The following is a 288,358-nucleotide window of genomic DNA, read 5'->3' as shown; positions in this document are numbered from 1 at the left end:
GTTGACTTAACCATATGTCCAGAAGGATGAATTTTGATTCTGTAGTCTTGGTATCAGCTGCTACCTCACAGAAGATGAGTGTGATGGTGATGTTTCCAGGCTACTGATTACTTGCTATCCCTGACCTGAAAAATGACAAGATTCCTGATTTTGTGTTTCCAGCCTCACTACAGAATACTGAAGAGAGAATTATAAGAGATGGTGAGACTGCTTTAATTACATCTTTACATCTGATCAAGACACAGATTTCCTAGGCCAAGATGTTATTTCATGGTGTGGGTTCATTCAAGTAATATCTGGGATGAGGTTAAGTCAACACCATGTAGTACATATCACATCAAAATCCCTGCACAAGCTGGCAGACCCCCTGTGGCCAGCAGGACCTGCACAGGCACCAGATCTTCTGAGCCTCAGTGCTTAACATATGTGTCCCTGTTATGTGGGCAAAATACAAAATGTGATTTGCTTGATGATTTTGGAGTGCAGACAACTAATTTTTAAAACCTTGTCAGCCCCTCTGTGGTTTGTGCCCTCCCTGGAAGAGCACTGCATGCCTGCTCACACCAGACAAATCCTCCAGGGTGCTCCCAGACCACCCCCAGCAGCTGGTGGATGGACCTTTTGCACAGGCAAGCAGCTGGCCTGCCACCTCCTGCCTCGTCCCCTTCCCCACAGCAGCACAGAGCAGCTGTAGGGGGCTGCTGCTGCTGCACCATCGACCGGACAGAAGCTTCCCTTTGAACACTGCCCAAGTGGCTGGGATTTAGCGTCTGGTACAGACTCATTGAAAACCAACTTGATACAAATGAGTTGGAATAATCTCCAAATGAATGATTTCTTGTGTTTTGTTAATGTTTTTAAATAAATCCAACACCACATTTCTAGAGGACGTTTGCACTTTCTCACCGTACAAAGGGTTTAACTCCACTGATATCTGTGTCTGCAGGAGAGTGGAAAGAACTTGGCCACAAAGCAGTGTCCATGGACATGTAATTTCCAGCATGACATTTGTGCCCTAACCATATTGTGTTTGCAGACATTCATTTGTAAAGGTTTTCTTTTCTCTTCCTGAAAAAAATTGCATTTTTATGGGTAAATCAATCAGTGAAGGTGGCCACGGTGCCAATATTCCCGTTAAATTATCAAAAATAAAAAATAAGCTGAAATAATAGAAAGGACAGCTCATTTCTGGTTGCTATCTATTATTCATATGCATTGTCAATAGTTCATTAGTTCTGGTCTGTTTTCCCATGTCAAAAGTCTTGTTTTTCATGCCTATAGTCGTGCAGTAGAGAAAATAGTGTGATCAATGACCTCAATACAATGAAAATAACCCGTTTTAAATGATCTGTTTTCATACAGTCTAGAAGCTAAAAACTTCACATCCAATTTCTGAAAAAAAAACCAAACCAAACAATGTTTCATGGAAACGAAATTTATTTTCAAATAGAAATTAATTCTTGCTGTTTTGAGTGAGGTATTCGAACGAATTCTTGCAAATAACCCTGGTAGAAACTGGGATGAGTTTTTAAACAACCTGCAAAAAAGGAAAATTGCACTTTTCTGATAACATATCCCTCTTCATAAAAATTGCAGCTAGTCCTACTTAACCAGGAGCTGTTTGTGAAATGTGAGCTGAAATGTGAGCATTTCTCAAAGTGATGAATGGTGTCTCAGCATTTCCTTTTCTCTTTCTGATGATCTGTTATAATGACAGCAGCTTTTATCATACCTCTATTTGTGAGGGCCCCTCGCTTTCTTCCTTCTTTTACTACAAAAGCTCTCAAAGGAAGCTTTTGTGTGTCAGGAGAAGCCAAATTAACATAATATGCAGCATCTATTAATAGTTACTTCAAATTAGGCTTCTACAAAACCTTGAAGCAATATTTCTTCTTTTTTTTTCCTACCGCTGGTAAAAGATACAATCTCATATCACATTTTTTCCTTTATAAAACATTAATGTTGTTCTTCTGATTTTGTATATTTTTCAATGCTTTGATCCAGCAGCAGGTAAAAGATGGCCAGTTCATTGGTCCTGTATTTTGAATTTGTGCAAAAAAGATTTTGTTAGAAATATGGCACGTGGTAATGGCAAATTAACAAGAACAATGCCAAATTGTCTGTCCTAAAGACAGATACTGGAAAACATGGATTTTTCATAAGCTCTGCTTCTAATTTTTTTCAAACCTTTGAGAATTGCTTCCAAATGTAAAAAAATTGGAAAGAACTCATAAACTGAGAAGGATTAAGACAAGGCTAATTAAATGTCTGGTATGAGGATCATGAGAAAAATGTTAGCCACCATTTGTCCATCATAATGATCAAGTAGTGAAATTATCAGATATCCTATGCAAATGAAATAAGAGAATGATTTCCTTTTTTTTTTCACATAATTCCCAACCAAATGGAGATATTCAATTCCATGTAACGAGGAAGCTCAAGAGGAATTTAGACAAATTCTTGGAAGAAAAAAACCTTAGTTTTTTTTTTAACAAGATAGTCCAGAGATAACCAGTGACTTGGAGATTTCACAGAGCTGAGGGTTTACACTAACGGAAAGCTTACTGTTTGCATCCTTCTCCTTTTGTTTTTCCCTGTCACACATGGCTGCAGAGAGGCACTGAGGCTGCCCTAACACACACAGTGGTTGTTATGACCTTAAATGTCTCAGGGGTTGCCCAGGCTGCGCTCTGGAGGCAGAGACCTGGTGCCACCTGGTATGGGAGGTGTGCCCTGGAGCTCCTTCCCCGCATCCCTCCCCTCCCTTCAGGACAGTCTGGCACTGAGTCCCAGAGCGTGAGCAGGGCTGTGAGATCTGCAGAAAGCCACTGATATTGAGGCTGACTGAGGGTCACTGCTATTGAGTTGTTAGCGCTGTGAATGTCAGTGACTGCCAGGAAGGAGGCAGCAGATCCAGCTGTGCCAGACGGGAGCAATCTGGCCCGTGTGCCGCTCGCCGTCTGCTGCGCTGGGATGGAGGAGGCTCCAACAGAGGCTGGAGCTCTTCTGCCTCATCGTTAATTGTTTGGGACTTTCTTCTAAGGACCAAGAGGTGGAAAATGGTTTTAAAAAATTTTCCTGTGAACTATACAGTCTCTGCTCCACATTACTTGCTTACTAATGGCTGATATCAAACACAGCTTTAAAAAGCCTGCATAGGAACTCACCAGTTCTTCCAAAAGACTTTTTTGATTTTTCCTTTTTGGTTTCTTTAGCACTGAGGAGCTTTCTTTCTACTTTTTTCTCCTCAGCAATTTTAAGGACTAATAATTTAGTTTTTAAAGGAAAATCTTGTCTTTTCAGAATCTCATGACTCCAGTGACTAAGCAGTGAGGGAAACACTAAATGACACAAGATGCCTAATTAAACCACAGGTATATTTCTGTTTTTGAGATTTTGTCCTAAGAATATTCTCCCGATCTTCAAAGTGGCTAACATTTTAATCCTGGCCAGGGAAAGGCAACCACCCCTAATCTAATAATCTAATCTAATCTAATCTAATGTAGGGTTGACAATGAAGATAACTCATTAACAGTTTTTAATTCCATGGTAGTATAATACACTGCTATATCCTTGATTAAATTACTTATCCCAAGTCATGTATATATATACAAAAATTATTTACATAAAGCTAGGCTACAGTATGAAACAGCTACTCAAAGAATGTCTGTTTGGTTCAAATTAAGAATAACCAGTGCATTGAGGAAATCCTATAGAGAGCATTACTTCAAACTAACAGGACTCCTCAGTAAATATCTTTTGAGAAAAGGAAATAGCTGAATAATCACAAAACAAGCTCTTTGTGTAGCCAAACTCACTATGCTTCTGAGGCAGTACCACCTACATTAACTACTACTTTCGCTTCCCCATAAAAGTCACTTCTTCAGGAGGAATTTACAAAAATAAAATAGCTTTTTATTGAATAGCCGGATGTTTTGCACGATGGAAATTCTTTTAACATTTCAACTTCTGCAATTCAACACAATGACTTAAAAGCAACAGAAAAAAAAGTCTTAAAACATTCACAGGAGATGTTTAGGAGCAGACTTATTGCTCTATTTTAATTTGACTGTAATTTTCCAGGAAATGCAGTGTGAGTCTTATTTTTTTTTTTTTTTACTGATTAAAAGCTTTTTTATTCCAGGAAATGCAGTGTGAGTCTTATTTTTTTTTTTTTTTAACAGATTAAAAGCTTTTTTGAAACTCTTGCCAGCCCTTTCTTTTTTTAAGGAGTTTAGCTCCTCTTTGTTCACTAAGAGCTGCACTGTCGCCCAGGAAGGCCTCCTGCATGGGTGGGCTGTGTCTGTATTCACCATGTTTTGAGGCTCTCAGGGTTTTTTGAGCCCAGGCCCATTTACCTGGCACATTTATGGCTCAGTACATTAAATTATGTGGCAGCTCCTTTTCTTGAGGAAGCATGCTCAACCTGACAGAGTATGAGTTGTAGAGACATGTAGGCGTGCCACTGAGGGTCATGGTTCAGGGATGGACTTGGCAGTGCTGGGTTAAGAGTTGGACTCTATGATCTTTGAGGTCTTCCAGCTTAAATGACTCTATGGTTCACAAACTTGAACCTAGACCTCTGTTAATTATTGTTTTTCTCATGAATGGAAATAAAAAATCAACCCAGTATTCTTTTAAAGTCTCACAAATTTGAGAAGAAAAGATGTTTGATAGTTGAATTCCCAAAGCAAGTGCATGCTTTGTGACTTTCTCAATATGAACAGTGTGAACCAAAACCCTGGTAGTGCTCTGCATACCAGTGCCATCCAGTCTGGGTACCAGAGCTCTTCAGATGATGAACGAGTTATTTTGGTGGGTGCAGGATTTCTCTGCATAGTTCCTACCAACTACTTCTGCTCTCCGGGGAATTTAACAGCAAAACCACCTTTGGCAAGTGGCAAGTGCTTGAAAAATTCCACCTCCTATAAGGTGAGTGTGGCAGACATCTTCTACATGAAAAGGATAAAGGCTAATTTTGGCTCTAAATTCAGGAGAAATTGAAGTAGACAGTGAATATAGCAGTGTGTCCATGGATAGGATAACTCATGTCAATAAGGTCATGAGAACATCACAGAATCACTAGGTTGGAAGAGACCTTCAAGATCTATGTGTGCCCTAACACCTGAACAACCTGAACTAAACCATGGCTCCGAGTGCCACATCCACATTTTTTAAACACTTCCAGAGATGATAACTCCACCATCTCCAGGCAGGCCATTCCAGCACTTGATCACTCTTTCTGTAAAAATCTTTTTCCTAATATCCAACCTATATTTTCCTTGGCACATCTTAAGACTGTGCCCTCTCATTCTGCCAGTTGCTGCCTGGAGAAACAGAGCAACTCCCACCTGATTACAACCACCTTTCAGGAAGTCAGTTGCATTGGAACAGGCACTATACCAAGTCTCTAAATTATTTTTCCCACATAATTAAACATGCAAATGTAATTAAACCCTATATCTGTCAAGCTTAGTCCATGTCAAAATGTGGCTTGATTCAGCTTTGTATCTCTAGTAGAAGTTGTGTCCCAGGCTTTTTAAGTAATACTCATTTAAAAGGTTGCCGTTACCTCATAAAATTATATGTCTGAATACATGAAAAAAACCCAGTGTTTTCAGATGAGGACAGGAATGCTTTTAATTCCCCTAAATATTTCTCAAGAGAAGATGGCTTTACCTCACCTGTAGCTGAAACAGTGTCTCTGGGTTTTTTTACACACATGATAATAAATATCAGCTTAAATATGTTCACTTTTGGATGAGATAAATTTCTCTCCAGCAGTGAGTATTTTTCATTTAAGTATAAATGGAACCAAAGTGAATGGTTCAGATGTAGATGTATATATTTCATATGACTGTATATGAAACCCAGCCATGATGTGCCATCTGTGTCCTATAAAAATAAACTTTTGTGTCTTTGTTTTTTAAAGATCTTTTACATAAATAGATCTAATGAGGTTGATACTTTCAATGAAAAATGTATCATTTCAATTTCCTTTTAAAACCAGAAGCTCGTACAGGTTTTGTATCTATAAGTGGCAAAAACAGCTTGTTTATACATAATTTATTCATTTTGCATCCTGTCTAGATAAACACAGTATCTATAGACTATTTAAAAACAAATTGTGAATGGCAAGGTAAGTTTGTATTTCATAACTTACTTAATTTCCTAAAAATGTTCTCTTTACTGAAATAAAAGTAACTTCCTACAGACTCAGGTATCTAACTTAAATTTCCAAATTTTATACTATTTTACAGTTTTGATTACAGAATACATCAGTACAGTCAAAGGTCAAAGGGGAAGCTCTGTCACTTTTTCTGTTATGCTACCTGAATACAGGAGTACACATGCTATAGTCTACAGAAAATAATGCCTGTTTGCTATAACTAGGAAAAAGACTCAGGAGAGATATGATGTTCATGAGCCCACCGCAGAGCTCCTTCAGTGCTTCTTCACCCAGACCCTGGGGAAAACACAGCTCCCTTCCCTGCTGTCCCCTCCATCAGCTGCTGCAGTTTGTGGTTAGGATACTGCTTTGTGTGGAAAATGAGTGTGCAGCTCAAAGCAATGCCACTCATGCCACATGCAGCTTAGGACCCCAGGCAATCTGCACCTGTACATGGGTTCCTACTGGAATTCTACCAGTGCTACTCTCCCTGCTCTGCTCACATCTCCCTGGCCCACACCTCTTTTCCTAGTTTCCTACAGAACACCTGGGAGCACCTTCTCATCATGCATTGGAAGTGCACTCTCGTAGTAATCTGGTTTTGCTTTTGTTTAGCCTGAAATATTTTTGTGTTTGTTAAAAATGGCCTGTACTCTGTTTATAAGTCTAGATAAAATACATGCTCAATAAATGTAAAAGTCAGTAAATGGTAGAACAGTATTTATAACTGGGCCAGCAGTTAAAGACCAAACATTGAGTTATAGTGCTGTGTTGCAGCTTTATGAATTATATGGTGTCTGAACAGAGAAATCAATATGTCACAATTTTGAATTACTTGGCACCTTTTAATTTTCAGAGATCATCTTGCTTCAGATCTTGACATGCATCACTGGGACAGACAGGAAATGGGCCCCATGACTGGTTCCTGTCTTACAGGGCTCAGTAGGCTACATGCAAATATCCTGTGCAGCAGATCTTTCAGATACCTGCCAGTACACATCATCCTCAGCTAGATGCTAACGTGCCTCAGAAATGCGAACATGTCAGGGCTGAAAATCTGGTTCACTGTGGTTAAGAAAGGGAGCTAGTTCCAACTCCTCCAATGTGGACTGAATTCGTGGTCTCAATCTCATTCCTGGTGAAAAGATAGTTGGTTTTTGGGGTTTTTTTCCCAAAAAAGAGAAATTATTCCACCATACACATTACTGACGACTGAGTCACACAAGATAGAAAAAGGTGGTGTAAAGGCTGAAGCACTGTCTCTCCTTGAAGAAGATCCAGGAAATGTGGTTTGGAGCAGTTCAGGGAAGTGCTGCAGCATCTGCTTGTTGCTCTCTCTGGTACTCTCTGGTCAGCTGTCAGCAGGGGGCTCATTCAGTTTTTCATGACCATACCCAACAGTTATCAAAAACATTTCACATATTGCTTACTTGTTAAATCCTCAGTTTGCTCTTAAGGACAGCCAAGCTGAGCCTGAGTGCATCTGGGGAGCCTGAATAAATTTTCTCCAGCTGCAGGTTCCAAGTGATGATTCCTTGCTTTAGAATTGACTTTTACACACACTCAGCTATTCGGTCAAATGCATACTCATGCAATATGCAAACACAACATTAAAGTCGAAGGATTTTAAATGCTGGTATTTAAAATGCACATCTCCCCAGCACATGATAATGGTACTTTAAGCATCAGCATTCCTTTCAGCTGAAAACGCCTTCATCCTCCCTCCCCTCTGCCCTTAGTGCTCAGGCTCCACACATTTCACTCGATATCCTGTCCCCCACACCGAGCCCCTAAACTCCCCATGCACCTCTTCCCTGTCCTGGAGCCTCCATCCTCCTCTCCTTGCACCTGTTCTCCATTTTGGGTCCTCTTCCCAAACACTGATACATTTTTAGATCTCCTGAAATCTACTGGTGATGCTCTTCAATATAGAAGACTCAGAAATGGTGCATGAAAACCATATATTTATCAACTTAGTCTATTTAGATGGACTTGTTAACTGTAGGGGATGTCCAAATAAGTGGTATGGTGTTAAAGGTCTCAAGGTTAAAAATGAGGTTGGTCAATCTGTAAGAAGAAAATGACAATGTGCTACAGAAAGTCTCACCTGGGAGCTAGGTACTAAATGCCTGTTCTGAAAATAATGCTAAACATAAGAGTTGTTATTGATCTCTTCTGTTCAGATGACACTCATTCTTCTGAAGCTACATTTGGTTTTCCCCTCTGCTAGACCTTAATTCTTTTCTGCCAGGCCATCAAAGGCACTGGATATAATAAACTAAAATGTGCTCTCTCTGGAAGTACAGTAATTGAGAGGGAGACAAATAGATAAGTGACTATCTGAGAACCATAGGAGAGATTCTGGCTTACCCAGCACACAGATTTTGCAGGAATGGCAGTATATTTGCAAAGCCTAATGAAAGTGATTGCAATACAATCAGTAAGGCCTGTCACTGAGGTAAGGGATATCAGCATATTTACTGAAGTCCCATACCTAGCACTACATGTTTAGAGAAGAGAGAGAGAGAGGGACAGAGCTGAGCCCAATTGATGACGATTTGCCGTGAGAAGGAAAATGTCCTAATGCTCTCCCTTGGCCTCTGCCTGCCACCTTCCATGCCTCTGGCCATGGCACAGCCAAGGTTTCTCACTTTCTCTCTATGCCAGAGAGGGGCTGTGCTGCTGGACAGCACCAATCCAGCTACCCCACTGCCAGTCCTCTCCCCAGCAGGACAGCAATGGCCATGCACTGGCTGAGATGGCTCTCTCATATGTTGGCACGAATCCCCTCATGTTTTGGCCCATTTTGGACTCTAGTCTACAACCAGCATCATTTAGACAGAGAATTACTTCAGGATGGGGAAAAAGACATCTGAGACAACTCAGGTTTGCAGCACACATTCCCAAAAGTCTGTATATCTTGCTAGCTCTTAAAGTAACCTGGATTTATTTCTGTTTGGAGGTAAAGGCTTTCAGTTCCAGTTTATAAATGGCTCAAGATGTTACTAAGCAAACAAAAATAAAGAATTGTGTAGAGTTTTTTCCCCCTTGATTTCACAGATGATTCTGAAACAGAAAGCCACCCTAATGCTAAGAGTGTATGGCTTATTTTCCTATGCTATTTCTCTCCCAAGATGCGCTGAAGGTTCAGTGACTGTCTTGCTTTTCCTCATCACTGCATGGATATGCCCCCTGCCCTGTGTAAACACTGATGTTTCACTTCAGAGACGCACTGAGCTTTCAGAGGACTCTGGCAGGTGCCTCACCAGAAGCTCAAGTCTGGCCCCAGACTAACATCTGCTTAAAGCTCCATCTGAGCTAAGGGACCTTGTCAAACCCTGACTCTCAAGCACCCTCACAATTAATTTCTACACAGCTCCATGATTTATGGTTTGTCCTGCAAGTGTTCTCCTTTTCACAGCAAGGCATCCCAGTCGCAAGCCCTGTCTGGCTGATCCCTCTGTGAACACCCACATCCCTCACCTGCACCCCTTTGGCACCCCCCCTTGTATCACAGGCTTATCAGCATTAACTTCACCACTGCAAATAGCCTGAGAAGTACCTGATGATAGAAGAAGGAAAATCTAGGATTTGCAGCTGCTATGTTTCTATGGAGCATTCAACAATTTTTTACTGCAGAAGAGACTGTGAAAATAACTATTATGTAAAAATATGTTTAGGCTACAATCTGGACAGTTATATTTTTAACTCTATTTTATGAGGTTAATGGCTTTTTCCCAGTTTAAAGACAGAGGTCCTGTCTTTCTTCCTCCAAACCCCTCAAATCCAGGAGTTCATAGTGCTGTGTACCACTTCTGTGGTGTTCTTCCATAGCAATGAAGAAGTCAATCCCCACACTTTGGCACAGGATTTTTCCTTATTTTTCTATTTATTGTACTCCATGAATTTCAACAAAGGAAATATAGGAATGCCAAAGAAAAACAAAAAAAAAAAGAGAGAGAGAAAAAGGGCTCTAGCTTTTTTAGTACACTGTGATCCCAAAAAGTCATTTGGAGCTGATCAGTCAGGCCACTGTCCTGGATGAAACTCAGTACATAATCTTCCCATCCCAAGATTAGCCCTTCATATATCTTGCCCCTTTCTTTTCTTCTTCCAAGTGTTCCCTGCTATTTGCTCATATCATGCTTTTATTTCCCTGAATTGTTGCTCTGATTTTCCATAAACATAAATTATGCTGACTGACCCTGACACTCCGTCACTTGTATCATAAATGATGATTCTGGACTCTACTATGGCCTCTCATTTCAATCATTGTGTATTTTATATGCACACTTCAACAAACACATGATCCCAAATAGGATTTTTCTACAGATGGGCAGCTGGACACACTGTGTTACAATCAGTGATGGAAAGAAATGTTTAGTTTGACTTAATTACCTCAACCATTGACCACAGTGCCCAGTGAGAACCCTTCCATTATGTGACATCCCTGGGGGCATATTCCCCCTTCAGCCTTGTAGGCATTTCAAAAGCCTCTGGGAGCTGTACAGTCACCCTGCATGCTGATCTATTACAAGTAAATGTTGCTCCAACAGTTTTTGTCAGTGCTAATTTACTTGCTTTGTTTGTTTGCTTGGGGTTTTAATAATCGTATTAGAAGTCTTTGCTCCTGATGTATTTGACATTGTGCCATTGGTCCATTAGGATTTGGTTGAGTGTTGTGCATTATTTTTAATTTGCATTCACAGTATGCTCTGTAATAACTCCCACTGAATTCTAGCAATGAATGCTGTGAATTTGTATTAACAGCAGCGCTGTTTTGTGCAACTGTAGTAAAATTCTTTGCAAAAGAATACTTAGCATATAATCTCCTTCAGCAAAGGAGATCAGAGTTCCAAATAACAACAGAGACTTGCAAATTGTTCCTGGGCTAATTGTAATGGAAGGATTCATCTTGGATGGAAATCATTGGCACAAGATAGTGTTGATGCCAGAAGTTTACATGGCTTCAAAAAGCAATTAGACATAATTATGGAAGAAAAATCCATGAAAGACAACTAAACACACAGCTAACTCTAGTTCAGAAATTCCCTGAGCCATTGATTGCTGGAAGATGAGAAAAGGTCCTAGGGATGGATCACTGCACAGTTCTTCCCTGGGATTGTGCTGCTGGGCACAGCCTGAAGAACACGCTGTTCTAGTCTGACCCAGTATGGCTTTCACATAGTGTCATGTTGAGATGTCGTGCAGAGAGCTTTTAGGAAGAAAAGAGAATGGGAAAAAAAAAATCATCTTCCTTCAGGTTAACAGCTTGCAAGTTTTAAGGTTTCTGAATTAAAATCCTCCTGCATATTTCAGATCCTCTTGGCCCATCAGCTTCCTTTGGAAAAGCAAACACACCGGACTGAACCACTGCCATGGGCACATGCCTGCGGTGCCCTTAACTGGATGAAGGCTCACACAGAGGCTGGCAGTGGAGCACTCATTTTCAGTAGTTACTGGCCTGAAGTTTGCTTATGCTACAAGATGCATTTTTGGCAATGAGTATTTATCTGCCATTGGGCTGGATCATCATTGCTAAAGAGGAGAAGCTGCTTTCTCAGTTAAACTACATAAAGGAATCTGGTAAAGTGTACACAATATCTTACTCTGATGGCTATAAAAACATAGCTTACAACAGTGAAAAATCATTAATTTTGTGCAGAAGAAGCAAGTCCTGCTGTCGGTTAGAAGAGGGAACTAATAACACCAGGGTCATGGGCTCAATCCCCATACAGGTCATTCATTTAAGAGCTGGACTCGATGATCCTTGTGTGTCCTTCCAACTCAGAATATTCTGTGATACTCTAAGTACAACATCTTATGAGACACTCAGAATCCTGAAGACTTCTCCATGTGCCCTGATTTTTTTTCACCTTGACCTTCTCCAAAGAGTGAATGGTGCTTGACTGGATGAGTCATCACTGGCACATTTGATGAACATCTCAAAGTGATGGTACATGTAACTGCTTTTAAACACCTAATAATTTAGCTAGGTTTAGCTTGATCCCAACAGATTGTTTGCTGGCTGAATTTAGTTATTAAATTATTATTTTAATAAAGCCTAATTTTTAAGTTATGGGACACAAAATTCTGTCCTGAAAAAAACAGAGAGAAAAAACATTAAGGCAAGATAAAAAGCATAGCAGCAACAGCCACACAAGATGATTATTTAGTCTGGACCTCATTTTTATTTTAAGGGGGTACAAGAATGCATTACTTTTTGTGATTTTCCTTTAGTGGAATGATTGGGGCCATTTGATGTCCTGGAGTCTGGCAGACGGTACCTTAGTTCTTGCAGTTTATCATTATGTAAAACCATGTTGCCCAAAACCATGGGTGGAAATAAATGAAGTTGTGAAATGCAATGACTTTTTCCCAGTTTGAAACACATATGTCTGTTTTGTGAATTTGCTGGAAATTTCTTTTTGCTAAAAGCACATTGTGAGTACACTAAAAACACTAAAATGGTTGTCTCACTCCAACACCTCACACTGGGGCCTCTCATACTTCCCCAGAACGTGGGACTCCAGTTTCACTGAACATCTTTAGTACCTTTCTCTTCCTGTTAATTGTAACAGTAATTTCTCCTCCTATTTGCAATAACTAATATCCCTGTGACAGCCATTGCTTAGATGAGAAGGCAGCACTAGGAAAGCATTTAATGAACATTAATTGCTTCTTAATATGATTTAGCTGCTGGAAATAAGAAGGCTAAGCTGGCTCCATGTGACCAGTAGCCCTACAGGCACCTCCACCAGACTCCTTTCGAGATGCAATCCTGCTGACCTGGGGGACAGCAGCCTTTCATGGATGATAACCAAAGCTGCATTTTGCTTTTCCAAATTAGCAGCTAAGTAGGGCTGTAGGAGCTCAGTAACAAAGTCATGATGATACCACCTGGCTGATTAGTGATCTCTTCCTTCTGTGCAAGCCAGCAATTATCAATTCCTGCTGACTTCAGAAGCTAATGGGAATCAGAGGATGGGGGATGCTGCCAAAATGCAGCAGCTTCCAGCTGTGAGGAGGATGACGAGATGGGACACAGACCTTATGTACACTGTTAAGTCTCTGTCTTTTCCTGTGTGGCATCTTTGGCACCTGTACCTTTATCATTTTGACCCTCTGATTACATTACCTGACACCATCACTTCTGATACAGCAACACCATGCAAGAGAAACTTGGTCTTTTGAATCCAACATTCCTAAATTTGAATTCTGATTCTCCATTGATTCTTATCTCACTCTTTAGTAGGATCACTTAACCTTTCTACTAAGCTGCTGTGCCAGAAAATTAAGGCTGATAACATTTAAAGATACTGTGACAATCAATCAATACCTGTTTGTAAACTTGTTAGTAAACAACAAGCACCAAGTGTCCAGTCTAATCTAAACACATTCAGTTTATAATCTTCTGATTTTCTTTGCAAGAACTTTAATATGACACACAGATTAACCTTCTGATCTCGGGGAAAAAAATCTTTACCGGTACTATAGACTAGCATTGGCGTTTCCTTCTGATCTTGGAAAAAAATCTTTACTGGTACTATAGACCTCTAACTTGAAATATTATGTCCTCACTGGTATCACTAAATTTCCCATAGATTAGCTGACAGTGATACCTCAGGACTCACAGGAAAACTGTATTGCAGAGGGAAATAACAGTGAGGGCAAAAGCCAAATCTTTTTCTGGACTGTAATTCTTAGTCTTCTTGGATTCAGAGCTGGAATTGAAAAATCACTAGGCTTTTAAGATGAAAGACTTATTGTTTTACATAGGGTATATTTAATAGGTATTACAAAATAGCTGATGATATCCACTAACATAAGCAGGAGCCTTCATGTTTTACAGAAGTGATGGGGGATTGATATTTCTAATATCCACTGATCAATATACACATACCTTGAAAAGATTGACAGTTTCCCCTCTTCTTATTTGTACACAGTGTTTTATAGGATGGGCCCAAAGCAAACTTTTGGGAAATGGTGATGTTTCCTTCATGTTCCAGACATTTATATTCAATCACAACAATTCAGAAGTTTGCTGGTTTGAGATTCACAACAATCTCAAACCAGCAAACTTTTTCAGGACTTCAGAAGTCTTCACACAGGCTTTGTTTTGCTATTACAATTAAGTACCTCAAAGCCAAGAAGACAACTGAGCTGGGATCCCACGGGACTGTGCAATGAGCCAGTCAGATACCTGCAACCCCTTGGGACAACAGCCAGCTGCTTCTAGCTCCCTCCCACCAGAACCCTCACCAGCAAGCAAACAAATGCCCCAAAAATCATTAGATGTTTCCCTACATACCCCGTCACAATCACAGACAGTGCTGTTCTGTTCTTCTGGTGCACTTCTTAGAGGCTGGCTGCTTCTTATTGTCATATCTAACCACTCACAATATCAAGTCTGTGTTACTTAATTAATATAGTTGCAGCAGAGCTCTTACATTTCTAGCCATTTTTTGATGAGCAGCAGCTCCAAGGTTTAAGGAAATGCTCACAGATACAGAAAACATGAAGGATAGGGAAGAATCTGCAAAAACAAGGTGTCAGCTCACAACTGAAAGGCTGCTGTAAGTCATAGCATCTCTTCTACCCACTTTTAATAAAGGGGAGATAGTTATTGGCACCTTGTCACTTTACTAGGATTCTCATACCAATGGCTGGCTTGTGAAAGCAACACTGAATGCACCATCAGGTAGAAAGATACAAGCTTGCTACAGAAGCATTTCTTTACCAAAATCACTCCAAGTTATAGACTCATAGAATGTTTTGGGTTGAAAGTGACCTTATAGATCATCTAATTCCAAACACCCCTTGCCATAAGCAACCACAATTTCCACTAGGTCAGGCTGATCCAAGTTGGCCTTGAACACTTCCAGGGATGGGGCATCCACGGTTTCTCTGCGCAATCGGTTTCAGTGCCTCACCATGCTCACAGTAAAGAATATCTTCCTAATATTCCATCGAAACCTGTCTTTTTTCAGTTTAAAGCCATGCTGCTTGTCCTATCACTACATGCCCTTGTTAAAAAGTCCCTCTCCAGTTTTCTTGTGCATTTCCTTCAGACACCAGAAGGCTGTAATGAGGTGTCCCCAGTGCCTTCTCCAGGCTGAAGCACCCCAGCCCTCTCAGTCTGTCTCCACAGCAGAGGTGCTCCATCCCTCGGGTCAGCTTCATGGCCCTGCTTTGAACAGGTTTACAGCCTTCTTATGTTGGGGGTCCCAGAGCTGCACAAACACAGTGTTCCACGTGGGGTCATTTTTATCTATAATATGCATACTTCTATAACACACCTTTTATAAGACAACACGCAGGACACATTGACTGTTATTTTTTAATTCAGAGAAAGAGCTATTGAAGTAGCAGCGGCTTCACTACACCAGCCACGGGGCAGGGCTGCCTGCCCTGGCCGGGCAAGCCCCGCACCCTGCTCCCGCCGCCGTCCCGCACGGCGCCCCTCTCCCCCATTAAAGTTTGGGCAGTTTCGACTCCCTCGCTCCGCCGCCCTTCGCACAGGGAAGCGCTCCGGGAAGCGCCCCGAGCGGCCGCCGGCACAGGCCGCTGGCACAGGCCGCCCGGGTGCCGCCCTCACGCCGGCCGAGCCCGGCCGCCCCCCGCCANCCAGCGGGCCGGGCCCGCGCGGCGGCCGCGGCAGGAGGGGGGGCGGATGGCGGCGGCGCAGGGCTGCGGGCGAGGGGCGGAGCGCAGAGACCCTGTGGCTGCCATGGCCGCCTCCCCCTCCCCGCAGCCTCCCTTAAATACTATGGGGCCGTAGCTGCGACGGGCGCCGCTGCCGAGCGCACCATGCGGGCTGTCATCGCCTTGGCCGCGGCGCTGGGCAGCCTGCTGCTGGGAGGCTGCCTCCTGCGCCTGGGCGGCCAGCAGCCCCTCCGCGCCAGGTAGGGCGGCCGGGCGGCCTCGCCCGCGGTCCGGAGCCGGCTGGGGAGGGCGGGAGGAGCGGGGCGAGCCCCGCGGGGCGCGGCGGAGCCTGGCGCGGTGCCCCCGGCGCGGTGCCCCCGGCTCGGTCTGGGCTCGGCTCGGGTCGTGGGCAGGAGAGCGGCGCCGCTCGCGCCGGGTGATGTTCAGTCACTGGTCCTGACAACTTTGTTTTCCCGTCTCGCTTGCCAGGGGCTGGGAGGAGGACGCAGGAACAGCGGCTGTCACGCCGAAAGTGGTGCGAGCCCTCAGGTCACCCCTGACGCCCCCTCCTCAGACCGAGAACAGGTACGGGCTGGACGCCCGCAGGTGGGTCCTGGAGGTCGGGTCTACAAAAGCAGAAATTCACCTTCGCTCCGGTTCATTCTTGCTTTTGTTTCGGTAGCTTGGTCAGAGAGAGCGTTGGAGATTATTAGGGCAAATGACCCTAGAATGAATTATTTGCTCATGGGCCCTCTTATTGACGGCTGTCACTCTGCCGTTGGTTTTGAGCCCAGTAAAATATTGCGTAGAGCAATTTTGTTAGCGTACGATGCAAAAAGTGCCTGCTGAATGACACATTCCAGGTATCTTTTTATTCTTCTTTCCTAGAAGGTGGAGCTGGGTAATGCTGTCACTGTTTTTGTAATCCGTATTTAGTTAAAAATATAGATGTATTATTTACAATCCATAGGATGAAGGCAAGACATATGAAGCCTGTTTCGTTTTGGGTTGGCATTATACTTTCTGGGAGCCCATTCATTTGATCCTCTGTCTTGACCTCCTAGATCCGTGTAGATTTTTGCTTTACAGCCTGTTATTTTATACTGTGAAGTTTAATATGAAGATACTTTGTAAAATCAGCTGCGAAGCGTTGTGTCTTACATGCAGACTTCAATACTAATGACTATTGTTTTCATGCTCTTGAGTCCCCACATACTGTAGGAGAACTAAGAGAGCAGAAGATGGTGGTGTAATCCACACATGAGATCAATACTCTGTAAGAAGTAGTTTTGAAATATTTTTGCTTTCTTCTTTTACTTTTTATGGCATTATTACCTTTACAGTTAGCATAACTATTATATGTTAATATACATCATAGTCAAAAATGCGTTATAAAAATTAGAAAGAACTTAAGAATTGTGTCTTTCACAGAAACTGTGATGTTCTGGTTGTCTTGAAGACAGTGGTGACAGTGCTGTTAACCTTACTGAGGCCACCATCTCACTCAATCTAGCTGAATTTGACAGTCTATGCTTTCCCTAAGTGAATGCAAGTGATGTTGGTTGCAGTAATGATTGCAGTGTACCCTAACAGTGCATTTCTTACGTGTTTCTGATGAGATATGCTTGTGCTCTCTCCCTTGATATTTAAAACTTTCACAAGCTGTAAGTTTATAGCATCTTTCAAAGTTAGAGTGAAAGGAAAGGAACAAAATTCTGCAAATGTTTGTACCTGGCATTATGAGCTTCTAGCCTGCTTCTCTTTCCTGTTCTTATTTTATCCCTTTCTGCTTTTTTCCCTTCTTTCCCCCTCTTGATGTTGGATTTTGCAGTATGTGCTGTTCTGCTTTGCTTTTGTGTAGCCATTACTCTGTTCTCTCCAATCTGTTTTGGGCTGTTTGTGGTTTCCCCCTGGCCTGTCTCCTCATGCTCTTCCCTGCTAGTTTCTGAGCTGCATCTATGTTATACCATGGACTTGAATTTACTAGAAATGCTGGCAGAGAGCACTTCAGAGAACAGTCTAACTATTTCCCATCTGCTGTTAGTACACTCACAACTGGAGCAATGAAAGTAGAAATAACACATACCAAAGAGGTCTGAAAATCCATGTCATTTTTTAAATCTTTGTAATAGGGCAAGTGAGATTGTGATTTTAAATATATATTTTTCCTTATTTTACTTGGAGGATTTTGGCACCAATTTGAAGCTAGTTTTTGTCAGCCTGAAATTGTATTTCTTCATGACTGAGTGACTGCGAAAGTGTGTCAAGTAAATAATTCATCAAAGAAAGTTTCAATATACTCAAGCTCCTGTAACCATAGTGTCTTTGGAGACACGTCGTGCCAGCTGAATCCAAGAGTGGATGTGCTTTCTCACCTGAGTGACTATGCTCAGTAAGCTGGCCTGACAGGAGTTTGTGGTGCATGTGTGGCTAATGGGAAAGGAGAGAGAGCTGCTGGACTGGGCTGACCAGGAGCTGTTACTTCATCCAGAGAGCAGCAGGACTGGGCAGGGAGCCATGCTGGAAGGGTTTGATCCAGGCAGCAGCTGGACTGGGCCTGGCTAAGGGCCACGCTGGAGATGTTTGATCCAGAGAGCATCTGGACTCATTCAAGAGGTTCAGACCAATCCCTCAGTGATGGAGATGGATGGTCTGGTCACTAGGAATTAGATTCCACTGTGCTGTGGGAAAGTGTGGTTCTCCTAAACAGCCCTGATCATTTGAATGGCATTGCTGGGTTATTGGCAGCAGCGTCCTTTCCTGCATAAGAGTACGAGGATGTGCGTGGATGTTTCCAGGAAAGGAAAAAGAAAAAAAACCTAGGCACTATCCTTGACCTCTAAGTAAAAGTAATCTAGACAATCTTCACAGTCACAAGCTAATCTTTTTTGTTATCATTATTTCCTTTGCTGTTGGAGGCATATTTGTAACCAGACATCTCCCAAAGAATCTCTAAGGTCTTATTATTCTGTTGCCTTGCAGTATTGAAAGCTAATCTGTTCTTTTACTTTGAGTAATTCTTTTAAAAGGATGAAACTGAAGGATGAAAAGCAGGGAATTGGATCAGACTCTCTTAGATATTTAGGCAGCTATTATGTGCAGCAATGTTTAAATACATGGTGACCAGGCACCTAAAGTTCTCTTTCTGTGTCTCGGTAAATAACCTTGATGATATGGTTTGTCTCTTAGAGGATGTTGCTTACCCCTTTTTCTTGTTAAGCCTTAGCTAATTGGAGCAATGTGACTGCCTCTACAGTGTAACTTGCACATCTAGTCTTGGGCTTATTTCACTGCCTACTGTGACTCTTAATAGGGTTTTTTACTGAAAAGAAAGGCTGCTGTGTTAGTAAGATATGTCTAGTAGTCCCCAGATTTGTTCATGGAACCAGTATCACTATACTGCAATAGTATGTTCTCTGGCAAATTCTCCTATATATGTTTCATACTGTCCTCTCAAATTTTAAGCTCTAACTGCGAATACAATATATATTATCTTAAGTACAACCTTCTTATATTTTCAACAGTACAACCAAAAAAAGAAGTCTTGCATTTTTCCCACCTTTAGACCCTTGGTCTTCCCTCTCTTCTTTCCTCTCTCCCCAGCTGTGTTTGTGCAGGCGTATTTGTTTGTTTAGTGGTTACATTAATAGTAGAACAGAAGACTCAGAACTTCTAGTGCTTATCAGGGGAAAATGAAAATAGTAAGAGAAGCTAGGTAGTATTTTCTTTGTTATGAGGCCCAGGGTGTGCTAGGTTAAATTTAGGTAGAAATTCTATCTCCTGTTATAGTACCCAGGAATACGTACCAGGTAAATAATGCCAGGACCTGCAAGGGAAGTCAAAATAGCACTATTTATGTATAGTTTATATAAAAGTAACAAGGCAACAGTACCCTAAAGAACTGACCACCATTACTCTGTTAGTCTGTGTTGCCAGTTTTAAGGCATTCACTTACTATTTCCCCAGCTTGCTTTCTGTCTTTCCAGGTCCACGGCAAGCACAGTGTAAAGACCACTGAGGTAATTGAACAGTGGGAGGAAGGGATTGAGAAGCAATGGGTAAACAAGTTAGTGTTAATACAGTGTTCCATAGTGTTGATTTCTCCAATTCCTCTCTCAGCAGCAGATTTGTGTGCAGGCCTTGGAAACAAACCGCTATACTTAATTAACAATGCTATAGAGACCTGTACATTCTGTCTCCTGACAAAATATTGCATTCAGGCAGTCAGAAGGGGAAGAAGAGACAGGGTAATACCGCAATCATGGAGTAGCCTAGTATATTGCACAAATAATTTGCTATGGTTTAGATTAGTCAGCAGTGGGGGTCCACTTCACTAATTTTACTGCTCTCTTAATATTTTGCCCCTTCATTCCCAAGTGATGCATGCAGACATATTTTAGGAGTTTATTTTGAACCCATGCCTCATGTATTACTTCTGTCTAAATGAATAGGTGTTCAGTTGAAAGCTGCTGCCAGGACACATTTGTGTTCTGACAGTGGTGAAAGGTTTCTGTTTACTTGGTCCAAGTGAAACTGCTCTGTCATTCTATTGTGTGCCCTTTTAACATGATTTTTATTCTTTTCACCTATCATGAATGTTGCTTGTCATGTTACCTGTCATGCAGTTTATAGATTTTACAAATAAAAAGTATCTGACATTATACATAACCCTGAATGCATTGGATAGCCTTTCACATAATTTAAAGATGGAGTTTATGTTAAAGACCAGATTTAACATTCCTTAGATAAGCAATACCTCTATGGGAACTTGAACAATGGCAGCGGGATCAGTCCCTTTAACAGTTGCTGTGATTAATGTTTCAAGACAAATTCTTACTCCTGTGGTTTGATGAAGCAATTTTTTTTAGTCCATTTCACCAAGAATTTAAATAAAGTGTATTGCCTTATTAATCAAGGTGTTGTGAACTTTAAAAACATCACTGTATTCTTATCATCTGATTAATTTGACATATATCAAAGACAGCACTAAAGAGCACCCTTCCTGTGGAAGTATGGATTGTGGGTTTTTTAATAGTATTCAACTAACAGATGATGATCTTCAAATATAAATTAGTCCCTTCAAGGGAGAGATTAAGGCAGAAGATATTCACAATCTGGATAATGCTATTCAGTGCCATTTTGGTAGAATGATAAAAATGTGCAATTTTGCATGCAGAAGTTATCCATTTTAGCTGGAGATGCTCAGCTGGAACATGTTTAGAGCTCTTGTGCTTCTTCACACAGACAAGAGCAAGCAGCTATAGAAAAGAGCAACAACTGGTTCTGCTGGGTGTGGAGCGAATAGCCAACAAGTGGGATTTTTCCCTTGCTCTCAGTGTGGACTTACTAGGGAGGTGAAATTTTTGTTGCTTTCACTACTGCCAGACAGTTCAGTTCTGAGAAATTTTGAATATCTCATCCCACATTTTTTTATACCTGATTTCGAGGGATATCTAGAGGAGTGACCTTTTAATCTTCATGTTACAGTATAACTCACAGCACCAGTTTTTCCATCTGCCTTTTTTCTTTTCTTCCCTATCATTACTCCATCTTATGCCCATCTAGCACCAGTTTTTCCATCTGCCTTTTTTTTTTTTCTTCCCTATAATTATTCCACCTTATGCCCATCTCGTTTTCCTACTCTGATAACTGGATTGAGTTTTGTTTTGTTTTTAAAGAGTGTGCCTTTGCTTTTCCTGCCTGTACCTCGTACCTTTCTGCTTCCCCAGAATGCTGTCTTACTTGACATACCCCTCTGTCTGGTGATTCCCTGCACTAAGGTTCCCTGTTGTCTCAGGACTGAATGCTGCAGGAGCAGAAAAAGGACTTCACTTATAGTTTCTGTCTAAAGATTCAGTCCTTGTCTTAAGCAATTTTACAGTTTGAGGATCTGCTGTCTTCCTGAGAGCAAGATATAGAATAAAAACATGCTGATAGATAGGCCTTAACACATGGTCTTAATCTACTGTGGATTTATTAAAGTACAGATGGTGCACTTCCTGAGTTTCTAGAATTACCATAGGAAGTATGTGGTCCTCAAGCTGTTTGTATATGATTAGAAAAAAACCCTGTTTTTCAGATTTGGTCCAATGAGATTGGCTTTGAGAACATCTAAGCCCCTGGGGAAAAACAGCTGAAATTTCCCTGTATCATCAGTTTTATGAGTTCAAGCCAACAGAATGTTTCTACTTCAAGTTCTCATTTAGCTTAATAGTTCACTAAATTAGTAGAATGTAGCCTGATATCTGCGTTGTTAGGCACGTTATTGATTTCATTGCAGAAGTTGTAGTGCTGCTCTAAGTAGTGAACAAAGACTGTCATCCACTAGGTCAGGTAAATTCATTTAGTGGTAAATGTTGCCTTGCACAATTGTCTGAAATGAGCAGAAACTTAATCTGAGTCTGATGCCTGCACAACTTTGCCATGAATAATGCAGTAGAAGTCTGGACTGCCTCTTGCACACCCATCTTTATCTAAATGCAAAAAGATTTCACTCATGTAAAGCAGAGGCCACTCTGACAGTAAAACAGAAATCCAGAAATTTAGCTTTTAATGGAATGAGTAATTGTTTTACATCTCTTGCAAATAAATTGTTTTAATTTTGTACCTTTTGCACCACATAAAGAGGGTTAAGTAAATTTTATGTATAAAAAGCCACAGAAGAAGCATTTTGGTGATCTGTCATGTGGCTGTAAAAGTGATTGTGAGGGGAAACAGAAATGGGGGATTTTCTTTGTTCTTTTTTGTCTGACTTCCTCTTTTTTGAATTTTTCAGGTCTTGAAAATGATTGCATAAAAACAATTGCGTATTAAAAAATGAGGCACCTTGTTTTCATTGATCTTATGAATTTTTAAAAGGACTAAAAGTCTGTGGAGTAAGGCTTGTATTTGAGAGAATATTTATTCATTGCCCCACAGATCTCAAGATATAAGTTAATAGGAAGATGTAAGGACTCGTAATGGTTGTCTGCACAGAGTTGTGCAAGAATGTTGGTGCTCTGCCACTCTTCTAACACCCCTCACAGGGAGCTGGTCAAACCTAAGTGCCTCTCTGATTTAGTCATCCACTTGGCTGTCTTCACAGGTTAGACAGGGTCTCTTCTGGCCAGCTGTGGCTCAGAAGGGCTGGGGCCACTTCTCAAATCATCATCCAGCATCTTAGGTTTTAGTTACAATGAAAGGCTTATTTGCAGCACTAACATGCACTTGGCTTTTTTTTTTTTTTTCCCCCTTTCTATTTCTTTAAGATGCTGTTTAGGCAGCTAAACTTTTGCCTGTAGCCATTTCTCTTATTTTAAGCTGCAGCTGGAGAATAATCATTTGATGTTACTAAGTTAAAGAAGCAAGAGAGAGGAAGCATGATGTAGTGCTAACAAAATTTGTTTGAGAACTGGAAAGAGCCTACCTGGTTGTTCTGCATAGACAGAACTGTTCAGACCAAGCTGCAATAAACGTGTGTACATAAATTTTGTTGGCAGAATATTTTCTAGCACTTGCTATGTGAGATCTGCAGAGTTTTTAGCTCTGAACTGTGTGCTCTGAGAGCCTTCTGCTATTTGTATTTCACTCCTTGAGAAAAAATGAGATAAAGAGCTGTATGCAAAGGCAGCCAAGGAGCTCTCAGTAGGCAGTGCCAGCTGTTACTATTTATTGAAGTCACTGCAGAACTGAAAGAATAGAGGTTTATGTTGTGTTGTCGTACTGTTTTCCTCAACAAGGGGCATACAGACTGGATACTTCCTCAGGAGCACTGAATGTATACTGGGAAGAATTTATTGGTGGTGGGAAGAAATGAAGAGGGCTGTTCTCTCTCCTTGGCAGCCTACATTCTGTGGAAATTGCTACTAGGGGTGACTAACTCTAGAAAATTCACGGGCAATGGAAAGAAAAAGAAAGGTGGTTCTTTCCTTCCCTGTCAGCTATGACCATGAGAGTCAGTTCAGTAGCAAAATAAAGAAGCATTTATTCTTCTCTTTCTTCTTCGTTCAGTCTTCTCATTTGAAGAGTTTGAGAAGAGAAGGCTCAGGAGAGAATTAATTGATACCTGAAGGGAGGGTGCAGAGGATGGAGCCAAGATCTTCTTAGTGGTGCTCAGTGATAGAACAGAGGCAGTAGGCACCAACTGAAACACAGGAAGTTCCCTCTGACCATCAGGCATCACTTTTTCATTGTAAGGGTGATTGAGCACTGGCACAGGCTGCTCAGGTAGGTTGTGGAGTCTCTGTGCTTGGAGATATTCAAAAGCATCTGGTAACAGTCCTTGCTCAGCCTCTCTAGGTGGCCCTGCCTGAGCAGGGAGTTTGGACTAGATGAGCTCTAGAGATGCCTTCCAACTTCAGCCACTCTGTGGTTCTGTGGCTTGAAATTGCATCTTTCCCAAGCAAGGTCTTCAAAATCAGCTTGTCAGAGATCTTGTTGCTAAGGGGTCTCCATATTGTAGTAGGTAAAAGCAGTGGAGTTTTGGTGCTTGTCAGTAAAAGCAGTGATGGCTCAGAAGCACAAAGCAGGAAGGCCTCTCTCTCTGTGTGTGAGCACCGCTGTCCAGAGATGTTTCAGTTGTTCTTTAAGAACAGCACAGAGCATCTCTGTCTTCTGTGTTTCTACTTCTGGTTTGGGCAAATAGAGCCCTTGGACATTGCAGCCTGTAAGTAGTGAATCAGTGAAAAGAAGCAAAGAGGAGGGGGAGGTGGTAGGGAAGAACATGGTGAGGGGCAGGGAAAATATTGCCAGAGGAAAAATGTTTATGACAAATGGCAATCCACAGAATGAAGGCTGATGTTAGAAGAGGGTGATTGTATGAGATTGGACACAGATAGAAGATGAACTGAGGTGAATGGACTAAGACCTTGGTATCTCAGCCATTTATTAATTTACATCTCAGTCTTCTGCAAGGGCTGCTCAGAGCAAGACCACACAGGAGTTTGGTGAAAATAAGACAGGAATTAAAGATCACTATCTGGCACTTGCCTTGATTCCTTTTACAAATATTTGTTCTTTCTGTGTAAATAAAGAATAAATAAGGCAGGAAGTATTATGCTTGAATCAGTAAGTTAAGGTCAAAGTACAAAGATCCACTTCACCTGTGGATAAACTTTCCTGTATATATTATATTCACCCTGCATATTGCATTTCATCAACAATTTTAGGAAATCACGTCTGCTAAATATTTTGCTAGTGAATATTTTAAATCTTCAAAACTTAATGTTCAAGAGGCTTTCAATTTAGTTTATTTTTTTAAAATTACATTTGCTGATTACAGTGAAAAGTGGAAAATATAATTCAGACTATGAAATAAGGTTATTTTAAAGAACCAAGTATTTATAGTCTCATGCAGAAAACTCTCTTTTAATAACAGGATCTTCACAATAGAAGTCCATAAGGTTTGTTTAGGAATGTTTTCAGCTAAATCTATGGTTATTAATCCTATTGTCATAGCAAAGTAAATGTGACAACATTGGTAGAATATGTTCTCTCTTTAAAAGTTTATTGCTTTTTCTCCTCCTGTTCCCTTTTAACAGAACAACTCATAATAAAAATGGAATTTACCAGTTTGAACAGGCTTCAAAATGTAAGGCAATTCAGGACAACATTTTGTCCTCATCTATCAAGAAGAAAAGGTAGGTGTTTGCTGTCCTTTCTGCTTTGTTTGTTTTAAATAGCAGGGTGAAAAATTGTCCTTTTTACATGATTCTTGGTTTATTAACGTGGAGCTATGCAATAGAAAACAGAATTTGTTCAACCAGGCGTTTGCTGCATTTTTTTCTTTAACATGGATAAGATTTATCCAAGGTGGGATTTAAACTTTTTTATTTTCACAATACAAGATTTCTTCTTGTCAGTTAGGAACATTAAATTCCAAGCTATTCACAAAAATGTTGAGTAGAAGTGTGGGGTATAATTTCATTATTGAATGTCTTTTCCCTGACTGGTGAACACTCCTCCTTTTATGTGCAACTTCAGTTAATGATTCTGTTCAGCATTGCTGACTCGAGGAAGTTTGGAAGTGTTACTAGTATAAGGACCTGCTGGTTAGTCACATGATTGCATTATAGCAACAAGCACACAGGAAACTGACAGTCCAATTTTAGACACATTGGGGAAAGAAACACCCCAAGTTAATTTTGAGTTTCAACTTGCTGTTCTGTATTTTTCTGGCATGGAGAAACATACAACTTTGATATCAGTCCTGCTGAAATTCCTTTCCAAAGGAAAGAAATGTCACTTTCCAAAGTGAAAAGCTGAGAAGCAGCCATTGTTTTTGACTTGTAACATCTTTTCCTATATTGATGCGCCAATAAACAAAAGGATGCACCAATAATAAAACATTGAAAGTAAGAAAGGCTTCCCATTAGGACTGAGTTGCAGCTTTAATATGGATGGTGCCATACTGTCTAAAACTGGGAGCTTCCCTCCCCACTCCTCTCCATTTGGGAGAAGAAATGGAATGAGAAACAAAAGGTGAGATAAAAATATTTATATGCCTTTCCCTATTGAAAGTACTGGAGAATTCAAATTTTTCCTTAATGCCAAAATAACATTAAATTATTATCTGAAAACTTATTCTCTTTTCTGCCTCCTCCTCACTTTTTTATTGCATTTAAAAATTTTTCACTTCTCTTTAAATCATAAATCCAGCATTTTGTCTTTGCTCTTATTATCACTTCTTTATTTATTCTTTTTTTTTCCCCCTTCTTTACAACCTCTTCTCTCATCAGTATTCCACCCCTTTCAGCAACACTATCATTGGAGTTTTTATTCTTTTGAAAGGTGCTAGACCAGTATGCTACTGATGCATTGATAGTGAGAGCTGAAACATTGTCTGGAAGAGGTAAAAGAATGCAGTTGACTGAAAACTTGAGTGATTAACACCAGGGGAAGGAAAAGCAGTCACTGTATTGCTTTCAAAATCTACTTATAGCAATATGAATGCTGTTGTTTATCCCACACATTGCAAAGGTTTACAGTCTTTGGAGATGAACTCTTCATATTGAGAACATTTTGGAGCTGAGGTTATGGGAGAAACTTTACAAAGTACAAGTCCTTTATTCTGTGGTTAAAGAGAAAGGGGGGCTGTACCATTTAATGAGGCAGAAGATTAATTGGGCAAGTAGGAAGAGAAACAGATGTTTGGGAAAAAAAGAGCATGGATTTGCTTTGCATTTTGCCATGAATATTTCAGCTATTGACCTTCACTCAGGAGCTGCAGGGATTTTGTTACGTTTTCAAGGTGTGACCTGTGGGCGTGGTATATCAATGCTTTATATTGCAGTTCTAGATTTTCAGTGACATTCTGTACACTTCTGCCACTTAAATTGGAAGAAAGAAAAAAAATTACTAATTTAAAGCTTGTCAAATTATTTGATAGTAAGAAATGCTATGTAAGTGGGAAGTTGTTATTATTATAGCAAATATGTGCTGGTGGTGACAAAGAGGCTACAGTGCTGAGTTTTGCTAGCAGTTTTCCATTTTTATTCTAGAGCAAACCCTGTGTACAATCTCCTGAGGGCTTATAAAACTGATTTTTTTTTTTTTGGCAGAGTTAAAGTATCCATAGGCAAAACAGAGCTTCCTTTATTTTGCATTTCATGCCACAGCTTTTCTTTTTGTTTCTTTCTTGAAAATAAACTGCCAAGTAGAAATGTGTCCTTTTTCCACTCCTGCTGTTCAATCTTCCTTCTAATTCAAATGCCTTTTTTACAAGCTGGTATTTAGTTTTAGCAAATAATCAGTGAGACTGCATCTGTCTGTTCTGACATTTTACCTGTTGTCTCCATACTGTCTCTACACTTTTGTCCTTGCTGTTGTCCTTTAGATATCTGCCAAAAATTAGAAGATACTAATACTTTGTCAGTGCTTTGAATGTGCATAGTAATTCCATCTTAGCTGCCACAGTTAACATGGAAAGTCACTTCTTACCTGACAAATACTCTGGGGGGGGGGGGGGGGGTGGAAAGCCTTACAGGTGTTTTTTGTCAGTCAGGCTTATATAGTATAAGTGAGTTTCTTAGGACAGAAAATTATTATAATGGTTGTGGTGCAGGTGGCAGGGAAAAATAGGACAAAAAGACCCCGTGTTTCATTCATTCACTCTTCTCAGCACTGTAATACTTGTGTTGTCCAAGTATTTTTATAGCTCGATTTACCTGAGCTTTTTTTATCTTAATAATAAAACCCTTTTAGCATCAGTGAATATGTGCTGTAGGCTCCTGGGTGCCAGTGGAAATATATGTTATGTGCCAGCTCTTTAAAATGGAAGAGTGGAGAAGATGGCTGTCTGGGATACAGCAGAGTCATGAAATTGTTCCCTGATAACCTGAACTGATTTGTTTGGAGGAGTGAGTCCCCAAGCCTCCTTTAAAGCAGGAAATGCTAAAATTTACTTTCTGAGAGGAAAACAAAGTTTTCTGGGCTGTAAATCCAGCTGCAGCAAATCCAAGAGCTTCATGTTGAGTCTTAAAAAAAAATATTTCTAGGAATACTGTCTGTATTGGAGTTCATTTCATAGAAACATTTTACTGGAGTGGGCAGATGCCTTGCAGAACTGCAACAGTTGGGAGCTCTTGTCCCCCAGGACAGCTTGCTGGGATGTCTGTGCTGCCTGTGGCACTGTGCCAGCTGGTAAAGACAAGTTCTGACAGACCACAGTGTCTGTGTAAGTCATGAAAGGAACTAAACTGGATGCATAGGGCGAGCAGAGTTGGTGTTCTGATTTGTCAGACCTGGAAATGGTGCTTTTCTATGTGAGCTGGTGAGCTTGGATACCTCTGAGCAAGAGCAATTCCATCCAGTAGAGACAGCTGTGGAAAGGCTGCAGTGTTCTTGCTTTGTAATTGGTGTTTTTAGCCTAAGTGTATTTTTTGTTACAGGTATGAGAGGGCCCTACAGTGTCTGACAGTGAGTGCCTATGTTTCCTATGTGATCTTGGAACTAGCATTATGGATGATGCTTTCATTCTTCTCCCTAGCAAATGTTTCCCTCTAACTTACTAAAAAATTGTCAGTCCATGCAATTTCTTCCTGAATAGATGGTAATTTTTCATTTCATTTCTGGCTCTTATCATCTTCATCTTATCAATGTCTTTAGGCTAGAATTTGCTTTTTCTAGATTTTTTTTCTCCTGGATAATTATAGCGTAAGTAACTCTTCGTGGTCTGTTATCCTATTAATTTCTGAAATTTTTTTTTAAGTCCAAGCATCTAAGAGTGATTTCTTGTTTATATTAAGGAATGAAATCAGATGAGTTATTCAGCATCAGAATTGGTTATTTTGGTTTTGTGCTTTTATCTCACCTTGACCCCACAAACACTCCCTGCCCTACCCTCCTACTGACACTTGTTTGACCACATAGTGACTCAATTTAGGGATCAGCTTCAGCAGAAAAGTAGTTCCATTTTCCATGGCTGCAGTTCCAAGGCTGATAACATACCGGCAGGCAGCTGCCAAAATAGGAGGGCCTTGATCCCTGTTTGTCCATTTCCATCACTCTTTGCTTATACTGTCTAGGGTCTTAAATAGATATTTCTTATCTGGTTTAACACAATAAGAAGAAAATGTATATGCATATCCTTTTCCTTCTGGATTATTTTTTTGTCCTGGTAGCAGAAGTGGCCTATGAAGGCATTTGACAAGTACAAAACCTGACAAAAGAAAAACAGGGGAGCAGTCAGGTAAATGCCCATAGTGACGCAAGGCAGTTGGACTAGAAGAAGCAAGAATGTACTGCACCAGGTCAGATAAGCTACAGCTGCAATGAAACTAGTTTGGTTTTTTTTTCCTACTTCTGCCAATTGAGTTCTCTTGAGTTGTGAAGGGCTCAGTAGAATCAGTTTAGTCATAATCTTCTAGTTCCATTAAGAGTTTGCTAAGTGTGGAGGAAGAAACTTGTACATGTCACAGGTGCAAACTTGAGCCAGAGACCAGTTTTAATGCAGCATTCCTCTAAAAATTATAATTTATTTTTCCCTGTGGAAATTGGATGTGATTGTACTTGGGGTAGGATAAATGAGTTACCTTTAGCAATTGCAGTACTTTTGTGAAGCAAACAATCTGTTTGTTTGAAATGCGGAACAGCAAGAAGGAATCTTTCAGATAATTGACCTCTGCTGCTGCAACCACTAGAATGTTTTTGTATATTGCTTTTTAGCAATCCTCATGCTCCACTTAAAAACAAGTGACGTTTCTTGCCATCCCAACTCTTGTAAAACTGTTCCAAATAGATGCTTCTAAGGGGCAGCTTGAATAAACTCATGATTGTTTGGGTCAACACTAAGCTATTTTTGTTAAAATAATACAAGTTAGATCTTGTATGGAGATTTGAGTCCCATAGAATTTTAGTCATGGCATCCATACCATCGTTTCTTCCTATTCCCCCAGTTATCTTAAGTCAGTTACTGTTTTTTAAAAACCTGTATTATAATCCAGGCACAAATGGGAGAAGTAGTAACATTGAACATGAAAGCAAAAAATGTCTTCATTCTTTTGACTTCCATGTTACAAAGTATTTCACTTAAGAACAAATTTAATGGATTAAATGGATTTTCAAGAGGAGAGCTTTTTGGTTATATGTAGCAATATAACCAATGTAACCTGGATCATGTAACATAGCAGATTGTTTTATTTTGCAGACAGTTTAAAGGAAAACTTACATCTGTAAATATTGGTCTGTTATCTTTAGATGGTTGAATTTTGGGGACTCTATGAAGTAAATGAAAGAAAAGGCATAAGAAATGTTATGTTTCATCTTGGCCAGGAAGAGCCACTTTTAAGGTTTAAACCACCAAGTACAAGAGAATTGTTTATATTATTTGGAATTTTGCATTTGAGATGATTTCTAATAACTTCAAAATATTTATGGTTAGTTATGTAAGTTTGAAACAAATGTTCTTTTGAAAGTTTCTGAAGTTCATTAGGACACCCGTACTAAGAAGAGATGTTTAATGGGTCATGCTAGTTAAATGAGGATAGTGCTGCTACAAATTATAAAAATAAAATAGGTCATGGAGTTCTAAAAGCAATCTATTATATATGCACCATGCACATTATTATTAATAAATGCATCATTTGAATGTTTTTAGAGACTGTTTCTAAATATACATACATATGTATTCTAGTGTTTGATGTTGTTTCCTTTTTTAGATACTCAGAAGATTATTATCTTCACATAGTCACAAAACTGCAGAACTGCACCTGGGTAAGGAAACCAGAAGAATCTACAAAATTCAGGTAATTTTCATTGTCTCATTAAGAAAAACTGTTCACCCTGAATTTTTTTAACAAGCCATTAAATCAGATCGTTTTGTATTACTTGTAGTAATTTCTGTCAGTTTTTTGATGCTGGGGCTCTTCTTGTTTGTTGGAATTTAACTGTTCAAACTAAGTAGAATAAAAGAACTACATAAGTAATTTCATCTACCTTCACTGTAATGAGTAGTAAACTAACTTAAGTAGAATGAATTAAAATATTCCTGGCATGAACCCTACAGTGTTAAAAACGTACTGATAATGTTATTGTGTTCATTTGAATTGGCACTCTGATAAGAGGCTATAATGAACTATTGCCTCTATTGCAGAAGTGCCCAAGGCACTCATTAGGTTTGTCACTGCATGTGACAGCCCCTGAACATGGCAGCACATCCCTTGTTTGGGATGGCACAGAAGGACATGCTCACTAGGGATAGTGAGCTCTGAAAAGCCTACGCTCTCATTTGGAAATCATGCTGATTTTAAAGAACAGCTTCACTGTGCCATTCCTGTTTTCTCCAGGGGAAAAAAGCTCTCTTGATTTACATTTTTACATGGATTATAATTAAAGATTCTGTCACGATTGTTAAAAATAAATAAACTGACCTATCTTCCAACTCTTTGGAGTTAACTAGCATTAAGAGCTTAATATCTACATGCTTAGCATGACCCCTTTGGAAGAAGTGGTTTTTGGGGGTTGGGGGACGGACAGGTTAAAGGGTTTTGTGCACCATAAATTGCTGTGTTTGCTGTCTATCACAACTAACTAATGGTGTTTCCTAAAGCTGAGGTAGGAGTATACACAGAGTTAAAGAAACTTTGTATTGACTCAGGCAGGCCGCAGCTGTGCACAGAGCTATCTAGCATGACAAGGAGCTGTAAAGCAGCCCATTCCATTTCAGAACTGGCAAGTGTCTTGCACAGAGTTGACAGGAGATAAAGCTGCTCTCACCTGCTCTTCACCCTGCTACATTTGGGCTTTTTGTTTTCCAATCTATTTTTTTTTTTAACTTCTCTTCCTTCCAAATGGACAGGCCACCACATAGCAGCTATTTGCTTCTTCTGTACTGGATGTTTTTTGTCTGTGGCACTGTAGCCACTCCTTTGTCCAGCCTGACTTCTTCATTTATTGCTTATACAATCTCCCCTCCACTGGGCCACCTTCTAAATCTCCTAGGCCTATAGGAATCAGGCATCCAAAACATCATATAAGACTGGACTTTAAGTACAGGATGCTTGCTGTTCCTCCTGCTTCTTTGGCTTCCAGCAAGGAGTATCATAAGTAGTCAAGGTGGGTTATGCAACCAATGATCAAACTGGAAAAATTGAAAAGACAGAACTGTCGGATGCACTAAGCCACCAAAAAAGTGTAGACTCTATATACATTGAGGTGATCTTACTAGCTTTAATTTAGCTCATATACCAAGCAGAAAACCATCTTTTAAAATCCATGGTTCAGCACAGATTGGACAAGCTTGTTACTGAATCAATATTCAAGGGCTGTGGTGTTATGGTTTTCTTGGTTTTTGACATCCAGACTAGCTGGAGTATTAGCTAGTTCATATGCATATAACCTGTGCTGCAATTCTGATGACAGTACTATGTATTCTGTTCCTGAAATTTGATCTGATTTAATGTCATCAAAGATTTCCATTGACATGACTAAGGACCGATGCTTTGGTGTAGGTCGTTGTGAATGATTATTTTACAAAAGATGGGTACTTTTGCACAAGTCTTTTCTTTCTTTTTTCATTTGCATTCTTCTCTGTTGTTTTTTGAAAATAGGATATTAAAATTTTACCGTTGTCCTTAATCTATGACCATACTGGAGGTTTTCAAGGCTCTTAGTAGTTGGTCAATAGAGTCTTTAAAATAGAAAGATTTTAAAAAGAAAACTAAATTGTATATAAAATTTGCTGGATAAATCTCCATGCTTAAAGTGCTTCCAGGCTTATTTATCAGACTTAAGCCTCCAACTAGTTTGGAAGGGAACTTTAGCTGAAAAATGATGCATTAATGGAGCTATGGGGGTGAAAAAGTACTAGAGTTGTAGTGAAATAAATGAATTAATAATCACTGGGCAGTAGATCTCTTCCTTTTTCTGACTTAGCCTAGTGTCAGTAATAGGTGGGTAATACAAATATTTTACAGTCTGAAAATCTCATTAAATAGGTAGATAAACACACCCATTTGCAGAAGAGGAAATTAATCTCTGAGGGGCTGTGCAGCAGAAATTGGGTACTACAGCCAGCCACCTTCAGCAGGAGAAGCTTGAAGCTGTGTCACATTATTCACCTGCCAGTGCCACCAGAAGTCTGCCTGCTCACAAGACTGCAGAGAAGCTGCTTGATTTCTTTTCCTGTTTGTCCATCTGTTAAATGCAGTGAATGCTTAGATGCTTCTCAGGCACAGCATCAATTTTATGACATCTCTCTATTATCCTGAAGTTCTGAAGAACAGACGTGCATATTTATAAGGGATTTAATGTCTTATGCTTCAGGGCATACACTAACCTCTAATTAATAAGGTTCAAGAGCAGCTTCTCCTGGGTAGTTAATTTTTCAGAGAAGCTTTCCTGTGTTTTCCTTTGCAGGAAAACACTGCTGCTGGCTTCCATTATGCTGCTAGTGGAGTAAAGGAATATGTGATCTAAGCCAGTAACTTCTGTGTTCCTAGAAGACAGCACTGTGTGCCAAGGAGTACACATCCATTCTCATTGCAAGCTGCTCTCCCAGCAGATCCAGGCCAAATAAAAGAATATAAATTAGAAGTGCAGCTCAGGAAAGAAATACTTGTCTTTTTATTTGGCAAAAGGGTTACAGCTGATGGCCATGTCTGGCACAAACTACAGTGTTTTTTCCAACTCACTGTTGGAGAGCAGAGTGCAGGACTCCAGGCTGACCCTCTACCACCTGGCTCAGCTGTGTCATGCAGCTGTGCAAAATGTGTCCATTTGTTGTCAGAGGGCTGCCCTTTCCCAGATGGCTCCCTCTAAAGCTGCTCTGCTGTGCTGGCCCACATGCTCTTGGCTAAGTTGCTCTCTGGCAGCTCTCACTGGTTCTTGAAGGCTACGTGATGTTTACACATGCATTTCTCAAAATCAAGAATAAGGAAGCAAGTACAAGCCATGATGTTCTCTTTAATACCTTCCATATCCACAGTCACTCTTTTGTGGTTGATTTTTGTCCAGACTCTGTCAGGGAACCAATCTCCTGGCATTTCACTTATTTTAGTGTCTGTAGTGGTGACATCAGCATTGTCAGACATAGGCTGCCCTCAGAGGAGCATGTGCAAGCGCTTGGTTCATTGCTTTTGAAATCTAGTTAAGATTTATTGTGCCCCACAGTAGTATTTGTCAGTCATTGTTAAAAGAGCGGTTTAAGTCGCATCCTGCTAATGGTGATTTTTGGAGTCTTCTCCAATATTTATTTCTAGGGACATATAGAAAACTATTTTTTTTTATTCTGACTTTTCCTGTATAAAATTAATATTCTCCTGACCTTTTAAAATTTTGTTTTTGTTCTTTATGACTCTTCAGTCATCTAGCATCTGCACATTATGCCTTTGTTTCTAAGCCCACCTGAATTCTTCCTCTCTTTTCAGATTTAGATCAGCTCTAACTTGTTTTAGACAGAACAAGTCCTTGGATTTCTTTTCTGTAAGGGAGAAACTTGGTATAAACTTGGAAAAGTGGGAAAAATAATCTCACAGCTGCCTGGAAGGAGCATCCTTAAAGGTCTAGGGGAAAAAAAGCTGTGCTGGGTAGCTTCCTCTGTAAAGGATCTTCTAGCTACAGTCAGCAGAGTCTCAAGTTCCCTAGGTAACCTGAATATTAATTATTATATTAGTATTCTTCAAAGGTTTCCCGCTTTAAAGAAATGTTTTTGTTGCTGCAACAAATTACAGAGCCCAGTTAAGTGCAAGCTGTAATTGTTTCTTACACCTCCACATCTCTTTGCTTTACAGACTTTTAAGCTTAATTTGCTGTCATTTGGGCTATACACCAATGGTATCAAATAATCTGCAGGTTTTCAAAATAGTTGTGACTCCAGATTTTGCAGAAAGCTACAAAATATTTAAAAGAGGCTTCAAAATGAGGGGAGAGGCTGAGCAGATGCTGTGTTTCAGAGAAGCCTCTGAGCATTGTATTTCTGGGCTGTCTGAGCTTGAAGCCTATCAAAGCAGTGCAATAGCACTTCAGGAGCAGTATCACACTGAAATAGTGAGCTGTGGGTACCTGGTCCTCTCCCCATAGAAAGACCATTCCAGGCAAACCTTATTTGCATCTCATAATGAAGAGGGAAGGATATTCCTAGGTATAAAACACAGTTTTAAAATTCCTGATGTTACACTGCAGTCTAGCTGGGAGAATGCTGCCCCCATCCAAATTATTTTACTTTTTTCTCTTTTTTAAAGGAACATTACTACTTTAAAAATAGAACATGTATTCTTGAAAATAAGAGATAAAAGATCCACCATTTTCAATGTCCTGTTATTTTCCCTCTTCCTTTTATTCCACTTGACCTCTATTACCCTTTTCCCACTTTAATATCTCTTCTCAAAAGTGTGTGTTAAACATTCCTGCAGATTATAGAATACCACTTCTTGAAGAGATTAGTTTAGTTGCAAACTACACTCTAACCCATATAACAGTATTGCTTATCACATCTGTGTGCTGCAATGAACCCCAGCTGAAACACAAAACACACTGCAAGGTCAATTTATGCTTATATAAGCTTGTACATAATCAATAGCTTTTCTAACACTTAACAGATCAATATTTCTGCTGTAATCTCTGAAATCTTCCAGTTTACAAGAAAGTACACAGAACTCAGGCTGCAGAGAGATCAAGAGTACATTTGCTGCACAGATTTAATAGATGATATGTAAAATAATGAGTATATATTCAAAGACATTTTATTTCAGGAGAGAAAAAGATGGATGGAGAGATAGTGATTAGTGACAGTTTGAAGCAAGGCTTGAATCTCTTAATTGGTCTACAGACTATTATATACTTTTCTAAAGGATGGAGGATTCCTATAAGTAGAATCTAATTTTTCATTAGTCTGAGATAATTATGTCTTCATGGCAGACTCTTTAAATAGTCTTTGGTTTTAAAATTTTATTATACTTTTTACATATTTAGCCTTGATTTCAGATTCAACCCTTTTGCCTTTCTTTGTCTTAGACATTTATGATGTTACTTCATTTGTAGGCAATTCAAGGGCTGTCAGTGTAGCATTCCCCTTCAACTTGTTCTGTTTCAATACCAGATTTAACTACTTTTTTCTTAATTTTAGAATATGTCATAATATGCCTCATTGCACTTTGATTGACTCATTGACTTGGATCAATGAGAGCCTGGAGAAACCTGTGTCATTGTCCAGAGCCCCCAGTGCAGTACAATAAGATAATTGCTTGCTCATTATAAAATATTACAGCAATGGACATAGATAAAAAGTAGTCTTCCTGTTTGTAGTTGTACCCTTGAAATTTTGCTATTACGTTGTGGAATTTTTTGTGGGTTCTTCTACTGTCACAATGGTCTCTGCAGCATGAAACCTTAAAGTTTTTGATGTCTTCACATGTACAGCACAATAATTCACATGAACTAATGATTACAAAGATCCAAGCTAGGTAAACTATTAAAACAAACTTAACAAAACTTTTTCTGGTTTTTAGTAGTCTGTGGACTTCTGTTGCTCGAATGCTTTGCTCTTTGTTCAAATGACCTTACAAGCTGTGCTGTGATGTCCACTTAGCTCACAGGAGTTACAGCTTTAAATATTTACTAGTTTTAATTTGTGTTTGGTTCTCTTTTATGTGATTTTTATTTTTTGTGTCTAGTGTAACTGAAAATCCACGAGGAGATACATCTATGTAAGCATTGCTGGTGTCAGTAATGTGCAGGTGCTTTATAACAGGGCTGATATGACACTGGTTTTGCAAACAAACATTCACTTTATAGATGTTTGTAAATGGTTTACATCATTACTGGAAAACGTTTGTCGTCATCACTATTAAAATACTCCAGTTGTTGAAATTTTGCACCTTGCCTAGGCAACCTGTGTTAGAGTGTTTCCTAATACTGAACTTAAGCTTTCTTTAGAGCAAATTAAAATTGTTTTCCTCACCCTTCCCACCATGGCCTTAAAGGACAGTTGAGCATCTATTATTTTAACGATGTTTTGAATATTTTGATACTTTGGCAGTATCTATCACCACCCATTTTTCTCCTACCACCCCAGTTTAGTCCAATGCATAACAGTGAAATATTTCACACTGTTCTCAGCAATGACAAATGCCCTCAGGCCACAGTTTCACAGGCACTGGTATCATACTGAAGCATTTTCAATGGAAAAAGTTTGGTGGAATGGGAAGTTTTTAAACACTGCAGAAGCTTTTTGCGTAAAGACAAATTCCACACTCATTATAGATTCTTCCAGTATCACTCGGAGTAAGGACAGTGATGGCTTTTGAACCAGCTGAGAGAGTCTGCTAAGCCTTGACTAACCATTGATTGTTTTAGCCCTTGTGCTTGGTCCACCTTGAGTTGTTGAAGATGTTGAGATGTTTGCAGTATCTTCAGGATGTGTGCACACTGTGACTTTTCAGCAGGCATGTGCAGCTTGTACAGAAGGCCTGAATCAGCTGAAATGCATATATTCATACTAGCACAGAACCAAGGTAGCTAATTTTGCTGCTATCTTGGCTACAGAGCAACTGCAGGAGCTGCAAAGAAACTCTATCAGCATATTTAGAGCATATGTATTCCGCTAAATACAGTGCACGATTCATATGAAGGGTTTGTTATGCAGAAAAGTTTGGAAACGTGTCATTAAGGCAACAGCCCTCTGTTACTGCCAGCAGTTCAGCATGGAAAAACTGCATAGCAGTTGGAAAATAACATTATTTGGCTCATCTCACAAGCCATACAATTTTGGTAACTTTCTTCAAGAAACCAGGATTTCCATTGGTTCCAGTGGCCATGAACCTGAAGAAATTATTTGAATGCCATAGGCTCAAAATTCTGTACCAGCTGAAAAACAATACAAACTTGAGCCTTCATCCTTCAGCCATCAAGGAAAAAAATCAGTGAAAGTGTATGCTGAGCAACAAAAAACATTCTTCAGTGCAACTGTGTATGACTCTATGTTGACTGATGTGATCAAAACTTCCCAGACAAATGCAGCACACTCCTTCACTTAGGGTATTGACTAAGGTTATGACTATACTTCCTCAATCCTATGAGATATGTATTACCAGTCAAAATGGTGTAGTCTTTTATCAGGTTCTGATTTCGTTCCTCACTTATTACAAGTGACTGTTCTAGATAATGCAATCAAATCCCTTTGCTTATCTTGGCATAAGAAATATCTGTGTTTGGAGTTATGCCTCAGGATTTAAAAATAACTCTTAGATATCACTCAGCTTCTAAATCCTAGCAGGAGAAATGCTGGAGGAAAAGGCTTCTCCAAATAATAAACTGTCAGTAATAACCACTGGTACAGAGGAGATATTTTCGAAAACTAGTGCCCTACAAAACTTGGGTACCTTGACTCAAGCATCACCTTCAGTCTGGACTTGTCATGCGTGACTGAATCATAAACATCCTTTGTTCTAGGCAAGTCCACAGTCTCTAATAAAAGCTGAGCTTAAACCTTTTTATTGTAAGCTACATTCATGTTCTGAAAGCTATGAGATGAATGCTCGGCCTATATAGCAGCATCCTATCTTCCAAGAGCTGCTTCCATACCTCAGGGTTTTCTCCCAGTCAGACAATGTGTATCACTTTCTAGTAAAAAAAAAAAAAAAGAAGTTACTTCTGTTTGGTGCTGTTAGGATTTGACCCTTGTTTCTTATTCCATCATCCTAAGTTTCCCTCTCCCCAGGTGGCATAATACATGAGTTAAAATGATGTCTTGGCTTTGCAACTCCTCGCATAGAGCTCTTATAGGATACATGTGTTAATCTTAGGAAGTAAATTCTTTTCAGTGAGTCATCACCTCATGACAGAGCACATATGAATGACATTAATGCTCTGATGAAATTGCAGTAATAGATTGCTTGAACTGCCCAGTCTCTACCCCTTCCTCATCATTTGCTGCCAGTTGTAGATTACCACGTGTCAGAGCTTGTACAAAATCCTGTGTGAGCAGATTGCTGAACACACTGCCATGGTTATTGCTGTCTGCAGGTTACATGCATTCCCACTGGAGCTCTGTACAGGGATGCTTGAGCACAGTGGGATTCTGTGTCATGATTTGATCTAAGTAAAATGTTTCTATTGTTATCACCAATTTTTTAAATGGATACTCTAAGAGTATTTGTCATTACTCAGTATGTATTCTCTTGTTCTGGACTAGCTTGGCTCTGTTTTACTTTCTCAGTGAATCCATAATATTAATTTAAACTTTTACTTTCTTATTAATTCTGGTATTTATTTTTCTTCTGCACTGTTTCTGCTTGTATTGAAGCACTTGTTCTTGTGGAATGAGTAATAAAAAGCAAAAACATGTCATCTCTATTAATGAATAGGATCTGTTATCAGTTTGCCTTTTCAGGGTCTGGTAGCCATCACACACAAAAGAGCTGTTTTGCTAAAGTTGGCAGGAATATTCTGGCATTATTCCTTCTCCTCTGAATGTGCAGTGTTGACACAGATAATGTTTAGACCTGCTTCATTTAGCTTGAAGAAAATAAACAAGGAAATCAACATTAAGGGTTATGTGATTCCTCATTTCCATGCGAGTGCCAGGGAGCAGTGAAGGACAGGTGCTTCCTGAGGACAGGGTGTGGGATCCCAGTGCAGTAACCTGGCCAGCAGAGCAGAAACTGGTAGCTGGGCTCATCCCACCCCTAGCCAGGAATAGGGCAGCCCTAGCCCAGGGCACCTCCCTGGGAACAGGATGGACACAACTGGAGACTGGCCCTGCTGTGGTGTTGCTGGGGCAGTGCTGGATGGCTCGGAAGATTGAAATAGGCTCTTGAACCCTAGACAGGATAGGGGCAGCTCTAGGGTGCTGGACAGTAGTGAGGCTTGGGGTGCCCTCAGGACTTGACAGTGAGATCTGAATCCTCTTATTGCTACAGTATTTATTAAAATTAAAATGAGCTGGTTATAGCAAAAAGTGACAAGAAAGAAAAGCCAGTGTGCTCCAGTCAAAAACCAGTGGTTCTATTGAACACATCCAGTGTTCCCAGACACTGTCATTTGACTCTACTGCCTTACTGCACCCTTTTTACTTTGCCATATATTTAAATAGGATACTATATACACACAGAGAATTGTTTTCACCATGTGGGTGTCTCCTGACCACAGAGCATAGTCGCAGTTCCATCCGCAGCCTTGGACCTCATGGTTCTCATTAGCCACAGATCTTCCCTGCCCCTTAAGGCTTTGAGCAGGGCAGTGGGAGTCACCATGTTTAGGGAATGGAGTCAAATGCAGGTTATGGAGATCTGAACCTTACTGGTTCCTCTCTCAGGAGTGACATTTCCTGGTTACTTTCCTGGTTGTTTCAGATCTGTGCCATCCCAGCACTCAGTCTTTCCCAATGTTCCTCACACATCTGGAAACCTTGCCTTGGAGGAGTTTTGAAACTCAGTATTCAAAATGTGTTAATATATGCCAGTAAGTCGTCTGACAACTGAATTCCTTCCTTCCTTCCTTCCTTCCTTCCTTCCTTCCTTCCTTCCTTCCTTCCTTCCTCATTGTGACCATTTTTTCAAGAGAAGTGAGATGGAGAGTTATCCCAGACCTTTTCATTATTTTCCCTGTCTTGCAGGAGACATAATCTTTAGGTTCTTCTATGTGCTGGACTATGCTTCAGTTACATCAGAAACATTAAATCATTATTATTAGTAATATTTTATAATATTTATAATAATACTGTTTTTGTTATTGTTGTATTTTCTCTGTCTACACTGTCTCTGTTGATAAAGTGAAATGAAACAACTTTTCTTAGCTGTGTCTTACCCTATTAAAGTCAGCTCACTTTCAGGAAGAGTTTGGCTTCTAATATTTAACTAGTTTCAACAATTTGTTTTACTTTACACATTGAAACAGTATGAAATAAAACTTCTATTCCTTTGGCTCTAATGGTAAATTATTTTCTTCTCAATTAACCTTCAATGTGGTATTTTCAAAATTCTGGAAAATTTTGTTATAAAAGTAATTCCTCTAAATTGTTAGTAGTTCTCTTAGTATCTCACATAATGAGAAAGCTGTGTCCTAGCAATTGATACATAATGTCTGTCCATGAATATTTCAGCCTTACAGTCTGAAAATCAGATCCCATGGCAGCAGAGAGAACATTGTTGCCTATAGCAAAATGAATTACAGTGTTTTGGGTCTGATTTCAAAGGTCTGACGGGGATTTTAAGTTAATTTAATTTTACTGTTAAGAATGTAGAATGTTTGCACACATAATATTTTTATAGGTTTGGAGGTAACAGGAAATGTAAGATGAGTAATAGTCTGCACTCACACAAAAGGTTTGAGTGAATCCCCTCCATTTTTATTTATTTAAGGACTTCTGCTAGGTGTTTTGGGGAGCAGCTAGGCTATCTGTCTAGCACATCTGTCTTCTTTGTGTGCGAGTTGTGATGTAATTTATTTAACACCTGTGGTACTGTGCACAGGAAAATTGTGATGAACAGTTGCAGAAATTAATTATTAATTAATTGGCTTGCAACCATCTAGATGTTCACTGAGTACCACTGCCAGTACCTTCCATCTCTATCTCTTTTATTTCCTTTTTTTTTTTTCTTCTTCAGCCTTCTAGTTTCTTACAATCACTTGTTCAATATTGGAGAAAATAAAATTTTTAATTCTTTGGGGACTGAAGTCTCTCAGTGTTTCTATATTAATCTTAGCAATTAATAATATCGAGGGGATTGATTACAACTTTTCTCACTGGGAAAAGAGGCCAAGAGATAAAAAGTTATCAGTTCTTGCTCTGATTAGTTGCTGAACATCTGCTGTGAAAATGGACTTGCTTAGCAAAGTCAAAGGAAATGAAGTCATAGAAGGTTAATATAGCCTTTTGCTGCTAGTTAATTCAAACTGGTGTTCATTGATCTGGTTCTCTAGTACTGCTTTTCTGTATATTTGCCTCTCTTCGAGCAGGTTTTATTTGTTTGTGTTTTTTGCAGGTCAGAATTAGCTTCCTGCTGTGATGCAGTTCACAATTTTATTGCTTCTCAAAACAACAGCCCACTGGGAAGTAACATGAGTTATGAAGTGGACAGTAAAAAGACTATTCTCATTACAGAGGACATTTTTAAGATGCTACCTGTGGTAAGAACTGTATATTTTTCTTGTTATTATAATCACAGTATATATATTTTGGGTCAGTAATTGAGATCCTGTGATTCCTCTGGAAGAGACCCATCAGCCCCTGTATGAACTTTATGCACTTTATTCACCTTGCAAGGTGTATTTTTGGAGGTTTTTTCCCCTTCCTCTGCAGTGGTAGAGGCATTTACAGATATCATAGATCATAGATTGGAGGTAGAGTTGCTACAGAACACTGGCTTGGCAGCCAGTTGAATTCAGGAGCAAATACTCTGGAAATGTTTGCCTTGCTTTTGTCATGTCCCTTTTTAAAGGCATTTCAATCTGGAAGAACATTTCATATTCCTCATATGCCCATGCCATTTCCAGTGCAGGCTTGGGCATGTAAGTTATGAAAGATATTTTGGTGGTAAACCTGATACAGAATAGCACAGAACATAATAGAGTAGAACAGAGAAATTTCAGTTGGAAGGAATTCACAATGATCACATAGTCCAACTGCCTGATCAGTTCAGGGCTGACCAAGTTAAAGCAAGTTATTGAGGACATGGTCTAAATGCCTCTTAAACACTGACACCTGAGGACCTCAGCTTCTCTAGGAAGCTTGTTCCAGCAACTGACCATCCTCTTGGTAAAAAGATGCTTCTTAATGTGCAGATTAAATGTCCCCTGGTGCAGCTTGGAGCCATTCCGAGTGTCCTGTCACTGGATACAGTGGAGAAGGGATCAGCACCTTCCTCTCCCCTTCCCTTCCTCAGAGAGCAATGAGATTATCTGTTCTTTTCTCCAAACTGTACAAGTCCAAAGCCCTCAGTCACTCTTCATAGGACATTCCTTCCAGCCCTTTCATTAGCTTAGTTACCCACTGGGGGAGGGTGTTTGCAGCAAGAATCACAGGATGAGAAAAGGAATCCGATTTTGTACCTCAGGATTACAGTAGACATACAAGATCTTGAGACTAGACAAAGAGTTTGTATTCGGTTCCTTGAAGCTAAGGGCATATGGAAGCCCTCTTACCTATCTCTGGCATTCTTAATTTGTGAGATCCCAGCTACCATCCCAGTTCTTCCTAATACTGCTGTGAATCAGTCTTTACTGACTTTATTGCTAGAGGATATAGTAATTCCAAATTTAAGCTGGAGAAATGAAAAAGTAGTATGCTTTATATGCACATATACATGTTAAGACAGCCAGAGTTGCCTGGCCTTTGTGTTCTTCTACCATCCTTCCAGAACTGAACAAAATATTTGAACATGTTGTTCTGTAATATATTGCCAGGCAAATATGATGTTTGCCACGTTCCCCACACTTTTTGCCTTGTTCATAACAGTGTCCCTTCTTGCTTCTCTTTGGGCAAGCTGATGAGAGAAGAAAGAAGGATAATGCTTTCCATAAGCAAGTTTTTGACTGACTTTTACAACTGTGTTTAATTTCTGCACTCAAAATATCCCAGCTGTTGGCCTCTGATAAATGTCAGTGCTCCCACAGCACAAGATGTTGAGCAAGATGTATGAAAAGTTTCTGAGACTGGGATAGCAGCCAGCTATATTAACGTCAGCCTAAATAGCCAACAATTTGCATTAATTTTCTAGGTTGTGAACTGTGCTGGTTCTCAAGTGGATGCACTTAGTTCCCACTCAGCTTCCCCACTGCAAGACAGCAAGCTGTAACAAGAAGAGGAGCAGAGAGGGTGAACAGCCAGAAACAGTAACCTCTTCTGTGAGGCCTCACATTCTTTCACAAAGAGTTAAGCCAGGGCACATCATTATCGTTTACAGCATCTTCAGGTTCCCCTAAATTCAGTATTTTGCTTCAAATGTAATTGCGTGATGACAAAAGTGAGGAGAATTTACAAAGTTGCCTTCTATTACCTGAGAAAGTAAATTACTGTATGACAACCCCCAGTCTGTTACAGTGCAAAGGAAAATGGGTAACTTTAAACTATCTTCAGTATAAATTAGTTCCTTAGTTTGTCTATGTTGCAATCCACTACTTGATAGTTTTAGTGTTAAGTGTATTTAAAAGGCACCCAATTTTAACAATCCAGTATTATTCTCTCAAAGTTCTGATAGCAGAGGTAACAGTTCTCTGTCTGTTGGTGCCTACTTTTGGCTCTTGGCTGTCCAGGTTTGGCAATCCTGTCCGCTAAATGGTGAATGCTTTTACTGGGATTTACCAGTTTAAACCTGCAAGAGCAAATAGACACAAAGAAACAATCAAAACACTTACAAAGAATTTGCTGCATCTTTTTATTTGTTTGCAGTCCTCTCCTCTTTCAGTCTATCCCTTCAAGAACTGTGCTGTGGTTGGAAATGGAGGCATTCTGAAAAATTCCAGCTGTGGAGCTGAAATTGATAGTTCTGACTTTGTGTTTAGGTAAGACCTGCTTCATTTTCCTGAAGTGTGTCCAACATTCTAAAAACTTGGCAGGATTGGAAGCGTGCCAATGCCAGTTTGTAGCAATGAGGAAGAATCTAGACAATTTGTTATTTCTGCCTCTTTAGAGGATACTTCTGCTTTGTAGTTTTCAGAATGCTGCTTTCTAATTAAAGAGCATGCTGGATGATAATGTATAATCTGTGATTGCTAAGTCACCTTGCAGTGATGTGAAACGTGATTATCTGAGAACCTGATATTTCTGGTCATTTAGCATCCTTTAGGAGACTGGTTTTAAATGTCACATGTGTATCTTTGGTTTAACAAAGTGTTTACTTAGCCATAGTTTGGCTCACCTATGTAGCTACTCAGTTGCCCCAATATTTGTTACATCTGTTACTCATATTAAAAATTAAGCATTTATTTAAGTAGTGTTTTTAATCTCCCTGGATAGACTGTGAGAAAACCAGGCACACTCAGAGTGTAATTTTGCCCACTCTCTCAGTATGTGACTCACAGTTTGTAGTTCATGCAAAGAAGCAGAGCAACAGAGGGAGGGTTCTTTCCTCAGTGATGTCCAATCACACAGCATGCTGGATTTCATTTCCTTTTTTATTCTTTCCTAAAATTTGAGCTTCTGAAAAGCTAAAAAAAAAAAAAAGTCTTTCCAGTTAGATAATTGTTTTAATAAAAATGGGAAAAATGGGAAGTCTCTGTACTGTGATGCTAAACTTACTAAGTGCCTGAATTTAAGAAAATGCTTTCTTTACATTTTACAGAAATCACTGTTTCTGCAATAGGGCAAGTTATGCTGTTGTTAGAAGACACTGTAGAAGACTTTCAGCAGGAATGCATTGTTTAGGCAAGAGGGGCAATATTTCCTAGCAGCCAGCATAGGGCATTCATAGACTCCTGAGACTTTGACTGTGCTCCTGGTTTGTGATACGATTTATGAAAATGAGCTCTCTGTGCCCTATTTTAACCATCTGTACAGTAGATTAAATATCTTCACTAGAAATGCTGTAAGCCTTATTTAATATTTGTGAAGTGCTTAGACATCCCTGGGAGCTGACGGGAAAGTGTCATTGCACAAGAGAGGAATTTGCAAATAATAGCTGTAAATCATTTCTGGTGCACATCTGTTTAAGCAAATGTGTCTCAATTTCAGGTGTAACCTCCCTCCAACCACAGGAAACATTAGCAAAGATGTTGGCAATAAAACAAACCTTGTGACTGTTAATCCGAGTATCATATCTCAGAAGTGAGTACTACTGCAAATCTGTTTCTGTGCAATGGTGTATAATTGTTTGACATGATTTAGATTTTCATGGAAATCCAGTGGGATACCAGCATAGAGAGCAGTGCAGGTAGATTACTTCATTAAACCTTAGTTTCCATGTAAAATATGTACTAATCTAAATGGAAATCTTCTAAGCTTGGCCTTTTTTGTAGCATAAAGGAGTCAGCAATACCCAGATCAGTAAGATACCTTGGCTGATACTAGTCAGCAATTTATGGCAGAGTAAAATTGGTGATTGTAAGCCCAAGCCTCTTCTTTTTCCTCCATGACCCTCATGACCCCAAGCATTTAGAAAGGAGTTGTAATCATAAATCAGGAAAGCCTGGAAATGTGTGTCTGACTCTATCAGCAGGACTGTGAGCACGTGTTCCTAGGTAATGTGCTTGGAGGCTGTTCTGATGAGGGCTGTTTCCTGAATGGAGGCCCAGCTTCTGTAATCCATTTTTTCAATTCGTATGAAAGCTGCTTGCTCACACACTTTTTTCTCAGCAGGGGTGGGGGTTTTTTCACCTTCTTGATGAAAAGAAAATCTAATAAGGCCAGCCTGACTAATCTGACATCTTCAGCAGGCTGGAACTGCAGCTTATCTATGAAAAGGACTGCTGTGCCATGTTATTTACTGCTTGCTAATCTCACTGTATTTTATTGTCTGTCATAACTGTATTGTCAAAAAGACAACATAAGGCGAAGCTTTTTTTTTTTCTCCTTGAAAGGAAGAAGGAAAAGGTACAGTGAGTACATAGAAATTAATAACAGGCATTTTTCGTTGATTCAAGGATAGAACTTCATTTTTTTGCAATGAGTACTAACTATGTTAATGCTTACCCAAACCTTTTTGACTTTAATGAATTATTGCTTTTCCAAAACTAGATTTAGCTCATTGATGTTAGTGGGGCTGCACAGGGATATGAGGAAGGGAAATTGTCCAATGACTCAGCATCCTTGGTGACTTCTGATCTGATCCACAATTTTTCTGGGTATAATCAAAGTGTTCTGCCACAGCTGTACTCATTTTTTCACCAAATCAAGTCACACTAGGGTTAATAAGAGTTACGCTGAAGAAAATGGGAGATAAACCTGTGGGAGGATTAAGTGAGAGTACAAGAGGACTTATGAGTTTAAAAAAGTATTTATTTAAATATTCAGAGAAAACTGTAAATGCTTTTGAAGAAGCAGGAGGAAGCAGCCTGGTACCATTTAGCAGAACCAAGTTTGTTTCTTCTCTCAGAAGACCTATTCCAGCATTATTCTCTGTAATTTCTAATTCTTTGTTTGCATACTGGCTTAGTCTGATGTTATTATTGTTAAGGTTAATCAGCTTTTGAACTGTGTTTGTCAGGGTGTAAAATGCAGGTGAACTCTCTTGAAGAAAAGCACAGCTCTTATGTGTCGTAATTAAACTGCCTACACTTCTTACAGTGGTAGAGCTGGAAAGGAGATTGAGACACTGTTGAATTATCCAGGTTTCTAGCTAAGGAAGAGTAGAGATTTGAATTCTGTCCTGGAGGCTCAGTATTTTACAGTGAGTAAAAACAGAGAAAATTCTGGTAGCAGAGGCCAGAAATTCACCCTTCAACCACTTTTCCTAGACATAGGCACAGGCATTTCTTGCTTGTTTTGGCTGTGTGACTCTTGCATGCACATAGGTTCAGGGTCAAAAGGAGGGCCTGAGTCCCTCTATTTCATTTTGTTTCAGAGTCTGGTGGCAATGGTACTTTTCTGGGAATAGAAGCTGTATGTTTAAACCCCTTCAGGTTGAGAAAGGTGTATCACTCCTTGCACTAGTTGTGCAAGAGGTAGTTCTTCCATGAATGCTTTCAATGGAAATGGCAGTGGCTGCTGTTCTCTGTTTCAAAGTGCTGCATGAAAGGTTTTGAACCTGCTCAAGTTGTGAAGGGAAATGAAGCCAATTTGTCCAGCTTCTGCTGGAGTTGTTTGTAAAAAGTGGACTCTGATAGCCTTTAAAAGGTGAAAATACTCTGCTCAAATAGACAACTACCTACAAAAGAGGACTCAGTCCTTTGGGTCCCAAAAGAGGGGAAGCTCCCTGTGTGTAGGTGATTCAGAAATTCAGATCTATAGAGGACATGAGTTGAGTGACCCCCTTGTTTGCGTCACTTCTCAGATAACTTGGGAATTTCACTAGTCAGTATTTGGGAGCTCAGAATTACGCAGTGGTGAGAACTAAGACTCTTTGTTGGTGACTGAAAGCATCTGAGAATAAATCCTTGTCATTTGTGAAATTAGAGCTCTAAGTCTTTATAAATCTCCTTGTGTTCCCTTTGTAGTTGAAGGACATAAACAGGGATGCCTGTATTTTTAGCTATTTTAAAAGTATATCCTGCACTTGAGCACACACTAATCTTTAACACTCCAAGACTGCTCACATGCATCCTTGGATTTTCACACAGGGTACACAGAGATTTTGAAGACAGATTTTAGTATACCTGTTGATGTGAGAAGCACGCTTCACAAATACATACAGTAGATATTTTACTGCATGTATTTTTAAACAGAGAAAATATGAGCACAATATTTTTTTACATTCTTCCTAATCTCTTGAATTGATAAATTCTCTAAACATAGAGAAGTCCTAGTCTCATTAGCAGTGAATTTGATCTGCTTCAGTATCTCTTGTGTTGCCAGTTCAGTCCTATGTAGTGTGTTCTTATTATACAAGAGCCAAATTTTCATAGCTGCACATATGACAACATATAATAGGGTGATATAATTTTGCAGTGTAGACAGGCTGAACTGCTACAGCAGAGTTCATAACATCTTTGCAAGTGCAGTTGTGCTGTTCTGGTCTGTAATGTAGGAATACCACATTCCATTCCTAAAATTTTGTACTTTGCAGGTACAACAAGCTAAATGAAAAGAAGACAGAATTTCTGGAAAACATTGCAGTCTATGGAGATGCTTTTCTTTTACTGCCGGCATTTTCCTTCAGGAGCAACACAGCCACTTCTTTTAAAGTATACCACACTCTGAAAGAGTCCAAAGCAACCCAAAGGGCAATATTTTTTCACCCCACTTATCTGAAAAGTCTTGCCCAGTTCTGGAGAACTAAGGGTGTGAAGGCCTACCGGTTGTCATCTGGTTTTATGATCACTAGTGCTGCTCTTGAGCTGTGTGAGAATGTGAAGCTCTATGGCTTCTGGCCTTTCTCAAAATCCATGGAGAAGATGCCAATCAGCCACCACTATTATGACAACCAGCTGCCTAAGCCAGGTTTCCATGCAATGCCCAAAGAATATAACCAGATCCTTGAGCTTCATGGCAAAGGCATTTTGAAGTTGCAGTTTGGTAAATGTGAATCGGACTAAAAAGGTAGGTCCCATTCTTACCACATGAAGTATCTTTATTTCACTACTGTGCTAAGGGAAAACTTGTTTTACAAAGTGTGAGTCTGTTCTTCCTTAGAGAGACATTTCTACCTTACTCAATGAAAGTAGTATTTCCAAATAAGTGAAAGATTGAATACTTCTGAATAAACATGAATCACAGAGTTGAGAAATGTTTTCCAGTTGTGAATATTAGAAGGGGATCATAGCTAAGTACAAATTATCCCCATAAATCATAGTCAGTCAGATACATGTCCGTTATCTCAGATACATGTCTCTGCCAGCCTTGGTTTGGTATCAGTTCCCAGGTACCAGCCTCCTTTAAGAATCTAAAGGCATTCACACACTGTGATCTCCAGGAGACACCTAATCCTGGCCCAGCTTTTCCATGTGTTTACAGAGAGCAGAGTAAGGATGGGGATTGTTCCATGAGGGGAAGCATGCATCTCTGGCCTCTTTGCCTCTTGTTAAAGGGTAAAGACTTGAGCAGCGTGTGCTCATGGCCCAGGGCTGCAGAGCAGCTTGTGGACAGCAGTGAGGGAGCTGCCATACACTACAGCAGATCTTGCTGAGCATTTTACCTAGAGGCAGCTCAGAATCTGGGAGTTACAAATATAGCATGAAGAGTCATTCCTTTTCCCTCTGTTCTCTCTGTCCCAACCCTTTGGACCTCTACCTTCTGTGTATTGCCTCAGAGAAATGCAGCACAGTCTGGCCTCTGACCTTGAGCCAATTTACTGTGTACACACAGAGATGACTTTGAAAAGATTTCTCTGCATGTTTTCAATCTTGATTTACCCTGTTGACAAAGTAGAACCAATTTGTATAAATACATCTGCATCTTTTAAGCTAACTCAGAAATTCCTGAGCTCACAATGCTGTTGTCAGAGTCTCCTTTCACAGACCTCTATTTTTCCACGGGGTCCAAGTTAATATAATACTAAGTGAAGTGTACAGTAGAACTGCCATTGTATACTATATACTTTAATTGGACTGATGTAGTCTTATGACTGTATTACTCAAGTTAAATAAATAGCATCATCTTGTTCAAACCAGAAATTTCAAGCTTAAAAGCTAAAGGCACTTTTCTTCTGGCTAGGTTCTGAAATGTATTTGAAAATATCCTTTTTTGATATTTAGAAAACATGTTGTCAAAGATATGTTCACACTTACTTTATCATCAGAGAATGCTAAGTTTTAAAATAGCAGATTGTTAGTACCAGGAAGGCAGAATTTTATTCAGTTACAAGGGCTTTTTTAAGAAATAAAAAAATAAATGGCTTTCAGATTATTAAAATAATACAAAACCAGTGAGAATGGATCTAGAATCCATATAGTGAATCCATTCTCCTAGCCCATGGCAGGAGATTACCTAGGAGGAACTGAACTGGATGTATATGCACTTTCATTTTTTGCTTGTAAAAGGTTGGAGCGTATTGGAAAGGTTAACAAATACATAACTCTTTCTTAGTGGCTAAGCTCTTTATATCCAGCAGTTTCCATTGTATTTGTTATTCCTATAATATAAATCATTGGAGACATACTGTGTAATTTAAATTGTAGTAACTACATGAGCTAAGAAAATGAAAGCCAGCTCCTTAGAAATATTTACTCTAGAGAGAAGAAGATAGAAGCCACAAAAATGTTTAAGTATCTGTATGTGTATTAATTAAATGCTGTCCATGCTTGACAGACTGAAAACCACTTGTGGCCAAAATTGCCAAATAAGCTGTAAAGGAAAAAAAAAAAAACCACAGGAAGAATAAGTTGTGCTGCTCTATATGCACTTATATTTACAAAGAGAAAACCAAATAAATGCTTTCAGTATGAGCTACCATTCTGCAAGTATTAGCAACTATTAGAGATAATTGAAATTCTATAATGAGTATATTTTACTGATAACCTTTTCTAAAAATTCAACAATATCCTTTCTCTTTTCAGTTTCCATTTTATGTTCTTCTCCATGTTCTGTATTCTTTCCTCTTAGTGGGTATCTGTAGGTTCCTTACACTAGTGGGTGCCCATAGAAGGCTCAGGCAGAACCTCCCACACACATTACTGGGATACAAAAGTTTGCTGCTGTAAATGAGAAGTGAAGGAAGCTTCTCTGCTAGGAGCACCTATAGGGAGAGTGTATTTGCATCCCAGTGAATCATTTTTGGTAATATTGCTCCTAAACACCATCCTTGTCAGTGGAAATTTTTTTTTACCTTAATATCCTCTCCTGTACTTTTATGATTATGTTCAACAGACATGTACAGGTTGTGACTAAAGTCAGTGCCCACCTATCACAGATGGTCAAGCAGAAAATGCAGTAACAGCAAAATCTTGAAATATAATTAATGATCTTTATTATTTTTCATTAGATTACCAAATCATCTTTGCTGTGCAGCTGAAGGAAGTCTTATTTGTTCATTGGTTTAACCTGATAAGCGCATGCCATTAGCTTCAAGTAAATGTAGGTTCAAGGAGGGGAAATGACCTAATTCACATTTAAAAATAGAAAAAAAATGTGATTAGAAAAATTGTCAGATGATAAATTAATCAGACTGGCATAAATTTGATTGCCCAGAAGCCTGGTTAAAATGCAAATTTTGTCTGACCAAGAGTCCATCAGGTTTTCTGTTTGCTAGGAAAAGACAGCAGGGCAGATGAGTATGTGTTGCTTTGACATACAAAGCAGTAACTTTAAGCATCTGCTCAGAGAAGTCAGTCAACACAATAAAAACAGACAAAGGAAGAATGAAACTGAGACTCTGAGCTTGGGGAAGAAAATAGTGCTTAATTGTCTGAGCAGAAGGACTGAGGGAGGAGGGCTTGAGCAGAGGCGTGCAGGTGGTTTGGAGGTAAAAACTACTGAACTCTCCCCTACATATCTTACCTGGAAAGTAAAAAGTAGGTATGAGTTTTTTAACTCCAACCAAATGATTAAATGTGATCTATTTCTGACAAAGAGCAGCAGTGACTCCCTCTACTCAAGCTGGAGCTGCCAGAGCAGCATCCTCTAACCTGCTTACTTTCTTCTCAGCAGCTAACATCAAAAAGAATAAATTTTTTTCCAAACTCTGTCAGTATGTGATATTTTTTCAATCTTGGAATTTGTTGCAATCCAAGTACTTGATAAATACTGTTACACATAACCTATTTATAACGGCAACATGAGCTTAAATTCTGTTGAAAGTCTTTTGTGCTTGTGGTGTCCCAGTGCAGCTAGAGAAATAAGAACTAAACCACAGTTCAGTTATAATTACCTTGGACAAAATGATACCACATTTTAAAGTAAGGACACCTCTGGATTCCTGTCAGGCAGCAATATTGCAGACTGTTCTTGACTTGGGCAAATATTATCTAATGTGAAGTTAGTAGATATTGAAAGAAGGGTTTTATGCCTTAGAATACCTGCAGTACAACTTTTAAGCACACTTTGCCCATGCATTCAGTGAATTAAATTTATCTGTTAAGAATAATGTCAGTAATGAAACAAGTGGAGACAAATTATTTCTGGTTTAGTTAAAATCTATCAGAATAGAAAAGTATAGATTAAGTCAAATGACAATTTTTGTTAGATTTCAATTCAAATGAAAAAGTATTTATATACCTAGGAGGGTTTTGGGTTTGTTTTCCACAGCAGAACTATCCTGTTGAGGAAAAGGAATAATTGCAATCTCTGGCGATTTCAAAATATGAGTAAGATAATATAATTTAGAACATATCCATATTCAAATTAGCAATGGAAGTGTCCCCATGAAGATACTGGCTAGCTTAGGAAGCCTGAAGAATGTGGACCAGCTGGGATAAGTGTGAGCAATTCTGGGGGTTTCCAAACGAAGGAGTCTTCCTTTAGAAAGAGCAGATGCTCAAGTTAGACCAGGCACGAGCATTCCAGCTTAGCCAGGGAAATTCTGAGAGCCTGTGATTCTGTATAATAGATCTCACAGACTCACAGCCTGAAATACAGATGAAAAGCTGATGCAGAAGGTGCAGTGCATACAAAGACTAAACTATTGGCTTATTTCAAGTATAACAAGCAGGTTTTTCTACTAAACAAGAAATACCAATAACATATTTTATTGTTTTACTTTCAGGGTGATGATCCTAAGGAGACAATTTGTGTATATCTCAGCAGTTCGGTGTTGGATTTGATCTGATGTGATTTTGTGAGCATTAAACTGCATATAATACAGTTCTACAATAATGCTACAATAGAGAAATATTTTGCACTTGGGGAGAAAAGGGAGTGATTTTTTTCACACAGTGACTGCTACATTTAAAAAATTTTGAGTGATCCTTTTTTAAAATACAAAGTAACCATTATCTGAAAAATTCTACTCCTTACTGCTGGTTTAATGGTAGCAAAGCACAATCTCAGGATGGTGGCAATATGTGACATTCATCATGTTTTGCTTCTAGAGGATCATTAAAATGTTTTGACATAAGATCTCTGGTTTTGTTGACATCACATAGTGTAGGCAATAGTCTCTGTATGGTGGCTGCATGAGTTGGCAGTGAACGTTTTCAATTAAAAACTTCATCCTGTAAATACTGGCATTTTTCTACATGAGAGAAGTGATGAGAAGAGCTGCAGAGGAGTAATTAATTCAGAGCCATGTCATTCTTAGTTTGTCCCAGGGTGCACAGATGAGAAAATCCCTCAGGTCAGAGGTAGTTAAGTGGTTTATGGGCTTTCATTCTGTGGGCAGTAAGTAGTGCTGTGGATTTAATGGGCTTTCATTTTGTGAGCAATAGATGATGCTGTGGATTTAATGGGATCACTCATATGAGTGATGTTAATTATGAGAACAAGTATATGAAAGACCAGAGCTTTACAGTTTTTTATAAACCACTCTACTTGCTTGTGTTCCAATCTAGGGTCCCATTAAACTCCAAATAAGGACTGTGAACCTGGTTCCATACTACAGTCCCCAGGGTCCTGGTAGGGCATGACTTTGCACACATTCTTCTATTCCAGTTCTGTGTCTTGGCTCATACATGAGATACAATTTCCATTAGGAAAATGATGGGTACCAAGCCTATAATTCAATTTATTGTCATGTAGTATAGCTTGTATTCATATGGGACTGCAGACAGTGAAACTACACAAAGCATTATTAGAAGAATGTTCCTCTTACCATCAACCCCAAGCTCTTCTACACCAGGATGTATGAGAAAACTGACTATATTCCCCTAATTTATAACCTGTGTAGTTCTTTAAGGTTTCCATATGGTCCAAGAACACATATGGAGCAACATCCTGCAGCGAGAGAAAGTAAAATATCAGCCCAGTGGGAAGAATTACTTTAACATTTACAGAAGCTTTGACAAGCAGTTGTACCCTAGGTATTACTCCTTACATGCTTATATGTTCTACTGGAGAAAAAAAAAAACAAAACAAAAAACAAAACCCAACCAAGCAAGCAAACAAAATTTAAAAATTGTAATAACCAGATTCTGATAAGAGTTTCAATGACTCTTTTGAGAGTCCTTTGAATGGTTAGTTCAAAGATAGAGTGTCCTTCTTTTACACTCAGATACTATCAGGTAATTTGTTTAGTAAAATTCCTTTTGCTGCTGCAACATTAAATCCCAAATCAACTGATTTAAAGAGCATTCAGTATTCCACTCTTTGAGGATTATATCTGCAAAAAAAATCCCACTTAAATGAATTGGACCTTATGAAATAAGATTCAGAAAAGCCTTCTAAATTTATACTTCATAAGAGCATTACTGTATTGTAATATTTGAATGCTTACCTTGCAGGAGTTTTATAATCACACAAACACTCCTGGAAGTATTAGAATCAATCATTATGGTTACAGGTCTGTTGATTGAAACACAGTCAGCATCTGGATCCATTTCCAGAAATAATGGTATCAGAATCCAGTATTACTCCTACCCAAGCAGAAGTGTTCATAAATTCTGACTGCAATATGAGCAATAAAGTCCGTTTTTGAAAAAAGGGGTAAAAAATACACAGTGCTTTGAGGCAATAACTGATGCCACTACTGCTGACCTCTGAATGTCAGTAGAGTCTTTAACAGAAACAAAGACAGCAGAATTGAGCTGATGAGTCCATCTGCATTACCAGCTGGTAAATGGAAAAGGGAGCACAGGGGTTTGATTGACTGTGATCTGTTCTAGTTCCAACATCACAAACCACATTTTTTTCTTCCCCAGCTGAGAGATTTTTGCCATTTTCTGGCCACAGTATCTGCTGCTCTTGTGCAGAGAGCTGGCTGCTGAAAGAACCCACACCCACATTATGAGTGTTATGGATGATTGCCTATTGCAACATCCTAGTTATAGATCAAAGACAAATTTGCTCCCAAAAGAGCATCTCCTCTGCTAAAAATCACTCACATGGAGTGCTTTTAATAGAAGCTGTGCAAAGTGATGTAGTTGTCCTTTGAGTGATGCAAACAGCTGAGGTTGAGGACAACCCTGCTGCATTAATCCAGGCAGACAGAGGCACACCTGTGTTCATGTTAGGACTGTGACTTACTCCAGTCTAGTGTAGAGCAGTGAGGTGATCTTGGCTGTGTAGCAGCTACATGGTTTGTCTTGGGGAAAATTCATATATGTCTTGCAGGTTCTTACACAGTATCCAGAACAATTGCAAGTGCGCTGTGTGCACATAGAGATAATGCAAGATCATTCTTTGCTCAGACTAAATTCAATTAACTACTCAGCCTGAGTAAAGGGGCAAAACCTGGTTGTGTGAAGTAGATGATGGGGAGAGGAGAAAATTAAATTTATTTGCAGCAACTTTTTTCAAAAGCATTTGTTAGTTAGTTTAATGTGGCACTGTCGCAGTGAATAAATGTAAACAGTGCGCCGTGACACACCACAAAGAACTGGAGTTACTGTGTATCAGAACTATTTCTGTGCAGCTACATTATTTGAAGAAAACATGTGTTAGCATTACCGGAAAGATCATCAGAATGTGTTTTAAGAGACGTTTAGCCAAAAAAAGGAAATCTGTTCTGGCTTCCTTGATGAAAAGAGGTCTTAACTGAAGGGATGTGATATAGCACTCACAATTTAGAGCAAATGGAAATTTCTGTAGTATGGACAGCCACTGATTTTAGCACTGTTTATGCAAAGTTTAAACTTGCCAAAGTTTAAACTTGAAGACCTGATCTGCCACGCACTCACAATTTAGAGCAAATGGAAATTTCTGTAGTATGGACAGCCACTGATTTTAGCACTGTTTATGCAAAGTTTAAACTTGCCAATGACTTGAAGACCTGATCTGCCACACTCTCAGGGCTCTCAGTGATTTATGTGGACCACAGGGGTGAGAAGAAATGCTTGAAGGAATTGTAGATCTTTCCTACCCTCTCCTACAAATGCTACTAACTCTCCATAGAATAAAAATATACACTGTTAAACTTTAGATTAAGATCCTCAGGCCTTGCTCCAGACATGAAGTTAGTAGGAGATGTTAGTTTCATCCACGTCACTCTGCAGGGGGCAGACATTGTCCTCAGCTTTGTTGTAGCTACTGGTGCTGTGTGCTCGGTGGCTGGGTCGTGTTAATTCGGATGCAGGCTGGGCTAGTTAATAGTTGCATTTCTGCATCACAGGGTACCATCAGATTGATCAAGACTTCTGAAGTACACACACCATGGGAAATTATGTTGTCTTGGGTAGCTGAATACATTAGTTCTCATTTATTTTACACTTGTGCCAGGTTAATAATAATAAATGGATTTTGTACCTGGCTGGCAATGTTTATGCCACTTTTGTAAGACTGAGCCAACATCAGTTTGGATTAAGGATTCTTGACCAAAAGTTAGTAAGGACCTTTCAATTCCCTCTATTTCATATCAGGAATATTCATTTTTAGGGTTTGTGGACCTTCAATGCCATCACACGCTGTGGAATGAATGTTGAGATTAAATAGTTTTCTAAAGATAGAAACACTGACAGTGTGCTAATATTTCCACTGTACCTTTGCAGAAGCTGACAGTGTCCTTGCACAACTGCCTCACTGCATCATTAGATTAAAGCCTGCCTGGCTGCTTTTATTCCTTTTTCTCTTCTGACTGTCTAATGTTGCATCCTCCTTCAGGATCCAGTGCTGCCTTGAGTTGGTTATTTGTCTCTTTACCCTGTGGAGTGCTATCAGCCCTGTTTAGTGTCTTAAGGAGTTTCTGTGGCTGTGAGTCAAACACTGCTATGCTTGTAGCATAGTAAAACGTGCTGTAAATGACTGGGTTTGCACCTCAAGGGAGGCAGCTTGGTGTGATATTCACATTGCCTAACTGCAGGTACTAAAGCTGCTCTGTAGCTCCATAGTGATTTAAGCTGGAATGGCTGCAAGGTCCAGTCCCCATTCTTGGACTGCCCCCATCCCTGTGTCTGGCCTTGGCATGTCCCACACTGAGCTCTTCTGGCACCCTGAGATGGCAAAACCCAACCATGGCAACGGAATGAGAAAATTGGGTCATGCCAAGAGACAGGGGAATTTCACAGTCAAAGCAAAGGAGGGGGTGAGACCACACAGGTGGGATTGTAGAGACACAACAGGTGCCTTTTGTCATCTGACTGCTGTTGGACAGACCCAGTGGTCCCCTGAAAGCTTGGCCAAGTTCAGAAGGTAACATCTCTGAGGGCTTGCCTGGTCAGAAGGGAGAGATTGGCCCCTGCAAGGGGGATTGGCAGCACAGAGCTGTTCTGGTGGGCTGGAGCCCATCTCTCCCTGTGGTGCTTAAGAAGGTGCTTAAGGCATCTACACTAAAGACTCTAGGTGCCTACACTGCTGATTATTGTTCACCCTTCCCTCTTTCCTGTTACAGTCATTTTAACAAGCTGGTGACCCCAGCAGATTCAGAAATGACAAGCAGAAAAATTTCTCAGTTCACTGATGGTGAACTTGCATAAACTTGCTTGTTATTCAGCATTTCTTTTGTGTTCAACCTCTTCTAATCGCAGCATCTAAAACAGCATCTACGGGGAACAGAGGTGAATGAGGTCTGAGGGGGTTGAAACCAGTTACTCTCACTTTGATTCTCTTTCCTTTGTACAGTAGTGAGGTGACTGACATACCACCATGCTTGACAAAAGATTAAATTGTCTGTCTTGAGTGACTCAGGAAAAGACATGAAATTATCTAGGTGACTTCTGACCTTCTGTGGCTCCCTAATTTACTAGCAAAATATTCCTGTTGTTAGGTACTAGTCGATTTTATTTAGTGCAAATATCTGGATCAGTTAATTCATCTGGGTTAATTGAGCATGCACAGACTCCGTGGTGGAGCTGCAGCCTAACACAGCAATCTAGGTTTAAATCCATTTGACCTACAGATCTTTTTTTTGTCCTGTCACTTGCACTGCTGTGACAGATTTGTGGAGGGAGGTTCTGAATACCCAGGCAGTAGCTCCTCCATGGACACTCAGGTCCACAAAGCACACATCCACCTGTATACAGGAGTCTGTGAGATCAAACCCAATGAACATTCTGTGGAGTGCTTTATTCTGCAACAACTCTAACTCAAACAGTTGATAGCCACTTGCTGCTCTGAAGCAGTAGATGTGAGCCTTTTAGTTAAAGACATCTTAGCTGAACATATTCAAAGCCAGATAATCCTTCATCTTGTGGTGATGACTTCAGCAGCAGATCTCTTTAATCTCTAAGTCTGCTAGCAAACAACAGCGATAAGGGGGCATGACTGACTCTGTTTTGAATTCTGTTATTTTAGGCAGGACCATCCTTCTTTGAGTTTCTGGACAGAAAAACTTCAAATGCAGCCAATCTCTCAGGGTACTCTGGGGAAATCCTTAAGGCTTTTCACCCACAGCATACAACAAGTGGGCAAATTTATATTTATTAACCTTTGTTCCAGATTTTCATAAAGTATTTAATTGGCTCCAGATTTTCATTATGATCAAGTAGAGCAGAAATACTCTGCAGAATGCCACTGAACAAAGGGACTGTTGCTGTTTTGTAGTGGTCTCCTTTCATAAGGGCACATTTCAGAATACCTTCCTATTCTGGGAACACAGCTCACCAGGAGAGTGACCTGGGGTTACTGGGTTACAGCTACAGGAGTAAGTGTCAGTGTGCTCTCGGTGTTGAGATTCCAGCAGTGCAGCAAGAGCTTAACACGATGGGAGAACATCAGCTTGAGTTTGCCATCCAGCAAGGAGTCAGCGTAGTACTGTCGTGGTGATTGAGCTCACATCACTCTGAGCAGGGGCAATAACTGCCCTTGGGTGGCAGGTGCTGGCAGATGCTGGTTTAAGGGTGAAGACTGGCTGTGACTGGAGCCAGCATCCTCATGTTGCCATCAAAAGAACATTCAAGTCTGTCTTTTGCTGGTGTACCTTCAGCAATACATCAGTGTTTGTTGCTGCACTTGGTACTTCTGTGTTTTTGTTTCATCTCTCTTTTCTCCAGTGAGGGAGAAAACTAGCAGTGCATGATGGAAGTATTTAATGATCCCATCATGGTTTCAAGGCAAGAGCCCATCAGAATGAATAATGCAAATGGTTGTGACAGGGTAGCCTATTGTCAATATTGCTGGGTTTAAATTCCTCACTGTTCATTTTAGTCCCTGACAAGAGGAGATTCTTCACAGCAAGTCTGTAGGCCAACAACATGCTTCTCACCTCTTGACTCGGCTTCCCTAAAAACACTTCCTCCTTGGTCTGTTTATTGTCAGTGTTTACAATACTAACCCATTCCTGATATCTTGTGACATTGAAGTATAACAGCTGACATTTCTGCATTTTTATATGTACTATTTTTATAGTGGCTTCATATGTATTCTTTATGTTAATATCCTTGATATTCTTTTGAGTACCTAATTAAAATTATTTTAAATGTTCTTCTTGTTTAATGCCACCAGAGTAAAGTGTGTGGGAAGTTACATAATGCCACCTAAAAAAACAGTCACACATGCCAAAATCATTTTAAGTATATTTGACTGGTTTCTGGAGGAGTATTTTTGTCAGTCATTTGGACACTTGCATCTTAGATTTACCTTTCTAAGACAGGCCTAAGAGGCAACCTCTGCTTCTAATTTAGTTCAAGATTTGCAAGGGACAAAACAGGTGAATGGAGAGGTCCTACACAGGACTGCTCCTCAGTGATGGCAGATGTGTGGCTTTTCAGAGACTGGTCCATGTGCCAAAATGTAATGTAACCATGATAGCTTTTGCCCAGAGTTTTCATTGTCTCTTCAAATGTGTATTGTTTGCATTCATTTCAGCTCCATTCTTTGCAATGCAATTGTCAAAGCAGAGCTTACTCCCCCGTGGGGCTGGTATAATTGTGCTCCTCCACATGCACCAAGCTCTCTGAAGCTGCTAGTGTAGGCTCTGCTACTGCTGTTCCAAAAAGGTTCCTCAGATTCTCTCAGTGCTGAACTTATTTATGTTTTCAGATGTGAGCTTGATATTGTCTGAGTAGAATGTGTGCAGCGTAACATAGAAATGTCTCTGCGCAGGGTTTAGGAGGAGGCAGGAGCCCCTCAGCCATGTGTGTGCTTTTATTACAGAAAACTAAGATCAAGTTGTATCGTTGAGTCATCTGTTACAGCTGGTTTAATTTGTACTTTGTTTTCCTGTTTTAAGTGCCTGATGATTTTTTTGTCAAGGAGGCAATGGTTTCATTGTTATAAGGCATACTTAGAATTCTGTACTTGTTACCTGTTCTGTAATAGAATATTTTTGCAATTTATGTTTGGAAATAAAGACTTATTAGGCATAATTGTGGTGGGTTTTTTCTTTTGTGAATTCCTGAGACTAAACAACCAAAAATATGTCTCCTGAGGCAGCAGCATATAAAATGCATTAGTCTGAATCCTCTTGAACAGTATTAGCAACTGACAGTAGAAATGTGGACAGTTCCTTAAAATTGTGCAAGGAAAACAGCAAGCTGTGCTTAAAGGCAAGTATAGGGGATTGGGGCAGTGGTGCATGTGTAAATATCTATTGCTTAAATGGTACCTTCAAGTGATTTCAGTCTTTTCTGTTCTTGAATGGCTACATAATTAACCATCTTCTTTTGTTATTTCTAATGACTTGAAGTATAGACTTGAAATACTTTCAAAAATTATTTATTGATGAAACATCAAACATGAAAAGGAACCAAACAAGAAAACACAGTTGTTACCATCTTCTGAAAATATCTCTTAAATTTGAAAACTATCTCTAAAAATAACTAAACATTTCAAAAACAATGTTTAATGGAAAACAGATGCAAAAGTTTTTTTATACAAAATACTGACCATGAGTACATGGCTGATAGATACGTGTCTAGTAGATTACTATGCATATTTTAGGCACTTATGTTTGGATTTTTTTTTTTAATATAGGTTTTAGTCATATGCAAAGATACTTGTAGTGAACAAATTTCGAACAGATACAGTTCAGAGAAAGAATTTTGCCTTCAAGCATTTACTTTTTACTTTTGGGCAGAAGGCAGTTGTAGAACTTCTGTGTCACTTACTGTGACTTCTCCAAATAGAAGCTGACTGCCTCGTTAAATCAGGTCAAATATGTACATGCAGCTGTTTTGTGAGGAGGACTATTATCCTTTAGGGCCCTCTAGGGACTGAACTGCAATAGCCAGATTTTATTGCAGGCAGAACGGAGGTTTAGAACTGAAAGCTTTTATTTGGCCTCATGGACCATCAAGTGGCTTCTGCCTGAAGATGAAGATCTGGATCTTTGTGGCCTACCTCCGTCCCTTAATGCATGAATCTTTCACTGATGATGAGAACCAAAGGGTATCCTTTGTTTGCTGTGCTGGCAGCTGGAATAGCATATATGAGTGATGCAGATGCAAATGTGTCCCCATAATCAGAGCAGGTTCTAAATCAGAAGTGTGATTTCTGCTGAGGAGAGTGTCTTAGATTGAGCTTAGCCATCTCAAATATTTATGAACAGCCAAATGTTGAAAGAGCAGCACTGCCAAGTGATTCGGCCTGCTTGGCCCACGTCCAGAATAACTGAGTGCAGCCCCAGACAAAGCATTACCTTGTTGTTGTCAGCTGTTTAGAAGGGGAGCAGTCTGGGAAAAGTCAGCTGGACAAGAGGAGAATGGGAGGGAAGTGGTTGTGCACTGAGGTTGTGCCTGTCCTGCAGCTGCTGTACCTCTGGATCACACCAAGCTCAGACCACACTCCTCGGGGCAGAGCACCTACCACCAACATGGCACTCCTGCTGTGGGAAACAGTCACTGGTGTTAGAAGGGCTTTAGAAGGAATGTTCCCAGGAGCAATTACATGGTCTAAGACCAGGTTAGGTTTTCCTCTTGCCTCTGTTAAGCAAAAATGTCATGGGAAGATTTTACAACTGGCTTAGTCCAGAAGAAGAGCATGGCCAAAGTCCACAAGCTAAAAGCCATGGCAGTGGGCTTCAGGAAATCACAGCCACAGCCCAGCCAGCAGCTGGAAAAATACACAAATGGGCTGAGGAAGACATCAGCATTTTAAAAGGTGAGGAGAGATTGCTTCCTTGTCAAGGATCCCAGTATGCCCCTGTTCTGGTAAGTAAATGTGCCTGAGTTTTGAGATACATGGCTGAGTTTTAGCTTGCCTGTTCCATGCTGCATGAAGTGTCTGTGTCATCCTCACTCTGCACCAGACCAAATTAATACTAAATAGGAATGTTAAAGTCTCGTGGCCGCTGCAGACTGATAGATGGAACCATCTGGTTAATGCAGATATCATAATGAAAGCATTAGTTCTTAAGTGTAGTGTAGCACTGCAGATATTTTATCATGTAAATGAAAAAAAAAAGAGACCCCAGTGAGGACTGAATTTAAACTGCTGTCTTTTTTCTACAGCATAGGGAAGCAAAGCTGAATTAGTCCAGGAGCTCACATAGTGCTGCTGTCATCAGAGGAAGAAATGCTGGGTGTGCTGGGAAAATTATATAAGCATTAGAAATGGAATAACTTTCATGATTTAAATTACTTTTATTAGGTAATTTGAGAGACTGTTAAGGCAAAAATATTCTGACTGAATTTTAAGCCCAGTGGTGCTTGTGTAAATCCAGCCCTGCAGGGACATTAGTTGTTTTTGTTTAGCTTTTAATCTTTGTAAGGACAAAAATTGCTCTTTTATTATGTGTAGAGTTTTAATAATGTAAAATCACTCAGTAAAGTTCCCTCAGTTTGAACTGCCCCTTTAATACTGATAGTTTCTCTTGAACAATATGCAAAACCTTTTGTGAGCCCAAGCAGGACAGCAGGAGTGAGCTGCAGCCTCCCACTGTGTGCAGAGAGCACGGCCACAGCTCCTGTCTGTAGGCTGCTACCAACCTCACCCTCAGGTTCCTGCCTGGAAGGTGGGAATGATGGTCTGAGTCACCTGTAGCAGAGGAAGGACTTGAGGGGGGTGGTGGCATGCTGCAGCAGTAAATGTCCTGAAGTTGGATTGTGACATAAAAGAGAAGCAAAAGGACTCCTCTCTAGCTGGATTTTAAATTAGTTTGTTCTCTTATTAAAAAAAAAAGACAATTATGTTCTCTGAGGCATTGGAATAGGAGAGTAAGAGACAAGGTTGAAGATACTCTGGATAGGTTTATGTGTGATACATCATGAAGAAAGGTTATGAAGTCAGGGTGAGGTGTGTGATTATTAAATGGCAGAGGGAATAACTTAAAATGGAAGATTACAGTACTCTGACGTTGGATTCACAGTTCTCCATCAAATGCTGGTGTAAAATAACTGTGTTTTTAAAAGCCAAATGTTGAAGCACAGAATGGGCGAGAGTGGGACGCAGATGGGTACCTCACCTTGCTCTAAAGCTGAATGACGTGATAGCCTGAGACTCATCTCACCATCCACAGTCTCCAGCTCCATGGTCCTTAAGTACAGGAGGCTTCTTCATAGTCAGAGTACAACTTTATATATCAATTTCTACATCATAAACACCTACATTTACGTGGTCAATCCCATCATGTCCTGCACTTTTCCTATCTACACTGAATGTTTTTTCAGCAGTGCCTGAATCATAGAGCTCTGAACTCAGTTGGTCCTATTTCCTTTGCTGTAATACAGATAATAATTTCCAGGATGAAATCTCTTTTTCTGAGTACATGTAACATCTTTCAGAAGAGTCTAAAACAGAAACTATGAGAACATTAACTTAGAGCATTTTTCAAGTTGATCTTACTTGCAGTCCATTAAAGTGAAGTGACAGCCTGAGGTATGACATGAAGTAATTATACTGATTGTGTTGTATGTGCTCTGCAGGAGCCGAATGATTTGCTGAGGATATTAATTTCAAAAGTCAGACAGCAAGAGATCAGCTGAGATGAAAGATCACTGCAAAGTGACCTCAGACTAGGGTAAAAGAAAAAGAAGAGAGGGGAGAGCATGGTTCAGCTGAAGAGTTCAATGCTGTCGAGCAGTGAACTGAAGTAGATGCATTTTCACACCAAAGGTGGTTTCCATGGAACTGACTGCAGGTGTCATCACTACAGTTCAGAGTCACCACTGTGGATTCCATTTATGGTCATGGAGAGAAGTGAGTATAATAAAACTGGTTTGTTTTAGGTGTCTAAATTAGCTCGTGATAAATCCTAGATTCTCTGGTTTATAGAGGCAGTGTAGAGTATCTGGCCCATAGTTCAGTGTTCCACCCTAAGGGAGCGGGTGAAATGCAGGTGCAACCCCAGACTGAGCTACTACCTTCCTTATTCACACACAGCCATGACTTGGCTGAGGCCTGATCATTGCCTTGAGGCATTACACCTCATGAACAGGGAAACAGTAGCTAAGTAGAATATATAACATCCCTTTGAGACAGCATATAATGAGATCAGGTTGATAAGGATTCTCTGAAAGAGAAAAGGTATAGATTAACCTTTGTGAATAACAAACCTGGTGAACTTAATTTCTTTGACCTCTAAAACAATTTTCACAGTCACAAGAAAGTTAATCAGAATGTAAAAGCTCTTTATCAAATGTTCACTGTTGAAATCAGTATTGGATTTGTGTACTCCAACTGCTGTGCATCCCTGAATAGACACATTAAAAGTGGTTTAATCCGATTGTACTTTGGCTTTAGCTTAGTTTGTCAATCTAGCAGTGCAAGTCAAACAGCTTTCACTTAGGGATTTTCACTGCTTCGCTTGGATAAATTCATTAGCCAGGCATAAAGTAACTGTGAGTCTGAGGGACTTAGGGAGCCATGGAGATCTTCCCGACAGTGCCAGAACCTGGAGGTAAGCGACAGTAACCGGGAGGGCAGCTCTCAGTGTAACACGACGCTACAAGAGAATGTCATGAAGCTGGACTGGGCAGTATTCATTGAATCTGAATACCCACACTCAGAGGAGAGGTAAGCAGTAGTAAAACCATGACTTTGTGCTAACAGGGACACCCCCACACACCCCCTTCCTCAATATGTTCCACATGGCTTCATCTGTCATTTGTCAGAAAAAGTGTCAAACATCTTTAGTTTCACTAAAGTGTTAACTTGGCCAAAAAACAATGTTCTGGCACACCTAGACCAAAACAAAGGGCTGGAATCATCAGGGCTATCACTACTACTGACTCACAGACTTCATGCAAAAACACAGGCACTCTCTGAGCTGGGCTCAGAGGGTTTTGGACACTTGTCCAAGGATCTCTGACCCCTTGTGGTTTTTGGCTGCTAAGGCTCAGTCTGTACAGAAGAAAAGCCTGGCCTGTGCAGTCTGTCCCAGAGTAACCATCTGAGCTGCCTTCTGTAGTCAGAAACAGGCCCTTTATCCCATCCATCACGGGGCTGTTAGGCACCTCCACCCCAGCCCCCCAACAGCAGAGAGACAGTTTGAACAAGAGGTTTAGGGTTTTGGCAGCAAAAGTAAGTGAAAAGATCACCTTACTTGCTGGTTAAGGTTGTATCCTTGCATGGCACCATTAGTTGCATCAGTACTAGTACAACACAAGCACTATCCACAGGTGATAGTGAGAACAAGTGCCACGCAATTCATGGCCATCATGAATCTTGTCTCACTTTCCACACACCTGGAAATGAGGTGTGACATTGCAGTTCAGATGGAAGGATGCCTTTGTAGGGAACTTTTCAGCTTTTATGTAGTGGGAGTAGACAGCAATCCCTGGCTTTCTCTATGGCAAAGCACTTATTTCTATATTATTTTCTCTCTGAAATGGGGACAGTAATGTTTGCTCATCTCCCAGTACTGTTATGGGAGTAGATAGTACATCTTGAAGTCTATTTATGTCCTGTATGATGGAGATCATACGTGACCTGCAGACAGACAGTATTTCCTGTCCCTGAAAATGGCAGTTTATCTCTTGCTGATGTTTCTCACAGGTCTGTGCTTGGTTGGCTATGACATAAAGCACAACTGGACGGTTTAGACATACAGTACCATTATTATGAAATTTAAATTACAAAGATAGAAAACATCAAAACGTTAGGGAGAGAATTTAACATTTTTGATCAGTGTTTTCCCTCCATTTTCTTACTATTAATTTTAAACCAGAAGTGCTTCTTTCATCCTGTAGTAATCACCCATCTCCAAGAAGTGAAAATACTCTTGCAAAACTAATAAATGAGAATCTATTTGCAAAGATATTTATGCGCCTGGCACTTCAGGGTGCTCAGAGGGTAATCACAAACTGTGAGCTCTGCACTGTGTAAATTTAGAAGCGATTTTTCTAAATGTCAAGTATTTATTACATGAAAAAAAAAACCTTTGGAGTGTAGAGCAGGTCCCCAGTGATATACAGTCCATTTGGGGAAGGGCTTCTTGGATGAACAGAAATAATATTTGAGAGATGAAAAGCAAATCCTCTATTTGAAATTGCTTTGTGTGCATGGAAAGGAGCTTGAACAAAGGTAGAAGACCAGTTCAGTACTTTGTTTTGTCTCATGCATAAAACAGTGGTTTTCCAAACCTTTAGAACCTTTATACAAATCTGTCTTTTCTCATCCTATAGCACTTCTACCACCTCTGCTTCTCCTTACCCTCATAACAGCTCCAGCAGGCTCCTTTCAGACCACAGAATGCAGAATTTATTCATGTAGGATTTTACCCACATAATGCCTTACCTTAAATGTCAACATATCTCTAAGTGTGAAGCAACTCCCCAGCTGGAGGCTGAGGATATGGAATACAAGAGACACTGATCTATTGTGAGAAGTCTGATGACTGTTGTTTTGCATGGAAATATGAGAACCATCAGAAGCAAGGGAAGGAAAAATTGAAGGTGGCCTTACAACGACATCAGCCAGCTCCCTCAGCACTCAGTAGCACATCCTCTTGGGGCTCAGGGGTTTATGTATGTCCAGTTTGTTTAACTGTTCTCTGACCTGAATCTCTTCCACCAAGGTACAACTTTCTTGCTCCAATCTTTCACGCTGGTCTCTGAGGATTCCTGAATTTTGTCTTTTCTTTTCCTCAAGGCTGAGGTGACACCTCAGCACTGTCCATGCCCTGCATCACCAGAACACCTGCCCCATTCAGCAGCATGTGCACATTTTCAATAGTCTTCCTTTTGCCCCTTATGTATTTATGGAAGCTTTTCTCGTTGCTCTTGACATTCCTTGCCAGAGTAAATTCTGGGTGGCTTTGACTCTTTCCTAACCATGTCTGCTCAAAAGGCATCTCTACATTTATTGCAGGTTACCTGACTCTAATTCTACTTTTTGCATACTTCATTTTGAGGTCTGAATTTTCCCAGGAACTCCTTAACAATCCATACTTTTGCATGACTTTAGGAGGGATTGTTCTTAAGCATAAAGAAAGTGATTGTTGAATATCAACCAGCTTTACTGGACCTCTCTTGCCTTTAGGCTTTTATTCCAGAGGACTCTTTTAAGTGGATCCCAGAAGAAACCAAAGTCTTCTGTCCTAAAGGGCGGGGTTGGGATCTTTGCCCTGCTGTCTCCTCTCAGGATACTTAACTTCACCATCTCTTGGTCACTGCAGTCAAGGCAGCCTTTGACTCTCACATGCTCAGGGAGCCTTTCCTTCTTTATAAGTGTGAGGTCCAATGGGGCACCTCTCCCTACTGGCTCCTCTGTCACTGGGTCTGGATGTTTTCATCAATGCTCTCCAGGAACCTCCAAGGCTGTGCTCTTCCTGCAGCAGATATTGGTATGGTTACATTCTGCTGTGAGGACTAAAGCCAGAGAATGGGAGGCTGTGAAAGGCCTCATATACTTGTTTTTCCTGATCAGAATAGACACCCTCTACATCAGGCACCTCCTTCTCCATGGAGGTGCCTGATACCTTGGGCTGGGGCTGCTCCATCTGTCATTCCACAGCAGCCTGCCCTGTTCCATGGCTGGGGGAGGTGGGACAGTCCATCCATGGTGGTTAATCATTCCCTGTCAGCCCATGTGGGGAGCATTTGCAGTGCTTGTTCATCTGATGACAGTAAGTCAAGGTCTGTGGACAGAAGTCCTATGTTTCATTAGTCCATCTACTCAAGTTGGGGGGAAAATGGCAAACTTGCATCTGAAAGCATTTCTTCATGTTTGAAAGAGATGCTGTGAAGTTCAAAGCAATTGCTCCAAATTCAGTTAGGTACATAGGAGATCTACTACATACAGGAGAAAAGGCATATAGAGAATTACGGGTTAAAGAACAGAAAAGCTGAAAACATATCTTGCAAAGGACAGAGAGAGACAAGAAATTTACATCCTATAAGGAAAATTAAGAGGTTAGAGGTGGGTATATCAGCTGCATGACTACACAGAAAAAAAATGAAAAACACCAAAAAAAGAAAAAAAAACCCCCCCAAAAAAACAAACAAAAAACCCACAACAAACCCTAGAAACCATAAGAATGAAAATGCTGGTTAGACGTAAAGATATTTTTTGGGACACTTTATGTCCTCGTTTCCCATGGGAATATAGTTCATTTTCTCCCTAGTATCTGGTACAGTGCAGTGTTTTGGATGCAGGATGAGAATAAATTTGATAACACACTGATGTTTTGTTTGCTGAGCAATGCTTGCACTGAGCCAAGGACTTTCCAGTGTCTCCTGCTCTGAGAGGTAGCTGGAACAGAGAAGAGCCAAGACAACTGATGAAACTGGCCAAAGGGATATTCCACACCACAGTACCTCATGCTCAGGATATGACCTGGAGGCAGTTGACCTAGAGGGGCAGAGCTCAGCTGAGGGATGGGCTGGGTGTCAGTCAGCAGGTGGTGAGAAATTATATTGCACATCACTTTTTTTCTCCTGGGTTTTATTCCTCTATATTTTTCTTTTTCTAATCTTCCTTCTCACTGTAATTATTACTAGGAGTAGTCGTAATTCTTTATACATTATATATTATTAGACTGTTCTTATCTCAGTTCCTGGGTTTTATTTTATCTGATTCTTCTCATCCCTGTAGGGGTAAGGGAGCAGGGAGCAAGCAAGTGGCTCTGTGGCATTTACTTACCAGCTGAGCTTAAACCGTGACACCATATTAGACTGAGAACTGCCCATTATCATGCTGAAAAGCCTTAGAGGAAAAGGAAAAGGAAAAGGAAAAGGAAAAGGAAAAGGAAAAGGAAAAGGAAAAGGAAAAGGAAAAGGAAAAGGAAAAGGAAAAGGAAAAGACCCACAGAAAACACCACCCAAGTTTAAAAGGACAGTGAAAGGAACTACTAGACTTTGACAGAAGTCATGTCTGAATGGGAAACTCAGGAAAATCTGGCAGTTGAAAAGTAGATCTCTAATGATATGGATCAAATACCTGTTCAAGTGCCAAGCTGCTAATAAAAAACACTTTCAGGCACATCCAAACCATGATGTCTGCCAGAAATTCAGTAGAGCTTCAAGTGAGATAGTCAAGAAGTAGAAGGATTAGTCAGCAAAAATAAGAAAAAACTTAGATGAATGCAGCTCATTAAGGAAAAGGTGAAGGAGCCCCCTGAGACAGATGAAGAATAATCTCAAACTGAAAAGGTTTTGAAACAAATCAATACATTGACAGGTAAGAAGAAGGCAGAATGGCAACCATCAAGCAGCTCTGCAGCAACTCAGCATGAAGCTGCTAATTTGTGAACTGCAATGCATCTGGTGTCAGAGGAACAGACAATGGTTGGTATAACTTCAGACTCTCAAAAATGCTGAAATCTAGGGAGCAATAATGCTAGTGGTTTTACTTGGAAAGATCAGGAGGAACTGGGAGAGCAGCTGTGCTGGGTAGGATTCCACACACGTTTTTTCCCAGGGAAGTCACGTTTCATGGATGTGGTGGAGACATCTGTAGGATTGTACAAGCTTTGTGCATAAGGGTGCTGCAGATGGAAGATTTTGTAAAAAAAATTTGTGTAACTTCAGATTTCTAAGAGATACAAAGGTCATGTTCTCACAGTTTTAAGCTATAGGGCAGGAAATGACAGAAATAATGGAGAGCCTTAACTGTGGAAGGAAACTGCCAGTGGCCTGCCACAAGTATTTGTACATTGGAATTAACCATTCAATATGTTCCCCAGGGACCTAGCCAAGGCTGTCCAGCAGATTGACAAAAGAAAAAAAGGCAATCAATGTTAATGCTGAGCTCAAAGATGCAGAAGGGTATTGTGTTCCTAGATAACTGGGTGATCAAACGGGGAATGAAAATTTAACATCAGTGATGGCAAAGTAGGGGGGAAAATAACTCATAGCTGTTTGTCCTTAGAAACAGATCTTTGGATATCACTTTGGATAACATTCTGAAAACATCAGCCCAGTACAGATCAGTGATCAAAAAAGTAGCTAGGATATTTTTACTTACTTTGAGCACAAAACAGGAGTTCTCATTATGTCACTCTGTACTGCTCCAATGCACATGTTTTGAAGATCACATGTTCTTAGTCACCTTGTTTTAAATAGATCACAGCAGAACTAGAATGAGAAGTAGAGTGATGAGAATTATTATGGTTACAGGATGGCTTCGTGATGAGAGGCACTATAGATGTTGAAACATGAAAATGTGCTGGAGGAGAGCGAGTAGAGAATCATAGACTCACAGAATGTTTTGGGTTGGAAGGGACCTTAAAGACCATCTAGTTCCAACCTCCCTGCTGTGGGTAGGGACTCTTTTCACTAGACCATGTGCCCAGAGCCCCATCCAACCTGTGCTTGAACACTGTCAGGGAACAGAAATCTGTCAAATGAGGGATAATATGGAGGGGTTGAGCACAGGATGATTTTTTTACCAGGTTTCATAACACAAGAACTCTTGGAAAGTCAACAAAATGATCAGACAACAAAGATAAAATAATCAAAAGGCAATGTTCTTCCCTGGTATACTGTCACATTATGAAATACACTCTGTTAGAAACTAAAAATACAAAACTATTCAAATCAAGTCAGACAACTTCATCAATGGTCTGGATAAAGCCACTGGCTCAAAAAGCCCTTGATTTTCTCTTTACTTTAAAATAAAGGCTGTTCCAGGAATTGGAGCCCTGTTTCTTGTGCCCTTTTTCCCAAAAAGCTCTGTAGGAGGCCAGGCAGATCACTGGCCTGACCCAAAATGGCTTTTCTTATGTTGTTGTAGAGCTCCGGCCTTTACTTCCCCACCATCTGCCAGGCCACCACTTTCTATGGATCCTTTTTATGACTGGTCAGTATAATTTGATACGATGAAGCTAAGTTTTCTGTAAGTAGTGATCCTTCCCTGCACAGCCTTGGTGAGACCCTCTGCAATGCCATGTCCAGTTCTGGGCTCTACAAGAGAGAGATGGATGTACTGGAACAAGCTGAGCCAAGGGCCATGAGGACAAGGAGGAGCTTGGAGTACCTGAAATACAAGTAGAGGAGGCTGAAAGAGCTGTGACTCTTTGGCCTGGAGAACAGGAGGCTCAGGGGGATCACATCAATTTACATCACATAAATACCTGGTGGCAGGAATGCCAAAGACAAAGCCAGGCTCTCCTCAGTGGTGTCCAGGAGAAGAGCTAGAGGCAATGGGCACGAAACAAAAAGCAAGAAATTCTGTTAACATTTAAGAAAAAGCTTTTTCATTTTGAGAGTAACTGAATACTGAACAGGATTTGGCCATGATAGAAGCATACCTTATCACTGCAAGAATTTACCACTTCAGACCCCATCTAGGTCACAGTCCAGTATTTTTTAGCCTAAAGGATCAGGGAAAGTACTTTGTGTGGTACAGAAACACACTTCTACTGTCACCCAGCTGTAGAGCACTAAGAGCTAAGAGGAAAAGTCAGGCAGCAAACCTGTCATGCACTCCAGCAGGCAACATCAAACAAGAACTGCTGGAGCTGAAAGTATGTTTGCAATTAACATCTTTAATTTGCAAAATTACCTTTAAAAATATGATTGTAATGGTTTACAGTAGGTGCGAGCCAAGTTATGTTTGCCGTATTTAAACAACAGCTAGAGCTGGGAATGGAAAAGTGGTCTGCACATGGAGCACTTCAGACAGCAAAACCTCCCCATATTACTCACTTTTCTATGTATTATAAAGCTGGTTGTATAAAAGGACAGAGATCCTCTAGCTCATACATTTCTTGGACACCCATAGACTCTATAAGGTGTCTGAAGTTGGGAAATCTGGGCTTTATACCCTCCCCTCAATGTGGAAAATATGGGATTTGAATCTGGGTCATTCTCAGATCTTGTATGTGGCTTCCACCCCACTGCCAGGTACAGAGACACGCACCCCCATCTTAATTTCTTCAGAATCTTGACTGAGTCTGGCCCCAGTGGAGTTCACTATCTTCACAGCAGCCCTGGGGGTGCTGTGCTTGGATGTGTGACTGAAACAGTGTTGATGGTGCACTGATGTTTTCACTGAACAGTGCTTGCAAGGCATCAAGGCTTTCTCTTTGTTTCCCATCAATAAGTCTGGCTGAGGGTAGGAAAGACACTGGGAAGGAACACAGTTGGGACAAATCGCCTGAATTGGCCAGCAGGATATTCCATACCATACAATGTCATGTTCAATCAGCTCAATCATGAGCAATAAAGGAAAGTAAAGGAAGACGAAGGCTTCCAAGGTGGTGATTGTTCAGACACCAGCTGGGCCTCCATCTGGCTGTGGGACATTGTGTGATTACTTTTATTTTTCCTGGAGTCTTCCCCCACTTTTTTCTCCACCTATTAATCTCCACTCACCAATTTTCTTTGTTTTTTTTCCTTTTTTGTCTCCCATCTCACTGGAAGTGACAAGGAGAACCAAGCATTTCTGTAGGCAAGTGCCTTGGCTGCTGGCCGAGTTCAACCCACCACACTTCTTCATCCTGAAAATGTATTTATATGCTGTCTGTCAAGTCTGAGACATCTTCCTGTCTCGCTGACATTAACAGAGAATAACTGCAGGGCAGTTCTTGGAGAAAGCAGCACGTCTGCCTTTGCAGCCATACCATCCACCCTGTGCCACTCACTGCAGGCAAGGAGCCACAGCCAGAAGGAAGGCTCCCTGCAGGCTCCCCTTGCAGTTCTCATCACCCACCACAGGGAGACAGCTGCAATACATCTCTGGAAAAGAAACCGGCCCAAAATGTCAGGCTGAGAGCTTTGTAGGGAAACTATGACACACCACTGTGCAGACATGTGGCTGTGCTGGACTTGCCCCTTCCAGAAGCAATGATTTTGGTTGCTGTGGACAGAAGCCCACAAGGAACTTTTCCCTCTGGCAAGCTGGTGGGCCTAGGGAATGGCTTTGGCATGGGTCGGGAGGGGCCCTGTTAGCCAGAGCACTGCTGCCTGTAGTGTAGAAGGAGGGAATGTGGAATGAACACAGAACGTGGAATGTCTGACATGCTGTGGACAGGAAAGAAGTCCTATGGCTAAGGTAACTCTACACTGCCGGGGACACCGATTTTTCTGTGTTTGTGCTATAGCTTTTCTGGCTGAAGCTGAGAATTCCACTTGAATTGTGCTTTACATAATGTGTGAACTTCATTTTGCGGGGACTTAATCTGCAGTCTAGACTAGGAAAACACCTGGACTTGAAATCAGTAAGTGCCTTAAAAGTACACAGTGCTAAACACCTTCCCAGTGGACCCCTGAGACTGGCTTCCACTTCTGATCTTGACTGCTGTGTTCCATGGCCCTACGTTTCAAACAGGGCTCACAATATCTCACCCCCTACAGGGGTGTTGCAAGAGACCATTAAAAACTGCGGAGAGTATTCTGGAGGAAATTAAAAATTCAGACTCTTGAAAGCAGATAAACTCAGGAAACACAAATGCAGGAGATCTGACATGCTCTAGCAGTGAGCAGTAGTGGTTCCTGAAGTGCTGTTGGGTGTGTGCAATAAAACAAAGACTTGCAGCTCAAATCCTCTGGATTATGCATGAGCATGAAGAGCCCAAATGAAGACTGAAGATAATTTTGTTTTTGGCACTTCCTAGCTCTGCATGTGTGACTGCACTTAAGTAACAGTCTCTTAGAGTAGGATATTCTACGTAAATTACTTACAAATTTTTGGCAATATCCAGGCCTCCCTTCCCCTGTGGAAGGATTTTTAAATTAAAATTTCTAATGCTTGTTAGGGCACCAGCAAAATTCTATATCAAGCCACTCAACTGTTCATCCTCTCCAAACATGGGAATTTATATCTGGATGCCATCCCTTCCAGCAGTTGGCATAAGCAAGTCGTGGCCAGGAGCAGGTCCCTCCCAACACCAGGAGCAGGTCTCTCCCAACACCAGGTGTGCTCCAGCAGGACATGCTCTCCACACAGCACTGGGTCCTTGGTGGCTGCCCTGGGATGTCAGCCACAGGTGTCTCCATGCTCCATGGGTACCTAAAGGTGATGAGAGCTTACCTTAGAGGATATGTTTAAATGACTGACTAAAGGGCAAACAGCAGTCTCAAGTGCCCAGTAACCCACTCACATGTGGGACCTTGCACCTGCAGACAGGACTTTGAATCTGAGCCCTGCAAGTGCTCTAATCCCAGCTGCTGGGCCTGCACTGCTGGGATTTGCCCAGACCCAAACTGGGAAGTTTCCCAGCAGGCTGGGACGAGTGGTTTCCTATCAGCAGTTTCCTGAACGTTCCTCAGATGCTTTTGTGGCTTTGCCCAGGCCCTGTCAGTCTGTGGGGCAGCGCCTGCAGCCTGAGGCCCAGCAAGGCCACCCCCAGCACCATGATGGACGTGATCCACCATGCCCTCAGCAGGCTTCAGCCAAAATCCTGAGCAATTTCACCTCACAGCTGAACATTCAGAGCCTCAGAGCAGGTTTGTAGGTATTTCCTCCATGCGCTTAAAAAATGCAGATGCTCCCAACCAGCACAGTGTGGCTTCAGTGAAAGCAGAAGATTCATTTACTGATGTAACAACTGAAAAGAGATGTCACAGGCAGGGGAAGAGAGAAGGGACAGAACTGTGAGTTCCCTGTGAGCCAGGTAAGTGTGTTCAACAATGAAATATTAGAGAGAGGGAGGGAGGGAGGGAGGGAAAGGTATATTTGCTGTGTACTAAAACAGACCGACTGGATGGCAGAACTGCATTAGCTACAGGCTCCCAGGGGCTTGGAATATGGAGTCTCTGCTAACAGTTTCCGTGGTTTTGCAAGATTATTTAAAAAAAAAAAGGAAAACAAGTTTCTGGCTACATGAAGAAAACAAACTAAATATGAGGCTTCTCAGTCATCTGGAGGATTCTGATTGTTTACTGTGGGAACAGCTCACATATTTGGAGGCACTCCCTGTGTAAGCTCATGGAGCAGCTTCGTGGGGCTCACTGGGGGCAGGACAAGAGCCTGGCCATGGATAGGGGCTGCCCCACTTGGAGCAGCTGCTGCCTGCAGTTATTAGGATGTGGAATACAGTTCTGAGGTCAGCTGCTGGCTCAGCACTAAGCAGCTTTCAGTAATTATATACGAGCATAAGGCTGGGGCTCCTAGATCAAACCCTGAGAAGTTTACACAGCCACTGTCCACTCTCATTTCCACCATGAGGGTGCTCTTGCTCTCACAGTGGTGCAGGTTTTTGAGGTTTCCTGCAATTTTCTTATTCCCTTAGCAACTAGGTTTATTTATTTTTATTTATTTTTCTATTTATTCCCAGGACTGAGAGCTCTGCCACATACTTCTCTGTGTTCTGAGTAACCCTAAACACTGAAGAGCCAGGAATAACTCCTTTGCTGCAGTCAGTGCTTGATACAGGCACTTCTTTTATCTACTGAATGAAATAATCAAAGACAAGAAAAAACACTGAGCCAGGTAGGTGGTGGCAGAATGGAAACAATATTTGAAAGACTATCACAGCTCCAGAGGTGCATTTCAAAAACACACTGTGCTGTGGGTCTCTGCCCACAGTCACCAAGGGTGCCCACCATCTCCTACCCATAGACTGCCAGATGCCACCAGCCAGGGCTCTGACATTGCTTTAGGGACAATGAATTATATTTTGCATTGGCTCAACTTTTTCAATAACTACATCCAGAGAAAGACTGAAGTGGCCTGCAACAGCCAGGACATCAGCCCCTTATTCCACTTGTCCTGAAAGATTGCTGACACTCATGTCTATAAAGTGCTCAAAATTAGAGCAGAGCTGTTATTATCACTGAAAATACTTCCCATGGAAGCCCATTTGTGCTTTTTTAAATCAGTCTGGGTGTTGAAAGGTAGTAGAAAACCTGGTGTCTGTAATCTCTGCAACATGAAAAAGGCTGGGTTCACTCTCAGTTTCTAGTGAGACGACCCTACCACCACATGGTGGACCAGGTTGTCTCTGTTCTGCTTTGCTGAGGCAAAAGCTGTGGCTAAGGCTTGGGTCCAGGCACTCTCCTCAGTGTCACTTCTGTCCCTTTTTACATGAAGGGATTCACCAGAACAAATGCTAGACCAGCTGCAGGACTTTTCTCTTGGGAAGCACATAAAGGACCTGTGTGTTAGAGCTAGAGAGGGTTTCAGCACACCCCAAGCAAAAAGCAGCCTCCTACTGCCCCCACCCCCTCTCCAATACCCTACACTACATCCAGTTAGTCACATGCCTGAGCAAAGGTAAGGATAAGGATGGAAAAGGAGTAAATTGTTTTCATCCCTATCAGACAGAGGTAAATTTTTCTTAGGGATCAGTTCCAAATATCTAGCACATCTGTACAACATGGAAGTTCTAACCTTACCCTGAATGCTATTATATTAACTGAAAAATTACAGTTTGCAGTTCCTCATTCCAGAAAATATCTATCTCAGTAAAAGCTTACAGGAAGAAGGCTTTGCAGAAGTAATGCAGAACACAGTAGCTACTTCCATGGGGCTCTGCTGTGGGTCTTTACTGTGTTTAAATTTGAGAAGTATGTTGCTCTGCAGAAGAAAACTTAAGTGTTCAGAGAGGACATCAACTTCTACTACTGCCTCTTGAAAGACAATGTCAAGGCAGAGTGGAACATCCTTGTTCCCATTCTGCTGCCTTTACACTGATGTTCAGCAGACCACACCAAGCATGGTGGCTCTCCTGTTCTAAAAGGAGTTTAAATACTGGAATTGCCAGCAAATGGGCAAGTTAGTCTCTCCTAACCCCCACTCCAGCCAAAGCCTATATGTAGCTGCTGTAATACCAACAAGCCTTTGGGAACTAGTTTTTCCTGGAAAAATAAGTTAATGCACCAAGTCAGTTGTTAACTTTGCAAGGTGCTGTCTGAGATAAGGGCTCACATGAACTATTTCTCTGCTACAAAGTACTATGTCTTAAAGCCAAGTTTTCAGGTACTTCAGGCATTCTGACACTTAGTAACTGCATTAACTAGTATATGGAAGCAAGATTAATATTTATTAGCTTGAAGTATCATATTTTATTCAAGTGATATCATAATACATTATGCATCTGCCAGTTATAATCCATTTTAATTGGTTCCAAAACCTAAGCAGTAAATAAGTAAGACAGTTTATCTAGTTAAACTGAAAAAACAGCATTCCACACAGCCAGTACTAGAGATGTCAACCGTATAGTAATTCCAGCATTATGTTGTTATGGCTTTCCAGAAAGTCATGAAGTTAACAAATTAGAACACATCAAGAGCCATTTTCCAAAGATTTATTGAAGTAGCGACAGGTTGCTCATACTGTGCTGGAAAAAGCAGTTTTATTGAATTCAGATACTTAAAAACAGTATTGCAGCACAAGATATTGCTATTTGTAAACTAGACTCCATTGTAAACTCTAATCCTTCAGGGAGAGTCAGTTTGCAAGATCTAAGACCTATTTCCTAGCATAATCATCTTGCGCTCATGGAAAAACTGCAGAAAGGCACTTGAAAGCTGTTTCTTCCTTTAAGACATGGACTTTTTCAATCTTGCTGGTAAGAATTTCTCCTTTAGTAAGTATGCATCTTCATTTCAGCTTTACTCCAAGTCATCATGATGCTGGGAAGTTTCATTAATAACCTAATGAAAAACAGAAACACTTGCATTAAGTTTTAATAGGAAGATTTTTGTGGGTTTTTTAAGAGTTTGAAATGGAACATCCACTTCCAAAATGTGAACAAGTGGGTATCAGCTCTCACTTATGAGAAATTCTAGTTTGTAATCAGCATACAGAAACCACTAAAGTTTTATTTACTTACAACAACAGCATCTTATCCTAAGCGAGTAGTGAAGTATCTCTGTCACATGTTTTCCTAAGGAAATCTATTGAGAATTTGGTATCTCAGCTGAACTTAAATACTCAATACACAGGTAACAGTCACCAACTTAAAGTTTTACTATCAGATGAATTTTGATTTTTTTTTTCCTAGAGAAACCTGTTTGCAATACCTCTATGTTCACACAGCTTGGAATGCCAGTTGCTGTTCTACTCAATACTTATTACCACATACAAGCTGAAGTAAGCAGTAGGCAAACTTAAGAATTTAAGGTTACCAGGTGTGATAGAAATAAAATTAAAATTACCACCAACCTGTCCATCTCTAGTTTCGACGGTCTTAATTAGAAGGGTTCTCTTTGAGTGAGTGTCAACCATTGGCTGAGACTCAATGTTGGTTTCTGCAGAAGAAGAGGTATTATTACCAATAGTCTAGATGAAGTGCCTCCTCAAAGAAATGAGGTGTAACAGATTTTAGTGTCTACTTTCAGAATCCCAATTTAGTATACAAAGAAGTCTCCTGCTCTGAATAAGCCAGGTCTACATTTTTCTCTGTGCCCCTTAAAGCACTTTCAGCAGGTATCCAAACTAATTACTTGCTATGTACCAATATTTAAAAATACGTGTCCAGGAACAAAAGAGCTGCTACCATCCAAGGTTAAGTAGTTGCAAAGTTTGATCCAAGAAGAGTATTCACAACCAACTGCACTTGTACAAGTTAAAAAAACCAGCATAAAAGGAACTTTCCAGAGTAGTTGCAAAGTTTGATCCAAGAAGAGTATTCACAACCAACTGCACTTATACAAGTTAAAACCAGCATAAAAGGAACTATCCAGAACCCTCATGCTAATGATAGAGCAACTGCCTAAACTGAAATAGCAGAAACAGCTTACCTCTCAGGTTCAAAGCAGCAAAGGTTGGAATAGGCATGTTAATCCTGAAGGAAAAAAGAAATTGTTAAAATCAGAAAATCAGATATGGGTATAAAGTATCTTCTAGTAATTTCTGGCATTAGGAAAGTGTTTGCATGTGATTACCTGCTCTCTTCACCCTCCAGCAGTTTTCTGTAGGTGGCAATTTCAATATCAAGAGCCATCTTTACATTCAGCAGGTCCTGGTACTCGCGGAGATGGCGAGCCATTTCTTCCTTCATGTTCTGAATCTCATCCTGCAGACGCCCAATAGTGTCTTGGTAGTTAGCAGCTTCAACAGCAAAATTCTCCTCCATTTCACGCATCTGGCGCTCCAGGGACTCATTCTGGAAGAGAACAGTGAAATCAAGCACTGCTGCAGTTCAGCGGCTCTTCCCCACCATTGAGACCCTCAACATTTTAAAGAGGAAAGTTGTGTTACATTAGCATCATTTCTGAAAATGCCCAGACACATCCCAAATTTGACCTCTCCTTATCTTCCCTCTGCAAAATCAAGGATAGTTATTCTGCAGCATGATCTGAGGTGTGCCACATATTTGTTGTACCAGGTGGTAAAGCCATCCTTTACAGTAAGCCCAACACTTGCAGTTCAAGTCAGCCTGCAGGCAGCCCTTAGTAGAGATTTGCAGGTGTCCTAAACACTGTTACATCCATTTCAAGCCTGTCTTTAAAGCAGTCATGTTTTAGCAACAGCAACATTTGCACCTTTCACTGCTCCTCCAGGTTTTTTTTATAACTTTATCTGTACCTGACAGACAAGGCATGAACACTTTCACAAAGTGCTAAATAATCAGTGAATATTATAGCAAGAGAATCAATTTATTGTTTATCATTTAAGACTAATTCAGTGTATCAATCTAACCAGTGCACTGTTGTGCATACACACAAATTGAGCCCACAGCATCCTTTTCAAAAAGTATTAATATGCTGCTGAATTGCATGGCAGATTACCTGCATTCACATCCAAATTAACAATTAAGCTGCAGTGCAGTGCTTAAGGCTGCAATGAAGAAGTGCTGTCTTGTACTTACGCTTCCCTTAAGAGCATCGACTTCGCAGGTGAGAGACTGGATCTGCCTGCGGTACTCATTGGCTTCCTGCTTGGCCTGGCGCAGGGCATCGTTGTTCCTGTTAGCAGCTTCAGAGAGATCTGCAAACTGGAAAACCCCAGTCTGGTTAGCATAACACTTCAACAGAAATGGTGAAACAGACCTTCTGTGGACACAGCAGTTGAGGACAACTGAAGGTATTACAAGGGTTAGCACCTGACATGCTTAAATATTAGTATTACCCTTGAAGTGCCTCTCTATTTCTAAACGTTATATTAGAATTCATAGCAAACTTTCATACTTGTTTTTCTGCCCTGTATGTTTCCCATCTTTTCACCATTTTTTCACTAATTTCTCCAGTACTTCATCCAACATCTGCTTTCACGTTTTTTATGGACTCCTTGGTGAAAAACACTAATTTCTCCAGTACTTCATCCAACATCTGCTTTCACGTACAAGCACAGGGAAGACTCCCAGTGACCCCCCCATTACTTTGCTGCTATAGTTATGGCACAAAATGTTTTCAGTTGCACCCTTCCCAGACTAGGATTTAAAAAAAGACTTTGTGTCACAGTTATGTTCATGTCCATTAGAGAGACAGAGGGAACAGCAAGTGCTACAGCAAAGCTGTTAAACTGGAATTAGTTCCAGTGCCTGATGCATTTTACTTACTTTGGACTTGTACCACTCTTCAGCTTCCTGAAGATTCTTAGCAGCAACACTTTCATACTGTTGGCGAACATCACGCAGGGCAGCAGTAAGGTCAGGCTTAGAAACATCCATATCAATTTGGATGTGCTGTTCCTGGAGTTGGGCCTGCAATTCTCGGATTTCCTTAGAGAGAAGCAGACACTCAACATTATTGCACAAAAGCACTCAGATCATATGCAGGTGGGGACTCTGGGATAGAGCCAGCAAAGAGCTTCCTTGCTAGACATTCTGCATCTAAACACAGACCTTATTTCTCAGCTTACCTCATCATGAAGTTTCTTCAAGAAGACAATCTCCTCTTGCAAGGACTCAACTTTGCGCTCGAGATCAAGACGTGCCAGAGAGGCATTGTCAACATCCTGAACAGAGAGAAGAGCAATTAATAATCTTACAAAACTGATGTAGAGAAGTCTCTTACAGCAAGTTCAGCAGCATACAGGCTGATGCTACAGCGGAGCTTGTTGGCAAGATAATACGAAATCAAAAGCTGTAAAAAAACCTTTCTGCCACCTCCTACCTTAGCCTTCAACCTTAGAAGCATATGCATAGCATATGCACCTTTATTGTGAATTTGAAAACTATACCACATATGTTGATTACATCTTTGCTGAACTGCTGCTAAGCATGATCAAGAGCACACAGATCATAGTGAGTATAAATCCTTCAAGTACTTGAGTCAGAAGTCTGCACTAAATGCTTCTAGCTTGACTACACTGACAGAGTTGCACTTTGCCAACTTCCACTCTTTTCAGTGGGGCTTAAAAGTGCAACACATGTGCTGTCAGGCCTATCAGTGTGCTTAACTTATGGACTCCTTGGTGAAAAAGCACAGAGCCCCTTAGGTCCACAGACCATACTTTCAAAGCATACTTGTAAAGCTGGTGAGGGATGTAGAAGAACTGCAGTATTCACAATGCAGGTCAACAGATCTCCCTTGAGAAAAAGAAGGTGAGAGCATAAACACAAACTGAGCCACTCATCATTGCCTACACCCTTCGCAGCTGCTGGCAAAGGCTCCACCTTTTGCTGGACAGAGATAGTCTTAATCAACAGCAAAAATTCATTTAGAGCATAACAGTAGACACGTCACGAATGTTATAAGGAACAACTTGAATTAGTTCAAAAACATAGGGCTAAACATTGATTGGCAATTTCTTACATTTTGAATGTGTAAGGCATTTCATTTGCAAAGGGGAAGATTGTTCCTTTCACGCTAGTTACATACACAGCCACATGCTTGTGCTCACAGGGTATTAACATATCAGGTTCTCACAGCTTACTCTAAAGCTATTTTGGATTGCCCGAGGCATAAGCATTCTTAATCAGCAGCTCTCTTTATTATGGCACCTTTGAAATAAGGAGTGTTTTCTTTAGACTCCTAGAAAGCCTTTCCTTGGATCACTCCTACTCTGGGGCAAGGTCCTTGCTCCAGAAGAATTAGTTTGTTTACTTCATCCAGCAAAATATCCCCTTTATGCATCATTCCATAACTTTTCTATCAATTCCAGTTTTACACCCACAGTTCATATCAGCTCTGTTTTTCAGTTCAGGGAAAAGAATTTCCTAATTAATTTGTTCTCCTCCCCCCAAAACCTCTCATGATCATTCTGGCAGAAAATTACATGGCTATGACCCAACATGTTTACATAACTGGCCAGACATCCAAAGATTTTCCAGAGGATTTTGCAGAAATCTTCACCCTGAAGGCTATTTTTTTAAAAACAACTGAATAGCTACAGGATTTTAGGACCTTAAAATAAATTGAAAGCAATTTAAACTGAAGACATTTACAATATGTGCTATGTACTTTACTATATGCTATCACTTATGTATTCCCTATCACTAAAATTCAGTGTTTCAGTAGTTCCCAGATGTGTGGAGAACCACATAAATGAATTGGCTACTTGCAGCCTGAACAAACAAGTAGAAGTCATATATACATGCAGTTGGAGAACACATGGATTTTATCCTAGGAGATTCTTCAGTGCAAGCCACACTCTTTGCAGGGTTGAGCATCCATGTTTACTTTGGACAAACCTCATGTTAGCCAGGACCTGACCTGTTAGGCTTGTCACAGGTTCAGGACCTATTCCTTGCTGCTAGAGTAGCTGGCAAAGCTGCAGTAACTTTCTCACTGTGATGCTTGTCCTGCCCCTAAAGGAAAGTCCTCACTGAACTTTCACATGTACTTTCTGCAGTACATCCCTCAGCACATGAGTAAAATCATATCTTTGTTCAGAATAAATAAATTAAAATTCAGTACATATGAGCTGAACAGTCTCTGAAACAGGCAGCTTTTGGAAATAAAAGCTTAAGTTCAAAAGTTCATTCTTTATTTTAAAATACTGAAGTACACAACTGCTCCATCAAGTAAAAAGTGTCTTTGATGATACATCAGAGCAGCAAAACACCTGCTGAAGTGATGCAAATCTATACAACTATATAACTTTCCAGTGGAAAAATACAATGATTTAATAGAAAGCTGTGCACTGCTTTAAAATGGAAAGCACAACAGGATATTTCAGTGTCAGTGTTCTGGGAATTTAATTTCACTTTCAGAAGAACAAAACTTGCACTGAAACAGATTTAGGTTTCAAAACCGATGTTGACTTCCTCCTTGCCAGTAAGGAAAAATTAGGTATGACTGATGGTCAAATCAAGCAAACCAGCACGCACCAGTTATGCCATGAGTGGATTTAGTGTAGCTCCCACAGACAATGATTTGTATTTCTTATGCACAAGCTACCACTTAGGAGGTTAAATGGATCCAATTCTGACTCTCCTGCACGCACACATCTGCTGGAGGCTGAGCTTCTGAGTGACCCCTTTCCAAATACAGGGAATAGCGGGATGAGTGTAGGGTATGCACACCAAGCCAAGCTCACTTTAAGATTCAACTGGATTGATACAGACATGTCTAAAGCACACCAATTAATCATGAAAGATCATGTCAAAGCCAACCTTAAGTCAATTGATCCTTCAACTGAATTCAGCAATGAACCAGAGTAGATGAGATTCTCTAAAACTTAAGTTTCATAGAACTTCACACTACATTAAATTGTCTTAGCACTCAAAAAAAAACCAAAAAAAACCAACAAACCCATAAACTTAAATTAAGGCAATATCTCAGACTGTTGTTTAAAACTTCTGTCTCCAGAATGCCAGTGGAGACTGAATTCCCAGGCTCTGAATGGGAGTAGGTGTTTCAGTTTTCCCACACTATCTGTTGAACACACCTGCTGTCCTTCAAGGACTGTAAATATACTGCAGACAAAAGCCTTTCCCAGGGAAATGCTAACAATCAAGTGCTGATTTCCTGAACAGTGACTTCTGTTACTGCCTATGAAGAGCTCTGAGACAAAGTCAGCCTGTACCCAGCTGCCTGGTGATAAGGGCCGTCACTTCCAGTCTGAAAGAATGCTAGCAATGCTGTTTTACACCAGGAGTTTTAGGAAAGAGACCTTGTTTTGAGAAGGCACATTCCTAAATATCTCTTAGTCCAAACAAGGCTTAATCTAAGTTGAAAGCTGGTTTTGCACAAGTGAAAACTTGAGCTTAAGAATTTTAGAACACTGTTTGCACAGTTGTTTCTGGTTGTCATGTAGATTTACTTTGTCTGGATAACATCACAGCATCCTACAAAGACTAAACTCTAATATAACTTGTTTCCTAGGTTAACATCTTTGTTTTACAGGGGATTAAATTCCACGTTCTGAAGGACACCCAGAGGAGGCAAGCTCAAGCCTGTGACCTCGTCCCAAGGAACATACTGTCTACTTCTCGTTAGCAGACAACACCCACATAAAAAACCTTAAATTTGAAACTGTTGCCCAGTAATGCATTGACCAGTGATTCATCAAAAAGGAGTTCCGTTTTGTACAAAAACTGGCCCATAAGAGACATTTCGCTAGAAATATTCCCGCACCATTACACATTTACTAAGAATGCAGCCCACTGCGCCCTCCCCTCTGACACAAAGGGATCTATTATTTCAATCTGCTGCCACCACACTTGCCATAATGCCTGTATCTGCATTCCACGGTGAATCCCATAGAAACCATTAATACCCTTCAGCCAAGCGAGCAGATGGCCCCCTTTCACTTTTATTGGATCGGAAAGTGATTCCACGTTGGGACGGTTTTTGTAAAACGGGCTAGACTTGGATAAAGCTGGACAATAGTTTACCTCCCCTCCCCTCAGACTGCAGCATCCCCCTAAAGAAAACACGGAGGGCTTGCGTGAGAACTGACGGAACCTCTTTGTGCAAGGAAAGCAAACTCCTGCACTCCCACCCTCCGCCCCAGGGACAGCCACCACCTCCTCGGGCCCCTCCCTGCTCCACCACCGCTAACCTGTCTGAAGGACTGCAGGGTGCTCTCGGCCTCCTCCCTCTGAAGCATCTCCTCTTGCAGCCTGGAAGGGGCAAGACGGCGGTGAGGAAGGAGCGGGGGTCCCCCAAATCCCCCCGCCCAGCCTCCGGCCCGCCCGGTACCGCTCGGGATGCTCAGGGGCTGCCTCCGCGCCAGGGGACAGGGCGGCGGGGCGGCAGCGGGATGCGGCGGCAGCCCGAACCCATCCTTCCCCAGGCACACTCACTTCTCCCGCAGCCGCATGATGTCGTCGGCGAGGTTGTCCCGCTCCACTTCCACGCGTGCCTTGTCGTTGGTGAGCTGGTCCACCTGTCGCCGCAGCTCCCGCATCTCCTCCTCGTACAGGTCGCCCAAGCGGGACGTGCCCTTGCCCTTGAGCTGCTCCAGCTCGGCCAGCAAGATCTTGTTTTGCTGCTCCAGAAAGCGCACCTTGTCGATGTAGTTGGCGAAGCGGTCATTAAGCTCCTGCAGCTCAACCTTCTCGTTGGTGCGGTTCGCCTTGAACTCCGTGTTGATGGCGTCGGCCAGGGAGAAGTCCACGGAGTCGTGGAGCCGCATGGGCGGCATGCTGCTCCGCAGCCGCACCGACGTGGTCTTGCTGGCGTACATGCCGCCGGGCGAGGCGGACACGTACCGGGCGCTGCTGGGCCGCAGGGCGCTGCCCAGCGAGTACCGGCTGCTGGACGTGATGTAGCGGGTGCCGGTGCTGGGCCGGCTGCCCCCGCCGAACATGCGCCGGTACGAGGAGTTTTTCGTGCTGATGCTCATAGCGGCGGCAGCGCGGGCTTTGTAATCCGGGAGCGGAGCGGGACGGCCGGGGTGTGCGGCGAAGAAGGGCGGTGGTTGCGGCCAGGGCTCCTTCTTATGGGCGCCGCGAACCCGCCCCGCCGGGCCCGCCCCGCTCCGCCCCGCCCGCGGGGAAGGGGCGGCGGCCGCGGACACAAAGGCGAGCGGGGCAGCTCAGCGGAGGGTGGGCGGTGGTCTGTGCCGTGACTGAGTTCCCCGGAGGCTGGCAGGTTTCCGCCGGAGCTGCGGGACGTGGCAGGGCGGTGTCTCACACGGGGCGCGGGGATCCCCGGCACGGCGCGCCCGGGCAGGACGGGCTGACAGTAGCGGCATCTTCGGCGTCGCGGAAATGGGCGCTGGGTTTCCCCCTCTCAATCTCGTTGTCCCACTCCAGAGTGAGCGCGGTGGCTCTAAGAAGGGGTTGGCAAGTTTAATGTCACAGGCCTGGCAAAATACTCCGAATAAACTATTAAGACCCCTCTATAGGTATGATGTATATTTATCTATATGTCTTTCTAAGAAGCTTTCCTTTCCTTTTGAGCTTTCTGAAAGAGTAAGATCAGGGAAAAATTATGCTAACTATTCACAAAGGGCTGCCAAGTGTTCAAAATAAACAGCCAGAAAAATAATGTATGTGTTTTCTTTAGCTGCCTCCCATGATAGCACTCTCAGCTCCTATGATTAAGACATGAACTTTATAGGTTAAATATGCTTTCCTTGTACCTGGCTAAGCAGTTACATGCCTAAGGCTTAATTCTGCCATTATTGTAACAGTGATCCCAGGAATAGTTTAGGGGGGTTTTTTGTGTGTACAGTACATTATTGAAATTGCTGCATTCAGGATCTTGCTCCTGGAAAATACCTAGGATAGTAGCAGGCTTGATTTTAACAAAGGATTGCTTCTCCACTGTTGTACCCAACAGACTTTGCTATAATTTGGTAGGTGTATGGTCAGAGTCTTAGGAGGGCAGCCAGAAAAATGATAATTGTTCATTAACTGTGACCTGGAAATACGTGTGTAAAATAAAAGGCCAGACAAAACTCCCAGTGTTTTCAGAGCAATTTCACTATCAAAATGGGACTACTAGCAATGGAAAAGAGTGATGTAGGTAGTACAGAGCAATAGCAATGACATAACAGAGAAAAACTTTGAGTAGCAGCAGATTGTTTTAACATGAATGCAGAGGTTGCTTAAGGAAGATGACAGAAGCTCTGACATTTAGATAACTTTAAACTTGAGTGGCCAAAGCACGACTCACATTCTGAAATTCTGCACTGATGCATCAGGTAAGGGACATCTTTTTTCTCTCTGCTATGGGAAGTGAGTGATACATTGTAGACATATTATCTGTAATGCATTGCTTCAGCACTTAGGGGATGCAAAACTACCATTGATTTTTCATTCTTTTTAGCTTGCAGTCCTGCAGGAATAAATATCTTCACTGGAAGTTCTGATAAACCTGAACATGAACAGTGGGTAGAGAAAAAGGTAATCTTCACACCCCAATTCACACTAGTCAACTATTGTACTTCAGGTAATGTACTTTACAAGGAAGAATGTGAACCTATGTATTTTATTAAAGATATAGTTTTTTTGAAGGAAATTCTGCTTTGCTTTCATTTTGTTGGCAACCAGAAATGTAGGAATGCAGTTTGTATCTAAATGTAAGTCCTTGAGGTTTTAATTTCTTTTGTTCACTGAAGCTTAGTCCAAGGAAGCTGACAAGGTTGAGCTACTGAAGTGCTTTCAGTGTAAGTGCCAGGCTACAGCTTATTCCATTCACCCACTGAATAAGAGGCAGAGGTCACACAGCATTCCTGAGGCTAAGGGTTCCCAAAGCCCAGCCTGGACGCTGTTGCACTGCCCAGCCCTCTCAGAGCTCTATTTAAGCCATCAAGTATGAGCTCTAAGCCTTTGAGAGCCCTGGCACAGAAGTACATACCCGTTCTGTGAGTGGGCAAAAAGCAAAACAGCACATAACCAACAATTGCACAGATTAAAGATGCTGTACTCAGAAATACTGATAGCTTTGGTAGACCTTTGTTTTTTTAAAGGTGTGTTGGTGCCCCATCTGCTCTTCCTAATAGAGCACAACTTACACGTCACAAAATCTTCAATGGCACACATATGCAAGAATCCTCCTCATTCAGAAAATGCTTTGCCCCTAAAATCCAAGGTATTTGTTTTAGTAAATATGACCCACCCACTTCATGTTTCAAGTGTAATTTCCATATGTTTATGTCACTGCTGCCATATGTGCTCTTGGCCACCTGCTTTATTTCTGTGTCTCACTATGAAATGTTCAGATATTGTTGGCTGTTGGAACTACAGTAAACCTTTAAGTGCCTTTTGCTTGTTGGCACTTACACAGATGCACAAATGGAATAAGCTGTAAGTTTCTTGTAAGCTGCAATAAATTAAACACACATTTGCATCACAAACCCCCAAGGGGATGAAAACATGTCCCTTGAAATTCAAAAAGATCTCTGCCGTCCTTCTCAGAAGAGACTCTGTCTCAGTGTAGCCATAAACATCATGCTGTAAGTTTCTTGTAAGCTGCAATAAATTAAACGCACATTTGCATCACAAACCCCCAAGGGGGATGAAAACATGTCCCTTGAAATGCAGAAAGATCTCTACTGTCCTTCTCAGAAGAGATTCTGTCTCAGTGTAGCCATAAACATCACGGACAGTGTATTTTGAATGGAAATGAAATCACAGTAATGTCTAGTTAAATGGAAAACGCTATGGGACTCTCAGAGATGGCGGCTGATGGAGATCTTGACCACTTCTGACATGAAGAACAGACAGCTAAGAGCATCACTCAGCACCACGTTGGGGATTATTCATAAACTACTGGTTGTCATCTGTGCTGTTTACTGCAATGCCTTCCCTTGCAATTCCAGTGTGCAGTCATGCACTGCCTGATCAGCTCACAACAGAAGTACACTGTTGTGTACTACACTGTACTACCTCTACAGAAGTAGATCAGAGGTAATGGCACTCTTGAAAAAACAAACAGGTATATTTATCACAAGAGTTTCACTTCAGACTGAAATTTTCTTTTATGCCTTTTTTTGTGGCCTTTTTTTCCCCAGATAATTATGTATGGGTTTACTGCCAAGAATGAAATACAGAATCAAGTCCTAGAAATTTAGCAAAAAGCCTCCTGTATTGTGTGTAACTTTGATTAATGGGGAAAGTGTATATGCATAGAGAGAAGGTACGGATGCCTGAATGGCTTTATACTACATATCGGTTGTACTAAAAATTAATACGTCCATATAACAGAATTTCTATTATTTACTTGCAAAAATATCTGTTGGTCTTAAAACATCATTGAAAAGACTGGCATTCACTTATCTTTTTTATTTTTTAAATTTACCATTTAATTTAAACAGTAAGAAATGAGAGCAATTTAGTCCAAATATTGAATGTGCTTTCCATTTACATAAACCTGGACTAAACAGATGTGAATGCTTTTCTTAATCAGATTTATGGCCTTTTTCTAAAGTTTCTGCTTACAGGAGCTGTAGAAAGACACATAAAGATTAAATACCCATGAAAAAACATCCTGCCATGCAAATACAATAATTCTGTGTCAGTACCATACAGCAACCATAAGCCCAGGCATGCATGGGGCTGTAGAGCCATTCCTTCACACATCCCCTGCACCATGACTATTACACAAACTCTGGGCAATAGGGACACATGTTAATATGAGGAAATAAAAGAGCCTTAACACTCTACAGACTGGAGGAGCACTCTGTAGTGCTCAGACAGAGTAAGTGCTGTGACCTATCACTTGAGTGACTGCTGTGGCTTTCACTGTCTAAGAACATCTTCAGCCATGGCCTAAAAACACAAAGACTGCTATGATTTTGAAAACAGAAAGGTCCCTGTTAAAAAAAAAAAGGATTCTGGCTCTAATATTCAGCTGGAAGAAGTCCCTCCCTTTAGCTGAGAGCCAAGTGTAAGGAGGAGCCCCCAAAAAAGGCCACTGCATCCAGGGAAGTGATGGTTTTTCTGAACCCTGATAATGCATCTCCCTGCATTCTGACTAGGAGAAGCTGATTTGGATTTCTGAATATAACCAGGCTGCAGAACATCTAAATGTTCCAGCATTGAATTCTTCCCTTGTAACTTCCTTGACTAATTTTTGTCTTGATAAAGAAACTGGAAAATTTATTTTTAAAATTATGTTGCCTATTGTCATTGCCAGCATTGCAAAGCATATCAAATTGGTATGACTAGCTGCTGATTTTTTTCAAGTAAATGACTAGGTTCTATACTCAAAACTAACCAAGTCTAAATATTCTATTTTCATGTATAATAACTATATGAAGCTGGCAGGGGTTTCATCATTAAGGAATTGATTTGAACATGAGTCAAGCCACCCTGCTGCACGATTTACATTTCCAAAAAATTATTACTGTCGTGCATGGGGTGCCTCTCTACTATGGTTTCTAATTGCCAGAATAGGAAGTGTTTAGTATCAAAATAGAACATTTCTGTACCAAATCAGGTGCTCATTTTCAAAGCCACTACAGTCCTGTGCCCTGAGGTTGTCTCAAACACCATGCACACCTCTAGGAACAGGAGAAGAGAAGAGAAGAGAAGAGAAGAGAAGAGAAGAGAAGAGAAGAGAAGAGAAGAGAAGAGAGAAGAGAGAGAAGTAGTTTTTAAGCTCTGTCACAAATATAGCAATTTATATAATCCATCTCTTAAAAAATAAAAAAACAAATTAAGAATGACACCCTGTCTCACTTTATTTAACAGTAATAGCACTGACTGCTGAATGGCAGCAATGCAGTTAGCTATGACTGGGACATATAGAATGAGGTTTTCCAAACTGAGAAGAGGTTTGGCATGGCTTAAGGCTCAATGCTCAACCTGAAACTCTTTAAGCAGAATAAATTTTCAGAATACACAGTCTCTCAGTCTTGAATTTGGGTGCCCCAAAATAGATAATTTGAAATTTTATCTCTCCATATCCTTGTTTAATGAAATTTGTATATTGTCAAAGACCAAGAAATTGTTCAAGGATCATGATAGGCACTTTATAAGGACAATTTAACATAAATATCAGATAAAATATTTGAATTAAGCAGCTCAAGTTTTCAGGAGAATCTATGCAAAATGCATAGTTTAGCTTTTTTATGTCCTTTGCCACACTGCTGACCTGGCCATCTTGGCCTTGCTCAGTACTAGGTTGCAATTCCTGCAGCAAAATGTTGGTTCAGGTAGAAGTCAACAGTGTGGATGAACAGTTACTTGTTATATTACAATGGGAAGCACTGTTTTGGTTCAGTTTTAAATTTTGAGGTTGCAAACTTTTTCAAGGATGTCATCCATCCATCCATCCATCCATCCATCCATCCATCCATCCATCCATCCTCTCTTTAAGAAAATTGAAAGGAACTGATTCTTGTACACTATTAAAGAACCCTGTCAGTTAAACACTTACTACTTCTTTTTGGCCAAGTTTTTTCAACTCAAACTGCTTAAAGAGCTCCTCTAGCCAAAAAACCAATTAAATCTGAGAAGTGATTTCATTCTTTTCTCTTCCCCAGTTCCATCACTTACACAAAGCATAAATAGCATAATGTTTTCTTGCCATGATATACCAGGAAATGATGATCTTTCTGAGGAAGAGGCAGGACACAGCAATGGAACATTAATTGCGTGCAGCAATTGTTCCATTCTTCCTCTGAGATGCCCAGGACAAGCAGAACAGTACTGGCTCCTTGAAGGCCAAGTTTTTAGTGGATTCCTGAGTCCAAGTTCTTGTGCCAAATCCTTGGTTCCAATGAGACTCATAAACTGAGCATACATTGTGTTAGCCATTCTGGGATTAATTGGCTCCTTTCAAAGGGAAGAGGCAGTGCTGCACACACCCCAAAGCTGAGAAGACTAAATTTCTAAAAAGACATTCTGTTTTTGCATGGCAGCTCTATGCCTAATTTTCAAGAATAAATATACTCTGCCCAGTTGGGATTAAGGAAGGAAGATGATCCAGATTTCAGATGCATAATATATTGTGGGCCATGAGGAATTGAAAATTAGTTAAATACAGAGGAGATGATGCATATGGCTGGAGAAGGAAGAGAGCAAATGTCTGGAAGAGTAGAGGTGTTCATGTCTTTTCAGGTGGAAGAGTGTCCTGTTTCCCAATACAAAGACAATTCACTGTCTGTCCGAAATTTTCCTTAGGAATTTGATCTTGTATATGGTCCAATACACATAATAGGCAGGAGAGAGCATGTGTAGGATGACAGGAGGAAGGACCTGACAACTATTCAGGAGCCTTGTAGATGTTTCAGTTTTGCTAACTCAGACTTTTGCCAGGGTTTGTAGCTGTTTATTTGACATAGATCAGGCATTTTTATAAACTCCATGACAAAATTTACCTATGCCTACCATGTAAATCCAGCACATCAGGATGAAAGAACATACAGGGCAGATGTCAGGATATTTCACAGGGAGAGGCATGGTTTTCCCTGAAATGGTAATGCCACTGACCTGCAGTTGTATTCTATAATCAACTTCTGTCACATCAAGAGGAATCTTGAGAGCTATCCCAAAGATGAAGGACACAATATTATTGCACTACAATATACATGATGCCCGGACTGCCAATGACAATGTGAATTATTCACAGTTTAGGTTAATTAATTACTTGAGTTCAATATTTTTAGGTTTTGAACAACCGTGTCCTATACTGTTGGAGATGAGTGCTACATCTGACATGGCACCAAAACTGTGATAAAATCACCCTCAGGGACTTCATCTGACATGCAGGGTTCCCAATGGACAATTCCAACAATCTCCCATTGTATTTTTGTGGTGAATTATGTGAAACATATTTGCTGGAGTTTTAAGTGAGCCCACCTCCCTACTGCTGAATTTTGACACTGCCAGTCCATTTTGGCACATGTCTTGTGCAAGAAGATTTCTCTTCTTCAGAAATAACTATTTAGAGTTTTTTGGCTCTTTTAGGCTAGGCATCTTGGGGCTTCTCTCTCCAAGCTGTCTTGGTAAAAAGTAACATTTAAATGTCACAGTCCTTTTACTAAAAAAAGTTTGTTTCAACTTTAGAAAAACCTAAAGCTTTTGTTCTTAGTTGAGGCAAAGAGGAAAGGGGAAGGGGCCTCCAAAGCAGCCAAAAATTACACTGCTATATTTTTTCTAGATTTCTTTTGCAATAACTTTTCAATTTTTTCTTTTATTTCAGTTTATCCTTAAAAAATCTCAAAACTTTTTCAACTGTTGTTTATTATAGACTATTTTCCAAGAGACCTTTGGGTAGATATTATATTGGTGTGTTTGACAGATATCTGTAGACATTTCCAATGCCAGAAAGAGAATCTCTTAAGTACAGTAACTTTTGCAATTGCAATCCATAACTGATATCACATAGTTTTATATTAGCTTTAAAGTAACTCATTTGCAAATGCTAGCCATAGAACCAGGGTGGAAGACATCTGTGCGCAGCCTAGGCACCAATGCTCAGCTTCTTGGGCAGATCTTACAGTACTTACATACAATTTTGGTTTAATCTAATCTGAAGTCACTGAGAAGGGCCACAGTTACAGCTCTGCTATGGCTGCATTAAAAGTTTTCTTTCTCTGTAGAGAAAATACCCTTCTGCTGAAATCCTACCACGATGGCAGATCTAATTTCCTGTGCTAACTAATGCTACCCACAGTCAGAGATTAAACTCACCACATGGACTGAATAAAAAAAATTTTAAAAACCACCCAAAAACCCCAACAGTTTGGGCAGGGGCTGAACTCCTTAAAAGACAAAACTGCAGTGTACAAAAGCTGAAGGTGTTACTAGATGGCCTTGTGATCAGAAGGTGTGACCAACACTGACATACAGCTACAAGTCTTTTTCAGTTTGCACAGTGTAAGTTGTGCAAATCATACAGGGATACCAGGGATGAAAATTCTTGCCTTAAGCAAGAAGTTAAGAGGCATATCCAGCCTCACCAGCTGAATTTCCTTTTTTTCCCTCATCTCCCCTCCCCTCCCTTTGAGAGAGCAGCAGGCTCCTCCTGCCCTTGCAATCGAGCGGGGATCTCCCACGCCATTACCTCATCCCGAACCGATCCCCCTTTAACAAATGCCTGGCTCCTGCCTGCTGTCACCCTTCAAAGGACTGAGTCAAAACACATTCATTGCACCAGCAATCTTTTGCCTGACTGCAGGGGCCTTAAAGAGCTCTGAGTCTGTTTTGTTCAATCCAATGACTATATAGTTTTTTATGTAATTTTTTTTGTCAAGCACTGGAATGTGTAAGTTCAAGAAAGTCAAGAACATAATCTAAACATATGCCTCTCATCCAGCCCGGGTAACCACTGCAGGCCAAATGCAACAAACAAGCCAGATTTATTTAGATTTAAATGTATTTAAACCAGAAAAGTAAAGATTTAATTAGAGAAGCAATGTCTTTTTATTCCTTACTCCCTACAGAGTACATACCTAGCCACAAAATCTGAAAATAAAATCCTGAAATGGAGCTATTAATATATTTGAAAAGCAAAAGGTTAAAAATGTTTCTGTCTGATCACTCTTCCAAATAATTTCAACTACATAAATTTCCTTGGTATAGAGTTCTTAGAAAATGCACGAGAGAGGCTGACAAACCTGGTTTGATGTGGTTTTCATTTCTAGTCTTGCAGATGCGTGGCATTATAAATGAAAATCATAGGCTTCCTTAGCCATAAAGGCACAGCCCAGTCGCTTCCTGGAAGCACTGCCTCTGTGGTTGACAGCTTTTACTGAGCAGCACTTCAGCAGAAATCAACTTTGATAAATACCCTTCTGAAACATAACATCCGATAAAGATCAACTCTGATAAACTGCAAAAGGTTTTCAGTTTTATTAGCAACCTACTGGACCAATGGCTATGGAAACAATAATTGATGCCATATGCTCTCAGTGATTTTTTCAATTCACTGGTTGCATTGCTAGGGTATGACATGCCTCACATTCTTTCCTGGCCACAATGATTTCTTACCCAGAATATGAGCTTCTCTTCCAGACAGCAGAGATGTTTGTATACTCCTCCTGATCCTCACTTGGGTATTTAGTAGGTTATATCAGACCTTTGGAGAGAAGAAGCATTTTTTGTTGTTCAGCCATCGACATTGATATTTGCCTGTACAAAGTTTTGGCTGATCACTGTGAAGGCACTTTTAAACATCTGGTGTACGAGCAGAGGGAGGTTTTCCCTGCCCTCTCTCCATTTTTTGAATATAGAGGAAATGCTCACAAACACTTCCCAGCTTCAAGTCCACTACCTTTCACCACCCAGCCTTACGCTGAGGGTTACATTCATGGCCTCGACAAAGCCCAGTGACAGGGACTGCAGACCGGCAGCCTCTGTCACAGCTGGGGGCGAGCAGAGGCCCTGCTGGCTCTGCTCTGCTGCAGAGGGGAGGGCAGGGAGGAGACTTACATGTAACTGCTTATGGAGTTTCGTGTGCATTTTTTGAATTATAGAAACAGAGCAGTGAAAATCTTTCCCTCTCACTTTGAGGGCAAGATTACATGGTCCAGTCATATTTTGTAATTTTGCTTTTCAGTTGCCAAGTACAATGCAGAATCTGAAGGAAGGGGGCATATTTCTGTGATGCTCTTGTGCAGCATTGCTAATTGTAACATTTAACAATTCTAAAGCATTTTAGGAAGAGAAAATATTGCAGCAGTTTCATGTTCCTCTAACCACATGTAGCTGTTTCACTGCATGTTTGTTGATTACCAAGGCAACAATTTCAGACCTGGCATGATTATCTGTATCATACCACTCATCAGAGATGTGGGCAAACTCCTGAAACTTCTGCATTGAGGAAATGATTCTAGTTGGTAGGAGGCAGGAGTTTTCAAAGCTGTCTCAGTGAAAATGCTGATATCACAGGCTTATGTCAACAATTTAAAAAATATCATTAAAAGATCAGTTTGCTTAAAATATATTTTACTATAAATATATTAGAGTCAAGCAAATAGCTGTTTCATCAATGCATTATTCTGTAGATGTGCCCATTTAGAATAAAATAACATCATTTTAGAAAAGCCTTTCATTTGTTATTTAAAACCAACTACATTGTGGAGCCATAATTGCTACATGAAACAGCCCATACTTGTGTCCTAAAAATGCAGAGTCCAGAGTTGGACTTTGGATTCAACTCTGCTATTAATCTTCTCTGTTAATAAAATTTAGTGTTCATGGACTTTTACAGGAATTCTATCCATCCAATATGCATGGAAAAGAGTAAAAAGGGCTGTCACAATACCCAAATTTTAGTAAGTCAGAGAGCTCCAATTGGGAAATTTTGCAGACATGTGGCTGCTTTGGGGTCACAAGACAAAGTGTCAGCAACATTTAGCTTGCTCCATGGCAATGGCAACACATGTTAGCAAGATTTTCTGAGTGAAGTATGAACAATTGCTTTGACAGGGCTCACCCTCCCTCTGCCATCATTCTGAGTTTTCCTGTGAGAAGCAAGATATGAGTGGCCATGGATCTCAGCACTTCTGAGCCATTGCTCCTGTCTGAAATAAGCAGCATGCCTTAAATACTATTATCTAAGTTTGGATCCAGAAAGTATGGTTGTTATTATGTTGACTTTACATTTTTAAAGTGAAGAACACTACAAATAACTGCTTCCAGATTCCCTGTTTTCATTTCAGTTCTTTATACAGCTGTCAATTAATAATGAGAACCAGGTTAGGGCAGACACAGTTATACAGAATTATAAAAATGACTGCTGCCAGTTGTTAAAAAATGAGTGCTAGGGAAGTTTTGGTGCTTCCCATTCTTTACAAGAGGAAGCCAATAAAATCCCTATCTAGCTTATTAATTTCTTTGTTGCCAGAGTGGAGGCATGTTGATCATATTCTCCAGTTTACTACACTGGAAGAGGAAGTAGGTGGAGGATTTCCCCTGAGCTGGGAATGTTCTACTGCCACCAACCAGCACAGCAGAGACATCTCTGCTGCTTTTTCCACCTGACTCCACTTTTCCTATGCATGAATGGCAAAAATACCTTGGAGTCAGGGAAAGGAGAAGGAAAAACAGGTCTCAGCCTTGTCTTCCTGTCTGATATTAATCACTCCAGGTACCAGGCAGCTCCAAATAAATGAACTGTTTCTAGCTGACTACAGCTCTCACTCATCACAGTATCTAGCATTGCTGTGATCTGTAGGTTACGGGAATAGCAGGACAAGAAACTCAAACTCATTCCTCAGCTTTACTGATTTCAGTAGTCTAAAAGTTGCCTTTTTAATTTTTTTTTAAATTTTCACCTTGCATCTATATATTGAAGGGGTTCTACTAAAGTGTATCTTCTTAACTGATAACCTTGCTCTTTGTAACCTATCTTCATCATCTTGACCAATTTTCTTCAGGTCCTCACCATCTTTGTCCCACGACTCTTTTCTCCAGCAAGCACATTTCTAGTTTTGTTGCACCATGTGATTCCACTTTCTCAATTCTCCATCAACCACCAATGCAGGAAACCTGCACACAGCTGGTTGCAATGCCTGCTGCTCTCCCTCTGGTGCTGCACTTTCTTTCATGTGACACAGACTTGGACTTCTTGTTTTATTCACCTTTCATGGCTGACAAATAAAGAAGCAGCCCCAGAGTCTGATAATGAAGATCCAGGTGAATGAATGACAGGTGAATGACAGCACTGTTTTGAAAAAAAAACTGGCAAGGACTGATATTTTTATTTTGAAATTTTGTTTCTAATTCCACTGTTTTCCACAGGTCATGCATCCTGTATTTTAGTGGAGTGCATTGAAAGGCAGCAGATTTACCACTTCTTTGCCCTCCAGTTTCAGCTAAAAATTCTTCCCCCACTGTAAGTCAAGAGATGGGAGCTACTATGACATGCTGTATATAATTAAATCAAGAAACTAGTGGAGAAACATGTTCTGGTTTGGTTTGGGTGATTTTTTTTTGTTTGTTTGTTTGTTTTGTTTCGTCTTCACTTTACAATCTGAATCTTCAAACTGAAGCGTAGGTGTCTGCTTGACTGTGGTGAGTAACCCATGTAATAGTCTGCGACACATTTACTTTGGCTGATATATATATATATACACATGTGTGCACACATACACCACACACACACATATATATATATTTATATATATGAACTATTTGTTTAAAAAACCGGACACTTTGTGGGGCAACAGTGCCATTGAGTAGTCTCTTCCTTCTCAATTTAGCAAGAAGCGTTGGGGTAAATAAGGGCACTTTCATCACTTATTTCCTTCTTTCCTGTGCGGGCTTTGAGAGAACTTCTCGAAAACACCACCGCACGCCGGGCCCACGGCACCGCCGAGGCCACTGGCACACGTCCCCCCTCATGAGGAGAAGCCCCTGCCCTCCTGCTCGGCCATTCCCTGCCTGCGCCGCCCGCTCTTGTTCGGCCGGACCGACCCGCACGGGGGTGACGGCGGGCAGCGGGTCCCCTCCCGCCCTCAGTGCCAGCAGGGCGGCCCCCGGACACCTCAGGGGGCGGCAGGGCCGGCTGAGCCGGGGTGGCCTCGTCCTGCGGGGCCGATGCCGCCCGTGCTTCCCCGAGCGAGGGGAACGCAAGCCGCCGCCGCTCCGGGGCGGGCGGGGGGAACGAAAGAGCGGCGGAACGGGCGGGCGGCGCTCGGGGAGGCGCCGGGCGGGCGGGCCGGCCGAGCATGGCGGCGCTGCGGGTGCTGGAGCTGTACAGCGGCATCGGGGGCATGCACCAGGCCCTCAGAGGTACCGGCGCGTCCCGCGGGGCCCCGTGCTGCCTGCCCCGCCCGGGACACCCCGCCCTCGGGGGCTCCGTCTTCTCGAGGGGGGGCAGTGCACGGTGCCCTCTTCTCGATGGGGCGGGCGAAGGTGGCCCCTGTTCTCCCGTAGCCCCTTGTCCAGCCTGGTGTGTGGCACCAGGTACCCCGGGGCACGCTGGCACAGAAATTAGGGATCCCTGCTCCTTGTTTGGCCCAGGCAGCTGCTTCTGGAGAGGCCGTGATTTTGTGTTTGTTTTTGTGTGCTCTGCTGCAGATGGGATGGCAGTAGCTGAGATGCCCAGGATGATAACCACATGAGCCAGGGCTTCCCACGGGCTTGCACTTGCACTTGGCTTTCACAGGCCATGGTTAGGTGAACGGCTGAGCTATGTTCCAATATGAGCAAGCCTGACCATCCGAGGCTGGTGTAACATTTTATAAACATGAAAATGAAATGTGCAATTTGAGCTGGTGTAGAGAGTTCACACCAGCCCATGTTCCCAGGTGGGTTTTTGATCTGGCACAAGGAACCCTGGAGCTCAATTTGCTGAATTGTTAAGGCACGGCCTGGGTGACCTTCAGCAGGTCCTGTAGAGTCTGTGAATTGGCTTCCCCAAATTAAAAATTAGGGCTATTGATTTCCATTGTAAAGTACCCTGGACCTTATTACTTTGAAGTCCATGTTTCAATACACATTAGTATAACTTATGATAATCACCATAATAATTTTAACTAATAACAATCTTTCAAGTCTTTCAGTCTTCAGGAGCATTAGCAGGGAGCATTGCCATAAAAACATCAGGTGGAAACTTGCCTTATCTTGCCATTTTTCCAGGGAGCTATGGAATATTAAGAGTATGCTTACAGAGTGAAATCCATTTAGCATCCCTTATTTGCTTAAAACACACTCGCAGTTGTCAGAGTTGCATTCTTCCTTCATCCTGTTTTTGCTTGAATCTAAGTGCTTTATTTGGGAACATAAATATATAAAATATATTTTAATGTGTTTGTTATGTATATATAAATACACAACAAAATAGGTTCCTATATTGTTCCTAACCTCCTGTTTTGAGGATGTATTTTCCTTATTTCCAGAGACATTCTTAGAATATTAAGAGGCAAGTATAGCTTTGTCTGGAACTGCACATTTTGGAGTTTTTGTAGAGTGAAAACAGTGTATTAGGCCTTGTGTATGGTGTACACTGTAATGGTAACACGCTGCTATTTTGGTAACCAGATTCCTGAAGTGATGGCAAGTTATCCATGTTTGTTGTAGACAATTTCCATATTTCCATAGAAAGTGGACTGGTTCCTGAAAGTTAGCCTACACCATGGTTCCTTCACTCTTTACTGAATTACCTGTGTTCTTGCCATAAGAATGGATGTCTTGGGGCAGTTCAGTAGTGTGCTGCAATGTTTAGTAAATTATAATGCTAGATGTGATGTCCTGTGAGTTTCCACCTGCAAAAAACATCACTTGCAACTCAGTGAATACTTAAAAGGGTGGAAATACTGGAAATGCCTCATTAGATTATTAGAAGACTATAAACTTTTATCCAAAAGATACACAGAATTAGTGATAACCCAGTGGATAGTTACTACAAATATGAAGCCTTGAAATCATGTCACCTATTGGTGCAATTTGGAGACTGAAGGACTTAACTAAACCCCATGTATTATTTCCTGAAAAGGTAAATTTACTTCCATGTTTACTTTTCTGAACTTGCTGAACACAACTGATTCATTGTCACTCTTTTGCGTAATTTCTGTTCTTATGGGTTTGCATTTGACTGAAGAAATTGCGATAGGTATGAACAGTGGGACTGAGATTTTTTTGTAGTGGTATCCGCCAAAGCAGATAGAGGGACTGTAAGTAAGGACATTTAATTTATTATTTGTGTAAATGACCCTAACTAATTCAGAGTGGTCAGGTACCAGTTGAAATTTGCAAAGTGAATAGATACAAAGCTGTTTGCATTACAGTTGGTATAATATTTTTCAGTTTGGGTGCTTATGTTTGTGGAAGCATATGAGAGTTCAGCCCATAAGCATTGTGTTGTCTCAGGAGAGGTCTAAACTGTACACTTGTAGATGAAAATCTTGTTCAGAGTCTTGTTAAAAGTATTAGTCAGCAATTTAATTAAAAGATGTCCTACAAAATTTGCACTAAGTATTTAATAACAGGTTATTATATAAAACTGTTTTTGATGAACTGGATTTCATTTGGGAGCAGAGATATTCTTGGGCATGTGATAATTTCTGCTAGTTTTTAAAGTCCTTTGGACATCTGGATTCAGTTTTCTTACACAGTTTATGAAGGCACAAAGTAAAGTCAAGGGGCATTGAAGTGTTTGCTTTTACGTGCAAATAAAACAGAAAAGAAGGGAATGTTCCTCTGTAAGTACTTTAATGATGTGTTTCTTATATGTTTTTGGCCTATATGTGTACATGAAACCATGCTGTTTGGAAAGGTCCTGATCCTGTTCTCCATTTAGCAAGTGGCAGATTGTTCAGCATCTTCTCTTAAATTGTGTATAGAAATATTAGAAGGGTTGTGGGGTTTTTTTCCATATAAATAAGAATTTTGAAAGAAAGGCCTCCATTGTTCCAGTGCTTCCGTAAGCCAGATGCAAAACAGATGAAGATTATATATAATAATATATTATCTTAGTATGGTTTCTAGTGAATCTATAAGCCAAGAAAAATAATAGGAATATGTAGAAAACAGAGGGAGCATGTAGTATTTCAGTGGCAGCATCCCAGGAAACCTTTTGTTCTACAAAAGGGATTCTGCAGTTCTTGCAGGGTAGTACCTGGCCGTGTAATGGGGTCAATTATGGTTAATTCAAGTTGGCTGGTCCAACTTTCTACTATTCTGTGAAATTGCCAGTGTTTCAACTGGCAAATAGGAATTTCTCAGGAAATCTGATGTTGACTTTTCTACCTTGATGCCCTTCTTGGCTGTGATCTTTCAAAAACTTAGTTATAGGATAGCTTGCAGGATGAAGATGTTTGTTGTTTTGGCAGCTGTCATTAATCTAGAATGCATTTGGAACTAAATAGTATACAATTGGTTTTGAGGTTGTCCTTGCCTACAGTAAAAAATAATTGAATTTTCACATATTGATGGAAGTTTATAGTCTCTTGTAAGTGTTTAAAGAGTACATGGAAGTTGTGAGTGCATAGTTTCATACTTGAATCACATTCTTTTTGACAATGGAGAGAAGGCTGTTTCTGAACTTAGGTTTCAGTCTAAAGCTGAAAAAGAAAAATCTTTGGGATTGTTTAGCTCTGTGTTGGTACTTTAGCTGTAGATATGTCAGCACAGGTAGAATTTCTGGTTTTAGATTTTGAATGCTTTGTAACAATATTTTAACACCAGAGATCTGCAAAAAGATACCATCTTTTGATGGTATCTTTTGATAAAGATACCATCAAAAGATGGTAAAGTTGAGCTTAATTAAAGCCAGAAATCAGTGAGTCTGTTCATATTCACACTCTTGAAAGACTGAGGCAGCTAAGGGATGAAAGTGCATTTCTTTCTTCTTCCCACCCTGTTTCCCAAACCCTTTGGGATTTATAAAGATTGATGTTTAAGTGAAATACATCTAAATCTATGATAATTTTTATGTGTGTGTGAGTGAATTTGTTCTTTATAAAGTGCAGAGTTTCTTCAGTGAAAAAGTGTTTTATTTTTAGAAAATCTATTTTTTAGAAAATCTAGGGCTACATATTCATTTCCTTAGCAACTTTCCATGAAACAAACACCCGCTCTTCCTCCTTCCCAACCAAAACAAACCTGGCTTATTAATTTAGGCAGTTTTCCCATGAAAAATGGGTTCCATGTCTCTGCCACAAGCATTTGTAATCTGGCAGGTCCCTGAAAAAAAGTCCTCTTGCATGAAATACTAAAGGACATATTCTAAAAAATACCATAAGTTTGCCGTGATGAAGTTGGTGATATTTTTCCTCTGCAATTGTTATATTTCAGTTTTACAGAGTAACAACTTTTGTGCTCTGTTATGCATGTTTGTTCATTTTATTTGATTGTCTCTGTGAATTGCACAGCACAGAAAACTGGTGTGTATGTTTACACTGGGCAAAGCTATCCCACCAGGAGAGGCAAAGGAGACAAAACTGTCTTTGACTTCCAGCACAATGCAAAACAAAAATATTGCTGGTTTGAGCAAGTTTTTACACCTAAACTCAATTTAATGCTTCTCCAAAATACAGCTCTTTGTAGCACAGGATGGTACTAGTTGTGCTATAATGTAAGTTTATAAAGTTTGTATGGCTTAACATGATTGAATCCTTTACAAACAGAGCAGTGAAAGGGGTTGCTAAGTATCCTGCAGGAACCCAGTATCAAGTTTACTGATGGTCGTGTTGACTGTAGCCATGGACAGTTCTGCCTAATCATTTCAGCCAAGAGCTGACAACTCAGAAATTAAATCTTTGCTCTCTGTTTTAAAAGGAAACAGGACTGACAAAACTCATGACTAATCTTCCCTTTTCCATCTGTTTCCATATACCTGTCAGAAAAGATAATTTTTCTGGCTCCTATTTTCCAATATGCTGAAATCCACCAAACTGCCCTTGCTGTAACACAGTGTATTTCATGTGTTCTGTTGACATTGATGGCTCTATTGCAAAAGTACAGTAGTGAATATAAACAGATCTATGTTAATTTTAAGGTCTGCAGAAACACATGACAAAGGAATCAATTCTAAAGAGGAAAAGGACAGATATTGTAATGTCAGAAATTTTATTTCTGGCATTTGAAGGTGACACTCTTTGGGTTTACTTTTTCAAATCAGAAGCTAATGCACGCATCCTGTCTTTCTTTGTTTCCAATGCATCTCCTTCCAATCCTTACAGCAGTGTCCCTTTTCCTCAAGAATGACTACTCCATACCTGAGAGGGCTTGTAAGCATTGTGTATTCAATAAAGTAGAGAACTGGGACTCAGAGTTTGATTGCTGCATCTTAGGCAGTTTAAGTAACAGTCAAAGAGTTCCTGCTGTCTGGGTCCAAGAGGTTTTAAGCTTTAAGTGTGAGATCAGTACATTACTAATAGAATGATACAAATTTGATTTCACCTGCTTTCAGCCAAGAGAAAATACTACAATCTAGTCTGCCTGAAAATAGGTCATAACACCTCCCTCAGTAACTTCCCTGTCATATCTGTGGCTTCCATTTGAACCGTGTGATCTTGCTCAGAAATGAAGCGTCAGTTGAAAAACTGGTGTGGAGGAATCCTACAAATCATGTATTCCAGCAGCCAATTAGTTTCACTTAGGAAATGTGTATTATTTTTTCTTTAGTCTGAATAAAATTATCTGTTTCCTGCATTTGTAATTCTCTTAAATATCTGTGTTTTGAAAATTGGATGTACTTTTTTGAGGGGGATAAAAAGATCTCCAGAGCTGTGTGCATTTCTGTATTGAAGTTTTGCTATGTATTTTGGGGAGTTGATTTAACATCCCACCAAGTCAGCGATTCCTTAGTTGGTTTTGTGCCTTTTGTCAGTGGGGATAGTTAAACACAGTCTTGATTCTGTTTATCTTAGATTCTGCTTTCAGGCTTTTTTTATGATGCATTCCTTATAGTAATTTTCAAGTAGTAAATGTAATTGCTATAGGAAAGCAGACTATCACAGTTTGACATAAAGTTATTTAACTTTCAGGAGAAGTTCTTTAAAAATGTTGCATTTTCACATTGTTTGAAATTTAGACAAGCTTTTCTTTGTTAGGTTGGATGTGTGAGAGCCGCTTGTCTGCTCGAGCTCCTTCATGCGTTTCCAGGGCATTTCCACACAAACATGCTTAATCAGCTTTTAGGGGGAGTCTGTTCTGCAACAGGAATTCCCAAGTGAGCTGCAACTTTGAAATGAAAAGGAGGAGAGGCTTTGAAAAAGTTATCAGATCTTTGAATGAGGAAGAGAGGATCTCAGGTGGAATACTTCAGGAAAAGTTCCTGTCCTTTTTCCATGCTGGCCTATGTCTCTGGTTTAGACTGAACATTGTATTGCAAGAGGATTCAATAGGTTCCTGTTAGATGTGTGCTCTCTTCCCCTATCTCCAGGCTTTTGGGCCTGTGAAGTCCTCAGCTGCTATTTTTTCCTGTAGGTATGCAGGGAGTTATTGAATGGATGGCAGTAAAAAAATAAGTGTCTGAATCATGAGTTTGTGAGAGAAAGCACACAGCTTGCCTTCCCCATTGCCATTTTAAAACTATGTGTTAATTGAGATAATAATTTGAGGGTCTTGATTTTTTAAATTTTATTTTTCTTCTGGAGTACTTGGAAAACATAGTAAGGGTTAGCTTGTTAGGACAATGTGTTTTAAGAACTGAAGGAGTGAGTGAGAAAAGCAGTCTCTTTAACAGTATTGGAAGTTTGTTCCTGTTACTTAGATGCTGCAGCTTTGTTTTAGGAAGATGGAGTGTTGGTTCTTGAATATGTTTGTAAATTGAGACATTCGTCCAGCTTTCTTTTCACGCTAGGTGTCAGTGTTAACTTACCTGTTCTGTAATCTCAGGTGTAGTCATGCTATTGTCCTTGTGGATACACCTGTATTTAGTTCTCAGTTACAACTTCTGGTCAAAAGGTCAAGATAGTAGTGGCAAATAATGATTTGTATGTTGACCCTTAGTGGTCTGTAAGTATTTATCTTGTGAAAAGCCTTATCTTTTTGCCCTTGATTGCATCAAGTAAACCTGGAAGAGCCAGCTTGGTCCTTGTTAAAATGTCTGCTACAGTCTTTTCAATATTCAGATTTCTCTTTCATCTTAGTTTAGACTAAGACAGCCTTGAAGACCTGAAAGATAGTGGGTGGATGGAAACTGCATTATTCAAAATAAAATCCACTGGGATCATCCCAGCTGGGCTTTCATCCTCTCAAACTGTAAATAATTAGCTGACTAGTAGTAATTCATATGGTGTCTCATAAGGTCATTTGTTAATGTGTTACTTGAGCATATTGTGAGATTATTCAAAGGCATGTGGCTGTTTGCCTTGTTTCTTTTGGTTTACAAAAGTTTTTTTAAAGTTGCCTGTGTTTCATCTGAGGCTTTGTAATGCCGACCATAATGTGAATATCCTGGTGGTTGATACTGATCTCGGGTATCAGGAGGTAGGGTCACTTCTCTGCCTGCAGCTGTGACAGTAACCACAGCCCATCTTCTTGGATAAAAAGCCTCACTGAAGGTATTGTGTTTAATAATAACAAATAGTGTGACATGATGAGCAATGGAGTGAACACTGCTCTTTTTATCTCTTTAGCTTCTTTTAAACCTATTACTCTCTTAATTTATAAATTAACAGTTGTTTATTTGCATTCTTTTTAGTGTATTTTTATTTCAGGGTTTTAGCTGTGTTTGTTACACTGTCCTCTCTTCAATAACACCTCTGTCCAAGAGAGGAGGAGCTGCCAAGTTTGGTATTTTGGGACCTTTAACTCAAAGGAGGCAGCAGTTGAGTTTGAGGCCTAAGCCTCAAATGTAAGCACAAATGTTTTTCAGACAGCTTAAATTTTTATTGGAAGAGTAGACATATGTCAAACATATTGGTGCTATTTTTTCATAATGAGAAGTAGTACACCTCTAAAATAACACACTTATTTCTTGTAGGTTGCCAGAGGATAAGGCAGTAGCAGTGAGGCTTGGCAGGATTGATTTAGGATTCCTGTAGCCAGGAACTTGCTGGCCACAGAGACCTGCACAGAAGTGAAAATATTGTAGAGGTGCACCCTGTTTGGAATTTTTAAATCTGCTTTACTTATCTACTTTTTAAATCTCCTTTAGCTTCCATTTTTGCATATATAAAGAAGGGAAGCATTGCCCATATGGTTAGAATAAGAGTATGTTTTTCATACAAAATTTCAGAAGACAATATAGTAGAATTTGATTGTGTAATTTGCTTTTGTTTTTGAGCAATGCTGTAACACAGCTGAGCAAATACATTTTTCTAAGAGTAGTAAAGAGAAGCTAGAGTTTTCAAATTATTTTTTTAATTTTAGAAAGCTGCACATATGCAGAAGTGGTAGCTGCTGTTGATGTGAACACTCTTGCCAATGATGTTTATAAGCACAACTTTCCCAGCACGCCGTTATGGGCAAAGACTATTGAGGTGAGTAATTAATGTGTTTTTTACTGTAGTCTGGCATTTGTAAGATGTGAGTTGCTTTCACTGTCTTTATTAGTAACAAGAGAAACAGAAATATTTATGTTATTATGAATAAAGCAGTTTTACAATAACTTTGATTGCTTGTGCTATTTGCTTGTTGAAGTAAGAGGGATTTCATGCTGCAGGCTTTTCCTGAAATTCTTGCCGTTTGCATGAAGAAAGGTTATATAAATGTCAAGGGGAGCACTTACCATCAGTAAAAGAATGTCAAAAATCATATTTTTAGATTAAAAAAAATATTTTCATGCACTTTGAAAAAATTTAATTAAATTACTTAGTGGCATGCCTTTGTTTTGAAGTTATAATTGAGCTCAGAGAAACACAACAAAATATACTGGACTGAGCACTCTTGAATCTTTTTAAATAGGGTCAATAGATAAAATGTTTTAGGAATTCTGTCAGTTGCCAAATTATTTGAAAAATAAGTAAAATTGGATTAAAATAATCTGTTTTAATAGATGAGAGGCAAGCTAGGCATGGTTTTGCTTGGATTGAGTTAGAAATTACTGTATGCTTCTTAATCTGCTTTTACGGTTTTACAACACGACAGTAAAAGATACTGTGTCTGTTTTAAGACGCCAGCTTAAGTAAGAGTTAAATAGGTGGCTAAAGGTTAAATGCTTATTCAGCACTCAATAATAACTGCCTAAATGATAGTTTTATAATGGAAAAAGAAGATTAATCTTTGCCTGTATCATTCTGTAGTAGACAAGAGCAGATTATTAGAGTCAGTGACACCTTCTTCAAATATAATGGAAAAAAATAGCAGCTTTTGTCTCGTTTTCTGGGTAGCTACATTGCATTTGCTGTATAGGTATCCCTCAGAATATGTAAGGAGTGGTTTCTTTGTCTAAGTCATAGTTACTTGATCAGTCTTTCCTCCCAGCCCCTTAATGTGTTGATCTTTTAGTGCTGGTGAAAACTTAGTTTAGAGGAATTTCTACCTGTATAATTAATTCCTACCACAGACCTAATTCTGTGCCAAAGGATTGGCTTTGTAGAGGAGACTTTCAGCCATACAATATCTTTGACTAATTTTTATAGGGGAAAAACTATGAAATAAACTTTACAGGGTGCATTACCAGTGAGCTCCTAAGAGCTAAAACCCCTAGTTTGGATTTGTAAAAATTATCTTATTTACACTTGAGCTCCTTTACTTCTCAGATGTTATTTACACATATTTTGACTATGTAAAGACTGATTTTGATATACAAAGGCTTAATATCTGAGTAATGATAGAAATAATAGGTGAGTATCTACTGAAAGAACCACTGCACACCTCAAAGAATGAGCAGATAGAAACCTCAAGATTATGTATAAATTACATAATGTACTTAATTAGTATTAGTGTTTTGTTTCATATGAAGAGCAGTGAGTGCATATTTACATTTTATGGTTTGCCAGAGTAGAAAAGATTTTGAAATTACTATGTCAGGTGAGTGATCAGGTAGTTTTTTGCTAAATGAAGCATACTGGAAGTAAGAGGGGTAGTTTGGTCTGAAAGATGACTTGAGAATTTCATACAATTCACAACACTCATCATTATTCTATTTTTTTCTGTTTTCAGGGCATAACACTGGAAGAATTTGACAGATTATCTTTTGATATGATTTTGATGAGCCCTCCCTGTCAGCCTTTTACAAGGTAGGTACAGCACACTTGGGGAAAAAAGTGCAGTTATGGCACTATATGTGGTCAAAGGAGAAATGTTATCACGACATAGTGACATTCTCTGTGGGTGATCTGTGTATCTTTCTCTTCCTAAGCAAATGTGTTGTAGCTCTGTTTACCATGATGTTTACTGAAGTGAAAGAAATTTGCATCTTAAAAAAGAAAGAAAGAAATTTGCAGCAATTTGCATCTTAATTGTTGATCACATTTCTTGCTTATGTATATATTAATTCAGTTTAAGTAAGCCTCTTACAGCACCAATTTTATGAACTGTGTTATTCCTCTAATAGTAAAATTTAGTGTTTAGGAGTCCTGCCTTTCCTTTTGGATATCAATCTAATATTTTCCTGGGGCAACTCCAGAAGGCGGATTGGAATTTCTTGGTTCTGCCTGAGACTTAAGAGTGTAATCTGGTTTTATTTGTACTTTGGAAATGGCACATGCACACAGTTTATTCTGAAGAATATTTCTATTTTAGCCAAGACCAGAAGGATAATGGCTTTGAAATTATTTTGTGGCTGATAAAGAGAAGCATCTTGCTGATTAAGGACTGAGTTTATTGAGATGTTATTTTTCAGATTAATTTGTAATTAATTTCATTTGACATCAGTGACCAGTGGGGTAAGATTCTAGTAACTGCACACATGCAAAGTAGTAGCTTAATGAAAAAAGTCTGTTGATGGTGATAATAATGGTTGTGTAAGAAAATATATCTCATTGAATGTTCTAAGATTGAAAAGAAATCCCTGTAAAGTGTTGCTGATCTGTAAAAAATGAATTAGTGCAAACCTATGATGTATATAGGAAAGATTTCAGAATTTTTTCTTTATAATATGATGAAAAGAAAAATCTGTGTATGACTGATTAATTTAGATACATGTTAAAGCTCTTCTACAAAGCTTTTATTCTTTTTTTATGATCTGATACAAGTATAAGCTAGGGAAACACAGGCCTGGAATCATTATCATTTTTGTAACCTATATAATCTTTCCAGTTTAGTGTTACAAAATTGATTCCAAAGTTGTTCATGTGGGGCTCAATCCTGCTAAATGGTGAACAATGAGGCTTTAATTCATAGAAATAATTTAATATATTCAGTGCAAAATAGCAGGGTATTCCCAGAAACCCAGTGGGGGTTTTTTGTTCATTCAGAGCCAAGTATGTTCAAAGACTTTGCAGGACAAGACCAGAATGCTAAAGCCTTTGCAGACTGGGGAGTGGATTTCATTACTGAATGCTTCAATTTTAACCTTTCTGTGAGCTGATGGATTCCAGAGGCAGACTTTCATTCCTTAGAACATCTCTCAGGACACTGCCTCTGTGAGCAGGTCCTCCTGTCTGTACGTGAGGCTTTTGCAGAATCTCCTTTTGAAACTCAAAGCAAAGTGTCAGCATTCTGTAGAAAAATATAGCTCCAATGTCAGTCTGCTCTGAGTAATACACCACTGTTTCTTTATTCTTTCTTAGAATTGGTCTGCAAGGTGATGTGTCTGATCCACGGACTAAGAGCTTTCTCTATATCCTTGATATTCTCCCAAGGTATAAACTTCTACCTCCATTGTAAAGCCCCTTTTGTAACTAGACTTTGTTACAACTAGGTCTACTATATTTCAGTGAGACAAGATATCTGTAATGTTTTAGAGGGATGTTACTACTGGTGTTGTGATGTATTTTGTGTTTGTTTTCACATGATCATATGTAACTTACAAATACTTGCATTTTACTAATGCTCTAGTCTACTATATTTCAGTGAGACAAGATATCTGTAATGTTTTAGAGGGATACTATTAGTGTTGTGATGTATTCTGTGTTTGTTTTCACATAATCATATGTAACTTACAAATACTTGTATTTTACTAATGCTCTCATCACTTCATTGTTGCTGTATATACCTTCATCATCTGGTTTCCTTTTCATTGCTTGTCTGTTTAAACTATGCCTACACAATAAATGAAAGGAAAGAGTTCTTTTCAGTTCAACATCAAATTTGCATTGATTTTATATAGAAACAGGAGTAGGTAATATAATTGTTGGTCTATTGGACTCATGGAAACATGAAAAGTTTTTAAAATATTGGGTTACAAAAGCTTAGGTTAAACATACAGTCATCTTTTGAAGTGTTACCATTTGAAAATTGGTTTAAGTATGCTGTTGACTACAATGCCATGCGTCTTGCAGCCACTTCTGTTCTTTCTTAAAGTCTCTGTTCTTTTTGGTGCTGCCTTGATATCTTGGGGCAGAGGTTGACTACAATGCCATGCGTCTTGCAGCCACTTCTGTTCTTTCTTAAAGTCTGTTCTTTTTGGTGCTGCCTCGATATCTTGGGGCAGATTGTATATTTTTGTTTTGTAGTACAATCTCTTGTTTGGAGTACTAATACTAAATAATTTGAATAGCACTGCATTGTCTGGACAGTGTCGTTGAATTCATCTGTTGTTTTTTGCCTGGTCAGATCCCAGTTCCTAATAAAACAGCCATAATTATTTGTATTAGTGGCAATCTTGCTTCACCTGGAGACTAGGACAGCTGTTCCCTATGTATTCCTCCATTAGTTCATCTTGCTGTCAGGATTGGAGAGCAGATGAATGTTTGTTGTCTCTTTTGCTTTTTTTTCTTTTTTTTTTTTTTATGAATGCTTTCAAAACAGAAGGAAGTCAGTACCAAAAAGCCTTTCTTTCAAACTGCTGTTAGCACTGAGAGAAAAGAGTCTTCATCCTTGTTCTAGAAACTTTATGCAGCCAACAACATTAAATGGAGCTGTGTCTTTGTCCTTGTCATGAGCAGAGAGAGAGCAATGACACAGAAGGGCTGAGTGGCTTGGCAGGGTCGTACATAAGAAATCTGTGGCAGACAATACAGAACAAAACACAGATTCTGTGGCCCAGTAAGTTAGACAATTCCTAGGTAAAAAGGAACGGGTATTACTACTCCCCTGCTTCTGTCAGAGACACAAAATTAGGGAGAGAATGGGGGTTGTTTAGAAATTGCAGAGGATGTCTTTTGTTAAACGAGAAATGTAACACAGGTTTCCAACTGATCTGTTAAAATGAAAAATGAAACCTGGCAGATACTGAGTAAGTTAATTTGTCAGAATAATAGTGTCTTCCATATCCTTAAAGGCATCTCCTGACCTGGGGATTCCTTTCCATTAAACTGAAACATGGTTAAGAGGCTGGCTATTTTTGGACATTGTAGTGCATTAATACGGAAATTCTGCTTCCCAGTTGCTCTGGACTTAGCTGGATAAACAGCAGAAGCTTTTCCTTCTCAAAACCAAAGCTTTAGACACTCCAGGACCTGTATTTTTATCATGACGATGCAAAGGACCTGGGCTTGGCTGTCTTGCTTTTATCTCAGCACCCCAGGAGACACTGCTAATGTCCCTTATCTTCTCGGGGAGGGTTCTTGAAGCAGCACTTGCTCTAAGTAGTCACTAGAAGGTTCAACATGATGGCTTCTGTAGAGTTTCTCAATTCCAGTGCATTTGTGTTTTACTAAGATAGCACTTATGTGTTTTTTGAATATGATACATTTGTGAGACATTGAGTATGGAGTACTTCAGCCTCAAAAAAGGAAACTCTTACTGTAGGAATTATCCTTTTACATTTTAAATTGCTATGGTGTGCATGCAGTTTATGAAAAGTGTAAAATAATTTATCATCCCTTGGATGTACTTAGCTTTTGTTCAGTCTTTTATAATGAAATACTGCTGAAACGAGACACAGAGGTAGCCTAGGATGGCAAATATTAGAGATAATGGAAAGAAAAATTTCAAGATCTGGAAAGACATGGGAAATCCTTGGAACACCCAGCCAGCAAAGTCCAACCCAAATGGTCCAGATGTTGGTCTGTTTATCGTGTCCAAGCCATAACCCAGTGAAATCCAATGCTAAAACATCCAAGTGCTGCTTTTACAGAAACATTTTTAATGTTAATACCTGCCAAGTACTTAACACTTCCTTTTTGTACAGTGATTACTTGCCTTGTGATCTGTCAATCCCCTATGAGTGCTTGCATTTCAGGCTGTGCTCTGGATTCACTGCTGAAAAAGAAGTTTCATAGTAGTCAATGATGAAGAGTGTGGGTAGACATGCCAGCAGAATATTCTCCATTCCTCTGCTAGGAATTTGGCTGATGCTGCTTTTTTTTTAGCCTAGTATTACTTTTTCCCTATTATTTTTAGTATTTCCCTATTATTTTTAGTATTTTTAAATTTGACATAGTTTTTTGTACATTTTCCAGTTTCTTGTGAGATGCATTGGTTCTTTTAATTCATTCTTTAATTGGTGGTAATTAAAAATGTGCTGAAACAAATTCTGCTGTGATTTGTTCCAATGGAAGTCCAAAGTCACTAACTTCAATAAGCACAAAGCTGCTGTCTGGGGGCATTAATATCCGACTTCTGTATGTTGTTCTGAGATCCCAGTGTGTGACAGACATTGTGTGTCTACATTAGCCTTATTAGAGAATTAATCAGTGCTACAGAATGTTCCCAGAGACTTGAATCTGAATCATCTAAGCTTCTAAATTGCTGGAACAGTCCTTGGCACAGTTTGGGCATGCTCATTTCTCCAGAGATTTAATACACTGTTTTTGGAATGTGCCTATTTCCAGACCTTTGCACTGATCCTGCTAAAGCTAAGACACCTCCTTCCCCCTATCAAAATAAAAGAGTCAAGTTTAGAAAAATGAGAATATCTGCAGTTTGAACTCTAAATATGTTGTGTTTCTTAAACCAGTTAAATGAATAATGTTTCTGATGTGTTATCAGTAAGGTTCATGTGACATTTTGACACTGATTTCAGGTACAAGCACTTGAAAACAACTGTTTTATGGCTAAGTAGCAATTGGTTTTTCTCCAACAATTATATTTCCTATTACACACTGAATCTCTTTAATAATATTATTGTGCTTTAGGAAATGAAAAGTGATAAACATTTTCAAAATGTTTCAAATTGTGTTTCTTAAACCAGTTAAATGAATAATGTTTCTGATGTGTTATCAGTAAGGTTCATGTGACATTTTGACACTGATTTCAGGTACAAGCACTTGAAAACAACTGTTTTATGGCTAAGTAGCAATTGGTTTTTCTCCAACAATTATATTTCCTATTACACACTGAATCTCTTTAATAATATTATTGTGCTTTAGGAAATGAAAAGTGATAAACATTTTCAAAAGTACATTCATGGAGTACAAGAGGGTACAGCTGTTCATCCAAACATAGGGGGGGTTTTGTGGTTTTTACCAGCAGTCCACATTTTTAATTCAGTTGTTTTTTAACGATGCTAAACTTTAACAGCTAGCATGATGTGGAAATACTTTGATCTTTCTGCTAGCTAAACAGATCTGTGGATGAATATAATGTACTTTACATCTTGTTACACTGATTTGCTTTTTTTTTTTTCCCTGTAGGCTTCAGAAGCTTCCAAAATACCTACTTTTAGAAAATGTTAAAGGATTTGAATCCTCTTCTGCAAGGTAAACTGTAATTAACATATGCAGGTATTAGCTTGCAAAAAGGGTATGTTCTTTAGAAGGAGAAGGGATTTATTCTTTAGAAGGGAATTTTATTTCCTAGAATTGGAGTTAACAAAATAGCTTGAGATGGGACAGGAATTAAAATCTTAGGTTGTGAAAAGAACTTGCTAGATAAGTGGTTATATCTCTGTGTGGATAAAACACAACAGTATTTTATTTTTAATTTTATTTGGTGAGTATTTTATTTGATTTGATGATATGTTTGCTTTAGAAAAGGTCAGAATTAGTTTTCAAAGAAAAATAGTAATAGGTGTTACAATCAGAGGTTTCAAGGGCTTATTCATGACAGGATCCTATGGTATCTTGTGTTATGATCACAGAATAGCCTGGGGCTCTCTTGAGTGCCTCTGTTGATAGTAGGTTATCCCTGGTTCAGGGCTGCTATCAAATGGTCCAGAGATGCAGTAAGATGTATTTAGTCCTGGTCTGAAATGTGGAAGAGGAAAAATGTCACTGCAGTTGCATAATGACAACAGGAGCACTCTCCTCTCTTGTGACCAAAACAAGAGAGAGAGAGTTGCCATCTTCCTTCTCAGTTCTCACTGGAGTGGAGTGGGATCTTCCCGTGCACTCCTTATAGCACCAGCTGCCACCCTGCATATCGTGCTCTTAATCAATACGGCAGGCAGCTGGGAGACATGCTCAGCTGGTTCAGTGTTCCTGGTCTTCTCTTGTAGCCCCCAGGGTTCCCTAAGCTGTGCCTTGCTGGCCAGTGCTTGTGACAAGCTGTGCTTGAGAAAACACCTTGGTTAGGACACTTGTTTTCTCTTAAGACACTTGGGATGCAGTCTCACATACAGTGCTGGGTACAGGTCCCAGCTCCTGCCTGTTGTATAGTTCCAGCCTACTGCAGTCTGCATGGAATACAGAAGAGAAGTCTTTTTAAGATTATTTCCATTACAGTCTCTTTCCATTGTTTATGAAGCACAGGCCCACCTCATTTTTATAATCAAAGCCACTGATTTTTGTCATCCCTCAATTCAGCCTTTTTGGCTTAGCCAGTGCTGTGTATTTGTGCAGAAGGAAGTAGTGACCTATTTGTAGTGGCTTTAATCTCCTGTTTTATGATTCCCAGTAAAGAGAGTATCTTGCCCTCTGATTAGTTTCCTTGTTGACACACCACAATTACTTTCCTAGAGATGAAACATTTTTTGAAGAGGCATTTGCACTGTAGTAAGAGTGAGGTGCCTTTGAATGTGTAATAGACTCTAACACTGAACTTCGTATGATGTCTCTCAAATTCAGCAATGGATGACATATCAGTAATTTGCTGTCCAATTATTTCAATGAATGCTTTGGTAAATATGATACTGAATTTAATCTGCATTTATTTAGGATTATAAAAAGAGCTAAAGACTACGTGAAGGGAATAATTGCTTTTTGATTCCTTTCAGAAATGAACTTTTGCAAACACTAGCAACATGTGGATTTAAATATCAGGAATTTCTCTTGTCTCCAACCTGTGTGAGTACTAAAATTGCTCTAATATTGTTTAATAGGTCAAAGTGCACTGAGTCCAAGAACATTTGAAAATTCTCTTCTGTGTTAGAAAAGAGAGTCATGCTCAAAGCATACACTTGAATGAGAAAACCAACTGACACGACTTCTAATTTCTCATACTGACATAATTATATTGCTGTTTGTGTTCAGATCATAGTCCCATATTGCTTTGCTGCCATTTGATATTTTTAAGAAGGCATGAATTTCCACTGTAACCAGGAAGGTGGTTTTCCCTGCAGGAGCCTCACTGCTTCAGAAGTGCTGTGGCTCTGGATTTCCCAGCACAGAAAATGTGACTGTTTCTTGTGGGAGGAGGAGCTTTGTTTCTGTGTTACCCTGGCAACTGAAAAAAGTTTGAGAGAAATTTCAGATTATGCAAGACTAACTGGAATCAGTGAAGTACCATAAATATTTGAGAGAAGCTAATAGAATGTAGCTTGAAAACCAATTGTGGTAGATTTATTTAATTGTTAGGTGTTTTATAGTTCCTTGTTTAAAAAGGCAAAGAGAGACTTTTTTGCTTTTAACAGAAAACAAGTAATTGTTTAATAATAATATTATTGTGCCAAGTAATCGTAAGGCATGTAAATTTTTCTTCTTGAATCACTTAGGTGTTTTATAGTTCCTTGTTTAAAAATGCAAAGAGAGACTTTTTTGCTTTATAAAATTTTGTTTACATTCATATTCATTTACAGAGAAAGTCAAAACTATGAGATAGAGAGAATAATTGGATCACTTGGATCTTTGGAAGTCCCTAGGTATGGAAGTTACAAGTGTGTGCAGGTATTACCAACTAATACCAAGAGAATACCCTGGAAAAAAGGAGGCTTCAGGGTGACCTAATTGCAGCCTTCTAGTACCTGATGGGAAACTACAAGAAAGACAGAGAGGGACAGTTTACCAGAGTCTGCAGTTACAGGACAAGGGGGAATGGATTCAAACTTAAAGAGTAGTATTAGAGTAGAATCAGGAGGAAGTTCTTTGTGTGAGGATGGTGAGGCACGGAAAGGGGTTGCACAGAGAAGCTCTGGATGCCTCATCCCTGGAAGTGTTCAAGGCCAGGTTGGATGTGGCTCTGAGCAGCCTGGGCTAGTGAAAGGTGTCCTTACCCACAGCAGGGAGCTTGGAACTAGATGACACAAACCATTTTATGAATCTCTGATTCTTTAAATACTGATATCTCTGAAGTAATAAAATATATTAGTGTGTCATAGTTCTGTTACTGCATGTAATGGCAGATAACTTGTATGACGCAATAGACCACTTTTTCTTTACTATCACATGGACTAAAGGCTTCTGAATTTTGATTACAGCTTGGCATTCCCAATTCTAGGCTGCGGTATTTTCTAATTGCAAAGCTTCACCAAGAACCATTTTCATTTCAAGCTCCTGGACAAGTGAGTCTATTTATAATACTTGAATTTGCTTCATTTCATGAAGATTGAGGGTTAAATTTTCAGTTTATTGGTGTGTGTTGATGAATGGAGAAGAACGAGTGATTCCAACAGAAGAGTTAAATTGTGTCTCCTTTTTTCAGCCTGGATCTTTGTAAGGACTGATGTTCATGCCTGTGGCTTAGATGGCTTTAAACAGTTGGGAGATGTGTTTTCTAGCCTGATAGTGGGGTAGAAAACATATCATATTGCTACATTTTTTACACACTTGGAAAGGTCTTTTTGCAAAGGCAATTATTTTAGGCTGTTCTGACATCATTGCCAATAGGTCTGCTAATCTTGATGCTACTGCTTTTGAAATCTTCATTAAAATAACTTCTAAAAGTTATTGTGAGCATCTCGGAAGGACTTCTTACTCTCTGTATGGTTGGCTGTCAAGTTGTTTATTAAATACAGTTCTTTAATTTTATTTTTGTCATAATTTCCTCTTAGATATTGACAAGATTCCCAGATCAGGATTTACTCAAGGAAAAAGGTGCTGACAAAGTGGGTGAAACTAGTTCTTCTTTGTCCTCTGAGGAGAAGAACCTGCATCTAAACATTGGTCCAGATTGCAGCAGCAAGAAGAGTTTACCAAAAGGGGCCTTTCTATTTAAGCTTGAAACAGTAGAAGAGATGGAAAGGAAACATAATCAGGATAATGATTCCTCTATTCAAATGCTAAAAGACTTCTTGGAAGAGGAAAACGAAGAAATGAGTCAATATTTCTTACCACCAAAGTCCTTGCTGCGCTATGCTCTCTTGTTAGACATTGTTAAACCCACCTGCCGGAGATCCACATGCTTTACTAAAGGGTAAGGTGCCAAGAAAATGCCTTGCTAAATCATGTCCTGAAATTTTAAGTGTATTTTCTCGCTTGTGTCCTGTAAAATCACAGAGAGGTGTTTCATCAAAAAATCCTAGGCCTTTAAAAGAAATCTCCTTACACAGTGTGATTGCTGGTCCAGTGGAATGCCTGCATGAGAATCTGTCTGGCAGAACATCATGTGCCCACTCCAAAAAGGCATTCACAAAAGACAGTTGCCATTTGTTGTTGACCTTCACAGAAGCTTAATTACCCCTGCGGAAATATGGTTCCAGTAGACTGGTATAGTGCTGATTCATTAATGAATTTCTTTATATTGCTCAATGAAGTTACAAAAGTGTCATGCATGACGGATCCATTCCTCATTAAATCTGTCTCCACTGTACATTTTATTGATTTCTTGGATTTTTCAGCTATATAGATCAGAATAGCTGTGGATTGTCATGAAACCAGTTAGGTTGCTGCATTACAAATCATATTTGATGGAGCAGAACATCAGTGCTTTTCTGTCTAGTAGTTTTCTGATTTGTACCTTGCAATTTTAAGTTTGACTTCTAGAAGTTGGTGAGTGTTCTGAAACTCTGTGGACAACTGGTCAGAGACTTTTCCACTGAATGCATTTGTATTGAAACATTCCAGTTGGAGCCTGCAAATTTGTGGAAATTTTTAATACTGATAAATTTTTCTAATTGGATTGGTTTTTTGAGTTTGCTGAGTGTTTCAATAAGATGTCTTGGATGATGAGTTAAAATAAAAGTGTAACTTTTATTTTAATTAGGAGAAATTAGACTTCCAGATTAATAGAATTCCTGCGGGTTTTTAAATTTTTTTATTATTTTCAAGGTTTAGAAATAAAGAAGAAGAAAAAGAATTTCAAAAGTTTGAAATTTGTGCAATGGGAAAGGTCTTCCCTCAGCTCTCATTGATATATATGTATGTGCCTTTGCTGCCCTCACTCTTTTGAGTTGAGGGGGAGTCAGCATCTTGTGGACTATCTTTCTAAACTAGAATAGTCAAAAAACCCCTTAGCCAGAATGGTGTCTGATGTGTTTTCTGTATGCCTTAAGTGTCATTGAAAGTAATTGGCCACTTGTGGTTACACTAGAATATGTCATAGTAGTTTGTGGTCATGTTTATCAAAATCACACTGAAGGAGGCTCCTGGGTAGTTAAGATCAAGTCTCTGTACCTAGGGTGGGTAATCTGACACCAGGGAAGGTGACTCTTATCCCTCTGCTCCTATGGAGGTAGTTGTGGTGGTAGTTCTGTCTGATTTACCATCTTTGGTCTGTTTTTCAAGAGCCTTTGGGAAGGTAGATTGCCAACATGCTTCTCAGTGTAATCATCTCATTTACAGCTCTGCATTAAGGGAAGGTTTATAATTACATCTCATTAAAGTCACTTTCTGAGGCCAAAAATAAGTCCCTGCTGTATCTGTTCCAGATGTTCTTGTTTTTATATTTCTCTGAAGCATGAGACCTAGGAAAAAGACCCCTGAATAGGGTGGAACAGCACTCCTGGTAGTACAGAGAATCCCTCTGCTGCTGTGCCTGTCTGGTGTCTGTCTTGTAAATTGCACTGACCATCAGTTTTGAGAAAAATCTCCCTCTTTTCTCTTTGGTTTTCAGGTATTTCTAGCAACATTCACATGATGGAAATAATCTGGGTATGCCTTCTCTAGTCCTTTCTAATTCAGGGACCTCAAACACAGATAGTTCCTCAGTGATTTTTGCTATACCAGTACATCTTTTGAAAAGCTTTGGTGGAGTTAAAACAAAATGTAATGCATGAGAGATCAAGCAGGTAATTCTGTGTGCCCTTCTGACACTGATTTCCTGGGCACTTAGTGAATGATTGCTGAGTTCTGTGAGACTACCAACACCATGCTTTCTCTTTGGAGTGTGTTTGTGGTGGCTGAAGTTTTGAAAGGAAGTTGAGTATTTTAAAGGACAGAGAAAATGAAAAACATATCTAACTTCTCTAGATGTAGTTGTTCCGGACATACTTTAAATTTTGATATGTTGTTGACAACAGAAGCAATACATTTCAAAATAGAGCAAATATCAATTACAGTAGAGATTTCTCACTTTGTGTAAATTACTTTTTGCCAGTCATAATATACAACACAATATACCCAGAAAAAATACATGTATGAAATGAAAAGATTTTTTTTTAAACCTTACAGAAATAAAAGAGGCGGGGAATCTTGAATCAGATGAAAATTGAAGACTGTAATTTCTTAAGCCAGCTTCTTTCATTGTAACTTGTAATGAATCTTGTCAGAAAATCAATACATCATTTTTTTTACTGTGACAAAATTTAATTATGTTCCAGGTCTAAGGTAGGAATGTTAACTTTTCTGTAGTCAGCACCTTCAATAATTATAAATAACAATCCAGCTAACACTACATTAGCCGTATGCCCACATTTGTATTAAAAAACCAACACACACACGCTCACACACACAGACTTCAATGCACACAGACACCAACTGGATTTTTTTTGGGTGGGGGAGGAGTTCTGTACCCTAGTGCCAGTTATTTAGACAGGAATATTTATTTTTTCCAATAAAACACTTCAATACCACTCTGAATTTTACCCCATTTATTCATTTTGGCTCAGTTATATTAAGCTGAAACATTACCAGATGCTTTATAAGAGGAAAAGGATGAGGATTCCTCAGTGTGTGTGTTACATTGTTAAACTTTGTGTTAGGGAATTTGCAGAATTAAAGATTAAACCAATTAAAGATGATGTATTTACAAAACAGATTCCATGTGTATTTAATCTGTAACAGTGTTTAGGTGTTCTGATCCTGAGGAAGATTTGTAACCACTTTTTTGAATGAGTGCTGCTCTGGCAGAACTAATTGTGTCTTTTTCAGCCGAGAATGGAGTACTGAAGATTGAGCCATGCTGGGTCATTGTGTCTGTGCTGAACGGAAAGTGTTCTTTTATTCACTGTGGGATTAGAGAGGCTTGAAACATAACTTGTGCCATGCTTTAGGAATGGGTCCCAAGTGGAACAAAAGACCTTTATAATTGTCCTTACAGTTGTACAGATAAAACTAGAGAATAGTGTCTGTTAACAATTGATGCAGACCACATCCCTCTAATGCAGGGAATCTTCTGAAGTTCTTCCACAGGGCAAAGCCATCTGTTGTCTTGACTCACTCTCTTTCTGTTCAGAATGTTCAAACTGCCATAGTTAGACCAACAGAGCATGTTTCTGAAAGCCCATAATTATATTTAAATGATAGCATTGAAGAGGCTACTGAGTAAACATGTTGTTAAGCAATCAACTACAAAGCATGCAGAACAGCTATCACAGGTTTCAGTATGCAAGTTTACTTACGGTTTACTTGGATTTAGATTTTTTTTCTTCTTTCTTTCTTTCTTCTACTGCTCTGCATGGATGCCTGGCCATCACCCTTCCTTCAGTGGAAAATCCACAAGCAACCAGAAATTAAACCTGACTGAAGCACTTTGTTCCTAATGCTTTGACATGAAAACTGAAGGCTCACACTAGTGGTCCTCCTTTTAATAAGGATCACTAATTTGAAGCCGTGGGACTATTTGACCTTTCACACATTTTGCCCTAATGTAAAATTGGTTTAGGCAATATGGATGGGAGTTTTTTTGGTGGTCCTATGCTTGAATTCCTTGCCTTTGTATTTGCCATGTATAAGACACTAGTGTGGCTAAACTCTTGAGCACTGAGGACAGACCCATCCCCAGAGAGCACATTCAGAGGGTACTGCACTCCAGGGGTTAACAGCATTTATAACAAGGCTTTCTGCTTTATCTATCCAAGAGGCTGTTTGTTCATCAAGGGAAAGAAACCTCAGTAACCTCCCTGCACCTTTGCAATTGTCAATGCCATGAAATACAGTGAAAATGTTAATTTAAGATTGTTGTTGTTTTTAAGGTATGGACACTATGTAGAAGGGACCGGCTCAGTTCTGCAGACAGCAGTAGATGTACAGGTAAGTGTGTAGTCTAACATTTTGGAATGACTTGTTTTAAAACTTGAGACTTGTTTCAAAGCTTGGGTTTTTTTCTGTCTTCTCATTTGTTATTCTGAATGTTATAAAAAAATAATACTTTAAATGTACATTTTATGGCAACTGAGTTTCCAGTTTGTGTTCCTAGACAGGAGTTTGTTTAGACCGAAATATCTGTGTCTCTCTGTAAGGAGAACATAACTTGCTATTATTTTTATCTGTCATGTCATACAGAGGTTTCACAGAGGTATGTGAAAACCTTAAAAAATACTAGTTCTATGGAGAACCTGAAGTACAGTGTTATGAATCAAGGGCTGTTGTTTGTATGCATATAATTCAATAGATATTGTCAGATGCGTAACATTTTTGAATTTCAAAATTATTATTTGTTTGCAAAGAGTATTTTGAAAAGTTCTGCTATTGATAGAATAGTAGAATAAGTTCATGACCAAGTAGTATTTGGGCATTGGGGAAGGTAATAAATGTTCTGGTTAATCAGCATTCAGAGATACTTTTCACAAAGCCTGTGTTGTACACAAGCCCTTCCTCCTGCACTTCTGTGCTATTCACTAATATTATAGGGCATTTCTAAGCATAAGAGGAATGCAGCTCTGGAATTCAGGATAATCTCAGAGCGAGAGTATTAAAACAGCTGCATCCACGCAACTTAATTTGTATGAATGGTCTGTTATTGAGTTATACTGAGTCACTGTCCTTTGTCTTTAACAAATGTATGCTCTTTGATTGCCCCATTAAGTATTGGTAGCTTGGAACTGGAGAAGGAAATTATGAATGTCCTCATGGCAACATTGATTTCTTTCTTGCAAATCCATGTGTTGAGATGTTTGCTGCAAAACCAGAATGCAAATGACCCTTTCAAGCAAAACATGCTATTGTCCTTGTCATTTTGATGATTAAGGAAATATTCCATTAAGATGTGCCTGTAAATTTTACATATTTGGCCTGCATCAGTCACATTTCTTGGTTTTGCTATTCTTCATAGCTTGAATCTGTGTTTAAACACATTGACGAGTTATCAGAAGAAGAGAAGCTTATGAAATTGTCAACATTAAAACTGAGGTACTTTACTCCAAGAGAAATAGCAAATCTTCATGGATTCCCTTTGGAATTTGGTATGTGCTGCAAAATACACACTTCTGCATTATTCTTCAGAAATGCCAATGTGTTTTTTTCATGGTACTAATCTAATCTTTTTATTTTGCGTTCTTTTCAGACCACTCAGTTCTTATGATTGATTGATTCTTGTTGTTTGGCTAACTTTGAATTTCTCTACATTTCCACTAGGTTTTTTTTTTTCATGTTTTGTAAGAGCCAGCCTGTGATGAGGTTTATCTTCCTAAGCTAAGAAGAAGGTTTTGTCTTGCAAAATGCTCTGTTAGTGAAGTGCATGAAGGAATACCTTTGTTTAAAGTTGAAACTATTTATTCAACAGCCAGTGTTACTCACAACTGTGGTAAATCAACATATCCTGCTAGCTTAGGAAGTCTGTTGTGGTTCTCAGTGTTTGAGCTGCTTGCTCTCCCTTCCACACATTTACAGCTGCTGACAGGGAATTTCAGATGGTACAGATAGTTCTTTGTTGAGGAGTAACAAATCTATTAAGCTATCTCTGTTTTCTAGAAGGGGCAGCCCTTGGTCAGGTACTTCATTTTCTATGTGGTTGTTTTTTTGAAGAAGGAGTCAAGGAACAAGACTCAGCAGTATCAGTACACTGGATACACATCAACAAGAATTAAACCTGAAGTAAAGTCATCAGAATTCTCCTTGTAAAAAAGGGCAAGCGTGAAAATGTAGCTGTTACTATCTGCTAAGAAACTGTCCTACTGACATCACATCAGATCAATTTATTGTCACTCAGCAACAAAAGCATCCAGGGAATCATGGAAGGGTTTGTGTTTGAAGAGACCTTAAAGATGATCTATTTCCAACCCCCTTCCACTAGACCAGATTGCTCAAAAAATAAGACATCACTGACCTTGAGTAATTTGTTATATTTTGCTTTGACTTCCTCAGTGACTTAGAGTTCTGAGAAATGTGCCTTGTTTCTATGTATTTCTTTCTTTCACAGTTTTAGTTTGGGGTTTTTTTAATTTATTACTTGTTCTATTCAAAATTGCTACATTTGGAGAACATTATCAAGGTTGCACTGTGAAACTAGAATTGCCAGCACTAAGCTTACATGTTCATGAGTATTTGCAAGTGTGTGCTGTATTGTTACATATCAACATACAATGTTTTTTCATAGCCTCTCTTCTTTAATGGATCTGTTCTATTTGCCTCTTAGCACAGCTCTGTTTCATATTCATGTAGGCTGATGTCAAGATACTTGAGCTTAACAGAGCTGGATTGGGTTTGTATAGGCTTATCATGCTGCTCAAGGTCTCTTTTGAGCACAAAATTGCCCATTTTCTCTTTTTTTAAATTCACCTGGAGTTTTTCCACTATTAGCTCTGCAACATTACTGAGAGGTGCAATAGGGTTAATGTTGCTTGTATTTTACAAAGGGAGAACAGAGACAATGGAGAGATTTATGTTTGGAAGACTCCATTACTTTGGGGTGAGCAGTTCACGAAACCTAACTTTTATAATTTCATAGTGCTTGGAGTGATACCGTGCTTTCTGTTCAGAGCTCATCTGCAGAGACACCTGTGAGGTTCAGTATTTTTGCAAACCATAACTGAACTCTAAAGACAAGTCAGGCTTCAGAATTTGAGGATCATCCAGATCATCACCATGTACAATGTGTTCATTTAGCAGACCTGTCTTGTCATTTGGGATTCTGCCTCTCAGAGGAGAGTACCATTTTGTCATAATTATGGCAGTTAGTATTATAACTGTTTTACATTTCTTGCAGTTCCCTTCCACTGCTTTTCCAGCTTTGATGACACATAAAGCAAGCCTCTCTCTCATTCAGTGGTTTCCTCTGCCATATACTCCTGAGTCATAGGCAGAACATGCATTTCCCCTGCACTGAGTCACAAGTCTGACATTTCTTTGTGTTTAGAACTTCTCCCACTTTTTGCTTTAAAAAGTGTTATTTGACTCTAGGCTGATAGAAATCTTTAATGAATTTAGGTACTGTAATCTCAGTTTCCTTTGAGAATTTGCAAACTCTGGGTTTTTTTGGGTTTTTTTTGAATGTGGATATATTTATGGCTGCAGCAAAGGGTGTTGCCCTGACAGCATTTCTGCCATGCCAAGCTTCAAGTAATTATTGTGAAATATGGTATTTTCAGAGCAAAATGTGTTATAAGTTCTCTGCTACTGTGTTCTGTAGTGACAGCAACATTTAGGCTGAAATTTTCAAAACCTGGAAGCTTGGAATTGTACCCACTGTAAATATGTTATTGGTCCAAGAAACTGAAGAAACTGAGGAAACTATAAGCTGAAAACTATGTGAACAGACTGTCAGCAGCTTTGTAACAGATGCTGTTACTAGTGCAGCTACAGTATCATCAGAAGAAACGTGATTGTCTAAATGGTTCTGCATTTTAAGAAGTTGATGGCCTTTTCTAATATGTGAGGTCCAGAGTTAAAGTCATTGTTCATTCTTAACATGACCAGATTTATTTGTGCTTTTAACATCAAAATGTATAAATAGTAATTGCATTATAGTTCAATGAAATACTGCAGTCATTTGTCATAGTCACTCTGGTGGGTCCCACAGCAATATCATTAAAAGTGAACAGAGCGTTCTTGCACCTGTGACCTGCTTTCATGCGAGTGATGTCAGGATGTGTTTTCCATTTTTCTTATTAGCAATGCATGCAAGCTTTTAGGAAACAAAAGCCAGCATGGTGGGGAAGTACATGCTGTTAAGATCTCAGTGTCCTCAGGTACTGTGTGTGACATAAATGCTACAGTGAGAGCTGTGCAGCAAGTGCCAGCATACTGGAAGTTGTTGAATCTGACCTTCTGATGTAGGCTACTCTGGAGCCAAGAAGATAGAAAGTGCAAAACAATGTTAACAGTCAGAGGGAGGAGGCTTGGGATAAAGGAAATCATGAGTTCTGGAAATTAATTCTTGGCTTTTGGTTGCCAAAAGGTAGAAGGAGAAATTTTGACATTTTCAAGATTCAGATAGGCTTCTTGGGCTGTAAGTGCGTGTGTGTGTGTGCATAAATACATACTTATTTTCATGTATGCTTTTAAAATGCCTTTATTCTTTACCTTATCCATTGATGGAATGTGAAAACTCCATCTAAGGAAGTGTGTGTGGGAGTGCAAGTGATTGTTCCAAAGACAGAAGAACAGTTGCCCAAATGTGCCAGGAAGCTGGGCAGAGTGGATGGAGCTGGCAGAAGATGTGTTTACCAAAGCAGTCCACATTCGAGGCATTAGTAACTGGCAGAGAGGGATGGAACAACTCCTCCCAGACACCACCTCCTCCTCAGAGCCTCCTTTGGCTCAGTAACTGTCCAGCCACATTCTCTCCTGAGCTCTCTCTGGAACAGAATTTTTTCTGAAGAGCTGTGAAAATTTCAGAGCATACATATCAATACTTGTAATCACAGTGTGCTTGTGCATCTGAGCTAATTGGGGTGGTGATGACCTCTGAGTCAAAGTTAGGTGTTTCTTCTTAGGGAATGATGAAATAATTGACTGTGGCCAGGTTTCAGCAGTTTACTATATGACCCTAACAGTTAAGTCACCACTGCTGTTCATCTTTCACTCAGGATGAAGCAAATGTACTTTACCTCACAGTTGGAGTAAGGTAAGAGTGCAAACAGGGACAGACCAGACCAACTGGCTGCTTGAAACTGCTTCACTCTCAGGAGCTTGCTAGTCAGTACACAGCACAGCCCTTTCACAATACCTGGGCTGGTGTCATTGTTACTGCCTCTCCTTTCTGCCAGACCATGCACTTCCTATGGGAAGGACATTTCTGATGCTGTCTGTATATCTGAGTGTGTTTAATGGGGTCAGCATTGAATTACACGGAAAATTGTTCAACTGCTTGGTCACTCACTGAATAAGCGTTGCTCATCGTTTAATCACCCATCGTTAATGGGTGGTATCTTGCACTGGGAGACTTGGGATTTGCCTGAGCTGTTAGAGGGGATCATGTGGGAAGTACAATATAAAGCTTATGGAGAAATGCAGTTTAGTCCATCTGCAGAAGTGTCACATTTTCTTTCTGCTGTGGTTGTGTTCTTCTGTGGATGTTATCTAGAGTAGCAGTTGTGCAGGGATTTAGTGCTGCTGCCCCTCCCTGAGACTGCTGGATGTTTTGGGCTCTCTGAAGGGATGGTAGATCAGCAATAGTTACACAACAGAGGAATGTTTTGAAGCTTCTTGTGAAACCTTAGAGATGGCAGTATTGATAATAGAGGAACTGATATAAATCCAATGAATTTGTTGTGAATTAGTTTTGTAACCTTGTGAATTGTGGGGGGAACTGAGGGAGGGTGAATCCTGCTGCAATCGGTGATAACTGCACTAAGAAATGTTCACTGAAAAAAAAAAAGACTAAAAAGTAGGAACAAACCAAGACTAGTGATGTTGCACTATATGTTTTTGTTTTAGGTTTTCCTGAAAAGGTAACAGTCAAGCAATGCTATCGTCTTCTTGGAAACAGCCTCAACGTACACGTGGTGGCAAAATTGATCTCCATTCTTCTTGAATAATTTAGAACCTGAAACTGATGTATATGGACTGCTGACAGAAAATACTTCCATCTTTTAGGAGAAAACTGATGGAACCTGGACAAATACCAGAGCTTATCAAGATACTTGTCCAGACATTTTGCTGAACAATTTTGATATATTTTAATAACTTGAATTCATTATGGATTTAAACTGTATAGGTGTTTTATTTAAATGGCAGTTTGCAGGACTTAATTGCTTTATTTAAATGTCATTTTTAGTTTGTAGAATGAAAAATAGCAGGACATGCAAATACTTCAATGAGAACAATAAGATTATTTTATTTTACTTTATTTATTTTTTTATCTTAAAACCATTTTCTCAGTAGTGTGAGAAACTGTGTCAAAGCTGTTTCAGTTAGCTGCAGAGATCAAGTTCTATCAAGTGTAAATCGATCAAGTGTAAAATGTCTTCATCTTTAAACATAAGTGATCCATTCTGAGAAGACTTACTGTATATATGATCTGAAATTTTTATGTGTTTTTTAGCTCATGAAACTAATAAATTCAGTATTTTATATACAATTTTTAAGATGTAGTGTTGTTATTTATGATTGTCTCATCTTCTTTAAATACTTGTAGGATTCTAAAACCCAACTGTATTTGTCTGGAATGATTTATTTAGTTGCAGCTGAATGAAAATATTTCAAGATTATCACAGGCCTGACAATAACTTCCCTGTTTCTCTTCTCATATTATTCAGGATAAGATCATTGCCCCTTACCGAAGACCTATATGTAAAAGACATAAAAAAAAATTAAGTTCCATGTTTAGGTTCCTGTGACATAAGAACTGGAGAAAAACTATATGGGCTTCTTCTGAAAATTTCTTCACAAATCTTGTTGGTAGTACTGGGGTTAGGAGTTTATGTTGAGGTGAAGCCACTGCTGCACAGTGCCTCATAGAGCTGGACTCGGTGGGTTTGTAATCAAGTCTTGTGGGTTCAGTACCTCTGAAATAATAGAGAAAATGATGGGAAAACTGAAAGCCTTCTAAAGGAGCATGTACTCTTCTTCCCTTGGGATTTTCCCATTGCTATCTTGGTTAAAAACAGCTTGAATGAGGAAGAGATGAGATGATATTTAGTAAGCATCCTTAGGGAGATTATGTGCCAGAAGACAGAAAGATTTTGTAGCTGATCATAGTTCCTGTGCACCTAAGCAGTGAGCTAAAGTTGCCACTCCTAAAAATGAATGAGTTTTCTTCCTCCTCTTCCCCTCATCCATGGGATGACATAGGAACAGTCTTGGTATGTTCCATCTGGGTTTGGTAGTGCAGTAGAAAGTGAAGACCACAGAGAGCAAAGCTGCTGTAGAGATAGTATAACTATTTTCATCTGCTGTAGTCCTGAAAACAATTTAAAAAGAAATTTATGTAGATAAATTCACACAGCTTTATCTTATGCTAGGTCCTGCATTTCTTCTTCAGTCTTGATTTGCATGTTGCTTGTGGACTGTTAAACCAAGAAAAGACCTGCTTCAGCCTGTCTGATTCTCCAGGAGCATACTGACCACCTGGGCTGTTCCAGCTGTGAAAGAGATATGGAAATGGTTTCTCCTGAAAGTGCTCTGGATAAAGCCTTAGAGAAGGATGAGGTTGGCCTCTGTTCTCACCTGGTCACTTGTAGTACTGAAATGGCAAAAAAGTAATGCTGTGCTGGCTACTAAACTGCAAAGAGCAGGTGTTGTTTTGACAGTGAACCGTGGTTACCTATACCCACAATGGTTATTGTGTAGATTTATCAGCCTGATCAATAACTAATAGCTGTATGGTTTTGTTCTTGGGAGAAATATGGTAGTTTGAAGATCTATTGCTACCTGATATGTTCCAAACATTGGTATGAAAACAAAGGATATAAATCTGGTATATAAATTGGAATTTCCTTCTGCTAATTCATGTAGTCTATTCATTCTGCTTCACTGCAGTAATATTTGGAAAATATTACTATTAATAATTAATCTTCAATTCCTTTATGTGTAGAACATAAATTAATGTTTTATATGCCACTTGTAAGTTAGCAGTGTTGAAGTCTAAGTTGAAATGTGCCTAGCTTCACCTAAAACTGATGCAGTAATACAGAGCCTGTTACATATGGATAGTGAATTTTAATTCAATGTGATTGTGAAGACTGAATCTGTTTGCCAATTTGAGCTGTTTCTGAAGGAAAAAAAAATTAAATCATTCAGAGTTGTAAATACATATTTGTGTATTTTACCCCTGCTAACCGTGTAATACTGGTGCAGCTAAATTGAGTGACTGCTGCTTATCCCCTTGGTTTGTTATTAATAGACTGGTTTACTGAGTTCTGTTGGGTTGTACCTGCTTGACCTCACTTGATGATCATGTTGCTTCCTTTTCCAAGCAGTCTTCTAATCCCAGGTACTTTGCAGTGTACATCATTGCTGTACTTTGCAACTTACGGCTTAAGCATTTTCACAGCAATGAAATGTGATTACAAAAGCAACTGAAAGAAGTAAAATCTGAAAAACAGCTTTGGAAAGGGAGGGAGATTCCCAGAATCTGATTTTTCATTTTGTGCCTCATTCATTTGCACATCTCAATTACATTTAATTATCTGAGTTCTCTTAAATTTGAGCATTTCCACTGAGAAAAAGGCTGTTCTATTTGGTGGTGTTATGTTTATATAGTAATTTTTGAAGCTTGCAGATTGATGTACAGAAATCTAACCTATACCAGCTAGTTTTTAACTGAGTTAGTCTGGGGTTTCCCTATACTCATGAAGAAACTTGTCTAGTGGCAAAAATAATAAAATACAATTTTTTTAACACAGTGAATTTGATAGTTTTTGGTGCTTAAAGTGGAGGTGCATCCTTCCATGCAGTGAATGTAAGGCTCCTGCCCAGAGCCTTTTTTATGTCACTTTTGACTGATAGGAGAATTATAAGGATTTTCAGGAATCTCTGTATTACAGTCTGGGAAAACACTGATTGGTGATAGCTATTTCTTAAATTTAAACAAGGAGAAAGCCATGTTGATTTTGACAGAGACATTTCAATAGAAATCTGAACAGGCCCAATGCTTCAATGACTACAATGTGTTTTAGCAGTAGTCACACATTTCTAAAACAAGTGAAAAATTTAGAAAATATTTGTTGCATCTCAAGGATGAATTATTCAATTCTCAGCTCGTCCTTTGGCTCCTCTTCTTGCTGATCATACTAAAGTTTAACACGAATTCTTGCATAAATACTGAATTATATTTCTTTTCCTTAGCAGTTTAATATATTTTGTCTTCTATGTGTTTATAACCACTTAAGTGTTATATTTTTTCTGCATGTTATTTAAAGAATATGACATATGAGTAAGGATTTAGAGGAGATTAAGTAATAATTGTTTCAGAGCACTAGCATTTCTGAGCAGTCTTATGTAAATATTGTATAAAATTGAACTGATCAAAGAAATAACCAAGGAAAAATAATGTGAAACCATGAAAAAGTAGACATAGAGCCTAAAATTAATTCCAGTAGCCATTTTCCCCTTGCCTGTGCACATACAAGTATTGTACTGTTACAACCTCATTAGGGGAAGTTTATGAAATACTGAATAGTGATAGTGTGCCAATTTAAATGTTATTGTGAAGAGCAGGATAAGATTTGTGTTATTTTTGTCTTTAGTAGATTGTAAATTTTGGGCAATTTATATAGCCATTAAAGAAAATAAATAGGGGCCCAAGAGGGCCAGGTAGCCATCTGTGAAGGCAAGACAACTGGATTGTTCTCTTTGACTTTCCTCCACCTGGTCCTGTTGACAGTGGGAGGAGGCTGGATGAGGAACCTTCTCAGGTAAGAGCTCTGGTGAAACAAGGAACAGAGTAGGAGGGGTTTAAATCAACTGGAACACAACACTTTTAGTGAGAGAGTCGTTGCATGTCAGATGGCCAGTCTGGTTGGATGCCCTTCACTAGGATTTGGGAAATTGCAGAAAAAAAGTTCCTGAAATCTCCTCCAGGGAGGAGTGTCTCTGATTTTAGATGCAGGCATACATTCTGAAATCCCAGCTTCAGTGAGAGCATGTTTGTCTTTTGCTTTTGTCCATGCACTGGGCTGTTCTAATTCAAATATTTTTAAATTGCCACCTGGCACTTGGAAGCAAAGAATGTTGATGGTACTGATATATTTTCTCATATGTAGATAGCAATAAATAGTTTTGATTAGTTCAAATGTTTGCCCATATATATTTTTAAAAATAAACAAATCTCATTCTGTTTATAAATAATACACTTAAAACGGGATTCTTCTCAGAATTAATATTTTTATAGGCATTTTCACTGTATATTGACCACAAGTAATATATGGCATTACTCATTCTTTGCACATGTGTTATAAGGTGAAGCTTGTGGAGAAGAAGAAGATTGGACAAGTTCATTTAAGAAAAATCCTCTGAGAGTACTGAGTAAGTAGATTTCGGACTGAAGAAGTTCTGAGCTGCAAATAACTGGAGGCCAAGAGAGCACAAAGGGAGGTACTGTATATGCTCCCCCCCTTTGTGTACCCTACATTTCCTATCTGCTTTTGGCCACTGTTGGAGAGTGACCTGGATGATCCACTGACCTGGAGACATCTTTTCTAACCCAGGATGATGACTCTTATTGCTTATTTTGTATGGTGACAGATTGCCAGTACTTGTAAGCACAGCCTCAGGACACAGCAAATGCTTTACAGACATAGCTTGGGCTGAGCTGCCTGGTGAAAGCCAGCAGTATGGAACAAAATGAATCTGAGGGAGGTTGTGCAGCCAGGTCCATTCATGGCTTTAGGGTTATTAGTGAAGAAGGGTGGCTATGGAAATGGAAGTCCCTAAAACTAACTCTAGTGGATATTAAAGCAATTGGAATGTGTTAAAAGGACTGGAATAATCAATAGAAAAGAATAAAGCCAATACAACCGACTGGAAGCTTTTCAATAACCTAATTGCAAAAAAGAATGAAATGGAGAATAGGAAGCATCAAAGTGATTTATAGAAACAACAGTATTCAGGAAGAAAAACCAGAAAGACAGAAGAACTAAAATAAAAGTCTCGTAAGGAAAGTAAAAAACTAATGTGTTAAATCTTACTTGTGATAAAGGAATCCAGGGAGAATTTGGACAGTAGATCCATTTCAGCTTAAGTACTTAACTAAATCAAGACTCTTATCTTTGTCATTTGTTATTAAAAACTGCAAAACTCAATTTCCTGGCCGGGTAGTTTAACTTCATTAGCAGTTAACTTATGAAGTTCATCAACTGTGTTGAAGAAGCAGAATCTTAAACAGGTGGCAGAGGGCAGAATGCTGAAAAGAAAAAGAAATCCTTAAGGAGGGGTGTGAGAAATGGAGGGTTGCAGCTGCTGCAGCCCCTGGGGAAGGTGCTGTGGCCATAAAACTCTCAAGACACTCATGAAGAGAGGGAAAGACTGATGATAGGTGCTTATAGGTAAGGAACAGCAAGGGGAATGTTACTTTTCAGAGTCACCCATGTTTGATGTAAACCCCATGGTTTCTGATCAGGGCCTGCTGCCAACTTTGTGCTTGGCTGTCTGAGAGCTGTAGGGACACATGGGAAATACTGAGTTCAATATGGAGCTGGGTTTACACCATGAATTTGCACAGTTATATGGAGGCAACAAATGACTTCATATGTTGTGTGTCACTTTTGAACTCTAGAGTGTGAGTATTATTAGAGGGAGGAAAGATGAAGGAGGATCCAGGGAAGTGAAGACAGAAGTACTGGGAGATATGAGGACAGCTGGGGGAAGACTTCTGTAAATGTGCTGCACTTGTTATTTAACCAGCAATGGACTGGATTTATAATTATTTGCAAATATATAAGTGATAACATTGAATAGCAGGGATTTTCTTCTTTTTTGCATCTGTAGGGAGGAAAAAAAAAAAGGATTAGTTTTTAGTCTTCCATTAAAAAAATTAAACAGGTTTGAATTCACACCCGTGGCTGCTCTTCCTTCATTTAAACAGGTAACATTGTCAAAAATTCTCATCATGTCCATGCGTTTGAGTTACTTCCTAGGGGCAATTAATGTGTGTTGAATTTTTGACCATGATTTAATCAACTCTTGTCTTTTACACCAACATCTTTGCATTGCAGGCACGTACTGCTGGAGAAATAGAGGAATACCACCATTTCATTTCACACAGCTACACAAGATGGTGGTAAATTGTAGTCCCTGCTAGTACAGGATGAACTTCAACCAGAATTAGAGACAAACACTCCATTGCTCTTGCCAAATCTGCACACAACCTATGCTCTTTAGAGCTGTTTTCTGAGCCTTCATCTTAGGGAGGTAATGAATGACCTGTCCCAGGAGGAGAGGTTCATGCCAGCTCTTCTTATTAGGAAGAACAGCCCCTATTCTTGTGCCAGAATTTTGTATGTTTTCCATCATGTTCCTCCAAAAATGATGTCTCAATTCAATATATTACAGTAAAATTAGAAGGTGTGGACCTACTTCTCTCCTCAAGAAGGTTTATAGATTTCTCAATTTGGCCAGCCTGAGGTGCATTCACTAGGAATAAAGACTAAATTAACTAAAATCTGGAAGGTCTAATGAAGTGGAAAATAGTGTGTCATGCAAATAGGTGGGTATCCAGCCCTCTCTTTCCATCCTATAATCAGTGCATAGTCAAAATCATCTGGTCCTCAGGCCAACCATTTTCTAAGCTATAAAGCCTGCAGGAAGAGAAGGTGAATTTCTTCTTGTTCCTTGCATTACCCAGTCTTGTCTTCATCCTTAATGGTTTACTGCTCACTGATTATTGGTTTATTGGAGTTGGTTGGAAAGAGAAGCCTGAATCAAAGGCTGACAGGCAGCAGACAGGGGCAGTGCATGATCAGCATGCCAAAGAAATGAAGGGAGGAAAGGAAGGATTTTGTGAGCCACAGCTGAAGGCTAGGATGGAAACTGTCAGCATACAATGGACTTTGGGAAAGCAAGTTCATGGAGTTGCAGGATTCAGACATTCAGCCAGCCTGCTATGGAGTGCAGCTGTAGTTGGCCCAGAGTTTATTCAAGCTGACATCCAATTGACAGCAAACTGTTAAAACAAAAAGAAAATCAAAACAAAAAGAGAAAAAAAATCCCCACCAGACAGACTTCAAAATCGACAGGAAGAATGTTAATGGACAGTGCCAGGATACCCAGAGGCAGAAGGTGTCTGGTCAACTAGACAGAAATATTGATAATTTGTCTATACTGTCCTATTCATGAACAGAGGTTTCAGAGCAAAAAGCATAATGGTAAATATAAAAAAGGTGGAGGGACAGATTCTCAGTTGATATAAAAAAACATAGCTCATGTGGGTTGAATGGAGCAGTCATATTTCCTACAACACAATTCTGCATTTTTATGGAAATATTGTCCCTCATGTTGGTAAAGGACATCACATGGAAAATTTTCCTTATGTTTCTCTGTTCTGGCAGGAACAGCTGATAGACTCCCTGCTGCATAGCAGGTGAACATACACAGAGCTGCCCTTCTCCTTCCTCACCAGTAGGTACATGGGAAGGGCTGTGTCCCGTGGGCTCAGGAGGAGCTTCACCACTGCCCTTCCAGATCCCTCAGCAGCAGCAGTGACTGCTGGGTTTCCTGCATCACAGCCAGTGGGAGCACAAGAGACATGGTCAGCAGGCTGGTGCTGTTCTGAATTCCAAGGTGAGTTCATGAAAACACAGATAATAAAATATAATACAAATCTAGTTTTTGGGAAAATGGTGGGATACAGCTGATACAGCCTAAGACTCTGTGGTATTCACAGTGAAGATCCCATGATCTGTGGCAGCACCACAAACACCAGCTGCCTTGACTTCACATTCGTTTCCTTAGTGTGTATCTGTTTCTTTTTGAGATGACATTAATATTTTTTGTCACCACATTCAATTTCTTACCAGGTTCTTTTGAGCTCATAATGCTTCCATCTGTGAAAGTTGTAGAGTTCATTCAATGCCCCAGCTCCAGGGAAGGCTCCACATATGTGTGGGACATCTGTAGGTGACAAGTACAAACTGGAGCAGAAAGAAAGACTGTGTGGGGTTAGGAAGTGCAGGAGCTCCATGGCTTCCAGGAGGGTCTGGTGCTTAAGGGATGCTGGTGTTACCTACAAGCAAGAGCAGCTACAACTGTTGCTATTCTTCTCAGTAGAGTTTTGAAATGTGAGCACCTGAATAACATGTCTACTAAGCAAAAAGGAAAATGGTGGTGGACCTGGATGTCAGGGAGCTCCTAGCATGAGGAAAGAAAACACACACAGAGCTCCTCTAAGCAGGAAAAACAAAGCACAGCAAAGTCTTGTGCAAAGGAAACATGGAGACTCTGGCAAAAGCAAATGGGAGATGGGACATGGAATCTCTCATGGCTTTCAGCAGCAACAGCCTGAGTTTCAGCTTCTGGGGATTGAATCACCCTTGAGTCAGAGCAACTGTATTTGGTTAAAATTGTACTTGCTGTTGTAATCCATGGCATGCTGTTCAGTACTGCTGGCTTGTTTGTGTCATCTGCCCAGTAAATTACTGACTGGAAGCTTCTCTTTCAATACAAATATTCCTTGCCAGCCACTGTGGGTTTTACATCTGGGGTAGGGGATTTTTTGGTAACAATTTAGGTCCTTTAGTGCTGCCAAATAATCTCTCCTTCGCTCCTGTGATGCAGCACGTGGGAGAGCACTTTCTGCAGATTACAAGGTGCTCAGGGACACAGGGGTGCTCAGCTGTACAAAGGGCAAAGACAGAGTGATAAAGTACAGGCAGATTCCATTTAATGATCTCTCAAAGCTGCTGAAACCAAAAGACAAAAGGAGAAAAATGCATTTAATGTCTAGGGGATTTGCATGTTGTCAATCTTTAATTAAGGTATCCAAGATAAAGTTCACCCTTGCAAGACAAGGCAGCAGAATGGGCACCTTGTGAACAAGGAGCTGTGTGAGAGCAAAGGGCACCTGGGCTCACAACAGCCCACAACAGCACTGGAGTTTCACTTCAATCACAGGACAGCTGGAGGAGAGCAATGCTTTGGGCTCCTCCAGCTCCTCTGCTCGTGGTCGTGCTGTTATTACTTACTGGATTGAGCTGTGACCCAAACCACCATGAAAAAAAGAGGCAGAAAAGAGCCACTTATGATGAGCAGTAAGTACCATTGCTTGCAAATGCGTTTCTTGGTATGATGGCCCATAAGTGCTGGTAATGGATATGGAATGGCTTTACTACAGCTCTATTTTACTTACTCTTTGGCAGATATGTGTGACTAAATTATCTTTTTTTTTTTTCTTCTTTTTCCAATACACAACAGGCCTCGTTTATCCTCTGAGCAGGGTAATTTAGTGTTCTATGCTGGCTCCAGCAAAAATATTGAATTTAGAACTGGACCACTGGGGAAAGTAAAAATTAATGAAGAAGACCTTTCAGAACTTTTTAGTCAGGTGATGTAGTTATTTTCCCTTAATATATTTTCATTTTCTACATATTAATAGTTAAATTGTTTTCACAAGTGTTTGATGCATTCTGTATTTTATTTTATATTATCTATATCAGCAGTCTAATATGAAAGTAAGCCATTGCAGACTTGTAAAGTAATCGTGTCATCACTAAAAATAATGAAAAGGTTAAATTGTGTATGTAGTAGAACTCTCTGTATTTAAATGGACTTTATAATAGTAACGTTATGCAAGGACTAAACTTTCCTAAGCTTTTGAAAAGTCAAAGTTTGTTTCACATTATCTCTGTTGTTTAACTTTAGGTTAGAGAGAGTAGCACGGAGATTCAAGAACTTAAAAAAGCCAGTGGTGCTTTGCAGAATGTATCCCAGCAGATTACTCTGCTGACCTCCAAGGTGAGCCATACCTTCATGTTATCCTCCTCCAGCATTCCCACATTTCCATTCCTCACACTAATATTAAACAATCTGATTAATTTTAGTATTTCTGCACCCAGTTTAGGGAACTGGAGCAGAGTCCCTATTTAATATCAGCCTGGAGTCTGTGTTTGATTTTGAGATACTTATTCAGTAACTCTATAGACAATGGAAATATTTCTGTAAATCCCCCCAAAATTTCCAGTCACTGATTCTTCTTTGTTCACTGTCAGGATCTGTATTGACTATGTCCTCTAATATTTGTGAATAAATTCTGGAAATGGACCATATATGTTTTCATAGTTGTTACACAGACATCCCATTCCATAGGGAAATGGGCTATAGGGGTTTGCAGTGGAAAGATAAGACCAATGCAATAGTTTTGTCACTTCCCTGCTCCTGAATTTTTTTTTTCCGTGAACAAGTTTTTAAATGATTGACTGATTTAAGCGTCTTTTGTTGGTGGAAAGATAAGACCAATGCAATAGTTTTGTCACTTCCCTGCTCCTGAATTATTTTTTTTTCCATGAACAAGTTTTTAAATGATTGCCTGATTTAAGTGTCTTTTGTTACAGTGTTTCCACAACTTCCTTATAGGAAAATATTTTTATAGTGTAAGAGACCTTCTGTAGGGAAATTGGGCCAATAAGTATCCATCACATTCTGATTCAGTGTCAGCTTGCTGTTTGTGGTTACAACCCACTGAGATGTGGAGACCCTTTTCCTGGCTTTCAGTGCTCTGTCCCAGACCTCCATCCTTGTCACACATGTGAGGACCTGAGCAGTCCCACAGGAATATTCACAATCTCAGTTTTCAGCACCTGAATAATCTTCTCAAGTCAGAGTCTTGCCTTGTGGATCCAAGCTGGGACATATTTAAAATCTCATTTTCTGAACAGCCAAACCCACCAAAATCTCAGTGAATGGGGCCTCATTTGAATGTGACTGTCATCTGGTTTCACGTACCAGCTATTCTCTTTTCTCAGAGGAAAGTATTTTGTGAATTTACTAGTATCCAGCAAGTACCTCTGTGGTTACTCTCATACTAAGCACAATGTAATTCACATTTCTTTTGCAGATCCTGACTCTCGATAACAAACTTCAAAGCTTACAGCAGGTAAGTAAATGGGAAGCAAACTAGAGATCAGAAAAGAAAATCTCAGCCCCAAGTAAATAAAGTGAGGTTTCAATGATTAAACAGCTAAATTATTTCTTTCCTCTCATGCATTCCTCAGGAAAACTTTATTTTGGTAACAGAAGGTAAAAAAAAACACCAAGATTTGTGGAGGAGGTGATATGCTTTCTTACAAAATATAAGCTGTGTAGGAGACTGCATTTCTTATCAGAAAAACAGTTGTGCATTCAAGAACAACAAGTAGATACCAAGGAGAAGTAAACTTTTCCTTCACTGGTCTGTCAAGATAAAGACCAGAAACTCAAACTGGATTTTTATTGTACCGGAACTGACTGAGTTTCAGCTGTCACCTGCTTCTCCACTGAACTTGTGACAAGCCTCACTTACAAGTGCCAGTAAAAACAATTGTCAGATGAAATATCCATGGAATCAAAAAGACAAGATAACCTTCCATCTAGACTCTCAGTCTGCTGCTGAAGAACAGTCTCTATTAATATTTAATTTTTACAGGTCTTTTCTCATCCTAGTGCTTGGCCATTCTGTCTATGAGCAATCACAGCATTATTATTTTGTACAGGGATAACTGAAATAGCTCAAAACATTTACAACTCAACCTTGCTGAAAAAAATTGGAGGGCAGTTCAAGAAAGAATTTGGGGGAAGAGAAAAAAGAAGGTTTGTCTTGAAAATTAATGCTAATGGAGCACCAGCTAAACAGAAATCTCATTTTCTACTCTTTCCTGGCATTTCAGAACATCCAGAGGAGAGCCTGCAGTAGTAACCCCTGTAAGAACTCAGGGACCTGTGTAAACTCACTGGATGGTTTCTTTTGCCTCTGTCCCAACAACTGGCAGGTGAGTCTTTAGCCTGGACTGCAGAGTGTGCATTTCAGCTGTCAGTCTGCATCTAGCTCAGTGTGACTGCCTTGCAGCACAGCATTTCAGGCTGCTCAGGGCAGAGTGAGGTACACTGAGCAGCAGAGCAGCAGTATCACTCATTGGTTGTTTGCTTTTCAACAATACCAATATATATGTGTAAAAAAAGAAGCCCAAAGCATTGGGCCATACCCTGCACTGTGACATGCAGGCAGTAGCCCATGAAGTCAGTGATTCTTGGCAGTTCCCACTGCAGAGAATTAGTCTGGATTTTGCTGAGCACTGAACTGGACTGCATGCCTTGCTGTTGACCTTACACAAGGATAGCGACAGGCTGGGGGAAGGGATGGATAGTTATTCAGTCTTAAGTATGACAAACTGGGGGTGTAAATAATCAGTGCCATTCTGAATTTTTTAAATCCAGAGACTAGAAAATACTTTAATGGTGCTATTATGTGCACCAGAGATGGGAATGTTATATCTTCTTCTCAAAGGGTTTAAACTTAAAAGTTATCCCAGCAAGATTTGGGTCAAAATCTATGGGCTTTCTGATAGAAACAGTTTATAAGAAAATTTTCTGAGTCTTTTTCTAGTTAGAAAGTGAGGGGTTGGCAAAAATGTGCTGTTCACATGTTTTCTACATCTGAGATGTTTTATCCCCATCTGACTGATAGCAAGGGTCACAGAAACACAGCTGAAAAATGAAGTTTTGTTATTGTGTTTCATAAGAGAATCTGTGTTGATAACAGCCCATGGTTTGTATATCTTTGAAAACTATATTAAACATTGGGTCCATGGTTTGCTTCATTTTTCAGTTATTTGGAAAATAAACTGGTTTTCTATTTCATCTTAGGGCCCCCTGTGCTCAGAGGATGTTAATGAATGCCAGATTTTTGCTGGAACAGCATTAGGCTGCCAGAATGGAGCCACTTGTGTGAACACGCCAGGCAGCTACAGGTAACTTCTCAAAACTAGCCACAAATATCCCGTGTAGAATACTCTGCTATTTTTGTACCCCATATCATGCCTGCAGCACGAGCTCTAGAATTAAGTCTATTTAATATCTCTGCACTATAATCCCTTGCAGTCTGGGAACAAGTAAAATCCTTACTGCACTGTACACTGAGCCCACTGCAGACACAGAAAGGCCTCCAAAGCCTTTGTCTGCTTTGGCACCAGAGGAGCAGCAGGAACCAGATCCATCACACAGCCATGCTGGGGAGAAGGCTGCAAATTGAGGACTGGCTCCAGTGACCCAGCCCCCTGCTGTAGGTGCAGCTGCTTTAATGGAAATTTCCTGCACCATGGGGTGTAGCTGGGGCAGTGAGAGGCCCATGCTGGGCAGTAACCAGCACTCACCAACATGCCCACAGAGCACAGCCACCTTATCACCCCTCTGCTATCACCTACCCCTTGAGATCAAAGGGAGATGAAGGAGGTGATCACCCTTGATCACTGGCATTCCCAGCACACTCGTTTGGCCAGAGCAGGGTGCTAATAACATCAAGATAATGGGTCCAATCCCCATGCAGCCCATTCACTAAGGCTTGGACTTGATGATCCTTGTGGGTCCCTTCTGGCTCAGAATATTCTGTGAAATCAGAAACAGTTCTGTGAAATGCCTTCATCCCCTCCAAAAACAAAGGCACTGCTGAGACAGCAGCAGAGCAAGGAATGCACAGCGCTGCCAGGCAGAAAGGGAGAAGTGCTGTCTGCAACCAAGGGGGTGCCTGGGCTGCCTGTGTGCTGGGCCCCACACACATGAGGCTTCTGGAGCATATTCCTCTCTGGCTGTGCCCAGCTCCTTAGGAAACATGCTTTTGCTTACAGAGCAAGCCAGCCTGAACATTTTGTGTCTCATTCTCCAAAATGTCAAATAATCTGCTAAATAAATAACTCTCACATATAATACAAAGCTACCCCTGTGCAATGGGAACACACACGCTGGAGAGCATGCCACAGTTTTCTGCAAACTATTTTGTCTCCTGCTTCAGCATAGAAATCTTAGCCCCCACAAATACTTGCTTAATGTAACACTGGTTTATAGTGCTTTGTCAGTTCTTGGAAGAACCTCAAACAAAGGAAGTTCTCCTGTAGTGCTCCTCATGCTTCAGCATTAACACAGAGTCTGCTGAGGTGTCACTGCTGTGTGATGTTTCCTGTAAGCTTTAATTTTATTTTAAAGGATGTTTCTAGCTTGTCTGCAACACATATTTGTCAAGAAAACAACAAAGCACTCTGCCTTTGTTTGTTTCTTATTGTGTTCAGAGAGCTACAGGTGTGTGACTAAATTAAGGTTTAAGGTCTGCTATTCTTGCAAGCATTGTCATTGTGTTAATACAGTCACGATTCCACAGGTTCTTCCCTGGTGTACTGCTTGCCCTCTTTGGTACTTGCTGAATCAGTGCTTCATGGAATGAACTAAGATCTCTTCATAAGTCATTGAAACCTTAATATTACTGCTTTTGCGTCACACACTCAGGATTATTACATAGTCCCTTCCCAAGTCCGTTGTACTATCTTTAGTCTACCTTATTGTCTTATTTCTGAGTGCTCCTCAGATGCTAAATCCATTCCCAGGCAGAACATGACATCTCTTTTCAGCAACTGTGAGGACATTTCTGCTAAGATTTCTGGGGCTCAACAATCCAGGTCACCCCACTAATGTTCTGGCATAGTTATATACACCATTGTGGACTGCAGGGAAAGAAAAGGGTAATATCTGACTTTCCATAGCCTGCAGAGATAATACCAGGTGATTGGAAATACTGGATTAGGTACCATGAAATGGAGCATAATGCAGTATTCACCCCTTGTTTATATTATTTATCTGCATGGATTTCCTGTGACTTAGGAAAGCTGAAATATGAGGGAAAAGAGCAGGTATCAGAAACATCTTCCTCAATCAGAATCTTAAGGGAACATTGTATCAGTTGGATGAAAGGCTGTGAAAGTCCCTAAGTCTATCAGGCTTCTGTGCCACAACCAAAATAACAGGGGCCTCATCACAACATGCCATGAGTCATGTGATGGAGCCACGGCAGTGCCAAGCAGCAGTGCATCACACTTTGGCTGAAGTGCCTTGCAGTGTGACCTACTTCTGGAAGCTCTTCTATGAGAAACTTCAGAGGGGTAGCAGATTAATCTTTGCCAGAGTAGACAGGAGACAGTGCCATTGTTCTCCTCCTTTGCAGATGGTCACATTGCCTTGTTGTGTCCTTTGAAGATGAGCATGAAGCTCTGAATGTACTTTAGACATATAAAAGTCATCTGGTTCCCTGACCTGTTGCTTCTGTGCTTGCCAGGCTGAGCTGCTGCACTGATGGGAAGGTGCTGTTCTGCTTCAATAATGAACACACTGTCTTGCACTGCAGACTGCAGTTAAGCATTAAGCTGTTGTGGGATTTTGAAGCCTAAGTTCATGTGGGTTGCTTGTCCTAGGTGAACTCCTTAGTTACCTGCAATTGGCTTATCAAACTGCAATTTCAGTTGAGCATGTGACACGGTGGAAGGGACAGCAGCAGCTTATTTTATATAAATTGCTTCAAGGTCCAGGTCACCTGCACTGGAATACCCTGATTCCAATTCTGCAGAGAAATGCTTTTACAGAGCAATTTTCATTAGGCAGCTTAAAAGCAATCCAAGAAGGGTGTGTACCTGCCATATGTCTCTGCAAGCTGCAGACATCGCAGCACATAACTTGAATCCAAATAAGAGTCTCAATGTCATTTTATTGAGAAGCTAGTGGTCTGACAGGAGGTTTTCTGTACATTTATATCTGTTTCAGTTGTATTTCAGATCCTCACATTTTGTGTATGTGGAAATAGAGAGCCAGAGAAAAGGGAAACATTATCCCATGGCTTAGAAGTTCGCAATTTCAGTTCCACTGCATATGTATAATGCTGTAACTAAGCTCTTGCCCTATGAATAACAATGTGATGCATGTGGCAGCCATTTATATCTGTTTCAGTTGTATTTCAGATCCTCACATTTTGTCTATGTGGAAATAGAGAGGCAGAGAAAAGGGAAACATTATCCCATGGCTTAGAAGTTCGCAATTTCAGTTCCACTGCATATGTATAATGCTGTAACTAAGCTCTGCCTATAAATAACAATGTGATCGATGCATGCGGCAGTTTTCAAACCAGATCCTCCCAGTAGAATACCTTCTTTCAACCCACTGCTTTGTTCCTCCTACCCCACCAACTCCAAATGCCACCTCTTGCCCACCACACATCCCTAAAAGCTGAGGTGCTGCTGAGACCGTAGCTGTCCATTGTTGTGGTGTAGGAGTAAAAGTACCCTGCTCTCTAGGGCAGGCCAGACATGGCATTTCTGCCCATGGCATCATATGATGGTCATAACTGCAAAAGGAAGTTTAGGTGCTCTGTGACTGAAGTGGGGTTTCCATGCTCATGTTCTATTTAAGTCTTATGTTAGACTTTTCTTTTTTTTTTGGATTTGTGCTTATGAATGTAACAAAAGGCTGTAGATTCTTCCATATGGCCAGACAGTCATGAATATACACAAGTCTTAAATGATTCTTGAGTCTCTGCTGAACAGGAGATTTGCCTCTCTGCATGATTATTAGCAGAATTGTCATAACAGGTAAATAGATGTATTTTGTAAGAAACACCCCATAAAGTGGAGAATGGAAATGAACAAACTTTAACAGTGGTAGAAAGACAAAATTTTGATTTTTCTTTCCACTTTCACTATTAGCTGCTCCTGTACTCCAGAAACCTATGGGCATCACTGTGCCTCGAAGTATGATGACTGCCAGGAAGGATCTGAGAGGCTCTGTGAGCATGGCCTCTGTGTAGATGAAGAAAGGGATCAGCCCAACAGGGTAAGGAGCAATGTATAACCCTCAGCAGACGGCGCAGCATGAATAAGCAGCAAATTCTGCTGAGCATCACAAAACTGCATAGCACAAACTGCTGCTGAAAACAACAAGAAAGGCCACTGCACAAAATAACAGCCTCTCTGTTGTACCGAGGGTGGCAGAAAGAATCAGAAATGTCTTATGTCTTGTTAGAGGTACTTGTCACAGTATTAGATCTACTACTACATCCATAGGGGGTTGGGAATAATTTTTTTCTAAGTTGAAGTCTTATTTGAAATATAATATTCTTACTGGGAGTTCTAAGTTGCTAGAGTATTTTACTGCTTAGATGACTGAGAACGACAAACATCATGAATCTTATTTTTCCTGGGAAAAGTAGCACATTAGTGCCAGAGGCCTGGAAGCTGCCGGGGCTGCATGGTGACTGTGTGGCTGCTGCTCATCTTTGGTGCTTCTCAGTGTTAGTGGGATGTGGGCTCTGACTCCAGGCCCAATCTTTCCAAGCATCTGCAGTGGGTGGATGCTAGCACACACTTGAGTGTTCTTATGGAGCAAGCCAGCTCATTCCATTTGGGTGAGAATCTGGGTACAGGGTGTCCATTCCAAAGGGACAGATGTACCATGCCAGGTTTGGCTATTTCCATTCAGAGCAGCCCTCCAAAACCACACAGCCAAGCTTATGCTCCTTAATATTCCTGTATGCCCATGCACCATTCCAGTCACAGCACATATTTTTTGTGCTTTGCTATCAAATAATTTCTTTGCTTAATTTTTAGAAGTTTCAAAACTCATAACTTATTTTCTGCCCACTTTTTGTTGAGAAACCTTTTCAAAAGGATTCAGTGTTGGTTTAACAGTGTCTGCTCCTGTGACAATCAACAATAAAGCTCCCATTAGCTTTAATTGGACCAAAGCTAGATAAATGCTGAAATCTGGCCATTAGTAAAGTTTACTAGAGAGAAAACTGTTTTCCTAAAAGAAAACATGTATTTGCATTTTAATGTCAGTGCTGCATATTGCATGGACTACTGAATAATTTGATTAAAAGAAAACAGCCAAGATTATTTCAGTTTGCTTACAATGATCTCTTTGCCCTGGTTAAAAAGCAAGTTGATGACTTTTAATTATGGTTATGTACAGCTCATAATTGATCTTATTTTCTCTGGGAACTTTGGGGTAAATTATAGATTTCTTTTATGAACATAATGAATGAACCTGAGTTGCTTCCATAATCTGAAAATGTAAATCCAGAGGAAGAAATAGACTGAAAAAAACTGCTGAAGCAACATACAAAACAAAACATACAAGTCATGTAATGCTCTGAAAGCTTTCTTGCTATAGTTTCAAAGTCATTTTATGAAATTAACTCCTGCCTTTTTCCTTGACTATTGCAAATGCCTTAAACATGCAATGTGATGTTTTCTGTGGCAGCCCAAGTACCACTGTATCTGTGATGCTGGCTGGATGTCCCCTCCTGGCAGCCCTGCCTGCAGTGCTGATATAGATGAATGCAGCCTCCCTAATCCTCCGTGTTCACAGGATCCACCTGTGCAGTGCTACAACACTCTAGGCTCCTACCGATGTGGTTCCTGCCCCACAGGTATCTTGTCCTTCCATGCTCTCAGGTTGGGTGGGGTGGCAGAGGTACTACTGCCCGAGTATCATAAGCACAGACACAGGATGCAGATGAGCGTAACTCCATGAAATGCTTTGGTCTGTGTTCTAGGGAATAAATGCTGGTTGTGTTTTCTATAGGTAACACAGGTAGTGGATCTAATGCATGATTTATCTCATCCTGAACTGAGCATCTAAATAAGTCTCATGTCCACAGGTATCTTTATATCCATCATGTCCTGCCACTTTCACATAATATGTCTGTAGTACTTTCATACCTGTATGTTTCCTGCCCTAAGGCAATATAAAAATCTGATTGTTCCCTCAGACCATATAACCTATGATTACTCTTCCTGAGCTGGGCAGGTCACCCATAATAAATACATTTTAAATACTTAAAAAAATTCTGTAGGAGAAGTTTTAAAAGTATTTAACTGAAGTTGCAGTAAAGCTTTGCTGCAAAATGTATGTACATGCACTAGACCAGAACAGCATCCTCTTTAGGTAAAAGTGTGTTTGAATCAGAAGTATCCAGAATACAATTAAAATAAAACATTATTGTACTCACATCTCCACCCTGTTGTGTTTGAAACCTAATTTTCAGACCAGTATTAATTTAAATCAGTTACGAGGGAGACAGGTCTACTCTTGTGCTTATGAAGTGCAGTTCAGTTGTACTCTATGAAAATATTTGGTCAAAGAAGAAATCAAAAAGGCCAGGCATTTTCTTTCTGATGTCTTTTCTGGGCTACTTTTTAGGCTGGCAAGGAAATGGCTACACTTGCCAAGACATTGATGAATGTGCAAGTAATAATGGAGGCTGCTCAACTGCACCGATGGTCCAATGCATCAACACAGTTGGATCATTCCGCTGTGGGCTCTGTCCACCAGGTAAAATGGATTTCTTGCTGATAATACTATGGAAGGGCTTAAAAGATGAAGATTCAACACATACAAGCCTCTTTTGGTGTACATTTAAGAAGCTGAAAATTTGTTTTATAGAAATATCACATACACAATACTGTAATACAGAATGCAGAGTCCAAGTATATTCAAATTGCTTCAGCTATTAATGAACATTGTATAGAGTATGCCTCTAAAGAGGATCCTCTGAAATGGGTTTCTCTTGTACTAGGTAGCTGTTTTCAGTGTTATAGCCTGGATTTGGTGAAGTACTTCCTTTACAAGATCATTAATGGGAAACAGGGATTGTGTAATTACGGTAGTAATTTCATTGTCTGTATTAATTGAAGGAGTGTCCTGTGTGCCATAAATCACAGACTGTATTGTCTGCATTAAAAAAAAGCCTTGATAATTGTCACGCTCTGAATGCTGTCTGAGGAGGCAGTGTTTCCACTGCAGTACAGCTCAAGCAGTGGAAGTTTCAACTTAGGTCTTTATAATTTATGCTTTATGATTTAAAATGCTTTCTGAAATGTATGGGGTCAATACTGGAAATACAGCAGGAAAAAGTCTTTCTTATTGACTTTTTGATTGCTGTTTAGGTAAGGAAGACTCTCAGTTACTGAGTGCTGAAGGGGTATCACCATGCTGGAAATGTGGCCTCAGACAAGTTTTGATGATGTCAGCTCTGGCCACAAGGAGTGGTGCTGCAGGGCTTTGGTCCTCCTGAATGTCCTGAGAGGATCTGGGTGTTGTGTTTGAGATCCAATGGCTGCTCTGGTGTACAGAAGGAAAAAGTCTGGATGTGGCTAGGGCTGACTGGGTGCAGATGTGCAGGGAGGGAAACACATGGTGGCTGAGAGACATGGGCTTCTATGGCCTCACTGACTTTACCTATATTTGACATACACTAATATATCTTTTTTTTCTGCAACAGAATCCATCCTTGCATGAAAGAGCCACAATAAATATGCCACGTTTTACTTCAGCAGCTATCTCAATTATTTCTTTTTAACTGCAGAAGACTATGATTTTACACCATGAATTAAGGGCTTCTATGGCCTCACTGACTTTACCTATATTTGACATACAGTAATGTATCTTTTTTTTCTGCAATTATGGAAGGATTTATTTACAGTCAGAATCCATCCCTGTAATGAAGGAGCCACACTAAATATGCCAGGTTTTACTTCAGCAGCTATCTCAATTCTTTCTTTTTAACTACAGAAAACTATGATTTTACACCATAAATTAGTGTTTTGCTCACCAGTTGATTGTTTTACTGCCAATTTTCAAAGAAAATGGTTTGTTACAGACTAACTGAGATTTACCTCTGAACAGGTTATGAGGGAGATGGACAAACATGTACCCAGGTTGATATCTGCTCAATAAATAATGGAGGGTGCCATCCTTTGGCTACTTGTACCTCAGCTCCAGGTATGATGCTTTCTTAAAGACTGTAAGGTAATATCAGCATGAATCTCAGGGAGGACCTGGTTAGGATAAATCCACTTTATAGAAACATCTCTAGACTGCAGCCCCTTTACCACAGTCAGCTCTGCCTCATGCAAAGGATTTTACAGGCAGGTTAGCTAAAGCCAGCAGACTTTTTCACAAACACTGACAGAAGTAGATTTAGGCTCCACCAAAAAGAAGACTTTATGCTAAAACTGTGGAGATGTTCACCATTTCTCTTTGATGCAGTTTTCCAATTATATAGCTGCTTTTACTATTCCACTTCCAATAAACACCTTTGACTACCCCACCACCTCCCCTGAAGGTGACCTTGGATTCTCAGGTACACATAGCAAAACAACACTACGGCTCTTTCCATGTTCAAACTGGGCACTGACAAGTAAGTTAGAATTACATTAAGATTCTCCTTCAAAATGTCAAGGACATTTACAGACATTGGTATTGTAACAGAATTATGTTCTGGTTCTATATCTTGTCTTATCTCCCAAGGGCCCATGGCATTTTGTTCCTGCACATCTGGGTTCACTGGGAGTGGATATGGGCCGAATGGGTGCTCTCCTCTCAGTGATATCTGTCAGCTGCAAAACCCTTGTGCCAACGGGCAGTGCTTGGTAAGTGCTGGGCTCTTCACATGTATGACAGCATTGTGTACTTATAACCGGCCAGGGAGCCTTGGTGAGACTGAAGGCTGAGTGCAGACATACTACTGGGAATGAGGCAAAGCCAGTGGGGACTGCAAGGTCAAAGGATACACCTGAGGAAAGCAAAGTGAGTTTCAGGGCACACAAGCCATTGCTTTGTGTGTGAAGTAGAGGTAGCAATCTTGGCACTAATGGCCTGAGAAATTGTGTTTGGTAGCCTGTGCTAGCCAATGGAATGCTGATGGGAGAGAACTGTTCTTGGTGGCACAAGAAAGTAATTTACCAGCCTGGATCATGGAGGAATTACCCATGATAACAGAACCAGCACCTCTGCTGACCTTCAGACTGTTCATATCCAGCAGAGTTAGTTACGAGTTCCTAGTCTGATCTTGCGAGAGCACTCCTGGAGTCTCAGGCTGTTTATATGAACATGGAAAGGGTGTTTCAAAGGAATTGGTTGCACTGATGGTAACCAAGTCTTTTGGACCTAAACAGATTGGTGGTATGAATTCATTCTCATGCACTGTGAACATTTGATTTAACCTCATGCATCCTATGAAGGCTTTTATGGCTTCCTGAGCGAGGTGTGCTGTGCCCTGGAAAGTCCATGCTGCAGACCTGGAGTTTTTCTTGTGGAGGATATTTATGATGGTGATTTTGCTGAAATATTCACAAATGCTAATTCTTTTATTCCAGTAGAGTTTTTTCCCATTTATCCCCATTAGGCTGCATATGTCCTCATTTTGGTTGTCCCTGGAGGCACAGGGAAAATGAGACATAAGATATGGATTTAGAAGTGTTAGGTTAACAGCTGGATTTGATGATCTTGAGGGTCTTTCCTAAGCCAAATGTTTCTATGACTCTGTAGTATATTTCCTCTTGCTTTTTCAATTTTCTGTGTGAAATGTGATGGTCCTCTCACACTCCACTTCTTATCAGCATTCCTTGGTCTATTAAAAGGTATGACATCTTCCCCTAAATATATTCTAACATACAACAGTGGGCAATCATGGCTACAAGCTAGTACCTGAAGATAATAACATAGATATTTAAGTAATGTGACTACATAAGAATCTAATAAAATAGAGAAACTGCAGAGCTACATTTGGCCAGCATAATGACATAGGAAATAAAATTTCAATTAAATATCAGACAATGTGGATCAGAAAACACCTTCTGAAGTAACATTCAGAGCCCTAAATACACATCAAAACCCTCTTCCATCATACTGAAAATCTCTTTGGGACACAAAGAACATGAATAGATAATAGAAAAGCAAATAGAGAATGCAATACACTGCCATCAAAGATGGGATTGTAGCTGGTACCTGGGACCATGTTTTGCTTTACCTTTAAAGATTGTGTCTGTAAAACAAGAGATAGAAGGTAAGAGATCATATGAAATTAAAACAGTTACAGATATGGAAAGACTTGATTATATGGAGAAGCAGTACAGGTTGCAACAATGGAAATGGAAAAGAGACACAGAATAAGGAATAAAGCTGAAAAGGTGATGAAATTGTTCCCCTTCAACATTCCTCAGGATGAAAGTGAAAGTTAATAGCCCACATAGCTGCAGCACAGACTCCCTGGAGAAAGGTCTTGAGAGATATTACTTATAAACCAGATATCTTGCCTTGCTATTTATAAGGTTTAGGAGATATGATTGACTTGATTCTAGCACGATCAAGTTTTCTGAATAGCTCGAAGTGTACAGATTTTGATTTTTAAGAAAGTAATTTGAAAGAAGAAGAAATAAGAAAAGATTGACTTGATTCTAGCATGATCAAGTTTTCTGAATAGCTCGAAGTGTACAGACTTTGATTTTTAAGAAAGTAATTTGAAAGAGCCCTGCTAAGAAATAACTTAATAGAAAAACCCAAAGAGAAAATAGAAAAACCCTAATCTAATTAGGCTTTATGTTTATTTTGGTATGCACCAGTGACTATCAGGTCAAAAAAATTCAAAGGTTTTATTTCTTTACTCCAATATTTCCTCATAAAATAAGTGTAAACATCAGTCTTTCTGCTGACTCCATTGATTTCTTTAGGTGATTCATGCTCATTGTTTAATTTGATTTCTTTATATCTGCAGGCAATGATCTCTGGCTATTTCTGCCTGTGTAATGCAGGCTGGACAGGCCCTAATTGCACAGAGAACATCAATGAATGTATCAGCAACCCGTGTCAGAATGGGGGCACCTGCACCGATGGGGTCAATGGCTACTCCTGCGAGTGCACCAGTGCCTGGACAGGACCACAGTGCCAGACTGCCCAGCAAGGTACAGCAGAACTCCTCCCCTCCTTCCCTCCTGGGAAATGGGACAGCGGGCTTCAGCGAGTAGATGCTTCTGCCTGGCATTAACATGTGAATAAGAACTGAGTTATGATGTGAAAAACGGCCCTGTGTTTGATGGATTAGAGGTCCCAACCCAAATTCCCTGCAAGTCAGAGTTTTCCATGAGCTTTGTTTATGGCTGTTTTGTTTCGCAGTAGGAACGCAACAATGAAGTTACCAGTTGTAAACAGTACAGGCCTTGGCTAGATGCCAGACATCCTAAAATCAGATCTCTGTTCCCGAGAAAGTTGTCTGGAAAGCTGGTTGGAAAGAGGATGCAGTATAAGGAGAACAAAATAATATATTGATGTTTCTTTTTGTGCATATTGTTTCATCTGTTATGAAGCCGAAAGATCCTGATGTCCTTAGTCAAGAGGAAAAGCTAGAAAAGGTTTTCAAACAGAAATGTAATGAAAGAAATGTTAAGCATGAAAATGGGGAAATGTCAGTTTTATACCACCTTCAAGGTTTTCCCTTTTCCTCCTAATATAATTTCTTCTGTTTGTTTGAGAACTTTTTTTTTGCCATTAATTTTAATTAAACAAGGTCAGGATAGCATTCCAGTGAGTCCAGTGTCCCTGTGATAACAGTGGCTCATTTTTACTGTAGATTGCTAGGAAGAAAGCAAATTACATTTTAATGTAAGACAGTATGTTAAACTTCCACTGATCCCCTGTGAAATCCACTCTGTTTTAGAACTATTTTAGACTTTTTTCTATTTTCCTGAAGTATCTAACTAGTAATGTTTTATCATGATTAATTATTAATATTTTATTATTAAGTCCACAGGGGGGAAAATATCTTTTTAGCCATTTATAATGAAGGGATAGAAACCCAGATTTTATGTAGTAAGGAATCATACTGTACCACCTGTTCTTTTAGTTTTTAATCAAGGAAAAAATAATGTATTTTCTTATATGGTCATTTTAAATTGTGTTGAAAAAGGGTAAGATGTTTTAGACAGACATTTGAAATAAAATTATATTCTTTTTACCCCTTCTTGAAACAAAACAGTTTGGTGAGAATTGGCTATTTCTTTAGAATCAGTTCAATGTTAAACTACAGGCGCTTGGTGCACATTTTAGCTATATGTGCATATATATTGTATTTTGGCTGCTTTACAGACTTATTTTTCTCTAGCTATTTGGAGTTCTCATTGAATGGTTCAATGAGAGAAGAGACCATGGTGTATCATGAGAGGGATTATCAGGCCCAGAAATCTGAGCAAAAAGAATAAATGGAACAATAAAATCTCCAGGGCATATCTTCTATGATGTACCACTTCTGAGAAAGACAATTTTACATCATGTTAACTTCAAAGTGCAAAATGCTATTTCATTGAAGGGGAAAATCTAGAGATTCAATCTGGAGGTATCCTTTTGGAAGGAAAGCAGTTTATGGACACTATCATGATACAGAATCAATATCTTTCGGCAGTATCCACATATTCCAACTGACATTCTTTGTTCTTTTTCCAGGAACTATTTTTCTTTCAGGGAACTTATGCTTTTCTGAGATGTTATTTCACTTGAGAGAAAGTCCTAAAGATCCTTTTATAGAAGTATTTTTCAACATTGTTTTAAATGTCTTAAGAGGAAAAAGCTATGCAGAAAAAGGTCAGGTCTTGTTTTAGTCTGTAGAGTAATAGCACAAAATCTGTTTAATTTTCTGTCTCTCTTTTTGCAGTTTGTGGAGGACACCTCTCAGGCTTGAGCGGGTCTTTCAGTTACCCTAACAACCCAAACAGCCAGTGGTACAGCAGTGGGGTCAGCTGTGCTTGGGTTATTGAAACTACTCCCAACAAGGTAAAGTAGAGCTCAGGTTAAAGAAACCCTCAGTCTGTAGGATCCCTCAGCTTATCAGAGCAGACATGACTGCCTTCATGCTACATGTGTTCCAATGTTGTGATCCAATCCCCTCAGAATAAATAGTTTTTCAAAAGAATAAGGATTTTAGATCCTTACAAGCCTTCAGGCTCCTTAGCCTAAGGATTTGCTTGGGTTAGATTTTCCAAGCTTTTCCTAAACAGCTGAAAGTTATAGTTTATTAACCTACTCCAGCTACAATGCTCTACATTGCTTTAGAAGGTGATCTGTGAATGGATGGATGAGAAAAGCTCTGCTCTGATGGGCTCCACAGGTGGCTCCTGAGCTAAGTGAGTTGTTCAGAGCCTGGGCTGACAACACCAAGGCTATGGCTTTGATCCCCACACGGGCCAAATCTTCACTTATGAGTTTGACTCTATGATCCTTCTGGGTCCCTTCCAGCTCAGACTATTCTGTGATTCTGTGACCCAAAAACACTTTCATGTTACTGATATCTGAGTACAGAAATGTAGAATGCTTAATTCATATTGTCAATGCCTTTATGTAGTAACAACATCTGATTTTTTTTAAAGGATTGATTTTTAACTGTTGCACATAAATGTATATTCTGATTCTGATCTGCAGCTAACAATGCCACTTGTGTTATAAATAACAACTACAAAATATGCTACTCCATAATTTAGCATTAAATTTCTTACCTGGGATCTAAATATTTGATGTACTTTTGACATTTTGTGGAATGAATTAAGTCATTTTATAAACCAGTGCTTAACAGTGGTTTATACAGCATTACACACACACACACACACACACACACACATATATATATATATATATGTATGTATGTATGTATGTGACATGTCCTCAGCCTTAAGCTGGGGACCACTACTGTCTTTCATATTACAGCATACCAGTGAAGAATCTGAACAAACTTAAGGCTGTGCATGTCACTAAGTATCCAGAATGGGATTTAGAAACACTGATTTTATTTGCGCAGAACAAAATCATTGAACCTTTTAACTTCCATTACAACCCTTTGAACCGTAGCAAGGGTGAAAAATACTAATTATCTGATGAAAAAAACTTCCAAGGGAAACCTGGAATAAAGTATATTATGCTGTGTTTCAAGCTTTTCACGTGGCTTGAAATTTACACATATATATATTTTGCACATATAACACACGCAGGTGTGAAATGGTCTCAATTATTAGTTTATAGAAATAATGTTCTTTCCAGAAAACTTCACTGACTAAATTCTTATCTGTCTGTCTACTTTCTTTCCTTTTGACCCTTAAGATTCTTTGATATTCTTTTCTGTCCTGGAAATGACATAAAAGCTTGTATATTCTCACAGTTGCATATCTGCTCTATAAAGTTTACGCATAGATAGTGTCTCAGCAATGGAGAAAACAGATATTTTGTTTTCTCTTTTCTATTAGATTCTGCGTGTTACTTTCCCATTCTTCCAACTGGAGACAAGTAATCAGTGTAACTCTGAATTCCTTCAAATCCACGATGGGCCTTCAGTATCAATGCACATGCTTGGAAAATACTGTGGCTTCCCAGGTCCTACAGAGCTTCTCAGTTCCCACAACTCTCTGTATTTTTTGTTATACTCAAACCACACCATTACTGGAGGTTTTACTGTTCATTGGGAATCTCAGGATCCTGGTAAGTTGATGAAATGTAGAGTATCTTCATTGGAGTAAAATGAATTACTTATTTCCTTTGATTAGGAAACTATAGGAACAGAAGGACAGTATTTTTCAAGAGAGTGAGGCTGAAATATATAACACTTGAAGATACTTTCAAACTGTAGCTCTAGGCCTCTGTGTGGATAGCTTTCTGCTATTTTTTAAGGCTGCTTTACACCTCCTGTGAGGAATCCCCCAAAGAGCATGTGTTTCTGGGGATAACATTCATTTAGTCAGTTCTCTTTTGTCACAGAAATATCTGGTACTTTGAGCAAGCAAGCCAATGGTTTGTTTTGCCACTGACAATTTACAACACCCTAAATGTTCCAAACATGATAGATTATAGGGAAACTGGATTTTGAAGAATTTGTGAGGTTTCTGGTGTGTTTTGTTGTACATTTCTGCCTGAATTCTTGGTAATGCTAATTGGGTGATTGTTCCAGATGGTCTAGCAATGCACTCCCAGTGATAAATTTGAAATCATCTCACATAACATCAAGGTCACTTCAATGTTCTGATATTATCTAGAAACAAAATAGTGCATTGGGTTGTGTCTCGAATGAATCATAGAGTAAAAAATGCCATTCCCTTATTTCTAGAAATATTTATTGAAGTGCTTTTAATATGATTTTTGGTGGGTTTTTTTTCTTTTAATTGTCATTATTAGATTGATAATTACTACTTGAGAAATATTTGATTAATACTTTGAGTACTGAAAAGTGAAAGCAGATATTTTGGAGGAAAAATAGCACTGACAAAAAAAAAAAAAAAAAAAAACCAACAAAAAGAGAGCAGTATAGATGAGATTAAACTAGCTATTCCTGAGGTATAACACATGATGTACCCCTCACATTCCCAACTGTTGTACTGATGTTATTTTATTACAGGTATATAAAACAGCCTTACCTGTAATTAAGTTTTCCTTTTTTTTTTTCTTTTTAATGGAACTAGTCTTGTGATAGGATAAAAAATGGAGGCTATTTACAAAGTACAGAAATTCAGATTAATTTTGTAAATCTAATTCATACACAGTGCTTCTGATTATTCTTAAGTCGTGTTCATCACAACTGGTTAAGAATCTTTCTTTTACTGTGCAAATCAGGAAATATTTGGAGTTCTCCTTTTAAAATTGAGTTGCAGAATTAACTGCAAAATTTAAAGACAGAAGAAACTTGCTGGTTTGTTTGGCTTGGTCTTTGTTTTTTAATTTATTCTGACCCCAAAGTGGTAGGTAGTTTTGACACTACAGGACAGTTCATCTTCTGACCCGACATGTGGTGATAAATACTCTATTGTTTCATGTCTCTTTCTGTTAGAATGTGGTGGTGAGCTGACAGGTACTTACGGCTCGATAAGCTCTCCAGGATATCCTGGTAATTATCCTGTAAACAGAAATTGTTTCTGGACCATCTCAACCAGTCCTGGCCTCCTCATCACATTTGCTTTTGGCACACTGAGCTTGGAACACCATGAAAGCTGCAATTATGACTATTTAGAGGTAAAGTCTAATTGTGAATTATGACAACATTTTGTGGATATGTTATTGCAAAACAAGATATTTCAAAACTTTTTTATGTACAGAAGGGGACTGTTTGAAAATTTAATCCTAGATTGAAATGCTCTTTTTTATTTACATATGCCAGCCATCCATGCACAATCAGAGACAATAGGACAGAAAGGGGATGAGAATCTGCTTCACTGAAGTTGGTGGAAGTCCTGTGACAAAAAGGATGGGATTCAGGCCAAATACTTGATGGGAAGCTTTCACTTTCTTACAAAGTTCAGTCTCCAAACTCCTTGTCAAATGTCAACCCACAGAGAATTCATGAGCCTATGGGAAACTATTCAGGAAAGGGAACTAAGATTCATATTGTAATAGATTCATATCATAGCTCACACAGCCATTCACAACTTGATGTATGAGCTTAGGGCTTTTTATTGAGTGTGACATAATGCTTACAGAATTCAGCAATACCTTCTCATGGAAATGAGAAGCCAGTTTGGAACAGCATGTTGTGTGCAGTACAGAGCATGATTCCAAGAAAGCAGTTCAACAGTAGATCTCCTGACACTTTCCCTTTCACAAAACCCTTGATGACTCCTGGTAGCAGCACCACAGCTATGCTGGTGGATCTGTTTCTTGGTTACTCTGTGTTTGGAGGAAATTTCCTATGAGTTTTGCCTCCACCCACCATCTATAATACCTCTGGGGCCTCAGAGATAACTTCAGGAGTGTTGGTACTGTTTACTACTGGCAGACATATGATAATCCTAAATGTTGATCTGTCATTCTGTCTAGATTCGAGATGGTCTTCTTCCACAAGACCCTGTCCTTGGTAGATACTGTAGCACTGGATCTCCACCCCCACTCCAAACCACTGGTCCATATGCATTTATTCACTTTCACTCTGATGACTCAATTACTGATAAAGGCTTCCATATTGTGTATACAACATCTCCTGGTAAGTAAAATACTCAGGATTAAAGGTCGGTCTGTGACATTCTCGAGACAGAGATAACACATGAATGGATGTGATTAACACTTGCTTTTCAGCAATATAGTAATTCTTTTTGATTTGCAGACATTGTACAGAAGCAGCCTCAGAAGGAGTTACTCTACTTACTAATATCTCTTTTTGTTTTCTTCTTCTTAATATAGCAGATCCAAGTTGTGGAGGGAATTTCACAGAGAGTGAAGGGGTTATCACATCTCCTTTCTGGCCAAACCCTTACATCAACAACCGTCAATGTGTTTACATTATCCGACAGCCAGAGAATGAAAAAATATTCCTCAACTTCACCCATATGGAGCTGGAGAGTCATAGCAGTTGTTCAGCAAATTATATAGAGGTGATTCCCTTAATCAGTTGATATGAAAGTTTGATTGCATTTGTGTACAAGAGCATGTATAACTTCTGTCCCAAGGGCCACAGCAGAAATAGGTGTTAATTAAACAACTAAGTTTATGAATTTACTAGGGTCCAAAAGTCACAGGGGCTGAAAGCGCAGGATGGTGCATTTGGATGAAGCAAAGATAAGAGAATGAGAAAATCTATCTAGCTTAATACTAATTCTTAATAGTCTGTACATGATTAAGGGGGAGTTTGAACATTTGGTAAATGAATGTCAACTGCAAGAAGAAAAAAAATTATTGCCATAGCTGCTATGCAGCATTTTCTGGAGTCAAAGTGTTATATGGAAGATTTTGATCTGACACTAAAAGGAAACACACCATATAAATATTTATACACATATTCCTAGGCAAAGTGGTTGAAAATTCATGGAGGTATTTAGAAGATGTGTAGAAGTGGCACTTAGGGACATGATTTAGTGGTGGGCTTTGCCAAGCTTGGTTTGCAGTTGGACTCAAAGATTCAGAAGTCCTTTCCAACCTTAAGGATTCTATGATTCTATATAAAGCTGGGAGTTTATTGTTACCATAACTGAAATCTTACAAGTCCAATTCAAGAATTGTTCTTAGTCTAAATCTAACTGGCAAGGAAAACAAAATGGTACAGTTGGAATATTTCTATATGGAAAATGTAATAATAATGCAATACTAATGTCAGTACTTAGTGTGATCCACTTGAGGTGACTTTTACTCCTAGCTCTCTCTTCATTGGTTTGCAATGTTGTTTTACATAAAAATTTACAGCTGTAGGGTGCCTTTTAACTATATGAGTACATGAAAACCATGGTATTAACTTTTTTTGTTACCCCTAAGCCCAGTTTTGTCCAGCTTTGGACAAAAAGCCCCCCCGGAGCTGGCCGTGGGTGAGGGCCGGTGCAGCGCTGTGCAGGCCGGGGCAGCGCCTGCCCCAGCGCCATGGCCAGGGAGCAGGGCAGCCCTGGGCCACGGGCACCTGCTGGGCTGGACAGGGACAGCATGGGGCAGAAGCAGGCCAGGATGTGAGCCACAGTGGGGAATCTGGCTCAGCAGAGCCCGTGGGAGGCAGGGCAGCGCTGTGGGCACACGGAGACTGACTGGGCTGCAGGTTTGCTGGCAGGGACTGACAGCCCTGCAGGGCTGACATGGCTCCTGGATGGAGGCAGGTGCAGGGCCCTGGAGGGGGCAAGGCTGGCCCCAGTGAGTCATGGTGGTGCCCTCAGAGCCTGACAAGCTCTTGGTGTTGATGGCCTCTGCCCTTTCTATCACGGCATCCCTGCTCTCTGCATTGTGCCCCGACTCGCCATGTCTCAAGGCCTCTGCTGTCATCCCCAGCCTGTATTTCTCTGTACAGTCACAACCACCTCATCCCACGTGGGATGGCTGCTGGGGACTGCTGCCTGTATAAAACTGTGCCTGTGCTGTGCAGAGCTAAATGGCAGGAAAACAAGCTGGGCACAGTCAGTGGTTGATTTGTGAAGGTGCTGCCGCAGCTGAAGCAGGTGGGAGCCATCCCTGCGGCCCCAGAGCAGCACTGCCAGCCATGCAGCCCAGTGGCTGCACAGGTTGGGTTTTGTATTTAATCTCTTCTTGACCAGTGAGGAACAGGCCCCTCTGAGCTCTATGCTGTTGGTCTATTTTTAAAAGATGTTATTGTGTTGTCATCATTCCCCTCTCTCCTCCTGTAATTCAAAGACCTAGGTTGGAATGAAGTGTAATTAGTTTCTGAAATGAGAGGGGAAGTGTGTTTAATGAAAACAGACAGCTTTTGTTTGTTTGGCCTGCTACTCCTCTTGCCTAATTGCTGGCAAAACAGCAGCTAAATTCACAGCAGCCACAAAAACAAAACCATTTCTGTTGAACACCATCGGTTTGTATTAGTTCAGCAAGGCATTTACCTCACAGTTTTCTGATCAGTCACAAACCCTTCAGTTTCCATGTGCTTCTGTCCTCCTCTTCTTCCTGCCCCCTCACTCTGTGGCTCAGCCCAGAGCAGAGAAATCAGACCGACATTTTCGGGCTGGGACAGTCAGTAAAACCAAAGTACCGTGCTCTATTATTAAGGCCTGATTTTTTCATGTGTTCTTTTATAAAATACTCTCTCACTGGTTCATCTAGGGAGATAACTTTTGGGTGTCTAAGTTACTTTAAAAGTCACTCTCCAACAACTCTTTTGTCACTTTGGAAAGGTGCAGATTATTCCATTCCCTGGCTAAATCAGGAAATCTGTAGACTTTGTACAGACACAGCTCACAGCACTTGCTCAGGGAGGGATGTTTAGTTTCTTATTAAGGAAGGCATCTGCAATAAGAAAATAGAGACAATAAAACTTATTTGATAAAAACTGTGACATGATAATACAGAGGTAAGACGCTAGCCAAGGAAGCCACTTTTCCATGCTGTCCTTCTAGCTGGCAATAGGAGACATTACTAACAGACATGGTTTAGAAAACCTATTATTTTTATCACTACTCACTTGACTATATAAACAAAAAATGTAAGGAGAACCAGCTCAAGAAAAACATGTGAACTCCTGTGAATTACCACTCTGGAAGTTTTCACTGCTTTCCAAACATTTACTAAATATTTTGGCACAGATTCTGATGTCAGCTGCTCTGCCATAAATCCAGAATAATTCTGTCACCTTAAACTCCAATTCCAGGCAAATTGGAAATATCTGTTAGTCAGAAAGCCATCTCACCATCTTGAGACTGCGAAGCTGGGCAAGCAGGCCAGCCACTTCTTGTTCACCAGGGCACTCGTGAGGGTTCCTTTTACCTTCTTTCTCAGCCCATGGATGAATACAGCTGAGGAAGAAAGAATTGGTGATGAGAGAGGACCAGAAATCTCAATGTCCCTAGTTTGCCAGTGAACTCACTGGAATGATTTTTTGGCTTTGACAGCATGTAGATGCATTTAAAAGCAGTTCCATCTTCATGAACTACCACCACTTTTACAGCAGAAAAGAGGCGTTTTGTTTTGGGGAGAATCTCTGGGACAAAAGTTGCATTTTTTTGCTTGAGCAAAGAGCAGAGGATCCATCTTTTGGACCTCAGGTTGTTGTTGCCCACTTGAAATGAGATGGGCACCTCAGAGATATACCAGCGCTCTGCCTGGATCCCTGGATGTAGGTATTCTTACTCATGGAATATGGATCCAGGGTCTGAAGTCTTGAGGTACTTTCCCATCTACTCCCCTTGATAACCAGGATTAATAATCAACTTTAGTGAAAATATATAAGATACATTTCTCCTTTGATTAGCAAATTGGCTGAGGTCAGTAGAAAGGCAGGGCAGAAGGTAAAAGCTGGATTCTCTGATGTAGCCTCATTGCCATTATCATGCATTGAACCCTTCAGCTAAAAGAGTGAAAAGATGTCAGTGTGCCTCTTTACTGCTTTAGGAACGTGGAGTTGCATCTCCTGTTAGTGAGCTGTCTGCCTGCATCAATGTATGGATGCAGAGGCTTGTTCTGGAGAAGTGCCATTGAAAAATTACTGGAAACTTCATGGCCAGAGCAAGAAAATAAAAAATACCATTTTCTTTCCTCACCAGATATTAGTGCTGGCAAAAACTTCACAGCTATCACTGGTGAGCTCCCTACCTGTCTCTTTCATCCTAAAGGTGTCACTTTTGGAAACACAAGCCCAAATAGAGCTAAACCTGTGGTTCATAGAGATCATTTAATCCTAATGTCCTGTGGCAGCAGCATGTGTTAGTGTCTTCTGTGCTGATCATCAGATTGTTCCTTTGAGCTCTCATAAGTCCTGTGCCCATGCTACTTACAGTGATGGCTCTTTGCCCCTCTCATAAATATGTAAAATAGCTACTCCTTTTGTTATGTGGCAGCTCTTGGGAGATGGTAGCTTTATCTGGATATCAGATCCCAGTGCTTTTATGATCTAACACTTTCCTCTTTTTGATGACTAGGTTCGAGATGGTGACAGTGAGATGTCACCTCTTATTAGAAAAATCTGTCATAATACACTCATGTCTGCAATCACTTCTACCAGCAATGGTCTCTGGATCAAATTCAAGTCTGATGCTTCTGTGCAGAGAACTAGCTTCAGGGCTATTTATCAAGTTGGTAAGTGGAACTGGTCATTTGCACAGTGAACTTCCCTGTAATTTGGACACTTTCAGTAATTTCCATTATATAGTATTCATATAATAGGTTAAAGACAAACTTCAAAAGAAAGGAATTAACAGAACCGAGTCAATTTATTTATTTTAAAAGATGTCTGCAGTAGGTTTGCTGTAGGCACTCCTAGTATGCTTGGAAACAGGCCCTTTGTTGCTTCTGACCTTGAGATTACCTCAGATGGTTAGAGCATGGTGCTAAAACAGCAAGGTTGTGGGTTTGATCATCCTATGGGCCATTCATTTAAGAGCTGGACTTGATAATCCTTGTGGGTCCCTTCCAACACAGAATATTCTATGATATGATATTAATGATTCTGTGATATGTTACTAATGATTTATCACTTGATGCTGATATACCAAAGATGTTATAGCTTCAATTCTGCCTAAATATTTTTACTTTCATTTTGCCTGTCTTTAAGTTCTTAACCACCAACAAGCCTATCTGTGTCTGTGAAACAAATGAGTCAAATCCATTAATTTTAATGGGCACAGTTTGGTCTTCTGTGCAAGCATGTTTATGCTATACCTATAGTAAGTTGTTCTTTTAAATATTTTATTAATGCTACTTGAGATATCTGTAAAAACTGCTGTAATAAGGGTAGTTTAGGGTTGGTTTTCTTCTAATTTCATAGAGTTACTTGATACATATCACACATCATCATTACAATATCTTCCCTGAAATCATTCATCACAAATACTCTTTCTTGGTGTCTCTTGGCAGCCTGTGGAGGTTTCTTGTCTGGAGCAGGCACAATCCATTCACCTTATTACCCCAGGATGTCCTCTCACCCAAGGACCTGTGAATGGATCATCTCCCAGCCAGCTACCAAAGCGGTGATTCTTAACTTCACTGACTTTGACATTAGAAATACAACCACTTGTGATTCGGACTACATTGAGGTAAGGAACCATACACTTGCACTGTGGATAGTAGATACATATCTGCAAGCTCCTTCTAATACTCATCTCCACCTAAGTGGAAGTTCTTGACAGGTGAGCACTCCTTCCAGCAGTCACAAAAGCTTTTTCAGGTTCATAATGGGGTCCCAAAGCTTTTCTTGGTTCTCCACAGATGTCATGACTATTTTGATAATCAAAGACAAGTATCAGGTTTCTTTAAACAGGCCTGGTTTGGAAGGTTTTTGTGCCATTTACTGCTGAGGGTGTAAGATCTCATATTTTCTCTCCTTCTCTGATAGGCATAAGGTTTTATTTTATGTGCCTGTAGTAGAAGCCAAATGAAGAAAGGGTAGGGTTGACTTCCTAAGGATCTCTTTTATATAGTTCTTATTAATTACTTTATGTTTAATACTTGAATGTAATACAAAAATTCTATAGGATATTTTGAATACACTGTTCTTCAGGTCAGAGACGGCAACAACGGAGACTCTCCTGTTTTGGAGAAATATTGTGGTACAGCTGTACCCTCTAGAGTGCAATCCACACGGAACAATCTCTATATCAAATTCAGAGCTTCCTCACTTACCAACCTCGGCTTCAGAGCTCAGTACTGGCCATTAGATACAGGTAAGGATTGTTTTGCTGTTGTCTGTGTGGACTGTTGGGACTTACCACATTTTCCCACAAAGTGAAAACAACTGTCAATCAAGTTTTAGGATGGTGTGATGGGAAGTAAATTCTGGATCAGTTACCACGTAGTATACATCAAGAAAGAAGGACTATGAAATTTCAGAAATAAAATTAACCAATTTTATAAGTGTCTGTTATTTTTATAAACATATCATTTAACCTGATGTTTTAAATCTCTGCAGTATGTGGAGAGACTCTCACTGCACCGTCAGGAACCATTACAAGTCCTGGTTATCCAGATGTGTACCCACATGGGATTAACTGTACCTGGACTATCAACATTCAACCCGGCTACTTTATCCGCCTGACATTCACTTCATTTAACTTGGCATTTGATTATAGCTGCAGAAAGGATTATCTTGAAATATACGACAACAGCACTGTGCAAAAATTGGGAAGGTAAATATGTCCATTAGCCTACAGAGCTGTGTTTCTGTGGAGTGAGCACTGCTTTGTAGGTCTTGACATTCAATTTGCTTCCTTAAGTTTTGTGTATAGATTATTTTCTTTTCATCACAGAAACAATAGCAGCAATTTCTGTGCTAGGATAGCAAAGGCAGCTTGCTACTTGACCATGGAAGGAGAAGCACATTTAATAAATAATATATTGGGAGAAACTAAATTGTTTCTAAAGGATAGCTCTTTTAAGGACAGGTTTCAATAGCTAGCTTTGTCCTGCTCCATTAACATTTTGATTTATGGAAAATAAATTGAAAATCATTTATATATCTTTGCCTAGAAAAGATAGGATTTTAAAGACTTGCAGAAGTGAAAGATTACTTAAAAGGCTGTACATTTGGATATCTGCAAAAACTAGACCACAACCTGCATTTTATGAGATTTAGTTTTCATTTTCTTCTGATACATGATTTTATCTTAAGGAAGAATATTTTCTTTTATTTCACTTCTCCAGATGGTGTATACACAAGGTTTTCTTGCTGCCCTAGAACTCAAGAACATTTGAATTACTTGGGAACAGTATCCAGCTGCAGCTATAGACTGTAAAATAGTTAGTTGGCTGACAGGGTAGTATTTTGGAAAATAAGGAGCAAATGACTCTCATAATGAAGAACATTTTGCAATCTTAGTGTTTGGCCAGCCACTCTGACTCCTACAAAAGAGCACAGTATTTTGTAGGTACTGCATATAAATTCAAGTATAAATTCAATAAGAATTTGACAATTTGATGTAAGTCAGAGTTTCTTCTCTGATTTTGCCACACTTCAGATTTGTACCTTTGTACATGTAGTGTGCTGTTTAGTCCCATGATACAGCATATATGCCTGGGATCTGTATGATCCAAAGGAGACAATTGTGTATGTGTAGCTATTCAAACTTCACAGCAAAGCTGAGTTCTCTTCCGGGGATACAGATGCTTTATAAAGTACTGCCATTCAGTCTGGGGTATCTTTTTGCTGCAGATATTGTGGAAGATCAATTCCACCATCTCTCACTAGTGGTGGCAATATGATGACGTTGTCCTTCATGACAGATCACAGCATTGCATCTGAAGGCTTCTCAGCTAATTATATCTCCCTGGATGCATCCAAAGGTAATATGTCAGTCTGTTCATTATGCAAATTAAATGTTTTCAGCTGTCACTGTAAATAACCACTACAAGAAACAGAAACATTATTTTCTGTGTTGCCAGAAGACTTCCTGGTGCCTCTTCTACTCCTTCTTATTCATTCTGCTTTATTCAAAAGCTTTTTTTACTCCCTAGGAAAGCGGAAAGCAATTTCTGTAAGCAGCATTGTTGCTTTCTTTAAAAAGTCAGTAAGAGCTGACATGGCAGAACTGCATGAATTATTTAGGAAAAGTATTTTCTGAATTTTCTTTGTCCATTCTGAACTGAGTACGTGTGATCTCGGAAACTTAGTGATCATGGACAACTCACTTGGATGGGAGACTTGGGTGCCATAAAAAATTAATTTAGTCTCTGTAAGGTTCAATATTGATGGTGGGTAGGGAAAGGACAATTAGGATGAAATCTGATAAAGCAGCAAAATAACCTGAAGGCACAAGAGATTTTTTCATTACAACCCAGTGCAACATTTCTGTCTCTGCCAGAGTTCAAAGCTCCTGTTATGCATTAAATCCCTTCTTTAAGTGTTTTCTAAAAGGCCAACACTTACATCAGTGAGGTAAAGGAAGAATGGCTGCTCATTCTCTCCGTCCTCTTCTCTTTTGGACATTAGGAGGAATTTTTTCACAGAAAGGGTGGTTAAACATTGGAATGGAGTGCCCAGGGAGGTGGTGGAGTCTATGTGTTCAAGAAATGACTGGACATGGCACTTAGTGTTATGGAAGGTAGAGGGACAGGGTCTGCCTAGCAGAACTAAACCACAGAAGAGGCAGAGAGGCACAAGGCAAAAAAAAAGTAAAAATGAGAATGTGCTTGTAGCTGGGATGTTTGTTATCCATCACTAACCAGTTTATATGGTTTCTGTTTGTGAGTGCAGACTACAAAGGACTTGTTAGATGATTACCAGAAATTCACAGTACTCATATATGCAGCCATAAACTACTGTTCATTGTTTGCTCTTAGTTTCTTTATTTTTCCTAATTCCTGAATTTATTCAATCTGTTTAAAAGCAGCAAATTTCCCAATTCCTAACTGCTTTCTTGGTGGCATCTTGGGAAAACTGGCTATTTTTTGTCTCTCAACATGTGTGTATGTGAGACCAGTACAGATTTTGCTACTGTGGTTCTATTCACTACAAGATAACTTACAAATCCAAAGAAACAATTTTCTCAGCTGCCTTCATTTGTATTTGTGTTATCTGGCATCAAAACCAAAAAGCCAGTACAAACAATTAAGATTTAATGAGAACTATTTCAAGGAGGTAATTTCTATTTCTTAGAAAGTAATAGGCAATAAAATAAGTTCTACTTTTAAAACTCTTTCCTGGAAAACTCTGTAGTCTGAAATCTGAATTCTTACTAGTGAGAAATTGGGAAATTCTCATCCTTATAAAGACTTTTTTTAGCCTTTGTTTCCAACTGTAAACGAAACCTTCTGTAAATATCATTGTTGCTTTTTAATCTGGTATTTTTTCTTTTTAACTCGCTCAGTTTACTATTTCTTGGGTGGATTGATTCCTTCCTAAATATTCATATAGCAACTTTTCTCAGAGTCCATCAAGATAGTATTCTTTACGCAACATCAATCTGTATGTCTGTTGCTGTTGTAACCATATCTGTTTCTGTCATTACAATGCTGTCCAGTTTCACAGTTCTGCCTCCTCTCTCCTGTATTCCCCTCCTTTACCACTACCATGTGATTAGTTTTCTCATCTTTCATCCAAAGCACTGCAATATGTGTCATGTGGAGTTCCAACTGCATCAGTGCTGTCCCTGGAATGTTTTCAAACAATGCCTTAAAAATGCACATCTGCTGTCTCTTCAATTCTTTTAACAACTATATAATATATGAAATGAGTGCTGTGTAATATCTTAATCCAAATTCTATATAACACCTAGGATTTTCTTTTCCCATAATGAACACAAATATCTTTGCAACTCTTCAGCCAATCTGCACCAACTCTCAATTTATTCTCACTCTTGGAACGATGGCTTGAATAAATGCTTTTTAATTTCAACCACTCCATCTTGTATAAATATGGCAAAGTGGGAGACAGCTGCTGAAACTGAGAGTAATAAACTTACAGAAAGGCTGAAACTATGATTTGGTTTTTTTACAAAAATTTGTTTCTTTTGGTCCAGTACAAGCATAGCAGTACCATAAAGTTTTCATAAATACCAGAGAGCTAAAGTAATTTTTATTAAGAATAAAGTGTTTTGAAATTTCTGTGGCCTGAGAGACGGCAAACACCTATGTGTATGTGGATTTTGCAAGTCCTCACTTCTCTGCAATCATATAAAGTTTAGTTTTCCCACTGCGAGATGTTTAGGTCTGATCCTCATCTCATGTATATCCAGTTACACTAAGGTAGCAAATTGCTAAGCATAATAATGTCTCAGAGATATACCAAAACCATGATTTTTTTTTCTTTACATCTGCTGCTAATTTAGACTTTTTTTTCTGCTAAAGAAAATATGGTTCTAATAATGTTTCTTGTGCAATAAGAGTTCTTCATATTTTTCAGTTGTGTTTTTTTAGCCAGCTAGACCATAACCAATATCAGAACTTGTCAAAGATGTTCTGGTTCATATTGCACAGTTCAATAGTCTTTTGCCTGGAGTTATTTCAGAGAGAATGAGCTATTGAAAACATGGACAAGATTATCCCTCCTGCCCCTGCCAAATAGATTGGAGTTAAAAAAAGAAGGATATGTAGGAGTGATTTCTTTTTTAACGCACAATGGAACTAATTTTCTTCTCCATGCATCTTAGTAAACAGTGGTTTTTTTAGCATGTCTTATCTGTGATATATTAAATACTTTAAAAGTAGCCTGAAAAGAATAAAAGGCAAAGCTATATTTCCTGTCAAAAAAAAAAAAAAAAAAATTGAATGTCACAAGATGCAGCCATGGCCCATAAAGTGCAAACAATTGTTTTAGCAGTCTGCCAGCCAGTAGCTGTGAATAGCTCATGTAGCAGCAATACAGATGGAAATCCTTCAGTCAGACGTGCCCTCATGGTACTCATTTTAAAATGTGTATCACCCACTTCAACTTTGGATACCTTGGACTCTTAGTTCTTTGCCCTCCTTCTGTCATTTAAAAGGGAAAGTCACATGGAATGCAAGGTAATACTTTGATTTGTTTCAAAGAGTCCAGGCCTCAGCTGGATGAATGTCACAAAAGCCATGTAAGTGTTATGGTAGATTTTAGGGATTTCTTCTGCCAGTTTGGCTGACCACATCACAAATATAAAAAAAAAAACTTTGAAAGAGTTTAATCTTTCCTGGAACTTTTGTGCAGGGTCTTGATAGACACAGGCCACAATTTTCCCATAGGATTAGTAGTGGAGTCATTTGAATTGGGGTTTTTTTCTCCTCAACTTCTTCACAAATAAGTGGGAATTAATCTGTTTTACTTTTAATTGGGGTTTTGGCAGTGTGTTTTGTTGGTGTTTTGGTTGATTTTCTGTTTGTTTGGGGTTTTAAAATTTTGTTTATTTTTTAGAGATGCTTCATTTCAGTCTTTCTGCTGAGAAAAGTTAAGCATAACAAGATTTTTAGCAGATTGTCTTCCTGATATACTTTTTATTCCTTGCCTTCTCTGGCTTTGGTGAAAGTAAATTTTCCTCATTATCATCCTGAATTGTGAATATTATTTATCAGGATAGGTAATCTGGTTTTAAAAAGCTTCATGCTTCATTGTGGATTATATGTTACTTACAGCGTTTGGAGAAGCCAGATTTTGAGAAGGATAAGGAAAGAGAAAAACATCTGTGAATCCATGAACTTAAAAGTGTTCCTGAAAGTATAGTATAGATTTGTGTGTCTTCTTCCTTGATAGCTGAGAACAAATTGAGATCTCCATTCCCATCTTCCTGACTTAACCCAGCAACTGTTAGGGTGTGATGCCTGGCTCGGGTCTTCAGCTGAATGAGCAATGATGAGAATGGAAAGTAATGTCTGACAAATAGGTGTGTGCAGAGATGTGCAAAGAATGGTTGAATGAGGTTGACCTAAGACAGAAAATAAAACTGATGCTCCTAAATGTGTCTTGGGCAACTGCTCAGCTCACCCCAAGTCTCAGGAAAAAGGCTCAGCTGGCTGGCACCTGACAACTTGTTAGGCTGCTGTAACTTGGCAGTGTTTGACCAGGGTGTTAGTCTGCCTATAAAAGCCAAAATATGTCAGTACAACTCCACAGTGTTTAGGTGTAAATCAGCAGAAGGCAGACAGAGGTTCTGTTTGAACCATCACACCCAGTATTTTGAGGGAATTTGGGTCTAACATGCTACAAAAGACCTTTGTGTGCCTCCTAGGTAAAAATCAACTCCTCACTTCCCTGCATCTGCCAGCAGCAGTAACAAGGCCCTGAAATGCAGATGTGCTTTCTTATTGCCTGTGGAGAGGCATATACTTCTTGTGATAGTTTCTTGGGTTTTTTTCCTAAACATGCATGGTACTACACAAAGAATGAATATTTAGGCATCTCAGTTTTCCTTTGGTATAGTGAGATTGAAAGAAAAATCCCATGTTACTTACTGCACTATTGCTTGATTTTTGATTAATTAGGATTGTGGCAACTGATTGGTATCTCTTTAGGGGGGAAAAAATCTGGATATAATTTTCTACATTATGCGTGATTGCATGAATGAGTAGTACAAAAGCTGGCCTTTTCCTCTGCTATTGGCTATTACAGTGGGGTACTGCCATTTATGGCATTTTTTCCAGAAAAGCTAACATATTCAGTATGAAAATCAGAAGGCAGATTGAATAGCTTTCAAAACCTCATACACTAGGCAAAGCAAAATGTGTGATTGTCCTCAACAATTGCCTCCTGTTTTTCATGAGCTGTAATAAGTGTCTTCCAACTAAATTGAATTAATGTTTTTTTTCCAGACTTATAATAATCACATATACTATTAGACTGCATTCTGAACTTTGGCAAAGGAGTCAAAGTACTTTTTTTTCCCTGCTCACTTTGCTAAGTATTCATGGAAGGTTCTGTTTTTGCCCAAGCACACCCCCAAATGTTGTTAGTGAGGTGAGTGCTAAAGGGGAATGCCAGCTCTCCTGCTGACAGTAGAACACCATGAAGTAATCCAGTTACCAGAAAAGAGTTGGCTGTCAAAAAACATGGGTTCATCTATGCTTTTCTAAATCTCAGAGCAGCCAGCATATTCCATCTCTACTTGGATTTATTTCACTGTCACCAGAAGTCTAACATTTATAAGGCAGTCACTGTTCCATCTTCTGTATTTATTATCCCTGAGCTCACAAAGAAGATCGTTAAGTGAAATATAAAGCAGTACAGAGCATCCAGTTCAAAACAGCACTCTTGGGATATAAGTTTCTGTCTGGTTTCCTCCCAGGAAGAAAAACTTTGGTGAGGGAGGGAACCTGGACAATTCTGTGGAAATTATTAAAAGGTCTGATAAAAAAAAAAAAATTGGCTTCTCTAGTGCTAATTTTAGTATAAGGGTTCTTATCTAGTACACCAGTTTTAATATTCTACAGCTTGAAAGCTGGTAGTCTTAGTCTCTGAGAGAGCAAGTAATGGCAGTATTGCAAGAGCTCTAATCATCAAGCATACACAAGTTAGACACATATCCCTCCAAAAGCAGGAGGAAATAATTAGTTAAAAATAAGTAACCTAATAAATATACACACATTTTCTTTTTAATTTTTTACTGCTTTTTCTCTAGTGGTCTGTTAGGAAAACTTGGGTCACATTCCCAAGTCAGATTTCTAACCCTTCTTCAGCACCCTCAAGAAAACATATGACTTGAGGATCTGGGGTTTGATGTAAGTCCTACATATCACAGAACACCATGGGAGCTGGCAGCACAGCCAACAATCCATTACAAGGATTTTCAAAGCAGCACAAAGCTCTTATGATGACCAGGACTAAGCTGTTTGTTATATGCATACATTAAAGCATACTGGTGATGGAACACATAAATTATTAAAATTCTAATGAAGGCTTTCATAGATAATGATTTTAGGTAAACTAGTGCATGAAACCTTTTTGATTTGTCAATACCAAAACACAAGCCAATGGCAGAGAATTATTGACCTTTTTCTGTATCCTATTTCTCTGTTCTCCCCATCATGAATGAGGAACATGAGTCTGGAGCTAGCTTTGGGAGTATTTATCCCACAGAAAATGTTTGCAACAGAGGCCTTCCAGGAGACCCAGAATGCAAAAAAACTACTATTAAAATGCACAATTAAAAGCAAAAGTGTTTTAGTAGTTAGAATGGCTAGAGAACAGGCATGGAAATGACCTGAAGCTCCTTCCCTTCCCCCGAAATTGTTATGCAATTAAAGAGTTAAGCATAAACATTGCTACACTGCAGCTGTGCTGTGCTAGAAAGCAGATCTCAGAGAACTGTGGCAACCAGCTTTAGTGATTATTTTGCTTGCTCTCTCGGTTCTATTTATAATTAGTCTAAACCTGCCTATTTGGTAGGAACTATTTAATTTCTTATATTTGCAACCTGTAGGACCTGAAATGGGGAAATGGAGGACCACAATGTGTCCCCAGGCTCATCAAATCCAGTCCACAATTTTTTGTCACTCCCCCTTTTTTATCCCTATGCCCTTTTTTTTTTTTTTTTTTTTACTAAAAGCTACATAATGTGGACACCTCCTTAAATTAATCAGAATGTATCTTAAAAGGCAGTGAACTGTTTTCTCCTTTCTTCAGCTGTTTTGCTGATTGGATCATTGCTCTAGAAACTTAGTTCCTAATAAGAATTTCTCCTAACTTCTATGTATCTGTACACATGGACATTTTTTAACTTCTGAATTTGTCCTGTTGTTGAGAATGTGTTCTATTTTTCCTTTCTTCATGCTTCTTGATGTTTATCTGCACTTGCTAAGCCAAACAAGTTAAGCTCTTCTAGTGTCTCTTGCCTACCAATCTGCTAATTTCCTGCTAACTCCACAATCTCTGTCTTACTTGTTCCCATTTTATTTTCAGAACCTCAGTGCTCATGGTTATCCACATTTTTCCCAGGGAATATGTCACCATTGCCTTGTGCAGTGGCATCAGAATTTCCTGTTTTGCTGGAAAACACCTGGCACAGTTCACATTTCTTCTTGCCCTTTTTGCAGCTATATCACAAACTTTGCTCATTGACTGTGATCAACTAATAGACAAAAATTCTTCTTTCCAAACAAAGTTTCATACTATTTTATAACAAATATTTTTATTCCTAGACTTTGTTGTGCTTTGAACAGAGCTTCTTTTTAATTATTGCTTACATTCTACCTCAGCGTTAGTTCATACTATTTTCTTCTTCCCAGCTTATACATTGCTCACAAAATAAACAAACAAAAAACCAACCAACCAAAGAAACAAAAAGTTGTTCATTTAAATATAACACCTAAAGTAAAACACTTGTGTCCTCAAATTCTAGGGATTATACCACTTTCTAACTTATTGTCCCTTATAGCCCAGAAAATGGGAAAAGAAATTTAGATATAAAATCCCCTCTAACAGTTTTGACCATGGGGAATGCTTGAAAACAATGTAACTTCTCCTCATAGCTTGAAACTGTATTTAGTTTTTGCTTTTCAGAAATTCAGGAATCCTACCTTTCATACTCAGCAAGACATCCCTTTCAGTTTCCATTCTCTGCTTACTTGGGCTTTAGGACAAAGCCATCTGGGCAGGTGAAGCTGCTTTTATCTTGCCTATTTATTACAGACACAATGTTCTGGTAAAAACTGAACAAATCAACTCAAATGTAAGAAATCCCATGAAACAGCTGTATCCTGGTTTTAGTTTATACTGTTGACATTCAGCAGCAAGATTTGTCCAGGAAGAGTTATAATGCACAGGAACAGAGGATGTTTGCTCCTCTGCCTGTTGAAAATAGAAATTTCCTGTTAATTTAACAGACATATGACATTAATTCATCTTTGTTTCTTTTCTTTTTCAAGTTTGCTCGCACAACTACACTACTGAAACTGGCGTGCTGACATCTCCAAACTACCCCAGTAACTACCCTGTCCGGACTGAGTGTACCTACATCATCTCCGTGGGAATAAACAGACAGATCGTGCTGAACTTCACCGACTTCGCCTTGGAAGGGAATAAACGCTGCACAGAGGACTATGTAGAAATCAGGCAAGGCTAATTATTTCTCTTGTCCTCAGTACTGATTTGTACGTTGTCCAAACCCACTTAAGCATGTTCAGAATCTTTATTCTTAACTATACATCTTGGTGTCATTGTGGGAAAAGGACTTACCAGAGAGCTTTAAAGGCTACCTTTTCCTGCTCTCATCCTGCTCTGTTGCTCTGTTTCCCACTTGATAAATTCCAGTTCTGAGAGCATGTGGAGTGTGTGGACTATGTTCTCATGAACTGCATTTGGGTTGTTTTCCTTAGTGCAGAAACAAGGAGTTTTATTGTCTGTTTTGTGACATATTCTCCATGATATTTGAAAAGTTGTGGCAGTCAGGTGAAGTTCCAGGTGACTGGAAAAGGGGAAACCATTGTACCCATTCTTAAAAAGGATAGAAAAGAGGACCCTGGGAACTATTGACTTGTCTGCCTCATCTTTCTGCCTGGGAATATCATGGAACAGATCCTCCTAGAAGCTCTGCTAAGGCACATGGAAGACAAGGAGGTGGTTGTAGACAGCCAGCTGACTTCACCACGGGCATTCTTGACCAGCCCAGTGGCCTTCTGTGATGGAATGACTGCATCAGAAGATGAATGAGCAGCTACAGATGTCATCTTTGTGGACTTCTGTAAAACTTTTGACACAGTCCCCCACAACATTCTTCTCACTAAATTGGAGAGAGATAGATTGGATAGGTGGATGGTTTGGAAGATGAGGAGTTGATTGGATTGTCACATCCAGAGGGTAGTGGTCTATGGCTTGATGTGCATATGAAAACTCTGACAAGTGATCCCTCAGGGGTCTGTTCTGAGATCAGAGTTATTTAACATCTTCATTAATGACAAAGACAGTGAGATCAAGTGCACCCTCAGCAAGTTTGTGAGTGACATCAGGCTGAGTGGTGCAACTGGCACACCTGAAGGACACAATGCCACCCAGAGAGACCTGGACAAGCTTGACAAATTGGCCCATGTGAACCTCATGAGCTTCAATAAGGCCAAGTACAAGGTCCTGCTCCTGGTTTGGAGCAACTCTCAGTATCAATACAGGCTGGGGAGAGAACAGATCAAGAGCAGCCCAGGGGAGAGGTGAGGTGAGAGCTGGTGGATGAAAAGTCAGAGGATCTGGCAATGCGCACTTGCAGCCCAGAAAGCCACTGTATCCTAGGCTGCATCAAAAGCAGAATGGGCAGCAGGCCAAGGGAGGTGATTCTGCCCCTCTGCTCTGCCCTGGTGAGAGAAACCCCTCCTGGAATGCTGCATCCAGCTCTGGGGTCTCCAGCATAAGGACATGGACCTCTTGGAGCAAGTTCAAAGGAGGACATTCAAAGGAGGACAATCAGAGGGCTGGAGCACTCTCATATGAAGACAGGCTGAGAGAGTTTGGATTTTTTGGAAGAAACTTTTTACAATGACAGTAGTAAGGCACTGGAACAGATTGCCCACAGAAGTAGCTAATGGCCTATCCTTGGAAATGTTCAAGGTCAGCCTGGATGAGGCTCTGGGCAACCTGATCTATTTGAAGATGTCCCTGTTCCTTGCACAGTTGGGTGGCATAGATGACCCTTAATGCCCCTTCCAACCCACTATATTCTATATTCTATATTCTATATTCTATATTCTATATTCTATATTCTGGTTTATGTTTATAGTATTTAGACAGCAGCTACTCTAGGAGATAACAAGAGGAGCATGTAAATAATGTTGTTTTTCTATACTGGCATCACCATTAAACTTAGGATACTAACCTAGTGATTTCTAGGAAATTTCACAGGGCAGAGATAAATAGAAGAAAAGAATATTTGCAGGAAGGTTACTTGCTCACAGCAGCACAAAATGCATATCCTTTCTGATGTGTGGCTGCAGATATATTTGCAATTTGCAGTGTTGGTGCACCCATTCCTGTCCTCATGAGCCAGATCTCTGGAGGTTACCTGCTCACAGCAGCACAAAATGCATATCCTTTCTGCTGTGTGGCTGCAGATGGATTTGTAGTGTTGGTGCACCCATTCCTGTCCTCGTGAGCCAGATCTCTGTGTGAACCATATCTAAAGAATGCAGTGTGTTTTTTCAGTCTGAGCATGCTAAGAGTTTCCATTACCTCACTGAGCACTATGATAGAGCTCATCCTGAACGTTATACCAGATATTCTGTATGGGTTATTCCTTGGTAAATAGTATCTTCCTTTTAAAACCAAACAAAAATCTGCTTGCTGAAGTTGAAGTATTGAGGTTCTGAATTCCATCTGAATTAACTTGGTTTTTTCAGTTGTACATACCAACTGGAGAAAGTTATAAAAACCTGAAAAGCTTTCTCAATATTTTCTAAGTAAAGCATTTCATTTTTTTTTCTTTTTAGAAAAACAATCTGAGATTAAATTTAATCTAACTTTACTTTAACAATTAACACTTTAATCTGGGGTGACCCAAAAGTGATTTTTTCACCTTTTCACCTTAGGAACTGAAAACATTTATTTATAGCATAAATCTAACTCAGTTTTCACTGTGAAGAGTTCAGCAGCTTTAAACAGGTTCTAAGATATGGACAGAACATTCTAAGTGCAACTCAGCACATTGCTACTGCCATAACTGGATTTTTAGAATGCCTCTTCAAACTTGATACTGTTAAATGGGGTAGCTACACAGGTCTTAGGTAAAGTGCCACTCTCATTTCTTGTCCTGAGGTGTCCTCTGATAGACTGCATTCAGTCAACTAAGAAAATTGTTCATCTGACCACAGCTGCAGAGGCCAAGATGCAATTGAGGGGAGGTTTTGGCACATTTCTTCAACTGCCAGTAACACGAGACAGCAGCAAGCAGTTTAAGCTAGGAGGGTGACAGGAAAACAGAGCGGCAAAGGCAAAGTAGATTTTTTTTCTCAAAAGCAGCTGTAAACCTGTGAATATGCAATTGAAAGTATTACTGTCCACTTAAAAAACATCATAGGAAGGTCACACCATATATAGGTATAAATTATCTGTCATTGTCCTATTGACCTGTAGGTTGATTGTAGTATGAAAGTGCTTTAAAACAAGGTCAGGAAGCAATTGATAAGCAGGTTGTCACACTCTTTTTATTTCCATAAGGCATGTGCAGGAGGCAAAACAGAACATTAGCTGTGAATCCTGATTACAGTATGAAAAAAATGTTACTGGAAACATTACTTAATTTAAAAACAGGAAAGTAAGTGGCTGTAGAACTAATTCTGAAGACTAAGAAAATATTACAAAACATGCATCACATCAGTGAAATTAATTCAGAAATTAATTACCATTTGTATGGTGGCAAATAAACATATTTTTTTTAAATAAGTCAACCATCTAGGTTTGCGCCAGGCTAAAGAGTGAGGAATGAGAAAATTACTACTTCAAATTTGAAGATTACCTTTGGTTACCCCAATGACTGTCACCTTATAGAATACAGAGAATATAGTCTGAGACACTTCTCAAGCTTGTCATTGTGTTGACACACTCAGGCTGCTGAGATGAGAGAATGATGTACCCAGCAAGCAGGTGGTTGTGGTAGGGCTTATTTCTGCAAGTAGCAAGACTCAATATTTGGTAGCAGTATTTTTGTTGAAGACGAAGAGCTAGGATTAGTCTTTCCCAGGTCTAAAAGAATCACAAGATTTTTTATTTGCTAGCATTTCTCATGGTATCTCTCTTTGACCAAAGGTTTTTCTTCTTTACCATTCTAGAGATGGAGGCTATGAAACTTCTCCTCCTCTTGGAAAATACTGTGGTACAGACCTGCCTCCCATTATAATCTCTCATGGTAACAAGCTGTGGATAAAGTTTGTGAGTGATGTGTTTGGCACAAGAAAGGGATTTTCAGCAGAGTGGGATGGTACCTCAGCAGGTAAAATGACTACATCAAGTATAAACTATTTTACACATCTTAATTTTTGATATTTTTATTTAACTTCTCACCTTTTTCCCCTTATTTTTTCTGCTTCCAATATTCTAAAGTCTGTTTGCTAATTATACAGTGACATATATGTATGTTGTTAAGAACAAAGATATTTCTTGATCCTTGGGCTTTCTTTTTTACCACAGAAAAGAGCATACTATTCCCTAGATATAAAGTAGCTTCAATTTTCTCTTAGGTTTAGGAAAACAGTAATTAAAAATTTAATGAAGAGGTTTCTAATTTCTAATTCTTCTCTATTAGAAGCACCCTTCAAATTAGATAGTTAATACTTCTGTTTGCTATGGGCTGTCTTCTGCTTACAACATTGGTGGCTGGATGCAGATTTTTGGGGCATTAGTGAAGTAGTTCAGGGCACATGAAGGAGGACACCAGTGAGAATTGCACACACCAGGTTTAATTCTCTCCTCTTCTAGTTGTTAAATGTTGCTTTGCTTTCTCTGCTATTTTCAGGTTGTGGTGGGACTTTCATAGCAGCTTCTGGCATCTTCATGTCTCCCAACTACCCTATGCCATATTACCACAATTCAGAGTGCTACTGGCTGCTCAAAGGAAACCGAGGAAGTCCGTTTGAAATCCAGTTTGAGCAGTTCCATCTCGAGCATCACCCGAAGTGCAGCTTTGATTACCTTGCGGTAGGTGCCCTGGGACACTGCTTCACAGGAGGCAGATGAGTAGGCTGAATACAAAGGCCAGGAAAAACACAGGGCCTTGGTTTTCAAATAGTCCTAAGTGAACAGACTCAGAATAGGAAAGCTCCATGTTGATGTGCTCCTTCATCTCATGGAGGCATGAGAGGCAAGGTAGCAGTGTCTGTGTAGCTGCTGGTAAGAAAAGCATTTATGTCTAGATAGAAAGAATTTGATAAATAAAATAAGAATCTGTCTGTATGTTTTAAACTTTCTGTGTTTTGAACCAAGGCCTTAGTATGCTTTCTTAGTAAGTTATCTGGAACAAAGCACAATGCTGTCAATAACCATATTGTTAATACCAAATTTCCCTGGTATTTCATTGGAATTGTTGCATCAATTATTTGAATATTTCTAATGAAATTGAAATGGAGTGCTGTGTTCCTCTCTTGGTGACCAAGCCTCTAAAATCCCACTAGTATTCAGTTACTGGCTTCCTGTTTTTGCTTGTTTCTGAAATGCTTGCCAGGCTTCCTCTGAGCAGAAATAGAATTTAAGCTCTTGTATACCCAGTAACATTTCCCTAAGCAGACATTTGTCAGGGGCAAATTAATCAGACTTGTAACGTCATCAGTTTTATTATCTTTTCTTTTTTGTTTTTGGTTTGGTTTTTTTAGATATACGATGGCAACAGCAGCAATGCTAGACAGCTAGGTAAATTTTGTGGGGATCAGATACCACAAACCATCCATTCCAGTGGAGACAGCGTGTACATAAAACTAAGGACAGACAACAGTCTGCAAGGTGGAGGTTTCTTAGCCAAATACAGACAGGGTAAGTAAAGGAAGATGAGATGTTTCTACAGCTCATGTTGTCTGTGAAGCTGCTTGCAGCCCATGATCATATACATTTATCAGCACAGTAAAATCTGTAGAGCATACCAACAACCCAGTTTTCTATTCTGGTGCAGTTACAGAACAGAGAGACCTAAAAATTACCTGCCCATTTACCTGTGATGGAGATTATCTCCTCCTTAGGAGAAAGCTAGTAAGGTGGCTCTATTTCTATTACCTGCACCAGTGGCATATGTCACTCCAGATTTACTCAGAATAACAAATGTTGGATGTCCATAACTGGGTAGATTTGAGAGTTCTTGCTCTTTTGCTCCTTCAGGCTCCTGAATTTTTAAAAGAGAAGGCAGATATAGCAAGATTCTCTGATTTAGAGCTGCTTTTAGGAAGGATGACAAAGGAGTTTCTGTCAGCCAGACTGCATCATTGTGGGTGCTTGGGATAAATTAGCCTATTGGGAACACTTCAAAAAGTCTCATTTTTAATATCTTGTGGTAAGGGTAATACTTTTCTTGCAAACATGCTTTTGTAAAATAGTACTACCCCAGAAATATCAGAATAATATAATTTGGAGAAAACACAAGAAGACACATGACAAAGTTATTTTATTCCCACTCATAATGTGAGTATAGTCCCGGTGTTTACTTTTCTCTTTATACACTTTATATTTTTTAACAGTTAAATGCACATTGGAAAATATGTAATTTTATCACATACAAAGTGATTTGCAAGCATCTTTGTGTCCTCTAAATATGACGTGCCCAAGTGACAAGGATTGTTGTAGGTTTATAGATGTGAAGTTGTCTTGGGTTTGGGCGATAATGAATGGATTACAAAAAAACAGAGCTATTTTTCCATGTGTGACACATGCAGCAATTAGAAGAGGGAGGAAGCCTTGGCTCCCTCATTCCTTACAGATATCACTACCATGTATTTTTCAGACTGCAATGTCAAGAGGATATATTGGCAAAGGTTCCCCCTGCCTTTCATTAATTAAACAGAAAGAGCACTTTCAGAGCACTCAGATGTAGAACCTGAGCTATCAGATAAAGTGATTTGCATTCATATTTAATTCCTGAAGATGCATCAGAGAAAGCTTTTAATGGCTTGCCCAAAAGCTAGAATTATGTAGGCAGTATGTTGTAAAATAAGGATGCTTAGATACCAGATACATTTACATGTACATGAAAGAAATTTAATGATTAATTGGAAAATGTTGCAAAGGAAAACACAGTATCAAGTTACCATTCAAAGGCACCTCTGCGCCTGATATGTTTCTAATAAAATCCCTTTGGCAGGGGGGAGCAGATTTTACCCATTTTGTATTCTTCAAAACCCATTTAGTGCTCTTTGTCCTGCCCTTTCAAAAAGTCATATGCTTCAGAGTAGCTTTGCAGGCAAGCTCCACTCCACTCCACCTGACCCTGACCTTCAGCTGTATCCCAAGCTTTCTGAAGTATTGAAAAGACAGACCTTTAAATCGTTTGGTTAGAATTTAAAAAATGTGCAGGAGGTAGGTGTACTCTCCGTGGTGACAGACAATAGAACAGTCATGCAAGTGAATCTCAGCTATTTCTGTTGCTCAAACACTGCAGATTTGCTGCACAAACCAACTAGGCTGGTCTGCTCCCTGCCCCCTGCCCACTTGCCTGTGCATTAATTACACTGCTCTGCTCCCAATACACATTGTATGCTCTCTCCAGCCAAGGGATTGCCCACACTGATATTTTTTGTCTTTAGTGAAAGGTAGGTACAGGAAAATGAGACTCACTGACCCAGTGCCACAATTGTAATTTTTATTCTTTATCTAGTTTAGTTTAGTTTCATTTTTTCTGCACTTAAGGAAAGCTCTTATTATTCGAGGTGAGTCCAGTCCTTATGCTAGGATGCTATTGAATGTCTCACAAGGAAAATCATGGCTTCTTTTAAAAATTTCATTATCACATTCTCTTCCTGGGGCTAGAAAGCCCAATACTAGTAGTGTAATTTCCATTGGTTGCTTTATGCAGCGATCATAGTTTTTTCCTAGTCAGCTGAAATAAACCACTTTTATTGATAAGTCAATATTTGTTGAGCACCTCCCCAGAGTGTTTCAAATGACAGAGTACATTTTATGATTAGTTAAAAAAAATAGAAAATGTGTTTCATGAATACCCATGTATTTAGACTTAAAGAAGACTGCCCAAAAATATGTATGTTCAAAAATATGTACTGATGGGTCTGCAAGTGTCAGAAAAGAAGGTCATAATAATGCTGAAAGATACAAGTTTGAATAGCTGGAGTTTTGGCTGAAACATATACAATATGTTTTCAAGAGGTCACCATTCTCTTTTTGCATGGCTTCTCTGATCTGAAAAAAAAAAATTCTAACATTGTAATGCTATCAGTAACTTCAATTAGTAATTTTTGAGATATTGGATTAATAACACTGAACAAAAATTATCTATAACCACTTTTTTTTTCAGTTTGCCATGAAGTTCTGACTGTTAATCGTAGCCAAGGCATATTGGAAAGTTTAAATTATCCAAATAATTACCCATTAAGTGAGCACTGCAACTGGACTATCCAAACCACCAAGGGGAACACTCTCAACTATAGCTTCACAGCCTTTGATTTAGAAGATGGATCTGACTGTGATCGTGACTTCTTGAAGGTATGTGCCCAGATTCTAGGAACAAGAAAAATCAAGTCTTCAACAAAAATGAAAAATAATAAGATTGCAGAAGGGCAAGGGGAAATTTATCTTATCTAAATTTAACCATTAAAGCTTAAGTGTTAAATCCAAACTATTTAACCCTGTTTCCTCAGTGATGAGTAGGGAGTGAAGCATTGCTACCTGAAGACAGGTGTGTGCCTGTGAGAGCAGGAATCACTCTGCAGGTGCCTAGGTTTCTACAGTTTAACTTCCACCTTAGATTAGATGCACTGGCTTTTATGGGCAAAGTGAGATGTCATGATTCCAGCTTCATGCAAAGAAGGGGGAATCCTGAGGTTAGTCAATGGATTGCAATAAGGCAGTGAGCTCAATTATTTTCCTCTTGTTTTTATCTGAGAAGGAATGAGGAATGTTCAAAAACTTTATAAATGTCTACATTTTTAAAGGGAGAGTTCCTGTGTCTCCTGTTTGTATTTTACATAATTCATCTGCATCTTTAAAGGAACTAAAAGAAAATTAATGCATCCACAAAAAAAATGTGACATTTTTAGGCAAATGGAACCATAGAGTCAATCTAAAACCAAGTACCCTTTATTTTAATTTCTCAAAATTTTCTAGGAAAACTGAAAAGTTACTTTCTATAAATTTTGTACTTAGTACTGTAGGATATAGAGGGTAGTAATGATCACTCTATACTGTGGATTATAATTTCCTGCCTACAATTTTGTTCTTTTGCTGGACTGATTCATCCTTCAGATCTCACCCTTGTACAGGATGCCAGCACGCAGCCCCTGTGCTCTACTTAGGGTTTTGCACAAGAGGAACTGTAATTTAGAGAAATCTCAGAGAAGACTGCTTACAGCCAGGGAGAGGACTATGGAATAGTACCTGTATTTCTGGGGATATTGACACCCAGGTATTGCAGAAGGTTCAGCAATAGACTGGTTGATGGCCTAATCTGTTCCTTCTAGATGTCCTCCCTCACTCCCTCTACCTCGTTACTATGGCAGCTTTCACAGCTCAAAATTAGTAGTAAATTGGTAAAAGTGATGTTCTTCCAGCTTTCCTCTGTTTGTGGCCAGGAATGGAAAGAAAGAATAGACATGTGAAGAAAATAAACAAGGGAGCACTGTATTGAGAACTAACTATTAAGCCCTGGTTTGTTTTTGTGAGGAGGCTGAAAAAGAAACATTGGAGCCAAGTGGAGAGGCCAGTGCTAGTCTCAAGATGCCTAAAGCCTTGACCCATGGAAAGCAGGAGCCCTGCACACAGTAGCCAGCCTGTGAGGAGCAAGAAACTTGCCAGATTCACTATTGTAGTCATAAGTCAAGGGTGGAGGAATAGTGCCAGGGGCAAGGATCTGATCCAAAGCACTTAAAAGAACAGAAATAAAACATATTGGAGAGAGTAAGGAGACAGGAGCACTCTTTTGCTTAACAATTTTTCAGTGCTTTCAATCAAAGAAAATACAGACTGAAGGAGGTATAAAAAAGAGAAAACAAGGGAAAAATAAAGTCATGGAAGTGTGTTAAGGAGGCTTTTATTTGCAATTCATGTAACTTTACTTACAAATCTTTCTCCAAATGCCATTAAGAAATACCACTTGGAAAAGATGTTCTCATTTGGTTGTTGCATGCTGCACAAATATGTGCCATAGTGTAAAAAGAGAACAAGGTTGAACCAGCCAGGGAATTGAATAGTGTTTGCTCCCACCCTCCATCTTGCGAAAGGGGAACTTATTGGCAAGGCTGGGAATGTGCTGTGGTGTAGGGGAAAGGGGGAATCATCTGGAACAAGTGTACAGTTCACTATCGAAGCAGACTGCAGATATTTGGGGCTTTGCTGTTTGAAATCCATGTGGAGTCTGACACTGCTGCAAATAGGAAAAAAAGGATAATTAAAAGAAACCTCATAGCCATTCAGTGAAACTAAATTACTTTTCTGCCACATGTCAATTTAGAGATTCCTTTATCTCAGCAAGGTCTGAGAGGGGAAATATCTGATGGTCTTGCTGAGTATAACAGAGACATAAACCTGTTCACTGTAGTCTAAGCAGGTGATGCAGGGACCAGAGTCCCTCACCATTTTCTTGAAGGAAATGGGAACCTGATGCTCAGACACTTTGCATGTAGCTACACTCATGAACCAGAGTGGCTGCTGGTGCTGATCAAGTGCTCTTTTCCCTGGGAGCTATTAAGGGTCCCTTCCCCCATCTTGTTTTGGGTTTGTGGCAGCAGCTCTCCCACCTCAGGCACTTACCTGAGCAGACAGCAACACTCTCTTTGTCTTCTTAGCTCTGTGGCAGCTCTGACAGTAGCAGCATGCTGTTCCGTGGCAGCTAGCAGATGGCAGGCTCAGTGACAATATCTCCTCCTACTTGCTGGGAGGCTGGGGACAGGAAGAACAAGAGTTAGCTGTTAGGTTGGATTAGCTGATGATCACAGCTGTAGTGGCGGAAGGAGTAAGGGAAAGTGGTATATAATGCAAGGACAAGACTAAATGTCGCAGAGGTGTTACGGCAGAAATATGACCCGCCTTAGCAAACTAGTCAAGAAATGGCAGTTGCAAAAAACACCCCAGAAGTAGTAAAGCTGTTTTTAAAAGTTAGTGTGAGAAACAGATTTATGGACATGTGGACATATTTTTATAGTCTCAAACTAAAGCTCTAATTTTTTTGAAGTCTTGCTGAATTCTGAAGGGGAAAATCATGGTGCTTGGTGGGGTGGGGACAACTAGACTGAGCAAGCTGTTTTCCTGAGTACTGTTGAACCTTGCTTGCTGAACAAAATGCTTTTGGTCCCAGTCTTTATACTGGAAAAGGGCATATTCCTCAGCTTTTTGTTTAATTATGGCTGACAATCTGACCCAAACCCACATAAAAAGAGCATTTTGCCTCATGACTAATTCAGTCAGATATACACAGTTAATTATCTATTTGCTCCCTGGCTTAGTCCACTTGTGAGTCAGAAGTTATACGTGTAATGTCAAAACCAAAATTTTCTACACATGGGTATTCCTAGTAATTTTCAGTTACCAAAGATATTATCATGCCATAGAGCAAATAACTGTTTCACATTAGGGGCAGGAAAAATATAGTCAGCTGTCCAGTGAGTACGAGTAAGTACAAGTACAGTGCATGGTTGTTCCAGACTGAAATTCAGTCACATCTGTGCAATGAGAAGTCAGCTGTGTATTGTGTTACCTATTTCCTTTTCTCTTTTGATCACGGGAGGCTTCTTGTCAGCTAGGCCACCATTCCACCATCTGGCAGGTGTTACTCATGGTGGGCACCATTCTCTTTCTGCAGGGAGCATTGGGTGACTCCAGCTTGGTCTGCTCTGGGCAGGACCTGCATCTCCACCACTTTAGCATATAAAACTATTTATACATCTGTCAAGTAGGAAGGAAAAAACTCTGTTCTTCTGACTTTAGGGCAATTCTCTGCCTCTGTGTGTAGGTGCCAGAAACTGAGAAGGGGCAATGTGGGAGGGAAGCAAAAGTGCAGGTTTCTATTATGTCAGTCTCTAGGATGAATGTCATATGAGCACTTACCCAGCAAAGGAGCACTGTGCAGTGTTTCATGTCCTGTCAGAGGATGTTGGCTCATCACTGGTAATGCTCATAGGATGTGTGACATTTTGGAAGGAGTTTTGCAGTGAAGTTGCAAGAATATGAGATTAATTGCTTCTGATAAAGACATGTACAGAAGTGACAATAATAAGATACAAGACATATCAAATAGCAGAATGTTTACTGGTGATGCTACACTAACTGTAATTAGAGTGGATGGTCTTTAACTTATATTGCTTGCTGTGCCTTGGCTAAATAACCTGACATTCGTCTTTCTAGAGGAGTCGTGGGGATGTAACTAGTGAGATACTGCAGGCAATGACATAGAAATGTCATTCTTTCCTCTACATGCATCAGATTATTAGCTGAACAAGCATATATTTAATTCCCCATCTTTAATGATTAATTACCTTCTTATTTGATATGGCAGAACATAATCTCTGGGGAGGCAAAGTAGGAAGTATATCATGGTTTTGCCCTGAAGATTAGAGTCCTGCTATAGAACTGACATATATTCCTTCCTTATAGAAGAAAAATATTATTTGAAAACCACTGATCATTGTGTCCTTCAGTGGCAATGTCCCTCTATGTTCTTCTGCTGAGAAAGTACTACTGTCCCTTAACGTGCAGTCTGTTTAGCAACTGCTTTTATTAATTACAGGGATGTCATGGATTAGGAATTATATTCTCCAATTTAGTACTCCCACAAAAGCCATGCACTGCTCCCCTCTCCCCCTCCTACCGGAGGAACAAAAGGCAAAGATCAAGAGTTGAGATAAGAAAATTAAAAGTATCAGCAACAAGACTGATGACAGAGGGTATAAGAAAAGAAATTATTCATACAGGCAAAAAAGACCCCAAACTGTAACAGAAAATACCAGACAGCTCCCTCTGCCAGGTTTTCTAGGACAGAAGGAGCCCCTTCTTCCTGGCACTGTCCCCTGCCCCTGGTAATGAAATGACATGGTACAGAACAACCCCTGTGTCCTGGCCATGCCCCCTCCCACCTACTGCAAAAAATTAACCCTGTCCTGGCCAGAACCAGGACAAGAGCAGACCTTGCCCAGCCTTTTGCAAGATGCCAGCAGCCTGATAAACAGATAGAAAAATTGTGTCAGGCAGCAAGACAAATTTCAGAGCTCTCTGTCCAAGTTTCACCCCTTTGGTTTGTGCATCTACTGTCAGTGTTGGAATTGTCATTGGGTTAATGCAAAAGAACATCCTATGAGGGCAAACAACTGCCTGATAACAACAAATGCCTTTCTTCTGCTGCAAGCCAGGACAGAGTTCCACTTTGGACCAGAGCACTGCCTTGCTTGCTTACTGTCAGTGTGCTTAAGCAGCCCAGACTCTTTCAGCAACTGGGCTCAAAGTGGTTAAAATACCATTACATGATTATATGAGGAATATTATCTAATGAATACAGTAATTAATATGGCATCTGCTCCTGAGAACTGTTTCATTTCCTTCTGGTGGTAGCAGGATATGTCTTTTTTCCCTCCTTTTTTAAACCACAGTAGCATTCCAGGGATGTACCATAATATCCTTTTTCTCCATCTGGGAATACTGCATTAGATAATTGTTGCTCACACTCATCTGGTCATCCTCTTTTTTTTATTAGCTTAACATAAAAATATCTTACCCTGTTTCTAGTTTTACTCCCTCTTTCAATTAGTAAATATGCTTAAACTATATTAGGAGATTACCATTATTACATTTTATTTATGAGTGTGTCTTTCTAAAGTGCTGCAGGAATTCCTCAAGCACTGGGAATGGCTTTTCTTATGGCCATGCATTAATTTACAAAATGTCACTGGTAGTATGTCTCCCTGGAGAAGCAGATGATGTATGAAATATACCCACCCAGGTCCTGTACCCAGACATCAAATCACAGCCTGCTGGCCATGCTGCAGCCGTATCCATTAACATTTTATCAGGCAGCACAACAGCACATCCCTGAATTCCTTCAGGGGGTTATGGGCCTCCACAAGAAATCCTTCAGTGTAAGACTGTAAGGATAAAAGTGACAGTTCTCAGGTTTCTTTTCTAGGCTTCACTGTCGGTATACAATGACATATTAGTCCATGCACTGATTTTAAGTGAGAGATCTGGATATTTAAAAGGAGAGTGTCAGGCCAAAAAGCTGCCCACCCTAAACAGGACCAGTTCAGCACTCCAATTTTTTGGTTTTCTAATTGCTTGCATTGCCAGAATCAAAGTACACTTTGGCTCTGTTCTTTGAAAGGTTGCATAGAAGCAAAATTACAAATGCACACAAAACCCCCAACCCCTCACAACAGCTAAATTTGTAGTGATGACAGGGTTGCCTGGTGCCTACAGAAACCTCAGATGACAAGCACAAGTGAAGCCAGCACAGACTCCTCTTTTGGACTCTCAAAATGAGTCAGACCTTCATGGACTTGGCATTTTCCACACCCTGCCAGCTCACAGCAATGTGACTTAGTCTGTTCCTTCAGAAAAATGCATACTACAATGAAATGCCTGTGACATACCACCACATGATGGTAGTGTGCATGCTCCTTGTTGGAGAAAGAATATTTGAGACTTGTCTAGTTTCAGCTGGATTCTTGTTGCCTATGTTCTTCTTCTGTAGGCTAGACTTTGCTGGAAAGCCTGGCCATTATCTGTGAGACTGTCTGTTTATCACACTCAGCACAGGCGTTGCATTAAAAAAGTTACATTGTGGCTGGAGAAACTCCATTTAAATCAGTCAAAGATTCCCCTAATCAAAGGGAAGACCCCAGACAGCTCAGAAAAAACCACAGTGGACTTTGTGGAAGGTCATGTGCACCCCCTGAACTATTCCCATAAGCCAGTCTGAAAGCCTAAGAGGCAGGAGTATTTCCCTTTTTTTCTGTCTCCATTTGCTGACACCAAGCTGCAACTCTCCCTAGTGTCCATAGAGATACATAATGCAAATTTTCTCAAATAAGGGGGAATTCCCAGAGCCCTTCCTGTCCTCTCTGGCCCTTTATGGTGTCAGTGTGATGTTCCTTCCACTCACAGTTCAGTCCATCTGGGCTGGCAAAGCACAGGAGGAGAAGCAGAGCTCTGGGCACAAATCAGCAGCACTGCAAACTGCTCAGGCCACCCTGGGTTTTTCAGAGCAGGAACACTTCTCCACCCCCTTAGGCACAGCCCCTCCCTTTGTAGGGAGCTTTTCACACAGATTTCTGCTGAGGAGTAACTGGGAATATTATGGTCCCAAGCTTAAAAGCAGTCCTGTTCTCTCCACCAGGAGTGGATTCTCGCTGCAGAGGAACTGCCTCAATTTCTGCTTTGAGGACAGCAGTCACTCGACCAAAATAGCAACAGCTTCATCACCAGGAATGTGATCCCACTGCCACAAAGGCGTGGATCCCCAGGCAGTCCCTTGGTCAGCAAAAGCTGCAGAGACACTTTAGGGACCCATCTGGATTCTGTCCACCACAGCATGCTGGCTGGGAGGAGGTGCCTTCCCCGTAGAGCTTTGGAGATTTAGAATGGCATGCTGAACAAATAATTTTTTGAGTGCAGATTTTGGGACGTATTGATTAGGTGGATGTCTCCTAGGCATTCCTTTCTTCAGCAGCAGTTATTTTCTACTCTTGTATCCAAAACAATTTTAAAATTTAATCCAAAGATACACCCTGCATTTCTTACATCTTTATAATTCATTAATCACTAACAAAATACTGGTTTCATGTAATTGCAAGAAATAAACCTTCCCTAGAATGATGAGAATTAATAGATATGACTGTAGTTAAAAGCCTTTGTTTTCTTTGAGAAGAAAGTAAGTGCTAATTCAAGAGGTGAAAAACTGTTTTATAAAAATCACTCCAGTGTAATGTGGACTTCAACCTTGCTCAAAATTTTCAAAGGGCTCCAAGTATTTCAGGTTCAGGCTACAAGACAAAACATAGACTCACTTATTGTTAAAAAAATAGACATTTATTTCCATATGCTAGATAAGTCCTAGCAAGATTAACTAGTCTGCCTCCATGTCTAAGTAATGTCTGATGTCAAATCCACTGTAGTATGGAATAAAATGGTTCATTAGTGAAAGTGTGTCATTGTGTGGAGACAAGAAATGTGCATATGGTGGTCAGAGCAAGAACTTTCATCATAGTCATCTAGGACATAAACATATTTAAATAATCATATTAAAATATTAGTTAGAACGAGTTCTTAAGGAGGGGCTTTTTCTAGTGGCAATTGCAAACTCTTATCATCATCCAAGCACAAACATAACCTTATTTTGTTCTCCTGTTTGTGCAGAAGTGTCAAGGCTCTATGCAGTCAGTCACTCAAAGTCTTAAACTGCCTTTGTTTCTGTGAAACAATGTCATTGTGGTGCTCAGCTAGCACATTGGGCTACATCCGGGAGCTTTAATTTGTTTGGATTTTCCTCTGGCTGACAAACCTGCAGGTTCTTAAGTTTGCACTCTACCCTTCTGGAAGGAAATGTGTTGCTTGGAAATTGATTATTTTTGTTTGTGTTAATTCTTGTTTTAATCATTAATGGTGATCTCCCCTTAGAGTGCATTCTGTTACTTGGATGAGGATTATATTGTCTAGTTTTTGCTTCTTTTTGTTTTCCGGTAATATATTTGTGGCAATGCCATCGAAATTTCCTTTCCAGTATTTCTTTTTCTTTCATTTCCTTTCAGGAAGAGCTACTCAGAAACCTGTAATCATTGCCTCTGGTGTTTAGATCCAAACAATCCCATATCAGCTTTCCCACTTCTAAGAGGAAGGGGATACTTGCGTGTGTCAGACTGCCCTAGAGCTCTGAGCATGGGTGGGGCACTTATGGCTCTGACAGTTTGATCCAAGGCAATGCCTCCTTTCCTGAGTTCTGCAAATACAGCCCAGGACTGTTACTGCTGCTCCCTGTATAAAGGATTTCTGACAGCAAATAGTTTGTTCCAAGACTCAGTTGGAGACAATTATTACTATAATTGCTCATTATTATGATGAATTCATGACATCTGATGACAGTATTATTTACAGTACGATGAAAGAGAACTGTCAGTATTCATAGAATAGATTTTCCCCTTATAAAAACCAGAAAGTTTATTTTTGGAGACTATCACCTCTTGATCAAGACTATATGTTATTACTAACTAGTGTATATAAGCAGCTTTTTTCCAGAGCTGATTAGGCATGGGCTTTTCCTCTGCAATGTTTTTCCTAGTGAAAAAACCCCCATGCCTTTTCATAGAAATAACATTCTCCAGGAGAACACTGATATTTTGCCTTAATCCCTCCCCCCACCCCTAGCTTTCTTCCAGGAAAACAGAACAGATGGAGTCTTACTACCAGTCTAAAAGGCTCACTTTTGCAAGACAGAGTAAGCTTGACAAGGCAGTCGGCTAGAAAATTGTCCCTACCTCAAGTATGTCCAAATAGAACACATTCCAAGGTTATTTCCCCCATTTTTATAGATCTTTATTTCTTCCAAGTAGAGGAAACCTCATTTTCCAATCAGCTCAGTCCTTGAGCCCCTGCTCCAGTTCTGGTAATGAGCATTTCTGTGACACAGGTCATGCCCTTTTGCTTTGCTTCTCCAAAGAGAAGCGAACAGCTGTGGCCTCCAGGGCATCATTATTGGTGTTAGTGACATTTTTCCAGGCTGAAGAGTCAGAAGAGCCAAACTGCAATACTGGTGACCATGGTGTCCCCCGGAGAGCTACCAAAGCCAAACCCTTCCTGCAGTTTTTGCTAGTCCTGCTTTCCCAACCCTGTTCTAATGTACAGCAGATGGTTTTCAGCTGCCACTTTGCTGTGGGGCAGTCACACAGCTTGATTCCTCCCTTAGAGAGCTGGTACCTCCCCTTTTTACCTTCATGTCAACCTATACACTTGCTCCTAGGGAGCCTGGTAAGGAGTTTCTTCTAACAGTTATTGAGCCATGCTAAATAATTCATTTGCATGTAGCCCATCCCTCCTGGACCCAGTGCTGGGGTGCAGGCTGGTGAAATGCAGCATTCTGTTTGCTGCTGGGCAATTGCTTTGCTAAAAAGGAGAGGCTAAGGATCTGAACGTGTGTTGCAGGTGTTTGCCTGTTTTGCTGGTTGAATTGTCTGCCAAAATCATTATGAAGCACTTGGATTTTCTGGTAGAGGCTAAAAGGTCTGAACAAATAAATAGATTACAAAACCAATATATACACACGAGGGGAACAAGCACTTTCTTCCCAATGGGGAGCTGGAAGGGACTCAAATTACCAGTTCCTGGAGTCACTATGGTGCAGGAGTGACTAATACACTGCTCCAAAATCCAATTGTCTTGCACAATCATAAGAAGTGTCTTGTCTCATATAGACTGCAGAAGAACCTTCCCTCTATTTGCAGCAGTTTAAGATAACACAGCTGACACAGCAGGACCTGACACAAGAAACATTATCTCAGATATCAGGAGAGAAGTTATAACTCATGAGAGCTGTGTTCAGCTTCAGTTTCCCTTGCCTGTGTTTGTGTGAGAGCAAAAGGTGGTTTGAGAAGTTCAAAATGCCCTGTGAAAATGCACAGCTGTTCCCTTCATTTAGAAATGAAAGACAGCTCAAAAAACCCAGCTGTAATTCTAGCAGTCGTGGTTCTGCCTCTCTCAATGAGTTACAGCTGGCCAGGCACTCAAATTCCCTGTGAAATACTGCTATGAACTCAAACCCACGGGGCAGCACGGCATGAAGGGATTGCCATAGTAACCATGCTTTGTGGCTAGAAAAACTGATGGACTGTTTTCAGAGGAAATGACATAGAAATGTGGTATTCTCTGTCTTAGATCAAAATAATACACTCTTGATGAATCAAACTGCAGGAGATGCATGAAGCTTTTTTGTTGTTGTTTGGATTTGGAAGTTGCTATGTATGATTTAGTCCATCATTCTTTAGAATGGGGGTTTTCATTTGTAATCAATAGAGCTAACAGTACATTGTAAATATGTATCTTGACATAGTTTTAGCTACTGTTCAGAGTGATCTCCATATTGATTCATTCTTCACCATTCATATTTTTCTGGTGTAAAATTTCCATGGCTTGAAGCCACAGAAATATGAATAGCATACACCACAAATTTATCAAAGGAAGGACTATTAAAAAATCTAATTGGATTTGACATTATTTCATTTTTCTGAACTTATGCCTTCAAAGAATGCGTAAAGCTCTCACCCTGGCTTGGAAGAAGGTCATAACTGTAATGCTGGGCATGGGACAGCTCATCTGTCTATCAGGTGTTACTTCAAATTTTATATGTGGAAACAATACAGATTGATATTCAACATATTGCCATTTAATCTTTAGGACAATTTCATATTTATTTTCAAACATCTGATCACTACTAGAAATGTGTCTGCAATTAGAAACTTTCAGTCTTTTCTGATTTCACCAAGAGAAACCATACCAAATAGAGTGATAGTTCTCAATTTGCAATACATTTAGCTTGCTTTGAGCTTTTCATTGTATTAGACTGATGGTCACAAGTCATTAAATAGGCCAGGGAATATTATCATAGAATTATTCCTGCAATTTGGCCCTAACTTCTGGCAGAACTAACTCCAATTTAATTTTTTTAATTTTAAAAAAAATAAAAAACAAACCAAAACCCCGAAGCCAACCAACCAACCAAAACCATTTCAACTGGACTGTCTGCTAGAGGACTTGAAACCATTCAAGTTGATTTATTTGCCCCAAATCTGCTTAAAATAAGTAATGAGATTTCTGAAGATTCTGCAAGACCAGCATCTTTAACAGAAAGCCTGGGGGTTAATGACTTAATGACTTATATGCAAGTCTGCCAGAAAATATGCATGAAAATTAGTAGCTAGCATGGTCAATCAATATTTGCTGAAATGTATTTCCATAGTATGAGTTATATGTACTGAACGTAGCAGAATTCTGAGTGGAATCAAAGATATTTGGAAAAGAGATTTGAATGGAGAGAAAAGATAAATAAACCTTTGCTGTTTTTCTAGAGATCATTGATTTTATTCTTTGCACAGAGACAACTTTACGGTAATGGCTTCAGAAGAGAGAAAAGTTTTTGTTGAAATTCTGTAAGGAAGCATGCCAAAAATGCACAATAAGAATGTTCAGACATGGTTTCTGTGCCAGTAATTTGCTGGGTTGTGTTAGGAAGATATGCTTTGTAAGACAAAAGATCAGATGAACTGTCACAAAATAATAATAAAGGACAAGGGTTCCTGTTTTCCTAGACCTTAAGAATCATAGTAACCAAGGTAGAAATAATAAAGCAAGTCCTAACTTGAAAATGACCAGCCATCTGATACTGTAAACCAAAGGCAATCTAGCTAAAATGTTTCATTTTTACTAGCTTTGTAAAAAATTACATTCCTCATGCCTGAAAAATGACACTGGGGTATGGGGTATTTGGTGAGAACACAGAGGTATGTTCAGTGTGATTTGCTGGATTTGAAAAAACTTCCAAAACTAGAATTTGAAATACAATTTAAACCTGTCTGGAGACAACAAAAGAGTTCAAAAGCTCTAAGCATCTACTATCACCCCATCAAAATATGTATTAAGTGTTTTCATTTAATTGTGAGTATATGACTGCCTTCAGACATCATTTAAATATTTAAATACAGAAATATTTCAATAGCAGTTTGTTGATTTGATTGTTTGGTTCATTTTGGATTTGTTTTAAGAGTGGCAATGTTTTAAGAGTGGGATGAAGGATTCCTCAGCTGTGTTTAGAGAACAGAAAGGTTTTCGGGCTGGCTATATCTGACTGATCATTGATTGTCAAAATACTGGCACATAGAGTATGACAAGAAAATCAAATTTCACTAGCATGGCTCAGTCCAGTTTTCTTCCAAAGGAGGAAGGCTTTAGCATGAGATTATGAAGCCATAAATAACACATATGAAATTTCCTTGTGTTTTTGAAGATTTGCTTTACTTTGGGTTTTCAGTATGTCCTTACTACTCTGGGAGGCCATCGTGATGTTGACTGCTTGATTTTCTCCATCAGAAGCCCAGGCAGTCCTCATATCACCTGGCTGCAGCATTAAACAGATGAAGATGTAAACAGAGTTGTCACCAAGGGGTTTGGAGGCACTCAGCGTGTGAGGTGCATGGGCAAATCAGACCCATGACATCCTCTTTTTCTTTCTATTTCAGTTCATTGCCACTTGCCCTTTATCTTCTTCCCCAGCAACCCCCAATACACACCAAAACAGAAACAGCAAACCCTTCCTACTGCACACAGTGTGCAGCCAGGTTTAAAGACATATTGGCATTGTATTTACTCATCATTTTGCCCAAATCTTTCCACACTCCCTGGGCTCATATTGCTGTGCAAGGCTGGCCAGTGGGAGAAGTGTCACTGGTTTGGTTTGGTTTTTTTTAATCCTGTACAAGACATTGAGAAGCTGATTAACTGGGGAACTTCTTTTTCCTCACTAGTATTTTTTTTAATTTAATTTCAGCTCTATGATGGGCCTGATGCACATTCCAACCTGATAGGCACCTTCTGTGGACAGTCTCTTCCACTGGCAGGGAGCACTACAGGGACCAGCCTTCATGTGGAGTTTTACTCAGATGGACTGAATGCTAGAAGTGGGTTCCAGATGCTATGGCATGTTGACGGTAAGTGAGCCAGGTTTCTTCTGGGAAAATTTCCTTCCCTGGATGTGTAATAGAGTTCCAGCTTATGCCATTCTATGCCATCTAAATAGAAATAACCCATTGCAGCTCTAAATCCATTGCATTTCCTCATAATTCTACACATACTTTCCCAGTGGATGTTTCTGCACATGTACACCATCAAAGATCAGCTGATTAGAGATTGAGAGCTATTACTGAAAGATGCTTTCATTTCCAGGAGTAGGCACAGGGATGAGGGGTGTGTCCAGAATTTCTGTAATGAGCAGGAGACAGATGCTGTCACGGGTAACTGTGAGTGACTTGAGCTTTTTAAGGGGAACATTCAGCCCTTAGTTTTCCCAATTTCTATAGACTTCTGTTTTTTCTGCAGGCTTCTCTCTAGTTTAATTTAGTGGTACTTGCTTTCTGTGGTAGTGTCCACTTGCAGCTGCCCTGCCCCATTTCTCTGCATGAAATAACATTGAGCAGGATGTGCATGGGGTGTCTGTGCTGTTGTTCTTGCATGTCATGAAAACTGTCACAGGCCTTATTAAACAGATGCAAGCGAACTATAAACAAATCTGTTAAAGCTTGTAAAACAGCAAACTACATTTGCAGTTTCTTCATGCATCTTTTTTCACTCTGCTTATTTAATAGCAGTTGTGTACTGTGACATGGTTAAATCGTGTGCCATTGTACATCCTGCCAAAGGGGTTCCAGCCTTGAAAATAATTAAGTTGCCCCAGTTGCCCTGTCTGTCTCATCAGTCAGCAGCATTCAGGTTTGACTGCATTTGAAGCAGATGAATAGGCTGCAGGGGCCCCACTGCAGGTTGCTGAGGTGCAAGGTTGCTGAACATGGTTTGGATGGCTGCTCCTTGCTCTACCACACACTGCTGGAGCTTGCAAGCTCCCAAGGGGCTCTGCCAGCACAGAGGTGCCTTGCATTCAGTGGGAATGAGGGAGTGTTTCTGGGTAGGGGAGGGACACACGCTGGGAGTGGGACGTGTAGCAGGAGCCAGCAGGGAAAGGGCCCCAGCACAAAGGTGCCTTCTTGTGCTTTGGGCTGACGTCATTCTGGAGCTGCACAAAAGAAGAAAAAGCAGAGGCTTTTATGCACAGCCAGATGACATCAGTTCCATACAGTAGCCATGGTGCTGGGTTAACTTGCTTTTCTAAAGATCTCAAAGCTTTCCAGAATCTGCCTGCATGGTAAACACTCTTGTGCTTTCCCACCCCTCTGCAGTCCATTGCTGCACTGACATTCATTTCTCTGTCAGGCAGCACTGCCCTTCTGTTAATTCCCGTACACGGAACTCCACCCTGATGCTGCACGGGGCCCAGACTGCTAATGTGAGCTGTGTCTGAGCACAGACCAGGATCTGTGGGGTCAGATAGACCTGGCTCTCAGGGAATGTCATTGCTGGCTCAGAACGTCACAGCTGTGACTTCTGACAGCTTGCAATGTGAGTGCAAGTTCCTCCAGAGCTGGCCACAGTTGTCATCTTTTTGTTCATTCCAAAAATTTCTTTTTCTTTTCTCTGTTGGTGTCATGCACAAATGCAGCTATTCCTCTTACTCTTGGTGGCTACATTGCCTGGTAGCCCTAGAGTAACTAAATTAGATATGTCCCTGTGGCTGGGGTACCATATTTACCTCTCCCTTCTGAGAGTCTTTCAAGTTCATAAAAAAATTTACTGGAAAAATTCTCCTTGTCTAGGGGAACTGATCAGGAGATGCAGCCTTTTAGTTGGGTATTTCAGAGTGAAGCATTTGGATCCCTTCTTCCCTGAGGGCAAATTCCTAGGGCAGTCTACATCCAGATCTGGTAACATCTCACCTGACAAGAAAATAACAGAGCTACATATATTGCTGAGAGAAGGACTTTTATTTCTGCTCAAGTGACAAATGTGTGCTCTAGAGTTCAAGCTGCTGTGAACTATTTTTCAGGCTGTCCGTGTGCTCCTTAACTGCAGTTGTGAAGCCTCTATGAGATATATATCAAGGAGATTCACATGTTTTGATGGCAAAGAGAGCAGCACTTATGTTTTCCATGTGTCTGATAGAGTTTGCTTCAGATACTCTTCCCAGCAGCTTTTTCACCGTTGTGAGGTGGTCAAAAAAAACCAAAAGCTTACCTCATTGTTAGCTGATCTGAATAGCCCCTCCTGCCATAAATGAAGCAAAACTGTTTTGATTTAAAACATTTTCATCTGATCTTTCCAGCTGCTGAGGAAACCTACTTTAAAAAGTGCATTTTTTGAAAACCTAAAGGCTTTTGCAAAGACTGATCTTAAGAGAAGGCTGTTATTTATGCTTAAAAGTGTCCTATGTAATTTTAACTTGGATAGAAAGTTCTAGTGCAGAGAAGTTAATTTAAAAATTATTTTGGTTCTGAAATAACACTGTTTATCTAAGGGAGTTTCATTGATGAGGATGGATTTAGAAATTATTTGGCTAAATCACTAATGTTTTCTTCTGCAGTCAAGACCTCAAAAGGATTATGTGCCAGTGGAAAGCTTGAATCTGCAAGGTGCTTATTCTACTTTCACTCTGTTTTAGGAAGTTTAATATTGGCAAATATATATGGGAAATATATTGGCCCTTTGAGAAAGAACAAACTTGTGCTAACAGTCTGGATATTGCAAAGATGGAATGCCAATCAAATTGCTTTCCCTAAAAAAAATCAGGAGGCCAAGAGGGCAAAGGTCTCTCAGTGCAAAATTACACCAGTGACAACTGTCATATCTGAGGAGACACATATTTCCTACACCAGTCACTTACCTTATTAAGCAATGTGCATGTAGGACCTCACTGCTTCATAGATACATCTGCATTGCATGGGAAGCTCACTCATTTGGCTGCTTCATTGTCAATAGACCTTTTAAGTTTAATTGTCTCTTCTAAGCATTTCTCAGTCCAAATTTGCACCAATGATTCTGCTTTCTGTTCCACAGTGTCAGTATATGTGTCAGGTCAAATGTTAAAAGTTTGTTAGTTCTTCAGAGAAGCACTACAGAAACAGAGGTTAGATGAAGATGCAGAAGCCATGCACTGGAGACATTTTTCAGGTATCCATTAGGATTGCTGAACAGAATATCACCCTGCAGGTCAGCAAGGAAAATGAGGTCCAGATTTTCTAAGCCTGACTCACAGCTTTGTTGTTTATTTCTTGTGTAACTGAAAAAAAAACCTGCCATTTTTTTCAGTTTCCAAAAATAGCTATTCCTTTTCAGTGTCTTTCTGTCACATTAAGTCTAAGGATGAACAAGGTCTGCAATTAACAAATCAGAAAGCAGAGAAAAACCCGAAACATATCTCACTTGAATTTTTACTCTCTTGCATAAACCCTTATCACATAAATTATTCTACTTCATCCATTGGATAATATTCTATAACCAAACCTACCCAAGAGAGCAAAAGTTTTCAGAATCAAATCCAAATTATACTTCACACAAGTATTATTATAGTACAGGCAAATGTTTATAGTACATGCTCCTTGCAGTTAGAGTCAGCTTATGCTTGCTGAAAAGTTTCACCATGAGTACCACAACTGGAAAATTCTGTTTCCTTTCATTTCCCTAAATTTGGTTTTGCAGGAACAGTGCCAGTTCTCTTTAACCTTTATGGATGGGATTTTTCTAACATGTGGCTAAAAACACACCCATGAATAAATCTGAAAACCTAGCAAATAATAGAGTTTCCACAGATTACAACATTTCTGTTCAGCTGTAATTATTTATGAGAATAGGGATTCTTCTTTGGTTAATGAACAACATCTGCTAACCAGACAGGCAGTAATATGGAAAGATCTGTAAATCATTGCTTGCACAATCTTCAATGAATACGTAAATTTTAGTCAGAGTAAAGCAAAACCACCAAATATATGTTTCCTAAGTTTTGTGTTTGTTGTCTGATTTCCTAGCAACTAACACCAGAGTAGGTAGTAGTTTTCAGCATTTTCAGGGGAATTCCAGGACCTTTACACTACTAAAAGAGTACCTCCCCTTTCTTATTTTTTTCCTGTGTTTAACTGCAGGGCTGAATTGTCCAAAATTACTGCAAGAAGGTTGGCACAAACTGATCATATGCTGTATGCTTAGAGTTCAGCTGCAAGCAACTTTTCCACAGTGCAGCTGTCTGCATTTCACAGCACACAGCAAGACCATGTATTTCTGTGCTGAGGAAAACTTTTAAAGATGTTTCACTAGGAGCAGAATGACTTAGTATTAATCACCATTATTTCAGTGATAGATGAAGTAATCCTGCTATTTATACCTTTTGTTTCTGCATTTTTATTTATCCCTAAAGATCAATGTTTTTTACTTTATTGCTATAAACAGCAAAAATTCAATTTTTTTCAGTAGAATCAAAATTTTATTTGATGTTTGCAGACAAATACAAATATTGGGAGAAGGTTTGTGTTCATGTAATTTTGTAATCAAAGTTTCATAAGCATTTCCAAAGGTTCATTATTTGAGTTTTCTCATTTTGGCATTGTAGGACAATTGTACAAGTGACCAAGTGAGTTTAAATTGGGAACATATGTTTTAATCTCTTAAGTATTTACGTAAATATTTTTAAAAATTCAACTAGCATCTGTATTTTCAGCAAAGTGCAACAGAATTGGCAATTACCTCATCCTTATAAAGAACAGAAACACCATGCACAGACTTCCTGGCAGTTGGCCAGAGACATCAGAGATAGTGCTTCTGCTCTGATGTGGAGGTTTCTTGTGGCATATGCTGGTCAGTCAAAAAAATTCAGGTGTGAAGTTCACATATTTGCAAAGACCAGTGAGCCCTTTTTTCTGCTATTAGTCAGTGAGTGCTTAGGCATAAACACAAGTAATTCTGATCTTTTTGCAAGCATCTTGTAAGAAATTAATCTGAGAGACCTAAACTTTTACCTCCATTTTACTGGAGAACTTTAAAAGAATCATTCAATTTAAAAAAAAAAAAAAAAAAAAAAAGTTTTCTGGGAACATTTTTAGCTGTTTTTTAGTTGGAAGAAAAGAAATGGGACATTAAAAACAGTTTGACCTTCTTACTCATGTGCTTCCAGAGAATGTTGATTAAGCTCAGAGGAAATATAAACCTCTCTGGAGAGGGAGTGTGAGTAATCTGAATGCTACCTGCAAGAGTTGCATGGAAGAAAGGTCTGGGCCTCAAAGAAGAGCACACAAGCTTTCCTCTCCTCTCTGAGCCATTTCTGGTTTAAATAAAAAACGTCTTTTGTGGCTATCAGGAAACCCTTAGAAGGAGAAGCTGAGTCATAACTGCCTGTTAGGTTTTAAAATGTTCCCAGCTTTCTTGGAGCTGCGATAAATAGCAATTGGCTTTGTTTTGCCTGCTGAAACTCCCCTGATCCCTGTTCCCACCCCCTCAGGAGCCGAGACATTGAGTCTGGTTGTTGGGAAATCTTTGTTTCCCAAGCTGGCAAAGCAGCTTTTTCCTCCTGAGCTCTGTCCTTATTGGCTGTGTAATTCTGGATGCAGAGGGGAAAGAAAGGCTGCAAATTCCACTGTAAGGCTTCCCCGATGATGACACCTTTTTTCCTCCAGTTGTAAAACCTCAGCAGCCTGGTTTCTTTACAGGAAAACCAGGCCATCTTCTAATGACACTGAGAGAAAAAGGGGTGGTGGTTTACACTGAAGCTTTCTTCCTCTCCATCTCACTGATGAAACCTTCATGGATATCAAAGTTTCAGGGGGCTTAACATTTACCTGTGCTGACAGCCTCAGGGGAAGAAGTGCACTGCCTTTTTCTCCATAGGGATCAAAGGCAAGATTGGTTTAAAATACACTTAAAAGCTCCTTCAGTTCCTAAATTGAGATGCCCAGTAGCTTGACAGTGTAGCTTTGTGACTGCAGGGCAAGCCACCTTTGGCTGCTCCATGTGCAGCAAGGTGGGGAAAAGGGAGAAGAGCTAAGGTTGTGCCAATTCACCTGCGAGAAAACTTCAGCTAAAGGTTTACCTGGATTAGTGGGAATTCTTTTGTTTAAAAGGTGTTTTTCTGGTGGATACTGTGTGATGGACTGAGATCAGTGTTACATAGCTGGAATGGCCTCACATCGGTATTTAGATGTCTCCTTTTTTAGCTTAAAATAGATTCTTATAGCTTTGTTCCCTTTCCAACCTGCTGCTCTTTCCCCTCATAGATTTGTGTTTTGCAGTCCTAAAAGTCCTATAGCCAACTATGAGGAAATCAAAGTCAGGTTTTCTGTGTGAAGCTGAAAGACTCGATGGTAGAAATGATGGTAAATACTTCTGAGACTTAGCAGCCACAAGTTTGGCATAAAAGACAAAAAGGAAAATATTTGCACTTAATTGAAGATCTTGATCTACAGCTTCCTGAAATGTGGTGTAAAGCAGAGCAATGGCCAAAGACAGCTTATTCAAATTGAAAATTATTCTTAGATTTAATAGAGATTAGAGGAGTTTTACACATCTGTGTGTATATGTTGAGCAGATCAAAGGAGTATTTTATTTGGTTTATGTTATAAAATATAACATAAAATATATTTATTCCTATAAATAAAGGCTCTGATACAGATGCTGTTTATCACTTCTGACATACTACAGTATTTGCCTCTGGGAATATAGAGCTCACAGTTTGTTAGATGGTTTTATTAAGTATTTTGGGGCTTTGCAATGTGGCAGAACCTTTCCTCTGGAGATGAAGCCAAAGAGATTGATGGAGTGTAGGCATTACAAAGCTCAAGTGACCCTATAAATTCTGTGTAAGCAAAATATTAATGCCTAAATGAAACACTTGGGGGGCTTGTAATGTAAAGAGCAAAGAAAAATTGCTGCTGGAAGGCAGAGTGGCACACACAAAATCAGATCAAACACAGAATTCTTTTTCTTTCTGCATGTGACAGGTACATAGCCACCTACTGGTTTTTCTAAAGGTAAGGTTTCACTATGAATGTAACTGATCTAAATCTGCCCTGATACTGGGAGGGCTGCTGTGCCTTCCTGCCCTATTTATGCCTGAACATGGGGACTGAGTCAGGAATAGCATCTTCCCAGGAATTCATTAAAGAGAGGCTAGTGCTACACTTCGCCCATCTCCATAATGCAATGATAAAACCAGTCTCAGATGTTCAGCTGCTTTGTCCTGTTAAACCAGAGCCTGCATTTCATCCATTGTTTTGCTACTGTTTTTTTTTTTTTTCAATCTAGCTCACAGTGTGTAAGAATTTAGTAACCCCAGGGTGTGGGGAGTGGTGTTAGGACAATACTTTCTTATCTGAAAAGAAAATACATAACCTTTCAAACACAGCTTGTTTTACAATTGCACTGTTACAATTGAATAAAAAAAAGAACATTAAACACACCAAGTGTCAGAAAGTTGGTTTATCCACTGTGATCTGGCAGCTTGTAATCATGCTCAATAGAGTGAGGCAAATTGCATTGTCTTTAATTTTATGATTTCTAAAGCAGTGGGAAATGGCATTTTTACAATGGAAAGACCTCCCTATGATAACTTGTGCATTATTTGAAGTCAGTAAGAGCTGAGAATGGATGTGATTTAGCTTTCTTGAAATGATAAAGTTAGAAGCTAATTTAAAAAAATCTCTTTTTTTCTCTGTGTCTCAGCAGTCAGAGCAGATGCTGAGGTTTGGTACAAAGTGTACCAAAACAGGAGGTGAAGTATTTCCTACACAGGCAGTGCAAACATCTCCAGCCTGCCATTCTGTTCCCAGGTTCTCTGTGGCAGAGCAGACCTTCCAGCCCAGAGTACACGGTTGTCAATGAAATGGGTGCTACTGCCTGTCCTTACCAGAGCTGCCAGGGAGTTTTTCCAGACCTCCTCACTGACAGGCTGCTGTGCTTTGTTGTCAGGTTGTGGAGGAGAGCTCTCTGGCCCTTCTGGTTCATTTCACAGCCCTGGATTCCCCAGCACATACCCAAGCAATAGGGAATGCATCTGGTACATCCACACAGCTCCTGGTAGCAGCATTCAACTCACCATTCAGGAGTTCGACATTGAGTATCACCCAAACTGCAGCTATGATGTTTTGGAGGTAAGAACATTAGTTTTACTCCTCTAAAATACACAAGTTGTATTAATTTCTGTCTGGAACAGATAATCCCTAGAACTGTAGATGCAGACAAACAATTCTACCACAATTTCCTGTTTCTGCTGAGGCTACAGTTTTGTTCAACAGGTATTGTCACAGAAGCCATAATGTTCTTATTATCTTTTGGTTTTTATATCTTTGGTGACTGTATACCTTAATTAATTACAATGTTGTGCACTGTATGCTTCCCAACAAAAGACAAAACTGCTTTCAAAAACAGTCTTAAAACTCCACCTTTTATAAAGAACTAAGGGTAGGGTGCTGTACCATGAAGATAATTTCCTGATGTAAAGGACGATGATGGATCGCTACGAGGGAAAACTCAGGTGAGATCTTGTGTAGGGCCTTCCAACGATGTGGGGAGATTTATAACCCTGAGTTATTAAAATTATGAAGAATCTTTGCACTAAAAAAAAAAAAACAACTAAAAAACCCAACAAAAACAACAACCAAAAAAACCCCCAACAAAAACAAAACAAAACAAAACCACAAAAAAAAAAAAAAAAAAAAAAAAAAAAAAAAAAAAAAAAAAAAAAAAACCAAACCCCAAACTCAAAGAGGCAATATCCTAGTCACCTTAGGGTGGTGGAAAAAGGAGAAAAGGGGCCTCTGTAAGGATGTTCTGACCTTTAACAGATTCATAACACTGAATTACCCTTTATATAAGACTTCTTTTCACTCATGTTGGTAAGCAACCCGGTGACCATTCTCACTAACAGAGTTGAATAGACTTCCAGTACAGGAAGAAAGGACAGAAAATAATTTAGGGAAGAACTTTAGAATTATAGACTTTCTAAACTGCTCTCACTGGAGACATTTGAGATCACCAGTGGAGGTACACTTGTTGTGACTTTTTGTCAATGTTTTTGTAATGAATGCAAAAGACTGATTAAGAGAACTTGTACCGCTCTGCTCTAGCCTTTCTTCTCCTCTTCTGGGTGATGTGATACAGCATACATTTAGACAACTGTCTGTCCAGCATCCACATTTATGCTCTGCTTCCCATTCCCACATTCTAACTTCTGTAGGATCTGGGTGTAAGGAAGTTGTTCCATGAATTTTCCATCAGTAGCATTGGCAAGTATACCTGTATGCCACATTGCTGACACCAGGGAATGTGAGTAGGTGACCTGTACTGGCTGGGTTGGGTATTGATGAAGTCTGTTGTATTGCATCTTCATTGTTCTTTGTGCCCAGAATTACCCGACTGAAGGTAATCTGCCTATAAACTTCCATTATGCCTCTGTTGCCCAGAGGAATCCATTAAACAGCCTCCAAATCCAAATTTGCTGTGGATGACCATTTCTTGAATAGTCCAAGGACAATACCTACATCTGCAGATGGTTGCTCAGGAGCTATCATGATCCAGCAAGAGTACAGATGGCTGGCAAGCATTTGTTTGAGAACTTTTTGACGGGGAAGGCCTAAAACCAGTTGAGTGGGTTGCCAGACACCGACTGCTTAAAGACACTGTTTAACAGGACCCTGCAGTTTACTGCTCTGTGTTCCTGAGCAAGGTATTCACCTTAGGTTTCAGGTATCTTTTTTTGCCATTTGCAGCTTAGTTGCTATGTTTTGCTTCATTCCAACCATACCGATTCATCTGCACAGATGCTCACCTTGCTGCTTGAACTCCCCTGCCTTCCTGCCCTCAGAATTGGCATGCTTTGAGTTACTTGTCTCCTGATCTTGGTTCATCCAGTTCCCAACACCTGCCTCTGATCTGCTGGCAGATAATCTAACATAAATCAATTTACAGGGGAAAATTGGTTCATGACTTAGTGTCTGATCAAAGGTCCTGTGTGGCAGCATAGAACTTCCCTTGCCAAGCTGCAGGCACGCAGTGGAGCTTTGTGTACCTTGCCACATAGATATTTTCTTGCTTTTGTTATAAAATTCATTCATACCATGATTGACATAGACTGAGCAGAGCAAGCATGACTCAGATTTAGTGGGGGGAAAAAAGGAACATGGCTAGCCATTTTCAGAAGCTGCTTTATCTTGCCACCTTCTTTCCTGTGGTTTCTATGTCTGTCCAAGCAGAAAACCAAGCATGCATTTAAGTTTGCAGGATGTTAAAAAAAAGGTTACTGGTGAGCTTTTGATACCATGTGTTTCAGTGATCACTAAGGTTCCAAAGATCTTTCACTCTCACATTATCTTCCCAAAAGTATCCTGTGTAAGTATCTTTGGGGTTTGAAGTCTAATTTTTCTCATAGTTATTCTCCTGATTTCACATTTCCCTTATCTCTGAGTACTAAGTTCTACTGCTTCCTGCTTTCTTTGACATCAGACAATTTTCCAGTTTTAATAGGAAGTCAAAATCAGTACTGAAGTAGGTCTGCTGTCCCTCCATGTCCTATTCAGTCTGGTACCTGGAATAAGATGTCCTGTAATGAATACTTCCCAGCAATCACAAAACTTCCTCTCCTGGAGGCATTTAGCTTTTGCTTAGGAGCACCCTCATCCCTTTGACCTGGCAGTGAATTTAGGAAAATGCTGAGATATTTCTCATTGCAACACCTTTGTTGCTAACTTCATTTTTATACCACACCCTTCAATATTTGTCTGAAGCATACTTGTTCTTGTAAAAGGCAGCATCTCCCTTCCCTTTCCTTTGATGATGCCTCTTAAACAAGCTGTCATTTCCATGTCAGTATTGCAGGACTGCCATATGTTTCACCAAAACTGTGCAATAATAGTTACATTATTTTTTTTAATGTGAAAGCTTCAGATTATCCTCATGGCTCAAGGTTTGATGCATTCTCTTTTAACCTTTCTCCCTGTTTCTCTTATGGCACTGTTGCAGTCTGTCTTTTTTTCTTCCCCATGAAATTCTGTTCCCTTTATAAACATCTAGAAAGGAAATTTAAATTGTTCTTAAAGATATTTCTAGAAATGTTTCATGGAAATAGAAGACGTTATTTTGGACACAATACAATAATTGAAATAATTTTTTAATGGCTTCTATTGACGTTACATTCATAGAGAAAAAATTACCATGCCTGCTTTGAATAAATTATGACACATAAATGATGACATCTTCTCCTTTAGCATGGACCAGATTTTTACGAACTATAAATATATTCTGCCTCAGCAAGATGTAGCCCTGAGCAGAAAAGGAGGGAAGACTGTCAATCTATTTCACTTCCAAGTCAGATGCTCTGGTGTTCTCATTTAAATAGAAACATCAGGTATTACCACTATTCTTAATTCTCTGTCGAAGCCAGGTTCTCTCTTTGCTGGAAGTTATATTTGGGCAGGCATCAGTGTTATTCCCAGAAAATCTGTGTCATGAGGGTGACCAACTGCATAAAAACAGTTTTCTGTTGCTCATAACTCTGGAATGCTGACTGTTAACATTTAATGGAGCTAACGGGGCAGAAGCAAATGATAAGAACAGATTAAACCCATGGGCTTTATGGCAGTGTCCTGCAGCCCTGCTATGAGATCCAATATCACTTTATCTTTGGATCAGATACTCTGGTCAGACTAGATGTTTATTTTTTTTTTCAGCTTAGACATCCTATCACTCTTTATGAACCACACCCTTGAATTCATTCTTTCCATCACTCTTTTCCCTCTTCTTTTTTTCATGTGGTAACTATTGGTTTTTCTCTTTGTAGCCAAATGTAATATTTTATTGTTTTTTGTCATGGAAACACTCAAACTTGTTTTTATTCCAGCCTTTATGAAAGCATCTGATTAACTGAACTGGCCTAAAGGAGACAAGAAAATACACTCATAGCTATGAGGAGCATGCCTCTGCTTTTTATTTTGAAATTGTGCAGAAGCTGTTGCTGAACAGTTAACAATGTAAAGGAGACCCACAAACTTCAGATTTCCATCAGTATTTCTCCCCCATCCTTAATTCTTTCCCAATAGGTCAGTTCAAAGTGTTTGGCATGGTTAATTTCTGAGGAAATGCTGCAGAAATCAGCAGGGTTTCTGTCAGAGCTGGGTTTGGTTCCCTTGCCCATGGGGCAGACAGCCCCAGGAGCACCAGGGATGATATGAGAGGATGGACCATGAGACTTATTAGATGCATATTAGAAACTCCTGCTGTTTCCTTGCCACATAGCTTCCCCAGGCTGGTTTAGATGATTAAGAGCATCTGTTCCTGCTAGAGCTTGTGCTGTGGCTCTGACTCAGGGAATGTACCACAAACACATTTTAAAATTCATATTTGAACAGACTTCTGACAAATGCAGCAGTCACTGGGCCTCACAAGCAGCCAAGCAGTAAGATTTTTCTGAAGACACTGAGCTTCCAGCAGACAAACAGGCTTCTTCCCCAGATCCTGACAGCTTCATTATAGATTCTGAATCTGAGCTGTGATTTCATCCATACTGACTTTTTTGAATGCCTTGAGACGATCGATTGGACAGAGCAGCCATTATCCATTCAAGTCATGCAGCCTCTCTGCAGAATGCAAAAAAGTGCCATCTCAGGCAAAATAAAAATGTTAAACTTATTAAGCCTGTGTTATCAGCCACCAAAGCAAAATACTGCCTTTTGAACATCTAACTGACTATGATGTTTATAGAAAAATTAATTCCTTATTTCTTCTGGGGGAGCAAGCTTCGGTTCCTGAGGTCTCACATTAACCTGGAGTTACTGAAATTTTTTTCCGGTTAAAACAAATTTCTCTTATGTCTCTAACATCACAGCAGTGTCAGGCCCCCTAAGTAGTTAGTAAGCACACAATTAATCAAATTATGTAACAACACAGTACACTTAGCCCTGAATGTGGGGGGACTAGCTCAGCTCTTTGTTAGGCTTGCTCAGATATTTACCTTGGAGAGAACCCAAACTACTTCTGGGGTTTAAAAGTGTCTGACAGAGCTTATTAAAATATTGAGTTTCCTCTCATCTTGAAGTGATCATAGGAAAAAAAGACACATATAAAGCTGTTTCTAACTGTCTTACTGTCACTTTCTGAGAAAGATGCATAGACTATTTTTTTAAACTTTTTTGATGTTTACCAAATTATTAATTTTTGGAGTGGACTTGAGGTGCTACTGTTGGAAAATTCTGATGGGATTTGTTTCCTTATATTACTTTTCTCTGCTTTTGGGTGGGTTTTGTTTATTTGTTTGGTTTTGTGGTTGTTTTGCTTTGCTGGGGTTTTTTTGTTGTTAGAACTTGATGTTACCTAGTTTAATTTTAGGATTTATACAGAATAATAAGCATACTTATAGAATTAGAATTTTTCTGTTAATTGTTCAATTGCTGAAAGACAGGAGGACATTCTTTATTTGATGTATCTCTTTTATAGTTTTCACATCCAAGGTTACTGCCAAGCTGACTTTTGCAGTCCTTCCAGGCAGGTACAGTGAAGGTTGTAGGCTGTTAGTATCAGGTGCCATTTCATTAGCATGACGAAGCCAAGAAAATCCAATCATTGAGGGCTTCAGGCACCAAAATCACATTGTCAATTGGAAATTGCCCTGAGCATGTGTGTTTTCTTCAGCTTTGACAGGGAAGACTAGGGAAGGTGAGCCAGTTCCACCAGTTACAAACAGGTTCAAACTAAAATCCTACATCCCTTCTGGAAAACAAGAAACAGGGTTAACAGGGCTTCAGCACTGCCACATAATTCACTTCGCTTGGTTTAAAAATGCATTGTAAGTACATAATACTGCTGATGCTTAAGTTTATGACTGCCTGAGGAACACTCTTCTAAGTAGGAAACAATTACTCTTAAAGGCCAAAACCCATCTTTTGTGGCAAATATGTATGCTATATATCCTTGCTTCCAAAGAACATTATTAAAATGTAGCTTACCTGACCCAAATCCAGTATTTTGGATATTTATGCTGCGCTTGAAGTAAATAAAGTTGCAATGTTTTTTGTTTTATCAGAACGAATTATGAAATCTGTCCCCAGTTTAAAAATCGTCTTTAACTATGCCTCTAGATATCAGTGGTGCAAATCATCAGCACACACATGTTCCTGCAAAAAGAAGCAGTTTTTGCACAAGCATAAAAAAAAATAAAATAAAAAAAAAATTAAAAAGGGTTTTTATACCCAAAAAAACAAGGTGCTAATTCTGGAGGGAAAGGGAAGAAGAATCTGGCCAAGTCCCCCAAACAGAAAATTCTATTTAATGCAAGGCTGTTCTCAAATCATCTAGAAAATCATCTAGAATGTTATACTTTGGTTTGTACAGGTGGTTCAGGTACCAACAAAGTCTGCAGAGAAAAAGACTCTATTAGCTGCTTTACATTTTAAAATGTTGAATTATTTTTAATACTTGTAGATGGGGGGTGGGGGGGGGGTTTCCTCCTAAAAACCAAACAATTCTCATGTACTCTCTGTGACAGATGCTCTCTCTGGAAAACTTTGACAATATTTCTTCCACTTTTAGGTCTTTGGTGGCCCAGATTTCCTCTCTCCAAGGCTAGCCCAGCTGTGTGTTTCAAGATCAGCACAGAACCCACTGCGGGTCTCCACCACTGGCAACTCAGCCATTGTCCGTTTTGAGACAGATGCAGCAGGGACAGGGAAAGGTTTTAATGCCTCCTGGCAAGAAAATCCAGGTGGTGAGTATAGTGATTAATATCAGGAGAAATTCAGGAAGTCTGAGAATTGAGGATCAGCCATGCAAGCAGTCAAAGTAGTCAAACAGCAGAGGACTAAAAGCTGAAAGAGAATTTGGGTGGTACTGAATTGGGTAACACTAAGAGTTGCTGAAAAACACACAGAGTTAAAAATTGTCTAATTATGTGAAATCTAGGCCTATTAATGTATTTTGTTTTGGTTTCTTCTCTACATAATTAATGAAGACATTCCTGCAATGAGCAAAGGATTTTGCTTGCTACCACTTCTTCCCACCCACTTATCCATACAGAGTCTTTTATTCACTGAATGGTGCTTTTGGTTTTAAATGTTAAACTGAAAAATAGCTGAGAACACTAGCTTGAAGGACTCAGTGGACTGGAGCCCAAAAATATTTGGAGTGATTAGCAAATACTTGATCTCTACAAGGTTTATACATGCCCCAGTGTGATTATTAGTTCATAGCCTTACTGGTAACCACTAAAAGAAGAGATATGCTTAAAAGACTCAACCACGTCTCTACATGGGAGTTCTTATAAAAACGCCAATTATTGGAAAATAATTGCAATGAAAAGTGATGAGAGACAAATTTTAATTCTTGCAGTTTTGCTTGATTAAGCACACTGCTTCATTAGTTTGTCAAGGTTTATACTTCTCCTCTCTCACAAGTTTTATGAGAAAGGAACAAGATTTTTTTCTTAGTAAAAGGAGTCTACAATAGTCCTTTGAATTAATCCCTTTTGAGATCTGTCGGCTTATTTTTTCTACTTAGGCCCCCTGAAGCTTTCTTATCCCTTTACAATATCTTGCCTGCTGTACTCCAACCCCCCTCTTGCCTCAAAAATACCCACTCACCAGCATGCAAAAACAGTATAGTTTTTTTATCCTTGTATTTCTTTTTCCCTCCTCCATCTCTTTTGAAGATATAAAAGTCTGTTTGTGTTAGTCCTGTTGAAATCCCTGGTACTTCCCACACAGAATTCATCATTCCAGGCTATTTAGATATTCATGAGCATCAGATCTGCTCTGAATAGAAGTACCTGAGGGTGGAGTGCTCAGGAAGCCCTCAGCTTCATGGGTAGAGAAGTAAAAATGTGAGGTTTGCAATTGCTGCAGTGCTCATGAGCAATGAGGAGCTCTCTGCTCTCTCAGTAAACTCATTTTCTCACCCTATGCTCATCTAAGCCTAGTTATTGCTTCCTCCATATGCCAGGTCCCTGGCATTCATATGAACAGTATTTTCTATTGCTTTTACAGTATTTAGGATAGAGGAATACCAGCACTAATGCTTCAGCCTTTACAACATGTACTGCCAGTTTGGGGCTGCATTACTCTGAGCCTTGTTTTTACATATTCAATTATAATGATGTTATACTTTCCTAAAAGCAATTTCCATTGATTTTTGTTGCACACTTCAATGCTTGTTGCACACTTCAATGCTTTGTTGCACACTTCAACTGTTGTAGCACTCATCTTAAAAAAGCTTAATGTAGGAAATATAAAGAAGGAGGTGTTCATAGTTTAAAAATAGGGCTGCATTCTCACTAAGTATGAAAGAAAAGAGCTTGTGATTAAAACTGATTGTGTCTTTTTTAGGCTGTGGTGGTATTTTCCAAGCTACCAGCGGGGAAATCCATTCTCCAAACTATCCTCAACCTTATAATAACAACACTGATTGTTCCTGGGTTATCCAAGTTGACAACAGCCACAGAGTCCTATTGAATTTCACGGATTTTGACATTGAAAATCACCATTCATGTAACTATGACAATGTTGAAGTAAGTAACATAAGAAATTTCAAAGGTTTCCTTAATTAGTCTAATTAAATTCTTGCAAAATAACCTCATACATAGATAACTGTTATGATTACACCCTTTCCCATTTATAGTGCAGTTTGCCATAGCTTGCTCCAAGCCGTAGGATGAACTGCTGACATATATAGCAGATTGCCCACACTCTGCTACAAACTCAGGAGAGAGGGAGTCTGCATCCAGAGGGAATTGTTGCTGACTGATTTTCTTTATGCATGCACTGTTTATTCAGGTGGCTCTGCAGCTGTCTGTTTAATTACTTCATTAGACCCACTGCTCTCTTTAAAGCTTCACATTGCTGCTGGTTTGTGAACTTTTGTTGGTGTCACAGAAACTCAAATTGCTGCTCAATAAGTGCACAACAACGAAAAATTCTCCAAGTCTCCTCTTGGCCTTTTGGGAGCAGGGACATGAAATCCTGGCCCTCGATGTCAGATTGCACTTCACTCAGCACAAAGGCATGTGTGATCAGTACTAGTCAGATAAAGCACAGTGACTGTAGCCCAAAATCCAGCTTTCCTCTCCTTGATAAACTGTCATTCACAAAGAACTCAATTTGGCAGGAGCTGAGACTCTTTTGAAAACAGCATCAGTTTTAACAACATTGCCTCGTAAAGCTTTTTTGTACTGAACTAGAAAAAAAGGAAATGTGTCCCCATTTTGCTGAGCAGAACTGAAGATTTCATTTGCCCACAAAGCGTCTTTGTACAATGACTGTTCCTTTTTTTTTTTTTCTTCTGGTTATGAAGAAAATAAGGAAATATGGTTATGTCTTTTCATTTAAATTATTAACTACATCAGGGGATCAAATTTTCTGTGCTATGGCACAGGACTAGAAAGTCAAAGTGCCTGACAGAAACACATTATGGTTGTTTTTGTATTAGTGCAAACAAACCATTCACAAATTTAGGGCTAAATTCTGAAAAGGCCTGATATTCTAATTTCTCTTCTAGACCTGATGCCAAGGGATGCTTGCACGTATCTTAGCACTTTGTGGATTGCTCAGTTCCATGAGCTCCTTGCAGCTACAAGCACAGGTCTCCCACTACCTTTACAGGCTGAATAGGACACTGAGTTTTGAATAATTGAGAAGAGTCATTCCCTCAGTGGCCAGAGGAGGTGGCTGTGCCAGAGCTCTTTGTGTGAACAAGAGTCTGCAGACCATGTGCAGTGACCCCCTTGTCCTCCAAAGCTATAGGAGTATCTGTTTTTTGCTTCTGCTTTTTGGGTGTTTGGGGGTCCTGAAGAAGGGAGTTGCCCATTAGCCCCAGCTATGCAAACACAACGGGAGATTCAAATTTGATGCAGAAATCAATGACTGCCCACAAAGCAGAGTGTGGTTTGAAAATTGATGAGGGGGAGGGGTGGTTTGAAGCCAAGAGATAATAAAGGGATCTGAGGCCTTGGTGTATGAGGTAGAGTTTTTCAGTAAGGGAACTTAAGAGTAAGAGCTCATGTAAGGGAACCAGCAGGGCAAGAAAAGGGTAAATGAGGTTTCCTTCACTCCTAGTATGCCAATAATGGGAGAATCACTTGTTGCCAACACCTAGATGTGATTTGTGTTCACCTTGTTTCGAGACTTGCTATATGCCTCACACATAGGAGAACAGAGTGAGGGGACAAAGAATGGCTGGAAAATATAAGTAGATGTCTGACTGTGAATGGTTTAGGAATTGCATTCCAAAAGCTGTGTAAATGGAAAATACAGGCAGCTAAGGAAGCAGGTGGGTTGTTTTTCTCTCCATAATAGAGGAACAGCTACCATGTATGAGTAGCACAGAGGTTCCACCCTTTTCTGTTTCTTGAATTTTTACTTATCTGTAGGGATTTTATTTGCTCTGTGAGTTCTCTTGGGCTTCCCTCCACCCTCAAGTGTACCAATGGTCTTTTCCTTCACCCTCCCCACTCTAGATCCACTCATTTTCCCCTGCATTATGACTCAAGATTTTTTTTTCAAATATTTCTCCCATAAATTCCTCTCTATGGGGAACACATGAAAACATATTTTTTCCTCTAAGGTTTTCCATTGCACGTGTGTTATGTGAGCAAAGTGGGAGGGGGGAAAATATTTCTGTCTGCTGCTTCTTGGCTATGCTGCAACTCCATAAAGCCTGGTGCATTTTTCTGTTCAGGTCAGTGATTTCAGATGTGAATCTGAGCACACATCTAGGTTCAGCCAAATGTATTCTGAGCCTGTGATGGTAAATCATGGGATAACTGCCCTGAGCTCCCTCTAGAGCCAATGGAGGGAGTGCAGAGAGCACATATTTAGTTTAGTATTCTAAATTTACTTGAGTCCTCTGCTTCTGCATCTCAGTTTTCCTTCTTATTTGTTCTGAGAACAGATGACCATTTCTTCATCTGTTAAATGAGGGTGTATAGCCTTTCTCTAATCTCAAGTCTAACTCAGTTGTATTATGTAGAAAGCATAAGATCTTTGAGAAGAGTCTTTTTTTGTCATTGTCACCATACTTGAATAAATTTTCAATTCCTCTCTGTGTACCCACCCCTGTGTACTTCTGTCGGGAGAGTGTGACTCACAAAAAATTTGTTTATTTGAAGGAAAATGGACAGAAAGAAATTGTGAATGCACCAATTGCTGCATTTTTGGACTGTGTTTAGCCAATAATGTATCTGATGCTATGCCAGGAGCTCAGGTCAGCAAGAGTTTCAAGTATTTGGAGACTGGAGGAGAACATGGCTCAGAAGGCAGTAGCACAATGTCCTGAAAAGGGGAGTGAGAAATAGCTTATTCTGTCCAGTGAGTTTGATTAAGTAAATGTTGGGGTTTTTTCTTTCCTGTTGCAGTCTAACAAGTAAAACACAGGAATATAGAAATGTAAGCTTCTGGGAGATAGAGAGGAGGTATGAATTCATTTATTCCAGGTGCTGGCAAAGAGGATCTTTCAAGAGAGAACAGTCAGAAAAATGTGGAGTTTTTTTTGCTCAGAAGACAAAAATTGACATCTTTTTGTCATGTCTATATGAATTCATTTATTCCAGGTGCTGGCAAAGAAGATCTTTCAAGAGAGAACAGTCAGAAATATGTGGAGGTTTTTTGGCTCAGAAGCCAAAAAATTGACATCTTTTTGTCATGTCTCTGTGCAAAATTCAGGACACATTTGAAGAAGAAGGCAATGAGTCACTCAGTTATGTTCACTGTGGAAAGGGAATTGCTGCTATGCACAATGCAACTGAAAACTTGGCTTTTAAGTAAGCAGATGCATTGTTTTTCCTTAGCCCTGCAGCCACAAAAATGCATTTCTCAAATGTTTTTAAAATAACGTTGTGAAACTGCAGAGACTCAACTCTTTCCTGAGCTAGTGTGTGAATATTGTGGTTTCTGATCTAACTGCAAGCCTGAAATCCTCCTGGTTGTATCCTTAGCTGGATGGGCAGCGCACGCAGATCAAAGCCAGCATTTTAACAGGAGTAGTCAGGCCCTCTCTCTATGCCCTGTCAATGCAATGCTTCTTCTCAGAAAAAATCCTCTCACCACTGCCTGGGGAAAGACACTGTTTAATTCCTAAGGGTTATTTTTTGCCCCCACATTCCATGGTTTGTGGTTTTGAACTCCAGGCCGTCTGATTCATATACAGAATATATGTGCAGAGGAAGAATAAACACTGCACACTGTGTATTAAAGGGTGATTGTGGCAGGCTGCCAAGGGAGAAGAAAAGGTTGAATGGATGGATGTTTTTGGGTGTCTTTACCAGGTACTCATTTTAACAGGCGTTGCAGACTTAATGCTCCATCACAAGATCCCACACAGCTAGCTAATGTTCACAGAATCACAGGCAAATGTTTAATTCATGAGTACAGCATTGACTATGTAGGGTATGTCAGAGGATTAAGCAGGAGTTTTGTCCCTTGTTTCTTAGCTCTGAGGTTTATTTGAGACAGGTCATCTTTCTCTCAGCTGCTGGTTTTTTGGTTTTTTCACTAGTCTGTTCAAAAGCCTTTCAATACTGGAGGCAGAAACATTGCATTGTGTTACACAGTCTAGTTAAAAATTTCTAATTCATTGGTGCTGCCTTGCACAGACTTGTAAGAATGTGAGGCATTTTGAAGTAAAGGAAGATATTCTCAATAAAAAGTACATGTCTTCTAATTTGATGGCATTTGTATAGCTTTTATATAACTTTTAGCATCCTGGCTCCATTTTTGGGTGCTCCTATGCATATTTTAATCCATATTTTTCTCCATTGTATTGAATGATGTGCCTATGGCAGGGCAGGATGTTAATGCTGAAACAGGAACTGAATTCAACTGCTGTTGCAGCCAAAAGGCTCCTCCTCTGTGGTCATGCAACTGTGTGGGGAGCTCCAGTGCTCTGTACTGCTGAAAGCAGGCACTTCTGAGACTGCCCCATGGCTCCAAACACAGCAGCAACAAATCACTTCTGCTGGAGTGCTAGGAATGATTAACGAGGGACTGAGACTGTGGCCATTCTTCTCTCTCTCTACTTTCTCTTGTCAAAATTTTGATGTTACTTAAATTATGAACTCATTGGTTCTAAATTCTCTGTCCTTCTCTTCCTGATTGTGAAACAGGAAGGAAACAAAATTATCAGCTGTAGGGGGAAAAAAAGAGAAGGAAGCCTTTTGTGGTAAAATTAAAAGTGAAGTTTTGTAAACATTTCTACTTTCTTCCTCCTTTTTTTTTTTAAACTTTTCTTTACCCTTTTCTTAAATAGCACTTAATGTATATGTGTGTAATTCAGCACTCTGAAGCTTTTATAAAACATAGATATAGAACTCTGATCCTCGATGCTGGATCTTAAAACCATAATCCTAGTGATCCTTTATCTAGAGTCACTGATACACCAGTTGCATGTTAGGGCCAGTTTAGAAATCTTTACTGAGACAAGATGTAGGGTTTAACTGAACGAAAGCTGCACAGGAGCTCATGGTAGCCATTAACAAAAACCATTAGCAAATATATGGGGACATCTGGATTGTTAAATGAGTGTTGTTTCAATACCCAATACACATGAAAGGTGTTTACTTGGGACATTTTTTTTACATTTAGTTACAAGGGTCACAGTAACTTCAACTTGAAATATATGCATTTTTTGGAAATTGCCACTTAAGATAGGCAAAGTACAGTTTGTTTGCACTGCCCATAGCAAGACTACGTAATGATCAAAATTTATGAAACATAAGAGAGGGAATTAAATTAAAGTCTTCTCACTATTCCCATTGAAACCAAATATTTCATTTGATCTTTTCATAACAGGTATTTGATGGTCCTAACAATGAAGCACCACTTCTTAAAAAACTCTGTGGAACAGAGCATCCTCCTCCTATCACATCCTCCAAGAACCTGATGTACATCAGAATGCATTCTGATGCAAGCATCCAGCACAGGGGCTTCAGTGCTCGCTTCACTGAGGGTAATTTCATCATTTACATTAATGCATATTTATCTCATCACCACTTTGTACCTGACAGTCTTTTAGCACAGTTGATAATGGAAAGTGTCATTTCTACTCATGCAGCATACCAGTGTGTATCTTTACCAGGAACAAAATTTTCCAAATTATAGATAAAAGACCTTAAAGTCTGAGGATCAACTTAGATTCTTAAATTGGGAAAAAATAAACCATACATTTTATAGCAAGGCATCTAGCACACATCAGCTACCTCTTATTCTTCCTCCCTTGAGGCTTAGCTGTCCATAACTGTCCTGAGAAAAATGTGCAACTGGCAGTTTCTACAGACCTAGTGACAAAATAACATTTTATATGTCCATCCATGCGCATGAATCTGAAAAGCTATAAAAGAGTTCTGTGTGGTGCTGTTGATGAAGTCCATGGATTCATGCCTGCATACCCTGCCAAACATCAACTATCCAATTTGTGGTAGACTAATTGGTATTTTACATGGTTTCCTTTCTAATGAAAAATGACGCCAACTGGGCAGACTTTTTTCATGAAGTTACATAGTATTTGATACCTGGTGATTTGCTTTTACTTTTCTCAGTAATTTGGGAAACAGTTTTCCCCCAAGATACAGACATTTAATTTTTGCAGAGAAAATCAGTTTCTCTCATTTTCATCTCAGGATTCTTTTCACTATAAATTATTGCTTTTCCCAGAAATGTTTCTTTCTTGAAAATATTGTGAAAAATTATAAAGAAAATTAGGATTTTTTTATTTTTCAACAAAAACCTTAAAAACCCCAGTTACTGAGGTACTAGTTAGGTACCTAATTAGGTATTTCTGGCTAACAGCTCTGAGAGCCCAAACTGTTCATCTTTCTCAGAACACATTTACTAGATTCAGTATTGCACAAACCTTGTCTGGTGAGTGAGTGCTCCCTGCCTAAGATGTTATCAACCCAGCTTCCCTCTTCCTGAGAAAACTCAGTTAACAAAGTCCCATCTTCTGTTTGGTGTTTTAAGCAGCACAGCACAATAAATGAGCCTCACTCTCCGGTACTCACCTCCTCACCCTGCAGTTTAAAGCAGGCATGTGTTAAACTCTGACCTGGGCAGTTTATGAGCTCAGTGAGCTTAGAGATGAGGCATGGCAGCACTCATCACTGTCAGCCAAAGTTCTGCAGTCAGTCAAGCTCTAGTGTGTGCAACACCTCACACAATTGCAGTTTTGCTGACACAGCTCACAAGAGGATCCTGCCAATGCAACGTGGAGCCACCCTTGGGTGCTGGAAAGTTGTGAACAGTTACTTATGATGTTTTTCTTCTTAGCTGCCAACATAAACAAACAACCAGAGAAATGGGTGTATTGCACTACCCTTAACCCAAGTTAATTTGGCCCCAAAGTGTCTTTTCTGGGCTATGAAGAGATGGAAACTATCGGGTCTAAAGTCACTCTGGCTTCTTGCAGATGCTCAGCCAGGTACAGCATGGCATGTGGCCAACAAAGTGCAGCCAGTGCTGGGAACTAATCCTTAAGTCTCTTCCTCTGATTAAATACTATTACAAATTATATCCTAATTTCAAGCTGATGTACCTTGTTATAATTAATGCATTCATTTTCACTACAGAATCTAAGCAAGGTGATTTGTATATATAAATATATATATATATATATATATATATATATATGTTTTTGTGTTTCGTTCTAAAGCATGTGGAAGTTTCATAGAGTCAGATTCAGTTGGGGCAGCAATTTCCTCTCCTCTGTATCCTGCCAAATACCCAAACAATCAGAACTGCAGCTGGATTATTCAGGCTCAGGAACCATGTAAGTAAAAACATCTTTTATAGTTAGTTGGGATGACTAACATCCTCATCTTCTTTTCTGTAATAACAATGCAAAATTCCTCCTTTATTTCTTTAGGAAGTTCTGCATCCTGGTAGCTGTGAGTGTGGCTCTCCCAATCTGTCACAAGTCAGATTTCTCTGTAAAAGATTAAGTGCATAGTGAGGAAAACAATTCACAACTTTGTCATCTTAGCCAATTTACTGTGACCCAAGCGTTACAATTATAAATGAGGTGTTGAATACTATGTGAAGTTGGATTAATTTGTGAGAAAATCTAAGGGTTTATGTATAATTAAAGCACTTGTATTTAGCTGACCTTATTTTGGTCAGGAGTTTTCAACCTGGAGTTGTGTTATATGAAATCTGTGCTGTTAACATTAAAAAAATTAGATTGAATAATGAGAAAAGGTACACAGAAATTTCAATTTCAAATACAAACAAAAATATATAAATAAACTGTTGTTATGTGCATAGATACACTCTCAGCTATTAATAATTTTGCACAGACTTTTGATTGATCATAAAACACCGAATATTTTCCATCAGATACTGCAACTACCTCTACTACCCTCTATTACCTTTACATTGTATAAGAATCCTAAATATAATTTGTATGTGTTAAATCCCATAACAGTGTCCTGATATCCTAATTTTAAATAGCAACTATTCTACATCAGTTGTACATATCATATTTAGACATTGTTGTTAAAATCCTAGAATGTTTTAATCATATTTCTAAGTTTATTTTGCTAGTTTATAAAACAATTATCAGTTTGCCAAGAAAATACCAAGACATAAATCAGGAGATAAGGAATTCTTTTTTGAGCATAGTTACTTATGCAAATAGGATGTCCATGAAAAGGACAACAAAAGCTGTTCATAACCTGTACAACATTTATTTTTAAAGACAAACTTTCCCTGGATTCATATTGAAATCCATACATGACTGCTGTCTTCTGAATTCCATGAGTATGAGAGACCATAAAAATGCTTTATGAGAAGCAGTGACTTTCTCCACTTACCAGCAGGACCAGCCCATGCCTCACGTTACAGCTGCACGTGGTTTCATTACACCATATGTAATGTTATTTATTTATGGCATTACATAAATAAATAGCATACATACATTGCATTGCCATTGGATAAATCTGATAGATTTATCCAATGGCAGGCCACAGCAGAGATCCTGCTCTGCTTTTACTGGGAAGGCCAACAAGTCTCCTGCTCTGGCCACCCACTGTGTTTTTCCTTTTTGCTGTGTATCCTGAGGACCTGCATTGATAGCTGTAATTGATTGACCAGGCGGGACACAAAGGAGTGCAGAGCATGCGTCTGCAGCTGAATGCCAGTCAGGGCACCCTGCTGAATGCAGCCTGGGCTGTCATTTCAGCTTATTCAAGCCAATTAAGTGGGGCCCAGGGAGAAGCTAAATATTTGTGTCAAATTCAGTTTGGTCAGTGTGGGAGAAAACTTAGTTATCATCTAAATCATGAGACTCTTTCTGACCCACTCAAACTGCATGGAACCCTAAGGCCAATAATAGCTACTGTCCCAGACTGGTGTCAAGGACAGCTTCTCTTCTGCCAGCTGTGACTTCACCTTTGTTTATATCAGACAAGCAAGAGTAGTAGGAGAGTCAAAAATACCCTGAATCAGAAATCCTCTTTTTCATAATATAGCCTGCAGTCCAAGAGTGTGGAAAATCCAATTCTGTACAAGTACAGCTGAGGGTAGTTAATGATCCTTTGACCAGTCCAATTGATGAGTATGGAATGTTGCAATATGATGACAGAAGTGGCTCTTTCTAAGCCTGGAGCAGGGCACATTTGTGCAGATCTATGGTATAGATTGCAAAGGGACAGCAGGTCATGGGTGTGTGGAAATAAGTTTTGTTTCTGAAAGTCTGTAGATTTTCCATGTTTTATTTGCTATTTTTTTCAGTATATAATGAAGTTGTTCAGAAACAAGGAAACTCAGATCCATGTGTATATGCTAAATCCTCTCCTTCTAATGTTGATTGAACTAGAAAGTACTGAAAGGTACTGAAGGGATTTACCAGGACCTTTGCACTAAAAGTTAATGCACTTAAATCAAATTCATTCAATATATAATGAAAAAAACTACTTCAGATACGCTTTATGGGGACTGATTGACTTCAGGGGAAAAAAAATAACATTTGTTTACATGTAAATAGTTCTCTGTGAAGTTGCTAACTTCTTCCTAATTTTTTACTCTTTGCTCTTGCCAGTCAACCATGTCACACTTTCATTCACTGACTTTGATATTGAAAAAAATGGACAAAACTGTACAACGGATTTTGTGGAGATTTTGGATGGGAATAACTATGAGGCTCCTCTTCAAGGTATTGTACCTTTCCTGCATGTATTTCACATATATAGAACTACACCCAGAGTAAGCAGGAGAGGGTTTTCTGTTCATGGTCTCCTGCTCCATGGATTTTATTTGATAACAGAATCTCCTTGGCCTCTCTGGCCAGAGGAAATTGAGAATGGAGAATAAGTCTTCAGTGTGAACGGCAGAGTCCTCCCAGGCTCTGACTATGCTCCTACTAACCTGCAGTATGGTGTTGACTCCAGCTGCCTTTTCCTTCCTCCTCATTGGAACAATATTGGGAACCAAGCAATTCAGCTGAAACCAAATTTCCACTTAACTGCACAAAAACATAACATAACTCACAAGCACAGCAAATAAGTACAGTCCTTGCTAAACACAGGTAAGGAAGCTGAAGACTTCTGGGAACAGAAAATGGGTTTTTGTCAAACCATGGAAAGCTCTGCTCTTTCCAAAGTTTTTGATAGCATTCTTCTGACAGTACCATCCCCTTCAAGTGCCAGGAGCAGCCTGAAGCAGCAAAATTCCCAGCCCTGGTCACAGGGTGGTCCCAAATCTTGTATCCCTAGGGCTGTCTCTACTTATTTCCTGGAAAATTCAGAAAATTGCTGTCTTATTATGTTCTCCCTTACTTTACTTTTGTACATGCTCCTTTGTTGGGAGTTGGGCTGCAGTCAGTTTAAATGGTTTGCAACTAGGAGCAGAATCCATTTTGTGTCTCATCCTTGGCTTTCGCTTGCCAAAAGGAATTTTTAGTATTTAAAAGGGACAAGAAAGATGGGGACAAACATTTTAGAAAGACATATTGAGATTGTCATGTTTATAAGCTAAAAGAAAGTAGATTTCAACTAGATATAAAGAAAACATTTTTGACTATGAGGGTGGTGAAATACTTCAACAAGTTGTCCAGAGAATTGGTAAATGCCCTGGAAACATTCAAGGTCAGGCTGGATGAGGTTCTGAGTTACCAGATCTAGTTGAAGATGTCCCGGCTCATTGCAGGGTGGTTGGACTAGATGACCTTTAAAGGTTCCTTCCAACCCAAAGTATTCAATGGTTCCATGATACTAACTGCTATCTTTCTTTTAACTCGCAGATGCCTTTTTGAAAGATCATGACTCATATTCCTAATCCCCATGTTACAATCCATTACAGGAGAAATGGTCTGTTATTTTTCAGTACTTTGGTTTTTTTTTTCATCAGAAACCAATTGAGTGAAATGGAAATTGCTTTCAGGTATATTTGATAGGTTCTCTTGGGGTCTATTTCCAATTAGGCAGTAATTCCTCTTTTTTTTTTTTTTCATTTTCATTGAGGGAACTGAATGACAGAATAGCCAGGGACCAGGATGTCTGGAGTGCAGGAGATCCTTTTTCTGTTAAAAAAAATGCCACGAGAGTTGAGTTTTGTGCAAAAACTACTACTTTTTTATGTAGATTGAATTGACAACTGAAGTTCTAAGCAACAAGCATTATTCCTGCTTGTTCTCAGGCATTAACTCCAAATGCTAAATTAACAGTAGCAATTACATGCTGAACACTTGTCTTTTTCTCTCTGTTCTGCTCTCTTTCAGGCCGTTACTGTGGCACTACTATGCCACATCCTATTACTTCTTTTGGTAATGCCTTGGTGGTGAATTTCATCTCCAACAACGCTATTACTGCCAGGGGTTTCCATGCCACCTATGCTGCATCGTCATCATGTAAGTCCATACAACAGGTGCTACTTCCTTATGAGTAGCCACTGTTCTTTTTCTTAAAAGCCACTGACTATTAAGAAAAATAACAGATCCTTTACCTCTTTTTCTCTCTGCTATTCGATTTTTGAACCTCCCGTGTTGCCCTTCCTCTTTTTGGCTGAGGTCTCAGCAAGTACATCAACAAGCTAAAGAACAAAGAGACAAGGAGAAATGCTTTCTTGATTAGCAAGTGCTCTGTCTCTGTCAAGGTTTTTTTGTTGGTTTTTTGTTTATGACATCCTTTCCAAGCCTCTGCTGTATCTTTCTTGTTGCAGCCTGCGGGGGTACTTTCCACATGGACAGAGGAGCTTTCAACAGCCCTGGCTATCCCGAGCCGTATCCTCCCAACAGCGAGTGTGTCTGGACAATCGTCAGCTCCCCTGGCAACCGGCTCCAGCTGTCCTTCATGTAAATGCATTGCCAGGGGTCATTGTTCAGCCTTTAACAGACCTGAAGGAAGGATGCTCTGTGTTTGTTAGGAAATGTAATTACTCAATGATAAAGCTGAAACATATTTTTAGAGTAACTTGGAAAGAGAGCACAGCAGGGGTTAGTGGCAGCTTTCAGTGTTTCCCTGTCTTAGTCATTGCTTCTGTTAATGCATATTCAGCATTATATAAATAGGTGGTTTATTATTTGAGCATTGTGAGATGGTGAAGAAACCAGTTCTTACTCACTTATAAACAAGAAGAGGAAATTTAGCATCACTCTGCCTTTTCTTTACAAAGGAAATTCCTACAATGTAAAGATTCATTTTAGTGTTTGTTATATAGCTGATTAATATAAAGGGCCTAGATATCCCACACATTGTAGGATTATGCCTCTGGAGGGATCTTGACACATTTATGAAGTGGGCTGAGGTAAACCTCATGAAATTCAACAAAGGCAAGTGCCAGATCCTAAACTTGGGTCAGGGCAGTCCCATATATGCCCACAGATTGGGCAGAGAAGTGATTGAGAACAGCCCTCTAGAGAAGGACTTGGGGGTGATGGTTGATGAAAAACTCAACATGAGCCAGCAGTGTGCACTCACAGCCAAGAAAGCCAAAGGAATCCTGGGCTGCATCCAAAGGAGTGTGGCCAGCAGGCTGGGGGAGGATTCTGCGCCCCTGTCTTCTGCTCTCGTGAGGTCCCACCTGGAGCACTGCATATGGTTGTGTTGCCCCCAGTTAAAGAAAGACATGGAAGCCTCAAAACTGAAAAGGGGACTGGAGCACTTCCCTTGTGAAGATGGGCTGAGAAAGTCTGGATTGGCGAGGAGAGGAGAGGAGAGGAGAGGAGAGGAGAGGAGAGGAGAGGAGAGGAGAGGAGAGGAGAGGAGAGGAGAGGAGAGGAGAGGGAGACCTCTTAGCAACCTTCCAGTATCTGAAGAGGGAATACAGGGAAGATGGAGAGGGACTCTTCATCAGGAACTGCAGTGACAGGACAAGGGGCAATAGCTTCAAACTGGTAATGGACAGATTTGGATTAGATGAGAGGAGAGGAGAGGAGAGGAGGCTGTGTGGAGACCTCTTAGCAACCTTCTAGTATCTGAAGGGGGCATACAGGGAAGATGGAGAGGGACTCTTCATCAGGAACTGCAGTGACTGGACAAGGGGCAATAGCTTCAAACTGGTAATGGACAGATTTGGATTAGATGTTAGAAAGAAATTCTTCACTGTGAGTGTGATGAGGCACTGGAACACATTGCCCAGAGAAGTTGTGCATTCCCCAAACCTGGCAAAGGCCAGATTGGATGGGACTCTGGGCAATCTGGTCTAGTGGAAGGGGTTCCTGTCCACAGCAGAAGGTTTGAAATTACTTGGTCTTTAAGGTCCCTTCCAACTCAAAACATTCTATGATTATATTCTGAGATTCTAAAATTGATGTTAGATTTTTCAAAATTTCTTCAACATTTCAAGCAGGGGAGCTACAACAGAAATCAGAAGAATATGTGGTGGAATTTTGTTTTCCCTTTAGCAAACTAACTTTCCTTTAAACACTTCTGAAAAGAAAGACACGTGGAGAATTATGAGGAGCCCTTTACTAGGGTTGTTAGGTTGTTCTTTACCCATAAGGTAGATTTCTGAGCCTCCTCATTTCCAGGCATCAAACAGTGGCTGCTGCCAAGAAAGAGAGCACTGACCTTTAGCAAAGCTTACGAAGAATGAGCAGGAAAAGAAAACTAACTCTGAAACCTGCATTTGCAATTAATCAGAACAAAAGAAAAATTTTTCTGGTAACACACTGACTGCATAAGACACAACTTGTTAGGCATGTGCTGATTCACTAATGCAGTAAAAAGGACATTCTATTCCTCCACTACTCACTGAAGCAGAGAAAAAGCACTACAGCCTGAAAACATTTTCCAAAATGTTTTCCAAAAGCCTGAGAACATTTTTCAAAATGTCACAAAATAAGCAGTACTTTTCAGAAACAACCCAAAATTCTGGTGTGAAGCAGAAACTTTCAGTAGAACATACATTCCCTTATATAAAGTGACACTGAGTAGATGTTAATTCTTTTTCTTCAGTTACAAATAGCTGAAAGGCAAGCTGAAAATACCAGAAATTATGGAGTAATTGTGTTAGAAAGCACTATTTTTCAATGTAATTTAATGTTAGGGGGTTATTAAGTTTTGTTGGCATGAGGCATTAATTTTCCTCAATGTCTATCTTGCAATGTGAGGGCTAGCTTTAAATTGTTCTGAAATATATCCAGATGAGTGGTTGGAACCATTTCACAGCATGATATGCTGAACACATATGGCTATATTCAAATCTGAAAGGGAGAAGTTGTTACCAGAGTATCAGAAAGCATGAATACTTGAAGCACTGGTTATTAGAGGCACTCTCTGGAATCTTTGCTATATATTCATAGCCTGCTTCTGAAAACCATGTTGGTTTGTATAGCCATTCACTTAGAATAACAGATGATTTTTAGAATATATTTATCATTCAGCTTGGTGCAATAATTAAGAATTTATAATTTAATTACTGTATCTCATTCCTTTTCTAGGGTAGAAAGTACTTTAGAAGAGTTGATAACAATCCTTGTTATTATTTTGCACACCCAGGTATTCAAAAGTCAGGGAGGCCAGAGAAACAGTAATATTTTACAATTCTGGAGAAACTGCTAAGGGATTTCTAACCTCTGAGGTGTTAACTGCAACTAAATCAGCAATTGTTTTCTCACCACAGAGTGTGCTGAAATAATATACATATGAAGGGGCTAAAATATTCTCTGCACCCAACGCTCACTGGATTTATATTAAAAATCTGGATTGTATCTCAGGGCTTTCTGAATTTCATGGTTGTTCTTGCAGAACCAAGAAATTTTAAAAGCATTTGAGAACTCTTTCAAATGTGTAACTCTGCACACTGAAACTCTGTTATAAAATAGGGGGCTGAAAGTGAGTGCCCTGTATTGGTGGCCTTGGCAGGTGCCGAGGGTTTTGTTGCTGCCCTTTTCCTAATCCTTACAGAAGGATACCATCTACAGTGGGATTAATGGCCTGGCAGGCCACACTCTGAAGTGTGTGCCACTCCTATGTGTGCTAATGCTCTTCTACTACTGTTGAAACAGAGCATTTCAGCTGGAGGATAGTAGTGACTGTACCAAGGATTACCTGGAGATTCGTGAAGGGAGTGACACAGGCACGCTGACAGGACGGTTCTGTGGGAGCTCCTTCCCTTCAAATTATACATCAACTGTTGGACATATCCTGTGGGTCAAATTTGTCTCGGACAGCTCAGGCACGGGTGTTGGCTTTAGGGCCACCTTCTCTCACTGTAAGTAGATGTAAATTGATTGAGAACTATTGTTCTTTCATAGTACTTCTGAAATTATTCTAAAAAGTGATTGTTTGTCTGTCTGAAGTCTATTAGAAAATATGTGCTGATGTCAAAAGGTATGTAAATTCACTTAAAAAATATTTTTTTAAATACCTACTGAATGTAAAGGAGTGCTCTTAAACATGCCAGAAATAGAAGACATTTATTAGGCAATTGGAAAATTAAGGAATAAATATTTCTTTCTCAGCTTTATATTTTGCTTTTTGAGTGTGACAGTGTCAGTCTTCTGGTTTGGATCTAGATGTCATCAACCAGGGAGCAGAATTAGAAAAAAGGAAATTATGCCAATTTATAGATCCAAAATTCCAAGGGACCACTGCCAACATCAGTCTGACTTGCTGCATGAACAGACTGCTGAAGCTAAATGTCCACAGCCATTTTGATTATGCAAGCTAAACTTCTAATAATTTTCCTTCTTTTGAGATTTAACTCCTTTCAAAATGAATTATTAAGAGTTCAGACCTCAGTGAAGTCAGAACCATTTTTCACCAGAACGTGCACAGGCATTTAAAAAAAAAAATTAATGCTTTTGGGTAGGAATGAACATAAAGTAGTCAGAGTCAGGGAGGAGTTCAGGTGTGCTGTTTTCCTGCTTCCCCTACATGTTGACCCATATGGCTCAAATGGGTAATTTCTTTCAGGAAGGGAACACTGCCTCTCTCAAAACAAGATAATAATTAGATGTGCATCTTAGAACTGAGACATGTCTTAGAGCCTGACAGCACTGTCTAGTCCTAAGTAAATTAAGTCAGATGGGCCCCCAGTGTTTCTTTTACTCCATGTGAATTAGAGGCATTAGTTGTCTCTTTCTTGTTTTTCAGTGTATGGAAACGACATTGTGGGAGACAGAGGGCAAATAGCCTCCCCACAGTGGCCCAGAAGTTATCCTCACAATTCCAATTACCAGTGGCGGATAAGCGTTAATGCTTCCCAAGTTATCCATGGCCGGATCCTGCAGATGGATATTGAAAATCATCACAGGTGCCAGTATGACAATCTAAAGGTGATTTCATTCTGAAAAGTTATTTTATTGCCATCAACTTTAGTAAAATGGACAAATTAGAGAAACCTACAAGATGAATGGGGAGTATTTCTGAGGGTGTGGTGTGGCTTACTGTTTTTGCTGTGTTGTCCTTTCAATAATTTTTATTTATAGGAAGAGTTACATACTCTTTGGCTCCCTGACAGATAGTTCCCATCTGTAAGTTTTAAATTTACTAAAAATAGTTCTGTAATGGTACCATCCTGAATATTATTATTCAAGAATTTCAGGTCAGATACCAGACTGAAATTTGCTCCATGCTGATTCAGTTAAGGACAACAGTGATAGTAACATCTCAGTGCTTCTAAAAATAAAGTTATTTTTAAATCCTACAAGGAACAATTCTTGCACCTTCTTTGCTCTCAGCATTAGTAATTTGGCTGCTGGTGGTAGAAAGGTGCCTCTTTCTTCCAGTTTGATTGTTTTTCTGTAACCCGCTGTAATACAGTCTAGCTAGGTCCAACCCCCCAGCAGCAAAAAGCAGAGTCATCTTCAACACAGCACTCATAGTGCTAAACAAAATGAACAATAGAGAATACAACTTCTTTCTGAACTTAGCCAACATAACCACTTAAATAGGTAAATCTCTTCTTGTTTTCATTTTTAAGCAGGTAATTAATCAATTATCCTTTTTTTTTTTATGAGAAAGTTAATACTAGTTCAATATTTTCAGTTCATTACTAATTTACTGATGTTCAAATGTAATATTAGTTCAAAAAGGAAACAAAACTTTTTCTTTCATCTCATGTTATATATTAACAGCATTTTTTTCTCCTAACTCAGCCTGCCTTTCTTTGTCCCTCTGAAAGAAAAATGAGTTTCTTAAACCAGCTAGACATTTAGTGAGTGTTAATCAGCCTGACCTTTAATCTGACTCAAGGATCAGATCATTAATACAATGTTAATATTTATTTAATAATTCCTAGCTTTCTCTACTGGAAATTTTTACTGGGTGGTAGATGAGAAGAACAAAATAAGCTTGAAAGGTGGAAAAGGAGAAACTTCTTGTAACCAGATAAGATTTTGGGTTATAAATACATACAATAAATAAAATATTTCTGTATATTTATTTGATAGAATTCAAAATACATATGTTCCTCAGTGGGTGGAAAAAAGATAAAGGAAAAAAAGAAAAGAAATTCCTTTTCTTTCCCCTGCATATCATGTTTTTTTGGGTTTTTTCCCATCAAGGGTAAAAATTGTACCTTTGGACTTTTTTTAAGTGGGATGTCATTCTATGTCTCCAAAGAGCAGCCTTGTGATAGGGAATGAGGTGAATTTGATGACTTTCATTCAGATCCTCCTTCTGTGAAAGCTTCACTTTTAACTGCATATAATAGAAAGATAGATTTTATTTCCTTTTTGTAAGAGAGGTTTCTCTCTAACTTGGATTTGTTCAAAGATCCCTCACTCATTTAGAGGGTAATTTTCTCCTTGGAAATTTGCTGAGTATGGGGCAGATGAAAATCTGGCTCTGTGAGGAACAGCACTGTTCTTCTCTCTGCAGGTGTATGATGGGTTCACAGTTCATTCTCGACTTGTTGCAACATACTGTGGTGCAGACCCTGCCTCTTTTGCATCCTCTGGCAGTTCAATGACAATCCAGTTCCAGTCAGATTCATCTGTGACTGGAAAAGGCTTTCTTTTGGAGTGGTATGCAGTGGACGCTTCTGCTGTTACACAGACCATTGCTAGAGGTGGGTTTTCAGTGAGTTCCACAGCTACAAGTGGTACAGCAAGTGATGCACTCAGCTTTGCTTAAAGAATTCCAAACAAACTTCCCCTCTAGAGAAAGCCCAAGTTATTAATGAAAGATTTCAGTGATATTTTAATGAAGCATTTTACTATATTTTAAAAACAATTTCTAGAGACTCTTAGATATACTAATCTATAGTGTTCTAAAAATAAGCATGTTGTTAGAGGATAATTTTTCTTTACACAGGCATTTAAGTAAATCTAAACATTTGTTATGCTTTCATGGAAAATTGTTCCTCTTGAAAAACCATTCTAAATCATTGGCCATTGTGATATGAAACAAGCACAATAGCGTATGTTAAACTGTGGTGGATGCTTTTAGGTATTTTGTTAGATATTCCTCAAGATAAAATAGGTCACAACATTGTTGCAGCAGGTGGCACAAGAACATCCTTACGGATGAGGATTTTCAAATTTTATACTTCTAATCCAAACTGTCATTGAAGAATTCCTGTATTACTGTAACTACACACACTGTGCCCTCATTGTGCTTTATTATAGGACTGTCATCTTATGTTACATGAGGTACATGTATTCAGTTTAAAAAGAGGATGCTTTCTTTTTTTGTCTTCTTGTCCATGACAGGTGCATGTGGAGGGTCTGTAACAACTGAAGAAACACCTTCATTCCTCTTCTCACCAAGATGGCCAATGAATTACAGAAATCTTGAGGACTGTATGTGGCTTATCAGAGCTCCTGGATCCACTGTGGAGTTCAATATCCTGGCACTAGACATAGAATCTCACAGCTCATGCAACTATGACAAACTTATTATCAGAGATGGTGAGAAGCCAATCTTGCCCTACCCTGACAGGGTGCAATAGAGACCCAAGGTCCAAATACCTCAAATTCTCATCTCCACTGAGCTTAAGCAATCTAAATAGCAATGGGAACATGCCCTAAAACAGTACTTTTCCTCTATTTTGAGACATTCTGCTAGTCAAAAAAAAAAAATCAGCAAAGTCCAGCAACATATTTAGTGATCAATAAAAATATTTCTAAATCTGTAAGGGGTTAATGGTCTTGAAAAGCAACCTCCTGAAAGTGTGAGCCACAGCAACAGGCAGGCAGATGTGGACAGATTCAGTTTTAACACTAATGTGTTCTTTTCATTCCCAGGAGACAACAGTCTTTCCCCAGTACTGGCTACTCTGTGTGGACGAGAACCTCCTGGGCCAATAAGATCAACTGGAGATGCAATGCTCATCCACTTCATGTCAGATGCAAGTGTCACTGGAGCTGGGTTTAATGCCTCTTATCACAAAAGTAAGACTCGTTTCTCTTCTCCCCCAGATAAATATCTGCCTTGCTGCTAGCAATGGGGTAAGAGACTCTGGCATTGTTAAGAGCTGTCTACAATTTAATTAATTACACACATATCTAATTATTCACCTCTCATGAATATGTGTTAATAAATTTCTGACTCTACAAAAGTAAAATTTGCTATTTTCCCAGCAATATAATGCAACAAAGCATGATTCAACCTGACCAGTTACTTCTCAGAAGAAAGAAAAGCCTATGCCTAAGTTTATAACAGCTCAGCTGAAGGGCGAAAGAATGCTCAACTAAGAGAAAGAAATAAATGACTCAAAGCAGAAAGAGACAAATGCAGGAATCTGTATAAATTCTAGCAGGAATGTCAGCAATTTCCAGCAACAGTCCTCCCACTTGAACTCGGGAATGATGACAGATTCCTGAATGGACTGAGGCACCAAGAAAGTGTTAGGGCAACAGTGATGGCTGGGGAAGTTTTTCTGACTGGCAGCTGGAGTAGATGGCAGTGTTTTGGTCCATGGCTAAAAGCAATGTCCTCAGACAGGGTAATGATAAACTCATGCTGTGTGAGGTCCTTGACATTGCTGTCTGCTTATTCATCTGCTAAGTCTGAGAACAATTTCACAGTCAGGAATTTTGGTGTGCCATCTTGAAATCTATAAACTTGTGATTTGAGAGATCATTCATCATGTGCATTGCTGTATACCCCATAGCTCTTTATACACTCATTCCAAAATTTACTTTAACCCATCACATCTTTTAGGAGACAGTGTTTTTCTCAAAATGAATAGGTGAATATTTGACACTTTTGGGTTTTTCTCTTTGCTCCAATTTTTATCGCTTTTTTTTTTCAGGTTGTGGAGGCTATTTGCACACAAGCAGCGGTGTGATAACATCCCCCAACTACCCTCAAAACTATTCTCCTAATCTAAATTGTTCCTGGCATGTAGTGGTAGCCACTGGATCTATCATTGCTGTTCATTTTGAACAGCCTTTCCAGATTAAGAGCGAGGATACTTCCTGCATCGTTGGAGATTACGTAGAGGTGAGGTTATTGGCTGGGTCACCAAATCCTCAAAGCTATTAAAGCTACTGAATCTTGCAGATTTCTGTGTCAGTAGAGCAGCTCAAAATGTCATGGGGTGCAACCACCAAAAGAGAAATATCAAAGATATTTCTCTCTATGTCACTCTCTCACTTTTTTTTATTAATGTGCATTAATTAATCACTAGCTTATTAATTTCCCCTGTGGCTGGAAGCATTAAGATGGTGTGTGCACAAAATTTACATTCCAGGGCTGTTTGCTTGAGTAACATTAGCAATTTCTGTTTTAGCTGAAGAATGGGTTAGATAATGCTGCCCCACCTTTGGTGTCTGCAAGAGGGAATGGACGTTTTTGTGGAAGCAGCCCCATCTCTACCATGTACACCACAGACAATCAGCTGTTTGTCCACTTCATTTCTGACAGTAGCAATGAGGGTCAAGGATTCAAACTGAAATATGAGGCTAAGAGTCAAGGTAAGTCTAGGTAGCAAGCTTAAATTCTGCAACTTATACATATGTATCTTGGAGTTTGTCATCTTAAAGGATGTTTTTGTTCAAAGTCCAGACGCTGGTAAAATCGGATGTCTGCAAAAATGTCCTGTGCTCCATGACTTCTGTTCTGACACTTAGATTTCTTCTTTTAAATAGTATTGGGCTCAGGTCACAGAACCTGAAAATATTAAAGACAGATTAAAAAAAAAAACAAAACAAAAAAACCCCACAAACAAACAAACAAAAAAAACCAACCCAAACCTTTAGTAGGGAAGTAGCATCTACAGTTCAGAAGAGATGTTAAAAATTCATACAGGAAAGGAAAATCTCCTGGAAACAAGAAATTTGTTTTGAACATTTAGTACCCAGTGCAAGTGCTAAATGAAGTCTGGAACTTTTCAGGGTAGTGTTTCTAGAAAGGTGGCAACATTTCTCACAAGTTTTATTCCCAACTGAGAAAATAACATTAATTGCCAAAGCTAACTTTAAAAGAATGAACAAAATAGACACCCAGGTCCCAGGAGGAAATCACAAACAGCTTTTGCAGTTATTTCACTGTGTTCATAACAGACACCACTTGGCACACCTGGAGATCTGTTAAACAGGATATCTAAATAACTAAGGTGACCTGTCAATCAGTTCAAATCTCTAAGTGCTGGATTTCTGCCAATTTTCCCTGCTGCCCCAAAGAATTAGCATTACTTCAGAGAATTCATGAGGGGAATAGGTGAAGCTGTACAATAGCATTTCTACCATTTCAATTCATGGAACTTGGGTAAAGCCCCAGGTTAAATCAGTATTGCTAGAATGTAGAGGGAGTTTGGGACAGAAAGGTTCTGGTCAAAATAAATATATTTTTGTCAGGTAAAGGACGTGAACAAACCTTCATGTTTGCTCTGACTGGCATTCCTCACACATTCATTATTATCTCAGACATTTCAATTCTTGGAAAGTAGAAGTTGGGAATGATTCACAGAAATACTGATGGGTCTGACTTGTGGACTTCCTAGCTCTTGGGAATTGGCATAGGGACAAGGCAAGAAATATGTTTTTTGCTTGTTTTATAAGCAATCCAAGGAAGAAGTAATAGCAGTTTAATTCAGGACCCTGAACATTTGGAAAGGAAGATGATTAGGTAAGCAGGAGCACAGGAGTATAAGATTCTACTGCATTAAAATGCTTTCCCACAGCAAGAAATCAAATGTATTTGTTTTTTGATGTGAATATATGACATCAGAAGGAAACTGTGCTGGAATACAGTGATAAGTCATATTTTTGATGCCTCACCCATTTCGTTTTCATGTTGTTTTTTACTGGTGATCTTTTCTTTCCCAGCCTGTGGAGGGAACATTTATATCAATGATTTCAGCCCCAGTGGATATACATCTTCCCCCAACTATCCAAGCAATTACCCTCCACACGCTGACTGTGTCTGGACCATAACTGCTCCCAATGGACATGCAGTGGAGCTGCAATTTGAAGATCAGTTTTACATTGAACCTTCACCAAAGTATACATCCACATTGTTTTGCCTATTTTTCTTCAGAGACTCCATTCTGATTTTTCTTTCTCTGTTACTTTCTCTAATTCTTCCTAGAGAACAAAGACTTCTCTATTTAAAATCAAATGGGGTTAAGAAATTTTTGAGACATCACAGAAGCTATCAGGTCACTGGTTTACATTCCTAGGATGTTGCAATGCATAACCAAAATTAGTATGACAGATAAAGTGGAAACATCCATAACAGAAAGGTGCTTTCTGCTTTCTGTAAAATCTGTGCCCTGTAGTCCTTTCATATTCAGGTTTTCAGTAATTTGGACTCTCGGGTGCTTTTAAAGGCAGTGGTTTGCCACCATGACACTTTGCCTGCCTCCTCCATTGCCTGGCAGCTGGTTTGCAATGGGTCTTCACATTTTGCACTCCCTGCCTGGACCATAAAACAAGGTTATTTTCCAGCTGATGTAGCTTCATCGATAGGGGCTGTAAGGCAAAGGTGAGCCTGTGAAACCATGTCCAGGAAAAATAGTGAAGGATGGAGAATCCCAAACGTGTAATTTCTGGCTTCCAGGACACTGCACCATTCTGAAGGCAAAGCTTATAGTTAAGATATTTTGGGCCTTTGTATGCCCACCTAATTAGACCCCAGAACTGAATTTTTATTCCCCTGATCTCTCTTCTTGTTGTCCCTTAATTCAACACCTCTTAGTGAGACTAATAGGGAATATCTGCTGAATCTGAACCCTGCCAAAAAAATGCATTTAAGATGATCACAACTACTTTGCTATTGCTGTTCATATCCCAACCCAGAATTTGCTCTTGTAAGATCTGATCTGATCATGGAATGAGTCTTGGGTGAATCTTTCTCAATGTTTCTAGCACTTCTTTTGATTCAATTATTACATAACAGCAACAGATTATGATCTTGTTGATTATGTCCTGGTTACACTGCATGGAAACCAATCTAATTCACTACAGTTTCATGGCTCTGTGCACGTACTGGAATGATTTTGAACCACTACTGCCATACACTGAAAAGAAAATTGTCTCCTCTTCCAGCTGCACTTCCAGTTACCTAGAGCTGCGCAGCGGTGCTGACTCCAGTGCCCCCCTCATTGCCAAGCTCTGTGGAAGTTTGATGCCAGGCTCACAGAGATCCTCAGGAGCTGTCATGTACCTGAGGTTCAGGTCTGACAACAGTGCCACACGCGTGGGATTCAATGCTAAATACTCCATTGGTAATGCTTGCATTTATCAGTTTCTATGATTTTAGAGAAGGTTTTGGTTTCAAGTGTTAGACTTTTATAATAGGGCTTAAATCAAACCTGTGGGACAGGCTGACAGGAACATGCCTCTTTCAATTACTGTTAGACCTAAGGCATCAGAGTATCACCATGTTCTGCACCTAGCAAGAGCTGAAAATTAGGGGAATGAATATTAATAGGAAAGAGCTCATAGACCAGCAGTCGCAGAAACAACTACTGGATAACTGCTTGTCAAAGCCAGTTGTCAAAGGAGCAGTAGAAAAAAGGTCAGTGTGGATAAAGTCATGTAACATGGTTTGATTTTTCAGCCTGCAAACTTAGTGTCACTTTCATGAGCAGGGTTCTGAAGGGGAAAGTGAAGATCAGCTGAGAATTGGCAGTAGAAGAACAAATTAGGAGCTTCTCTATGTAAATGTAAATCAGCTTATAATAAAGTTGCTAGATAAACAGGGACAGCATAATAATGGACTGGAAAAGGAATGAGCTATGAGAACCATTATTTGCCATCTGGGAAAGAAATATTGTAGTCACTTGCTCTCAAGCTGCAAAAACCGGGTTAGAAAGCACTAGAAAAAATTAGATTTGAGAAAAAATAGTCCTTGATCAGATTCAGAATTATGATACTTTTTTGGGTTTGATAAGGTTAATAATCTTCAAAGAATAACAGCCATTATCTCAGTGTCCCTTATATAGGAAAGTTTAGGTCTGTTAATTTCTCAAAGGCAAAGTAGTGAACTCTGTTGTTTTATACAGCATTTTGCTCATTGCATTAGATCTGAAACACTAAAGCCAAAATAGAGTGCTGTCATATTTCTGAATGCGAAAACTGAAGAAGCTTGCATATATACATATATTTATTAGTATATGAAGTCATAATTTACATTTAACTGTAACAGATTTACAGCATCTTAGCTGAATGCCAGTCATCCTGATACAAAGCACTAATGACTCACAGAACTGACAGTATGCACACAACTGTAACTGCCATGGAAAGATTGTAACTAACAGACACAGAATCCACTAAAAAAAAAATCCACCTGGGAATATTGTTTCATAGAATCGTAGAGTATCCTGATTTGGAAAGGAATCACAAGGATAATCAAGGTCCAGCTCCTGGACCTATATATGACATGTGCCTGTAAGCATGTGTTTGCTGTATGCCTTACTACTACAAATTTATGTTTGCAGGTACAGGAAAGAAATGAGTATTCAGAGAGAAGCAATTAAAAATTAATAGCTATTTTACACACTGTGAAGTGATTACTCACTAAGGCATCACAAGAAGTGAATGGGAAGGGATGAAAGGAAAAGGGAGTCTGAACTACAACTGTTAACCCAAACCAGAAGTCAACTTTTGTCTGTCATAAAAAATTGAGATCCACACTTAGAAAGTTTCATTTCTTTTTAATTTACCTGTTGCATCTTTGCAAGCTTTTCTGGTAAATATGGACATAGAAAGGAATTAGTTTGAAAACTGTGAGATTATTCAGATTATAAGAGACGTGGAAGAGAGGAAAGGATGTTTGCAATGGCAGGGTGTGTCTGGGTATGAGGGGTGTGAAAAAAAAAAAAACATAACAGCAACCTGGACTGATTGAATTAGATCGAGAACATGGATGATTTTTAATTGGAAGGCAATTCCTGTCTTATGACCACAGTTAGAGAGCAAGTCAGTTGTACCTTATCTGTAAGTCTTATTTAGGAGAAAGATCATCTCTGTGACATTCTTCAGTCAATCAAATAACATTCTTCCTTTTGCAGCTCCCTGTGGTGGGACAGTGATAGGACAAACTGGAATCATCGAAAGCACGGGGTATCCTGACCTTCATTATCAAGACAACCTGCAGTGTGAATGGTTTCTGCAGGGTCCCAGGGGCCACTATCTTACCATCACACTAGAAGGCCTAGATATTCAAAGCTCTGCTGAGTGCACAAATGACTTCGTGGAGATCCGAGAATACAACGCTTCTGGTCTGAGAATTATTTCAGTGTTTATCATCCCCTCCCTAGTACTACTAGGAAACCTCACCTGAGGTTCTTGAAAGCATTTCCCTTTGGGTACAAAGTGAGCTTTTTCAATGTCCAGTATTTTCTTGTGTCTGCCTTTTTTGATGGCACGAAGTAAGGCAAACAAAACCCTTCTATTTGCCAGCAATAACTCGATTCCACTAGTTTACTCCTGCCTGTCCAGTTAAACTGTAAAGTGACCCTTCAATATAAATATAAATAATACATTGATATGAATTTCTCTATGTGATTTTTGCAGGAAATTTGTTGGGGAGGTACTGTGGCAATACTCTCCCTGGTGCCGTGGACACCTCTGACAGTTTTGCTTATGTCAAGTTTATCACTGATGGATCAGTCAATGCCCGGGGATTCAGACTGCGCTTTGATTCCAGTACTGAAGGTTGGATTTGAAGGGTTGAAATATGCTCTCAGGAAGCAACTTATACCACAGACCACAGTTGCACTAATACAGCATATAGCGTAGATCACTTATTCTTGGAGTGATGGAGTTTGCTCTTAAATTTAAACTTGGGGGAAGTATGAATAGAGAAAGCTCTCTGACAACAACTTAGCTGAGCTGAATCTTGGTGAAGCAAGCAATCTCCTGCTATAATGGGTGTTGCCATTAGTGGCACAAGGAAGCACACTCTTCCACACCTTTTTTCTTCAAGAGTCAGTCAAGGGATGTCCTAACATAACCTCCCCCTATCCCTCTTAATAAGCAAGATCAACTTATTCTGGTATTCAATGACCCTCCAGGGAAAAGTGTTTTCATATGTTCAGGTGAAATTTGATGTGTTTCAATACATGCCCATTGCCCCTTTTCCTGAGCACAATGACTTCAAAGAGCTGTTCTAATCAGGACTGAGACCTACTCCTGCTTCACACTTATTTCACAGTCTTGCAATGTCCATGCAATGCTTGTACTACCAAAATATAGTTACTTTTTTAGAAATCCTTTGCAATAGCAATGTTGAAAAGTCTCCTGTCAACCCTTCTTAACTCCTTCCAGATCATTTAAAAGTTCAGCTGAAAGCTTTCTTCATATTTGATTCTGAAATAAAACAACAGAGGGGGAAACAAACTCCAAAAGAATGTTATTCCACTCCTAGGATCCTATTATGCAAACTTAGAAGAGAAACTCTAATACCAAAAAATTTAATACAGGTGGATGCAGAGATCTGACTATTTTGCACAATCTGTGGGTGTGGAAGGGACTTCCACTACATACCATTAAACAATATCTCTCTATTTTAAAAGGAAACTGAGGGTAAGCTGGTAAAATGCTACCATAAGTTTCAGAAGAAATGCACTCTGTGCATATCCAAGACCTTCAGTGTTCCTTCCTCACAGCATGGTTTGATATTCATAACAAAGATAGGAAAAGCAAAAAAATAACTGTACTGAAAAATGTTGCCTAAAATACCTAAAAGCTTGTTATCTACCTCTGTTAATCTGAATAGGAAAAATACATCCTCCATCATTAGCCACTGTAAGACCCTGCTTGCTCCGTCAAGCTCTGCTCAGTCCTCTGAAAGTCAGAAATGTCTCAGGCTTGCCACAATGAGAGGCTTGTATCATATGGCATCAAAGCCTCTGGGTCACCCAGGCTTCTGAAGTGAAGGAAATACTAATTTCCTTCAGAGAAGGAAATATTAACAATTAGACTAAAAGGAGTTGCTATGGTGAGTGATAAAGACTGGCAGGAACTTGGCTGTTTAGACAACATATGGACAGGGTAGGGCAATCAAATCAACCTCTCAGGATCTCTTTTTCTCAAAGTATTGATTTTTTTTTTTTTGCTACAATTCTATAAGCAATGCTTTACTCTGAGAAGTGTACCAATATTTGGATATTTCAGAATGTGGTGGGGATCTTACTGCACCTGTTGGAACATTTACTTCACCCAACTATCCCAACCTGTACCCACATAACCGAGTGTGTGAATGGAGGATCACGGTGGAAGAAGGCCGACGTGTGACCCTAACCTTTAATGACATGAAAACTGAAGAGCACTGGAGCTGCTCATCAGATTATGTGGCTGTGAGTACTGGGTGTAGAGTCAGAAACTGCTCTTCCTAATCCCTTTATGAAGAATTAATGGATGTAATAAAGCTGAAAAGTCACTTACAGGTCTACATATGGTTTTTAGAAAAATCGTAATTTAATCTGGGGAAAGCAGATAAATGAGAGAAAGTTATCTCTGTAGAGCATCTAAACTCATCTCCTTCTGTTGGAGTATGGAAATGTTGAAATTGTGACCCAGACAGAGTAGAAGGCTTAAAGGAATCACTGGAGTTGTCTTTTTGTCAATTATGGAAAAAAAAAAAAATTGGGTTTTTGAAAGCTTTCAATGTCTCTTTTCTGAGCAGACAAAATCCATCAGTCAGTTCCAAGTTTTATTGACTTAGGAAGTATCTACTGCTATTGTTACTTTTTGCTGTTCATTAAAAAAAAAAAATAAAAAAAATAGAAAAAGAGATTGTAGCAAATGGCTGCTCTGAACTAATGATAGAGAAACCCCAGGAAACTTTACTTGTATATCACTCCCCATCTTGAAAAAAAGGTAGATATTGGTTACTTTATCATGTTTATTTTTGATTTCTGGTTATTTAATGAAAAAAATTTCAAGCCTGGCACACAGACCTGGACCTGGCCAGGTTTATAAATTCCTCAAAAATATGATTCCTCTGAAATTGCAGGAATGTGAGGTAGAGTTTAGCTTCCCACTTGTTCAGATAAGCAGTGCAAACAGAGGAATTAACTGTAGGATGATCAGAAGCCAATCCAAGTACAAGCATGGGGGGCTGAAGTAGCTATTCATCCCTTGAAGTTTCTAGATGATGTTTCCCTTGTTTTTCTTCACAAATGTTTTAGACAAACCTTTGGCAGCTAGCTTTTTATCAGATAATGATCTCTTAAAGGAAATTTTTTCCTGCTGGCTTTTATGCTTTCAATGCTCTAATGTATTCCAAGTCTCAGTGGGAAACATAATTTCTGCCTTGCTTGCACTGCAGAGTAGAAAGAAGGAAATTAATTCCTAGGCTAAAGGGTGTGTGAAGGAAAAGGGGCAAAATATTCCTGGATCATCAAAAAGTGAAATGTTTGAAATAATCAGAAATACCCACCAGCACTCAGTATGCTGGAGATTTTGATAAATCTTCTGTTGGCTTTGAAAGATGATGATTTGAAATGAAATTAATATGACCAGTAGCTGGCATTATTAAGTGATTGAATGTATAAGTATTGAGCTAAACCACAGTATACTTCTCAATAAAAAAATTCAATTTCTGTTTGAAAAAGGAGAGAGAGAGAGGGGGGAAGAGAATGTGTTTGCATTTCACCAAAATAAGCAAGTTTTTTTGATGTTTACTTCAGGGCCCCATCCACTCAAGGCAATGAAAGTTTTTTCCAAGGTTTGGGTAGATTTGAGAACTAACCTCTTGTGAGGGACATCAGTGAATTTTGTATTAAAGAGTGTAAACACTTCTAAATGATACAGGAGATGCTCATAAGACTGTATATTGGTGTCATAAGAGTTTATTTTGACTCCACAGGTTTACAATGGCCTTGGGCAAAACTCTCCCCGGCTGGCCAAGCTGTGTGGGGAGGTAAATCCAGGCACTGAGGTGAAATCCACTGGAAACACCATGAAAGTCATTTTGGTGACAGATATGTCCCGTGCAGCCAGAGGCTTCAGTGTCTCATATACCTCTAGTGAAGATGCAGGTAGAGTATGTTTTTGACTTAAGTGATTGATCTCTGGTAAGTCATTTCATAGCCAGAGTACTGGCACATAAACAAAATTACCTAAACAGATAACAAATCTCTGGTACCTTTTTTCTCATTCATCTCTGTGTAGGAATAGGTATTTATCTTTAATTAACTGAAAGAACTTGAAAAAAAAAATGGAGAATTTCTGTGAGCAATGGACTTCATGTGCCTTTATGTGACACAGTCCCTGCTGTCCCTACTGATTTATTTTTTTGTACAGAGTCTTGAGTAAGAAATGGTCTGAAGTGGCCTTATTCCATTAAAAGTTTCAAAAAGCATAGTGCTATAGATAAATTGAATAATTCAAGTGCTTCTTTGTTACTCAGGGGGGCAATTAATTTACTGTAGCTTGTGAAAGAGTGCAGCTAACCTACTTTTGCAAGCTCAGCCTCCAGAGAGGAGGCAGCTGGCAGAGCCTTACTACTACAGTCTTGAGCCTTTTGAACTTATTTTCCAGCTCCCACCCCAAGCATCTACTATAGCATTAAGGGTATCTTCCATGAAATTTTTTCTCTTGAGCCTAGAATTGGGTAATGAGTCAGGCTGAGCAATACTGAACTGAAGCTGTAGTGAGATTTTATCAAAATATTAAATATTGCCTGTTATACTGATAGCACTGCTGAAATATTTTATTTGATCCTGTAAATAACTGTTCTTTGCTTTACATGTGTGTTTTTAAAGGCTTGCCAATAAATTCCAGGGAAACAGGGAAGAATTCTCTTGTACAGTAAATTATAAAAAAATTAGAAGATGGAAAAGGTTTTGATCTAATCAGTATGTGCTTTCTGATATGAGCATATCTGAATGAAGAGGGGCAAGATTTCTCCTCATGCAACAATTCTTACTACTTTTAAATAAACCATATTTTGTTTCTGCAGTTTGTGGTGGAATCCTAATGGCACATGCAAATGGGAATTTCTCTTCTCCTGGTTATGATGGCATCAGAAATTACACAAGTAACCTGAACTGTGAATGGATCATTGAAAATCCCTCTCACTATAATTCATCCATTTATATATCGTTTGAGGATTTCCACTTGGAACATCACCAGAACTGCCAGTTTGACTACCTAGAGCTACGAATAGGTTTGTATGTTCAGCAGGAGAATGAATGAAGCCTATCAGGATTCTGGTTGTCCAACTCTGCTTGTGACAAATCTCATTCATATGTATCTGCAGGGAGTGGCTGTTGTAGAATCTGTCCATTTGAGAATGTTCACATCCTGTCTTTCATGTTGCATCCATGATAACGAGTGGATGCATGGATTTGGTCATGTGTTCTTTCAGGGGAGAAAATGGAAAACTGGATAGACATCTTGGAGAGATAACTAGTTTTGCTGTTTGCAATACCTGACTCTCTCTTTACAAGGGACAGTATGAATTTCACTTCATTTGCCTTGAGAGATGGCATTTGAAGTCATAAAAATAATTTATTTGGTCCACTCCCCATTCTCTCCCTGGTTCTGAAATATCTCCAGGGACAGCAGGAATGGAGTAAAGAATGTTTGAATTATTCATAGCCTCTGGACTGCAACCCACTCCATATACATTTTTTGTGTTCTATAAGATGATTCTCCATAAAGAAATCCTTATTTCCAGTGAGAATACGTTGCAAAACACAGACTAAAGCATTTTAAATGTAAAAAAAATATCACAGGATTAATGCACTAGTGATATCCCTGCATATTTGAGCAACAATCCTTATTTCCAGTGAGAATACGTTGCAAAACACAGACTAAAGCATTTTAAATGGAAAAAAAAAAATCACAGGATTAATGCACTAGTGATATCCTTGCATATTTGAGCAATTTTATCCACAAGAGTAAGCAACTGGAAATGTCACATGAAAGTCACTCAGCAAATGCCAAATGTAGTATGAAAGCTGCAGCTGTCATCTTCATGGAAAGGCTGTACCTGTGAGTCCCAGAGACAGCAGGTTTTAATTTACCAGGAAATGCTTTCTGAAACATGTGAAAAGGGTGAGAGCAGGAATCTGTCCCAGGCTTATTTGCACTCATTTGAGCAAGAGCTTTTGGTTGTATAGCATTGGTTTGTCCTGTGTAGAACCAGACCCTGCATAGCTCTGTAGCCTAGCAGTTCTCTCCCATGTATGCACTGGAGCTGGGAATAATAGAAAAAAAAGAAAAACTCAGAGAAAGAAACAGTAAAATATATTTGCTTTGTTACTCATCCGTTCCTGCTACTCTCACTTTATCATGAACCTCAGGCCTCCAGGCAATGCAATCAAAGAAAAAGGATGAAAGTGTAGTCTTGCTTTGTTCTACACAGTTTTGTCATCTAAATACCAGTGTCCATTCCAGCACTACTAATGGACCTCCAATTTCATAGCTAGCCTGGTGTCAAAAGCAGAATGCCCTCATTCATCTGTGTATGCTGACATGTAACATTTAATGAGCACTGAGATGCAGTAGTGCAGAATGCCACTAAATTCAGGCAGGTGCTGTTGAAGACTCTTGACAGAGCAGATGCATACTTAGGGAATGGTCCAATTCTACTTTAATTACCTGAAACCTCAAATGGAGCTGAAACGTGCAAAATTCTTTTGTGATGCTCATACAGCACACTTCATAGCACTCAAATAAAAAATATTTAAAAGCAGAATTGACTGTAATTCAATGACTAATATTTAAGCTAAATAGATAAAATAAGTATTTCTAAATAAATTTTTAGGGTAAGGTATTAAGTTATTTAATTATCATGCACATGCATTGTACATGGTAATACAGCTGAGCATATTGCTGTAATGAAATATATTCCTAACTTTTGGCTTTTGTGGAAGACTCTTCATTTTGTCTTTCAGACCATTCCCTTCAGTTTGAATGAAATGTTACAGCACAATATTTCTGTTTTCTTTTTCTGTTTATCAACAGCCTAGACCTCCAACTAGCTGGCCATTCATGAAATCAATGATTGGTATCACTTTTCACACTGTAGAGACTGAGTAAACTGAGTGACATCTGTCGCACAGTTAATCACCTCATAAAATGTACAAAAATGAAAATGTATTTCACATACCAACGCTAAAAGTAGTTATTATTACTTTTTCCTGAACACAATTTATCATTAATGTTTTCTGCTTGTACAGCTCAATATAATTTTTAGTGCATGTTACCAAGACAGTTTGTACCATTTTTTCTGTGTAATTTGTAATTCTAATGGTAGAATTTTATTATATATCCCTTTTCCTCCTTGTGCTTCAAGGCATTTCAAATGGTGGCTGTGTCACTGGCATATGATGGAAATGTGAAGTTACTCAACCAACCATGGTTTGGAATAACTCTGAAAAGACTTTGAAGAGCACCCAAAATTTTTCCCTCTTGCTCTACTGCCTTCTTCACAAGAATGGCCAGCCACCTAGTGCAGAGCTAGGAGTTGATTTTGAATGAAGACTTTTAAGACCAGCAACCTGCTATTAATAGAGAAATTAACTTAGGAATGGCATTGCCTGGATGTCATGAGGAACGCTGTTTCACTTACTTTCTTTCTCCTGAGAATTATCAGTAATAGATACAGACTGGTGCTTTTAGCAATGTGGTGGATAGGAGCTCACCAACTTGAGCAAGCATTCAGTGTCACTCAAGTACGGTGGCCTGTGTTATGCTTTCCTTTTAGGCTTCAAAGATTTCAGCAAATGCTGTTTTTTGGGAGTTTTTTTGCCATACAGAGAACAATATGTTGAGTTCCCTGGGAAAGAGGTGCTCACTATTAAGTTAATGGATGGTGCACATCCCTCTACAGTAGAAAACTCAAAGTCCCTGTTGACTTTAATGAGGATGTCACAAATACAAAGGTTCAATAGATGTCCATGTGATACGGTCCTTAAGCTACCTCTTTCCACTGTTCTTCCCCAAAAGGTCTGTAGTTTTGAGGCAGAACAGTGGGGATTTTGTGTGTCTGATATGTCTGATATGACACATGAAAGTGTGCAGGATGGCAGGAAGGGGAGAAGAGGAGCCCGGGGTATTAAAAGGGTCACTGATATAGCTTTGGAGAGAACTTTCTTGTTGCCAAGATTTATATCCCAACAATGAACTGCAACACTCCTCTCATATCCATAAGAAATAACCAGTTACTAAGTGTGATATGTGGTCTTCTCCATTTTCTTGTCAAAACAGACTGAATTGCATGTTTGGACTATTCCTTTATGATATGGTAGCTCTTTCAGAACTCAAAAAGTGCTGTGGTTTTTTGTTTCTTTTTTTTTTCCTTTTCTTAGGGGATGCTGATGGAGAGCTAATAGCCAGACTTTGTGGTCAGGATGAACCATCTGTGCCACTAGTTATAGCTGCCCCACGGGTCTGGGTACAATTTATCAGTGATGAAAACACAGAAGATAAAGGATTCTTGGCCTATTACACATTTGAAGGTAAATGGCTCAATAGACTGCTGCCTTGGCTGACTGAGGCACTTCTGGGGAATATTGCCAGTCATTTGGTGATGTGGAGAGTAGTATGATGGGATCAACTCTCAAAGAGGTCCTCAAAAGTTACACTGTGCTAGCCACTATTTATATCTTCTAAAGCAAGCATTCTCATAGCAGTTGAACTCTGGGATTTATTTTCTGCCTCACAGTTAGCATTCCCCAAACCACATTTGAGATTTTGCAACACTCAGAGCAGCTGGTTGCTCTTGGGAATGGGGATGTAACAGGTAATACCAGCCAAGTTTGACTTACTTCAGATGGGTCTCTGGAGTGCTAGCAGAGCTGAAATGCATTCTGCTGCTTGAACCTTTGCACTCATTTTGAAATCCACTTGAAGCTGTATCAGTGCAAATTACACCACTTTGCCATTTATGTGCCAGAACAACTACTCTTCCTGTCACAGCTGAATTTAGCCTTGGGGCTTATCTAGACACATCAGAAACTTTTTTACTTCATTGTGTTGTTCCAAGGATGGCACTGGTTTGCTTAAGAGTGAGATAAACAAATGGACGATAAGGTGGAAGAAGCAGATGTGTCAGCTGGCAAAGGTTTTGCAGAGTTATATTAAGCATCAGAATAAATGCAAAGTTTCAAAGTCATTGCATCCTTTTCCTCAGTATTCAATGACTAAAATTTTAAAACTTGGAATTTCCAGGGTAAATTGTTCATATTTAACTCTATCAGTACATCCTAAATATATTTTATTACTATTACAAGCTGAATAATCTTCCACTCATTTGATTATAGAGTTGTGTTCTGAAAATGCATTGAAATGTTACTTTTTTTCTGCAGCCTGTGGTGGTGTACAGTCAGGTGAATGGGGAGTTATCTCAAGCCCTAACTACCCAGAGCCTTACAGCAGTCTGAATCACTGCTCCTGGGTGTTGGAAGCCCCTGAAGGCGAAACCATCACTGTGAGTAATGTGCCACAATTGGATGCACAGCAGTCAGTGTGAGAAGTACCTTCTAAGTTTTGAGTAACAGATTTGAGAAAATTTGTAAAATAAGAAACGTGGAATAATTAAATATCTTCCCATTGATTTTAACTAAAAGAGGGAATGAAGAAAACGCAACAAAATGTTTGAAGATTGTCCTTCCTGAAAAACAGAAGGATCCTAGTATTACTTGACCTCAAAACATTGCACTGACTTCTTTAAACAATGACTTGCTATGTTTACAAAACTGAAGTAACTCATTTTATTAGATACTCATGGATATTCTCACTATCATGAGAATAAACATGAGGCTGAAGGAAAGTTCAGGAAAGTTCTCTTCTCTGCAGGAAAATTTCAAGCCACTAGAAAGTTACTTTTGTGTCTTACTGGTTAGCCTGAAACATAATGGTACAAATTGCATCAAGGAAATGTTGCTCCAGTTTTCCAATAAGTATTAAAAGTCTGCCTTTTAAGAGGTGCAACTTTCTTGAGTCAAACTCCTAACAGACCAATTTAAGCACATTTGTGATCAAGAAATGCAAAGCTTCATTCACTGAATTATTTGACTGATTCTTTCAAACACAAATGCAATCAGTGACATTTATGGTTCAGGTCAGAAAAATATCTGAAAATCAGTTTTGTGGGAACACATTGCAGATTTTCATATGTAATGTCTTTCATTAATTTCCCTATCATGTTTTTCTTGCTTACAACTACAAAGGTTAGAAATGCAAACCCACAGTCCTAATTCTTCTGCTACTTGATATTCTGAACCCTACCTATGTAGGGTATTTCAGGGAATACAGGCTTATTTTAGTAGAACACAAGATTTCTATTTAATCTACAAACTAGTCTAAAGCAGAACTAATTTCAATCAGATGAAAGCAGATTTCTGTTTCGAAAGGACTGAGTAGCAGCATGCTCAGTGAAGGCAGACTAATTTTTTCCAGTATAAGCTGCCAGTTTCAGTTGCTGGCAAAATTCTGAATTTAAACTATTACAGCTAAATTTTTATTTAGTCTTAGACAAGGTTTTTTGGAAGTGAAGCTACACAAAAGGTACAGGAAAAAATCCTGTATGTTTACTAAAGTTTTCTACAAAGATCCTGCTCCTGAAACTTACTTAAAAAATCCCAAAACTGATGGGAAAAGGGCCAGGCAGTAACTAGTGTACATCAATATTTCAGCATCAAAAAATCCTGGAGTCTAGAGAATCAACAATCTAAATGTTTGAACAGGAAATCCCAGGTGTGAGCATATCTCTCCAAGGTCAAATGGCATCAGTGTGGGAGGGAGACAGGGTCAGGAGCTGCCTGTCCATCCCAGTCTGTTTATGTGATGCATCCTAGCCCATGGGAATGAACCACAGAACTGTGTCTGTTTTGGTGGAAACAAACATGATTTTTTGCAACTGTTGGTGTATTATTGATTCAAAATAATAGGAAGAAAAAAAAAAAGAATCCAATGCTTTCTGCTTGCATATCTAGTTATATTTCATGAGCAGAAACTTTGCATGCAGGAAAGTGGTTCAATACCTGTACATATTCAGCACCGTTTTGAAGCACATACTTAGTTTCAAAATATGGTTAAGACACAATGATGCCAGTTTTGAACCTGTGAATTCCTCTTCCACTTCTGTCTTCAAGCTAAGTAGCTGCTGTTACTTATAGTGGCAAGATTCCAATCATGCTTGCAGGAAAGCATCATAAAGTGAGGGTCAGATTTCTGAGTGTACCAGAAATCATTGTGCCACAATGGCTTCAGGGTCTGTCTGGAATTGCTTTAAACTCTCCCCTAGAGTGACTGGTTTTAGCAACTGAATGTCACCTTTGTGTGTTGCAGCTTACTTTTACAGCCTTCCACGTTGAAAATCATGCACTTTGTAAGTGGGATTCTGTTACTATCCTGAATGGTGGCTCTCCAGGGTCTCCTGTCATAGGAACGTATTGTGGAAACAACTCACCTGGGACTATTCGGTCTGGCTCCAACAAGCTGCTCATCATCTTTAACTCTGATCACTCTGTTCAAGGAGGTGGCTTTTATGCAACATGGACAGCAGAATCTTTAGGTAAGTTTGCATTAAAGAACAAAAGAAAGACATGCCATCTTCTTCAGGATCCTTGAAAGAAGCCAGTTCTTAAGTATTTATCCAGTGCTTTCTGATCTTACACAATGAATTCAAATTTGGATTGATTTTGTACTTTTTAAACCTCCTACTGGCAATTTCTTGATGGCTGTAAATTGAAACCATCACCATTACCCTCCCAGCGGTGGTATCTATTGTCAAGGACTATGAGACATTTCACTTCTTGAATAACAATTGTTCCACAGTTTGATTTGGTTTAAACACTTAAAACTAGGAAGAAGTGAGTTCCAAAACAGAGAGGCAGACAGAACTTCTCTAAGAGCACATGTGACAACAGCCTAGAACTCTTGCACTATGATGGAGATGTTGGTACACTTGTGAAAGTGGTATACACACAGGATTGAATGGTACATTTCTCAAAGCTACCTTCCTTCTCTTGAAACTATCACCACTCTGTAGCTCACCATTTGTGCAGTGTACTTCAGGAGGCCATTAAAGGACTAAAGGTAAGTGTAGATGTGGCAGATGGTGGCAGGGCAGAACTTACAGCAGAAATTACAGCTGACAGAAATGCCAGCTCAGTACAGAGCTGGCATATGCTTCCTAGTGTCACCTCCAGCTGCAAACCTTCTGGCTGATCCTGATCATCTTTCTGTCCACTAATGATGCAGCTATATTCACACAGTTAACTGATGGAGTGCCTTCTTAAACACAGCAATAGTCTGTGCTTGCATGAATATACACTGTCATTTCAGCAAGTTTTTGACACTGTTCCCTGAGATGTCATGTGCAGTGAAGCCCACTCTTCAATGGTGTAACAGACATTAGCCTACACATGCCATGTGCATAGGCAGTATTCTCTCTGAGAGTTTTCATTTACATATATATCTAGTTTACTTTCTTCAGCTTCTTTCTCATTTGTTCACTGAGAATCTCCATGTCTGCATCCTGTATGTGTGACCAAAACTTGGCTTCACATCCTTCTAAACACAATTGCCATTTCTAACAGAGGAGAATGAAAAATAACATCTTCCTTTTAAAGCTCTTATGTATCTTTTAAATTAAGAGGAAAAAACGAGGATATTGGAAAACTTTTTTTTGCCCTTTATTCATTCTTTTACTACACTGTATCTGAAATAAAAAGGGGTTGCTAGTACTGTACACATAGCCCTAATAAATTATTCTTGGCATGGTATTTGCAAGTATGTTTCAAATTAACTAAACTTATTCTGTGTAAAATCATGAGCTGACAGAACCATGACCAGCTAACCCCCTTTACAAATGAATCTGTTAGCAATTTTTAAAGGCATGTTTTTCAGCCCATCCCATAATTCCACAGAAATCCACAGGGCTGCCTAGGCCAGGGAAGTCACCATTTTGCCCTGGATAAACGGATGTGGCTTGAATAGATTCCCATGTGGAACTGCAATATTTGTATGTTGCAGAGTGAGAAGAAAAAAGGATATATCACTAGACTGGTTTTTGTTTCTAGAATGCTTTTCTGAATGGCTCTCTGTCACAACGTGCATGCTGTGGGGTGTGGGGACCTGCAGTGTCAGATGTACTGCTGATCCCTGCATTCTTCCGAAGCAATATTCACTTCAAATTGCCAGGAGTTTATAGATGGACCTTGTAAAAGGCTATGAAGTGGCAAGAATGAACTCGTGAAGAAAATAAAGTGAAGTACAAAAAGACACCTCTAGAGTGTAACTCCCTCCCTGCTGCAGGGATGGGAGAAAGAAAATCAAGAGGGGTAAATGAAGTTTCAGTGAGTATCAGGGTTTTCCTCTCTCACACAAACAACCATTCAAAGCTGAACACCACTCAAAAATATTTGAACATTTCTTCCATCTGTTGCTATTTTTTCCAGGCTGTGGTGGAATCATTCACTCAGATAATGGTACAATCAAGTCCCCTCATTGGCCTCAAAACTTTCCCATGAACAGCAGATGCACATGGACCATCATTACACATGAAAGCAAACACTTGGAGGTGAACTTCCACAGGAACTTCCAGATTCCAGATAGCAATGGAAGCTGCCAGACCAGTTATGTGAAGGTAAAATAATTATTTCAGATCCCTGTTTTGCATTTGTTATGGTGTGGACTGTCAAGGCTCAAAATTTGGAAAATGTAAACTAAAGTCCTTGTATCATACAGTCCATTTTCTGCATGCTTTGTGAACTGGACTGTATAAAATTTTAATTTTCATTGGTTCTTGAGGTTCTACCTCAAGCAGGGAGGTGGATCCATCAGCCTACATGCATCCCCAAAAATGAAAAATATCAAAAAGGCATATATTATATCAGAACCAGAAAATAATGAGAAAATAAATCATGAAGATAAGTTCTTTTCAATTACTCCAGTAAAGAAAAAAACCTGTGAATTTTACACTATAATTCTACCAAACTCCTTTGTAAGTACTTAGACTGTCCAGGTTGCACTTTTTTAATTTCCAGAAACAAAGATAGAAATCTGATCTTTCATGTGCTGTCAAGAACTATTGTTTTCAAAGCAATGGAATAGAGTGGACATGTCTTGCATTTTTCAGTGTCATTTTTTTTCTCAGGCATTTGGCATATGTTCAGTGGTTTTGTGCTCATTTTCTCCCCAGCAATACAACTCCCACTTGAAATAAAGGGCAAACATAATTTTGCAACATGTAGGAAGGCTTGAGCAGCAGTACATCTGATCTATACCAACCAACTTACAGTTGCACTCATTTTTTAAGGCTGTGAAAAAAGGGATTAGATTTGTCTTTTCATAACCTGCTCCAGCAATTAATTGATGCAATGTTACAATACATTTCACTAATATGAAAGTCTTAATGCTACTCAGTAAAAGTGTTTAATTTTAAATTCCTAAACTTCCATGAATGACATAAGCAGAACTATGTCAATTGGAGATTTTCTCCATAGAGAAAGATCTGGAATTTTTGATGTCCACTTCGTTTTCCAAATGTGCAATTTGAAATGTACAAAGGTGTCTGCAAAGCTGCAGAACAATGTAAGTTTCTTCCATTTATTCCAAACTGAGCAGCCAAAAGAGAGTAATCCAAAATCAATAGTGACTTTGCAAAACCTTTTCTGGGCTATAGACTGTATAAATTAATCCTTTGAGAATTCAATGCCTCAAACACCTGGTCCCATGAATGAGGTGATTCATATGCTTACACTTGCAGACTAACCCTTGGCTAACCCTTTCCTTTCTGGCATGGTTCCTTGGAGAAATCATAGTTTCATGTGGTTGTACTAGTTCCACTCAATTTCCTTCAAACACATTACTTTAAAAATCAGATATTATATATTTTTGGGTATAAACTACCCAAAAGTAAAAAACTGTTCAAACACATCAACAAAAATAATTTTATTATTAGAGTAAATAATTCATTATTTAAACAGACATTTTAAATCCTGTCAATAAATACCCTGATTCAGGAAAATATTTAAATGTTTAGAAATATCAAACATTTATACCTATGTTTCACTTTACATTTGTCTAGAAATTCAACATTTAAACTGTGAACCTCAAGCACATATTTAAGTAATTACCTGAAGAGGATTTCCCTTAAATACCTACCTAAACTTGCATGTGCTTTTTAGGATGCATGATTTAATTGAGCTTCAATTGGCTATTGGTACAATTGAAGTAATATTTTAAAATGTCATGGTTTTTTTCTTTATTAGAAAGGGTTATTATAGTAACCCTTTACTTGATTTGATACTTGTCATTGAAAAATTAATTAAAAAAAAATATTAGCAACATTAGGTATTATCTGATGCCTACATATTAACCTAGCATGACAGCTTTGATTTTTATTTACTGAATAACATAAGGATTACCTGTAATAATTATTTGTATACACAGATATGCATATTCATAGGTTTTATGGAGTTAAGTAGCCAGAGATAAAATGGAAGTAGGTAGTGCTATGTGTAAAATGTTTTTCTCTTGACCCCTGGACCTGGTCTGTATTTGCTCTGTTACCAGCAAGGGTTCAAGCTGGTTCAAATGACCTCCAGATGCCCTTCAGAGGTCCCTGGCAACCTAAGTTATTCACTGTGACTCACTCCTTGGAGGAACCTTTTTGTCTCCACTGACTGTAGTAATTAACTCCAATTTAGAACTCTCAGATTCACTGTGAGATGAATTCTACCCTTACTCTGTGGAAAAAAAAAACTGCATACATAATTCCTGTTGGGTTCCCACAAACTACTTAGACTTTGAAAGCACTAAACCATTTCCAATCTGTCCTTGCCAGGTGTGGAGAGGAAATAATGAAGAAGCAGCAGCTTTGTTAGCCACAGGATGTGGAAGTTCAGCTCCTGATCCTGTTGTTGCTCCAAACAATGTGATAACTGCAGTATTTCAGTCTCAGGATGCTCCTGCTCCAGGTTTCTCAGCATCCTTCACAAGCAGTAAGTAATATTAAAGCCAGATGGCTGCTGAATTAGTCAATTTTGGATTAGTTTGACCTGTGTGTAGCAATTCAGACTCCAGTCCAACAAGGCATTGAAGCTTCTGCCCAGATATGTAAACCAAGAGTTTCCATACTGAGTGAAATGAACTCAAGTGTCGGACTTGCCCAACATGCAGCTCTAATTTTGTAGTTATTCTCAGCCACCTTTGCCTTTTCAGTGTGCTGAAAAGTATGAATAGGCTTTAAATTTTAAAAATTCATAGTTAAACTGTATGGAAACTAATACTTTACTTTTCTTAAAAAGACATTTGTTTAACCATGATATGTGCTTTGTGATGGTCAAACCCACCAGAAGTAGAAAAGGTGCGGCTCAGCTGCTGTTGGTTGCTTGGGTTTTTTGTAGGATGGTGCCAAAGGAAACCACTTGCCCTTCATGGCATTCAGATAAAAACAGCAAGAAACTAAGTGCTTTGAGGGAAACACTATTGAAGCATTCAGAATTCTGAATTGAAACCACTTTTGTTTTTATAATGTTTGCACTAACATAGTCAGAAACATCTAACAATCTCTTAGTGGAGACAGTCACAGGCTTCATATGCCTGTTCCTAATCTTCTACCAGCATTTCACTGTGAACTGCATTCTTTTAAGCTTTTGTCTTAAAAAAAAAGAGAAACAAAGGCCATGCTAGTCATTAGGATCCAAAGGAGCTCCATGAAAATAAACTGTTCTGTGTGCCTGAAAAGTTCTGGGTGGTAAACCTTTCCTGCCTCTGCATACAGCAAAGCAATCCAGAGGTGGCCTTACAGCAGACTGCATTCTCCTGCATGTCAGGCATGAAGCAAGAATGGCACCACTTACACTAATGTGGGCATTTTCAAATAAGGCTCCTGTGCCCCAGTAACACCCCCTCCCATTCAGACACATTTGTATTTACTAAGGGATTTTGAAATGTGCAGGCTCCACACCCACAGGAACAGCAGTGCTGTGTCCTCCTGGTCAGGGGCTGTAGGCCTATGGGCTGTTCTTATGCAAGAGTGTGACACTCTAGGTGGGATGGCCCTATGCCTCCCAAAACCACTGCTCTGGGTATGTGTAAGACCTGATTTTGCCATCATGCTATGTGATACTCTCCCTGTTTTTTTCACCAGGTGACATGAGGTCCTTGTGTACATTATTGGGTTTTTCACTGCAAACCCAGGATAGTATTATGACCAGGATTATAACTGTGCTTTATTTATTTGTTTGCAGGATGTGGAGTAAATTTCACCGGCCCTGAAGGTCTTATTGTCTCTCCAAACTACCCTAGTCAGTATGATAACAACCTGAACTGCAATTATATTATTGATCAGGGACCACAGTCACTGGTGATCCTAGAATTTGAGACCTTTAATTTGGAAGGTAACTTTTTCTTCATAATTTCAGCATGCATTATGAAGTGTAATTTCTTACTTGAAAACATACAAGTCTTCTATCATTGAAAATCACTGATGGTCAAGTTGCCGGCCCATTCAGAAAATCTTTTACAGATGAACCTTTATAGTTGTCAGGGTCAGGTTTTGAGTCACTGAAGTCTTTCAGAAGAATGAAGAGAGATTTCACCTGTTGAATATCTTGCAGCAATGATTTTTGGGAATTTACCAGCTTCTTGGAATATAAAAGTGATTGTGGCTAATCTGGGTCTTTGTTCCTGCCTTTTTGTTTGTTTCTTTGTTTGTCATTGAGTCTTAGAGTCTTTTTGATCTTAGACCCGCTGTTTTGCTTTTCAGTTCATCTGTTTCTTAACTGATAAAATAGATATAAATATACTCAGATGTTTTACAAGGATGTAAGAACACACAAATATGAAATTAGGTGAAAGACTACAGCAATGGGAAATGCATAAAAGTGATTACCCTGTATATACCAGTAACAAAAGTCCCTCTTGTGATTATCAAATTTGGCAGCATTTAGCCAAGAAATAACAAGTTTAGTATCCTGATCACATTGGTGTGAACCATAAAGCTTTCTCAACCTTGATAAGATCATTTTTTTGTGTGTGGATATGCCATGATAATACAGAGGAACCAGTATGTCCAAACTACTTGAGTGGCATTACATGAGGCCATCTTAATCTGGTTCCCTTGAAGTCACCAGTCAAACAGATATTGAGTAATTTGATACTAAGTTGGGTTGTGTGATTTGCATTTTTCTTCAAACCCAACAATAAAGACAAAAAACAGTATTCTTTTCTTTTCTTTTTAAGTTTCCAGACTGTTTTGAATTCAAAAGTATTCTGGTTCAGACTTAATTTAGATCTGAGATAAAAATTTGTTTTGACTATGATTTTATCTGAAATATTTTTTTCATGCCCTAATACAAACCACCGCTTGAAGAATTTTTTAAATTAAAATATAAACCACAGTAATTATGTAATTTCTTCACATAGAAGACATTGTTATTCAGCAAACACACTAAACATTAGGTTGAATCAGATGGTGCCAATTTTGAGAACTCTTTGAGTACATTTACTAATCTGCATTCTGTCTGTGCATTCAGTTAATTTATAAATGGATCCAAGCTTTTATTCTCAAGAGGATTGAAGCAAAGAGATAAGTGACACAGACATAATAATAAACATAGATATAAATAAATACTAAAAATGTTCTGTTTCTTGCAGGGCAATTTGTTTTCCTTTATTTTTATAGACTTCCTTAGGCTACACTGACTAAAAGCCCTTAGTCACATGAAAGAACTGTGGATATAAGCTAATGGACATCTGGTTAGCAAAGAGGAATATGACACTCTCCAGTAGTTGGTTACTAATATTTTTCACAAAAGCTTAAAATACACCCCTGCGGTAAAGAAAAATCACCTGGGTTTGAATTGTAAAATTTGAAGCCACCATCTTGAAAACTATCATTGCAGAAAGGAAAAATTACTCAGCAGTCACACTGAATATATTTAGCACATTATCTAACATTAAGGGTTTCTAGTGTGAGCTTCATTAGTTCTTTTGCAAAGGCAGGACAATGTTTGGCAGCATCTGTTAAAAACATTTCTAGCTATTCTATATGCAAGGAAACATTGCACCTACTTAGATTGTTGCTGAGAGTGGCCTTTAAAATTTTAACCATGCTGTTACAGATGTTCTAGATTGGGTTTTAAAGGCTAATTAATGTAATGCATGTCTAATTAATGTAATTTATTAACTATTTGACCTCTCAAAAAAAAATCTATTTTTTTCTAGTTTTTAGGTAAAGAAATGAAATATTTAAAATAATGCCTGTAAAGCATGCATATCTCATTGACTTGAGATTGAGATATCTTCTCCAGAAAATTAGAAGGCAGAAGTTAATAGTCTATAGTGCAGTGACACAGTGCTAAAAAATGGAATGACTTAAGGGGTTAGTCACAGATCTCTGCTTCTGAAAACATAATAGTAGTTATGATGGGAAGCCTCTTCTGATTGTAAAGAGTGACTGAGGCTGGTAACCCACACCAGTGATACAGTGTCAGTATCTGGAACATGACACACATGAACATGACACACATGCACTAAGTATTAAGTATGTATTTAGCACTAAATATAGCAACAAGCAGAGCAAGAGAGAACTTGGGGAAACTGCATTTGTTGATGTTGTCATCAAAATTTAATCTAAACTGTCTGCTTCTTGGTAGGTAGAACAATTTTTATCTCACTTTGAGCCCCTGAAAATATCTAATTTAGACATTCACCCAGATTTATCTTCTAGTGGTGGAGATAAACTCAGAACCAACGATATTGTGCAGATGGAGTGAATTACTTTCTGGAAACCTCTCTCACTCTTTTTACCTATTGACTATTGCAGGAAGCCATAAACAATGGCTTACACAAGATACTTGAGATCTGGGCAGGAAAACATAGGCAAGATTAACCCCATGGATGGAGTTTGGCTTAGCTTCTGTGGTTTCCTCGTGGTGTTCAGGATGTTTATTCCTGTGCCAAATTGAATATGGTCATAGAACCTCTCTTTTGATTTGCCAGTTTCAGGAAGTTGCATAAGCTGCCATTTGCTTCTTATACTACTAGTTGCATTGTTGTGTTTGGTTATTTCATAAAGAACCTAAAAACAAGAGTGAGTTTGTTATCTCAGCCCAGCTTCTGCAGTGATAAGTGTCTTCAATATGCCCTCCCACCTTTTAGGAGGGAGGGCATATTGAAGACACTTATCACTGCAGAAGATTAAAAGTCTACAAAAATCACATGTTAGAATTAGTAGAAAACCCTTATTTGTCTTTATTGTTGAACTTAGTGTCTAAGAAGTAATTAATCACATTCAATTTCTTGTCCATTAGATTTATTCAGTTGAACATCCTGACAAATTCTCCTTTAGGACAGTAATGTATTATTAAGTATTAAGTGGATGTAATACTCTTCAAGTGTGAGTATAATGCACAATAAAGTCAGAGACCCAAATAATGGGAAAATAGGGAAAATGGATGTAGGCTTGCTGCAGTATCTGCTTTTAGAATTCTGTAATATTTATACTCTGTCCATATAAGACAACTGCTTTGTGTTTATACCACGTTGATCTAAAATGTTTTAATAACTTGTTTATTTCTCCTTTTTAAAAAAACATGTCTGCAATTTTGCAATCTGGGATAGGGTCACAGCTTTGTTTTGGAGTCTGCTCTATCTGCTTTCTCAACTGTTACTAGGCAATGCAGAAAATAGACAAGTTTAGCAATAGATTATTTTGAAATAGAATATATATGAGAAAGAATTTTACTTCCTTGCTTTCAAAACAATATCTTGTGCTACAGAGCTGGTTGATATATTGCACAGTGATATGTTTCATGGTAATACTTCTACTTTAGTAATTCCTAATTGTATTGCCATTTATATCAGAATCTGCTATTGTGAAAAAAGACCCATTATTTTAACTTTAAACAAAAAGACAGGTTTTGCCTCAATACTAAATGAAACAGAATCTATGGCTAAAGACAGAGAGTTAGAAAGAGGACATTGATATTAGTGATCAGATAGTCAGGGGCCCAGATTTGGTCAATGTTTTTGTGCCAGCATCATATCAAACAAATGATTTTATGGACAATAATGAGACTGGACAGAAATTTCTTCAAAATGGAAAGGAGACAACCCAAAGGCATATTTCAAAATGTAGTGTAAGGACAACTGAAGCTCTTATCATGTGAACTTTGGGTCAATGTATCAATGCTGAATGGTGTCAAGAGATGATAAATAGAGTGCAGATAGATAGCAAAGGGCCTTGAAAGCAAATGCAGGCAGCAATTCAAAGAAACAGGGATATGTTCGTAATGTCAGGGCAAATAAATGATCTCTCCAGAAGTACTTGGAAGAAATATTGTCAAGGCTAGAGGAATGAATGGTACAGTGGAAGGATGGGGAAAAGTTTATCTTAAAGATAGTAACTGGAAAATTATGAGGTCACCAACACAGAGAGAGCAGTTAGATCTGTCCTCACAAATGAGATTATACAGAGCCAATGTGGAGATAAGGAGGGCAAGACAGAAAATATCTCACTGAATCCTCATGGATGAATCAGAACAGAGGATACAGTAATACCATAACGATAAGCAAATGTTCTTAGTAGGCAAAGTTTTATGAAGAAAAACAGTGCTGATTCTGTGGAAAGTGCCTGTCAGCTCAAAGAGGATGTTGGTTTGACATCTGGCTAAGAACAGATCTCTGGAGACTCATGAAAGCAATTTCATTGTAGTGTAAAGGACAGAAACTGGTCTAGAAAAGATCTAAGATTATATGATTAGAGGAAATAAAACCACAGAGAAGAATTGTGGATGATGTGCTGAGTACGTGTAGAGACTGAAAGTATGATATGAGGAGAATCTGAATCTGGGGAATGTTTACAGAATAATTCATTTAGATTGGTGAGAAATTAAGAAAAGGATAAACAAGAGAATGAGGTACAGGATAGAGATCAAACAATGACTAGTCTTGCCAGAATTTATGAGTCATAAATCATATTGGCCCAAACAATAAGGATTCAAAACTAGAAATTAAGACTTTTTTTCACAATCTTTTGTCAACCATCTTATTTTTTTCCAATGCAGCATTGCAAATAAACTTGTGAAAAATATTAGGGACCTTGGCTTTGCTGAGAAATTAGTTTCACTTCATGCCTTTCTCTGGAATTTTCAGAAAATTACCTAGGTTGCTTTCTTAAATCTTTCCCATCTTGAAAATACTCATCTCAATTTCTTTTTGTTTTATTTGAATTTTATGATTTATTATTTTCAAAAATTTTATCATATTATCAAATATTCCAAAACAGTATAGGAAATGAAGAATGTTTTTAGTAAATTATTTTATTAACAGTGTAATCAGCTATCTGATGTGACTGGTTGTTATCAACTTAGTTACTTTTACTAGAGTCAGACAAGCACCATGCTATACTGACATAATTGCAAAGCATGTTAGCATACATTGTCTTCATTGAGACAGAAGGAATTTTTAAAATTAAACCTCCAGAGATGATCTAAAATACACCTGACTGCTGAGGTCATTCTGTTGTTCTCATGAAACAGAACTATCACTCCACTCCTACTTGTCATCCTATTCAATACGAGTTATCTTGTTTCCTGCAACAGTTGGAAGCAGCTTGTTTTGACTGGACAATCTGCAGGAATAAATCTGCTACAACAGTAGGCTCAGTGTCTCTCCTGTTAAATTTAGGTAATTCCCCATTCATCCTCTGCAGTCACTAAACATGATAACTTAATAAACATGTGACAACCCAGCTTCCAGTAAGTTTATACATTATGAAAAAGACAAAGAAAACATCAAGTTATCCTTTAGGTACAACAACAAATGAAACTTTTTTTCCAGCAGGCAAAAACTGTGTGCTGTGTTTTTCACTGACAGCATTAATTCAGTTTTCTTGCAAAACCCACATGGCTCTCTTCTTGCTCCCACCATATATCCCTTGGTAGTGCCAACCTGGGTACCCACAATCTCTGCCCCTGCTTATGGCTCCCAGCTGGGCAGGGAGGTGGGGACATGGCCCTGAGCTTGAGGGTGCTGGTGGCTGGTGCTTGGTAGGTCTCTCACACCCCTGAAAGTGTAGCTTGTCCTTTGGGAGCATTCCTGTGGCACTCGCACTCAGCTACCGACCTTTTGGTTACCTCAGTATAAGACTTTAGGCTATTAGAGAGCTTCTAAAGGAGAGCTATGAAAATAGACAAGGGTCTGGAGGGGAAGCCACGTGAGGAGTGGCTGAGGTCACCTGGTCTGTTCAGTCTGGGGGAGACTGAGGGGAGACCTCACTGCAGTTACAGCTTCATCATGGGGGGAAGCAGAGGGGCAGACACTGATCTCTGCGGTGCACAGTGACAGGAAACAAGGGAATGGCCTGAGGTTGTGTCAGGGGATGTTTAGGTTGGGTATTAGGAAAAGGTTCTGCACCCAGAGGGTGGTTGGACGCTGGCTGCCCAGGGAAGTAGTCACAGCACCAAGCCTGATCAAAAAGTGTTTGGACAATGCTCTCAGGCAAGTGGTGTTACTCTTGGAGATGATGCAGTGCAGGACCAGGAGTTGGACTTGATGATCTGGGTGGGCCCCTTTCAACTCAGCATTTTCTGTTACTCTAATGAAAACTAATATGAAACTAATATGACTTTCATATTTTTGAGACCTTTCACCTTAGTCAAATCTATTTGCAAACAGTGAGGTGACTAGAAACTCCTGAAGGTAGTCAGAGAAAACAGCTCATTCCTCCAGAAACCTGATTGCAAATGAGAAGCTTAAAACAGTTGGAAAAATAATGGAACTCCCTATTTCTGTGTTCCTTTTTTTCCCACTCAGCCTAATAACCACACTGATTTTTCCCCCCAAAACAGATTGCTTTAGAAATCACTGCAAGATCAAATTTCCTTTTGACTTTTCCTTGAGCCAAGCTGAAGACCCTGAGTTTAGGTACTCCAAAGTTTGCGGAAAATCAGGAAGAAATAAGTCAGCTCTGAAACTTGCTGGTGTATGAACTATTTTTTGATTTTTCAAAAATCTCACTCAAAATGCTTTAAAATTCCCTGCACTGAATGAATTAGGAGAAAGTAATTCCAAGTAGCTAGTTGCCTCTAACAAAAGGTGCATTGCTTCTATCTGCAGAGGACATCCATGCTTTTGCTGGGTCTTCTTACCTCTTCATAGATAGTGTTCACTCAACTGTGAATTCCCAGAAATTCAAGGGGTGTGGAGCTTTTTCCAGATCATAGGATGTGTCGAATGAGACAAATCTGATGTGTTACATACAAGGGCTCTTTGCCTTTTTCTGCCACAGTTTTACTGCATGTTAAAAATTAACCTTTGCTTCCTCAGCAAGCAAAGGAAATCCTGAGATCCCTGGAATGGAAAGTAATATAAAATTTAATTATTCTCCTGGATTAGGTCTATATAGTTGTTTCTCAGTAAATCACATGTAAAATATGCTGCTAACATTTCTGCACTCTATGTCCATGCAGCCCCAGCACTCCTGACCAGAATTTGTCTTTATGATGGAGTGAGCATCTTCAGTGGGAAGAGCACGGCCGCACGTCCTCTCGTCACCCTCTGTGGCAATGAGCTCCCTGCCCCAGTCAGCGTCTTTGGACCCATGCTGCTCAACTTTTACACTGACTCCCACATTGTGGGCTTTGGATTCCAGGCCAGATACAGAGCAATTGGTGAGCATACACTGGTCTGTATTTGAGGTGGGAGAAATATTCTGCATAATGGCTCTGTGTAGCAAAGGGGTACCTTATTTTGGGAATACCTCAATGGATGTAGATGGTACATTTTCCCACTGCATTTTCTCAAAACAGTTCTCAGGACCAGGACATGGCACTGTTTGGTGTGTATTAACACCCTGAATGATGTGTTACCTCACAATTATAATATCTAGACTTTCCATGGGACCAAGTCGGGAACTGAAATATTTTCCCTTTCTGTAGAAAAGAAATGCAACCATTTTTGAAAGGTTTTGGCTGGTTGGTTGGTTGGTTGTTGTTTGCATTGTTTAAGGAGAAACGTCACTAGTTTCTTTAATTAATTAAGCTTTAAAGATTTTATCACTTACAGGAGAATGGTCCAATTCTCAGTTATACTAAAATTACATTACACAATATGGGAAACAGAACAGGTAAACAGACACAGCTATGTGCCTCCAACTGTAGACACTCTTGCAGTGCCAGGAATGAATGTAAATAAAACTTGGGATATACATGTATTTTTATTTTCATAACTATTTCACCAAAGATCTTTTGTCATTCACAAGAGATCTCTTATGTTTTAAAGAGGAAATTTGAATTCAAAAAAGAAATTTCCAACTGAGTTTAGAATTTACATCTACACAAATATCCCAGAAGATCGATTTTATTTGCAAAACAAATTTTAATATTTTCTAGGTTTAACTGGTAGAGACCACTTTTATGTTTAAAAGCATAATTTTCTAACTGCAAAGAAAAGTATGAGTTTAACTTTGGCATTTTCCTTAATGCATTCCTCATGTTCAAAGCCACAGCACAAAAGCATAAAGCTAAATTCTTTATGTGAAATGAATGGTCTGTTACAGATAGGAAAGAGGGACTGGCACTGAGAAATGACAATGTGCAGTTACTCATGGAAAAGACCTTCATAACTCACTCAAGTCACTTGCTGCTATCTGACTTATGACTTCTGACATTTGAGAGGGATAACTGGAGCTTTATTAGCTTGTTGTTGTATACAAAGCAGATTCTGCCAATTAACATTCCTCTTCCCCATAGTTGCATTGCTTGCTGCAAAAAAAATGAAAAAAAGCTCCCCCCTCCTAGTGTAGAATAATGCTTATTCTTTATCTTCCAAACTCCTATCCTTTATCTGCCAGTTCTCCAGGCTGCCAGCCTGAGTCATCAGGGGCTCTGCATCCAGCAGCACCCTGTATGGGACTGTCTTTGTTAAGGTGGTGGCCTGGGCATTGGCATCTTCTTTAAAACATGAAAAACTGTGTGTGGCTCACAGTTCAGAAGCTCAGAAGCTTATCAACAGGATGCAGGGAGACTTGGGGAAACTTTTTTTTTCCTCCTAAATTTAAGATTATAAAATGAAGGCTGAAGCTAACAATGGAGATTAGAGGTTTTGTTCCCTGAAGCACTGAAGCTGGGAACAAACATTAGCCACATCCTGGCCTCATTTGCATCCATGGTGAGAAACCCTGAGAAGCCAAGCAGTGCCTTGAGTTTAGAGTTGCAGAAAGCAAATATTCCGTCCTCCATCTCAGCCACCCCACAGTGCTGGTGAGTCCCAGGCAGGGTGAAGTGAGGAACAGGATTAGTGATACCTGGAGACTCCTCTATGCATTTCTGTGCAGAGCAAACGCTACAGCAATGCTCCTGCTCTGACAGGGTGTTGACAGATGATGAAGCTCTGCATATATTTATTCCAGAAATGTCAGAGATAGGGTTATGACTGCAGTTGTGGCTAATTAGAGTTTCCATGGGGTCAGGATCTGGATGAAGGAAGCAAGCCAGAATGAGTGCAGAGATATTCTCACTCCTGCTTCTGCATGAGGCACCCATCCCTGCCTGCTGCTCTCTGGACCTACTGCAGGACATTTGAAATCAGTCTCAGTCTTTTTCTGCACAGTTCCAGTGCCATTTGGTATGGATTAGTAAGAACCTGTTACTGCAATGCTGGTTAGTCTTTCACTGCAGAGCACAGCCTGACAATCTCCCATTTAACAGTTCTAGGAATGACAGTGATGCCTAGGAAATTGATGCCTCCAAATTTATCATGGGTCTTTCTTTCCTTGCATGTAAACTCCTGAAATAAATATGAGAATTAGGGCCAAACTAGTATTCAGAAACTAATCACTCTTTTTTCTGCTTCCTCTACAGCTTGTGGTGGCATTTTCAATGGCTCTGATGGTGTTATCAGCAGTCCAGGCCATTCACATCTTGATTACCACAACAACATGAACTGCTCATACCACATCACAGTTGGAAATGACAAAGTAGTGGTCCTGAAGTACGTAATCCAAGTTCAGTTTGTCAGTAAGGGAACAGGGAGGTCTCTGATTCCAATTAAAGCAGCAATTATTGACAATATTTTCTCTGACTCTCCTTTTCCAAGGTCAAAGCCAAACTGAAATAAGAGATGGTTATTGAAGTCACTTTTTATCAGCCTCAGGCTCCCTTCCATCTTTCTTTTTAACTTGTTAGGAAAAAAAAATCACAATTTTAAGTTCCCACTTTTGTTACCAACAAGACTAAGAAATTGCAAAAATGCAGCTCATGCTTTTTTGTTAAATTCTGTCAGCCTTTGAGAAGTTTATACAAGAAAAATAATAAAACTTTTAGAAGGGTAGTAATAATTTTATAGCCAAAGTAATAATACCCACCCAAAAATAGTGTATTTCTGAATGTATGCTGTCTTGCCTAAGAGAGGGAGATTATTGCCACAAAATCTTGCTACTGAGAAATTAAAAACTAATTCGTCCTTCCATCATGTGATTGTGAATTAGGAGAACATTTCCCAGCTAAGAGGAAGACTCACTGGCCTGCACTCTGCACCTGCATTTTTTAGGCCACTCACGTGCCCAAGGAAATGGCAGCCTGAGCAATTGCAGAAGTGAGAGAGGGTGTGCTTGCACAGGGGAGACCTCCTGCTGCATAGAAAGCTGAGGTGTGCTGAAGGCTTGCCTTGCAAAAGCCCCAGTGGGTGAGGGACCCAGTTTCTTTGAGGCTTGTTGGCTGAAGAGTTTTGCTATGCATTTAATAGTTGGTGGGTTTATTCCTGAAGAAACATGTTTGGCCTGTATATGGCTTTGGCTGCTGCAACTACTTGGACCTTTCCTGAAGCACTAAAACACACATAGCACAGGAAAAGAACTGAAAATGTGATACCTGAGTCTCCAACTGTGTTTTACAGATTCAACAGCTTCCAGCTTGAAACATCTCCCTCCTGCTACAAAGATTATGTGGCCATGTATGATGGCTCAGACACTCATGCTCCTCTTCTTGGGAAATTCTGTGGCTCGGAATTGCCTCCAAATATTAAGAGCTCCAGTAATAACTTGTTCCTGGTGTTTAGCACTGACTTCTATGGAGCAGACAGGGGATGGAAAGCATCCTTCAGAGAGGCCTTAGGTATGTGTATTATCAGACTCCTAATCTGCTGGTAAGTAATTTCTTTTGGTGAGGAGCAGTTGTGACCTTCCTCTCCAGGGGTGAGTGAAGCAGAAGAATGTTTCTGATTTGTGAAAATTGAGTAAACTAAGCTAAATGCTAGGCTTATGGGATCCCTGCATTCCAGTCTCGTTCTGAACTGATCTCCTTCACTCTTTGCTATCCTTTCCCTGCCTCTCTGAAGGTAAAGGTGTTTCTTGGGTGACTGAAAGCCTAGCAGCACCAAAAGACCTCTCTTTTGGCAGAAATACAGCAACACCTTCAAATTCTTATTCTTCTGTAGGCAGGTGTTGGTGGTGTGCTAAAGAGTCTTCCTTTCAATCTATGCTCACTTTCCATTTCCTTTCTGTTTCCCTCACACCTTCTAAAGAACTAGTGTTGAGGTCAGCACCACTGTGCTGATTTCTACTGATTTGTGGGATCATTCTGATTAGCTGGCTATAAAATAAATGGGATCACAGTAAAAAGGCCCTTTGCTTTGATGGATGCAAGAATAAGGGGTAGAGTTTGATTATTACCTTAAAAAACATTTAAATTCAGTACTCTACTTTAAAGATCAAAGTTTAAAATGAGATTTTTATCTCTTTATCTGAATTGTTTAGGGATGGTAAGAAACAAATTATTATTACATGCAAATTGATTTCATGTCATCTCTACTACTTTCCTGTATAATTAACTCCATGTCTTTTGTGCTCTAGAAAGAAGTAATTGTCTGGTTTGCAAAGCTGGCCCTCAGACAGATCAGAATGAAAGGCCTTTGTGGCAGAACAAACATAGTCTTCTGCTGAGTCACTGAATCCCCTCCCTATCCCTAGCCAGTGACTTTCTCATTTGATAGTCTGAGAAAGTACTTACAGATAAGGAAAATAACTGCTTCTACAGCTTTGCCAAGAAAAATATTCCCACAGAACCTCATAGTTATTACTATTATTAACTCTTCCTTTGCTTCACTCAAAGTAATTGCTACAAGAATGCTTAAGACCTTGTGAATGGTCTTTAAGTCTTGTGAATCTTATTCCAGGTAACTTAATGTTGCTTCATATGCTGCTGTCTTTAAACACTGAAGTATCAGTTGTTATAGATGCCCTGCAGCCTGCATTAGTATTTCCAGGGTGAGATCATCAGGAACTCCCCAAGCTCTTCCTCTTCCTGTTGGCATTTAATCAATTTTTTAGCCACTGACTTTAGATTTATTTGTGCAACTTGCCAGATCTTCTCCTTAAGTACACAACAGCACACAAGCCAAGCTCTTCAAGTGAGCACCATGCCTGATAATTTCCTGGAGTGAGGAGAAGCCTTTTATGAACAAACTTTGACATCTCTTAGATGTTTGGAGGGACATTTCCAGAGGCTCCCAAGAAAAACAAGGTTAAGATGTGGCGTGGGTACCTCAGGAGCTATGAGTAGCAAGTTATAAAAGATGCCCAGGAGGAGGTTTGGGTTGTGTGACAAAGAGCCTGTGGTGGTGAGATGCTTAATAGTAGGTCTTCTCTCTTCATTGTGGGAAGCAAGCCACAGGGACTAAACCACACAGCCATTAGCAAGGATCTTGGCAGTCCCATGATAACACAGAATAGCCAAAAAGGAGAAAAGCATATTACAAAAGGAAAACATGAGTCACATCCTATAAATGTTTCCAGCTTGGCTTGCCTAAAAAACAGAGCCAGGAAAATCTGTGACACATCTTTGTACTATGAGGTCTGAGATTATGGTTCAAATAAAAGAGAATAAAACCATGAAGATCTAAAAGCCTGTTATTCTACATGGTGCTTTAGAGAAGCTCCCTCATGTCTGTTAAAAGATAAAACCCATGTGGTTTTGTAAGAGTAAAAATGCAATCAGATGACAATTCATAATGATAAATCTCTTGAATAAGGAAGATGGTATCTGTAGAGAAACAAGAAACCTCATTCTCTGTTGGATGACAACGAGCACATTATTCTCTAGTTGCCCCAGGGAAACACAACTGGATAATGTAATTATTGCTCTCTGCTTCATGTTGTGAGTGACCCTGATTATGTATTGGAGAGAAACAATGTACTGTTTCTGTTTGTAGTAAACTAAACTATTTCCTTTCCCCACAAGCTCTTCCAATTTCTTTCCTGATCAGGCTTTTTAAGGAATACTGCCTATGTCTAGAATTATCCAGGCACTCAAAGAGTTAAACCCTGACATTCTGTAGAAAACCTTCCCTGATTTTATTAAAACAATTAGTTTCCATCACCGATCCTGACTCCAACAGAATATTCAAGGTCCCCCCACTAGACAGAAAAAGAACACTAAAAGAAAGTCTGAAATAGTGGTAATTTGGCCATTTAGCAATGTCATCTTTCTTGTAAAATATCTTTTCTTTCCCTGTGCTATTCCATACGCTGTGTAATAAAAAGTGCCCAATTCACAGGCAGCATTCTTTATCATAACTCTATGAGATGGTGTGCTTGAGGCAGGGGAACATATGACCCTTGTAATGTGGTTTAAAGGGTTTATCTTTTCACTATTTCTGCTGCTAAGTTTGGACACTTATCAGCCTCATTTTTGGAATCACTTGGATATACTCTCAGGCAGAGCTGGAGAGCTGGGCTGACTGGAAGATACCAGCCTGCTCCAAGTGTTAGATTTGTGGAAAGACAGATTTCTCTGACCTTAGTTACCACTGACCTTTTTTCTGCCTTTCTTTTCAGTCTGTAAAATGAGAATTATAACTCTTTTCCACAGTGAGCATGTGGTCCTCCAGACAATCAATCAAAAGGAGGAGAAGATAGAAATCAATATCAGCTTAAGGCATTTGGTTACATGAGATGTCTCTGTAAAGGAAGGAAAGCTAAGATCTCTCCCCAAAGAATGAGATCAGCATGTACTGAGCTTGTGACTTGGCTAAAGATCTCCTGATTATCTCTTAAGCTCTAAGGGAAGATCTGAGTTTTTTAACTGACTCTGGCTGGCAGGGACAGAGCCTGCACATACCTTTGCCATCCCTGCTGTAATAGCATAAATAGCACTTTGGTGACAAATGGAGCTTCTGCCTATTCCCATTCAGTGATGGGGTGACCCTCTCACCTGCATTTGTGATCCCCTGAGCCGTATGATACAAAAGCTAAAAAGACATAAAGATTTGGGGTTTTTTCTTGTTTTAAGGTGTCAGAAATACCTCTTGGGTGATGTAGCTATGACCTCATTAACAGGAAGTCATTTCTCCTTGAAAGCTCTCAGCTGATGTATCTATAGCTCCATTGTGGCAGTAATGAAAAGTGCCTCTAAACCATCAGAATGGGATCGAGGGGTCTTCTGAGATGCAGGGCTGCTCACTGAGGCTTTCTAAGGAATTCACATGAATGCATAAAAAGCAAAGTATTGCACATGGTTAGATAAGTGAGTTGAGTCAGAAGGCTCTTCCTGAGCTTTATTCACATAAAACAGGTAGAACTGTGACAGTTGAGACAGTGTAGAAGGTGGGGTGGGGAAGGGGAGGGGAGGAAGATTGCCTGCTTTTTCTCTACTGCCCTAAATTCTGCTTGACTTTCCCCTCCCTTTTTAATACTATCTTTTGTGAGCATGCAGAAGAAACCCAAGTTTATGCATTGTGAAAGATGAGCATTGTGTACTGGATAAATGTCATTGTGGTCCCTTGTTTGCATTATTTTAGGGCTTATGAATTCATGGGCCACAATTCCACTGCACAGGCAGAATGAAGCAACAATCTAATGTCACAAAAAGATTATGATTTAAACACAAGATGAAGAAAACCCAATGGATATAGACAGGCAAGAAGAATAGGGCAGCCACAATGAGAACACTAGTGTTGCTGGCTCTAGGGCAGGAGAAATGTCTCCTAAACCTTTGGCAACCATTAGGCTGTTGGAATGTTAATTCCTGAAACACCCCATCCTCTACATTGTCCTCAGTTTGCTTAGTTTTTCCCTCTAGGATCTCTGCATTCTTTTTATACAAATCATCATTTCTTTTGAATGAATATTAATCATTTTACATGAGAAAAATAATCATAAGCAAGTAGAGTTTAGGAAAAAAATGGCTGGAAAAATCAATCTTCCCTGATATATCAGAAAAGTGCATTCATAGGTAATTTACATAAATAATCTAGTTTGCATGTAATAGAAATAGTTTATAATCTACATGCTTTTCTTCTTGATAAGATGATTTGTAATTTACCTGATAAATCACCCAGAGGCATCTGCCTTCTCTTATTCTATTTGCTGTGTATTGAATTACTTATTTCCTGTGTGGAATTGAATACACTAAAAGCCTGTCACTAACAGGTTTACTGTTATGCTCTTCCCCAATGAAATTACTGTCTACTTTTTAAAAAAAATTGATCCAGTAGAATTTTCAAAGCATTTTTATGCTATTTTATTGTATCAACAAAAAAATAATTGCCTCATTTTGTTGTAGTTCATGTTCTGTCCTGTAAACTGAAACTATGGCTTACTCTGTGTTTGCTTTCTAGGTGCACTTTTTCAGCAGTGTTCAGCATGCACAGTAGTTGCAGAGTATTTTTGGGTTGTTCAGAATTTCTGAAAAAAGCCCCCACAATTCTGAATTAATTATATAAAGTGCAAAATATTGTTTTGGGTATTCTGTTGCATAGGCCAGGGCTAGGTGTCCTTTTGTGAGTCATATTTAACTTCTCATACCACCAGAAATAGTTCATTGCACTGATTTATGTAGTTCATGTTGGTACCTGCTGTAGGTGGCACCAGGCACCTGCACTGATAACAGAATTTATGGCCTGTTATGTGGAAAGCACATAACATTCAGCACAGCTGAATCCTGCCAATTTTTCTTCCTGCACCAAAAAAGAAAAAAAAAAGAAAAAAAAAAAAAAGGAAGGAAAAAAAAGAAATCTTAGATCTTCCTGCACCAAAAAAGAAAAAAAAAAAAAGGAAGAAAAAAAAAGAAATCTTAGAAGAATGTGTCCTTGACTGTGGCACGTGAATGTTGTTGTTTTTTCTCATGCCTTTGGAAAAGCAGCAGTGACTTGCAGAGATTTCACATCCCATTTAGGACTGGTTCCCAGGGGTGTATCTCAAGGTATCCAACCTGAACTCAGAACCTGGTGCTGCAGAGGGTTTAGCTGGGAAGTAAATTGTTTGAATGTCACAAATCTTCTGGCAGACATTTCTTTGGGCTTTCAGTTCATTCAATTTTTTGCTAAATATATTACCCACTAGTATTACACAGTTCATTACACTGCCATGGATAACTTATGGATAGTTTTATGTATAAAAATAAGTGAATAAATTGTGGCTAATCATATCTTTTCTTGATCTTATTATAGTCTAGGAAAATAAGAACATCTGTGACAAGATCAGAATATATGATCATAAGTCACAATTCCCAGACTGTTTCTAAATGTATTTTGGGTTTCAAATATCCATCAGCTTGAAATCTCACTAAATTTAGAAAGCATTTGTGGTGTTGAAATACATCTCTTTGGTGTCTTTGAAAAGAATACAACTGGTGAGCTAAGGGATATTCTACAAATGTCCCTCAGAAATGTCAGTTAATTAATCACAGGGTCACAGAATGGGTAAGGTTGGAAGGGACTACAGTGGATCATCTGCCTCAACCTCCCTGCTCAAGCAGGGTCATCCCAGAGCACATTGCATAGGATTGCATCCAAACAGTGCTTGACTATCTTCAGTGAAGCAAAAGAAGCAAAAGAAATAGAAAGGGCTTGCGTGTTCAAATTGGACAGATAAGAAGAAAAGCAGACATTAAAATAAGAAAATTTTGTCTGATCTGAAAAATTGAGGGGAAAACTTATTTTCAGACACAATAATTGCATATATTTGTGGTGACTAAATGGCTGAAAGCTGATGGGATATTCAGATTAATGGCACTTCACAAAACTGTGGGTGAACTCTGCTGGCATGAATTGTTTTGACTGAAGTCAATGACTTCTTCAGCTGAAAATCTGTCCTCTGGTGCATACAAAAAAGAGTTGAGGAGACATTTCTCATTTGCAAGAGAGATCTGCAAAGGCTTAAGTAGCTGTGGTGCCAAATATGAACACAAATTCACTATTAGTAAGTATTGGAATTAGGCAAGACTGCATGTCAGCCTCTGGTCTCCCAGACAAGCATCAAGGAGATGGATAGGACAGTACATAAATCACAGTTTTGCAGGCTTGGAACAGAGAATGTCTGAACTGTTATATTTGGTATCAGTCCAAAGAACCTTAAGGATACAAATTTCATCTGACTACATTTGTGAAACCTGGCTAAAGCAGGATAGTGGAGCTTTGCAGTCCTAAATGTCATTGCTGGTACCACTGCCAGGCCATCAAGCCAGTCAAAAAGCTTTTCTGCACAAAGGCTAGATAAGGACTCTAAAGGGCCGTGTGCTTTCAGAGGCTCTGTGGACAGAGCCTGCAGCCACACAAAATCACAACATTGGTGCAATGATTGCCAAACATGGGAACAGCCCAGCTTGAGAAGGTTCACCAACCTTCAGTATCAGCAAGAGACAAAACAGAATAGTACAATTCCTCACTCCAGCCCTGTCCCTCTGAGCCTTACTGTTCGAAGCCATGATCCAAACAAGGTATGAGCTAATTGTTACAGCCACTCCCATGCACTGGAAATAAGACCCATCAAGAAAGAATAATTAGTCTTAACTGAATTAATCTTTGCTTCTACTCATCTTTAGTTCAGATCAGAGAGAAGTCTAGAGTTCCCAGGGATGCTTCTAGGTGAAAACAAAAGAGTCAGAAGTCTTGGAGGGAATTTTCATTACTGTCAAGCAGAAATAGACAATTTCTTTAACTTTGCAGCCTTCCAGTAGTTGTTTAGGGTGCTCATTTGTAAAGGAAGGGAAAGACACCAAAATCGCTTTGTTGTCTTTTGAAATGTCAGTGGTGCAGTTGATTCTGATAGATTTCAAACTGTTCAGTAAGTTACCCTTTCACTGCACCCATACCTGTATAAATGAACCTTTCCCCTGGCTGTACTTCAAAGGCAGGAAGCTTCAAAGATTTATCTTCATCTTCATTCCATATCTAGAGGGCATAGCTCTTAACAGAGAAACATGTGCCTGGTCTCTGCTGTAATGATTTTTATTTGCCATAGGGAACCTTCAATTCCTTCTTTTCTGAATGGTCCTGGAGCCTTTTAGTTTCACTAATGCTTCCCACCAAAAGCAATTAGGGATGACAGTGTGTGCCCTAGTTCTGATAATTTGCATTCTCTGGCAAGCAGTTTATGAGAACAAAATTGCCATCTGATTTATGATGACCTTATGATTTTTATTTCAAATAAGAAAGCAAAGACTGAAAAAAACCAGCCATGTAGTTGCTCCATCTGCTGACATACAAATTGTTCTATAAGGTACATTTCTCATTATCTTAATCAAGTTTAGCTTTTAATATCTAAAAGTCTATTCTACAACTTAACAGACTTCTCAGTCACAGATTTTGCCTAGATTTTAGCTGCATTTGTTTCTGGCTGTGTTAGCCAGTGATGAATATCTTTCCTTTAAAAATGACCTGCAGGCTGGATGGCTATTCTTTGGCCTTCTCTTCAGAAGTGGTGCTGATTTTTAAAGCAATATGTTGTGTCCTGGCTAAAATGCAGTGAGACAGTGTTTCTCTTAGTTCCCCCCTGTTAAGCAATTGGTTCTTCATTTACTTGTGGGTGTTCCTTCATCTACAGTTTCACTACTGGGTAACTTCCAGTGCCTGCAATCAGATGTAACACTGATGAGCACTGAAAAGCACCAAGATAGATGGATTTTTCAACAAGGAGTCCTATTTATTTGGCTTGATGTAGGACTAGTTGATATCTGGTCAGCCTCCAGTTTAGCTGTTATTTATAATGTACTGTCCTGTAAGCATCTGACTCTATCCCAACTAAGCAGCCTGGGGATTGTGAAACTTCACCTTTATTATGTATAAATCACATTTGTAGTTATTTATCTCCCCTTAGATGATATTGCTGGTTATACAATACTAACTGGAATTAATTTTCTGATAATGAGAATTTGGTCTGCTTCTCTCTCTGTCAGAGAGAAGGTGTACAGAGGATGTACAGCATCTTTTCATATGCTGTACACTCAGAGCTTACCCACATGTATTTTTTGTCTTTGTATTAGAGCTGTCTTTATGGCTGCACAGTTAGCAGTGAACTTCACTACTGCAAAAGTACAGACATTTAATATTCAAAAAAAGGATGTTCCTGCAGTACTGAGAGCCTTCTTGTTGCATGGGTCTGTGGCAATTCCCTGACTCATGTTTGCTATGGTCTGACTGGCATCTCTGCAATTTTACCCTTGAAAAAGGGAAGGGGAGCTTTGTTAGTCTCTGACCCATATATTCAGTCCAGCCTCAACACGGCAGGGCTGGATGGTCAGACTATGATCTTGGATTGATGTTTATATTCTTAATGTTATGTTTAAATGCAGGGGACAGCCAGTCCCAATAACATTGTTTCAGAGGAATAGAATAAATCACGCAGAAGGGTGAACACAAATTAAAATATAGGGAAACTGCAGTCCTTGGGCCCAGGCACCCTCCTGGCTGACATTTTCCTCCTTCCCAGACTATTTGTGAGAATGTGATTTATTGCTCACATTTCCCCTGCTGTTGTTCTCACCTTCTGCAGTGGCACTGGAATGAATGCTAACACTTTTCCAAGTTTCTGACTTCATTAAATGCCCACAAAACTGGACTATACTCTATTAATTTCTGACTTTTTCACTTTGTAATAAGTATCTTCTGTTCATTTTTTAACTATAAAAAATATGAAATCTAATGTTATGAGGATTTTGGTTTTAAGCAAACTGCTTTACAGGGTGGGGTTTTTCTGGCTTTGGTTGGTAGAGCAGGGTAACTTTCAGCCTTAGTCACTTTGCTTTAACCACTACAGTCTCGCAAGCCCTGGGTTACTGATGCAATCCTGATGCTTGGATGCTGATTTCTCACCAGCATGATCTTTTGTAATACTGTAGCTCAAGTAAGGCACAGTTTTATATGTCTGGAAATGTATCAGCATGTTAAGGTGAAGTCACTGAATGTGCCAGATAGGTGCATTTTACACACACAGGTGAAATTCTGAAACTCTGCTTGTGTTCCACAGCCACAGCTGTAGCTTCATTTGTTGCTGAATGCTCATAAATGGATTTGCTGCAGGAGACAACAGGCTTGCAGTTACTCCTCTGCTCTGTGCAGTTTACAAAAACTCCTTCCTCCAACCCCAAAGCAAGAGTAAAACAATATTTTATTTAAATTCCAGAGTTAAATAAGTGGCCAGGAGACCTCATAGAGATTGGGGCAGGAAATAACTGAATTGATGATCACATTTACTAGCCCAGTCCAAAAAAAAAAAAAAAAAAGGCTGGCAGATAATTTGTGTTTTTTGCTTGTTTGGAATTCAATGTGATAAATAACTGCTTTTCCCCAAAGGTAATTTCTTTCAATGTGACTGACTTTATTGAGTCCAAATTTTCACAGTAAATAAGTCAAGGACTTAGCCCTGTCTGTGGGAACCAAATGAAAAGCAGCCTGCATTTCAGAGGGGCTGTAAGTTCCCACCAAGCAAAACACTTCCAGAAGTCCCTTTTAGCTAGATTCGTGAATACAGTGTCAGGCTGCCAAATTCAATCCCTCTAGGATGCGGCTGCATTGCCAAAAGAAGCAACTTGATTTTATATCACATTTTCAAAGCCAACAGCTCAGTGCCCCCTACTGACTAAATATTCTCAGCGGCCAGCAAGGATCCCGTTCAAAGGCCCTCAGACCAACGCTTTTCTGTTTCATTGCTGCCCTCTGTCTTCTTACAGTCCCTTTTAAAAACTTCTATTGCTACATTTTCAAAGTAAATGCTGTTATCATATTCAACAAAAGACACGAGCCTTTCTTAATTCACTCTATGAAATCTATTTGTGATTCATGTCTTTTTGTGTTGAAAATCTTTTAATCACTCAGATGGTCCTTGCAAGGATGGTAAAATACTGTAGCACAGACAAAAAGCTCCTGGCTTAACATTAAAGAGTTAGAGATTAAATAAATGCCAGGAATTGCTGTTAAAAAGCTTCTGCTTCCTCAACAGGACCTCAGAATGGCTGTGGTGGTTACTTGTCAACTTCAGCTTCTTCAGCTTCTACCTTTGGCCCTCCAGTCTCCAATGTGACCAGAAGATATGAGAAAAATCTGGAATGTGTGTGGATCATAACTGCACCTGAAAACAAACGGATCAACCTCATCTTCACTTTATTTGAGCTTGAAGCACAATCTGCTTGGATGTGCCGATATGATTATGTCAAAGTAAGACAGCTCAGTATGTTAAGAAGAAAATATCAGTGAGATACAATCCATTATCTTCTCCACGAGGCTAACTTAATTAATAGAAAATGATCCTAAGAAGAAATTAAATTCCTTAATATAATTAAATTTTTTCATTGGGTTAGATTACTACACCAGATGTTATTCTGCCTTTCTGGAAATCAATAAGGGTTTTAATATTACACACACTTCTGGTCTTTTAATGCGTATTTATTTCACAGAATAGAAACAAAACAAAACTCAAACAGGTGTAAAGTAAAACTTCAGAGTATCAGGTTGAAGTTAAGCAGAACCAACTAAACAGAAACCAAAAATGAAACATTGAGGACAAGACAGTGAAGAAGGGTGAATTATTTTTGATAACTTCTGGACAGGAGTGACATAGGCAGAGGGAAATTATACATATATATGCACAATTCCTTGAAAGGACTACAATTAATAGAATTTTTCCCCTTTTTTTTCATCAAAATTCTTGGTGCTCAGTGCTCACCTGTAGAAGCTATTTTCTTGGAGATGTGCATACAAACCATCAGATAGCAGAATGCTGCTAAACAAACTCCACCAAGAAATGTTATAGATCCTGCTGAACACTGGATATTCTCAATGAAAGAAGGAAATCATTCTACATTTTGATGAATAAAATCAATCTTCTCACTGAAAAGCACTTTGAAATTACATATAATAAAGAAATGAGAGTGCCAAATTAAAATGTAATAATTTTTGATAGATTTCCTGAGACAGGACCAGAATGTTCCATAATGAGATTTACCCTGTCCAACAGAATTAGTTAATATGGCAGTGAATAATTATGGTAATCAAGAACATCCTGTTAAAGCACAAGAGAACACACTGCACTTTCAAGTAAACAAAATTGTAATGTAAGGACAGGTCAGAGAATTTTATTTCTCTTTATTTGTTTGTTGTGCCTAAATTATTAGTGGCTTATATATTTTGCTTCTTTCAGATTTATGATGGAGATAATGAAAATGCCAACTTAGTTGGCACATTCTGTGGATCTGCAGTGCCAGCTCCTTTCCTTTCTACCCGTAATTTCTTGACAGTGAAGTTTGTCACAGACAATTATGTGGAAAGGAGGGGTTTCAATGCCACCTACACTGCAGTAGATCGTAAGTACACACATATATGTATGCATATATATAGTAATAACTCTTTTATGGAAATTCTTATTTAAATACTATCTCAAAATTTGGTCTAGATATAAGTCTCAGGAAGGAGCAAAGATAATCAGTAGCACAGCATCTTTAGGCAAACTAAAAACAGCCTGACACCAGTACAATTCTCTTTGGTATTAGCTGGTGGGTAGGAGGTTGTCAGTCTGAGAGTACAAAACAGGAATGCTCACAGATTGTTAATAAATAGGAAACAAACATTTATTTGAGTTTGATGACATATATTGACTCCACTAGCATGTATTTTGCTTTTTGTTTTCCTTCTAGAGACTCAAAGGCAAATGCAAATATACCATCCAAAACTCAACTCCATTTGACTTTTACTCAAAAAATAGTTTTACCCAGTTTTCACTCTATGATGCATTTGTTACTGTTTTACACAGGCCTGTGTGGAGGAATCTATAATGCAACTTCTACATCCCTGACTGCAACATCTCCTAATTTTCCAAATGAATATCCACCATTTACTCTCTGCTCTTGGATCATTGATGCCCCTCCAGAACAGCAAGTCAGGGTGGTGGTAGAGGCCTTCCACCTCCATTCCAGCCAGGACTGCTCTCAGAACTACCTAGAGCTCCAGGATTCACCAACAGTAAGGAATTTACAGGGGATACCATTCCCCATTCCCATTCACTCTTTGGAAAGAGAGAAGAAACCTACTATTTGGTAATATATTAATTGATGATCCTTTGTGAGGGGCACATCCACAGCATTACTGACCGAGCCCCAATTAACGTGTGATAACTGTACACAGGCCTCTCAGAAGCACTCTGTGCACACATGGAGTTAGACCTGGGCAAGTGTTACACATTTTTTCACACTTGAACCAAGTATCACTGCTGCCAAACTGAGCAGACAGAAAAAACAGTCCCATAGCAAGTTTTCATTGTGCTTCCTCCCATCCAAGAACGGTAATAAAAATGAATACTCATAGCAGGAAGAGTGTTTAAAAACACCAGAAAAAAAGAAAACCCCAATATTTATGTCCCTCATATTCTAAATCTTCTTTCATGCTTTCTCATTTTGGGATGAGAATAGATCTTATATTCTATTTGTTCCTAATAATAATTCAACATGAAATGTTGAGATATTATTAAGTGATTTCCAGGAGAACTTTGAAATGCAATTTCATAATTGGTATAGAAAGTGTTGAGAGATTTATTTACCTTAAGTTCAGTACATATAAAACTGAATTATATCATTAAGTAACTTGTGATGTATTAAATTCCAGCAGAGCCAAGGGTCAGTCCATAGATTCTGTGGCACTGAAGCTTTTCCAGTCCCTGAGTTTTATTCTTACGATCGCACTGCCATTGTGACTTTCAAGTCAGATGAATATATGATTAACAACGGAGTCAGATTTTCCTATCAAGCTACAGGTAAGTTTGAAGAAATGTCCCAGAAAATCTATCTACTATTCTCTTTGTTTATTTCATACATTGAAATGCAATACAGAGATCTGAAATCCTTACATGTTTCTGGTTTTCTGTCTCAAGGTTGCAGCAGAGAGTATAATCAGACGTTTGGTTACCTGAAGAGCCCTGGCTGGCCTGGTCTTCACCCCAATAATATGGATTGTTCTATCATTCTTCGAGCTCCCCCAAATCACACAATATCTCTCTTTTTCCACGCTTTCAGTTTGGAAGACAGCATCCACTGTTCACATGATTTCCTAGAGGTATCATGCAAATATACATATTTTGTGAGCCTATGTAAAAATCTGCTAAATTCAAAGGACATTAGTATGTTTAGATCAAGTTTGGATTAAGTCTGAGTTGAACTGACTGAATTAGGTACTAATTATTGCCAGAGTTTTATGGTGAAACGTACTTAGATGTTATAGCAAGAAGCTAAACAATACACCCTAGTAAGTCCAAACCCAGTGAATAAATAGTTTTGTTATCAGCTAACCTATCCTTACCTAGCTCTTGTTGAGGTTACCCAGTTAATGGAGTCATCTGGAATAGTTTGTGTTTGATACTAACATCCATGAATGAACAGAAAGCCATAAATCTGAGTGGTTTTGTTACAGCATTAGATTCCATCTGCTTGAATTTTTTCTCAAGAAAGATTTTTTTCCTAAAAAAGCAATTAAAAAAACCCCAAAAACCAACAAACCAGAAACCAACAAACATTAGTGACAACTGCAAAAGTACTTTGTGTCAGTGAAAAGTGTATCTTCCTCCTACACAATCCTCATTCTTGCAGGTTTCCCTGCTCTCTGGTCAGACGACAAAAATCAGATGTCTGTGGCAGAATCATTATTTAGCTCTATTTTCACATCCTCTTTACTGTCTCAAGAAATGGATCTAAGCACCAGCATTACTGGAGTGCAGAAAAAATATCAGATTAAGTCTGAGCTATGTAATATGATCTGTGTCTTAATGGGACAGGGGGAAAGAGCAGGGGAAAAGAGCAGTCTGCAGGGTAAAGAACTAATCTTTTCATCTGGAATATTAATATTTCTTATGAAAAGCAAAACATGAACATAGGCTTGAATTGCATAAGAACATCTTAGCTACTAGTCAAGTAATTTTTTCAGTTAGGAGATATACACACTATAACATTCAGCTGCCTGTTTCTGATGATACTTTTTCTGTGCCATTACTTATAAGACTCAGACCAGTTAATGGCCTCTTTTTCCTTCTCACAAGAATATGTGGTAGGAAATACAGCAGTATTAAAATGACAGCTACAGTATGCATGCAAGTTACTACCTAGTTTGTGCTGTGTTTGTATCCATGAATAATTCTGCTGGTGTATAACTGCATAGCAATTTAACGCTGACAGTATTTTTTGTGTTCCCTGAAGGTCAGAAATGGGAGTGATGTGCAATCACCACTACTTGGCAGGTTCTGTGGAAACACTGTGCCCAGTCCCATCTTCCCCCAAAACCATGTTGTCTACCTTCGTTTCAAGAGCGATTTTTCATTGGCTCATGATGGATATGAAATTACTTGGACTTCATCATCAACTGGTAAGGCTGTAGCTACAAAATAACACTAGATAGAAGGGAAATACAGCAATGTGGAATTCAGCTCTTTTTGGATCCTTCCTCATCACCACTTTATACCTTCCCTAGAGCCCACAGTCCACATTATTCAGTCACTAGAGAGAGGTAGCTGCTCCTCAAGGCCACTGGGGCAAGACTCGTTTTATGAGATGGAAACAATTCCCTCTCCTGATGTAGACTTTAGAACCTCAGATGATGTAGTCCACTTAAGATAAAGATCTCATTCTTTCAGTGAGAGGCTGGAAAATATCAGGAACATCTGCCTTGGGATCCACAGAGTGGTGGTGCTGGTGGTAACTCAGCTTGCTCCAGTAGTCCCCTTGTGATATCCCTGAGGAGCTAGGCACAGCCAAGCCTGAAGGGGACAGGAAGCTGCCCCAAGAAAATAAACTACCTATAATGCTGTGTAGTGACTATATCATGGACACATTCATGAATGGCTTATGAAATGGCAGTGAACAGCTGGGTATAGTTTCTTCATTACACTGAGTTACTACAGGTAGGAAAGCTCAGATGAGAAGTACTGCAGAATAACCAGAGTACTGAGTGATCCAGTGATGGAAAGGCAGAGAAAGCTCAGTGTAGGAAAGTGACAATAAAGAATGTAGTAAAAAAAAAAACAATCCTAAATTTACTTACAAAAATAGAGGCACTGAGTTGATTTTTCAGTAGTCAACAACAAGATCTTAGGACTAAAATAGTTTCATGAAAACAAAAGTTTACTAAGAGTCAAATAGACTGGCATAATGATAGAAATTGTTGGGAAAGAAAGAGAAAAGATAGACAGCCACTGTATAAATTCATAGTTTACACACAAATTGAATGATGTGTGCTGTTCTGGTCTCTTCCTCTTATAAAAAATCAGGACTAACAAAGAGTTCAACATGAAAAGTGGCTTCTGTATGAGATATGCTGAGACTTTTTAATCTGGTTAAGAAACTACTGAAGTCTATAAAATTGAGTGATATTAGATGATAAATAGTGATCAACTGTTCTTTGACTTTTCCCATAGAAGAACTAGAAGTCATCATATAAAGCCAGGAGCTCGTAGGTTCATAACAAACTAGACAAAACAGTTCTTGATATGCAGTTAAACTGTGGAGCCCCTTCCCGCAGCATGCTACAAATTTACATGGATTCAAGGCACACACAACTTCATCTGATAAACATTATTAAATAAAAAGGTGTCATCTCTGGGAGCTGTAAGCTGAAAATTCTTGGAGACTGTGAGGGTAATCTGGATCATGGCCTGCACATTCTTCCTCTATAAACTTGCATTTTTCCTAGGTCATCTGCTTCTGCCCACTGTTGAAGATTGAGTTTTGGTATAAATGGACTTTGATTTACTTAATATGCCTAATTTCTCTGAGTTGTTCTCTGTATTTTTCTATCCCATGAGGATTCACTACTTTTCATGCCAAAGAACAGTCATGGCAAATTATCTCGAGTTGAGTAGCTGAGAACTGAACTAAGGCACAGACTTAAAACTTCAGTTCCTGTTTCAAGGAATTTGGGGGGGTGTGGGGGGGATGGTTTTAATATTGAGGGATGGTTTAATGCCTGTTGAATATTCTTAGGCTGCTGAAGCTGGAGCCTCAGTTTTATTCTTTATTAGTGTTCTTGGGACAAGAACAACATTAGTTGTCCCAGCTCCCAGTCTCTCTGGTTTTCAGTGTGATACTGTAGTAATGTAGCACATCATGTATTACCTTGTGAAACGAAGCCTTCCAGGCCAATTAACAGCGTCTGCTTCCAGGATGTGGCGGAACACTATATGGCACAAGCGGCTCGTTTGCCAGCCCCAGGTACCCGGCGACCTACCACAACCACACTGACTGCGAGTGGGCCATTACCGTGCCCCAGGGACGAATTGTCACAGTGAACTTTGATTTCATCAGCATCGATGACCCAGGGGACTGCAGCAGCAACTATCTGATCCTCTACAACGGGCCAGACGCCAGCCATCCCCCCGCCGGGCCCTACTGTGGAACGGTACGTGGTGCCTTCCCTCTGTGACACAGAAGTGCTTAAAAGGAGTTTTTACTGTTTCATGTACAAGACCATTTCCCTAATTCTGACATGAATTCCATACAGATGAGTGGAAGTGAAGGCAAAAGGCATGTGGTGCCTTAGAAGCCTTCCAACTCAGACCATAGAGTGACATCTAGTGGGAGGCATCAAACAAGCTTGCTCCATACTTCATTGTATTTGTGTTTTTAATATTTGCAATATCCTGAGGGAGAAACGCAACAACAGTAACTAGAACAGTTACAGAGATCACTGTCAATCTGTGATCCAATTTGTGCTTCAGTTGTAGCACTCTGACTGTCTCTGCCAAAGGATCTTGATGTTCTATAAGGCTTTTAATTTTTCTTGTCTTTCATTTCAGGATACAAACATCGCTCCATTTACTGCTACATCTCATCAAGTCTATATAAAATTTCATGCTGAATATGTGACTCTACCATCAGGATTCCAGTTAAGCTGGACAAGCTAAAACACTCCTTATGAGAAATATATTACCATTCCTTGTTATACTGGAAAGACTTTAGATGATAAGAGGTTTGAAGTCCAGTGATGACAATTGCAACTGAAGTAAGGCCTTTTAAAAGTTACTGTAAATGTAGCTATTATGAATTTGGAATTCTGTCAAAAAAACCATTGATGTCCCATTGTGCTGTAAATAAACTATTACCTACCCCACTGGGAAAAGGAGGTTTTGCTAAATGTTTTTTATATTCTTCCACATAATTTCTAAATTGTACAATTAATGCTATAAAAATGTAATTATCCAGGATAAAAATTACATATGAAGTTGATGAGAGGACCTAAGACAAGAAGCCATCTTTAATTTGTTCCCTAGAGTTATGTGGTTTTGCCCCAAGCATCTCTGAAAACATCAGCTTAAGTTTTATTCAAATTACCTAAAATCAGAAATTGCTACAAAATGGTACCTGTCCTATAACCACTTACACAGATAACTGTGCTGAAGAGCTTTCAGTAATAGTGTGAATTTGGTATAAGAACCCAGCTGAAATCAGTACTTGAGCATTCACTGAAGGTTAATACAGCATGGGCATGATGTGGTTCTAAATTTTAACTAGATTAAGAAGTAATTTCAGGATCAGAGCCCTGTGTTCAATATATACAGATATCTGTGGTTATACTTATTGAGTTATATTTTTAAGCTTCAAAGTCTATTTTACAACTGAATATAAAAAACTTCTGAGGCTTTCAGTAAGTATGTCACCCTTCTAGTCAACCTTTAGGCAACTTCCTAGACATTTATGAAACAGCTATAACTTCAGAATAGGGCAGACATAAAAATATCAATTGACCTTTGAGTACAATTAGTTTTTCCCTTCCCCAGGCTAACCCAGATCATATATAAAAGATGTTGTTGACAGGGTGCACAGAGGACACTGATTCCACCATGAAGCATTTTTTGTCACAATCCAGAACAAATGACCACTTCCTTTCTGGAATGTCAGCTGTGATGGACAGGCAAGAGAAATTTGCACCACAGAAAAGAAACAGGGATTCTCATTTCAGAACTATTACAAAGAGACAATTGCAGTGAAAGCAATTCCTTAATGTTATTATTAAAGCAATTAATTATGAAAGGATATTAAAGTGTAAGTGGCAGTTTTAACAAAATCTAGGAACTCTTTGAAGATTTCCCCGTGAATGCCAAAAAAAGCCATTATTCCACAAACATACAAAACTTCTGAACAGCTGAACAGATATTCTCGCTAAGATAAAATGTAGGAAAAATAAAGCAGACAAAAGGGACAAGCTATAAAATACAACCCAAAATCCTCAGGTGATAACTTAGAAAATGATAAACCTGTGAAGTCCCACTGGCCAACAGAATGAGATGTAAGCCAGCATATTATAACTGTCCAAGGACTAAGAAAAACTGAGCCTATATATAGGTGATGCTCCTGCTAACATGCCTAAGTATAACATGGAAAAATCAGAAATATGTGTATTGGGATGAAACTGGGAGGTAGCTATGTTCTACTGAGCTGCTAGCAAAACCAGAAAGTTCCTCTAATAAAGGAAGACAGACCAAATAATCAAATTAAATATTTTCAGATTAGTAGTCCAGAAAACTTTTGCTGAGAGTCCACTCAAACTGACACTGTACTTGCAGTCAAAGGATGATGCCATCTTTGTCCATATTGGTTATTAAAACTCCATACAGGGGATAGCAAGCAGTAAAGAAACATCTGAAATGTCTGAAGATAAAGCCACAAAATAAATTCTAAAGACAGCAATGTGTAAGAGACTCCAAGTACAATCAAGCATAGATTGAGTAGTTTGCCTGCAGAGGTGAGGAGAACTGCATTTGTCCCCTGTGGAACGCTGCATCACAGGCTTCATGCATGTCCATTGTGGCTCTGACCTTCCTGTGAATCACCATGGATTTGGTGCAGCTGGTACACCACATCTGCAGTTGGCAGAGAATCATCTCAAGATCTGGATACTGTCACTTGCTGCTAGGTGGCTGGACATGGAAACATCAGATTTTAGGCAAGAATCAGCTTGCAAGAATGTTATTTTCTGCACTTCACCAGCCCAGAGCACAGCTCAGCTGGAAGCCACACCTGAAAGGGAAGGATATATCCCTCCAAACAGCTCCATGCCACTGCAGGCCGTGTTCTGTGGTATGTTCATTGCTCCATCCAAAAGTGGATCAGCCCTGTCAGAAATGAGTTCTCAGGTTAAACACTGGCCTTTTTGCAGGTGTGACAGAGCATAAACTGACAAACAGAAATTTGTATGTGGCTTTTGGAGGCTGGTGTCAGCCCCACGTCACACAGTTTGAGGACACCAAGTTGCCCGAGGACACGGCAGTCCCTGAGCTCCTGGCACTGAGGTCTCCTGCTGACCTAGGGACTGGTACAGAGATGTGCTCTGGTGACCTGGCATGTGCCCGAGGCCACTCTGGTAACACAACCTTTGCCCTCAAGATCTTGAGGGGAACTCCAGCTAAACTGGTGACTTTGCTGAAATCTATACTTCAGAAAGGCTGCTTTCATGAAGAGAAAAAGCATGTTTCACTTTAAAGCAATTAAATGCTTTTGGACATTTTCTATACAATAAATACTTGCTGTTGGCAAGATCTGTCACATCATCAAATTTTATAGAATCATTGAAATTCTGCAGGGAAAAAAAAAGAATAAAGAGCACTATGAATGAGAGGAAGAGCATTTTAAAAGTTTGGGTTTTTTTAATCCAACAATAACTAACTAATGCTTGGTGAATCTTTAAATGTTAGAAATACTCAATACCTATGCATAATTTTATCTACAAATGAGCAAAATGCATGAGGTTATTTAGAGGGGAATAAAAAAAAACACAGCCCAGCAGAGAATTTGTGCTCATGAAGACTGTTGAATGAAGCTGCTGGTACAAGGTTGAATTGATCCAGCCCAACTGACTCTCGCCAAAAATAGTCAAAGTCTAAAATTATATTATCAAACCCATTCTTTAAAAAAACAAAGGAACAAAGGAACAAAGTAACCCACTGCTGTCCTCTAACATTTTATATGAGGAACCACAACAAAAATACCAACTGCAGAAGTATTAAAGTGGAGGTCCTTAGAGGAGAGAGATGATACTAAGCCATGTTTCTGTCTTGGAAGGTAAGGAGCAATTTAAAACACTTGCTTTAAACTGAACACACAGCAAACACAAAAAAGCAGAAACAAACATATAATCAGGAAATAATTATTCCATGAAACTTCTATGTGCTTTTTGCAGTGTACAATTCAAAAGACAAAATCTGTACTTAATAAGAAATGTAGCTTCATTTCACAACACTGCCATGAAAACCTTTGCTTTTATGTCTGTGCACATTGCTATTTTATAATGTCATTGTTGTGAATGCTGCATGTCTGTATTGTAATAACTGCATGACTACAACCTCCCTCTGTCAATGACAAAGCAGATAATGAAAGTGCAGGTTTTCACCTTCTAAAGCCTGCATGTTTTTATTTTACATGTAAATCTTCTTCTGCATGTTACTACAGATGTTTATTCTTATACAAAAGTAATCTTATGAGGCAGTTATATATGAATGGTAAGCCTCCAAAGACTAGGATTTGAAGAACAAGCACTAAAATGTCCATAACTATGTTTTTAATTGCCTTTCCCACATGGCAAGACTGTTCTTTTTAAATGAGAAATAATACCACAATGAGATATTCTTACAATTATAGTTACTTAAGTAAAGGAGACAGAAGATATAGAGTGAAAATGCTAGAAATCATGGTTCTGGTCAATTTAAAAGAGTAGCTAATTTTAGTTAAATTTACAAAGCAATTTTGACTGAAAAACAGTTTTCAATTGGTTTATTAAGCAAAGGAGGAGGTGTCTCAATTTCTTATAATAACACAGGATATGTATCCTAGGCACCAAAATTAACATATTTGGTGTAATTAGTTTTGTCAACTGCTGAACTGAAACTGCAGAATTATTCTGCAGTCCTAATTAAAATGAAGTACAATAAAAATTCATGGGATTGACTTGGATATTGTTCCCGATACAAAACAACTGGATTACTAACAAATAAATGTTTAAAGTATTTATTAAATTATAATAAAAATAGAGGCCAGATTCTAGGAGGTTCTTTTTTACAACAATTGAAAAAATAAATATTGCATGCCAGTTATCACACTTCGTGAGTGCAATGTTGATGGATGAATTTGTAGTAGAGTGCCCAGCACTACACAACTGGTTTTGCAGGGTGTGTTGCTGTTGCACCCCTTTGATGACATGCTATCCCTGCATTAATGTTGCTCATTATTATAGCTTTTCTTGGAGGGGGAAAACAGGAATAAAAATGGCATAATAATGTAAAACATAATTTTCTTGGTTAATAGAAGTACTTGGACAGAAAAAAGGGAGGCATCAGAGCTACTCCTTCCCTTGCTGACCCTCAGCACAGTGAGAGGAAACAGCAGGAGGCAGAGCCAGGGCAGAGCAGGCTGGGAGCACCACTGCAGGGGCAACTTCTGCCTCCTCTGAGCACCACAGGGGAAACTGCAGCTCTGCCACACAGTCATGGCCGTACATCTCCTCACAGTCACCTGCTTTAGCCTGCAGGCCTAAGGACAGAAGGCATATGCCAGCCTCTGCAATGAATTCAGGCATCTGCTCTACAAACATTTAAGCCAAGTGACAGATTTAGAACAGATCTGACAGATATCAAAGATATTTTATAGTTGTTTCATAAGCAAAAAATCAGTAGCTGGAAGGTACAGCAAGACCGAAATTGGAAAAGTCTCCACTGTGAGATCAAGCATTGCATGTGTGGGGAGGGCTCCACTGGCCAGACCCCAGGAACAGGCTGGCCAGCCTCTAGCTGGGGGTACAGAGGGAACAAAGTATTTCTGGGGCCAAAGGGGTTTTGGAATGACTGTACATACTGGGAAGAGAAGGGGGGCATAAGAGAGGGGAGAATGGGTGACTGCAGTGACATAGACCCTCTGCAGGAAATGACTCTTCACGACTGCTGAAGGGACAATCTGAAAAATCAGTTTTCATGATCAAGGACCTTTGGATAGAGTAGCTTGTGTATCTTCCTTCCCACTTCTTCTCAGACAATTGGTAGTCAGTGCTCAATAAGGCACTGAGAAACTTTAACAGGAAGGCTTGACAGCAACTCCCCTTTGCCAAATCCAATGCCATTATCCCTGACTGGGGTATGGATTTATCCTCAGACAAAAGGTTTGCTCAAGCAGGACCAAAAGAAGGTCACATAGGAGCTGTGAATGATAGAACTCTTTACACAACAACGGGATAATGAAATTGGGTAGATGGCAAAAAACCTCCACAATCCTGATGAAAGGGAATAATGACAATGTGTTTATTAAGTGGGAAGTAATTCAACAATTCTATGGTAGGAGTAGAACGTGGGTATCTAGGCTACACGCCACGTTTTGATCACTGCATAAATGGGGCAGAGAGAAGCCAGGTGAGCTCCCCATTAGCCATGAAGACTGTTTTGTAAGTGTCTTTTTAGAGTCACATGTGCTGTTAGTTGGAATAAGGGAGCAGGACCACACTTACAGACAATTAATCTGCCTGAGCCTTCCCACAATCCTGATGAAAGGGAATAATGACAATGTGTTTATTAAGTGGGAAGTAATTCAACAATTCTATGGTAGGAGTAGAACGTGGGTATCTAGGCTACACGCCACGTTTTGATCACTGCATAAATGGGGCAGAGAGAAGCCAGGTGAGCTCCCCATTAGCCATGAAGACTGTTTTGTAAGTCTCTTTTTAAAGTCACCTGTGCTATTAGTTGGAATAAGGGAGCAGGACCACATTTACAGACAATTAATCTGCTTGAGCCTCTGTTACTAAATGACACCTGCAATCATTTGCTATGAAATAATGACAGCAGACATGTTAGCATTTAGGTCTTTGGGACAACTGATTGGTGGCAGTTAGGGCATTTTCTTATCCAGGAAAGGGATCCAGATTCATAGTTCTGCAGACAAAATAAGAACTGTACATCATCGTCCTGTACATCTGAGTGACAGTGGGTTCTGCTGAGAAATTCAGCCAAAAAGAAGTCTTCCAGTACTACAAGTCTTCCAGTAGTACCTTGTAAGGAAGACTTGAAAACAGACAGTAATTCAGTGGGTGCTCAAGGTAGGAAACTCCAATTAGGAATAAACGTGCTACAATCCTGCAGTCCAGTATTAAATCCTTACATTCCTAAAAAAGGAAAAGTTGAAGTTGTGCCTCCAGGAAGTTTTTCATTTGCTGGCTTAGACGAACGCTCATCATCTTGGTTTCTGTGGATACCATTTTCACGCTACTAAGTAACACCACAGGGTACATATGCAAAATTCAATGGTTCTCCATGGGTAGCCCGGCCTTAGGTAACTTAATAGACTTAGTCATTAATTGCTCTGAGCTTCCGTATCTGTTGAATGACAGTAAGCAGGAGCACCCTAACTCCTATGACAGAGGTTAT

At 39.4% G+C, this 288,358-nt stretch overlaps 4 protein-coding genes across 8 annotated transcripts; 3 read left to right on the top strand and 1 right to left on the bottom strand.

Annotated features, from left to right (window-relative positions):
• The first annotated feature begins 15,810 nt into the window (after nt 1–15,810).
• On the top strand, nt 15,811–53,808 carry ST8SIA6 (ST8 alpha-N-acetyl-neuraminide alpha-2,8-sialyltransferase 6). Of its 4 annotated transcripts, none has more exons than XM_039710426.1 (9): nt 15,811–16,074; nt 16,304–16,399; nt 25,333–25,431; nt 30,949–31,035; nt 42,211–42,355; nt 44,616–44,728; nt 45,897–45,989; nt 48,886–49,358; nt 53,458–53,808. In XM_039710426.1, the coding sequence occupies exons 1-8, from the start codon at nt 15,980–15,982 to the stop codon at nt 49,352–49,354; spliced, it is 1,197 nt and encodes a 398-aa protein (XP_039566360.1). In that variant the 5' UTR covers nt 15,811–15,979; the 3' UTR covers nt 49,355–49,358; nt 53,458–53,808. The 4 variants fall into 4 exon arrangements, with proteins under 4 accessions (XP_039566360.1, XP_039566350.1, XP_039566378.1 ...); XM_039710416.1 differs by having other exon boundaries at nt 16,304–16,420; XM_039710444.1 differs by lacking the exon at nt 25,333–25,431.
• Nucleotides 53,809–78,023: 24,215 nt separating this feature from the next.
• VIM (vimentin) lies at nt 78,024–86,743 on the bottom strand. Its single transcript, XM_039706966.1, has 9 exons — nt 86,119–86,743; nt 85,875–85,935; nt 81,786–81,881; nt 81,484–81,645; nt 80,794–80,919; nt 79,868–80,088; nt 79,724–79,767; nt 79,146–79,231; nt 78,024–78,634 (listed from the first exon to the last, which is right to left on the bottom strand). Exons 1-9 carry the CDS (start codon nt 86,658–86,660, stop codon nt 78,593–78,595), a joined length of 1,380 nt encoding a protein of 459 aa, XP_039562900.1. The 5' UTR covers nt 86,661–86,743; the 3' UTR covers nt 78,024–78,592.
• A 12,465-nt stretch (nt 86,744–99,208) lies between these two features.
• Nucleotides 99,209–128,818, top strand: TRDMT1 (tRNA aspartic acid methyltransferase 1). Of its 2 annotated transcripts, none has more exons than XM_039712007.1 (11): nt 99,209–99,450; nt 107,482–107,591; nt 109,216–109,292; nt 110,787–110,858; nt 114,735–114,800; nt 116,255–116,324; nt 117,674–117,757; nt 118,247–118,608; nt 122,546–122,603; nt 123,625–123,754; nt 128,169–128,818. In XM_039712007.1, exons 1-11 carry the CDS (start codon nt 99,387–99,389, stop codon nt 128,267–128,269), a joined length of 1,194 nt encoding a protein of 397 aa, XP_039567941.1. In that variant the 5' UTR covers nt 99,209–99,386; the 3' UTR covers nt 128,270–128,818. The 2 variants fall into 2 exon arrangements, with proteins under 2 accessions (XP_039567941.1, XP_039567951.1); XM_039712017.1 differs by lacking the exon at nt 99,209–99,450 and adding an exon at nt 106,249–106,670.
• Nucleotides 128,819–137,219: 8,401 nt separating this feature from the next.
• CUBN (cubilin) lies at nt 137,220–282,066 on the top strand. Its single transcript, XM_039710573.1, has 67 exons — nt 137,220–137,416; nt 137,580–137,709; nt 138,027–138,119; nt 139,219–139,257; nt 140,027–140,128; nt 141,003–141,106; nt 144,872–144,998; nt 146,427–146,595; nt 147,369–147,500; nt 148,854–148,949; nt 149,478–149,599; nt 151,723–151,909; nt 153,652–153,770; nt 155,231–155,462; nt 156,802–156,983; nt 157,785–157,947; nt 158,145–158,335; nt 162,302–162,458; nt 163,236–163,414; nt 163,879–164,041; nt 164,287–164,503; nt 165,526–165,656; nt 173,637–173,823; nt 177,519–177,679; nt 178,202–178,383; nt 179,055–179,211; nt 181,694–181,881; nt 194,906–195,065; nt 202,912–203,093; nt 209,521–209,695; nt 211,308–211,489; nt 216,762–216,918; nt 218,617–218,733; nt 221,002–221,115; nt 222,679–222,807; nt 223,119–223,251; nt 226,408–226,613; nt 227,498–227,679; nt 229,226–229,415; nt 230,059–230,256; nt 230,593–230,739; nt 231,603–231,793; nt 232,083–232,266; nt 233,620–233,794; nt 234,841–235,019; nt 236,808–237,017; nt 237,313–237,453; nt 238,915–239,096; nt 240,611–240,782; nt 241,706–241,912; nt 245,064–245,213; nt 246,063–246,184; nt 248,047–248,272; nt 250,161–250,348; nt 252,551–252,707; nt 253,959–254,108; nt 261,186–261,386; nt 263,577–263,706; nt 264,610–264,827; nt 274,928–275,142; nt 276,125–276,287; nt 276,734–276,942; nt 277,582–277,729; nt 277,847–278,028; nt 279,162–279,327; nt 281,120–281,355; nt 281,753–282,066. Exons 1-67 carry the CDS (start codon nt 137,298–137,300, stop codon nt 281,858–281,860), a joined length of 10,911 nt encoding a protein of 3,636 aa, XP_039566507.1. The 5' UTR covers nt 137,220–137,297; the 3' UTR covers nt 281,861–282,066.
• Nucleotides 282,067–288,358: the final 6,292 nt, after the last annotated feature.

The sequence above is a fragment of the Passer montanus genome, unplaced genomic scaffold, assembly GCF_014805655.1.
Source record: "Passer montanus isolate IOZ18808 unplaced genomic scaffold, ASM1480565v1 scaffold10, whole genome shotgun sequence".
Lineage (NCBI taxonomy): Eukaryota > Metazoa > Chordata > Aves > Passeriformes > Passeridae > Passer > Passer montanus.
This window is presented reverse-complemented; position numbering and strand designations above follow the sequence as displayed.

Bases quoted from the DNA above. Each gene is read 5' to 3' on its own strand.
- ST8SIA6 (XM_039710416.1), top strand. From the start codon at position 15,980: ATGCGGGCTGTCATCGCCTTGGCCGCGGCGCTGGGCAGCCTGCTGCTG. The intron at 16,421-25,332 runs GTGGGTCCTGGA...CCCTTTTAACAG, and splicing joins TACGGGCTGGACGCCCGCAG to AACAACTCATAATAAAAATG. The intron at 31,036-42,210 runs GTAATTTTCATT...TGTTTTTTGCAG, and splicing joins GAAGAATCTACAAAATTCAG to GTCAGAATTAGCTTCCTGCT.
- VIM (XM_039706966.1), bottom strand. From the start codon at position 86,660: ATGAGCATCAGCACGAAAAACTCCTCGTACCGGCGCATGTTCGGCGGG. The intron at 81,882-85,874 runs GTTAGCGGTGGT...CTCTCTGTTCAG, and splicing joins CCCTGCAGTCCTTCAGACAG to GATGTTGACAATGCCTCTCT. The intron at 80,920-81,483 runs GTAAGTAAAATG...GGGGTTTTCCAG, and splicing joins AAGAGTGGTACAAGTCCAAA to TTTGCAGATCTCTCTGAAGC.
- TRDMT1 (XM_039712007.1), top strand. From the start codon at position 99,387: ATGGCGGCGCTGCGGGTGCTGGAGCTGTACAGCGGCATCGGGGGCATG. The intron at 116,325-117,673 runs GTGAGTACTAAA...TTTTGATTACAG, and splicing joins TTCTCTTGTCTCCAACCTGT to CTTGGCATTCCCAATTCTAG. The intron at 122,604-123,624 runs GTAAGTGTGTAG...TATTCTTCATAG, and splicing joins AGACAGCAGTAGATGTACAG to CTTGAATCTGTGTTTAAACA.
- CUBN (XM_039710573.1), top strand. From the start codon at position 137,298: ATGCTTTGGGCTCCTCCAGCTCCTCTGCTCGTGGTCGTGCTGTTATTA. The intron at 141,107-144,871 runs GTAACTTCTCAA...TTTCACTATTAG, and splicing joins AACACGCCAGGCAGCTACAG to CTGCTCCTGTACTCCAGAAA. The intron at 227,680-229,225 runs GTGATTTCATTC...TTCTCTCTGCAG, and splicing joins GCCAGTATGACAATCTAAAG to GTGTATGATGGGTTCACAGT.